The following is a 252,014-nucleotide window of genomic DNA, read 5'->3' as shown; positions in this document are numbered from 1 at the left end:
GGGGGGTCTAACAACTTCTAGAGGATTCACTTTGGGTACCCCTGTTCTGCTGAAAGACATTCCTATGATCAAACACCCCCATTTTCCCTGGCTCTGGGCAAATTTCTTGTTTCTCACAGCCTATTCAGGTGCCCCTTGAGATCCTTAAATGATTGAAAGAAAGAAAAAGTTAATTTCAGACATGAAAAACATGTCCTCAGCAATTCCACATGGAAAGCTCCTTGTTGAATTGGTGACTACTTCCCTCTTTAATTATCCAAAGTACTCTAATTAACGAGCTACTTTCCAACACTACAGTGCAGTTTACTGTGGACTCCAGGAAAACTAATAGCATAGTTTTTGAACAATGGTATAAAAATGCCCTCCAGAAATCTAGGACTGGTTTAGGAATTAAGACTATTAGACAATAATGTGTCAGTCTGATTTCTGACCCTATATATTTCCATCCTGAGCTTTTTGAGATACAAATAAGAAATCTGCATCTAGAGAAAACATTTCTGCCCACAATGCTGTTATTGTTCCTCTTGCTTCTGGTACTGCTTCCTCACATGGCAAGCAAAGCGCACATCATTAAGTGCATGGTTGATGATCCACACCCTCCGCTTCATGAGTGCCACCAGTCAGGAGACCTAATCATTGGAGCTATCGCTTCCCACACTTTCATCATCTCCAGTGCAATCAGCTTCAATGAAAAACCCCCATCACCTTTGCCCGAAGAGCTTGCGTAAGGGCTTAACTATAATATTTTAAAGCTATTATCCCTTATCAGTCTTAATTTTCATTCCATGAATTATTTGCTTTGAAAGGTAATAAACTATCCAAACAAACAACTGGGTTTTTTTAAAAAAGAGGGAAAGCTATGCCCAGTCATTTGTATCAAACATCACATCCTGAAGATCTTAAATTATACTGTTTATTTTGGAACACCCTGCTCTGAATTGCTACTTTACTATTAAAGAATAGCAAAGCATATGTTTTGATGAACAGTGGTAATATTTGGTTGTTGTTGTTTTAAACTTTGTATGGGCCACAAAAAGGTAAGGGTACCTCAAGAAAGTTGTTAGATGAATATGAATAATGAGATGAGATATAGAAAACATTATTTTTATAACATTTGCAATACTTTTTACAACATGTGATGGTTCCTTATGATTCCGAATACAACTTACCTTCTAGTGCAGTACCTAAGAATTATCAGCATATCCTGGCCTTGGCATTTGCAGTAAAAGAGATCAATGAAAACCCTCAGCTCTTACACAATGTCACCTTGGGCTTCCACATCTACGACAGCTATTTCACTGACAAGTGGACCTACCATGCTACAATGCTACTCATATACACGCTGGGAGGTTTTGTTCCAAATTACAACTGTGATGTCCAAACTAAGCTGATTGGGGTCATTGGGGGACTGGACCCCCCAACCTCACTTCAAGTGGCAACACTGGTGGATATTTACAAGATTCCACAGGTATGATGGGTCTCTTTTCTCTGTGTGTTTGTTGTTCTATGCAGTCCTTTTTTTCTTTTTTGAGAAAAAAAGGTGCCATTACTCACCATGAGGTTGTTACAGAAAATGCCGCAATGTTAACATTTAGAAAGAGAAAGGTTCACCTATGTACCATTGAGTATCCCCAGAAAAAGGCACTGGTTCTATTTGTAATTATACAATTTTAGTACTTTTTCACAATTCATTTTTTTGTTTTTTTTGTATACACAGAGTAATATAAATTCATGGTCATTCCATCCTATAAATGTCAAATCTCAGCTGTGAAATAAACCTCTGTGCATGTTCTTAAATTACTAAAAGAAAAATCCCTAGTTATTTATGCTACTGAGAAGTTGGCTGGCTCAGCCACAGGAACCTCTGCTGAAAGAAAAAGCTACCAACATTGCAAGTTTACTGAAAATATTATTGACAAAATGTGGGTGTAGTTTGTCTTTGAACTTTCTGTCTATAGGTGGTATTCAACACTTATCCTAGCCATATTAAACTATTGAAGTTAATGCACATGTGTAACTGAGATTCATTCATTTCAACTCTGATTAGGACTTCATAACATACAGGTGCCTGCCACCCCAATCTCTAAGCATTTTGAGATTCCAGGGGTTCCAGGCACTTACCCAGGATTTGTGTTTCCCTTGAAATGGGGTACAGTGGAGACTGTGGAGTCTTTATGATATATGGTTTGCTTATGCATATATACAACCTGAGCCTATGATGGAGAGGTTCACAGCATTAACACCCCAAAGGGGTCTTACTTCTCCTACAGACACAACCTCTGATTCAAAAAGTAATCAAGCATGGCTATCTCTCTCTGGCTTCTCAGGCTGCTATTTCCAGCTTCTAACTTCTAGCTTACACACATACACAACTCAGTTTTGTCCTTGGTCATTTCTAACTAACTTCCAATGAGTTGAGGGAAGGGAACACACCCATTTGTTATCTGTCACAGACCGTTTGTTACCTCAACAAAGAAGCCTGTCTGGCTATTTAACCATTTGAATTCTTCCTTAGATCTCAAAACCTGTTAGTTCTTGCAGTTAAGACCCATTAAGGTAAGGTTACCAGATTTTTTTCAATGAATCTGGGGAATCTTTTCATCTTCAATGTATTTTGTATGGGGACTGGTTTGTACGGGAACTGTTCCCGGGAAACAGGGACGTCTGGCAACCTTACTTTAAGGGTCTTATATATGTAGGCATACAACCTACTTCCTCATCCAGATTCATAGCAATACAATTCCATTCTTTCCTCTCTGCTCTTTTCTTTAGCTCATCTATGGTCCTGCTCCAGTGATGAATGACAAAACGCCAGGCATCCCATTCTACCAGATGGTGCCCAGAGAAGACAGTCAGTTTGCAGGGATTCTTTCTTTGCTTCTGCATTTCAGGTGGACGTGGATTGGACTCCTAACTATGGATAATGACAATGGAGAAAGATTTGTGCAAAGTGTGGTTCCGCCTTTTTCTCAGAGAGGTATCTGCTTTGCCTTCATAGAAAGAAGTCAAACGCTTACCGTTGTCACAGATATTAATGACATGTTCAGCAAGGGGGGTAAAATACATGACAAAATCATAGACAGTAAAGCCCATGTAGTGGTGGCATATGGAGAATCCTATGGGATTGTGTTCTTGAGATGGTTTCCATATCTGTCAGGACAAGAACATATAAAGAAGAAGTCAAAAGGTATAGTGTGGATAATAACAGCCCAGACTGACCTCACTTCAATGGTATATCAGAAGACTTGGGATACAGAAATAATCCATGGATCTCTCTCATTTACAATTCATGCCAATGATCTACCAGGATTTCAAGAATTTGTTAGAAGCAGAAACCCATCCAGCACCACAGGAGATGGTTTTATCAAGGACTTCTGGCAACAGGCCTTTGGCTGCATATTCCCAAATACAGATGCGGTCAAGGTGGATGGAGACATTTGCACAGGAGAGGAAAAGCTGGAGAGTCTGCCTGCATCTTTTTTTGAAATGAGCATGACCTCCCACAGCTACAGTATCTACAATGCTGTCTATGTTATGGCCCATGCTTTACATGCTATGTCTACATCTAGTTTCAAGCACAGTGCAATGCAGAACAGAGGCATGCAGAACTGTCAGGGCCAATGGCTTTGGCAGGTAATGAATATTACAGATGGAGGAAAATTCATTCTGTGTATATTTTAATGCATACAAATCCACATTTCCCAAACTAATAGAGAAATTTAAATGCAGCTTTCCTCTGAAATCCAAAATTCTTCTGATTTTACAATGTTGTTCTCCAATCGAATATGGATGTCAGGGAACTGCCATCGGAGCTAGAGGTGGAGGGAAGGCTCCAGAGGGATGCCGGAGAGGGTTCCAGTAGGGAGAGAGGCAGCCCATCTGCTGGGGAAGGAAATCAGAGTAACACTAGTGGAGAAGGGGGGCAGATGGGGGAATCGGAGAGGAGGCTCCAAGACTCCTCGCCAGAGACCAGCGGGGAGAGTACGGGTACTCCGCTGCCCACACCCTCCCTGCGCAGAAGACTTCCGCGCAGGGAGAGTAGGAGGAGACTTGGCGTCAAAGAACTTCTTTGCTGGAAGAAGTTCAAGAAACGCCCACTGACGGATTCTGCCAGCGACTGAGACAGCCACGAAGCTAGAGGCTGTCCAGACAGAAAGGGTTCAACCAGGTAACCTAGCCAGGAGTGGCAGCAACTTACGCACGAGCAGCCCCTAGAATCATTACAGCAATCCGTCAGTCACCGACGTTGCTTGTGCGCAGCTCCAGAGAGGCAGCACGATGAGCCAAACCAGGGGAGACGGAGAGACGGAGCAAGCAGCTGGAGTGCAAAGTCTGGTAGAGAGAAACCGAGACTTGGAACAGTATGTAGCTCTCCTGACGGCGCGGCTGGACGAAAGACAGACTCAGGATGCACAGGTCAGACCCACCCCATCGCAAGGAAGGTACCAGGGCTGGTACACAAGTTTGGGGGGAAACCCCAGGACTACAATGCGTTCCGAACGGAAATAGAGTACGCTTTGGAACTGCAGCATAATGACTTTGCTGATGATGGGGAGAGGGTAGCCTACATTGTGGGGCATCTGGAGGATGGGGCACGCGAATGGATCAGGCCTCTAATGGCGACGCAAAATGATGCCTTGAAGGACCTTAAGAAATTCTTCCAGGAAATGAATGCGATGTATTCCAGTGAAGTGGAGCAAAGTGTGACTCGGCGAGAACTGATTGGGTGCAAACAGGGTAGCCAGTCAGTTAGAGACTACTGGTCGCGCTTTGCAATGTTGATCCACCGGCTCGGGTGGGATCTGGACTCTGAACCAATTCAAATGTTGTTTGAGGAGGGGTTGTCCCCAACTGTGAAGAACGAGCTGTCCCGCGCGCCCCGCCCGCAGTCGATGGATCAGCAGTCGATGGATCAGCTGACCAAGGCTGTGCTTGCGATTGGAGTGCGGCAGGAAGCGCGGGCTCAGGAGAAACGCGAAGTGAGAGGGGAACGTTGCCATGACTACCGCATTCCTGAAATACCGAGACAGCTTTCCCAGGCGGCTGAGCCAATGGAAATAGATGGCGCGCCCGTGCTTGAGGTTTCAAACTCCAGTGAAGGTCGCAAGAGGGAGGGAAAGGATTGGAAAACCACCAAGAAGTGTTTCCTCTGCCAACGGCCAGGACATTTTGCCAGGGTCTGCCCTCAAAGAAAGGCCTGGCAAGGGATGGTGGGGGCTGCTGGCTGTGAGGAGAAGGGGGAGGAAGGGCAGGTGCAGGAAAACGACAACGCCTGGCTCCCAACCAGCGGGGGCAGCAGCCAGGCCAGCAACCAATAGACGTGCCCCAGCCTGACCCCCCCAGGGCAGCTATAGCCATAGAAGTGGTGCTAGAACTCCTGAATGGGCACCCAGTCAAAGTTGAGGGGCTGCTGGATTCGGGCAGCTCCTGCAATTTCTTCAGCAGGGACTTCGCTCTGGAGCACCAACTCCACCTGCTGCCCCTGGATTTTCCCTTGCAAGTGACCACCATCGATGGCAGGGAACTTCTGGGAGGGGAAGTGACACACCAGACCCCACCAATGCGAATGAGGGTTTCCAGGCACACAGAAACCATTGCCTTTCACGTGGCCACACTGGCAGGACCCCCAATAATACTGGGGATGAGCTGGCTGGCACTGCATGATCCGGCGGTCAGTCACTTTTGGGTCAGCTTACTGCTTGGAACACTGTCTGGGGGGGGGCCCAAGAATGACAGTGGCCAGGGTGGCTGGGCTGGCGGTGGAAACAAAAGGGGAGGTGCCACCACAATATGCTGACCTGAAGGAAGTCTTCAGCGAGAAGGAGGTGGATAGAGTACCCCCCATAGGCCCTTTGACTGCCAAATCAACTTACTCCCAGGGGCTCAGCTGCCGGTGGGTAAGCTGTATGCCATGTCTGACCGGGAGATGCAGGAGTTGCGGCAGTTTATTGACAAGAACCTGAAGAGGGGGTTCATAAGGGAATCAAAGGCGGTGGGGGGCAGTCCGGTGTTCTTTGTGGACAAAAAGGAGACTAATCAGCCCAGGCTCGTCGTTTATTACAGGGGGTTAAACCTGGTATCAGAACCCGTGACCTTCCCAATGCCCAGGATTGACGACATTTTAACACGGGTGAGGCAGGGGAAATTTTTTATCAAGCTGGACCTCAGGGGAGCGTACAATTTCATTAGGATAAGGGAGGGGGACGAATGGAAAACCACCATGTTCAGCCCCCTGGGGGCTTTTGGGTACTTAGTCATGCCATTTGGATTACAATCGGGCTCCGCCTGCTTTCAAGCATTCATGCACCACGTGTTGGGGCCCCTGCTGTACAAGAACTGCGTGAGCCTTTTTGGACGACGTCTTAATCTATTCGGACAATGAGAAGCAACGTCAGAGACGTCAGGGAAGTGCTAAAGAGACTGCAGAAGCACCAGTTGTGGGTCAAGCTGCAAAAATGCCAATTTCACGCCAGAGAGGTCGAGTTTCTGGGGTACAAGTTGTCAGGCAAGGGCCTAGCTATGGACCCAAGCAAGGTGCAGGCAGTGCTGGAATGGAAGGCCCCCAAAACCCAGAAGGATGTGCAGAGGTTCCTAGGCTTCAGCAACTTCTACAGGAAGTTCATCAAGAACTTCGCCCACTTGACAGCGCCCATCACAGATTGTCTCAGTAGCAAAAAGAAGTTCGCCTGGACAGAAAGTGCCCAGCAATCCTTTGAAAGACTGAAGAAGGTTTCGCTTCGGAAGAGCAGCTCCTGCACGTTGATCTGGAGAAGCCCATGAGGCTGGAGACCGACGCGTCCGACCGAGCCATTGGGGCGGTACTTTTACAGCCAGGGGCCAAGCAGGGCTGGAGGCCGTGTGCCTTTTTCTCAAGGAAGCTTAGCAAGTCGGAGCAAAACTATACGGTGTATGACCGAGAACTGCTTGCGATCTATGCAGCGTTTCGCCGATGGAGACATCTGTTGATAGAGGCGCAGCACAAGATCCAGGTTTGTACTGATCACAAGAACTTGGAATACTGGAGGACCGCACGAGTACTCAAGCAGAGACAGATTCGATGGGCACAGGAGTTCTCCAAGTTTTCCTTCGAGATCCGATACGTGCCGGGAGAGGAAAACATAAGAGCAGATGCTCTCTCCCGGAAGCCGGAGTACATGGAAGGAGAGGGACCGCCGGAGATCCGACACGTGTTCCCCGAGGACCGATGGGTGTGTGGGGGAGCGTTGTTTGGGAAATGAGAACTGGCCGGGCTTATTGGAAACGACGTGTTCGCTCAAACTAAAATCAGGGAACTCCGAGACGGAAGGGAAAACCATGGAGGGTTTGAGGAAAAGGAAGGGCTACTGTACTATAAGGGGGTGCTGTATGTACCGGGGGAGACCTTGAGGGGGAAGGTACTCAAACAACTCCACGACAACCCAACAGCTGGGCACTTTGGACAGCACAAAACCATGCTGCTCGTCACCAGGCAGTTCTGGTGGCCAAGGGTGAGGGAAGATGTACGGGGATGCGACCGCTGCCAGAGGGCAAAGGGGGAGAGGGCTGCCCCCGCAGGGTTACTGGAACCCTTACCCACGCCGGGAAGACCCTGGGAGGTGGAGTCCATTGATTTTATGACAGATTTGCCCAAGTCAAGGGGAAAAACAGCAGTCATGGTAGTAGTTGATCTACTGACGAAGATGTGCCATTTCATAGCTTGCTCACATGCGGTGACGGCAGAGGAGACAGCCAGGTTGTTTGTGGATCACATCTTCAGGCTGCATGGGCCTCCCTCAAAGGTCATCTCAGATCGCGGGAAACAATTTACTTCCCAGTTCTGGAGGAAGCTCGTGAGCTTGCTACAGGTCGAGGTGGGCTTCTCGACGGCGCGACACCCGGAAACCAACGGGCAAGCAGAAAGAGCGAACAGTATACTCCAGCAATACCTACGCTGCTACGTCAGCGAGAGACAGAACGATTGGGTAGAGAAACTAGCGCTGGCTGAATTTGCCTACAATAACGCTGAACATGTGTCCACGGGAATGAGCCCGTTCATGGCCAATTATGGGTGTCACCCCAGGGCCTTCCCGGGGAGGGGGGAGGAAGGATGGAGTGTACCTGCAGCAGAGCAGTTTGTGGAAGAAATGGAGGCCTTGCACCAGCAACTCAAGATGAACTTGGAGCGGGCCAAGGAAGTTTACAAGAGGCAGGCAGACAAGCACCGTCAGGAGGGGGAGGCCATACGGGTGGGAGACCGAGTGTGGTTGTCAACCCAAGGGTTACCCCTAAAGGGAGGGTGCAAGAAGTTGCAGCCAAGGCGGCTGGGACCTTTTGAGGTAACACAGCAGGTGCACCCTGTGGCATTCAAGCTCAAGTTGCCTGACAGCATGAAGATACATCCGGTGTTCCATAGGTTCCTACTCTCACCGTACAGGGAGGGGCGGGAATTTCCGGGGCGGGAGGGAGGAGTCACCACCCGCCCGCGGGTAGAGGAGAGGGAACACCACAACCAAGGCATGGAAATACTCGATTCAAGGTGGCGAGGGCGCCAGGTGGAGTACTTGGTAGCTGGGGAGGGAGAACCCAGGTCAGAAAACACGTGGGTCCCCGCTGAGGCGATCAATGACGCGTATCTAGTGGAAGAATTCCACAGCCTGTTCCCAGATAAACCAAAACCACTAGCGAGATTCTGGGAGGAAGAATTTGGAACCACAGACGACGAAGAGGACTTTGTGGGTTTTCCTGCCTCCAAAGAGGAGGGAGGGGAGGGGTCAGAGGGAGAAGAATCAGACTGGGAGGCCCACCCCGTGGGAAGAGATCGGAGCGGGTGGGAAGCGGGTTTTGAATCCTCAGAGGATGGTGACAGCTCCTTCAGGGGATTCCCCGCATCGTCGGCCGAGGAAAGGGACGAGGTTGGATCAGAAGGTCGGGCCGGGGGTGGAGGGGGTCCTGGGGGGGAGGTGGATGTCAGGGAACTGCCATCGGAGCTAGAGGCAGAGGGAAGGCTCCAGAGGGATGCCGGAGAGGGTCCCAGTAGGGAGAGAGGCAGCCCATCTGCTGGGGAAGGAAATCAGCGTAACACCAGTGGAGAAGGGGGGCAGATGGGGGAATCGGAGAGGAGGCTCCAAGACTCCTCGCCAGAGACCAGCGGGGAGAGTACGGGTACCCCGCTGCCCACACCCTCCCTGCGCAGAAGACTTCCGCGCAGGGAGAGTAGGAGGAGACTTGGCGTCAAAGAACTTCTTTGCTGGAAGAAGTTCAAGAAACGCCCACTGACGGATTCTGCCAGCGACTGAGACAGCCACGAAGCTAGAGGCTGTCCAGACAGAAAGGGTTCAACTAGGTAACCTAGCCAGGAGTGGTGGCAACTTACGCACGAACAACCCCTAGAACCATTACAATTGTGAACAAAAAAGAACATATATTTGGGGGAATGTGAGCCCCAACATATGGATTTTAATGCAAATAGCATTCATAATATGTTCTATTTGGGAAATCTTGCAAAAATGGAATCTATGTCACATTTATCATTAGGCATACAAGCTCAAGTTGCAGAATTTTCTAATTCCTGCTCTTTCCCTTTCAATTCAGCTCCACCGGTTTTTGAAAGGTGTCTCATTTAACAACAGTGCAGGGGGAAAAGTTTCCTTTGATCAAAATGGGGAGTTAGCAGCTGGTTTTGATATCATGAATTGGATTTTCCCCGCAAACCAATCCTTTCGTAGAGTGAAAGTTGGGAGGCTGGATCCCCAAGCTCCTCCAGACCAAGCGTTCAAAATCAATGAGGATGCTATAAGATGGCACAGGGGATTTAACCAGGTAGAGACAGTTTTGGATAATACTCTACTGCCCCTATTAAATGCTGGATTTTGTGAATGTTGTGTAACTTTCGAGAATTGCTCTAGATTTTAAGGGTTCCAAGCTCCTTATCATCAAGATTATCATTAACTTGCACTTTAGGCCCAGCCTCTGTCTGTGTGCAGTGAGAGTTGTTACCCTGGTTCTTGCACGAAAGTGAGGGAGGGTGAGCCATCTTGCTGCTACGATTGCATTCCATGCCCAGAAGGAAAGATTTCAGAACAGAAAGGTAAAAAATGTTATACACAGCATTACCAGATAGATGGAGCTCAGCTTCATTTTAATAATTAGATATTAAGACTCGGGTTTCTTTTTGAGCAGCAGAATAGCAGCTGAAGAAACACTTTTTCATGCCTGTCAAAACCAGACATTTCTCTCTGTCAACAGAGTTGAGCTTAATTTCCTTAAATAGATTGTCCTGGCTTTCATTTGTGCACCAGTGGATAATTTCTACTGCAACATTCTAAAACATATGGTTGTAATGTCTTAATGTCTTCTTAAATCAGACATTTAAGCATTGTAATATACTTGAGCTTAGCCTTGAATATTGTTGTGGGTTTGGAGGTGATGGTGCATTGAAAGATTCCATTGCTAACTGGGCAGTTGTAAGATAATGTCCTTAGTGTGTCACTTAAGCACCTTCATAAGCATCCTTTTAATTATTTAGGCTATGGCTGGGCACTATGACCCCCATCCTAAAATAATGATTTGGATTTTAAGATCATTATTGTAATCTGGCCAGTACAAATAGTACTCTCTGGTCAAATGGATGGGCCTTCTGGCAACTCACCTGACAGGTAGGTAGAGAATCATAGCCAATGTGGTGTGTGAGAGCTGAGCTGGAAACAGAAGGCTGAAAAGCTGAGATACAGAGATATGCTGGATTTGTGCTACATCCAAAGCTGTGAACCATGGAGAAATGAGATCTGTTGATGCAGTCAGTGCTGTGAGTCTCACCATCTTAGGACTCTGGGGACAAGTACTTTAGCTTTAATGGGCCTCCAAACCAAACCTGCAACAAAATTCAAGGCTAAGCTCATTACAATACTCAGATGATTTACATAGGCATTAAAAGATTACAGCCATATGTTTATTGTGTGGTGCTATAATTTCTAGCTACACAAACATTCCATCCTTTTTTCAGATACAAGTGATTGTCATAAATGCACAGATGAAAAATATCCAAACGAAAGACAAGACCAATGTATTCCAAAGGATCTCAGCTTCTTGTCTTATGAAGAACCTTTGGGCCTCTGTTTAGCCTCTTTAGCTCTTTCATCTTCTATGGTCACAACTCTAGTGCTAGCAACGTTTATAAAACACCACAATACTCCCATTGTCAAAGCCAACAACCGGGATCTCACCTATACTCTCCTCATCTCACTCCTGCTTTGCTTCCTTTGTACATTTCTGTTTATTGGAGAACCCCATATGGTGATGTGTCTCTTCCGACAAAGTGCCTTTGGCATCATCTTCTCATTGGCTGTGGCTTGTGTGCTGGCAAAAACCATCACGGTAGTTCTGGCTTTCATGGCCACCAAACCTGGATCCAAAATGAGGAAGTGGGTGGGAAAGAGTCTGGCCAGCTGCATTGTTCTTTCCTGCTCCCTCCTCCAAGCACTTCTTTGTACTGTTTGGCTTGCAACCTCTTCCCCATTCCCAGATGTTGACATGCACGCCTTCACTTCAGAAATTGTATTAGAATGCAATGAGGGGTCTGTGGTTATGTTCTACTGTGTGCTTGGCTACCTGGGATTCCTGGCATTTGTCAGTTTCACTGTGGCTTTCCTTGCCAGAAAGTTACCTGGCAGTTTCAATGAAGCCAAGTTCATCACTTTCAGCATGTTGGTCTTTTGCAGTGTTTGGTTATCATTTATTCCTTCCTACCTGAGCACAAAGGGAAAATACATGGTGGCAGTGGAGATCTTCTCTATGTTAACTTCCAGTGCTGGACTACTGGGTTGCATCTTTTCCCCAAAATGTTACATAATTGTCTTGAGACCTGAGCTGAACAATAAGGAACAGCTGATCAGGAGAAAATCTCAAATAATGTAATTATCCATTTTGATTTTGATTTTTTCTTTTTAGTTTCTCCACATGGTTGCAAATTTTAAGGTGAAGACTGAATCAAACGTTCCCTAGGAAACCCACAAATTACATTTCCTTTCATAATAGTACAGTATAATATTATTCTCACATGATTGCTATTGAATACTGAAAGCAATTCTTGTCTCCCTGTGGAAGTTTTCATATCAGCAAGTGACAGGTGGGGTTCCACAGGGTTCCATTCTGTCCCGATTGATGTTAATAATTTTTATAAACAATTTGTCTGTGGGAATTCAAGGGATGGTCATCAAATTTGGAGGTGACCCCAAACAGGAAGGGGTAGCTAATAAGGATTCAAGGTGGCCATAACAGATGGGAGAACTGGATCCACACTTACAAACTAAATTTCAATTGGGACAAATGCCTTTCTGCCTCAACATCAGGAAGAACTTTCTGATAATAAGAGTTGTTTGAAATGGACTCCCTTGTGAGGTTATGGACTTTCCTTTATTGGAGGTTTTTAAGCAGAGATTGGATGTCCATCTGCCATGGAAGCTTTAGCTGAAATTCCTGCGTTGCAGGGGGTTGGGTTAGATGACCGTTTGGGTCCTTCCAACTCTACAATTCTATGATTCTATGAAATACATAAAATAATACATTATGGCACCTTTAGAGGAAAAAGAAGGAGAAATCTCAGGGGAATTGTTGAAGGAACCACCTCCGAAAGGGAGACTTTTTCAATATGAGTTTTTCAAGGTTATGGTAGCCAAAGCAAGAATATGTTTAGAACTACCATATGAATAATCCAAGGGCACAGAGACAACAGAGGCAACCTCATCTAAAGACACCTTTCAATGTCTACAAATGTAAATTAAATGACACAAACAGCCCCTTTATAATTCAAGATAATGCATCACAGAAATAATGTGAATGATAGTGAGTCTGAATGATGATGAGATGAGTTTGTGATGAGAATTTACTCCTAAATCACCTATTAATGGTTTATGCCCAGGTGAGATATAACACCTTAAGGAAAAACACAACCAAGAGAGATATAGAAGCTCAGCATCCGGTAGGGACCCAGTTTATTAGAGGAGTTATTGAAATAGGGCTGCCTTCCTAAACTAGTTGTTCAGAGAATTGCCAATTAAGGGAACTGCCCTCAAGTCACATTTAAAAAAAGCTTTTATGGGGGTTTTCAAGCACGATACATCATGCATGCATGCATAAAGAGGGGGTCACAGGTCAAGGGGTTCAAACTGTCTTGCTTCACTGCCTTATCTTCTTTCCTACATTATCTTGTGTACTCCAGTACTCTGGAGTCTCAGGAATCATGCTTCACTGTAGTGATAAGGTGGGATTGCTATGAGGAATTATAACAAATATAGAGTAAGCCATCTGTGTCATCAATGAAAGCATTGCGTTGACAATCAGTCCTCCAAAACATCCTTAACATACTATTCTTACAGTTTCCTACAATCTGGGGATCTCACTGAAGCTTGTAGCCTAAACATTCTGATTTTATATGCCCTCATGCTATGCAAACAATCCTTCAGAGATAGATAGGCAAGTAATTTTGTAGTCAGAGTTTGTAGTTCAAAGTTTCACATAAGGAACCATAAAGATACAGAAAAAGAAGAGTCAAACTATTCATTTATACATCGCTAAAACTAATTTTATATCTCAAGTTGAAAATGTGCAAACCACATAAAATGTCAACATAAGAGCTAAATTGAAAGAGAATGGTCTTAAAGGAATGGCACATAGCTGGATTAATGAACATTTTTATATCAACGGTAAGATTACGAAAATATAATGTAAAATTAAGGAAAACAGAAACAGCCTTCATTTGGTGGTACAAAGCTCTGTGGTAAGAAAATGTTGTACTACAATTTACATACAATATCCAGCTACAGATATGGCCACCAGCTCTTTATGAAGAAAACCACATTTATTTGGTATTTGTTTAGGATTTGAGCTCCTAGGAGTCATCATTTCACACAGAGGAAAAGGAAATAGAGAGAAATAGAAATACTCATTCTGACTGAGTTATTGTGAAAGAGACAGATAGAAATAAATTTATTCAAGCTCTACAAGCAATGGTGGGGCTGTTTGTGGGTGCTGGAGAAGATGAGACTGTGTCATGCAATGCCACCTATGATGAGGTCTCCTTTTTATTATATTCATGAAGTGGATGGTATGGATTATGGACATGGCAATGTGTGCACTGTATACCATGTGAGGAAGCAAACGCACCAATGTCAATGAAGTTCTTTCAGCACAAATTCTCCAATAACCAACTATTTTCATTTTTGAAGGCTCAAGTCTAATGTGTAAAATATCATAGAGCAGCCTGCATATCTCACTCTCTAACTGTAACTCTAAATGTTCTAATTTATACAATCCATCGCAGCATGCTATGTTTTCTAGTGGTCGTTGCTAACATGCTAATGAATTTGACAAGCCCTTTTGATAATAAGAAGTGAAGTTAAACACCAGCTCAAAATTTGTTATTCCCTGTGAAATTACTGAAGAAAATACATTTGTCCCCTCTGAAAAGAATCAACCCCCCCCCTTTACTTGGATTAGAAGGGACACGGGCTTATGTTGGAAAAAAAATGCAGTATGTTATGAAGTTTGCATTTAGTGGAGCTTGGAGTTTCCTGACCCAGAAGGGCTGTGCTGGTGTAATTCTTTCACCCTGGCTGAGCTAGGGATCAGCTGCTGTAACTTAAAATGGCATAAATCCAAAAAGGGTGTGTTTGGAGAAGTGGTGATGGGTAGGACAAGGAGAGACTTGCATCTATTTCAAACTCAATTCAGCTCAGGCATGTCATCTAGGGCGCAATCCTCAAAATCCAGGCCCACACTCATCTGAAGTCTTACCTGACAGAAAGCCTTCTCAGAGGCTCCTGAACAGAATTGGAATAAGGAAAACTTACACTGACATATTGGTATAAATACCAGCTTGCTATAGCTTGCTTTGCAGAAGTCCAAGGTGTTGTCTAAGAGTCAGAGAAGAAGTAAATATGTTTAATGCTAGAACTACTCTGTTTAGGAACATATGTATGTATTTTGAAGATGTATATATAGATCATCAGTGAAAATCCTTAGGCAAGGTGATATGAAAGAGTAAAAACAAAACAGCAGGATCACCAGGTAAAGGAAAATCCATAATATTCATCAGAAGATTTCAAATCAACTTAACATTATAAAGTGTGATGCCATGGCAGATAAAAAGAACTTCACTAGATTTAATATCTTTCATGTTTACATCTTTGTGGGCATGTGCTGTATTGTTTTCAGTAATTATGGTTCCAAGTAAAGAAAATGTGTTCATTGTTTGTTATGTTTTATTCTACCCAATCCCACAGATTTCACATAGAGGTTTCAGTCACACACAGTAAGCTCCACACTGCAGACTATAGCTAAATGCACAGACATTTCAGTTACTCAAGTTTTCCTTCTTATTAGTTGTTCCTTGTTATTCAATTCGGGCCTGAGCATAATGATGTAACATTTTGGTGCAAAAATGCAACACAGCAAACCAGCACTAGAGGCCAAGATAGAGAAAATCTCCACTGCAACCATGTACTTTCCCTTGGAGCTCAGGTAGGATGGAATAAAAGACAGCCACACACTGCAAAAGACCAACATGCTGAAAGTGATGAACTTGGCTTCATTGAAACTGTCAGGTAACTTCCTGGCAAAGAAAGCCACAGCAAAGCTGACAATGGCCAGAAAGCCGAGGTAGCTCAACACACAGTAAAACATAGTTACAGACCCCTCGTTACACTCCAGTACAATTTCCTCAGCAAATGAGTGAATGTTGGTGTCTGGGAATGGGGGAAAGGTTACCAACCAAACAGTACAAATTCCGTTTTGGGCAAGGAAGCAAGGTAACATAATGGAATTGGTCAGTCTTTTCCCCACCCACTTCCTCATTCGAGATCCTGGCTTGGTGGCCATAAAAGCCAGAATCACTGTGATAGTTTTTGCCAACACACAAGAAACAGCCACCGAGAAGATAAGACCAAAAGCAGCTTGTCGGAAGAGACATGTCACCTTCCCAGGTTGGCCAATAAATAGCAAAGCACACAGGAAGCAGAGCAGAAGGGAGATGAGGAGAATGTAGGTAAGGTCCCGGTTGTTGGCTTTGATGATGGGAGTGTTGTGGTGCCTCACAAACATTCCTAGCACCATAATGGTGATCAAAGATAGGACAGAAGCCAAACAGGATAGACTGATCCCCAAAGGTTCTTCGAAAGACAAGAAGGTTATAGCCTTGGGAATGCATGCATCTTGGTTTTTGTTTGGATAGTTTTCATTGCTACATTCATAGCAGTCATTCTGGTCTGAAAAAAAGGGGTCTTAAGCTTAAAAAGTCATAAACTGCACCAACACATTGATGCTCTGAAGTGTCTGTTCTCAATTGTTTTAGAGTTTTATGGTTTATAGTAGCAAATTTAAAGTGGTTATGAGGACTCAGGAGAGTTCCATATTTGTTGCTTATTTGGGTTGCCTTTGGAGAAGTTTGCAATTTGTTCCATGAGGAAATGAACTCAATATATTTAAAATAATTCACATACCCTTTTCATTGTATTGTAAGTATTCCAGAGTTCTGGGCATATAAAACAAAATAAAAATTATATATTATATTATAGTATCCCAGAGATCTGAGGCTATATCACAAATAGCACTGTGGCAAGTTCGTGGTTTCACAAACAAAAAAGTTTGAGTTATGAAGCAAGGACTTATTGATGTTTCTTTAAAAAAACATTCAGGAAATTTCAAATGGATAGCATGCTCCCACTGACTCTTTTAAGGCGCTGTACCGACAGAATACATATTTAGCAAGAACATCAGTTATCATCTCAGTTGAGAGGAAGTTTGTCATGCCAAGCCAATTGGGTGTTTTAGGGTTTTTTTATATATAGAAACTGAGTAAGCATCCAATGTATGTAGAACTGAACTTGACTTAAAAGTCTAACCAGGAATTGAACATGAACTGTTGATGGAAATAGAATAGATGGGAAAGTATTAGAATTTTTTTTTAAGTATTATTTTATTGTGAGCAGTAAAAGAGGGAGGGGAAAGTAGCATCTTGAAAGGGTGGGTGGAAAGTCAATTTTATAAATTGTGTTAAATTTGAATAAATTTGTTGTTAATCTGTTGAAAATTTGGAAAATTAATAGAAATTAATTGGTGAAACAAGTAATGGGCCAGACAGACTCAGAGGAGGAGCCCACCCTCTTGCCACAGTCTGTCTGCTTGGAATTGATACACAGGGGGAGGCTAGTGGAGCAAGGCGGGGCCAGTGGCCAGTTTCCGGAATGGCTCCAGCTGAATGGGATGAGGCAAAGAACTCTGCTGTGCTGTTACTTTCTCTGAATAAAAGCTAATTGCACTTCATGCCTCATGTTCTTTCCTGCCATGTGGATGATCTGTGCTTGCCTGAAAGCTCCTTGACATATATCCAGAAGTGGTTTTAACATCATGTTAAAGCTCAAGTATAATGTGAAATGTAGCAGTCAGACAAACATTTTGAAAATGGAATAGTTCAACTATACAAAATATTACTTACCCCTTTGTTCTGAAATCTTCCCTTCTGGACATGGGATGCAATCATAGCAGCAAAATGGCTCTCCCTCCTTCATTTTCTTTCTAAAGCCAGGATTGCAATGCTCAGTGCATAAAGAAGGAGGCTGTACCTATTTCAAAAGGAAACGACAGGATTTTAGAGAACAATAACATTGGAATCTTAATGATATGAGGGCTTTTATATGATATTGAAGTAGCATGGGAACTACTCTTCTAAGGTTTCATTTTGTGCTGCTATGCTAAACTTGGAAATGCTGGGAGGTTGATGGGGAGAAAAATAGGCATGTTCCAGACCCAACTGCTTTGTGCTTCAAGATGGGTGCCTATTGTAGGATAATAATAATAATAATAATAATAATAATAATAATAATAATAATAATTTATTATTTGTACCCCGCCCATCTGGCTGGGTTTCCCCAGCCACTCTGGACAGCTTCCATAGAAACCAAAAATACACTAAAACTTTCTTACATTCACTTAAATATTCCATTTAAAATAAAAACTTCCCTGAACAGGGCTGTCTTAAGATGTCTTCTGAATGTCAGGTAGTTATTTATCGCTTTGACATCTGATGGGAGGGCGTTCCACAGGGCGGGTGCCACTACCAAGAAGGCCCTCTGCCTGGTTCCCTGTAGCTTTGCTTCTCACAATGAGGGAACCGCCAGAAGGCCCTCGGCGCTAGGATGGGTACTCATCATGAGAACATAGGAATAGTTCTGCCACATCAGACAAAAGGGCCCTCTAGACCAGCATTGCCTTCTCACAGTGGCCATGATGGCAGCTTTCTGTCTCTTATGCCTCTGAATGCCAGTTACTGGGAATCCCAAGTTAGGTAGGGCTTTCGATAGTTGATCACTGTGGTAACAGGATGGTGGACTACATGTGCCATTGGCCTGATCCAAATGCCTATGGAAAGCCCAGAAGCAGGAACCGAATGCACCAGCACTCTCTACTCATGGACCTCCAGTGATGGTGAATGTTGGAAGATTCAGGAGCCTGACTTCCACAGGAGGCAGTGATGGCTACCAACTCAGATGGCTTTGGGAAAGGACAGGATGTCAGTGGTCACTCAAAACTGAAATATTTTCCAAACACAAAATTGGATCCTACCTGATTAAACCACTTGTGCCATGTTATCACATCCTCACTGATGCTGAATGCTTGTTCTGGAGGACCCTGGGGATCTATCTTCCCCACCTTCACTCTATGAAAGGTTTGGTTTGGGGAGATAATCCAGTTGATAATATCAAATCCAGCCACCAACTCCCCATTGTGGTCTAAGGAGATCTTATCCCCAGCACTGTTGTTAAAGTGGATACCTTTCAGAAAATGATGCAGCTTGATTCAAACAGAAAAGGGAAAAGCTTAGAATAATTGGCAGTTTCATGGAATCTTTAGCCTTAATTGTGTGGTACTTGGAGTTTTCTTCAGAAAAGGAGGCAAATTTGTTCCAGTTGGTTCTTGGTTATGTGAACATTTCCAGACCTACAACTGTGCATGTGAAGGTTCCTTATTTACAGGAAGTAACATTCTTCACACAAAGACTAATTACTGAGCTACTCTGCAAACCCTTGCTTCCATGTTGACAAACCTAGAGGCAAGAATACCTAAATTGGACTTTTGAGACAGATATCTCTGCCAACTACTTAACGAGCAAATGTTTACAGCAGCAGCATCAACGTTTTTCAATTTATGCAGTGACTGAATTCTTCCAAATAAATTTTGAGTCCTGAAAATTATAATGAGGCATCAAACAAATGCTAGGTTAAAATATTCATAGTGTACAGTCCTGTGGCTTTCTGAACAGATGAACGGTACTCTACAAACCAAAGAAATTCTCCTACTTTATGGACTTCCTGGTGTGGCGTGCTCAGCGACGGGTCAAGGGAAAGTGCTTTGAAGCAGTGGAACACACCCGATCACAGTTAACGGGAACCAGGTGATAGTGAGGGCGACGCTGACTCCCCAGGAAAAGTTTGAGAGGAGTTCTCAAACTGAAGGGCACTGAGTGGTATGGAAAGGGGTTTCCCATGGTTTTGGCACTATATAAGTGGAAGAAGATGGGAGAACCTCAGCGCAAAAAAGGGGGGGCATTCCCGACTGTGAAACGCCTCAGGACCCAAGCAAAACAGCATCAGGTCTCTCTGAAATTAAGACTGGGATATGAAAATCTATGCTTCCCAAGGAAATTACCAGTTCGCAACTAACAGAAGAGGGAAGTAAGTCACTTTATATTTACATTAAAAACAGAAGTGCAAGGCAGAGAGATAAGAGGTCCACCTCTGCACAGCTTTTAATATTGTGACTGAAAAGCTTTACGAAAAGGAATACATCAACAAGAAGCAAAAAGCATATCAAGCAACCCCGGTAGTGGTGAGAATAACATCAAATATAAACTTTCATGTGAGAAGTCCAATGTGGAAGGAGAAAGTAAAGGAGGAATAGGAGAAGCAGTGAGAGAAAAGGCGGAAAGTTAGACAGAAAGCCAGTGTGAAAGTAAACCTGCACGCAGAAACTAACGGCTGGGGAGCTTCTCCAAGGCTTTGAACAGCAGAGGGAGGTACGTGGGGAGTTGTGGAAGCAGTGGCAAGCGATGGAGGAGAGGGAGGAACAGGAAGACAAGGCATATGGAGAAAGTTTGGGCTACATACAAACAGAAGAAGAACATGGTCAATTAAAATTAAAAACCTTTGAGGAAATTAAACAACATTTTACTGGCTGGCTGCAATACCATCAATTAAATGATATATTTAATTAGGATAAAAAATTGGATTTGGGAAAGAAGAATCTAAATTACAAAACACAAAGAAAGTACTATAAAAAACTTATAATCTGTTGTTAGAATGGGAATTAAAGGATGAGGAAATAAAGGGGGTGATGGTCAGGGGCCCCCAGGATATTGGATATACCATTCAGATGGAGCAATGGAAAAATTGTGGAAGCAAGACATTAAATTTACTGCTTGTTAGGCAATTAGAGAAAACCTGATGAAGATGATGTACAGATGGTATATGACTCTCGTCAGACTAGCCAAAATATACATATTAAAATCAAATAAGTGTTGGAGATGTCATGAGGTAGAAGGAACAATGTATCATGCATGGTGGGGATGTGGGAAAATAAAAAAATTCTGGAGCAATATTCATGAATAATTAAAAAAGATGTTTAAAACATTATTTGAGAAAAAGCCAGAAGCATTTCTATTAGGCTTGGTTTCAAAGGACATCCCTGCTGCCAGATTACTAATACCTAAAAATTGGAAAGGCGACAAGTTTTCATCAGTAGCAGAGTGGCAATACAAGCTTTGTGAATTAATTGAATTGGCCAAAATGACAACAGCTATTAGATTCCAATCAAATCAGAAATTAAGAAAAGAATGGGAATGTGTGGAAGAATACATGACAAAACATTGTTCCAAAACAAATTCATTGATATGCATTGTCTGAAGTTCGTAAAGCTAAGGTTAAAGGGATGAAAAGGGATTAATGGGGAATATGTAAATAACTTTCTTTAACACAATATTAAAGGAATGAAAAACAATGGAAACTGAGCACGGGTGGAGGGAAGTCACAATGGTACAAATATGGAAAATAGATAGATTTATATATAGATAGAAATAGATATATATAGTCTGTTTTGCAAAGAATGGATAAAGATGTAATTGAATGTGATATTGCAAAATAAAATGGAAAAAAATTGAAAAAAGAAAAGAAATACTCCTACATTATGCTTTCATCTTTGCTAATTCATTCTTCAATTTTCAGTTAATAGATGTATAAAACAGATCCTGAGATATTTTTAAAGATTGACTTATGTTCATCCTTCCTTCTGAAAATAAGTACAACTTATATATAATATATGACTTCATGTAGTTAATAGTTGGAAATTAATTCCTAAAGTAAGAATTTAGATGGAAGATTTGCTAGTTTGCTAGAGATGCCTTTGAAAATATTATGTCTATATAACCATTCAGAGTCTGAAATGGTACATCATAATTTACTGTAGCTTTTAATAAAAGGGAGTAAGAGAATGCATAATATATCGATCTATGAAATGGTTTCTTTGATTCTTAGAAGACCCGTGTCTTCCTTGAGGGATCTAATAAATATATTGTGAATTCATTATTAGCAGCTTTTCTTTTAAAAAAACAAACAAGTGTTTCTGATATATATATCAGAAACACTTGTTTTTTTTTAAAAAAATGAAAAGCTGCTAATATATATATATATCTACCTACACACACACACATTTCAGATTTTGTCCTTTTTGTCAGTTGATCATAATAAACACCAGATTAAATGATTAAGATATATAGACATGTTCAGTGGCTGGAAGCAACATTCACTTTTTCTGAACTGAGGCATTTTCAGAGCCACACCTTTCCCATAGCTGTTTTGAAACAAATTTTTAAAAATACATGTAAGCTAATTACAAATCTTCAGTGCCATGTCTGAATAGAGGCAAATGCAACAATTTCTTCTCAATTAACAGGATTTTCAAATAATTGAAAGAGTCTGAGTGCTTATGTGCTGAACAGATTTTCCAACCTATGGCCTTCATGACCATTTACGGCTTAGCATTTTCTCAAAACTTCTTCTATATTGTTGGTCAAACTATGTATTGTATCTCGAAGCTGCATTGAAGTGAACTGATATTGTCTGTAGCAGTATCTCATATTAGTCATACTCTATATATGGCTATCACTGTATATCTTCTATACAGTTTTAGAAAGACTATCCACATTTTACCAGATACCAGGTTCTGGTAAAGGAAAGTGTTTATTCTATGGAAAACAGAACTGAAGCTTAGAGCTTCTATTAAGGTAAATCAAAGAACATCCTCCAGAATGGACTTGTTTAAACACTGGGTCAGAGGCAGATCTTTTGGCTTCCAAATATTGAAGGTCAATCTATCAACAATGCTGTTTGAATATAATTTAGAAAATTGTTGTATTCATCAGTCAGGAGAAATGTTGCTGAGGAACTTAAAAATAAAAGATGAAAATGAGAGAACAGGAGGAGTTTGGGGAGACTTTTTATTTTGCACATGGCAGCCTGCTATTACAACCACCTATACTGTATCATAAAACATAAGGATGTTTATATCATTACCTGCCATGCGTGTTTATCCTGAAAATTAAGCTCCCTTTTGTTCACCAGCAATTTGTGAATGAATCTAGATGAGCACATGGAATGTAAAGCGTAAGCCATAGCATATACAGCATTGTAGATGCTATAGCTATGGCCAGTCAAACTCATTTCAAAACAAGTCCCAGGTAGATTTTCCAACTTCTCTTTTCCTGTGCAAACATCCCCATCCATCTTGTTCAGAGCTGGGTCTGGGAACACACAGCCAAAAGCCTGTTGCCAGAAATCCCTGATAAAACCATCTCCTTTTGTGTTGGAAGGGTTTCTACTCTTAACAAATGACTTGAAACCTGGCAGGTCATTCGAGTGAATAGTGAAGGATAATACACCATGGATTATGTCTGTCTCCCAAGACTGTTGATAGACCATTGAAGTGAGCTCCATCTGGGCTGTGACTATCCACACTTTGCCTTTTTGTTTATTTGTTGGATGTTTTGAGAGATAGGGAAACCATCTCAAAAACACAATAAGATAAGATTCTCCATAGGCAACCACAACGTTAGCTTTGCTATTGATCACTGTTTCATGTATTTGAGATCCTTTCTCTAGTCTCTCATGAATGTCAGTGATAGTCGTAAATTTGCTGCTTCTTTCTATGAAAGCAATACAGACACCATTCCTGGAGAAGACTGGAAACACAGTATGTACAAATCTTTCTCCATATTCATCATTGGAAGTAAGGATCCCAATCCATATCCACCCAAAATGCAGAAGTAAAGAGAGAATGCCTGTGTACTGAAGAGTTCCTTTAGGGGCCATCTGGTAGAAGGAAAGACCTGGGGGTTTATGATTTATCACTGGAGCAGGGCCATAGATGAGCTAAACATAGATTTTAAATTGGATAGATGTTAGTATTCATATTAGCATTGTCACCACCATCTTCAGCATTTATGAAATTACATGTCACGTTCAGGAGCTTCAAAGTTCTTCACATGCATTACACCAGAAGTCTTTACAACTATTTCGTTCGTAAACTATTATTTTTACAATATAGAAGTTTACACACTATGGATAAGAAATTAGTAATAGTGTTGGATGATATTGTAGCCAAGATAAAGTGCATAACGGTTCAACTTGTTACTTCCTTCACAACTCCCTTTTTCTTTTTTTTAACCCAGCCGTGCTACATTTCACATGGGACTGGTAGAGTGAAATGTAGGGAGTCCAACAACACTTGCAGCCAGAGCCAATGACAGGCAGAGCCATCTATTTTTAGTTTTGCCTCCAACCTGCTCTTTGTTGAGTTCTACAGGAGTGACATTGAGACTAAGGAGGAGGAAGCTCACAGGAAGTGCTTCAGGGACTGGTTGTAAGTAAGAACAAAGGCAGATGATTGAAGGCAAACTGATGTTGGTGAGGAAGAGTCTCATTCACAGTTATGAACCAGACTCTACTGCTTTGACTATTACACAATACCAGCTAATGAAGGGGAAATATCTAAATGAACTGGGTGGGTTTATATTTGTATGCTCAAGCACAAGCAAATAAAAACATCATCATCATCATAATTTATTATTTGTACCCCGCCCATCTGGCTGGGTTTCCCCAGCCACTCTGGGCAGCTTCCAACAAAGATGAAAAATACACTAAAATGTCACATATTAAAAACTTCCCTGAACAGGGCTGCCTTCAGATGTCTTCTGAATGTCAGGTAGTTGTTTATCGCTTTGACATCTGATGGGAGGGCGTTCCACAGGGCGGGCGCCACTTCCGAGAAGGCCCTCTGCCTGGTTCCCTGTAACTTGGCCTCTCGCAGTGAGGGAACCGCCAGAAGGCCCTTGGAGCTGGACCTCAGTGTCCGGGCAGAACGATGGGGGAGGAGACGCTCCTTCAGATATACTGGACCGAGGCCGTTTAGGGCTTTAAAGGTCAGCACCAACACTTTGAATTGTGCTCGGAAACGTACTGGGAGCCAGTGTAGAGCCCTGCTGGATCAGGTCGAAAACATCCTGTTTTCACTAACCAAATGCTTATGGAAAATCTGCAAGTGGGATTTGAAGGAAACAGCACTCTCTACCCTTATGATTTCTAGCAACAGATATTCAGAGGCATACTGCATCCAACAGTGGTTTACATGTGAAATTAAATAATTCTTCATCAAGATCAATTGAGGCTGAATCCTGAATTCCATTCTAGGTGTTCTGCTATTTAGTGATGTGGCTCTAATCATTTAGAAGAACTTCCTCATTATAACACTGGATACCCTTCATCAAACACCAGACTTGTAATATTTTCTTTACATGGAATTTGAATTTCTATGAAGGTTCTACTATGTTCTCAAGATCCTCATACATAAACATGTTTCTTAGCTTACACTTGTCTTTTACCACAAATACACACATTTCAGCCACCAAACCATACAATTTTATCTGTATTGACAAAAGGAAGTAATAAGTGTAAAAAACCCCACATCCCACTTATATAGAGACATCTACACAGAATGTAACTTAACTGGGGAATCTTGTAGGGATCCAATACAGTTGCCACATGAAGAGAAGTTAAAGGGTCTAGTCCTCCGACAACTGCCATTAGTTTATTCTGGATGTTGCATATGTAATTGGGGGCAATTTTTTTCACTGTGGACATTAGCTGTATTGTGGCATGAAAGGTCCTCTTTGCATTGAAATAGCTGTCATAGATGTGGAAACCCAAGGTGTGATTGGGTAAAATCTGAGGGTCTTCATTGATCTCCTTGACTGCAAATGACAATGCCAAGATGTGCTGGTAATTCTTAGGCACTACTCTAAATGGAATATTTAAGTGAATGTAAGAAAGTATTTTAAATAGATTGTTAGAGTTACATTTTGAACCCCATGTTGCCCTCTTCCCCCCCCCCCCTTAATATCCTTTGTTATTATTGCACTACTACTGTACAAATTTCTTCTTAGCCTTAGGTGGTCTTAGCAAAAATGAAACAACCGAAGAATATCAGCTATTCTTCAGAATGCAACACTTTAAATACTAACATGTACTAAAATGAACTATGTGATTCAAAAACTTCAGAAGCTGGTATACCCTCATTCTAATATAGATAAATAGATGAAGACCACTATTGCTGTAGCCCCCCGCAACCCCACTCAATTAATCTATTTTTTTACTTTTATAAAATTGTTCCCTCTGGTTCAGATACCTAATTGAAACCAAAAACTTTTTCAAAAGTTACTTACGCAAGCTCTTCAAACAATACTGGGGGAGGTTCTTGAACAAAGGTTATTGAGCTGGAGATGATGAAGGTCTGAGAAGCCATGCCACCAATGATGAAGTCTCCCAGCTGGTGATACTTGTGAAGTGGTGGGTGTGGGTCTCTTAACATGCATTTAATGTTTTGGCACTTACATGCCATGTGAGGAAGTAGTACAATAATCAAGACTGTTAATGCCACCATTCTGAACACTAATCTTCTCTCTAAACAGTCTCCTATTCCATTTCAGGAGACTCAGGTGAATCCCTGTCTTTTCATAGTCTCTGGTAGCATATCTAAATGTTCTTGTGATTATTTATATCAATCTTTCTAGACTGTGGGAATTGTTTTGATTCTGACCATAGCAAATTCTCAGGGAGCAAGGAATTAATTACAGTCCTTTTCATAATTATCAGAGAAGATGATCAATAATTTAAAGTTGGTGCTCCCAATGGGAATTGCTGAAGAAACAATGTCTGTCATATCTGGGGGAAAAGTTTTCTCTTCCACATAGTTGGATAGGAAGGGATCCTGCTTGAGTTTGGAACTCAAACACATGAATTGGGAATGATGCAGTGCATGAAGAGAAAACTGTTCCCTGTGGGGAACATGCAGATGAAGCAGACCCCTGCAGCCTGGAGGATTTAATTCTCCACTCACCAGCTGATGAGCAGAGAGTTAAATCCTGCTCAGTTTGACTCTGTGCATGTGTTCCCTTACTGGAAAGCAGGTGCATGCAGCTAAAGCTCCTTCTTCCCACCTGACACTCCACCCCCAGACAGGCCTGGCTCATGCTGGGATGCCTGACCTGGGGTGATCACAGACTGCCTCCACTGGACTAAGTTGAAGCGAATATCTCCTTCAAACTGTATAGATTTAGTTTGGGTTTTGACTGAGCCTGATGCAAATCCCTATTTGTTATGATGCATGCAACTGTACGATGAATTTGAAACTTCTGAGAGAAGCTGATCACATGATGTTCTTTGTCCTGGCTCCCAACTTTAAAAAAGCAGCAAGAGACTCTTACTTGTAAATGAGAAATAGATTTTTATTCATGCAGATAATGATATAGAATGGATCAGCAGCAGACAGAGAGCTCAGGAGTCATGCTGGGACAAAGGTTGGTCTGCCTCAGGGTTTCCCAAACTTGGATCTCCAACTGTTTTTGGATTACGACTCCCATCATTCCTAGCTAGCAGGAGCAGTGGTCAGGAATGATGGGAATTGTAGTCCAAAAAGAGTTGGAAGGTTGGGAAACCCATGTCTAGCTTGATATTCTAAGCAAAAACCTGGGAGTACATTTAAGAGCTGAAGAAGCAATGTCCAATATATGCACTGAAAGACAGATGATTAAGCAATGCATTCCTCCTGAACATCAATATGACCCTCACTGCCAAAATGTGCTTTTGCTTAAATCTATGAAGAGGATACAGGGGGTTTTTTGGGGGGGAGGGGTTGTGTTTTAAATCCCATTATTGAATCCATCCTGCACACCAGGGATGTATGAAACATAAAGGCATATGTTAACTCAGGTGAGGCTTTCTTTAGCAATACAGTAAAGATCTGAAAGATAATTCATACACAAAATTTCCTGAGTGGCACAAAATAGCAAAACACAAAGACATTGAGATTATTCAGACCTTCCTTCTTATTAGTTGTTCCCTCTAAAAGAATAACTTCAGTTACTGTTCAATGTTTCCAGAAAAAACTTTCCTAAATGAGTTGTAAGTGTTTACAGAGCTACCTTCACACAAGTATCCAAGTGCAGAGAAAGTGTAATGGACAGTGACATTTAAAAGAAGTTTTCTCTAGCAATACAGTAAAGGTCTGAATGATAATTCATACACAAAATTTCCTGAGTGGCACAAAATAGCAAAACACAAAGACACTGAGATTATTCAGACCTTCCTTCTTATTAGTTGTTCCCTGTTGTTCAGCTCAGGCCTCAGCACAATGATATAACATTTGGGGAGAAAGATGCAACCTAGGAGCCCAGCACTGGAGGCTAAGATAGAAAAGATTTCCACAGCTACCATATATTTCCCCTTTGAACTCAGGTAGGATGGAATAAAGGAGAGCCAAACACTGCAAAATACCAACATGCTGAAAGTAATGAATTTGGCTTCATTGAAACTATTGGGCAATTTCCTGGCAAAGAACGCCACAACAAAGCTGATTATGGCCAGGAAACTGATATAACCCAAAACACAGTAAAACATAGTCATAGACCCCTCATTGCATTCTAATATAATTTCTTCAGCAACTGAGTGCATGTCAACATCTGGGAATGGGGGAGAGGTGACCAACCATACGGTACAAATGCCTGCTTGAATAAGGGAGCAGGAAAGAACAATGGCATTGGCAAGTGTTTTCCCCACCCACTTCCTCATCCTGGAACCTGGTTTGGTAGCCATAAAAGCAAGAACCACAGTAGTGGTTTTTGCCAACACACAAGAAGCAGCCACAGAGAAGATCATGCCGAAAGTGGTTTGTCGGAGGAGACACAACACCTGCTTAGGTTGTCCAGTGAATAGCAATGCAGAAAGAAAGCAGAGCAGGATTGAGATAAGGAGAGTATAGGCAAGGTTCCGGTTGTTGGCCTTGACAATGGGAGTGTTGTGGTGCTTCAGAAATATTCCTAGCACCAAGACTGTGATCAGACAAAAGAAAAGAGCAAAAAAGGCTAAACTGATGCCCAGTGGTTCATTATACGATAAAAAGGAAATTAATTTGGGAATACAGAAATCCCTGGTTTTGCTTGGATAGGCTTTTGCTGTGCATGTAGAACAGGCATTCATGTCTGAAAAAGAAAAGGCATGGGCTTCATTTCAAATTGATTCCAGACATCTCACAAGCATACTGCAGTGTTTTCTCTTTTACATTTAAAACAATCCATCCATACTAGCATATTCCTTTGGTTTCAGTCTTCTCAAAATAAGGAAGGTGAGGAGATGGTTATGTGAATTCCCATTCACCTTCCTGGGAATGTCATTATCTCATGTATTTTAGAGCTCTGTGAATCTGCAAAGTAGTGAGCTAAGATTACAGCCAATTCATGTTTATAAGCCCCGTTCCGTGCCCAATAAGCATGGGACACCTTTGTCTGACTGGGCTGTGGCCCATTGATTGCAGCAAAATACTGGACAAGGTTTTACCCAGTACCTCCCTTTGTGGTGGGCTCATGGGAAAAAGCTGTCCCATTGGCACCTGGTTGGGATTTTTTATTCACCTTTCCCTCAGTGAAATCATGGCTTTCTTTGTTAGGCAGAAGAAAGCCTCTTCTCCTTCCAGAGGGAAGGAGTTGTGAGAGGGAGCCGTTTCCTGTGTTTTGCGTGTACTGGCCCCTGCTTGGCTGTCCCTGCTGCCACACCGTGTCCCCAGGCAGCCAACCAGTCAAGGGGAGGCTTGGGGGTGGGGTTTAGCTGCTAAAATGCAGCCACAGCAGCACTTTCCCCTCATTTCGCTGCCAGGTGTCAACGAATCACCCACCCACCCTTCCCTTTAGTTCTTTGCTTCGTGCTTGACCTTGCTATGGGTCTGTAGCTGGTTACCTTGGTTGTTCAAGGGGCATGGTAGGATTTTTTATTCAACTGCCAAATTGGCACCAGCCACTTGGTTTTTCGCCTACCTCGTAGCAAATCATCACAACTTTTACTTATTGGCAGTTAGGCATTGGAATATGTTGTTGGTGTGTTGGAGGGCAGGGTGTGGCCATCGCCTACCCCTCCACTTTATGGGTATTCCGTTAAAGGAATCTGGTGGTTGTGGATCCTGTCCAATTCCCTTGCTGGTGACTAGGGCCATGGCATGACCCCCAGTGACATCAGAGGGACCTTACAGTTGTATTTGCATCAACAGTCTCCTGCTACTGGTGGCTAACCCTTGTTAGACTCATCCCTTCCTGAGGGGATGGAGTCAAGCTCTGCTGTTTTATCCAAAGCCTAAGCCAATACCTCTCACACGCTGTAATCAATAAAGTTGTGGCCTTTTTTAGCCCATTAACCTAATATACTGCGTCCATGTGTCTTTCTTATCCTCAGGAGGGCGGGGGGTCCTCGAATCACAATATTGTTTTTATGAGGGTGGAAATGGCATTGGGCAGGATCAACATAGTATGGGGGGCATAAGGGGCCTGAGGAGAGGATTGACCATGGCAAACCCAAGCATGGTTTCAGTATCTGCCTGGTTGGAATCTGCACCCTGGTCCCCCAGTGAGACCCCTGCTTGCTTGCCTTGCAACATAGCATTGTTCAACATTAACTGACTCCCGTCATACAGATTTGGAGTGATCCAAACCCAGCAGATCCATTTCATCAACATGGGGCTTGTGAAATGATGAACTGATCCTGGGACCCAATGCCATGCCAACCCTTGCCCCATCTGCAGCTGTCAATAAAGATTTGGCCTGATTTTATCCCATCACCATTGTTCAGTCTGGTTATTTTGCTGCTCTCATGAGTCACATTAAGTGCCTGCCTGGACAATTTCTTTGCTCATTTGTGAAGTTTAGATACAGTTTTCCCACTTTCAATTCCAAAGTGCTATACAAAAGAAAGAAAGAAACCATTTTATGAAATAACAGAGCAATATACAAGGAAAGGACTTGTATACCATCTCATAACGTAACACCATCCTTACTTGTTTTTTGACACCACAAGAGTTGAATGTTTGTGTGCAGATGAACACCAACTGGATACAACACATATGTATTTCTACACCTTTTAATATAATCCCCTGATGAACAACCTGTGTTTGAAACACATTGAGGTTAGCATGTCTACCATTTGGTCCAAGTCTTCTGCATCTAACACATTCACTTTAGCTTCTGCTTTGTTGTGCTGTAATTTTGTTGTGTTTCCTTGATCGTGAACAAACTTTCCCCAGCTTTCTACACTCTATTTCTTACCCTTCTGGTCTGAAAACTTTCCTTCTGGACATGGGATGCAATCATAGCAACAAAATGGTTTTCCCTCCTTCACTTTCTTGCTGGAGCCGGGATAGCAACTCTCAGAACACACAGAAAGAGGCTGGGTCTTATTCGAAAGTGAAAGAGTAGAATGATTATCTTGAGAAGGAGTCTCATGTTCTAGATTTTATTGCATTAGTCGTGTGGCCATAGCATAATATACATAGAAATAACAACATAAATGGGGGTGGGGAGGTAAAGGTAGATATCGTCCTGGGCAAATACTTAAAGGGAGGGGGGAAAAAAGAGATAACAGAAGCAACAGAGAATTTAAAACATCGAGTGACCGAATGGTACAGAAACAAAAAGACAAAAAACTGCTGAGGCTGGAGGAGGATCGTTAAGCGGGTCCTTCAGCTCCTCAGATTTGTCCTAGCTCCATTGTCCTTGTACAATAAAGCTACTTGGAACTTCGTTCGATTGTGCAGCGTATCGACTGCAGCTGTGGTGTTAAAAAAGAAGTTAGTGCCGCTTTCCTCATGTTCTCATGTTCTTAAGATGATCTTCATGTATAACTGAAACCAAATTGGGACCACTCTTCCGTAACTTCATCTGACATCCTTCTGAGATGTGAAATATCCAGGGTTGTGCAAGGTATTCCAAGTGTGGTTACAACCATTAAAATAAAATATTTAAAACATTTTTAAAACAAATTGAAATGAAAGGAAGCTTATGGGGAAATATTACAAAATTTGGGCATTTTTATCTTAGAAATATAGCAAGTAAGGGAGGACACAGTAAGAATACATAAAACCATATATTTATAAAGTCAAAATATCATACATTGAAGCTGAATGTTAGAATATTCATAACAAAACGATGTATTTCTTCATACAACACATAGTTAAACTCTAAAATTCACCAAAGTTAGCACTGGCTACAAACCTGGACGCCTTTGAAAAAGGATTAGACAAATTCGTAGAGGATAAGGCTATCAAGGGCTACTAGCTAATTTCTACCTCAACCATTGGAAGCAACAAGCCTCTGAATACCAATCTCTAGAAATTGCAAATGGGAAGAACTCTGCTGCACTCAGGTCCTGCTTTCAATTTCTTCATAGACATCTAGTTGCCTGTTGTGGCATTGAGTATGTAATCAAACTAGCACAAACATATGTTTATTCTTTTCAACACATTTACTGGTAATATATTCAACAGCAAAGGAAACAGTGCAGAAGTTTTTTGAGTCTTACTTTCTACATAAGTTGTATCATTTCTAATCAAAACTCAGTATTTGTCATGGGCTGAACATTGTCCATTCAATGAAACTGAATGGTTTGCCAAGCACTTCACAATTGAATCCTACCTGATTAAACCAATTGTGCCATGTGATGGCATCCTTGTTGATGGTGAACACTTGGTCTGGAGAACCCTGGGGATCCATTCTCCCAACTTTCACTCTATGAAAGGATTGGTTTGAGGAAATAATCCAGTTAATAATATCAAATCCAGTCACTAACTCCCCATTCTGGTCAAAGGAGATCTTGTCTCCAGCACTGTTGTTAAAGGAGACAATTTTCAGAAAGTGATGGAGCTGAGTTGAAAAGGAAAAGAAGCTTAGGAGAGGCTGTATTTCTGTGGAATCTTTCACAGTAAGTCATACAAACGTCTTCCTTGGGTGGAAGCAACACAGTTCTTTGTTTTCATGCTCAGACTTGTGAAAGTTGATGTGACATTTTTCAAATAACTGTTCATTGCAGTATTCTTGTTTTTAAGAAGTATCTCATGTGGGGTGAGTCTTGACCTGCCAGTCTGAATGTCATGTGGGGTCAGTCTTTAACTCCAAGTCTGAATTACAGAAACCCAAAATGGTACCAAGGAAGAACGGGTGAGAGAAGATATACAATAGGAGCAAAGGGGAAAGAAATACCAACATCAGGATCTGCTGCCCCGGTGGATCCTGGCACCTAAGGCAGTTGCTTCACTTTTCCTTTTTGGCCAGGCACACTTGATTTAAAGCCATTTAGTGTTTTAAAGGTTAAATAATGAGCTTTAAATTACATATCAAATGTATTTTCTAAATCGATGGCCTTTTCACTGTATAGAATTAATGAAACACTTCCTAAACTTATTCAACATTAATGGTCCAAAAACATAGTAGAGCTCAAAGCTGCCTTTGTAAACTGGATTCTGGCTGTAGTTGTAGAGTTTCAAAGGTTTTATCTTGCTTCTACTGGACAACACCTTCTTCTAAATGACACCTGTCTCTTCTACACACAGCATTACTGATTCTGAAAGCCTCTTACCAGCAGCATCCCAACAGCCATCTAGGAGACAAGTCTTAGGAGCTAAACACCCCTCCTACAAATATTAAGACTACACTAGTCCAAGAATCATTGCCTATTCTCTGCCATACTGCCTTCTGCCTCACCCATGGAAAAATATTTATTTATTTACTTTAAAAATTCAATATACCACCTATTTCTCCCAAGTGACTCAAAAGAGATACACAGAGCAAGAAGACTTCCAACCAATTTCCAAATACAGACTTTTCTTAAGGGCCTCAAAATGTAGTTGTGGCAGTTTCTGTGAGCCAAAAGGCAGCATGAACCAGAGTTAGCATGAATTGGCAAATATATAGCAGCAAAAGTATAATGTGTATACTTTAAGTTCACCATTAGAAAAAGAGGGAAACAGCTCAGTCGGATGAGCATGAGACTCTTAATCTCAACACTGTGGGTTCCAGCCCCACATTGGGCAAAAGATTTCTGCATTGTAGTGGTTGGACTAGATTAACCTAATGGCCCCTTCCAACTCTACAATTCTATAATCTCAGAACATGCCAACACTAATATAAAGAAAGAAGATGGAAAGGAGATGATGGCCTAGTTTGGGATAGAGATGCCATATGTCTGGAATTTCCCAGATATAGATGGGATTCGCCCTTCAAAAATTGTGTCCAGTAGGAATTTCTGTAAACTGGATTTTCACTTTTTTAAATATGGCAACCCTAGTTTAGGGAAACCTTTTATTTGACAGAATAAAAAGAGACCTGCTAGATCAGTCTAAAAGCCTATCTAGTCCAATGTATGGTTCTTGCAATGCCCAAACCATATGTCAAAGGGAAGCCCACAAGAAGGATCTGATTGGAGCATATTGTTATATATTCTGAGAGGTATTTTGCCTTCCAACAGGAGGAACGTCATCCCATTACCTGCAACACCTGCTGATTCTGAAAGTTCATCCACCTTCCATCAACCAATGAGTGGTGATTCAGTTGAGATGAAGACATAGAGTGTAAAGCATGTGCCACAGCATAAACAGCATTGTAGATGCTGTAGCTGTGGCCAGTCAAGCTCATTTCAAAAAATGTCCCAGGAAGGCTTTCCAACTTCTCTTTTCCTGTGCAAATATCTCCATCCACCTTGTCCCCATCTATACTTGGGAATACACAACCAAAGGCCTGCTGCCAGAAATCCCTGATAAAGCCATCTCCTGTTTTAAAAGAAGGGCTTTTGCTTTCAATAAATGACTTGAATCCTGGCAGATCACTGGAGGGCATAGAGAAGGACAGAACACCATGGACTATATCTGTATCCCAGGTTCTTTGATACACCATTGAAGTGAGCTCTATCTGAGCTGTTACTATCCACACTTTTCCTTTATTCATTGTCCATTCTCTATCTGAGATAAATTGTAGCCACCTCAAAAACACAATGAGATATGATTCTCCATTAGCAACCACTACATTGGCTTTGCTGTCAATGATTCTATCATATATTTTGGCTCGATCATGTAGCTTCTCATTAATTTCTGTGACAATGGTAAATTTGCTGCTTCTTTCTATGAAGGCAAAACAAATACCCTTGCTGGAGAATACTGGAAACACTGCCTGCACAAATCTTTCTCCATATTCATCATTCGATGTAAGGATCCCAATCCACGTCCAATTGAAATGGAGAAGCAAAGTCAGAATGCCTGCATGCTGAAGAGCATCTTTAGGAGACATTTGGTAGAAGGAAAGGCCTTTGGTTTTATCATTCATCACTGGAGCAGGGCCATATATGAGCTAAATAAAAGGAAATATGAATGAATGAATGAACGAACGAACAAATAGGAGCCAAAATTTGTCCCACAGAATCCCTTTCTTCAAACAGTTGATGTATAAGTTTTAAATTACAAACACAAGAGGATTTTCAATGGAAGCTGTTTCCGTAGGGAAAATGGGGCGCTGCCTTTTTAACCTCTGCCTTTTCTCAGTCAGGGGATTGGTCTGCCTGTCATATGCTGTGGCTGTAATTATTGCTGATATTCCTTTCTTCCACCTTCCCCCCATCACTTGACAATTTACATTCTACTGTAGGTGCTGTTATATTTCCAACACTCTCATTTATAATTATCTGTATCTCAGCTTCCATTTGACATTCCTAAACAAGGAAATATTTCCTACATGCCTTCACCCACTTCAGTTTCCACACCCACAATCTTGCCTGTGTGGTGAAAATAAGCATTTAAATGGATGAAATCCCATATTCAACATACAGATAGAGACATCTGCACAACCTACCTGTGGAATCTTGTAGATATCCAAGACAGTTGCAATATAACGAGAAATTAGAGGCTCCAGTCCCCCAACAACCGCTATTAATTTATTCTGGACGTCACATATGTAGTTGGGAACTATTTTTTCTTTTGAGGACATAAGCTGCATTGTGGCATGATAGGTATTCTTTGCACTGAAGTAACTGTCATAAATGTGGAAGCCCAAGGAAGTATTGGGTAAAATCTGAGAGTTTTCATTTATCTCCTTTACAGCAAATGCCAAAGCCAGGATGTGCTGGTAATACTTAGGCACTACCCTAAAAAATAGTACAGATTATTAGGCTATCTCAAACATTGTAAAATGTGGACTATGTTGTCCTGCCTCTCCTTCCTTATTATTACTTACAGTATTTGTGTACAAACGTTCTTTAGGCAATGCTTAGCCTTATGTGGGCTGCACAAATATTAGACAACTGTATTCTCCTTTACAACAATGCACTAAATATCCTTTATTGGTAAGTTACCAATATAAAGTTCCATGCATTATCACGAACTATACAATTTGATATTTTCAGAAGGTTGTATTTGATGCATGTGAACACCTACTCCCATTCTTGATATTTATCTAATTCTATGACAATACTGGATCGTTTCTTAAGAATGCCTCAGAATATAGAACACTTTATAAGTTCATGGTGAAGTACCAGCACCAGTTTAAGGTGAAATCTACATTTTAAGAACATGTTCAGAGTGTGGTGATAACTGCACTAGAATTAGAGTTGTATTCTGTATTTGGAGAAACTTCCATGTCTTGTAAAACTGTTGCTTCTCCCTTGGCATCTCATTCCTTATTATTCACAAATATATAAATACCTGGCTTTGAATTCAGCAAACACACCCCCCCAGCTCTCTTACAAAGACATTTTGAAATTGTATAAGAAAAATGATACAAATTAAGAAATTTATCAATTATCATTAATATTTTTGCCCTATTGATGGTAGTTTCTAAAATGTTTAAGTGGAGGAAGCCATCACTAGTATTTTCAAAACCGGATGAACTTAATCTGTCTCCATTCTGAATATAATTAAATTAGTATTTTAAGTTCACCACTTGAAAATTCTTTGACAAACTTGGGGAAAGACAGTAATTCACATCCTTAATGCAAACAAAAATAGTAACAGCAAACAATAACAATAACAAAGTCTTACACAAGCTCTTCAAACAACACGGGTGGAGGTGCTTCAATGAAGGTTAGTGTGTTGGAGATTATGAAGGTCTGAGAAGTGATGCCACCAATTATGTTGCCTCCCAACTGATGATACTCGTGAAGTGGATTGTGTGGATCTCTTACCATGCAGTTATTGTGAGGCTTGCATGCCACGTGTGGAAGTAGTACCAGTATCAAGACAACTAATGTCACCATCCTGAGTACCAATTTTCTCTCTAAACACAGATTGTTCTATTCCCTCTCAGGAGAATCAAAATGGTAGTTTCTTTGATTTTTCTGAGTCCCTGCTTCTACAACTAATTATTAAAGTGAATATTTATATTATCCTCCATACATTGTGCTATTATTTTTGCTTCTGCCCACTGAAAATCCTCGGGGAGGAGCATTGCCAAGTACTTGAATTAATTACAGCCCTTTTCCCAATTGCAGGAGTAAGGAATCATCAACTTAATATTGGTGTTCACAAATGGAGTTGAAAAAAGGGGGGAAAAAGGTTGTGGCATCTGAACAGAGGTTTTTTCTTCTTCCATGTAGTTGGATAGAAAGGGGCCTCCATAACAGTTCAAACTTCAAGGCCCCAAAACTGTACTTCCTTTTGACTGGCATGGATTTTCCAACATTCTGTTTCATTGGATGACAGTGCCAGCAACACTTCTTGAGCAATTCAGGTTGATGCTAAAGCAGCAAAGGCAGCATGAGGGAATGGAGCAATGACAAAGCCAGTGGCTTGACCAGATGGGGTAGTGGCAGAGCCAGTGCTTCAGTGAAATAAAGCAGCTGCAAGCAGAGGACATGAGAAGTCCCCTTGTAGAGAAAAATCATTGAGGTGGAAACCCTGCCTGGTGAGATACTGTGGGCAGTGCTTTTTTTCTAAAAAAAATGTTTAGTGGTACTTTAATTTTGACACACAAAAATCAGCATTTTATAATTCAAATCGAGAAAAAATTAAATACAGTAAATGAACAACAGTACAGAGATTTACAAAATCTTTTGGTATATGTGTACCCCTGCATCCCCCCAGAAAGAAAGCACTGGCTATGGAGGTCTGGAAGTCACCCTGGAGCCCAGCTGCCAGATACCCAAAAGGAAGTGGAGGCCAGAGAGATCTTCCCTAAACAGGGCTGCCTTCAGATGTCTTCTAAAAGTCAGATAGTTGTTTATTTCCTTGACATCTGATGGGAGGGCATTCCACAGGGCAGGTGCCACTACTGAGAAGGCCCTCTGCCTGGTTCCCTATAACCTCACTTCTCGCAGTGAGGGAACCACCAGAAGGCTTTCAGAGCTGGACCTGAGTGTCCAAGCAGAATGATGGTGGTGGAGACGGTCCTTCAGGAATACTGGGCCAAGGAGCATGATGGTGCATTCCATGACCTATGTGCATCCATCCAATTGCCACTAGACTGGGAAAGGAGGCCTATAATTACATCTGATAGATCCTCCACCTATTTGCAATATTTTGTATGCTACCATGGACATTCAAGTGCTATCATGGTGCTATGGGATGAAGACATGGAGATTATGTTACATGTATTTAATTTATGTTGGGAAAGAATCATTCTGCACATAAACATGTTTGTACCTTTAAGAAGAGTTTCTGTAAGCTCTGGGCTGATTGGGTGCAGCTGGCCATGGCTACAAAAGGAGAAAAGCTGCAGTTTGTACTTTGCCTGCAGGAAAAACACCCACAAACTTTTTTGTTTGTTGTTTTGAAATAAATCCTTTATTTAATTTGGTTTTACACTGGTCTCATGGTGTCACAGTCTCTGTCATCTGCCACCAGTGGCAAATCCCCCTCTAACAATTTATGCCACTATGCTAATGCTGGAAATTGTAGGAGTGTCTTAGTATTGTCTAGGGGATTTCCACCCAATTATCCACTATAATGAGGTGTGTGTGGTAGTCACCCTCTACCTAGTTTTGGTCTTTCAAATATTACCACAGTGGTGCATTATGAAAACATGGAAATATATCTTCAAAAAGGTTGCCCGTCCCAGCTGTAGATGCTCAACAGTATTATCCCACATTTTAAGACTTCAACCTAGTATGAAAAACAGAATGCTTGTCTGAAGCCCAGTAAATTTGGGGCACAAATGAATAGGTATCAGACATGCTGACTTGGGAAGGAGATTGGGGTGGGGGCTGACGTTGCACAGAACATCACAATGGTCAGGGATGATGGGAATTTTAGTCCAAAAATAGCTGGATGTTTTGGAAACCCTGGACTAGCTTGGTATTCTTTGTAAAAACTGGGGAGTACATTTTAGAGCTGAAGGATTACTGGCCAACATATGCACTGAAAGATATATGATTAAGCACTGCATTCCTCCTGATCATCAATATGACCCTTACTGCCAAAATGCACTTTTGCTTGATGATGATGATGATGATGATGATGATGATTTATACCCCTCTCATCTGGCTGTTTCCCCAGCCACCCTGGGCGGCTTCCAACAAAATATTAAAATACAGTAAACCATTAAAAAGTACGCGGGTGGCACTGTGGGTTAAACCACAGAGCCTAGGACTTGCCGATCAGAAGGTCAGCGGTTCAAATCCCCGCAACAGGTGATCTCCCGTTGCTCGGTCCCTGCTCCTGCCAACCTAGCAGTTCGAAACCATGTCAAAGTGCAAGTAGATAAATAGGTACTGATCGGGCGAGAAGGTAAACGGCGTTTCCTTGCAGTGCCCTGGTTTGCCAGAAGCAGCTTAGTCATGCTGGCCACATGACCCGGAAGCTGTACGCCGGCTCCCTCAGCCAATAAAGCAAGATGAGCGCCGCAACCCCAGAGTTGGTCACGACTGGACCTAATGGTCAGGAAACCGCCAGAAGGCCCTCGGCACTGGACCTCAGTTTCCGGGTAGAACAATGTGGGTGGAGACGCTCCTTCAAATATACTGGAGCAAGGCCATTTAGGGCTTTAAAGGTCAGCACCAACACTTTGAATTGTGCTTGGTTGAAGAGGATATATTATGGGGTTTGGGGTGGGAGTGTGTGTATGTGTTTTAAATCCCATTATTGAACCCATCCTGCCCACCAGAGATGTAAGCAACATAAAGGCATATGTTAAATCAGATGAAGTCTTTGGTAGAAGATAACATGTTTACAGTTGAACCATTGGCAGAAGGAAAGGGCAGTGGGCTGTAGATGGGTGTATAGATTAAAAACTTTGCCAATGGAAGTATTAAATATAAAGCTTGGATAGTAGCATGTGGTTTTACTCAAAGAAAAGGAGAAAGTTTTGATGAAACCTTTTCTCCAACTGCAAGGAATGAGAGTGTGTGTTTGTTGCTGGCTGTAGCAGCACAATGTGGGTTCAAGATGAATTATTTTGATATTGAAACTGCTTACCTCAATGCAGGTTTTCAAGAGGAAATATTCATGAGTCAAGCACCTGGGTTCAAGGCAGGTGAACAGGGTTCTGTATACAGATTGTATAAAGTGATCTATGAGCTCAGACAATGTGCCAGATATTGGAATGAATATCTTGACAGTGTTTTGAAGAAACTTTGTTTCAAAAGAAGTATAGCTGACAACTGTATGTAGACCCTTTGGTGACAAACATGATAAGTATGATCTGTGTCTTTCATATGTCTTTGATTTACTTTATACTGTTAAAAGCAATAAGCAGGTAAAACACATTTTCCGTTATTTACAGAATGCACTTGATTATTGTCTCAAGTTGTCATCCTCAGGATCAGTAGAATTACTGTGTTTTGTTGATAGTGATAGGGCAAGTTTACCAGACAGGAAATCAGTGTCTGGGATGGTATTTCAATTTGGCAATTCTTTGGTGGGGTGGAAGTCCAGGGATTGTAGCCACTTCTTCCACGGAAGATGAATACAGTGCTCAATCTGATCTATTAATGAATTGAAGTACGATGTACAAATTCTCACTGACATGGGAGTAAAGTGTACATATCCAGGGCAGGTATGGGAGTATAATCAGGCAGTCATTGCAGTGATGGAGTCTGAACAGTTTAAAAGTAGAACGAAACACATGGATATTAAATACCAAAACGTGAAAGAGAATGTGAAGCAAAATCAGATACAACTGCAGTATTGTGAAAGCAGACAAAATGGTGCTGATGTGTTTACAAAATCTCTTACTTTTGAGAGACATGCACAACTAGTTGAAAAGTTGGGACTTGTGATACATAATGTGTAAACACTCTGTACATGGTCATTATCCCTTCTGTTTCTGTATGAGTGAGAGGGGGTGTTAGGGACTCGTTGAGTCAGAAACAGGTAGAAGTTTCCAGAACATTCGTTTATGCATGGGAGTGGCACTCTGAGCATGTGTAGTTTCGGCTGGAAGTGCCAATAAAAAGAGGAACTATAGGTTTTGCCTTTGCAGATGGAAGACATCTGACAAATGAGTGCTGCCTGAAAATCCACTGAGTCAGGACTGCTGATGTATCTCTGATTATAGACTGGAGAGAGAGAAACTGTAACTGAAAGTGTGCTGCTATAGCTGTTTGCTTTAATGATTGTAAATAGTTGCTACCGTAATGCTTTTGTAACCGATCAAGTAATAAAACTCTTGACTCAGATTTCAAGGCACCGGTGAGTGTTTCATCTCTAAAAGAATAACTTCAGTTACTGTTCAATGTTTCCAGAAAAAACTCTCCTAAATGAGTTGTAAGTGTTTACAGAGCTACCTTCACACAAGTATCCAAGTGCAAAGAAAGTGTAATGGACAGTGACATTTAAAAGAAGTTTTTTCAGTAAAGGTCTGAATGATAATTCATACACAAAATTTCCTGAGTGGCACAAAATAGCAAAACACAAAGACACTGAGATTATTCAGACCTTCCTTCTTATTAGTTGTTCCCTGTTGTTCAGTGCAGGCCTCAGCACAATGATATAACATTTGGGGAGAAAGATGCAACCTAGGAGCCCAGCACTGGAGGCTAAGATAGAAAAGATTTCCACAGCTACCATATATTTCCCCTTTGAACTCAGGTAGGATGGAATAAAGGAGAGCCAAACACTGCAAAATACCAACATGCTGAAAGTAATGAATTTGGCTTCATTGAAACTATTGGGCAATTTCCTGGCAAAGAATGCCACAACAAAGCTGATTATGGCCAGGAAACTGATATAACCCAAAACACAGTAAAACATAGTCATGGACCCCTCATTGCATTCTAATATAATTTCTTCAGCAACTGAGTGCATGTCGACATCTGGGAATGGGGGAGAGGTGACCAACCATACGGTACAAATGCCTGCTTGAATAAGGGAGCAGGAAAGAACAATGGCATTGGCAAGTGTTTTCCCCACCCACTTCCTCATCCTGGAACCTGGTTTGGTGGCCATAAAAGCAAGAACCACAGTAGTGGTTTTTGCCAACACACAAGAAACAGCCACAGAGAAGATCATGCCGAAAGTGGTTTGTCGGAGGAGACACAACACCTGCTTAGGATGTCCAATGAATAGCAATGCAGAAAGGAAGCAGAGTAGGATTGAGATAAGGAGAGTATAGGCAAGGTTCCGGTTGTTGGCCTTGACAATGGGAGTGTTGTGGTGCTTCAGAAATATTCCTAGCACCAAGACTGTGATCAGACAAAAGAAAAGAGCAAAAAAGGCTAAACTGATGCCCAGTGGTTCATTATACGATAAAAAGGAAATTAATTTGGGAATACAGAAATCCCTGGTTTTGCTTGGATAGGCTTTTGCTGTGCATGCAGAACAGGCATTCATGTCTGAAAAAGAAAAGGCATGGGCTTCATTTCAAATTGATTCAAGACATCTCACAAGCATACTGCAATGTTTTCTCTTCTACATCTAAAACAATCCATTCATACTAGGATACTCCTTTAGTTTCAGTCTTCTCAAAATAAGGAAGGTGAGGAGTTGATTATGTGGATTGCCATCTACCTTTCTGGAAATGTTATGGTCTCATGTACTTTAGAGCTCTGTGGATGCACAGCTGCCTCATTAGTTGAATCTGCAAGGTAGTGAGCTAAGATTAGAGACATTTTTTGTTTATAAGCACCGTTCTGTGTCCAATAAGCAGAGGACACCTTTGCCCAGCAGCACTGTGGCCCACAGAGTGCAGCAAAATACTGGGCAAGGTTTTGTCAAGTACAGTGGTACCTCGGGTTAAGTACTTAATTCATTCTGGAGGTCCGTTCTTAACCTGAAACTGTTCTTAACCTGAAGCACCACTTTAGTTTATGGGGCCTCCTGCTGCCGCTGTGCCACCGCTGCACAATTTCTGTTCTCATCCCAAAGCAAAGTTCTTAACCCGAGGTAATATTTCTGGGTTAGCAGAGACTGTAACCTGAAGCGTATGTAACCTGAAGCGTTTGTAACCCGAGGTACCACTGTATCTTCTCTGTGTGATGGGTTAATGGGAAAAAGCTGTCCCATGAGCCCTTGCTGCAGCGAGGAGGGGTAAGCCTATATAAGGCTGCTTCTCTTGGATGTCACAGCCATTTTGCTTTGAAAGGGCTCGAATGGATTTCTTTTCTGGTAGGTTTCTGGATGAAACATCGGCTCTCGATCCATTCCAGTCCGGCTTCCGCGCTGGTCATGGGACTGAGACTGCTCTGGTCGCTCTAACAGATGATCTCCGCAGGCAACTGGATCGAGGCGAGTCGGGGCTGCTGATTCTTCTAGACCTGTCAACAGCCTTCGACATGGATGATCATGAACTCCTGGACCACCGCCTTGCCGATGTGGGGATCCAGGGCACAGTCCTTCAATGGCTGTGCTCGTTTCTCTCTGGTCGGGGACAGAGGGTGGCGCTTGGGGGGGAATTGTATCCCGCCACTCCTTGGTGTGTGGAGTGCCCCAGGGTGCAATACTCTCCCCGATGCTTTTTAACATCTTTATGCGCCCCCTCGTCCAGCTTGTCCGGAGTTTTGGGCTGGGCTGCCATCTGTATGCTGATGACACCCAACTCTATCTGTTGATGGACGGCCATCCTGACTCGGCCCCAGACACACTGATCAGATGCTTGGAAGCTGTGGCTGGATGGTTATGTGGGAGCCGGTTGAAGTTAAATCCTTCAAAGACAGAGGTCCTCTGGCTGGGACGGGACGATATGGGATTGAGGGGGCAACTCCCATCTCTTGCGGGGGTGCAATTAGTGCCAGCACCGTCCGTTAAGAGTTTGGGTGTAATCTTCGATACCTCCTTCTCCATGGAGGCGCAGATTGCAGCTATAACAAAGGCGGCATTTTTTCATCTCCGCCAAGCTAAGCAGTTGGCTCCTTACCTCTCTCGCCCTGACCTAGCCACTGTGATCCACGCGACGGTCACCTCCAGACTGGATTATTGTAACTCGCTGTACGTGGGGCTGCCCTTGAGACTGACCCAGAAACTCCAGCAGGTGCAGAATGCCGCAGCAAGACTCCTTACGGGGTCTTCGCTGCGAGATCACATTCATCCGGTGGTATACCAGCTGCACTGGCTCCCGGTGGAGTACAGGATCAGGTTTAAGGTGCTGGTTTTAACCTTCAAAGCCCTATACAGCCTAGGACCCTCGTACCTACGGGACCGCCTCTCCTGGTATGCCCCACAGAGGAACTCACGGTCTTCAAATAAAAACATCTTGAAGGTCCCAGGCCACAGAGAGGTTAGGCTGGCCTCAACTAGAGCCAGGGCTTTTTCAGCTGCGGCTCCAACCTGGTGGAACGCTCTGTCACAAGAGACTAGGGCCCTGCAGGACTTGACATCTTTCCGCAGGGCCTGCAAGACAGAGCTGTTCCACCAGGCCTTTGGTCAGGGCGCAGCCTTACTCCCTCCTTTGGCAATCTTTACAAAACTTTAGTTTATGGTTGCCATCAATTTTGATTTTAATTAATTTTTATAATGTTTTTATAATGTTGCACTATTTTAGTGTTGTTACCCGCCCTGAGCCCGGCTTCGGCTGGAGAGGGCGGGATATAAATAAAATTTCTTCTTCTTCTTCTTCTTCTTCTTCTTCTTCTTCTTCTTCTTCTTCTTCTTCTTATTATTATTATTATTATTATTATTATTATTCTCTCAACCCGATTGGCACCTGGTTGGGTTTTTTTTATGGTGTTCCTTTTTTAGGCACAATAATATTGTTTGTATGAGGGTGGAAATGGCATTGGGCAGCATCACCATAGTATAGGGCCCTGAGGGGCCTGAGGAGAGGATTGACCATTGCAAACCCAAGTGTGGGTTCAGTATCTGCCTGGTTAGAATCTGCATCCTGGTTCCCCAGTGAGACCTTGCTTCCTTGCATTGCAACATGGCAAGATTCCACACTGGCCAACTCCTGTCATACAGATTTGGAGTGATCCAAACCCAGCAGATGCATTCCATCAACATGGGGCTTGTGAAATGATGAACTGATCCTGGGACCCATGCCAACCTTTGTCCTGCCTTCTGCTGTCAATAAAGATTTGGCCTGATTTTATCCCATCACCATTGTTCAGTCTGGTTATTTTGCTGCTCTAACAGGTCACATATTGTTCCTGCTTGGAAAATTTCTTTGCTCATTTGTGAAGTTTGGATACAGTTTTCCCACTTTCAATTCCAAAAGAATTCAATTCCAAAAGAAATTTTAAAAAACCAATTTTATCAAATAACAGAGCAGTATACAAGGAAAGGATTTGTGTACCACCTCAAAGTATAACATCATATTTACTTGTTTTTGGACACCACAAGAATCGAAAGTATGTGTGCAGATGAATACCAACTGGATACAGCTCATATGAATTTCTACACATTTTAATGTATTCCCCTGATGAACAACCTGTGTTTGAAACACATTGAGGTTAGCATGTATACCATTTGGTCCAAGTATTCTGCATCTATCACATTCACTTTTGCTTCTGCTTTCCCAGCTTTCTACACTCTATTTCTTACCCTTCTGGTCTGAAAACTTTCCTTCTGGACATGGGATGCAATCATAGCAACAAAATGGTTTTCCCTCCTTCACTTTCTTGCTGGAGCCGGGATAGCAACTCTCAGAACATACAGAAAGAGGCTGGACCTAATTTGAAATTGAAAGAGTAGAATGATTATCTTGAGAAGGAGTCTCAAGTTCTTAAGATGATCTTCATGTATAACTGAAACCAAATTGGGACCACTCTTTCGTAACTTCATCTGACATCCATCGGAGATGTGAAATAACCAGGCTGTGCAAGGTATTCCAAGTGTGGTTACAACCATTAAAATTAAAAATTAAAAACATTTTAAAACAAATTGAAAGGAAAGGAAGCCTATGGGGAAAGATTAATACATTTGGGGCTTTTAAGCTTAGAAATAAGGCAGATGAGAGGAAAGAGTAAGGATACATGAAATCATGCATTAATAAAGCCTAAATATGTATGGAAGTGAGAGCTGGACCATAAAGAAGGCTGATCGCCAAAGAATTAATGCTTTTGAATCATGGTGCTGGAGGAGACTCTTGAGAGTCCCAGAGACTGCAAGAAGATCAAACACATCCATTCTTAAGGAAATCAGCCCTGAGTGCCCACTGGAAGGACAGATCGTGAAGCTGAGGCTGCAATACTTTGGCCACCTCATGAGAAGAGAAGACTCCCTGGAAAAGACCCTGATGTTGGGAAAGATTGAGGGCACAAGGAGAAGGGGATGACAGAGGACGAGATGGTTGGACAGCGTTCTCGAAGCTACAAACACGAGTCTGACCAAACTGTGGGAGGCAGTGGAAGACAGGAGTGCCTGGCGTGCTCTGGTCCATGGGGTCACGAAGAGTCGGACACGACTAAATGACTAAACAACAGCAACAACAAAATATCTTACACTGAAGCTGAATGTTGTAATATTCATAACAAAAAGATGTACTTCTTCATAAAACAAAATAGTTAAAATCCAAAATTCACCAAAATGAGCACTGGCTACAAACCTGGATGCCTTTAAAAAGGATTAGACAAATTCATAGAGGATAATTCTATCAAGGGCTACTACCTCAACCATTGTAAGCAACAAGCCTCTGAATACCAATCTCTAGAAATTGCAAGTGGGGAACTTCTGGTTTGGCTTGCCATGGCTGAGGCTGTTGATTAGATCTGTGTCGTTTTACGTGGGATATTTTGAGGATGAGATGGGAGTAATCATCCTCCCAACCCCCCAACTCTGGGGCTAGTGGGGGAAGCTTCACACGCAGATCACCCAACACCTGCCCCAATGTAGTAGGAATGAGGTGGCAGGGGGCTCTGGGTGGAAAACACCATGTGTCTCTTTGGCAACTCTCCAAAGTCGCCGCCATGAGTGAACAAACTCCAGTTTTTTAATATGATAATTTGGACTTAATTAATGGGCATACTCTGAGTGAGGGGAGATAAACTACTCTGCTAACTGATTCAGCCACTGAGGAGCCAAAGGATTCAAGTGGAAGAGAGATTATCTTTACTATGGAACTTTTGTGTCAGAACAAAAAAGGGGGGGAGCCACCTTTGTTTCTTTTTGATATATTGCGTATTTGCGACTTGACTTGGCAACCCCACCTGGAAAGTCTGAATACAGATTGATTAGGTACGCAATTATTAACTGTGTGGAAAAGATTTACAAACTTGCAATTAATTCTAACGGGTTGTTAAAAGTGGAAGAGGCTTCTAGGCAAAGTACAGTCTTATCCGTTCTGGTATAAGATGAAATGGAAAGGTTTGGACATATGCCTGGAACAACTGGCAGAAAGCCAGATTTCCTCCATTTTGGGACGTGTCATATTGGATAACTACTGGCATGAAAAAGCAAAAGTGAAAGACATGGAAGAAAATAAACACCCACACAGAAACATACTGTTTTGATATAACTTGCTTGCTTGACGAACTCAAAGGCTGTGGAAATGAACGGATTAACATAGGATTGATTTTTTTGGACTAATTAAGAAAGCAGCGCAAATGTGAGATGATGGCAATCATCCAACCTCAGAGCATGGGAAGACAAACAAAGATTTATGATTTGGCTTAATATTTGGACTGTTTGATTATTTTATAATTCAGAATGTCTTTAATGTGGCAGTTATTTGATTGTCAAATTGGAAAACTTAATAAATATTATTATTATTCTAAAAAAAGAAATTGCAAGTGGAGAGAACACTTCTGCAATTACATCCTGCATTCAGTCTTCTCAAAGACATCTAGTTGCCTGTTGTGGCATTGAATATGTAATCAAACTAGCAGAAATATATGTTTATTCTTTTCAACACATTTAATATATTCAACAGCAAAGGAAATAGTGCAAATATTTTTTGAGTCTTATTTCTACATAGGTTGTATCATTTCTAATCAAAACTCGGTATTTGTTATGGGCTGAACATTGCCCATTCGATGAAAGTGAATGGTTTCCCAAGCAGTTCCCAACTGAATCCTACCTGATTAAACCAATTGTGCCATGTGATGGCAACCTTGTTGATGGTGAACACTTGGTCCGGAGAACCCTGGGGATCCATTCTCCCAAATTTCACTCTATGAAAGGATTGGTTTGAGGAAATAATCCAGTTAATAATATCAAATCCAGTCACTAACTCCCCATTCTGGTCAAAGGAGATCTTGTCTCCAGCACTGTTGTTAAAGGAGACAATTTTCAGAAAGTGATGGAGCTGAGTTGAAAAGGAAAAGAAGCTTAGGAGAGGCTGCATTTCTGTGGAATCTTTCACAGTATGTCATACAAACATCTTCCCTGGGTGGAAGCAGCATAGTTCTTTGTTTTCATGCTCAGACATATGAAAGTCAGTGTCACATTTGCCAAACAACACTTCATTGCAATATTGTTGTTTTTTAGAAGTATCTCGTGTGGGGTGAGTCTTGGGCTTTTTTTTTTTTTTTTTTTGGTAACCAACTACACACTGAACTCCCAGTGTGAATCACAGGACCCAAAGATGGCACCAGGGAAGAACAGGTGATAGAAGATATACAATAGGAGCAAAGGGGAAAGAAATACCAACATCAGGATTTGCTGCCTCGGTGGATCCTTCATTTAAAGCCTATTGACCCCTTCCAACTCCACAACTGTATAATCTCAGAACATGCTCAAATTAATATAGAGAAAGAAGATGGAGAGGATGGGCAGAGTTTGGGTTAGGGCTGCCATAGGTCCAGTATTGTGTCTGGGAAGAATTTTCTGAAACGGCTAAAATCTCAACAACTTTGCCAAAAAACCTCAAAAACTTTGTGTTTGGCTTTTCACTTTTTGACATACGGCAACCATAGTTTGGGGAGACCTTTATTAGACAGAATAAAAATAGACCTGCTAGATCAGTCCAAAGCCTTCCTGGTCCAGCATACAGTTCTTGCAGTAGATTGCACAGTTGGACTAGATTGCCCTAGTGGTCCCTTCCAACTCTACAATTCTATAGTCTCAGAACCTGCTGACAGTAACATGGAGGAAAAACATGCAACTTAGAGGAAGAGAAGAGTTTGTCAAGACCTTTTGCCAGACAGAATCATAAGAGACCTGCTAGATCAGTCCAAAAGCCTATCTAGTCCAGAATATGGTTCTTACAGTGCCCAACCATATGTCAACAGGAAGCCCACAAGAAGGATCTGATTGGAGCATATTGTTATATATTCTGAGAAGTATTTTGCCTTCCAACAGGAGGAATGTCATCCCATTACCTGCAACACCTGCTGATTCTGAAAGTTCATCCACCTTCCATCAACCAATGAGTGGTGATTGAGTCGAGATGAAGACATAGAGTGTAAAGCATGTGCCACAGCATAAACAGCATTGTAGATGCTGTAGCTGTGGCCAGTCAAGCTCATTTCAAAAAATGTCCCAGGAAGGCTTTCCAACTTCTCTTTTCCTGTGCAAATGTCTCCATCCACCTCGTCCCCATCTACACTTAGGAATACACAACCAAAGGCCTGCTGCCAGAAATCCCTGATAAAGCCATCTCCTGTTGTGAATGAAGGGTTTTTGCTTTCGATAAATGTCTTGAATCCTGGCAGATCACTGGAGTGAATGGAGAAGGACAGAACACCATGGACTATATCTGTATCCCATGTTCTTTGATACACCATTGAAGTGAGCTCTATCTGAGCTGTTACTATCCACACTTTTCCTTTATTTATTGTGCATTCTCTTTCTGAGATATATGGTAGCCACCTCAAAAAAACAATGAGATAAGATTCTGCATTAGCAACCACTACATTGGCTTTGCTGTCAATGATTTTATCATATATTTTGGCTCTCTCATGTAGCATGTCATTAATTTCTGTGACAATGGTAAATTTGCTGCTTCTTTCTATGAAGGCAAAACAAATACCCTTTCTGGAGAATACTGGAAACACTGTCTGCACAAATCTTTCTCCATATTCATCATTGGATGTAAGGATCCCAATCCATGTCCATTTGAAATGGAGAAGCAAAGTCAGAATGCCTGCATGCTGAAGAGCATCTTTAGGAGACATTTGGTAGAAGGAAAGGCCTGTGGTTTTATCATTCATCACTGGAGCAGGGCCATATATGAGCTAAGTAAAGGAAATATTAATGAATGAATGAATAGGAGCCCAATTTTGGCCCACATAATCCCTTTCTTCAAAAAGTTGATGCATAAATTTTTAATTACATGCACAAGAACATTTTCAATGGAGGCTGGTTCAGTAGGGAAAATGGGGCGCTGCCTTTTCTCAGAAAGTCTACACCGGCTTGCCTCTTACAACAAGTCAGGTGATTTCTCTGCCTGTCATTGGCTCTGGCTGTAATTATTGCTGATATGCCTGCCTTCCACCTACCTTCTGTCACTAGAGAATGTACTTTCTTCTGTAGGCGCCTCTCATTTATGAAGACCTGTATCTCAGCTTCCATTTTACATTCCTACACAAAGAAATATTTCCCACATGCTTTCAACCACTTCTGTTTCCACACCCACAATCTTTTCTGTGTGGTGAAAATAAGCATTTAAATGGATGAAACCCATATTCCACAAAGAAATAGAGACATCTACACAACCTACCTGTGGAATCTTGTAGATATCCAATACAGTTGCAATATAACGAGAAATTAGAGGCTCCAGTCCCCCAACAACCGCTATTAATTTATTCTGAATGTCACATATGTAGTTGGGAACTATTTTTTCTTTTGAAGACATAAGCTGCATTGTGGCATGATAGGTATTCTTTGCATTGAAGTAACTGTCATAAATGTGGAAGCCCAAGGAAGTATTGGGTAAAATCTGAGAGTTTTCATTTATCTCCTTTACAGCAAATGCCAAAGCCAGGATGTGCTGGTAATACTTAGGCACTACACTAAAAGACAGTACAGCTTATTAGAACATCCCCCACATTGTAAAATATGTACTATGTTGTACTGCCTCTGCTTCCTTATTATTCCTTTCAGTATTTATGTACAAACTGTCTTTAGGCAATGCTTAGCCTTTGGTGGGTTGCTCAAATCTTAGACAACTGTATTCTCCTTTACAACAATGCACTTAATATACTTTATTTATAAATTACCAATATAAAGTTCCGTGTGTTATCACGAACCATACGATTTGACATTTACAGAAGGCTGTATTTTTTTTATTAAAGTTTTCTTCGTTTACAAAGGGATGCGCAATGTCTCTTCAAGTTACATTTTCCATAGGTCAAACCTACTCCCTTTCTTTCTTTCTTTCTTTCTTTCTTTCTTTCTTTCTTTCTTAAGAAAGCCTCAGAATACAGAACACTTTATAAGTTCTTGGTACCAGCACCAGTTTAAGGTGAAATCTACATTTTAAGAACATGTTCAGAGTGTGGTGATAACTGCACTAGAATTAGAGTTGTATTCTTTATTTGGAGAAACTACCATGTCTTGTAAAACTGTTGCTTTTCCCTTGGCATCCCCTTCCTTATTATTTACACATATATACAGACTTAGCTTTGAATTCAACACCCCCCCCCAGCTCTCTTACAAAGACATTTTGAAATTGTAAATGACATCAATCAGAGCAAGTGGTAAGAAATAGAAATTAAGAGAGCTTATCACTGATTCATTAATATTTCTGCCTTCATTGATAGTAGTTTCTAAAATGTTTAAGTGGAGGAAGCCATCACTAGCATTGTCAAAACCAGATGAACTTGATCTGTCTCCATTCTGAATATAATTAAATTAATATTTCAAGTTCACCACTTGAAAATTGTTTGACAAACTTGGGCAAAGACTGTAATTCACATCCTTAGTGGAAACAGAAATAGAAACAACAAACAATAACAACAAGGTCTTACGCGAGCTCTTCAAACAACACGGGTGGAGGTGCTTCAATGAAGGTTAGCGAGTTGGAGATTATGAAGGTCTGAGAAGTGATGCCACCAATTATGTTGCCTCTCAACTGATGATACTCGTGAAGTGGATTGTGTGGATCTCTTACCATGCAGTTATTGTGAAACTTGCATGCCATGTGAGAAAGTAGTACCAGTATCAAGACTACTAATATCACCATCCTCAGTACCAATTATCTCTCTAAACACAGATTGTTCTATTCCATCTTAGGAGACTCAAACAGGTAATTCCTTGATTTTTCTGAGTTCCTGCTTCTACAACTAACTTATAAAGTGATTATTTATATTATCCTTCATACACTGTGCTATTACTTTTGCTTTTCTCCACTGAAAATCCTCGGGGAGGAGCTTCGCCAAGTAGTTGAATTAATTACAGCCCTTTTCCTAATTACAGGAGTAGGTAACCATCAACTTAATATTGGTGTTCACAAATGGAGTTGCAAAGAAAGAAAGAAAGAAAGAAAGAAAGAAAGAAAGAAAGAAAGAAAGAAAGAAAGTGTATGGCATCTGAACAGAGGTTTTTTCTTTTTCCATGGAGGTGGTTAGGATGCCCCCCCCCCCATTCAAACTTCAGGGCCCCAGAAATGTACTTTATTTTGACTGGCATGGATCTGCCAACTTCTTGAGCAGTTCATGTTGATGCTACCGCAGAAAGGCAGCATGAGGTAATGGAGGGTGCCCATAACTTCATGGCCCCCCAAATGTACTTCCTTTTGACTGGCATGGTTTTTCCAACATTCAGTTTTATTGGATGACAGTGCCAGCAACACTTCTTGAGCAATTCAAGTTGATGCTAAAGCAGCAAAGGCAGCATGAGGGAATGGAGCAATGGCAAAACCTGCAGCTTGACCTAATGGGGCAGTGGCAGAACCAGCGCTTCAATGAATTGAAGCAGCTGCAAGCAGAGTGTATTAGAAGTCTCCTTGTAGAGAAAAGTATGGCTCTCTGTGAGGTGGGAACCTTGTCTGGTGAGATGCTATGGGAGTCTGCAGGTGACCCTGGAGCCCAGCTGCCAGGTACCCAAAAGGAAGGGGTGGCCAGAGAGACCCACAATGTGGATGGGAGGTTAAAGGGCTTGGACTATGCAGAGATGCAATCTGTAGCTGTAGGCAAGGAGAATGTCTCAGAGAAGGACAAGTTGGCTGTAGTTTGGAAGCAATTAGGGACTCAGCTACATTGAGAAAGAAAAAGCGCTTTATAAGCATTGTATATTCATTATGACCCTGTGACACCAGATGGTGTGTGGAGTCCTGTTTTGCCAACCCAGTTTCTCATATGACGTTTACAACACTTTTAACTGAAACACTTGTAGTATTTAAACCTCATGCCTACCTTTATTGGTTGTCAGAGGAACTGCTAGTGAAAACCATTGTGAATGGGTAGATCTCAAAAGTTTGCCCATTTCATTTGACCAGCTTTATTTTTTCCTGTGCATTTATTTGTATTCAGTTTCCTATGTATTCTATGTATTATTCAGTGGGGACTGGATGCAGAACCAGTGACTTGCAGAAAGGATGACCCAATTCACTCATATCTGAACAAGATTCCGCCTCCCCTGAACACATAGGCAATCCTTTTTTACCTACTGATTGTTGACTAGCAGGTGAATGAATATTCCATTTAGATACTACTATTGACAGTTATTTTATATGCAATTTATTTTGACTTAAAGAAACACCTGAACATATAACAGGTGTGAGAGGATAACTGATAGAACCACATAGCAAGTCCAATACATGTCAAATGAGATTTGCTAGAATGAGCACTCACACTTTACACTGTGGGTGCCCTTTGCGGGATCACGTGTGGCGCTTTGGACCCCAGGGAACTTACCAGTTGTATGGGCTGGCCTGCTTCTCAGTCTTATTCTTTGGAGGTTCACTGCCAGCCTCAGTTAGTCAATTTACACTGCTGGGAGGTGGGGCCAGTTGCATAAATAGGGGGTGGAGCCGGCAGCAGCCAGGCAGTCAGCTCAGGAGCTTCACCCACCCAACCCTTCCCTTTGTTTAATGTTTCTGGATTGCAGGTTAACCTTTTTCTTCCCGTTTAGTGGGCGCTGCTATGGTCTTTTGACTGGTTGCTGTTGAAGAACCGGGAAGAAATTTTCCTGCATTGGCAGGTTTTGTCTTCCCTGTAGCAATTTGTCACAACTTTAGCAGTTTAAAGCCTTGGGCAGAATCCTTTAGTCTTTTCTTCCCTAAATGGGGGGTGTGTGAAGTGGTGACTCACCGCCCCCCCTACAGCGGCAATTCCAGGGTCCCCTCTTAAAGGGGTTTTAATATGGGTGTCACTGGCCATACACTGAAAGGTTGTCATTGAACTACCCTGCGTGCGGGGATATTGGGTGGGCTGCCTGCAGGGCACCCCCATATCCCATTTACCTTGATGAGCCCCAGTCCCCCCCCCAGCTGTGGGGCTGGGAGGGATACACGCCCAATGCCTAAGCCAAGGTCTTCCTACATTTAAAAGTTTAATAAAGTTGTGGCCAAATTTTAATTCCATAAAACGTTATCACAAGTATTTTTTCCTTTCTGGTGGTCCCTGGGAGCTGGGGCAGTCGGCGCCTGGTCATGCAAAAAAATTTTCACAACAACATTTATTGAAATATTTTAATATACTTTTTTTTACGGTATCCTAAGGAAGGTCTGGTGTTTGAATTTTGTTGGGATTTATATATATGCGATTTGGAGGAATAAATTAGTCTGCTGCATCCTCCTCATTCTCATTTGTTTTCGCTTTGTGATGCTGAACTTTGATGTGTCCTCTACATTCTGATCCAATCGCACAATAACTTTACACACATATTTCTTTCCCTCCTGCTCTGAAAACCTCCCTTCTGGACATGGGGTGCAATCATAGCAGCAAAATGGCTCCCCCTCTTTCATTTTCTTGCTAGAACCGTGATGGCAACTCTCACTACATACAGAAAGAGGCTTAACCTAATCCAGAGATGAAATAGCAGAATGTTAATCTTGAGAAAAATCAATTTAGATCCGTATAGATAGGTGTGTGTGTGTGTGTGTGTGTGTGTGTGTGTGTGTGTGTGTGTATATATATATATATATATATATATATATATATATATGTATATGTATATATATCCACCTATATACATCTATATGTACGTATATATTGTAACTGAAAATGAATCTTGAACCATTGTTGAATAACTTAATCATATACCACCACGTTAATGTTGAACATCATAGGAGCATAATGGTGCATTCAATGACCTATGTGCATCCATCCAATTTTCACTAGACTGGGAAAGGAGGCCTATAACTAGGTTTGAAAGATCCTCCACCTATTTGCAATATTTTGTATGCTACCATGGACATTCAAATGCTGTCAGGGTGCTATGGGATGAAGACATGGATATTATGTTGCATGTATTCAATTTATGCCACTATGCTAATGCTGGAAATTGTAGAAGTGTGTTAGTGTGTATTGTCTAGGGGATTTCCACCCAATTATCCATTATAATGAGGTGTGTGTGGTAGTCACCCTCTACCTAGTTTCAGTCTTTCAAATATTACCACAGTGGTGCATTGTGAAAACATGGAAACATATCTTCAAAAAGGTTTCCCATCCCAGCTGTAGATGCTCAACGGTATTATCCCGCATTTTAAGACTTGAACCTAGTATGAAAAACAGAATGCTTTATGAAGCCTAGTAAATATTTGGAACAAATGAATAGGTATCAGACATGCTGACTTGAGAAGGAGATTGGGGTGGGGGCTGACATTGCAGAGAACATCACATTGGTCAGGGATGATGGGAATTGTAGTCCAAAAACAGCTGGATGTTTGGGAAACCTGGTCTAGCTTGATATTCTTTATAAAAACCAGGGAGTACGTTTGAGAGCTGAAGGAGCACTTGCCAACATATGCACTGAAAGATATTTGATTAAGCACTGCATACCTCCCTAAAATCAATATGTCCCTCACTGCCAAAATGTGCTTTTGCTTGAATCTATGAATAGGATAGATTATGGGGGATTTTTTCGGAGGAAGGGGGGTTATGTTTTAAATTCCATTATTGAACCCATCCTCCCCACCAGGGATGTATGAAACATAAAGGCATATATTAACTCAGAGGAGCCTTTCTCTAGCAATACAGTAACACTCTGAATGATAATTCATACACAAAATACCCTGGGTTGCAGATAATAGCAAATCACAAAGACACTGAGATTATTCAGACTTTCCTTCTTATTAGTTGTTCCCTGTTGTTCAGCTCAGGCCTCAGCACAATGATATAACATTTGGGGAGAAAGATGCAACCTAGGAGCCCAGCACTGGAGGCTAATATAGAAAAGATTTCCACAGCTACCATATATTTCCCCTTTGAACTCAGGTAGGATGGAATAAAGGAGAGCCAAACACTGCAAAATACCAACATGCTGAAAGTAATGAATTTGGCTTCATTGAAACTACTGGGCAATTTCCTGGCAAAGAACGCCACAACAAAGCTGATTATGGCCAGGAAACTGATATAACCCAAAACACAGTAAAACATAGTCATGGACCCCTCATTGCATTCTAATATAATTTCTTCAGCAACTGAGTGCATGTCAACATCCGGGAATGGGGGAGAGATGACCAACCATACGGTACAAATGCCTGCTTGAACAAGGGAGCAGGAAAGAACAATGGCATTGGCAAGTGTTTTCCCCACCCACTTCCTCATCCTGGAACCTGGTTTGGTGGCCATAAAAACAAGAACCACAGTAATGGTTTTTGCCAACACACAAGAAACAGCCACAGAGAAGATCATGCCAAAAGTGGTTTGTCGGAGGAGACACAACACCTGCTTAGGATGTCCAATGAATAGCAATGCAGAAAGGAAGCAGAGCAGGATTGAGATAAGGAGAATGTAGGCAATGTTCCGGTTGTTGGCTTTGACAATGGGAGTGTTGTGGTGCTTCAGAAATATTCCTAGCACCAAGACTGTTATCAGACAAAAGAAAAGAGCAAAGAAGGCTAAACTGATGCCCAGTGGTTCTTTATACGATAAAAAGGAAATGAACTTGGGAATACAGAAATCCCTGGTTTTGCTTGGATAGGTTTTTGCAGTGCATGTAGAACAGGCATTCATGTCTGAAAAAGAAAAGATATGGGCTTCATTTCAAATTGATTCCAGACATTTCACAAGCATGTTTTCTCTTCTACATCTAAAATAATCCATTCATTTTAGGGTATTCCTTTGGTGTCAGTCTTCTCAAACTATGGAAGGTGAGGAGATGGTTATGTGAATTCCCATTCACCTTCCTGGAAATGTTATGATCTCATGTATTTTAGAGCTCTGTGAATGCACATCTGCCTCATTAGTTGAATCTGCAAAGTAGTGAGCTAAGAGTAGAGACATTTTATGTTTATAAGCCCCATTCCATGCCTTTTAAGCATGGGACACCCTTGCCCAGCAGCGCTGTGGCCCACAGATTGCAGCAAAATACTGGGCAAGGTTTTGTTCAGTATCGTCTCTGGGTGGTGGACTGCAGGGAAAAATCTGGCCCATGAGCCCTTGCTGCAGATAGGAGGGGAAAGCCTATATAAGGATTCTTCCTTTGGAGGCCACAGCCATTTTGCTTTGAGAGGGCTGGAAAGGATTTCTTTTCTCTCAACCCGATTGGCACATTGTTGGGTTTTTTCTTCACCTTTGCCTCAGTGAAATCATGGATTTCCCTGGTTAGGCAGAATAATATTGTTTGTATGAGGGAGGAAATGGCATTGGGCAGGATCAACATAGTATAGTGTAATGGTTCTAGGGGTTGCTCGTGCGTAAGCCGGTGCCAACACCTGGCTGGGTTGCCTGAGTAAACCTTTTCTGTCTGGAGAGCCACTCACCCGTGGCTGTCTCAACCACTGGCAGAATCTGTCAGTGGGCGTTTCTTAAACTTCTTCCAGCAAAGAAGCTCTTTGACGCCTAGTCTCCTCCTACTCTCCCTGCGCGGAAGCTTTCTGCGCAAGGAGGGCATAGGCAGTGGAGGACCCTTACTCTCCCCACTGGTCCCCAGCAAGGAGTCATGGGACCGCCTCACCAATTCCCCCATCTGCCTCCCTTCTCCACTGCTGCTACGCTGATTCTCTTCCCCAGAAGCTGGGCTGCCTCTCCCCATCCCGGGACGCTCTCTGGAATCCCTCTGGAGCTTGCTCTCTCCCTCCGGCACTGATGGCAGTTCCCTGACATATAGGATGCCCCCATAAGGTGCCTGAGGAGAGGATTGACCATGGCAAACCCAAGCGTGGGTTCAGTAACTGCCTGGCTGGAATCTGCATCCTGGTTCCCCAGTGAGACCTTGCTTCCTTGCATTGCAACACGGCTTGGTTCAACACTAGCCGACTCCTGTTGTAAAGATTTGGAGCCATCTAAACCCAGTGTATATATTCCATCAACATGGGACTTGTGGAATGATGAACTGATCCTGGTACAAAATGCCATATCAACCCTTGACATACGTGCTTCTTTCAATAAAGATTTGGCCTGATTTTATCCCATCACCATTGTTCAGTCTGGTTATTTTGCTGCTCTCATGAGTCACAAAATGTGCTTGCCTGGGCAATTTCTTTGCTCATTTGTGAAGTTTAGATACTATTTTTCCATTTCTATTTCCATAGTGGTATACAAAAGATTTTCTGTATATCTCAAATAACAGAGTAGTATGCAAGAAAAGGGTTTTTATCCCATCTCATTATCTAATATCATCTTTACTTGTTTTTGGACACCACAAGAATTAAATGTATGTATGCAGATGAATACCAACTGGATACAGCTCATATGAATTTCTACACCTTTTAATATAATCCCCTGATGAACAACCTGTGTTTGAAACACATTGAGGTTAGCATATATACAATTTGGTCTAAGTCTTCTGCATCTATCACATTCACTTTTGCTTCTGCATTGTGGTGCTACAATTTTGATGTGTTTCCTTGATCATGACCAAACTTTCCCCAGCTTTGTTCACTCTATTTCTTACCCCTTTGGTCTGAAAACTTTCCTTCTGGACATGGGATGCAATCATAGCAGCAAAACGGTTTTCCCTCCTTCACTTTCTTGCTGGAACCGGGATAGCAACTTTCAGAACATACAGAAAGAGGCTGGACCTAATTTGTAAGTGAAAGAGTAGAATGATTATCTTGAAAAGAAGTCTCAAGTTCTTAACATGATATTCATGTATAACTGAAACCAAACTGGGATCACTCATCCATAACTTTATCTGGCATCCTTCTGAGATATGAAATATCCAGGGCTATGCGAGGTATTCCAAGTGTGGTCACACCATAGGTCTTAATTCTGTCAATAATATATTGCCAAGTTTTTTTTCCACACACACCCCTTCCTAATGTTCCCTAATTTAGAATTTGGCTTTTTCACACGTTGATCCGAATGTCTCTTTCATGTTCAGACACAAATTTAATGTGAGACCACAGTCAGAATGTTCAGAAGAGTTCTAGATGCTGCACCTCAAAAAGAATATTGATGAACTGAAAACGGTTCAGAGAAGAATAAGCAAAGTCATCAAAGTGCTGGAGCAATTACATCATTGTCATCATCATCCTTAACAAGCCCTTTACCTTAATACACTATTAAAATAAAAAAAATTAAACATTTAGAAACAAATTGAAAGGAAAGGAAACCTACGGGGAAAGTTTACAATATTTGGGGATTTTTAGCTTAGAAAAGAGGATTAGACAAATTCATGGAGAAGAAGTCTACCAAGGGCCACTAGCTAATTTTTACCACAACAGTTGGAAGCAACAATTGTCTGAACCAGGCAGAGGGCCTTCTCAGTAGTGGTGCCCACCTTGTGGAATGCCCTATCATCTGATGACAACGAAATAAAAAACTATATGACTTATAGAAAAAATCTGAAAGCAGCTCTGTTAAGGGAAGTTTTTAATGCTCAATATTTTATCATGTTTTCAATATTCTGTTGAGAGCTGCCCAGAATGGCTGGGGAAACCCAGCCAGATGGGTGGGGTATAAATAAATTATTATTATTATTATTATTATTATTATTATTATTATTATTATTATACCAATCACTACAAATTGCAAATGGACAGAACACTGCTGCTCTCAAGTCCTGCTTTCAGTCTTCTCATAGACATCTTGTTGCCTATTGTGGCATTGTGTGTGTAATCCAACTAGCACAAACATATGTTTATTCTTTTCACTACATTTAATATATTCAACAGCAAAGCAAACAGTGCAGAAGTTTTTTGAGTCTTAATTTCTACATAAGTTTTATCATTTCTAATCAAAACTCGGTATTTGTCATGGGCTGAAAATTGTTCATTCAATGAAACTGAATAGTTTCCCAAGCAGTTCCCAACTGAATCCTACCTGATTAAACCAATTGTGCCATGTGATGGCATCCTTGTTGATGGTGAACACTTGGTCTGGAGAACCCTGGGGATCCATTCTCCCAACTTTCACTCTATGAAAGGATTGGTTTGAGGAAATAATCCAGTTAATAATATCAAATCCAGTCACTAACTCCCCATTCTGGTCAAAGGAGATCTTGTCTCCAGCACTGTTGTTAAAGGAGACAATTTTCAGAAAGTGATGGAGCTGAGTTGAAAAAGAAAAGGAGCTTAGGATAGGCTGCATTTCTGTGGAATCTTTTACAGCAAATCATACAAACATCTTCCCTGGGTGGAAGCAACCCATTTACATCCTATTCTGAATCGCAGGACCCCGAAATGGCTCCAGGAAAGAATGGGTGAGAGAAGATATGCATTAGGAGCAAAGAGGAAAGAAATACCAACATCAGGCTCTGCTGCCCAAATGGATCCTGCCACCTAAGGCAGTTGCCTCACTTTGCACTTTGGGCCAGTCACTCTTGATTAAAAGTCATTTAGTGTTTTAAAGGTTAAAGAGTGACTTTAAATTAGGTATCAAATGTATTTTCTAAATCCATCGCCTTTTTCACCATATACAATTAATTTAGCACTTCCTAAACTTATTCAACATTACTGGTCAAAAAACATAGTAGGGCTGCCCTTAGTAAACTGGATTCTGGCTGTAGTTGCGGAGTTTCAAAGGTTCTATCTTACTTCTGCTGGACAACATTTTCTTTTAAATGAAACATGTCTCTTCTAACACAACATTACTGAATCTGAAAGCCTCTTACCAGCAAATACACACACTTCTTAACGGACTCACAGTGTAGTTGTGGCACTTTCTGAGAGCCAAGAGGCAGCATGAAACAGAGGTAGCATGAATTAGTAAATGTATAGCAGCAAAACTATAATGTGTATATTTTAAGTTCACCAGTGGAAAAAGAGGGAAGCAGCTCAGTCGGTTGAGCATGAGACTCCTAGTCTCAGGGCTGGGAGTTCTAGCCCCACGTTGGGCAAATAGATTACCCTAGTGGCCCCTTCCAACTCTACAATTCTATAATCTCAGAACATGTTAACACTAATATAGAGAAAGAAGATGGAAAGGAGAGAATGAGCAGAGTTTGGGGTAGGTCTGCCTTAGGTTCAGAATTGTGTCCAGGTGGAATATTCTGAAAGTGGCTAAAATGTTCAACAACTTTGCCAATGCTCAATAACTTTGCCAAAAAAAGCAGAACAATTTTTGTGTCCAGATTTTCAGCTTTTGAAATATGGCAACCCTAGTTTGGGGAGACCTTTTATTAGACAGAATAAAAAAAAAAAGACCTGCTAGATAAGTCAAAAATCCTCCCTGGTCCAGCATACAGTTCTTATAGTAGATTACAGGATTGGACTAGATTACCCTAGTAGTCCCTTCCAACTCTACAATTCTATAGTCTCAGAGCCTGCTCACAGTAACATGAGAAAGAACATGCCAATGAGAGGATGGGAAGAGTTTGTGGAGACCTTTTACCAAACAGAATAGATACCTACTAGATCAGTCCATAGCCTATCAAGTGCAGCGTATGGTTCTTACAATGCCCAACCAGATGTCAATGGGAAGTCCACAAGAAGGATCTGATTGGAGCATATTGTTATATATTCTGAGAGATATGTTGCCATCCAACAGGAGGAATTTCATTCCATTACCTGCAACACCTGCTGATTCTGAAGGTTCCTCCACCTTCTTTCAACCACTGATGGATGATTCAGTCGAGATGAAGACATGGAGTGTAAAGCATGTGCCACAGCATAAACAGCATTGTAGATGCTGTAGCTGTGGCCAGTCAAGCTCATTTCAAAAAATGTCCCAGGAAGGCTTTCCAACTTCTCTTTTCCTGTGCAAATGTCTCCATCCACCTTATCCCCATCTATACTTTGGAATACACAACCAAAGGCCTGCTGCCAGAAATCCCTGATAAAGCCATCTCCTGTTGTAAATGAAGGGCTTTTGCTTTCAATAAATGTCTTGAATCCTGGCAGATCACTGGAGTGAACAGAGAAGGACAGAACACCATGGACTATGTCTGTATCCCAGGTTCTTTGAAACACCATTGAAGTGAGCTCTATCTGAGCTGTTAATATCCACACTTTATTTATTGTACATTCTCTTTCTGAGGCATATGGTAGCCACCTCAAATACACAATGAGATAGGATTCTCCATTAGCAACCACTACATTGGCTTTGCTGTCAATGATTCTATCATTTATTTTGGCTCCCTCATGTAGCTTATCATACATTTCTGTGACAATGGTAAATTTGTTGCTTCTTTCTATGAAGGCAAAACAAATACCCTTTCTGGAGAATACTGGAAACACTGTCTGCACAAATCTTTCTCCATATTCATCATTGGATGTAAGGATCCCAATCCATGTCCATTTGAAATGGAGAAGCAAAGTCAGAATGCCTGCATGCTGAAGAGCATCTTTAGGAGACATTTGGTAGAAGGAAAGGCCTTTGGTTTTATCATTCATCACTGGAGCAGGGCCATATATGAGCTAAAAAAGGGAAATAAGAATGAATAACTAACTAACTAACTAACTAACTAACTAGAAGCCCAACTTTGGCCCACAGAACCCCTTTCTTCAAACTGTTGGTATATAAGTTTTTATTACAAGCACAGGAATTGTTTTAATGGAGGCTGGTTCAGTATGGCAAATGGGGCAATGCTTTATCAACCTCTGCCTTCTCTCAGAAAGTCTACCCCTGCCTGCCATCTTACTTACAGCAAGTCAGGGGATTGGTCTGCCTGTCATATGCTGTGGCTGTAATTATTGCTGATATTCCTTTCTTCCACCTTCCCACCATCACCTGACAATTTACTTTCTTCTGTAGGTGCTGTTATATTTCCAACACTCTCATTTATAATGAACCGTATCTCAGCTTCCATTTGACATTCCTAAGCAAGGAAATATTTCCTACATGCCTTCACCCACTTCAGTTTCCAAACCCACAATCTTGCCTGTGTGGTGAAAAAAAGCATTTAAATGGATGAACTCCCACATTCCACATAAAGATGGAGACATCTACACAATCTACCTGTGGAATCTTGTAGATATCCAATACAGTTGCAATATAATGAGAAATTAGAGGGTCCAGCCCCCCAACAATTGCTATTAATTTATTTTGGACATCACATATGTAGTTGGGAACTATTTTTTCTTTTGAAGACATAAGCTGCATTGTGGCATGATAGGTATTCTTTGCATTGAAGTAACTGTCGTAAATGTGGAAGCCCAAGGAAGTATTGGGTAAAATCTGAGAGTTTTCATTTATCTCCTTTACAGCAAATGCCAAAGCCAGGATGTGCTGGTAATTCTTAGGCACTACCCTAAAAAAAAAAAAAAAAAAGTACAGCATATTAGGATATCCCACACATTGTAAAATGCGGACTATGTTGTACTCCCTATACTTCCTTACAGTATTTATGTACAAACTTTCTTTAGGCAATTCTTAGCCCTAAGTAGGCTGCACAAATATTAGACAACTGTATTCTCCTTTACAACAATGCACTCGATATAGTTTATTGATAAGTTACCAATATAAAGTTCCATGTGTTATCATGAACCATATGATTTGACATTTTCAGAAGGCTGTATTCGATGCATGTGAACACCTACTCCCATTCTTGATATATATCTTATTCTATGACATTACTGGATCTTTTCTTAAGAATGCGTCAGAATACAGAACACTTTATAAGTTCTTGGTGAAGTACCTCCAACAGTTGAAGGTGAAATCCATATTTTAAGTACATGTTCAGAATGTGGTGATAACTGCACTAGAATTAGAGTTGTATTCTGTATTTGAGAAACTTCCATGTTTTGTAAAACTGTTGCATCTCCCTTGACATCTCCTTCCTTATTATATACAAATATATAAACACCCCAGCTCTCTTACAAAGACATTTTGAAATTCTATAAAAAAAATGACATCAATCAGAGCAAGTGGTAAGAAATACAAATTAAGATAGCTTATCACTGACCATTAATATCTCTGGCTTCATTGATAGTAGTTTCTAAAAATTTTAAGTGAAGGAAGCCATCACTAGTACTGTCAAAATCAGATGAACTTGATCTGTCTCCATTCTGAATATAATTAAATTAGTATTTAAGTTCACATGAAAATTGTTTGACAAACTTGGAGAAAGACTGTAATTCACATCCTTAATGGAAACAGAAACTGTAACAACCAACAATAGTAACATCAAGGTCTTACGCGAGCTCTTCAAACAACACGGGTGGAGGTGCTTCAGTGAAGGTTAGCGAGTTGGAGATTATGAAGGTCTGAGAAGTGATGCCACCAATTATGTTGCCTCCCAACTGATGATACTCGTGAATTGGATTGTGTGGAGCTCTTACCATGCAGTTAATGTGAGGCTTGCATGCCATGTGAGGAAGTAGTACCAATATCGAGACTACTAATGTCACCATCCTCAGTACAAATTTCCTCTCTAAACAGAGATTGTGTTTAGACTCAAACAGGTGGTTCCTTGTTTTCCTCCCAAAGTTCCTGCTCCTACAACTAACTATTAAATTGAATATTTATATTATCCTTCATACACTGTGCTATTACTTTTGCTTCTGTCCACTGAAACTCCTTGGGAAGAAGCATTGCCAAGTAGTTGAATTAATTACAGTCCTTTTCAAAATTACAGTAGGTAATCATCAACTTAATATTGTTTTTCACAAATGGAGTTGGAAAAAGATCAGAAAAAGATTCCAAAATGTTCAGAAAATGAAGTGCGGCTTCTGATTGACTGCAGGAAGCTGCGGAAGCCCTGCTGGGCATTCGGGTTCCAAAGAACGTTTGCAAACCACTTCTGGGTTTGCGGTGTTCAGGAGCCAAAACGTCCGAGTACCAAGGCGTTCAGGATCCAAGGTATGACTGTACAGACAACCACATGGCACAGGGGCCTGTTTAGTGGCGTACTATTTGCATTGTTATGGTGAGGAGAACTATTAATGATTTTAAGGAATTATTCTGAATGTTTTATGTATGTACAACTGCAAACATCTTGTACTCAGGTTTCAATAATTGAAACTGATACTGTACAGATGGAACAGACAGTGCTCTAGACCTCTCCATTTGGACTCCCTGTGCAGTTAAACTACAGCTCTATAGGGAAATCTGGAGGCAGTGAAACTGACAAGCAACAACATATCATCATAAACATACAGTGGTACCTCGGGTTACAGACGCTTCAGGTTACGGACGCTTCAGGTTATAGACTCTGCTAACCCAGAAATAGTACATCGGGTTAAGAACTTTGCTTCAGGATAAGAACAGAAATCGTGTGTCAGCGACACGGCAGCAGCGAGAGGCCCCATTAGCTAAAGTGGTACATCAGGTTAAGAACAGTTTCAGGTTAAGAACGGACCTCCAGAATGAATTAAGTTCTTAATCCAAGGTACCACTGTATTAGGAACCTCAATGGATATAGGAGGCTCTCTAATTCATATGCTTACCCTGCATGAAACGAGGGCAATGAAAATAGGTGTGTGGGGGGGGGGGAGCTATGGCACTTGTTCTAATGCCTGAATAGGGTTAAATATATCTTCATGCTTTCTTTCTTATTAGATGTTCCCTGTTGTTCAGCTCAGGCCTCAACACAATAATGTAAAATTTTGGGGCAAAGATGCAACTCAACAGTCCAGCACTGGAGGCCAAGATAGAAAAGATCTCCACAGCAACTAGGTATTTACCTTTGGAGCTCAGGTAGGCTGGAACAAAGGATAGCCAAACACTGCAAAAGACCAACATGCTGAAAGTGATGAATTTGGCTTCATTGAAACTGTCAGGTAACTTCCTGGCAAGGAAAGCCACAATGAAACTGATAATTGCCAGGAAGCCCATATAGCCCAAAACACAATAAAACATAGTCACTGAACCCTCGTTACATTCCAGGACAATTTCCTCCGTAACTGACCACATGTCAACATCTGGAAATGGGGGAGAGGTTACTATCCACACAGCACAAATGCCTGCTTGAAGAAGGGTGCAGAAAAGAACAAAGAAGGATGCAAGTCTTTTCCCCACCCACTTCCTCATCCTAGATCCAGGTTTGGTGGCCATAAAAGCCAGAAGCACTGTGATGGTTTTAGCCAGCACACAAGAAACAGCCCCTGAAAAGATGATGCCAAAAGCAGTTTGTCGGAGGAGACATGTCATCTCCCCAGGCTGGCCAATGAATAGTAATGCACAGAGGAAGCAGAGCAGGAGAGAGCAAAGGAGAGTGTAGGTGAGATTGCGATTGTTGGCCTTGACAATGGGAGTGTCGTTGTGCTTCATAAACATTCCTAGCACCACAGCTGTGATCAAAGAAAAAGAAAGGACCAAAAAGGTAAAACTTATCCCCAAAGGTTCTGTGTAAGACAAAAATGTAATGACCTTAGGAATACAGAAATCCTGTCTATTGCTTGGATAGGTTTTGTCCGTACATGTAGAACAGTCGTTCATGTCTGAAAAAGAAATTAGGTAACCACAAGTTTACATACAAGCCAAACATATTGTAACTCTTTATCTTATAAGGTTTTTTAAACAACCAATTCTTATTAGGGAATCCTTTTAAGGTCAATCCTTTGAAATGTGTCCAGTTAGGAGATGGTGGAGTAGGTTACCATTCATTAACTACCATCCTCATGAAGGTATTATGTTCTTTCGAACAACATATTTATTTACATATTTATCATTTCCTTTGTTCATTCCTGAGGCTTTTCTCCTTTTGTTTTGAAGTGGAATAAGTGGTATGCAGTTGATATGGCACTTCCGCTCATGTTATGTAACATTGATGGAGGAAAGGAGTCACATAAGGAAGAATCTTCCACAAGCGACTATCCCAGCACAGAAGTCTGTGGCTATCCAACAACATGCTAAGAATAATTTTCACGAGCTGTTAAGTAACAGGATAGGCAGCACAACAAAACTATGCTCAAGTGTTTGCATGAATGCTTCTAAGGGGATTCAACAGAATGTACTTAGAAACCCCCTTCAGCCATTCATGCCAAATACTTAAAGATCTGAAGAGGAGTCCACACATCTAGAGGTTGAGGGTGTGAACGCCCATGCACTCCCAAACCCATAGTTTCAGCCCAGTTTCAGGTTAATGCCCAAACACGGCTCAACACAATCCCTTAGTTTGTAGTATTGAACACCTCCTGCCTACCTTTATTGGTTTTCAGAGGGAACTACTGGTGAAAGCCATTGTGAATGGCTAGATGTCTAAAGTTTGCCCATTTCATTTGACCAGCTCTATTTATCTAATGCCAAAATCTCCAGTCTCAAGCAACCAGCTTGTTTCTATGCATTTATTTGTGTTCACTTTCCTATGTATTCTATGTATTATTCCGTGGGGACTGGATGCAGAATCGGTGACTTGCAGACAGGATGACCAAATTCACTCATATTTGCACAAGATTCCCCCTCCCCTGAACACATACGTGATCCTTTTTTACCTAATGATCGCAGACTGGCTGGTGAATGAATATTCCATTTAGATACTACTATTGACAGTAATTTTATATGAAATTTATTTTGACTTAAAGAAACACGTGAGCATATAACAGGTGTGAGAGAATAACTGATAGCACCACAAAGCAAGTCCAATACACATCAAACAAGTTTTGCTAGAAAACAATTTTCACAACATTCATTGCAATATTTAAATATACATTTTTTTTAATGCTACCCTAATGAAGGGCTGGTGTTTGAAATATGTTGGGATTTATGTTTATGCAATTTGGAGAAATAAATTAGTCTGCTGCATCCTCCTCATTCTCATTTGTTTTTGTTTTGTGATGCTGCACTTCGATGTGTCCTCTTCATTCTGGCCAAATTACACGCTAACTTTGCACAGCATATTTCTTACCCTCCTGCTCTGAAAACTTCCCTTCTGGACATGGGGTGCAATCATAGCAGCAAAATGGCTCCCCCTCTTTCATTTTCTTGCTAGAACCAGGATAGCAACTCTCACTACATACAGAAAGAGGCTTAACCTAATCCAGAAATGAAAGAGCAGAATGTTAATCTTGAGAAAAATCAATTTAGATCCACATAGATATAGATGTAAATCTATATATCTATCTATATGTATATATATATCCACCTATATACATCTATATGAACATATATATTGTAACTGAAAATGAATCTTGAACCATTGTTGAATACCTTAATCAAACACCACCATGTTAAGGTTGAATATCATAGGAGCATAATGGTGCATTCAATGACCTATGTGCATCCATCCAATTGCCACTAGACTGGGAAAGGAGGCCTATAACTAGGTCTGAAAGATCATCCACCCGTTTGCAATATTTTGTATGCTACCATGGACTTTCAAATGCTATCATGGTGCTATGGGATGAAGACATGGAACAAATTATGTTGCATGTATTTAATTTATGCCACTATGCTAATGCTGGAAATTGTAGAATTGTGTTAGTATTGTCTAGGGGATTTCCACCCAATTATCCATTATAATGAGGTGTGTGTGGTAGTCACTCTCTACCTAGTTTCTGTCCTTCAAATATCACCACAGTGCTGTGATGTGAAAACATGGAAACATATCTTCAAAAAGGTTGCCCATCCCAGCTGTAGATGCTCAACAGTATTTTCCCACATTTTAAGACTTCAACCTAATATGAAAAACAGAATGCTTGTCTGAAGCCTAGTAAATTTGGGCACAAATAAATAGGTACCAGACATGCTGACTTGGGAAGGAGATGGGGGGTAGGGATCTGATGTTGCCCAGAACAGCACAATGTCACGTAATCTGAAGACCCTACCTGTTTAAACCAATGGTGCCATTCTATGACATTCTCATTGATGGTGAATGCTTGGTCTGGTGAAACTTGTGGATCAATCTTCCCAACTTTCACTCTATGAAAGGATTGGTTTGAAGAAAAAATCCAGTTTATAATATCATATCCAGCGATTAACTCCCCATTCTGGTCTAAAGAAACCTTATCACCAGAGCTGTTGTTAAAGGAAACACCTCTGAGATAGTGATGGAGCTAGATTGAAAAAGCCAACACAAAAGTTTAGGTAAGGCTGTGATTAGACAACAGTGTTCTGGATCTTTCAGAGTATAAGTCCATTGTCTCTTTATCAAAACTGTTTTCTTTTTTTCCCCCAGACCAACAATGTCATAGACCATAGTTGGGGAACTTCCAGCCTAATACCTATTAGATGCTGCATGATCCCAGTTTAACCCATAAGGCCGTTTCCAGAAATCACATCCACCTGCCCCACACCTGAGGTCATATGTGATGTCAGATGTGGGGCCCTAATGTGGCACTCCTGACTGGTTAATGGCAAGGGAGGTTTGCTGACATCACCAAGCAGTTGATGGTTGGTGATAACAACTTTGGAAGGATCTGCTGTGCTACTGAGCTCCTCACACTTAATTCACTAGCAGAGCTAGCTCTAGTCATAAGCAGGACTTAAAGTAACCACCTATCACTTGACAGATGGGAGGTCAAGTCTGCTGTATTGGCTGAACTACCGAGTTGACAATAGCCAGATCCAGTTCCTTCCCCCTGCCAGGGATAATAAGACAATACTTTTTTCATATTTGAAAGTTTATAAGTTTCAGTTAAGTAGTACCTTATAGAGAATGGATCCTCTCAGTATTGCATTGCCTATTCTGTGTAGGAATCCAGAAAAAAATGAAAGAGAAATGGGAATAAAAGGAATGGTATGTTTTTCTTTTTCAGTGCTTGGAATGAACCAGTTCATAAAATTACATTTGAATTAAGTTCATTCTGGGTAGAATTCTGAAGTATTTCTATTTCATCTTCAAGCTCATTTTCTTGCATATGTTTTTCACTCTTTAGACAATTTGAGTCTTTAAGTTTAAAGATAATAATCACATGGGGAAATAAATTAAACTGCTCACATTCCACTGTGCATGTTTTGAAGTATTCTTAGTGTGTTAAAGAATATTATATACTTAATCACAGCAGCTTGTATCATTCTGAATTCAAGGATCATTTGAATGAATCTGAATTGAATGGTGAACTGAATGTAAACAGAACTAGTTCATTTTGTAAAGGGTCTAAGGTGAACTGGAATTAGTTTTTGGAGATGTGGAACTGGAACTCTTAAAATAATTATTATTTATCAATTTATTATTAAAAGTAAATGTTCTGAGCTTTGGTCTTTTTAAAAGAGTCATGTGTATTTCTAGCTCACGTGGAAAGGAAGAAATATTAAAAATTGAGCAAGCAATGTTACCTTTTGGTGTCCCCCCCCAAAAAAATCCATTACCTGCCACAACTTTAGATTTGGAAACTTCAGTCCTCCATCAACAGGCATTGTTCGATATTTGTGTCTAGATGAGGACATTGCATTTAACGCATGGGCCACGGCATACACGCTATTGTAGATGCTGTAGCTATGGCCAGTCATGCTCATTTCAAAAAATGGCCCAGGAAGATCACTCAGCTTCTCTTCCCCTGTACAAATATCCCCATCCACATTGCTCATCGCTGAATTTGGAAATACACAGCTGAATGCATGTTGCCAGAAGTGTCTGATAAAACCATCTCCTTTGGTTTCAAGAGGTTTTCTACTGTCAATAAATTTGTGAAATCCTGGTGGGTTATTGGAATGAATTGTGAAAGACAGAACACCATGAAGGAAGTCTGTATCCCAGGTCCTTTGATAAGCAATGGAAGTCAGCTCCATCTGGGCTGTTACTATCCACACTATGCCTTTCTGTTTATTTGTCATGTGCTCTTGCCCTGATAGATATGGAAACCATCTCAGAAACATAATAATATGAGATTCTCCATAAACCACTACTACATTGGCTTTGCTGTCAATAATGTTATCATGTAGCTTCGCTCCCTGATTGAACATGTCATTAATTTCAGTGAAAATCATATGTGTGTGACTTTTTTCTATGAAGGCAAAGCAGATACCACTTTGAGTAAACTCTGGAACCACAGTTTGTAGAAATCTATCTCCATATTCATCATTAGAGGTAAGGATCCCAATCCATGTCCACCTGAAATGCAGGAGCAAAGAGAGAATCCCTGCATACTGCCAGTCTTCCTTGGGAGCCATCTGGTAGAAGGAAAGCCCTGGTGTTTTATCATTCATCACTGGAGGAGGGCCATAAATAAGCTAAAGATAGATGTGGAGGGGAAGAGAAGATAATAGCATTCATTTCATGCTTCCAAGTGTTGAAAGTAATTCACAAATATCATATCAGTAATCATTAGAACATGGTTTATTCTTGTCACATTTTCATATGCATTGTCACCAGGTATTAGTTTGTTCAAACAATGTGTAGGTATTTTTATTATTATTATTATTACAGGAACAGTGAGAGAACAAGTACTTCTGAGGAAGGGTTTACATTGTCTTGTTTCTGATTCATGAATAACCCACGTGGCTGTATTTCTTAGGGAAGATTTGATGCTCACTCAAAAAGAATGCCCATCTCAGCATGCATCTCTGCCTCTTTCTTCTTCCTACCCCATCACTTTCAAAACAGTTAAAATTCTATATTCAGCACACACAGAGACCAACACACATACATCCTACCTGTGGGATCTTATAAGTATCCACAACAGTTGCCACATGAAGGGAGGTTAGGGGGTCCAATCCCCCTATGACCGCAATCAGGTTATATGCAATATTACATTTATAATTGGGAACAAACTTCTCCAATGTTTGTATAAGTAGCAAAGTTGCATGGTAGGTCCATTTTATAGTGAAATAACTGTCATATATGTAGAAGCCCAAGGTGACATTGAGTAACATCTGAGGGTTTTCATTGATCTCCTTGACTGCAAATGCCAAAGCCAAGATATGCTGATAATTCTTAGGCAACACACTAGAATGAGAACCACTGGAAATATCAGGAGTTATTTCACATGTTCACTTATAATACAATAGCAAACACACCTTCCCTGAACCTTCAAAACAACATAGAAGAAGAAGAAGAAGAAGAAGAAGAAGAGGAAGAAGAAGAAGAAGAAGAAGAGGAAGAAGAAGAAGAAGGATTAGAAGAAGACAGCAAGGATAGCAGAATATGAGACATAGACAAAGACATGAGACGGGGCAACGTAATCATGAAGAAAACTGGGGAGAAGCAGAAGGAGATGTGGGAGGAGCTTAAATTCCAGTTATGAAGTAATTTAATTTTGACACTCTTTTAACTGCTTTGCTTTTTGTAAAAAGAAGACCTAATCAGATGCACCAATGACAGTTTCCAGGACACAATACAAGAGAGAGAGAGAAACAAATCGCCTTACATAAGCTCTTCATAGGATGCCTGTGGGGGTACAGTTTTGAAGGGGATGAAATTGGAGACAATGAAGCTGTGAGAAGCAATTCCACCAATAAAGAGGTCACCTGACTGATGATATTCATGAAGTGGAGGGTGTGGATCTTGAACCATGCATCTGACAACATGTGCCTTGCATGCCATATGAGGAAGCAGTAACAGAATCAAGAAAACAATATTCACCATTTTCAGTACCATTTTGATACAACTATTGCCATCTTTGAAGGTTTGAATTTAAAATAAAAGCCAAAGCATCAGAGATCAAACTGAAAGTGTCTTGTCTATTCTTTTCCTAGCCCCAGCACCAAATGCTAAGTGATATATTTATATCACTCCTTTCCCCGCTACTTTTGGCAACTGCAATTTCACATGATTTTTTTTTAAAGCAGCAGCATTAATTGCAGTCCTTGTGATAATTAAAGGGGAAGGTAATAACCAGTTGAAAGTCAGGGATTACCTGTGGAAATGCTGAATAAAATCCCTTGTTACATCTGAGCAGACATTTCCCCTTCCACTTAAATGAGATGAGAATTTGTCTTAGAGACAATAATCACAGGTGCTAAACATGCCTGAACATCTGCCCCAAATGACCATTGAGTCTCATTTAATTTAATCTGATTCACACCCTGCTAAATGGGGCTAGAATTGCAGCTGAAATCACTAATCATCTATTTGTGCATAGAAGTGCTCTCTCGTCTGAAGGTGTCCTGGCTAAAAATTCCATGAAAATATGTGTCTTGAATCTATGTCTTGTACCATGTTGGTTCTGGCAACATATGTGGAGTCAGACAACACAAAGTAAACTTTCAGTTGAGCCACTTTTTATTTTTTAGACCTTTATTTCTTTCCAGGTTTGAGAACAATCTTTCAATATTTGGCATTTTCGTCTGCCATTATTTCAATTCTTTTTGGTATGTGTGTGTGTTTACAATATATTTCCAAAATCCCACTGTTGCTCATAGTCCCAGACTGCTTAGACCAGGGGTCAGCAAACTTTTTCAGCAGGGGGCCAGTTCACTGTCCCTCAGACCTTGGAGGGGGGGACTATATTTTGAAAAATAAATAAATGAAAGAATTCCTATGCCCCACAAATTCCTATGCCCCAGAGATGCATTTTAAATAAAAGGGCACATTCTACTCATGTAAAAACATGCTGATTCCCCGACCGTCCACGGGCCGGATTTAGAAGGCAATTGGGCCGGATCTGGCCCCCAGGCCTTAGTTTGCCTACCCATGGCTTAGACTCACAGCGAGTAACTTTACCCAATGGATGAGAAGATTGGAAGTCACTCTGAGAATAAGAGGGGTCATTTCTTGGATCAAACATGAGAAGCCTACAGATGTTGCAACATCAATAAGCCTATGGGGACATCTAAATGATATAGCAGTGTCTTTTATTATGGATAGTCTTTCACACTCCTAACTGGCTCACACCAACAATTGTGACACAGCCACTCAGATGATTGACAGTTTACAGAGAGCCTTTGCATTTATAAGCAAGACGTCTCATCAAGCTTGGATGTGGGAACTATTCAAATTGAACTTGACTACAGGAAGAACTGTAACAGTCACTAGCTGTTCCTAGCTGTTGTTGAGAAGTTGAAACTAGCAAATTTTAAATTGAATGGATTGAAGGTTTGCTACTTTGTGGGGTAACTTGGACCAAAGTTAGAGACACCTGCCACTCGCTTGGTGGCAAATCATTAAAATAAATTAAGGTTAGGTTTAATACAATGTAAAGCTGACAGAAAGTCTATAGGATAGCTCTCTCCTGTAACACAGATGAGGTACCATTGTTTTATGATGTTTCCCAGAACTCCAGGTATTTCATATATCCAAAAATGCTTTCCCAGTCACCTTTGCCAGATATTGGTCACAGCAAAGAAGCCATAGCAATCCTGACCTGCACCCTGCATACTGTTGGTAGTTAATGAAGGCAGTGTAGCACTATTAGTACCAGAAACTGGGCACAACCCCTGCTTGAGGCACCATTGATGAAATTGGCAGTCACTTCTGGGGCATGTCTCAAGATCCAACTGCTGTGGGCGCTGACCCGGGTATAGACACCAGGACGCTTAGGGGCACCACAAATATCCCCCCAGCTCACCACACCAGCCAAAAGCCAAGCCCCACCCCATGGGCAAATCAATGGTCCTCCTGAGTCCCCCTGTAAAGAAAAATAAAGGAATAAATGGTTATCCACCAGGAATACATATCCCCAATCCCACCACTGCCACCCCCTGCATCTTATGCAGGAAGTGCTAAATGTCCTCTCTGCAGAAGCCTTGGAGATGAAAAAAACACAAGCACCCCCTCCCACAAGCAGAAGTGCTCCCATGACTCCGGTGACTCATGTCCTCCTGTATGGCTCCTTTTATTGTGAATGGTGCACAATGTCTACTGAACCTTTCTTATCAAATCTGCCAGGATGATCAGATGCATTTTACATCCTTTAGCTCCTTTTTGGATCAACATGCATCTTTCACAATCTGTGTGGCCAAGCACTGTGCTGCAGCAAGCAAAACCTACCAGGAACTGATTCTAGACATTTTGTAATTTTCCTCTTTGGAGTTTGTGATAGGATTCTAAGTTTTTAAGTTGCTTATTTTACTCTATGCTATTTTTTTCTACCTTATTCCCCCACCCCAGCCCCATTCTACATTATATGCATTTGGATTTTTTATATGTTTCCTATTTTGTTTCTATGTTGCTGGTCATAAAAAAAAATCGATTTTGAGAAGGTGCTGTTAGACATGGCCAGCTGCGCCCAGCTACAAGGTTTATAGTGTAATACATGGGTGATAAACACTGTAATGTCCTCCAGATGTTGTTGGACAATGGTGGTGGTTCAATAATATATAGAGGGCACCATGCTGGCTGCTTTTGATGTAATTTATTTCCCTTTTACTTTAAGAGCACTACTAGCCCTGCTCTTCTTTCAGTAGCTTGATTACTGTACAAAATAGGACTGAAAGCTGCAAACTGTAGATGTGTCAACTCATCAGTGGTGAGGTCAACCATTGGTGAAGTCAACCATTATGGGCATACTTTTTACTCTTCCATGCTAAACTGTTCTGGTGCATTAGGATAACAAAGGATGGACAAGAGAATATGAAGATCCTTGCTCCAATAGTGTCTCAGATATTTGCCTCCAGGAACCAAAACCCATGTGGATATCTCTAGCAGAAGTCTGGCAAGGAAGGCCAGCCCAGGAAGGACTAATACAGTAATTAGGAACTTGTGACCTTCCACATGATGATGGATGTCAGCTCCCATCAGCCCCAGCCATCATTGCCATGGGTCAAGGATGACATAAATTGTAGTCCATCAACAACCAGAGGGCCAGAAGGGTGTTGCTGTTTTTTGTTTTGTTTTTTTGAATAATGCACACAGCTACAATTATGGAGTTCTCTGCAATATGTAGGGTGCTTCAATGAGGGTGATGTATTGGTGTGCCTCATGTATGCAAGTTTTTCTCAGCATCCACACGATGTTGTTATGAAAATTCCAGCCTCTATTTTCATTCCCATTTAATCAGGATTGACGATTACCATTTAAATTAAAACCTGTTGCCAATCACCCATTTGCAATTACTTGTTGAAATACATAGCACCCATTCTGAGGGGCACAGACATTGATTTTAGATAAGTTTTCAGAGAATAACTATCAATAGCTACTAGACATGATGACTATATCCTACCTCCAGAGGAGGTGATATGCCCCTGAATACCACTTGCTGTTCATCAAAAGTGGTGAGAGTGCTGTTGTACTCAGGTCCTGCCTGTGGGTTTCTCACAGGCATTTGGTTAGCCATGGTGAGAACAAGATTGCTAGAGTAGGTGCATCTTTGGTGTGATCCAACAGGATCTTCCTAAGAACATGGCTGGATCAGGCTGAACACCAATCTGACCCAGCATTCTGTTCTCACAGAGGCCAACCGTATGCCCCATCTATGTTTCCCAGCAACTGGTATGCAGAGGAAGTAATATCAGAGGAAGTGAAGCAATATCATTGCCATCTAAAGAAGAGAGGCACAAGACAATTAAGTCCAGTTTCAAAATTACCTAACTGTGCCACTGATAGTCATTGCACTAGTGTCACACTAGCTTCAGGAAGTGCTTAGACAGGGCAGCACTGCTGGCTTTTATGCCTCACTGGTTGTGAGGGCATGTGTGCAGCCAATGCTCTCTCAGCCTGCAAGGTACACCCCCAAAAGAGGCCGTTGATTGGCCAATTTGAGATGCAGCAGTCAGTGGGAACTCAGTGGGAAATGCCCCCAATGGTGACTGAGTGTGAGAGGCTGCAACAGGCATCCACCCAGGAAGAAGTAAGCATCCAATTAAATTTCTCTTCAGCCATGAAAGGTGGGCAAGTGTCTCTCTCAGTCTAAGCTGTTGTAAGGATGAAATGTGTTTCAGGAGGGCAGAAGGTTGAGCTAACTGGAGGAAAGGTAGGATAAAAATGTCATAAATGAATACATTGTACCTGGCAGGCATCCCTTTTCCCTTCCATGTATCCTGCACACATCATGTCATCCTTGATTACACCAGTACTTGGAGTTTTTTCATCTTTATAGTCACTGTAAAGGGCCTCACAGGTAGCTGTATCCATCAGCGGAAGCAGCACTTCCTGTAGGAGCTCTGGCTCAGGTAGTGGGACTGGGAGAGAGAGAGAAAGAGAGAGAGGTGGGAGATAATGAAAATTTGTCCAAGGTGTACTTTGAGCAAAGCCTCATTTCTGAAACCTGCTTTGCACTTTTTGAAAGGGGCCTTTCTGGCTTCTAAACTCTAATGAGTTGACAAAGTGACCATGAGTGTTTCCATTTTAACCACCATTTTACTAACACAGAGGATGGAATACACGTTCTCCCTAAGATTTCTTTCTTTATTAAAAGCACCCACCCACCCACACAAATGGCCTGCCCCCCAGAGGCAAACATCAAACATAGTGATTTGCCAGGGACAGGTAAAAGAAAGCAGGAACTATCCTAGGTAAATAGGAACTCTGATTTACTGCTAACAAATCTGATGGTGGCAGGTGGCAGCCTTGAGTAGCTTGGATCCTGGCACCCTCGAAAAGCCCATTACTGATTTGTGTCCTGGGTTTCCTTTGGAAAGGTTTTTCCTGGTCCAGTGCCTTGAGCAGCATCAGGTGACTGGGTCTAGCTGCCATTTTAATATCCCAAAATTTCAGAGCATTGTGGAAAATAAAAGTGGTGGTGGTACTTTTGCTGCTCACCAGTCATTTCCAGGCAAAGATTTTCCAGCAACACGGGAGAGAGAGGCACAGCAGAGGGGCCCTCCCAGGGTCCCATCAAATGTGTAGCCAGCCCTGACTTCCTCACCTCCCGATTGGATGTTTCCCCAGCCTGCGACCCAACACCCCAACCTGGGAAGGAAGGAGATGGAAGGTCCTGGGATGCAGGCAGGCTGGATGCGGTGGGTGAAGCTGACAGGGCCTTCCAGTTCCATAAGCGCAATATCATTGCCATCCCTGTATCCCAAGAAGTCAGAGTGGATGATGATTTGCTTCACAAGAACTGACACAGCTTCAGGTCCAGGGTATGAGAGATTGTGGGCTCCCAATATGACGACAAACAAGGAGGGATCTGTAATACTACAGACAAAGATGCTGGCTAATAAAACACAAGAGGAGAGAGTGCAGTAGTGTATTCAGAGCTCTGGTTTCAAGGAAACTGTCAATTTGGGGTGGCAATAGGGTACAAAAGTGTGAAAGAAGAAGGGGAGTGACAACCACCTTGGTGAGGAAATGAGAGAAGATGGCTACCAGAATGCCTGGATTGTCTGAAAGGGGAGTATCATTTTACAGGTAAAAAATTAAAAAAGATGGGAACAAGGTCTCCAGGTTTCCCTAAGATAGAGAAGTCTGGGGGCTCTCTTCTCACCTGCTAAAGCAATGTGCAGCTGTGAGTACCCAGCGTGAGGCGATGAGGGTTCCCCCACATTGGTGTGAGTCAAACATCTGCAAGCTGGCCTGCCATGGCCATGCACCCACTTCAGCCTCCTCACCACCTACAATGCGGGCAGAGGGGACCAGTTGGCCACAGGCTGTGGAGAGAGCAAGATGGGCTGGTGAGCATATTGGAAAGGAGATTCCCCCCCCCCTCAAGACAAACCCCATCACAGAAGTTGTTACTCACCTGGTGATGGCTCAGCTTCTCTAATATCTGCAAAGACAAGGAAAAAATTATTAGAAGCCACAACTTTCCATCATTTTTGGCCACAAATGGTTATAATGAGAGAGTGGCTGTATGCAAAGGAGCTGTTTTATATTGAATAGGATCACTGGAACATTTAGCTCAGTATTGTCTAGTCTGAGTTACCGCATCCCTCTATGGTCTCAGGTCCTCCTTTACATACAGAAGGCTATGTGACCCACTTTACAAATAATGGCTCTCTACTTGAATTATAGAATTGTAGAGTTGGGAGGGACCACAAGGATAATTTGGTCCAACCCCTGCAATCTAGGAATATTTTGCCCAACATCGGGCTTGAACCCATGACCCTGACCTGAGATTAAGAGTCTCACGCTCTACCAACTGAGCTATCCTTTTGGCTGTCAGAAAGTATCCTCTATATGAAGGACATTATCTGATCATAGTCAAGTTTAAAGATAAAAGAATAATGAGAAGGGAGAGCAGGGGCCTTGGAATAGGCCAGCAAAGCTCAGCACCTGGGCAACAGACACAGGCCGCCTAGTCACAACCGCTCCCACTATGATTTGATGTATTGTATTTCTGCTTGCAGTAATTATTTATACATTTGCATTAATTCACATAAATTAGCGTATGCAAAATTTGGGCAAATCTATATCCTCACTTATCCTCTTTTTGACAACACATTTCCTCTTTCTGATGATGTGTAAGTGTCAGGGCTGTCAGGCAGGCAGGTCCATCTCCAGGCCAGAATGAAGACTCAAACTTCTGGTCTCTTGCTGTGGGAAATGGCTGCCTTCCACACGAGCGGACCCTAGCCGTGCTAGTAATTCAGGGTTGATATGGGTGTAATTAGCCCCGGCAGACTTCTCAGGGTGGGGGAGAAGTGTCTCACAGACCCGCAGATCGTCCGTGATCTGTCGGCTTGCATCAAGGTGCGAGCAGCAGGGACACTGGGTCTAAGAGAACGGCACAGCTGGCACTCTCCAGAGCCACTCCTACATGCAACAGACACCTGTTTTTCATAGGGCCCAGAGGAGCTCGGGTGTGTGGTCCTCTTGTTCTTGGAGGATACGGCTGGGAAGCATGCCCCACAATACAGCAATATTATAATAATAATAATAATAATAATAATAATAATAATAATAATAATAATAATTTATTATTTGTACCCCGCCCATCTGGCTGGGTTTCCCCAGCCACTCTGGGCGGCTTCCATAGAAAACCAAAAATACACTAAAATATCACAGATTAAAAACTTCCCTGAACAGGGCTGCCTTAAGATGTCTTCTGAATGTCAGGTAGTTATTTATCGCTTTGACATCCGATGGGAGGGCGTTCCACAGGGCAGGCGCCACTACCGAGAAGGCCCTCTGCCTGGTTCCCTGTAGCTTTGCTTCTCGCAATGAGGGAACCGCCAGAAGGCCCTCGGCGCTGGACCTCAGCATCCGGGCAGAACGATGGGGGTGGAGACGCTCCTTCAGGTATACTGGGCCGAGGCCGTTTAGGGCTTTAAAGGTCAACACCAGCACTTTGAATTGTGCTCGGAAACGTATATACAGGCATATACGTACATCAGCTTATTAAGAGATATCAGAGAGAATTGGTTGACTTGCCATTTATAAACTTTCCTTTGGAACTAAGCCCGGTGCCTTTAATGAGAACTTGACGAACAAAGGAGAGATAAGAGGACTGAATACCAAATAATTGGACAGAGAATAAGATGATTTAAAAAATGCCTCTTGCGGGTTAACTACACGAAAACTTTGCTACAAGATGTGAGCCACAGAAACAACGGCTGATAAGACTGAGAAGAAGGATGGATAATATTAGTTTTGAATTTGAAAAATACCGAAAATGCAGAGTCATGAATGAGGATGATTATCTCCAGACATCTGGAACATGGGAAGTCCCAAGAAATTTTTTATAATTGGAATATATAATTGGTGCATTGTTATTATTGTAATTTGGACTGATTTGATTTGTCATTAATTGGAAGATTGTTATTGAAAATGAATAAATGATCTAAAAGAAAAAAGAATGAAGACTCGAGACACAATGCCCTGCCTTTGCTCTCTAGCCCTCTTTCTCCATACTCCTCACAAGCAGATGTAAACTAAGGTGAGAAGAAGGGACCCCTCCCCCCCTTGGCTTTTCTGGCCCATTGCTCAGCAATGTGCAAGACTCTTTGTGGCCTCGCTGTCAGGGAAGGAGGAGTGCTTGCTATAGAAGGACCGGGCAGTTGCTGTGAAACTGCTGCAGCGTCTGGCTCCTCTCTGTCAGAGTCTGTGCCCCTCAATATTTTTTTCAAGTTGGCACCCCTGGTTGGCGCCATCTTTCAGCCTAACCTATCTCACAGGATGGGGAAAATCATACATGTCATTCTGACCTCTTTGGAGGAATAGCATTTTTTGTTTTTAACAAGGAAATTAACAGTACATCAAGTGAAATGGGAAAGTCCCTAGCACAGCAGCAAATGAAATAGGCAAACCTTCAGATCACATTACACACGCCTTCCATGTCTCTGCCATTCCAGGAAACTTCTCATTTACTTTCTTTATTAAGATAACAGAATTGTACGTATGAAATACAATTCATATATGATTTAACAAAATGTTCAGTCAAAGCATGTAGATGAAAATATGAAGGTAATTCTACATTATCTAACCTGTTTGATAACACAATTATGATAACTTATCTCTCTGTGTAATAAAAATTAGGGCAGTTAGCCCAGCTTTTTTCCTTATTACTATTAAAATATCGTACACACATAGCATGTGTTTGATAGTAACCCATTTTTATTGCTGAATTTGGTAAAGTTATCCCATTTTATCCTAAAGTTATGCTAAAGAAAATGTGTTGAATATGGCCACTAAGGCAAATCAAGCCATTCTTTAACTGATGATATATAATTGACAGCCTCCCTGTCCTTGCAAAGAGTATTTGCTGCTGCCAGCATATAAGATGCTAGTTCTTTATGATTTGGACTCAGCCAAATACCTGAATGAGCATCTTCACCCTCATCATTCAGCCTGGACACTGAGGTCAAGCTCTGAGGGCCTTCTGATTGCTCCTTCACTGTGAAAAGTGAGGTTACAGGGAACCAGGCAGAGGGCCTTCTCGGTAGTGGCGCCCGCCCTGTGGAACACCCTCCTGTCAGATGTCAAGGTAATAAACAACTATCCAACTTTTAGAAGACATCTGAAGGCAGCCCTGTTTAGGCAAGTTTTTAATGTTTGAAGTTTTATTCTCTTTTTAATGTTCAGTTGAAAGCTGCCCAGAATTTTTTATTATTAACCCCACTGGTCTTTCCACATAATTCAGTAAGATCACCAAATGTAGTGGAATTTCTCAATCTAAACCTTCAACATACTCTCCCCCCAAAAAATAATAATAATAATAATTCAGATCTGCCTTGGGAGAGCCTGGAAAGTGAAAGCAGAGAAGAAGAGATGGCTCTGTGGATCCCTGCACATCCCCCAGCTTCACATTCTGAAAACAGGTGTGCTGAGACAGAAATATTCTCTTACCAATCAGAATGGAGAAGATGATGAGCTCCTGTATCCTAAGACAAAGCGTGTTCTCACTAAAGGAGAGCACGTGTTGCGGATGGGGCCTAGCAAGACACCCCATAGTTGCCAGGCAGTATAAGATAGAGGGGCCTGGCAAGGATTGGCTGTTTGAGTTGCTGGGATAAAATGGATGTTGCCAATTTGGGGGTGGGAACAGGTTATTTAAACAAGGTTTACAGCAAGCTGCTTTCTCTTTCAATGTGGGAACCGGATCACGTGGAGCACTTGGACTGTCTGGAGGACAGTGATGCAATCTTCTCATTGTCTGGTTACATTTCTTTATTTCCCCCTTCTTTTAATCCTCTTTAGTCCCTTAAATAATTTAATTCCCCTTTCCTATTCGATTTCCCACCCCATCCCTTACCCTGCCCTGTGGGAAGATTCTCCCTGTATCTGTGGCTTGCCTTTCCCAATAGGGAGAGAGTCCCCGTTAGGGGCTTTCTTTCGCAAAAAAGGTTTCCCCCATTTCTCCTGTTGTAAATTGTGGGGCTAGTCAGGGCTGTTCCCAGCTTAGCTGGAATCGCTTTCGTTTATAGCACCCCCGAAGGTTGGCTTTATTTGAGTGTGTGCAGCGCTGTTGGCCAAATTTTAATCTAGCCTTGGGCGGGAGCACTATATTGAGTTCCTTTAATATTGCTATGAGACTAAGATTCTCAAGAGCAGAGGCAGGGAGGCCTATTTGGCCTGCACATAACTTCCAAGCCTAAGTCTGCTACAGGTAGCAGTTAATTTTTAAGTCTCTGATGGACACATTCATGCCTGGCCTAGCACGTGATCCTAGGGCTTTGCCCTAGAATTCGATGGCCTGGAAGCGTTTCCGGCCTGAATAGTGTCCCCATGTGGTCCATGAAGCATTGGTTTCACCGGTTCCTTACATTGTTTAGTTTTTGCGGACTATGACAGGGCTTTTGCCGGTAATGCCTAGGTTGCAGGATTGGTCCCTATATGGGACAGCTGCATGCTCCCCCATTGCTCTACCTGGACACTTAGGTCCAGTGTCGAGGGTCTTTTGGTGGTTCCCTCACTGCGAGGGATGTAACAGGCGCCATGTTTGCAATATGCAAGCGGGAGAAAGCACCTTTGCGTGCCCGCATTGCAGTTTGCTCTGTGCGTTGCAGGGCACAGCGCTGCACGGGCTGCATTTGCATTGCATTGCATGAGAGATTTGCATTTGCATTGCACGGAGGTTGTGCGCATTGTATGGAGGGTGTGTGTGCATTGCACGGAGTGTAGTTGCATTGCACGGAGTGTAGTTGCATTGCACTGAGTGTGTTGTTGCATTGCACGGAGTGTGGTTGTGGGCGCATTGCAAGGAGTGTGTAGTTGCATTGCACAGAGTGTGTGTGCATTGCACAGAGTGTGTGTGCATTGCACGGAGGGTGTAGTTGCATTGCACAGAGTGTGTTTTTTGCATTGCACAGAGTGTGTGTGCATTGCACGGAGTGTGTAGTTGCATTGCACAGAGTGTGTAGTTGCATTGAACGGAGTGTGTAGTTGCATTGCACGGAGTGTGTAGTTGCATTGAACGGAGTATGTAGTTCCATTGCACGGAGCGTGTAGTTGCATTGCAGGGAGTATAGTTGCATTGCATGGAGGGTAGTTGCATTGCACAGAGTGCGTTTTTGCATTGCACGGAGTGTGTAGTTGCATTGAACGGAGTGTGTAGTTGCATTGCATGGAGTGTGTAGTTGCATTGAACGGAGTGTGTGTCTGAAAAGGAAGCTGGCTCGGCAGCAGCTTTGTCGGGACTTCTTTAGGGGTTCTGGCCAGCGTCAGCCCTGTAAATTTACGTATTATGATGGCAGCACAAGATGCCCCCTGCCCAAGCAGGGGCTGGAAGCTGGCAAGCAATACCTCAATACCTTTTGCCCATATTCCCATTTTATTTAGGGATCCAGATGGATATCGTTTGCTAAAACATACCACTTGCCTATGGAGAAGCTGTCTGCCTTGAAGGAAGTTATTTTGTAATACTTCCTCTGTAGCAAGTGATGCTTCATCAGATCCGATCTTGCTGGGTCACTTAATTAATCTTGCATGCAGAGTGGTTGCCCCAGGCCGCCCCTTCCCTTTCCACTAGGCCAGGCTGCCTGCGGCCTGAGGTCCCCTTACCTTTCTCATACATGCAATGGGATCTCATGCAATGGTTGCAATTCCTAAATGTATGCAATAGTAGTTGGCCATGGCAGGATACCTGGAACTTGCACAGGGATTTTCAGGTTCATGCTGATGCTGCTGGATCTTTGCCCTTTGGTTTTTATTTCAGGGGCTGCTGGTGTGCAAAGCCATGGCCTCAAGCCCGGTATGGTGAGGCAATCATGTGACCTAACTTTTCTTGAGTTTTCCCCATTGTAGTAGCAGTTCACATGTGGCCCGAGGAGTTCAGTGAACATCAGATCTGCTTTTGGTCTGATAACCAGGTAGTGGTGAGCGTCTTGGCAAAACAGTCCTCACGCTCCAGCAGAGTCTCCGCCCCTCCGCTCACGCTTTTGAGCTGCGCCGCTTAAGGTTTAATATTGTGCTTTCTGCTCTCCTGATTACGGGATCCTCTAATGATGTCACTGACACTCTATCCCATTTTCAGATGGAGTGCTTCGGATCCTGGGCTCCAGACACTCAGCTACTGCCAGACTTTTCCAGACCACCTGTGGCATTTTGACAACAATTAGTAATTACAGAGAGCAGCAGCTTCCATTTCCCTTTCTGCTTTTAGCTCTTATGGGAAGGCCTGGATGGATTTCTTAGCCCTAAGCTGGCAGTCCTTGGCCATTCCGATGAACTGGCCCCCATCCTCTGAGCAGATCCTGCAGTATTTGGTCCACCTGCTGCAGATTGGGCATGCTGTTATAACTATAAGAATTCAGTCCGCTGCAATGTCTGTTATACTGAAGCTTTAATTTTCAGAGACCCTTGTATAAAGTTTGTAGTGCGCAGGGCCTTGGAAGGTTGGAATAGGCTCCAACCTCATAGGACAGTGGGCAGGAAGTCGGTCAATTTTACCTATGCAGTATCTGCAACAAGCTAAAGCTTATCTGCTGGTAAAAGATCAAGGCGAGATTCCTTTCAGTATTCCATTGCATTTTGGTGCACTGAGGGTTGGGGAAATGGTTGTTGGAGCCAGCACGGGGCTGAGAGTCTGGAGGCTTATTGCTTCAGGACTTTTCCTTATCTGCTTTGGAGCTTGTCATTAGAGTTGGGAACTCTAAAACAGACTTAGTGGGCAGGAGTGCCACAATCAGGCTTCCCGTTACAGGTGAGGAGGGCCCTTGCCCAGTTATGGATACCAGAAATATTTGGCTTTTCATTCCCCTGGGGGCTGGCCCGCTCCTAGTGCATGAAAATGGGTTCCTGTTAGCCAGGCATCAATGTGCTTACGTCGTGCACCAGTTATTACGGCCTGCGGCTTGCCTACCGCTGAACACGCCTCATTCCTTCTGAATAGGGCTGCTGCAAAGGCTGCACACTGGGGGCCTGTCAGTAGACAGGATTGTGAATACCGGTCATTGGAAGTCTGACGCTGACAAGGGTTATATCAGGAAGTGTCACAATGATGTCTGTGCTGATGCTTGTCTGTTACTTCCTTTTTTCATAGGAGCAGCTGTGCGCATTTGGGCCATAGCATACACTCGGCTGGCAAGCGCGCTGACGAGTCTGGACTGGGGCGCCATCTCAGTCTTCCTGCCCATGTGAACATATACTGGATGTCCAGATGGGGAATGCTTTGGGAGGAGATCCTTCCTTTGGTGCGGTCAAGTGTGACCTGTGCAGGTCCTCCCGCAGTGCTGGTGGTACAGCTAGGCGAGAATGATTTGCCGTCTTCCTCCAGCATAAGTTTGCATTCCTGCATGCAAGAGGGCTTGGTTCGAGTTGATGGCAGCTCTCCCTGGACTCAAAATAATTTAAGGCATTGGTTCAAGGTGATCTGGAGGGGGGGTTTGAGCACCTGTCCCCTCCAATGTGCAAAGATATTCCATTAAAGGAATCCAAGGATTTGCCATGCTTTTGTCAACCCCTTTCGAGGGGTAGGGCCACGCAAGAGTCCTTGGGAGCATTTGGGGTGAGCTTGAGTCTGATCCTGGTTCATTGCTCCCCAACGATGTTTGCTTGTACTGACGATATGGTGGGGCCCAGTCGTCAGTGCTGCCCTGCTGAGGTCAGGTGCAGCTAGTCGGGAACCAATGCCAAAACAAACTACCACCGAGCAGGCCAGAAAGCATGTTAATATGGCGGTGGAAAATAAAATAAAATAAATAAAGTAAATAAAATAAAATAACAAATAAAATAAAATAGGTCCTTGCTTTAGGTGGCTCTGTGATATTGCACCCTGCTGTTTTTCTTCAAGGCTGTTGCCCTCTTTAGGGCAGATGGGGTGCATCTTTCCCCTATGGGGTACAACACCTGGCTGGATGCGGTTGCTTTGGGATTCATTGCTCCCCCACAATGTTTGCTTGTACTGACGATATGGTGGGGCCCAGTCGTCAGTGCTGCCCTGCTGAGGTCAGGTGCAGCTAGTCGGGAACCAATGCCTAGACAAACTACCACCGAAGAGGCCGGAAAGCATGTTAATAAGGCAGTGGAAAATAAAATAAAATAAAATAAATAATAAAGTAAAATAAAATAGGTCCTTGCTTCAGGTGGTTCCGTGATTTTGCACCCTGTGATTGCCTTCAAGGCTGCTGCCCCCTTTAGGGTACATCTTTCCCCTATGGGGAACGACACCTGGTTGGCTACGGTTGCTTTGGGATTGAAGGAAGGGTTGCATTTGTGAGTGGTTTGGCGGTGAGCTAAGGCTCTGTGGCGGTTAGGCATTGGTTTAAATTGGTTGGTGGAGGGGTATGGATTGGCTGTGCCTGCCCCTCCAATGCTGCTGCTGCATGGAAATTCTGTTAAAGGAATTCAGGGGCTTACCATCCTCTCGTCCAAACCCCTGGAATCGGGTGCGGGCCGCGTAAGCTCCTGGGAGCATGCGGGGAGAAGCTGAGGGTCTGTGTCGCAGCTCCAGTTATCCCTGATCTTGTTCCTCCACACTGGCTCTCGCTGGAATCCGGGAGTCAGTGCTGTCCCCCAAGGCGGGGGGGACAGCTAGTCATAACCAATGCCTAAGCAAGGCGGTTAGGCATTGGTTTAAATTGGTTGGTGGAGGGGTATGGATTGGCTGTGCCTGCCCCTCCAATGCTGCTGCTGCATGGAAATTCTGTTAAAGGAATTCAGGGGCTTACCATCCTCTCGTCCAAACCCCTGGAATCGGGTGCGGGCCGCGTAAGCTCCTGGGAGCATGCGGGGAGAAGCTGAGGGTCTGTGTCGCAGCTCCAGTTATCCCTGATCTTGTTCCTCCACACTGGCTCTCGCTGGAATCCGGGAGTCAGTGCTGTCCCCCAAGGCGGGGGGGACAGCTAGTCATAACCAATGCCTAAGCAACCACTCACAATTTGTATGTTTAATAAAGTTGTGGCCAAAACTATGCCAAAAACCTTAAACAAAAATTTATGAGTGATGTGTGAGTTATTGGGGTAGGGGTGTTTTGGGGGACCTCAGCACGCAAAGCGTGTTCTCACTAAAGGAGAGCACGTGTTGCGGATGGGGCCTAGCAAGACACCCCATAGTTGCCAGGCAGTATAAGATAGAGGGGCCTGGCAAGGATTGGCTGTTTGAGTTGCTGGGATAAAATGGATGTTGCCAATTTGGGGGTGGGAACAGGTTATTTAAACAAGGTTTACAGCAAGCTGCTTTCTCTTTCAATGTGGGAACCGGATCACCCGCCCGCCCTCCCTTTTGGGCTTGTGCTTTGACCTTGCTATGCCTATCATGGGGTCGTCCGCCTTGGTGCGGGGGCCTGGTAGGAATTTTTCCATTTGGCTGATTAGTGTGTGCCATTTGGTTTTTGCCTACTGCGTAGCAAATCGTCACAACTTGTAAGGTTGGCGGTTAGGCATTGGTTTAAATTGGTTGGTGGAGGGGTATGGATTGGCTGTGCCTGCCCCTCCAATGCTGCTGCTGCATGGAAATTCTGTTAAAGGAATTCAGGGGCTTACCATCCTCTCGTCCAAACCCCTGGAATCGGGTGCGGGCCGCGTAAGCTCCTGGGAGCATGCGGGGAGAAGCTGAGGGTCTGTGTCGCAGCTCCAGTTATCCCTGATCTTGTTCCTCCACACTGGCTCTCGCTGGAATCCGGGAGTCAGTGCTGTCCCCCAAGGCGGGGGGGACAGCTAGTCATAACCAATGCCTAAGCAAGGCGGTTAGGCATTGGTTTAAATTGGTTGGTGGAGGGGTATGGATTGGCTGTGCCTGCCCCTCCAATGCTGCTGCTGCATGGAAATTCTGTTAAAGGAATTCAGGGGCTTACCATCCTCTCGTCCAAACCCCTGGAATCGGGTGCGGGCCGCGTAAGCTCCTGGGAGCATGCGGGGAGAAGCTGAGGGTCTGTGTCGCAGCTCCAGTTATCCCTGATCTTGTTCCTCCACACTGGCTCTCGCTGGAATCCGGGAGTCAGTGCTGTCCCCCAAGGCGGGGGGGACAGCTAGTCATAACCAATGCCTAAGCAACCACTCACAATTTGTATGTTTAATAAAGTTGTGGCCAAAACTATGCCAAAAACCTTAAACAAAAATTTATGAGTGATGTGTGAGTTATTGGGGTAGGGGTGTTTTGGGGGACCTCAGCACGCAACACATCTTCCGCTTAAGGACGTGCTGACTTGACTGAGTGACTCTCAGAGTCACTGCTCAGCAATGCTCAGCACGTAGAGGAAATATAGAAGAATATAGCTAGAACTGTAACCTAGCCTCCTCAGTGGACTTTGTAATGTAATGCTGACTCATCACAACAGCCCTAGGAAGTTGTCTGTTGCTATTGACTGGGGATTATTTCTTTGACATAAACCTCGCCAACAGGTAGGACTTCTGAATCCCGCAGCACAGGGAAGCACAGGACCCTCAGCACAGGGCAGGAGAGAGAGCAGGGATTAGCTGTCTGATTTAGGGCAGGGGAAGAAAGTATGGATGTTTGGGCATAAGTATGTAAGTGACCCAAACCATTTTGCTGCCTGAGGGTCTATTGGATAGCCACAACACCTGATTGGTAGGTCCCTCATTGCTGGGTTTAATCTGGCCAATGGGTGCTGTCTAAACGGATCAAGGGACCTAGATAGACCTATGCACATGTCCCATAGCTTCCTCTTTCGGCTCATGCATTGGAACACCCACCCACCTCTCCCTAATTTTAGGGCATTTTGCGCTTGACCTTGTTATGCCGTCGTGTGTCATCTGTCATTGGGACAGGGGCACGGCAGGAATTTTCCCCACTTGGCTGATTGGCTGTTGCCATTTGGGTTTCGCCTGCCACGTAGCAATTCGTCACAACTTGTAAGGTTGCGGATAGGCACTGGTTCATGTGATAGGGATGGGAGAATGGTCTCACCATCCCTATGTGAAGGGTATTCTGCTAAAGGAATCCAGGGACTCAACTTGGTTTGGTCAACCCCCGAGAGGGGGTTGTGCCCGTGCCTGAGTCCAGGGGAACATCTGGGGAGTGAACAGAGTCTGTTCCCAGGCTTTTCACTTGCCTCAGGTGTTCACCCTTGGCTGACCTATGATAGAGCTCTGGGTAAGCGCAGGGTAAGCGCTGGGTAAGGGTGTAGGGAGCTAGTCGAACCAGAGCCTATGCAACCACTAACTTTTCTGTAATCAATAATAATAATAATATAATAATAATTTATTATTTATACCCCGCCCATCTGGCTGGGCCTCCCCAGCCACTCTGGGCGGCTTCCATAAAAACCAAAAATACAATAAAATATCACACGTTAAAAACTTCCCTGAACAGGGCTGCCTTAAGATGTCTTCTGAATGTCAGGTAGTTGTTTATCGCTTTGACATCTGCTGGAAGGGCGTTCCACAGGGCGGGCGCCACTACCGAGAAGGCCCTCTGCCTGGTTCCCTGTAGCTTTGCTTCTCGCAATGAGGGAACCGCCAGAAGGCCCTCGGCGCTGGACCTCAGCGTCCGGGCAGAATGATGGGGGTGGAGACGCTCCTTCAGGTATACTGGACCGAGGCCATTTAGGGCTTTAAAGGTCAGCACCAACACTTTGAATTGTGCTCGGAAACGTACTGGGAGCCAATGTAGGTCTTTCAAGACCGGTGTTATATGGTCTCGGCGGCCGCCCCCAGTCACCAGTCTAGCTGCCGCATTCTGGATTAGTTGTAGTTTCCGAGTCACCTTCAAAGGTAGCCCCACGTAGAGTGCATTGCAGTAGTCCAAGCGGGAGATAACCAGAGCATGCACCACTCTGGCGAGACAGTCCGCAGGCAGATAGGGTCTCAGCCTACGTACCAGATGGAGCTGGTAAACAGCTGCCCTGGACACAGATTTGACCTGTGCCTCCATGGACAGCTGTGAGTCCAAAATGACTCCCAGGCTGCGCACCTGGTCCTTCAGGGGCACAGTTACCCCATTCAGGACCAGGGAATCCTCCACACCTGCCCGCCTCCTGTCCCCCAAAAACAGTACTTCTGTCTTGTCAGGATTCAACCTCAATCTGTTAGCCGCCATCCATCCTCCAACCGCTTCCAGACACTCACACAGGACCTTCACCGCCCTCACTGGTTCTGATTTAAAAGAGAGGTAGAGCTGGGTATCATCCGCATACTGATGAACACCCAGCCCAAACCTCCTGATGATCTCTCCCAGCGGCTGCATGTAAATGTTGAAAAGCATGGGGGAGAGGACAGAACCCTGAGGCACCCCACAAGTGAGAGCCCAGGGGTCTGAACACTCATCCCCCACCACCACTTTCTGAACACGGCCCAGGAGGAAGGAGCGGAACCACTGTATGACAGTGCCTCCAGCTCCCAGCCCCTGAAGACGGTCCAGAAGGATGTTATGGTCGATGGTATCAAACGCCGCTGAGAGATCCAGCAGAACTAGGAAACAGCTCTCACCTTTGTCCCTAGCCCGCCGGAGATCATCAACCAGTGCGACCAAGGCAGTTTCAGTCCCATGATGAGGCCTGAATCCCGACTGGAAGGGATCCAAATGGTCCGCTTCTTCCAGGCGTGCCTGGAGTTGTTCGGCAACCGCTCGCTCAATCACCTTGCCCAAGAATGGAAGATTTGAGACTGGGCAATAGTTGGCCATCGTGGCCGCATCTAAAGATGGTTTTTTAAGAAGCGGTTTAATAACCGCCTCTTTCAGCGGGTCTGGGAAGGCTCCCTCACGGAGGGAAGCATTCACCACCCCACGAAGCCCATCGCCCAGTCCTTCCCGGCTAGCTTTTATAAGCCAGGATGGGCAAGGATCCAGGAGACAGGTGGTTGGTTTCACTCGTCCAAGCAGCCTGTCCACATCCTCGGAGGTAACAGATTGGAATTGATCCCACTCAACTTGACTAGACAGAACTCTAGCACTCTCCCGCCCCGGCCCTGCTCCCACGGTGGAGTCTACTTCTTCCCGAATCTGAGCGATTTTATCTGCAAAAAATCAATAAAGTTGTGGACTAAATTCTGCCAAAAACCAAAACTAAAATTTGAGTCAAATGTGTCCTTATTTAGGAGGGAGGTCTCTGGGTCTGAACACACAAAACAGCCATCAGCTTGCTGATCAAGCTTATAGAAGAGAAGCCTCTGTAAAGCATGGAGGACCATGGACAGAAATGTGCCTTCAGCGAAGTTCAGTGTAGGCTTGGCAAAGTAGGTGCTATGAAGGAGTGGACAATAGCCTCTCCTTTCTTCACCCATAGACAGTCAGTAGGATCACATGCTTCTGTTTTGAACCTAGAAGCAGAAGATACACACATAAAATTCTGCAACATGGCCCAATGTTGTTGTTGTTTTCCCATAGCAGCAAAATGGAGAAGTGTGTGACGGGGATATGAAAGTCTAGTTTTGCCTCAGATGGTTTCCCAGCATCAGACAATTTCACAATGTTCTCTGTGGGAAACAACATGACACAGCAGATTTATCCAAATTCAGCAGTTATTTATTACTGCCTACAGACAGAGAACAACAATCTTTTACTGTTAAGAGGAGCAATAAACAAATTAACCGAATCGTATGCTGATTCTTATTATCTCGGCCTGAATTGGCCAAGCTTTCTTTCCCTCTGGCAGCTTAGCAGACCTAACCTCTCTCTCAGACTTTGAAACCAACTGTGAACGCAATATACTATTATTTCCTCCACATGGCCTGCCAGCCTGCATCGGGTCTGTGCAGAGTGGGGACAAATCTTTTGGGGAACACATCTGGGTACACTTGCCCCAGTCCTTGGAGAGTAAGCTAGAGGGCAAACCCTCCAAGCATCCCTAATTTTCAGGGACAGTCCTGGATTTGAAGAAGCCACCCCAGTTTCTGATTTGATCATCGAATGTCCTGTTTTTCCTTAGGGTCTCCCTATTTTCATCAGAGAATGTTGGAGGGTATGGAGTTATACAACCCACTGAGCCAAGGATATCAGTAACTATACAACCTTTAGAACACATCTGAAGGGAGCCCTGTATAGGGAAGTTTTTTAATGTTTAATGTTTTATTGTGTTTTTATATGTGTTGGAAGCCACCCAGAGTGGCTGGGGCTAAAATAGCAGCATTTATTTTATTATTATTAATTATTATTATTATTATTATTATTATTATTATTATTATTACAGGACTTCCCTATTTTCATTGGAGAAATGTTCGAGGGTAAGCATGTGGAGGTTCCTATTTTGTTAATCTTACTTTTCCCCAAGCTCAAGCAAACCTTTAAGGCAGGGGTGGAGCACATTTCTCAGCCTGAGGATGGCATTTCCTTCTGGGCGCCCTGCCAGGGGCCACATACGAGTGAAAGGCAGGGCAAGAGTGGAAGTAGACTAGTTTCTACACACACACCCTTCTCTGTCCTCCACTGAGGCAGGCAAGAGGCACTATGAAAGTTCAAGGACTCATTTCAACCAGGCAAAAACACGCAAAGAAGGTACAAAGCAAGGTTGGTGTGAAGCATTGCCTGGGGGAGAAGTGATGTCTTAAGGAGGGCTGCATTTGGCACTTAGGCCTGAGGTCCCCCACCTCTGTTTTATGGCTCTCTGTTTTCAGATTATGCTATTATCCATGACTAATAGCTAACATCATTAGATGCCTCTGGCTCATCATAGATGAATTTGTGGAACCAGTGAGATAAGAGAGATTCCACGCTGCACCCTTTTGTACTTGGGACCCTGTTCTAGACACAACTTTACTGGGATGGCACACAAAGTGCTCTATCCCAGAAAATATGTTTATCCTTATATAACAAAATTTATATACTGCTTAATTAAAAATATATCTCAAAACAATGTACATATAGTGGTATAAAATGTGCATTGAAACAGACTTTAAAAAGTAAACATAATAAAATTATCAAAATATAAAACGATCAGTGCTTTCCCCCCAAATGTTAAAAGTGTGGCACTGTAACAACTTCATTGTGAGTACCGCCACCCTTTTTCCCAAAGAAAAAGGACTGGAAACGAATCTATTTTAAAACAAATGTACATAATAACATTGCATGTTAAATTATATGTCTGGTTATCAGGCATCAAAAACTGTACAATGAAAGAAAAAAATGTGTTATCAATTGTCAGACACTAGATTTCTTTTTATATCTTTTACTTATAGGTTGGCTCTCTGCATTAGCTGGTGCAAGGCTCTGAGCAAAAGTGCTTTTGGAAATAGCTGTAAATTGCCAAAATGATGCCTGATTTGGTAATAATTTCATTACTTCTTTCATTGTACTTTTTATTTCTTTTGTTGCTTATTTTTCTTCTTTGTTTTATTTTTGTTTATTTTTAAAGCCTTTTTTCATGTTGCAACATGTGCAATCATTACATCAGCCACTAGATGTCAGGGTTAACTCACTTGCACAACGAGTTTCATTTCCCTTGGTTAAGTTAAATCATTATGTGAATTTTTTTGATAATCTAACTGTAGATTTACTCTTTCTGCCCATGCCATATTCCCTAAGCCTCCACAATTCCTTTGTGGATCACTACACTTTAAAGTAAAATTACAGGAGTTTCACACTGTTCCTTGAATGGTAGGAAAACGTGAGCAGGGAGCATATACTGGTGACAGAGTATATTTTCGGAGGCAAGGGGACGTTGTACTAGATGCTCGTGGTCCCTTCCAACACGATACAATTCTATTCTATTCTGAACCTACTTTTTCACTACCTGGAAAAATGTGAGAAGCTAGTAAAAATCAAATTATCGGCAATAAAGGAATTCCAGTAACTCTCTCAAGCACCCCAACCACAACCACTATTTTCAAACTGAAGCTCAGACCAAACTGTGGAACAAAATTACATACTCCTTGCCCCTGGAGCTTCCTGATCTCACCAGGAAGCATCCACAACCATCCCCCACCCAATTATATATCTGTATCTATCTATGTACCCAGACTGCAGATGTTGTGTGTGGCTGCCATAGGTTCAGAAGCGCTCAGGAAACGAAACTGTAACTATTTCAACAAACTCCAGGTTAATAATAAGAGTGTTAAGTAAACATTTGCTTGGATACAGCCCAGTATTCTTACTGAGACACTGAGGTGATTATTCTTTAAAAAACCAAATCTCACTATTCAAAGAAAGCTAAGTTCCAGAGATATTCATCTGTCATGCATGTACAAGAAAGGAAAAAAATGGTTCACTAAATTTCTGGTGGCGGGTAAGCAGGGATTCCAACTTGAGGAAAATATTGGGGGGGGGCGCAGGTAAACCCCACCCCACAAGACGTGGCACAAGCACACCATTTTAATGGCAATGCCCATCAACTGGGGTGGGTGAAGAAGGCTCCAAAATTTTATGGGAGGGGGGCGAAGGGACGTCGAAGATAAGAACTTGTATCACAATTCCAAAATCCATTTCATGGGAGGGAAAGGGTCAGTCAGAGAGGGACGATAGCGCTCCAGGCCATGCACCTGCCACACTCGATTTTTATCATAGGGTGGCTCAGTTTAACGACGATCTCCACCTTTGCGGAGAGGGCAGAGATGACATGCAAAGCAGTTCTAAAACAAACCAGGAAGGACGGTGGATTGAGAGCGAAACTGGGAAAGTTGACTGTGTCAGCAGGAGTTGTGTGCGCGTGCATGAGAGGAGAGGGGGCTAGAATCAGACAGGATTGATTCATCCGTCCCCACCCCGCCAAAGCCCTGCCTTAGAATGCTAAAACAACTTGACTCACTTTTTCTTGTCCATTTCCTTTATCTTCCCTTTATCCTTTATTCTCGCCGCCCCGCCCCTCTGTCTCTCTCCTCCAGGTCTCCCCCCCCCCCCCGCAAAAGGCACAGTCCTTCTATTGGCCAATCGCTTCTGCCTTCTCAGAAGCATCGCCAGAATGGGGAAGTAGCTGTGCGTTCTTCGCGCAACAACGATGTTTTTACTTTCACTTCTTACGCCTTCGCCCGCAGGCATTGTTGAGGGGTCTGCGGAGCGTGATCGGGAGCAGGTAGGAGCGTGCACCCGCAGATGAATCTCCTGTGTGAGGGGCTTTTCTTTCCGCCCCCGCCCCCTTTTCCTGCCTCCTCTGTCATGCAGGAGGCTGATCCTTGTGTCATGCATTGTCATACTCAGCTGACGGAGAGAGAGCCTCCCGTCCCTTCTTCCTCGTTCCTCGTGGGCTTCTTTCTTCTTTTGCTTGTGTTTTAAAGATAGATTTAGCCTCCTTGTCTTTCTGCCTTCGTTGCTTGGGAAACTTCGCGTCCTGAAGATCGGGTGGGATTTCAGCTCCACCTTTGACAGCTGCAGGTTTTGTTTTGTTTTCTTCCCCTTGGATGCTTTACGAGCACATTTTGATACGAAGCAGGAGAGAGGATGGCTTGGGGACAGGATTGGGCATAAAAACATCGAAGTGAATGTTTAAGGATCATTTCGGTGTTACTGCAATGTTAAGAAAGCTTCGTGCTGCACTGTTCTCTTTGCCTTACCGCCTAGTCCAGGGTTAGACAACTTGGTGCCTACAATTCCAATAATTCCTGACCAGTAATGTATACTGGCTGGGGCAGATGGGGGTTGTAGTTTAAAATATCTGGAGGGCATGTCAGACATTGGCTATCCTTGCCCTGTTAAGTGTGCTTATAACATTGATGCCTGAGTCTCCAATTCCTTGGTTCAATTTGCCAGAAATGTGTCACTTCTAAAAGTTGCTAAGTTAAGGGGTAAAAAGAGGAAGAGAGCCATTTTCTCACCAAACATACCTTTATAGCCATTCTAATCAGAAATACCTTTACACCAGGGGTGCCAACTTGAATAAAATATTATGGGGGCCCAGGTAAGCCCCGTTCCACATAACTGATCACATGGCACAGTGCACACGCACACACACGCACGCACACACGCACGCACACACACACTATTTGAATGGGAATGCCCACCAACTTTGTGAGGGTCCGGCCCCCTCAAAGATTTTATTGTGGGGGCTGAAGTCCCCACAGCCCCTAGGGGTTGGCTCCTATACTTTGTACCCATTATAGTCAATGAAGGGCTAGCAGAAATGATAAATGGCAACCTTCCCTCCTTAAAATTCTAGTTGTTTTATGTTTTTACTGTAAACTGCCTCGGTAATACATGTATCAATGTTGCTATGGAAATCCAGTGAATAAATGAAGGGTATTATCTCAAGGAAAGGCAGGGCTCACCTTCAAGCACACATTTCTAACTCTAGTCCTGTACAAAATGTATTCTATCAGCCTTTTTGCATAGGAAGGTCAGTATATGGTGTCCTATGCATGTCTTCTGTGTGTCAGTGATCATAGTAGTATCTGTAGAGTTGGAAGGTGCCTCAAGGTACCTTCCCGCAAAATCAGGAATCCTGTTCACATCTATCCCTGGGTGGGCTTGAACCACCAACCTTCTGGTTAAGAGCCAGACACACTGACTCATTGAGGCACGTTGTAAATGCTCACAGACACTGTGGGTTGGATACAAAGAAAGTTCAAGTTACTCTGTAGTCCTGTTGAAATCAGTGGCCATGGCTTGACTTTATATTCCATTGGGACAAAAGTGTAGCTAACAACCTCTGGATCCAGCCTGATGTTCTTGCTTTGGATGCTGTGAGGTTAGGTGCTGGCAGTGAAGGTAAGAGTTCTGGGCTTAACACTTTAGGTGTCCCTGATTCAAATTAAGCTGAAGACTGGGAGGAAGTAGGTGTAGATCCTCTTTCCAAAATTAGAGCTGCTCAGACACATATAGCTTCGCACTAGCGCATTGTTCCATATGCAAAAGACACTTGGCTAGTTCAGTCTCCAGCAGGGCTGGAAAAAATTCCCTGCCAGAGACCTTGGAGAGCTGATGCTGGTTGATATCAATATGAGCTAGATGTATCCATGGTCTAACTTGGTATAATGAAGCTTCCTTGTTTGTTTATATCCTTAAGGGATGAAAATCCTGCTCTTCCTCAGTTATTCCCTTTTCATCACTAAAGAGAATATCCCCATCCCCAAGTAGAGGTTGGTCCCTCCCTCCCTCCATGAAGACAACATCCACCTCCCTGAGTAGAGGTCCATCCCTCCCTTCCTCCTTTCCCAGATAAAGTCTGCTATTTATACCTCCCATACTAACAGAGAGATTAACTCAGCAGCAATGCCCAATAACTTAAAGGCTGCCAACACCCTTTATTGTTGCTACTGAGGTTTAATGACCAGAGCCACTGTAGTGTAGGGGTGTCTGACTAAGACTGTAATTTCAAACCCAGTCACCTGGGGATAACTTGATGGTACAATTCACGGGTTGGATCAGATTGTAAGATACTGAGCTGTATTGCAGGGAGCCAAAATCCCTCAGTCAGAAACTTGCTAGTTGGCTTTAGGCATGTCACTCTCTTTCATCCTTGACCCCTGGTTCTCCTACAATATAACAGTGCAATTATTTGGAGCATACTTTTGGAAGTATGGAGAGTGCTGAGGACCTTCTGTGTAGATTTTGCACCTCTAAGCAGAAAGAGGGAGAGAAACTCTGCATATGTGCAGTGAATGGGTAAAATCATACGATGACTGGCCTGAAAGGACAAATTATTATTATAATAATGTATTTATTTATACCCTGCCATTTCACCTTACAGGACTCAAGGCGGCTTACCAGAAGTGCCAGCTTGGCCCTGTGGCCCTGGGTGCCATGCAGTGTGCATGGCCCTGGCACTGAAATTTGTGGGTGCCCAGCCTATTCATGGGGGATTATGTGGGTGCTTAGGCACCCAGGGCCCCAGGGAGCTGGCACCTATGTGGCTTACAGATAAAAACTATAATCACTTTAAACTCAGGGAAAACGATCATTATAATAATAATAATAATAATAATAATAATAATAAAATTAATTGTATATACAGATATAAAATCTATTTAAAACATTCAAATAATTACAATAAAAAACAGCACAACACCAGCCCTTTCCATAAAAGCTGTCAATTCCCAAAAGCCTGTGGGAACAAAATGGTATTCCAATGTCAGCAGCAGGTCAACAAGGATGGAGCCAGCCTAGCTTGTCCAGGGAGGGAGATCCAAAATCTGGGAGAAGTCACCAAGAAGGTCTCTTCCCATGTCCCCACCAAGCGTGCCAGAGAGGGTGGCAGGACTAAGAAAAAGACTTCCCTTGAAAATCTCTGAAGCCGGGCAGGTTCATATAAGAGAATATGGTCTTTCAGATAGCTTGGATCTAAGCCTTGTACAGCTTTATAGGTCATAACCAGCACTTTGAATTGTGCTTAGAAGCAGACCGCCTTAGCAGGGGAGTCATATGCTCCCTATAATGAGCCCCAGTCAACAAACTGGCTGCAGCTCTTTGAGCCAGTTGAAGTTTCTGAGCATTTTTGAAAGGCAGCCCCACACGGAGTGGGTTACAGTAATACAAACAGGATGTAACTAAGGCGTATGCTGCTGTGGCCAAATCAGACATCTGAAGAAATGGGCACCTCAAGGAACCCTCAAGGAGAAGGTTGCACAAGTCTTGAAGGCCTGCATGATGTACTGTTAGTAAATATCCGCAAGAGAGAGAGAGAGAGCAATTAGGTAATCTGCCAACGTTCTTCCACCTAATGAAGGAAACCACAATAATTTTAAGGAAATTAAAGGGCAAGATCACTGAGTTAATGTGTGTGCAGTGAATTTTCTAACGTTCAATAAAAGTGCCTTTGGTCATTTTTGCACAGGGTTGGAATTTAATTATAAAGTGCCACTTTTGATGGTGCAAACTGATTGCAGGGGCTCCCATGCATGTGTGGAGCTTTCATATTTGAAATGGCTTCCTGGCTCAGTTGGTTAGAGGGTGGTGCTGATAATGCCAAGGTTGCTGGTTTGACAGCTGCATATTCCTGCATTGCAGGGGGTTGGACTAGATGATCCTCAGGGTCCCTTCCAACTCTACAATTCTAGGACAGTCCTCCATGTGCAGGTTTTTGTACAGGGAAGCTGCTCTCTTCACTGGAAGAAAAGGTCACATAACCTGATGCATAAGTGCCTCTGAGCACATGCAGATCTTTACATCCAGCGGCAAAGAGTTTTCTGCATCCTTTGGAGAAGATGCCCGGTATCTTATTTCAGAAGCTGGCAAACTGAGCAGAAGAAACGTTGTGGATTTAAACCACCACCAAGGAGGATTTCCTCTGCCCTCATCTCTTGCCCACTCATACCTGGTTCTCTCAGACATTCATGCAAGCCCAGTTTTGCACCAGGCAGCATTTAAACCAAGAGAACAAAACAAAGAAGTGCCTAGCTTATCTTTGCCATCTGTTTCCTCGCCTCTGACACAGTTTCTCCTCATCTCTTTTTAATGCAGAGGCTTGCATGACTGCTCCATTAGTTCAAGGGCATTTTCAGGTCTTTCCCTATATCTAGGTGGGTCTCTGCAACCTGGTGCCCTCCAGGCAATCTACCCCAATGCTGGTGCTAATGGGAGTTGTACTGCAAAACAAAATATTTGCTATTGTTCAATGCTTATCTCCATTCCACCATTTGGCCAAACAGGCAGGGTTGGTCAAATAAAAGGCACGGAGGCCACATGCAGCCCTTAAGACCCTCAACATTTGAGTGCCCCTTCCCAGCCCTTGCACTGCCTTCCCAAAGCTGGGTAAGTGTGCCTCCTTCAAAAGTGGGCTGGTGGGTTGCAGCATGAGAATGTGCCTTCTCTGTGGTGGCTCCCTGCTTGCTCTGTGGTGGCTCACCCTGCAGGTGAGCCCAAGGGAGGCTCACCTGGCCCCTTTGTTAGATATCTTTAGGTTCCAGGCAAAAGCTTTCCTCTTCTCCCAGGCCTTTGGATAATTAAACAATCTATAGCCTTTAAAACTGTGTTGTTGTTGTTGTTGTTGTTGTTGTTACAGTAGTACAGTCATACCTTGGGATAAATACGCTTCAGGTTGAGTGTGTTACTTCTGGGTTTTGCCACTCGTGCATGCGCAGACGGTCAAAATGACGTCATGTGCATGCGTGGAAGTCGCAAAACGCGACCCGCACACACGCAGACGCACTGTCGTGTCTTGCGTTCCATTCAGGATGCGAACAGGGCTCCAGAACAGATCCCGTTCACATCCCGAGGTACCACTGTACAGTCACACCTTGGTTCTCGAACACATTGGTACTCATACGTATTGGCTCTCAAACGCCTCAAACCCAGAAGTGTTCCAGTCAGGGGTGGAGGAAGGGGGGTGAGGTGGGGGTGGGGGTTCACCCCGGGTGTCACCACTGGGGGGGGGGGTGACAAAATGCCAGGCGGCACTTAGCATGGGGCCTGTAGCGCGACCGAGCCATGTGTCTCTCCTGGGAGTGATGCGGTTGCTTGGGTGCCCGCAGGCTCTGCTCTGCTCCAAACAGTCCAGCTGCAGGGCAGCTGAGTGGGAGGAGGCAGACAGACTCCTTGGAGGCCCCATGGAGCTTTCTGCCCCGGCTCACCCCGCCCTGTGGGTGGCTGCCCCCACCTCTGGGCCCAGGGCACACACACCACCCCAGGTGCCCAATTGGCTTTCTCTGCTGCTTGTTCTGGTTTGCGAATGTTTTTCGGAAGCCAAACATCCAACACAGCTTCCGCTTGAGTGCAGGAAGCTCTTGCAGCCCATTGGAAGCTACGGTTTGGTTTTCGAATGGTTTTGGGACTCCCAGAATGGATTAAGTTCAAGAACCAAGGTACCACTGTATGTATTTTTTCTGTAGATCTCAGGTCGGTTTACAACATAAAATGACAATATAAAAAACAATCATAGAATAGCTTTGGAGTAGATTTTTCTCACTTCTGCTTCTCTGTGTAGGCATGCTTGTCTAGATTAGCCTGATAACTACAGGAAAGGTGCCTCAGTTGGAGCTTCATTACAATCTGACAAGTTTTGGCAATAAGTTAATAATGAATTTGTGAAAAATGGAGTGGATGGGAAGTTATATGTAAAGTAAGAAGATATTCTTTATTTTATTATATTAGGGTTTTTCCCCTTTTAGTTGATTTGCTTTATAATTTTGTATTAATGGATGATGAAGAATCTTTCTTTTGTTTATTTGAATTAAGCAAATAAATTTTTAAAAACGGAAAAAGAAAAAAAAACTACTACAGGAAAGGTGCCTCAGTTGGAGCTTCATTACGACTGAAAAGTTTAAAGTTGGTAGTTTGTGGAGTTGATATCTCTAACCGCCAGCCTGTTGTGAGCAACACCCTTACACTTTCTGTACAGCAGAGACTTCCTGAAACGTTTTTGGCCCACTGGTAGATTATTCAGTCTGGGAGAGCAGCATACACACAAACATTATATCATCAGCTTCAGCCTCCGCCATCCTCCATTTCATTTTATTCAGTTTGTTTCTTTCATGACATTTAAAAAGAAAAAAGAAAATTCTTCCTTTGAGGAGTTCAAGGCAACAGCTGTAGTTCTCCCACCTGCCCATTTTACCCTCACAGCATCTTTGTAAGGTAGGTTGGATGTGATTGGCACTTCACAGATGAGTGGCGATTTGAACGTCGCTCTCCCTGGCCCCATCCTTTAAGTTGCACCTGTATAAATGCCTTCTGTATCCCCAAACACAGAAGTGACTCCATTGGATCCTATGTAACTCCATCGTTTTTAGCTGATGGTTCACACTTTCATACTCGCCGCATGATGACTTACAGGTGTAAGATGATTATAATGATGGCAGGCCAGACATGACAAGTAAATAGGAAAAAATATATGTGGTACCTGCAGCAAAATATTGCAACATAGAGTGCTTTTGTTCAGAATTCTAGTGACTCCAGTCCATTCTCTCTTCCTCTAAATAGTCTGCATGCCATGGCTACTTAGCATTGGGCTGTTTGTGGGGGTTCATCCTCCCCTTTAAGTTTCCCCCCTATTTCTTCTACATTGGCAAACCTTTGGGTTTCCCCAAGTCTCTTACTCCCTTTCTTTTTCATGTGGGTGGTACCCCTCCCCCCCTTCGTGGTGAGTATCTGCACCTTTTTTTCTTAAAAAACAAAAGCACTGGGAAGAGAAGTATGTACACCACTTTGAGTTCCTTGGAGGAAAAGTGGGATAGAAATGTAATAAATGAATAATGAAATAAATATTTATTCCATCCCAAATAAGGTGAAAGAGGGGGATCTCTATGTGATCGCCTATGCACCCTTACCACCTCCTGCTGCTGCTACTTTGTTTCTCTGTTCCTTACATTACACCAGAGGATACTGAGGAAAGGAGGCACTGGCTAACAGTAACATTATCTTTTTGTTCTAGGAGCAGGGAAGGTTATACTGTGGGAGGCTGCCAGCATCATCCTGTCCCCAGGATGGGAAACACAAATACTAAACCGTGAGTTGGCTCTTGTTTAGCTATTCTCCTCACCCACCAACCCTACTAGAAAAGAAGAAGTAGAAGTGTTTGGACTTGATATACCACCTTTTACTCTCCTTAAGGAGTCTCAAAGCAGCTAACATTCTCCTTTCCCTTCCTCCCCCACAACAAACACTCTGTGAGGTGAGTGGGGCTGAGAGACTTCAGAGAAGTGTGACTGGCCCAAGGTCACCCAGCAGCTGCATGTGGAGGAGTGGGGAAGCGAACCCAGTTCATCATATTACAAGTTCACTGCTCTTAACCACTACACCACACTGGCTCTACCAGGAAAGAAAAAGAAATGCATGTCTTAGGAAATGATGTCTGAAAGAAACAGCACAATATCTAGATTTGATTCAACCTTTTTTTTCTTCATGATTATTACTGCCACTGTAGCATAGGAATTAGAGTGTCAGACTGGGACTGGGGAAATCCAGAGTCAAATCCCTAATCATCCTTGTCCTTTGATGGGTGGGCAGCAGACCAATCACCTTCTCTCAGCCTAGGGCAGTGGTTGGGAACCTATGGCACAGGTGCCAGAGTGGGCATGCAGAGCCCTCTCTGTTGGCACGTGCCATCATGCCAGCAGTGCTGTTGTTTGGGGTTTTCAAATAGGGCAGCCACTTCCCCCCACGCCTCCTTGTGAGTAAACCCCCCCCCCCGGGCAGCAGCTTAGAGGCAGTTTACCTCCACAAAGCAGCTGTATTCCTGCCCCACCCCCAGCAATTGGTGGGATTTTTTGCAGCCAGCAGGCTGTAGTTCCTGCAATTGGTGACTTTGTCAAGGGTTTTTGTTGATTGGTTGCTGCCTGCGATCCTTGAGACTATGTGTTGTTTCTGCTCCGCGTGCCATGGGAAGTGTTTATAATGTGTGAGAATGTTTTTCTCCCCCCCAAAAATCAACTGTGTTCCAAGCCCCCCCCCCCAAGCTCAACAACTCAGGGCAGCCCCCCAGCTCATTTTATTATGGTATGTTAATTATTATCCCATATTAAATTGCTGTGTTGGCACTTTGCAATAAATTAGTAGGTTTTGGGTTGCAGTTTGAGCACTCAATCTCCAAAAGGTTTGCCACCACTGGCCTAGGGTATGGTACAGAGTTGTTGAGAGGATAAAAGTGGGTTGAGTTGGGACACCTTGACTTCATTGGAATCATTGGTGAGTTCTAAGTGTAATAATACTATGATGGGCACATCGCTGCGAAGATGTCTTTAGTTCAAGGGACAATACTTTCCTAAGGAGATAAACACTCTGGAGACTTCTTCTTCTTCTTGTGGCTGATTAGCTGCTCTCCCTGTGCAAAGGTCAGAGGGGGCAGGGTTTCTCTTGAGGTAGGTGATTAGCTGTGGGAGGAGCTTATCAGAGCTTGCAGGGCAGCAGCCGAAGAAGGAGCAAAAAGGGTTTTCTTGTGTGTGTTTCTTGTGGCTGATTAGCTGCTCTCCCTGTGCAAAGGTCAGAGGGGGCAGGGTTTCTCTTGAGGTAGGTGATTAGCTGTGGGAGGAGCTTATCAGAGCTTGCAGGGCAGCGGCGCACGCCTAGCGGCGTGCACAGTTTGATCCATCTTTTGGATTTAGGGGAGCTAGTCTCAAACGTTTGTTGGGGGAGACATAGGTTTTTTGGAGGGGATTTATTTGTCCTGTTTTCACGCTTTTTATGATGGAGGACTGTTGTAGCCACCCTCAACGACACGTTCTCAAGATGGAGGGTGAGGGAACAGCTGCAGTCGCCTGCGGTTCCTGCGCAATGTTTGCCATCTTGCCAAAGGTTGCAGGCAGCTTTACCTGCAGCAATTGCATGTTGATTGCCCTCTTAAAAGACAAAGTCCAACAACTGGAGGAACGTGTAGCTACGCTCCAAAGAATTAGAGAGCTGGAGCTCTTCTTGGAAGCAACAGAGCACACCGTCTCCACCAAGGAGGAGACAGGGGACTCCCCTGAGAAGGAGGCTAGTTCACCAACACAGGAGCCAGATATATGGAGAAACGTGACTCAAAAAAGTAGGAGGCCAAGGGTTCGCTCTGATTGTTTAGAAATACACAATCGCTTTGAGGTCCTCTCCCCTAGCATGAAAGACGAAGAGCAGACTCCATTTGAGGATCTCTCCCTCATTACAGTCGATCAGGTATATGAAGATGAGCAGCAAAGTCAGTCCTCAGGGAATGTGCAGGTGACCTTGGAATGGACAGCTCACGGAAGAACCCTGACCAGACCTAAGAGGAGGCGTGTAGTGGTGATAGGGGATTCCCTACTGAGGGGAACAGAAGCAGTGATCTGTGGGCCTGACAAGATGTCTCGGGAAGTGTGCTGTCTCCCCGGGGCTAAGATCCAAGATGTAACTGAACGACTGCAATGAATCATAAAACCCACTGACAAATACCCCTTCCTCTTGGTTCATGTGGGAACCAATGACACTGCAAGCAATAGCCTCCAGAAGATCAAAAGAGATTACGAGGCTCTGGGCAGGAAATTGAAGCAATTAAATGCACAAATTGTCATCTCATCTGTCCTCCCAGTTGAACGACGTGGCCCAGGGAGAGAGGGAAAAATAGTGGAAGTGAACAACTGGCTTCGCAAATGGTGTAAACAGGAACGGTTTGGATTCTTAGATCACGGACTGCAGTTTCTTGAAGATGGACTTCTGGCAAGCGATGGGCTGCACCTCACAACAGTTGGGAGGAATGTTTTTGCAAAAAATCTCAGAAACCTCATCAGGAGGGCTTTAAACTGACTAATGTGGGGGAGGGAGACAGTGCTCCTGAAGGTAGGAGTCTATCAATTGATGAAGATGATCATCCAAATGTCATAGACCAAATGGAGCAAACAGCACGCAGACCTAGTGGTGGGAGGAAAAAATCCTTAAATAAGAGACATGGGGGAATGATTAATGGACTTCAATGTCTGTACACTAATGCGCAAAGCATGGGAAATAAACAAGATGAGCTTGAGCTCTTGGTACAGCAAACTAAATATGACATAATAGGCGTCACTGAAACCTGGTGGGATAAGTCCCACGATTGGAATGTAATAATGGAGGGATACAATCTATTTCAGAGAAACAGACCAGACAAGAAAGGAGGAGGAGTGGCGTTATATGTCAGGGATGTGTATACCTGTGAAGAGATCCAAGATTTAGAACCTCAAAGCCAAAGTGAGAGCATTTGGGTCAAAATTAAGGGAGAGAAGAATAACAGTGACCTCATTGTGGGAGTTTACTATAGATCCCCAAGCCAAACGGAGGACATAGATGATGCCTTCCTGGAACAGATGGCCAAGCATGCAAAAGGAAGGTAGATAGTAGTAATGGGGGACTTCAATTACCCGGATATTTGTTGGATGTCAAACTCAGCCAAGAGCATAAGGTCAAACAGATTCCTCACTGGCCTTGCAGACAACTTCATTGTCCAGAAAGTGGGAGAAGCAACAAGAGGAACAGCCATTTTAGATCTGGTCCTAACCAATGTTGATGACCTGGTTAGTGGGGTAGAAGTGGAAGGATCATTAGGCGCGAGTGATCATGCTCTTCTGAAATTTACTACACAGCGGAAAGGAGCAGCCAAGCATACTAGGACTCAATTTCTTGACTTTAAGAAAGCCGACTTCATAAAACTTAGGGAAGTGCTGGGTAAGATCCCATGGACAGCAATACTAAAAGGAAAGGGAGTTCATGATGGCTGGGAGTTTATTAAGAGGGAGATAGTAAAAGCACAACTTCAGGCAATACCAATGAGACGGAAACATGGAAGGTGCCTAAAGAAGCCAGGGTGGCTATCTAAAGAACTTTTAACTGAGTTAAGATTAAAAAAGGATGTGTACAAAAAATGGAAAAGGGGGGAAACCACCAAAGAGGAATTCAAACAAATAGCCAGCACGTGTAGACACAAAGTCAGAAAAGCTAAAGCACAGAATGAACTCAGGCTTGCTAGAGAGGTTAAAAGCAACAAAAAAGGCTTTTATGGGTATGTTCGTAGCAAAAGGAAGAACAAAGAAACAGTGGGGTCACTCAGAGGAGAAGATGGTGAAATGCAAACAGGGGACACAGAAAGGGCTGAACTCCTCAATGCCTTCTTTGCCTCAGTCTTCTCCGATAAAAAAAACAATGCCCGACCTGAAGAATTTGGAGCAAATGATTCAGCAGAGGAAACACAGCCCAGAATAACTAAGGAGATAGTACAAGAATACTTGGCTAGTCTAGATGTATTCAAGTCTCCAGGGCCAGATGAACTGCATCCAAGAGTATTAAAAGAACTGGCAGATGTGATTTCAGAACCACTGGCAGTCATCTTTGAGAATTCCTGGAGAACAGGCGAAGTCCCGGCAGCCTGGAGGAGGGCAAATGTTGTCCCTATTTTCAAAAAGGGGAAAAGAGAGGACCCAAATAATTACCGCCCAGTCAGTCTGACATCAATACCAGGGAAGATTCTGGAGCAGATCATTAAGCAAACAGTCTGTGAGCACCTAGAAAGGAATGCTGTGATCACCAATAGTCAGCATGGATTTCTGAAAAATAAGTCATGTCAGACTAACCTGATCTCGTTTTTTGACAGAATTACAAGCCTGGTAGATAAAGGGAACGCAGTGGATGTAGCCTACCTTGATTTCAGCAAGGCATTTGACAAGGTGCCCCATGATATTCTTGTAAAGAAGCTGGTAAAATGCGGTCTTGACTATGCTACCACTCAGTGGATTTGTAACTGGCTGACTGACCGAACCCAAAGGGTGCTCATCAATGGTTCCTCTTCATCCTGGAGAAGAGTGACTAGTGGGGTGCCACAGGGTTCTGTCTTGGGCCCGGTCTTATTCAACATCTTTATCAACGACTTGGATGATGGACTCAAGGGCATCCTGATCAAATTTGCAGATGACACCAAACTGGGAGAGGTGGCTAACACCCCAGAGGACAGGATCACACTTCAAAATGACCTTGACAGATTAGAGAACTGGGCCAAAACAAACAAGATGAATTTTAACAGGGAGAAATGTAAAGTATTGCACTTGGGCAAAAAAAATGAGAGGCACAAATACAAGATGGGTGACACCTGGCTTGAGAGCACTACATGTGAAAAGGATCTAGGAGTCTTGGTTGACCACAAACTTGACATGAGCCAACAGTGTGACACGGCAGCTAAAAAAGCCAATGCAATTCTGGGCTGCATCAATAGGAGTATAGCATCTAGATCAAGGGAAGTAACAGTGCCGCTGTATTCTGCTCTGGTCAGACCTCACCTGGAGTACTGTGTCCAGTTCTGGGCACCACAGTTCAAGAAGGACACTGACAAACTGGAACGTGTCCAGAGGAGGGCAACCAAAATGGTCAAAGGCCTGGAAACGATGCCTTATGAGGAACGGCTAAGGGAGCTGGGCATGTTTAGCCTGGAGAAGAGGAGGTTAAGGGGTGATATGATAGCCATGTTCAAATATATAAAAGGATGTCACATAGAGGAGGGAGAAAGGTTGTTTTCTGCTGCTCCAGAGAAGCGGACACAGAGCAATGGATCCAAACTACAAGAAAGAAGATTCCACCTAAACATTAGGAAGAACTTCCTGACAGTAAGAGCTGTTTGACAGTGGAATTTGCTGCCAAGGAGTGTGGTGGAGTCTCCTTCTTTAAGCAGAGGCTTGACAACCATATGTCAGGAGTGCTCTGATGGTGTTTCCTGCTTGGCAGGGGGTTGGACTCTATGGCGCTTGTGGTCTCTTCCAACTCTATGATTCCTCTTCTTCTTCTTCTTCTTCTTCTTCTTCTTCTTCTTCTTCTTCTTCTTCTTCTTCTTCTTCTTCTTTTGCAGAGGGGAGCATTCCCATGTGTCACTGTAGGACTCAAGCCTCCTGAAGTTCATTTTTGTACCCTTGGTGTGTCCACCTTGGTGTGTGCATAAGGAGTTAACTCCAGGAAGCTTTTTCTATGAGTCATCCTCCTCAGACTGCCTGCCCTGCCCAGAGGCAATCTAAGAACAGGTCTGGGGTTTATAGCTCCTTGTCTAAGCAATAAGCCTTAACTGGTGTTTCTCTTTCACTCTCTGTCACAACAAAACTCATAGGCTTCAAAATCTGTAGGGCTGCTAGGTAGAGAAATGTTGACAGGTTTACTCACCTACCCCTTCACTCTTCCCCATATCAGCCTGCATAAATAGAATTCAGGATCATCCAATGTCTTGAGAGAAGGCATCTCTAGGCTGAAAATCAGGTAGTAAGCCACAGCTGGTGTTTCTTCCCCCTTCCCAATCCTGAGGAAACTTCTGGGCCTAAAGATCAGCAGGGTTGCCAGGTGGAAATGAGCAGGTGGATTTGCTCATGTACCCCATCTCTCTTTTCCACAGCAGCTGGCAAAAACAGAATTCAGGGTCCTTCAGAGTCTAAGCAGAAGCCTGATATTCATTGGGAGCACATTGCAAACGGCTTCTTCAACTTTGTTCTTCCAAGAAAGAGCATTCAGCAAGGGGAGGTCACATCCCAGACAATTAACTGAGTGAAATGCGTAAATATGATTACAGTTGGGTTTTAACCGAGGCCTTATTTGTGGACACAGCAGAATGAGGTACTGTCAGAAACCAGAGTTTCACTGTTCAGCTTTGTATTTTATCTGTTTGCTTTTTGCAGGCTGAGCTCACTGGCAAGCCCCACAAAGACGTCTGCAGGAGGCATGATCCAGGACCTGAAAGAGGACATAACTTGTTCCATCTGCCTCGAACCCTTTGAAGACCCTGTATGCATTGACTGTGGGCACAATTTCTGCAGGGTCTGCCTCTCTGCCCACTGGAGTGGAACCTCGTGCTATGGGTACCGCTGCCCCGAATGCCGCCATCCCTGCAGCCGGGAGAGGATGATCCCGGACACTCGGCTGCGGAGCCTGGTGGAAAAAATTGGACAGTTGCCTGTAAAGGAGGTGGTTGAGGAGGAACTGGTAAGACCCAATCTGGGGAGGCTTAAAGTGGCTTATATAAGTAACCATCTTATACCATTTCCACTAGGACACTTGATGTAACATGAAGGAATCACAGCATCAATGCAAGTGCTGGCTGGGGAATCATATTTTGCATTTTCCTAGCTCCTCCTCTGACAATGAGTTTTCCCAATAGAAAACGAATGGTATGAATGCTCACCTCCAAATAGCAATATGCCCTAAAACACCTTAAAATTCTAGCCTGCTGTGGTGAGATTTATTGGTCAAGAAAGGAAGAGCTGTATATACAGTGGGTGGCCAACAGTCGTCATCTGCTAGCAAGATTTTGGTGCACAGACGCTCAGTTGCCAGCCTGATGTAAAACTGATCATGATTATAAATTGATCTGCTGTGCTTTCTTCTGTGTTGACGTCTCTAAGATGCATGGGGTTGCCAGACTGTGGAGCATCTTCAGATCTGGGTGACCTATCCATCTCCCTTCTCTTTCAGGAGATACTGGAGGCAGGAAAGCCAGTGCAGCTGGTGGGCTTGGATGATGATGGAGATCTCTGCCTGGATGAGGAAGCCTTGAGCCGCTGCTTGGAGCAGGGGCAGGTGAAGGACGCCCCTGTCTGCCTGGTCTCCATTCTTGGGGAGCAACGGCGAGGGAAATCCTTCCTGCTGAACTTTCTTCTACGGCGGCTTCAGAACCTGGTGAGAACAAATGCATGGGAACTTCTCTCTGTGTGTGTTGTTAGGGTGGGTCAATAGGTGATGCTTGCAGAATTTCCATTTGAAAAGGGTCTGGCTTGGATGAATGTCCTTCACAGATCATGTTGCCCCATCTCATCTAGGTAATCAGCTGTACAAAATGGGCTTTTGTGCAGTGGATTTTGTGCAAGTGCAAGTCAGAGCTGTAATATTATTTATTTTATTTTGTTTATATCCTGACATTTTAAATGAGGGCAGTGTGCATGTGATCAGCCATCCAGACACAGACCTGCTTAGCTTTAGCAAAGTGGTGACCACATGCACCTTCAAATTATACCCTGGCACACATTTGGGATCCGAGCAGAAGTTAAGCAGCTGTGTGGACATCTAAGGGTAGCAGAGGTATATGAAGATGAGCCCTGCTGGATCAGGGCAAAGTTTCATGTAGTCCATCCTGTTTTCACAGTGGCCACCTAGATACTTATGGGAAGCCTGCAAATAGAACCCAAGTACAACAGTCCTCTCCCCGCTTGCAGTTCTCTACAATTGTTATTCAGAGACATACATTGTATGCAGGGCAGATGCTCGAGGTGGATGGGAAGGGCAACCAGAGACACTCTTACTCTCTTCCACCCTTATGGGTTCTGAATTGGAGAGTGGTATTGTCCTATCTAGCTCAATACCACATAGCTTGCCTTTCTATGCCCTGTCTTCATGAACATTCTGTGGGTTTAACAAGATCACCATCCTCTGCCTTTCTTCCTTGTTGACAGGAGGCTGAGGACGGATCATGGATGGGTCAGGAAGATGAAGCACTGACGGGTTTTGAATGGCGACCAGGACCTAACACCACCACCAAGGGTGTGTGGATATGGAGTCGGCCATTTTGGATCCAGAGTGAACATGAAAAGGTAAGAACAGCACAGCACAGGCTGTGAAGGTAACTAGGGAAAGAACAAGAGGAAGAAAGCTTCTCTCCCTCAGTGGAAATGGGACCTTCTGGTCATCCCAGCCCCCTGGAGATGTCCTCATGAAATACTTCCATTGCACATAATCTCTGCCCCACACTCCTCGCATCCTAACTCAGCCTTTCCCATCCTGCTGTTCTTTAGATGTTGTGGACTACAGTTCCCATAAGCCTCAGCCAGTACTGGAGTTGTGGTCCAAAGTACTAAAATGCCCAGGCAAATGGGAAGGTCTTCTCCTTGCACTGTAAAGCTTATAATGTTAGTACTGGAACTGCAGCCTTGGGGATTGAAGTTGGAGTGTCACCACAGAAAAGGCTCTCTCCTTGCAGAATTACAACCACCCTGTGAAGTCTGTTAGGCTAAGAGACAGTGACTTTTTGTGGTTATCTGGTGAGCTTTGTGGCTGAGTGAACTCTGGCCTTCCAGATCCTAGTTTGATATTCTAACCATTATACTACACTGCACATCCTCTAAGTTCTATGGTGGGCATTTAGATCAGGGCCTCTCTGGAAGATCTCATGACATTGGCTGGCCAGTACGAGAAGAAGAACTTCATGGGGAATTTGGATCCCAAGACATTTAGGATGTTCAAGGCACATACCACCCACTTAGGCTCAGCAATGGACAGGAAGCCATTATGGCTTACCATCACAACAGACACATGCCACCTATAAGCTATAAGTAGGTACTTTGGAGCCCGCCGGCCAAACTAATTCCTTTTCTCTCAGGAAACTTCTCCTATGAGAGTCCGTTAATCTCTTACTGTCCCTTTAGATTGCCATGTTCTTGGTGGACACAGAGGGGTCAATGGATGTGGAAAGAAACGTTGAAGATGGTGTCAAGCTCTCAGCTTTCTCCATGCTGCTCAGCTCCTATCAGGTGGGTTCCTGCCAGATCCCTCCTTTCCAGGTGTGCTTTCTCTTCTTCCTTCCTGCTGCAAAAGTAAGTTCAGCGCATCTTCTGACACCTCTGTTGTTTCTTCCTAGATATTCAATTTGGCCACCATGATGAAGGACCCAGATTTGGAATACCTGGAGGTGAGTAGGATTGTAAAAGGGGAAAGGGGGATTGGGCATTATCCAGGGGAAGGATGAGGAAAATAGTTGGCTGGAATAAAAATAGCTGGTTCTCGCCATGTGGGCTAGAAAGGTGGGTGGGCAAGATCCAGAATTCCTGAGTTCCCCCAAGTTTCAGGGAAGCAGAAGGCTGGATATATAGAACTGGAAGGGACAAAGTTTCTTTTTGTCTAACAGTCCCTGATAGACAAAAGGCAGGTTTCTGCCCAGCAGAACAATCCATGCAGCCAAAACTGCCTCACACTGCAAGCAGAGAATCCGTGCACTGCCAGAAAATGCTGGAAAAGCAGATGCCAAGAGATGGCTTGAGTAAGCCATGCTGCACATTGCAGTGAAAGGCAACAAATCCCTAGGGCACCTTTCCCTGACCTGTAGCCCTCCAGATGTTGTAGACTGAGTTTTTGGACCAGGATTGCTGTGGACTGAGTTTGAATGCATGCAACTAATCATGAACCAGTCAAGACTTCCTCAGCTTTGCCTACCTTCAAGGGATATTATGAGCATAAAATGAGATGACTCCAACTATATTGAGGGGGTGGGGAGGAGTAAGGATATAAATGGTGATGTACATAACTAATACCACAATATAATAAATACCATAGCCATAAATTTATCCAGTGGGGTTTTGGCTCCTTGCTTCTGAAGCCCATGGCCTCTTGAGAGGGGAATAGATCTTGTGGGCTGGGCTAAAGGGATAAGTAAAACAGATTTCTTCATTTCCTGGGTGGCTTTCCCACTTCCTCTGCCCACAGATGTTCATGTATGTAGCTGAGACAGTAGGAGGCTCCTGCAGATTAAAGCCCTTTCAGGTAATGCGGACCGGCTGTTCCACTTCCTTCTCTTTGTCTCATTCTCTTTTCCTTCTCCTACGATTGCCATGATGTTCATGTTCTTTGCCTCGCCGATTTGTCAAAGAGCTCCTTTGTTCCTGGGTTCCCATCGCCTCAGCCACCTCTCCCAGCCTCGTGTTCCTCTGCCTGGCACCCACATCTCTTTTTCTCTCATTTGCAAGCGCCCAATAATTTGCTCTTCCCACTGTTTTTGTTGCTGCTTTTTAAAACACCCCTTTGCATTTTCTTTTCAATCATAAGGAGAGTGTCACAAACCCGAAATAACACCTCTGCATGGAATGAAAAAGGTGAAAACGATATATAATTGGGCAGACATTGATTTGTCTACCCAATTCATATGTAAATCCACTCTGGGCATTTCTGCCTATCCATGGACAGCGGTGAGTCCAAAAGAACCAGTGGCTATGCATTGTCATACGTGTGGAGGAAAAACTTAAATACAATGTAGTTTCCAAAAATAGACCAGAGGCAATTGTACTTCATCCAGCAGAGCTTTACTAGTGCTGAAGGCAAATGAGCATAAATGGTTACAAATCCAGTACAGTGGTACCTTGGGTTATATACGCTTCAGGTTACAGACTCTGCTAACCCAGAAATATTACCTTGGGTTAAGAACTTTGCTTCAGGATGAGAACAGAAATTGTGCTCCGGCGGCATGGCAGCAGCAGGAGGCCCCATTAGCTAAAGTGGTGCTTCAGGTTAAGAACATTTTCAGGTTAAGAACAGACCTCCTGAACGAATTAAGTACTTAACCCGAGGTACCACTGTACATTCAGGATTGGCACAGTCCATAAAATCCAGTTCCAGCACTTAAAAAAACTTATAAACTTAAAACAAGACTAAACTTTAACACTAATCATACTATGTACACACCAGAAGGAAGAGGGATAGAAAGAGAAAGTAGAACCCAGGCTCTTTCTGGCCTATATTTATAGTCAGCATGACCTTAATTGGAAGAGATAAGAGAACCAGTTCAAACCAGCTGTACTCAGCTTCCAGAAGGTATAACCAAAACAATCATGACCCTTCTGCTTGCTTCTCTCACACAGAGAAACTTCTAGTAGCTTCTAGAATCCTCTTGTATTAATCAGAATAGGAAAGATCTCTACACATCAGATCAATACTTTCTGCACTAAGAAATGCAAACTGGTCCTTTAGTGGCAGTTACTCAGTGCAGATCCAGGGAGACCCCACACCTGTCCTGTCTCCCCAGAAACGTCTGTCTTGTTGGGATTCAACCTCAATCTGTTAACCACCATCCACCTTCCAACCACCTCCAGACACTCACACAGGACATTCACAGCTTTCACTGGTTCCAATTTAAATGATATATTGTTTGCATCATTTGGGTTGCACTTTTCTGCACAGTTTTCAGCCTTGCATTATCCTTTTTCAGACTCAGTGCCCGAGCTGGACACAGTAGTCAAAGTGTGGTCATTGAAAGGATTTGTGTAAGAGGAATAGGAGCATATTGTAGCTGTAGGAAAAGCAGTTCACATGCTTCGTCTCTCTGTTGCAGCATCTTGATGTCCTGGTGCGTGACTGGTTCTTCCCACCTCAATTTGGATTCCAGGAGGGACATAATTACCTCCAAAGTACCATACAGGTAAATGTGACAGTGGAAGCATTGGATGGAGAGTCTTTCTCCAGTTTCTCCATTCCAACTACGTGAGTAAGGTGGTTACCAGGAAGAGGGCCTTTTTGTTGGCGGCACCCCATTTTATAGAATGCCTTCCAAAGAAAGACTTGCCTGGTACCCAATCTATGGCCTTTTAAGGTTGAATAGAAGGCCATTTTGTTTATCCAGACCCATTGATTCAGGGATGGGGAATGAGATCCAACTGGTGGGGTGGGTCCTTATTTCATCTACCTTCATGGGCAGCTTGAACTGGTGGGTAGGGTCACTCATCTGTCATCACAGTGATGCAGATAACTCATTTTTGTCCACATACTTTGAAGGGCACAGCTTTGTACTTTTCAGGTGCTGTTGATAGGAGATGCCCTTTGGGCCCAGTCACATATTTACCTACCCCACACCTGGCATCAAATATGATGACAGGTGTAGGGTAAGTGGGCATGGCTTGGCTGAAATGGCCTGGTGGGTGTAACTGGGCCACTGCTTTGATTGCAATAGGCATATTTAAATTCTTGTGCCAAGTACTTTCCCCCTTCCTGATTTTCTGTTCTAATTGCTTTTAGCTTCTGGACTTATGTAGGATTCTGGATTTTTATTCCAACTGCTGTTTGTATTAGTTATCATTTGCTTTGTCGGCTCTATTATTTTTACTGTTGAAGTTATGGCTTGTTGAATGGGTTAGAAAACCATGCAGAGATAAAAGTGAGGTTACAGGGAACCAGGCAGAGGGCCTTCTCGGTGATGGCGCCCACCCTGTGGAATGCCCTCCCATCAGATGTCAAGGAAATAAACAACTATCTGACTTTTAGAAGACATCTGAAGCAGCCTTGCTTAGGGAAGTTTTTAATGTTTGATGTTTCATTCTGTTTTTTATCTTTTGGGAGCTGCCCAGAGTAGCTGGGGAAACCCAGCCGGATGTGTGGGGTATAAATAATAATATGAATATGAATATGAATACGAATATGAATATGAATATATCAATCCAACCCAAGTAGCTGCTTTGGAAGAGTGCTTGAGAAGTCCCATTCACAACAAGCCTGGCTCCGGGTGGTTGTTTTTGGATGGCTACATCTAATTCTCTCTCATTCTTTCTCCTCAGAAACTGGATCCCAAAAGGCACCCACGGGCCCTGGAGGCCCTCAGGAGCACCAGCACCCGCTGCTACCTGATGCCCTTCCCTGGCAAGAGGCTGGTGGTGGGAACTGAGGGCACACTTGCAGGTAAGAACCTCTTCTCTTTCCATCATTCCCACAAGTAGCTCCAAATCCAACTCTTGCTCCTCTAATCTGCATTAGCTCTGTGCAGCATGTGAGCTGTTCACTCATTCATCCACTAAGTGGAGCTTTGGTTCCATAATAAACTCCTTTGTTAATCCATAGTGGCGTTTTCTCCTTGCTAGCCAAAGACTTTAAAGAGGAGAAAACTGCTTAATTCTGCTATCTGCCATCTGGTGGCTGGAATTACTAGTTCCCTTTGATGTCCTCATTGTTTCTTTAGTCTGCCCATAGAAAGCAGTACAGTATGTACTCCTTAACCCCAAAGCAATAGAAAAGCATTTCCCCACTTCTATCATGTAAAAAAAGAGAAGTGACATTTCTTTCATTATTTACCAACCCTTGACTTCAAGGCCCCAGGGTGGGTTGCAAGAACTAATACAAAATGTTAAAAACAGTTTAAAACAACTTGCAATAACTTGGGTCCTTTAGTCCTTCCAGTTTCTCAGGCTTTGGCACCACTTATGTCAAACCTAAATGTGATGCAAACAAATGTTACCTGTCACTTCTTCTCACTTTCTCCCACCCATGTCTAATTGGGCTGCAGCAGCCTGGATCAGGCTGCAGGCGAGTGGAGGCTACAGCTTCTCATTGCCTAGCCCCAAAACATGTGACATGTCATCAACGCTGACCACTGACCATCCTGACTGGGGTTGATGGGAGCTGGAGTTCAAAAACATCTGGCAGACCCCATGTTCCCCATTCCTGGTATTGAATGCAAACCTTTAACTGGAAGGTTGGTGGTTCGAGCCCACCCATGGATGGCAGTGCAGGACGTTGGACTAGATGACCCTCAGGGTCCCTTCCAACTCTACAATTCTGTGGTTCTAAGTTACTGCTCCAAATGCTCTGTTCACGTGCTTTTTGGTTTCTCACTCCTTATATTCAGTGGCATGGTGAAATGTAAAATTGGGGAGGGCTACTGAACCTTCAGCATCATCCTTTGTGGCCACCAGGGGGAGCAGCTGTTCCGAGAGCATCATTTGTTACAGTTTCTTTGCCTGAATTGCCTGCTTTGTTTTTGTTTCCCCTTCCAGACATGGATAAGGATTTTAGGGATTGCCTGAAGGCTTATGGGAACGACATAGCCAGATCAGCTGCAACGCATGTAAAGAGTGACCAGGAGGGAAGAGCCCTTACAGGGGCACAACTTGCAGCCAAGGTGAAGGTGAGAGATGCAGAATCAAGTCTCTAATCTGGACAGAACATGGAGAATTCCACCTGTTGGATTTCTGCCCATCACACTGCTCTGATAGGCACAGAAGATGTGCTATGTGCAAAGAGATGGCTTAGGGTAGGCTTATATAAAAGAGTAGAGGCTTTTGGTTCTGCTCTGCCTTAATGGAGGAAGACCCTGTGACAGCAAGGACGATTGAGGGTAATTATCCTTGCAAATCCTCCCCCCCCCCAGGGATGGGGGTAGTTCATCTTGATACCTGGCTCTCACTCAGGCATGGAATGTGGGGGGTAGGGAGACGCTGAGTGCAAAAGCACTTTGCCTGCTGAAAACCCTCCTATGCCGCCATTAAGAAGTAAAGGTTCTCCTGTTAATTAGAGCTTAATTGGACTAAAGTACAGGTACGTGCTAAAAGAGATTGACCAATAGAAACATTGCCCTAACATGCCTACATATAACAGAAATTTGATCCATTGGCTCTCTTGTTGTCGGACTCCAAGATCCATCAGCCCCAGCCAATGCGGCCAGTGGTCAGAGATGGTGGGAGCTGTAGTCCATAAGTATTGGTGGCGGGGCGGGTGTTCTTCATCCCTGTGTTGCTTTTCAGCAGGTGAAGTTTTTCACAGCTCAGAGCTAAACATTATTGCATGCTAATAGCTGGACACCCTGTGGCTATTAAATGCACAGCTGTAGGGGCTGACTTAAAAGCTGTCCAGTCAAAGTCTAGTTTTTCTCTGAAATGTAACCATTGCAACACAGGGTTGAAGTAAGATTCGGTGTCTGTGTGATGCTCTTTTGGCTATGTGGAGAAAGGCTGCTAGCATGTATGTGTGTAGATGGGTGTACTCTTGGAAAAAGAGATACCCACTGGTTCTAATCTAAAAATAATTTAGACCTGGCTGATATCCAATGGGTGGGTGTAACTCAGTGGTAGAACATCTACCTTGAATGCAGGAGGTCCCAGATTCAGTTCTTGGCATCTCCAGGTAAGGCTGGGAGAGACTCCTGCCTGAAGCCCTGGAGAGGTGCTGCCAGTCAGTGTAGACAGTACTGAGCCCGATGGACCAAGGCTCTGACTTTGCTACATCGTGTATTCATTAGGAGCATCCATAGCTCAGTGTTAGAGCAACACCTTTGCATGCAAAAGGTTTGATCTCTAAATAGGAAATGTTCCTGCCTAAAATCCTGGAGAACCACTGCTGGCCAGCATAGAGTACAGACAGTACAGTGATACCTCGGGTTACAGACACTTCAGGTTACAGATGCTTCAGTTTACAGACTCTGCTAACCCAGAAATAGTACCTTGGGTTAAGAACTTTGCTTCAGGATGAGAACAGAAATCACACAGCAGCGGTGCGGCAGCAGCTGGAGGCCCCATTAGCTAAAGTGGTACCTCAGGTTAAGAACAGTTTCAGGTTAAGAATGGACCTCCAGAACGAATTAAGTTCTTAACTCGAGGTACCACTGTACTGAGCTAGATGGACCCAATGGCCTGACTCAGTATAAAGCAGCTTCCTATGTATTTTGGGACAGGGACCAACTCATTTCCATCCCTACCACTCACCTCACTTGCTAAGCTGTACTTCAGGTCTAGTGTAGCCAGTGCTGCTATTGCTAACTAGGAGAAAGTTTGAGATATGAGACCTCTCCGTCAGGCACACTGCTGCAACTCAGTAGTGCCGTTGACTCCCTTCAGCATGTCCAAGTGTTAGTGTGGGTGTGGCTTGTCCTAGCACACAGGCTGAGCTGCAACTCCTCAGCAGTGGAACTTAGGCCATGCTGCCAAAGTCAAGATTTGTTTATTGTTTTTCTCTTTTCTTTCCCTTTTTGGGATTTGCCAGTTGCCCTGGCTTGAACTCCATTTCTCTTGTGTTTGTCATTGGTTCTGCTTCTTACGTTTGTTTGTTCTAAATCTCATTGCAATCTTGATATTTTTATTATCCCAGTTGTATTAATTAACTGTTAAGGTCTCTTTAACTGTGAAGTTGCCTTATTAGGGCTGAAGGTCAAAACATCGTTTGTAAAAAAGCAAATGAATGTACAAACTCCCAGTGTGGGAAAACAAATGTGATGTATGTGTGGACAGAAGCACTGTGGCTTCTGACAGTATGTGACTGTCTTTTAGTGTGGGGAGGCAGTTGTGAACCCCATCCTCAGATGCCACTCCTTTTCTTCTCTTTCCTTTTCAGAATTTCTCCTCTCTGATGAAGAAGTATAAGTTTGGCTTCTCTTCAGTCACTCAGGTATCAAACTTCACTCTCATCATCTGATGTTCATGATCAGCCCTGCTTCTGTTTCCTTGACCAGGCCCCCATATTGCTTGTCGTTTGGCTTACCTGTTTGATCTATTTAAGCAGAAGCTGCATTTTTGGACACTGCATCCATCAGCCAGGGTATATTTCAATGGCAAATAATACAATAACCTTGCTGAAGCTAAGCAGCTCTGGGTTTGGTTAGTGCTTGGATAGCAGACCACAGGTTTCCATCACCTGATAAATGAAATAAAAACTTTCTTGAGATGGGACTGAGAGGTCAGTGAGTGTGCGTAGGGGTGACAGCTTCTGTTGCTGTGTTATCAATAGGGAAGGGCTGTAACTCAGTGGTAGACTATTCATTATGCATGCAGAAAGTTCAGGGTTCAATCCCTGGCAGCTCCAGGTAAGGCTGGGAGAGACTACTTCCTGAAACCTTGGAGAGCCCCCCCTAGTCAGTGAGTACAACACTGAGCCACTTGGACCAATGGTTTGGCTTGGTGTAAGGCAGTTTCCTCTATTCCTGTCCATCACCACAAGGAAGATGTCATATGCAAACTGAAGAAGATGGCTGGCACAAGCAGGATTGGTACATGAATGAACACTTACCTTCCTTTGCCTCTTCTGGCAATGGGGTTTGAGGGGACTCAACTGAAAAATGAGAATCTTCCATTCTTTCCTTCTACCCTCCCCAGATGGCTGTCATCTTACACAATCTGGACATCCAGGAAAAACTGCAGCAGGAGTTTGCAGATTTCATTAGAGAACAGGTATGAGCAGAACCAAATTAACAGGTGCGGCTGTGGGTTAAGACAAATGTTGGCAAAGAAGATTTTGAGGAATTTCTGAGGGTTGGATTTGGCAGAAGGAAATAAATGTGCCGTGCAGGTTGGACCACTGTTGGTTGCACTTTAGGGATAACAGAATCCATTTGAGAGAACTGTCTGGAAACATTAATATTTTTAGATGCTTTGGATATGATGTGAAACTCCAGGAGTGACTTTACTTTTGTACAGTAGGCTAGTTCCTGCACACACTCACACATCTCTATCTATCCGATATCCAGGCAAGCACCAGGCATTGCCGGAATTCATGGACACATTACAGCAAGGCAAAACAACAACAAACTCGCAAGAAGGGCTTGAAGTAGGAGTGGTGAAGCCTGTGACTAGCAAAGAGGGGATCTAGCTATGCTTGGGGAGAGTCCCCAAGGGCCAGATAGAAAGGCCTGGAGAGTTACATTTAGCCCCCAGGCCTAAGGTTCCCCACGGGTGCCATATGATCCTCTAGGAGAAAGGGCAGGAGAAATACAATTGTATTACTATGAAGTGGGATTGTCTTGGGTCATGAACTGGCATCTCCTTTCTGTTTCCCTCCCCTCCTACCCAGTTCTGTAACCCTGACACATCTTTTCCTTCTTCCACTCAGGACGAGCTCTGTCGTCCCATGATTGCTGGCCTGCAAGTGACTCCCAAGTCCATGACGCGGCGCCTTCTGAGCAAGCAGTGCGAATTAATGCAGCGGTGTGAGGAGTCTCTGCAGGGTGATGAACCGGGCCGGACAGAGTCCATCTTGTCACTGGAGGACCACCTGAAGCACGAAGCTCAAATTTTTAAGGAGCGCTACCACCGTCGCTACAAGTCCCATGCCCTCAAAGCTGGGATGGCAATTGGCGTGGGTGCTGTGGGTTTAGCTGGCGGAGCCATCGGGGCCGGCGTGGCAGCTGCCGTGTTGGCCGCAGAAGCCATTGTGCTGAGCACTGGCACTGCCGCTACGTTTGCCATTGGGACTATGGCTGGTGCAGGCACCTTTGCAGTCATTGGGGGTGGGGTAGGGGCTGGCGTGGGGAGCAGCATTGGGGAGAGGAAGACCCAGGAGGCCAAGAATGTGAGTGAAGACGACCCTGAAGGTGAAGAGGAGACCAGCCTCTCAGACGAAAGGTGCCTCATTAGGCCACAGAACTCACTTTAGGGTTGACAAAGAGGCAGTACTATGACCCACAGCTTCCGCTGCAAACAAGTGGCAGATCACTGTAGCCTGCACACCTCTTCTTTTCTCATTCAGGCATATCTCCAGGGGTGTGGATGGCAGCGGGGGAATGGATCTTACATGCTGTCCTGTAAAACACATTAAGAATTGTTCTCCCTCTCCTTCTCGTGGCTGGTTAAGGGATAGCAAAATAGCATGCCCTTAGTGTTCATCAACATGGAGAGGTGACACACTAGTGATGACTTGAGGCCTAGTAATGCGGCCTTCTGATGCTAGGGTGATTGCATTCTCTCTAGTGGTAGGTAAGGGAGCAGTGCTTTCTTCTGCGTCCATTTCCAGCTTCCTTCAGTGCCCAGGACAGGTAATGCAGAACAAGGGGCCTCTGGAGTTTCATGGACCCTTTTGCAGGTTACTTTTGCCCCAACACCTATGCTGAGATAATAAGCAGAGTGAAGGGGACGGGGAAATCTGACCCTTCCTATTTTTTCCTTGGCCTATCTGCAGCACCAGCAACACAAGCTAGGGAGCAGCCTAGTGGCATCCTAGAAGGGCATCCTGGGAGAAACATTACTGCCACCTCTTTAAAGAGGTACATATTGAAAAGTGAGCCCTCACTTTAGCCTCTAGTGTGAAGTCAGGGAATGGAAAGAAGTTATTTTCTTCTTCATGTAGTTAAGCTGCACCCTCTCCCTGCAATTTATTTCAAGAGGTCAAAACCTTTCAGCTGTTACTATGTTCATGGGGGGTTAATCAGTTTCAGCACCCTGCTGATTGTCTCTCAGGTATGCAATGTCAGGTGAGTGAGGGATGCAGTTCCCGATTCTATTGAACAGCAAAGGCTGCTGGCAAATTTGCACTGGTTCATGGGAACAAAGCCTCTCTCATTATCCTCAGGGAAACCTTCCCATTGATTCTCCATAGTGTATTCTGAAGTGCCCAGAAACTTGACGTTCTGACGCAACACGTTTTAGGAAAGCTAATTCATTGTCAGAAATACTCTATATTCCCGGCATTATATCCAAGTGCCTTGGCTTTGGGGGATGCTTATTACTTTCGCCTGCCCACCCAGCCTCTCTTGGCTCATGTTTCAGGAAATACATTTATTTATTTCACCTGGCTTGGCTTTGTGTGTGGTTTTTCCACCCCCTTCTTGCTCAGACTGCAGCTCAAGACCCAAACCTGTGTGGTAGGTCTTTCCATCACTGTTTCCTCCCCCTCCCATCTCCCCACCCCCGCTACACACACCAAAAACACAACCAGTTTTATGAGAACACAAAAAGAACACCATATATCCTGGTTCCCAGCCATCACAGTGCTGTAGCCTCAGGTGACTTTTGCCTTAATTGCAGGGGACAAAATCCAGATGTGAACAGCCTGGAGTCAAAACAAGCTTATTGGCAGGACACGAGAAGGCTGGGGAAAGCAGTGTTTAGTCTTCATTTCCATCTTCTAAGTTTGCTTTGCAGTTTGGATGGTTACTCAGGCCAGCCAGATGTCAAAAGAAGCACACATTTTGAAGAACTAATGCTCTTTTTCTCAGTGCAGGGAGGTTGACCAGTAAAGAAATAACAAATTACCTAAACCTGGGGAGGGGAACCTGTCACTCTCCAGATGTTGCTGTACTAACTCCCATCAGTATGGCCAACAATCAGGGATGACATCTGGAAGGCTACAGATTTTTCACTCCTGACCTCAAAAAAGCTCTCCCCCCCCCCATAACAGTTGTATCACTGTCTCAGTTTCAGAGAATGTGGCTTTATTTCAAAGTAAAAACCAAAGGGGTACAAAGGATTATAATTATTCTTAAACTTGGAAAACTGGTTGGGTTGCTTTTGCCTGTGTTCTTCCCCTCTTCCCATCATTTTATCACTCTCGGTTTGAATGCTAATCCAGTCATCTGTGCTGCAGACTCTCAATCCTGGCCTCAAACAAAATGAAGATCGTCTCTTCCCCTTAGCAGATTTAGGTATGTTTCTCTTGTGAGTTTCAGAGTAGCTTCACTGTTTCCCAAAGAGCTCTGAGAATCATTTTCTGAGAGTATTAGAAAACCTTCATGGCAGTTAAACAGGTTTGAAACAATGCTGTGCAAAAAAAGAGCTCTTTTTAAAATGATTGTCTGTTTTTTTTTGTAAAAAGAAATTGCATTTGAAAATGATCAGACTTTGGGTGAAATCTTTAATAGTGTGGTGTGGGAGTTTTGTTGCACTCACATGACTTTTGACATGGCCTATTTCTTCCTTTTCTACAAAACATCCCTCTAATAGTCTGCAATCTGTAGTCTGTACTTCCTGAGCATCTCATGACTTCCTTGGGTGAGGTTTCCTGAAAGCACTAGAAATTGTAGAGGTTGTCTACCATGCCCACGATAGCTGCCTGATGGTTGATGTTTTTAAAGTAACATCTTCTTTTATTTTTAAAGTGATCCTTATGTGGATGTTGTGGCATTGTGTTTTGATTTTAAGGTAAAAGGACAGACCAGTTTCATGCAGTTGGTAGCCAAGCTCCTCAGCTTCCTCCAGTTTGACTTAAGCCCAAGGAAAGAAAACATGAGATAACTCCTCCCATGTGGCTTTTTCAGATCAGGAAGCACAGACAGGCAAGAGGGCCACAGAGTGCTGGAGAAATTGAAACCAAAAAACCCCCACCACTACTGGCCACCTTTGCAATGAATGATAGAGTAAGTAAGCTCAACCCCAACTCACCGTAACTGCAAATACTTTCTGAAGTGCACTGAGAAAGAGGCAGAAAAATGCAAGCATCTTTCTCTGAGAAAGAAAATTTTCAAGGAATTAGAAGACAGATTTCAGCACAGTACAAGTTTAAGACAAGGTAAAATTTGTTTGTTTTGGCAATGGCTTTAGTTCCATCACAGCCCTAGTCCCCACCTGCTCAATCCCAGTTCCACAACCTTATCCACAATATAGGGTTTTTTTTTGGTTTTTGTTTCAATGGAAATTCATCTTCGGAAGGCCACTGGAAAGGAGGAATGGGAGAGGCCACCTTGTCTCTCAGACACGGCGTATTTTCATCTCACTTCTCTTGAGGGAATAGTAGAAGCCCTTCCACTGGGCCCAGTTAATGCCACTTGCATAGGAGAGGTGGGCCCCGCCAAGGTAGAAGCCATTCAGGTTGGAAACATGACAGCTCTTGAACCACCAGGCACCCGAAGACAGCGCCGCACAGTTCTGCACAAAAAGGTCTTGGTCCCGGTCGAACGTGGAGAACTTCTGGCCGTTGTGGTAGGTCAATGAGTCACCTGGTGGGAGCACAAAGACAATGGTGTGACAAAAATGTGGATTCCATAAAGCAAGGGTGGGTAATCTGTGGCACCTCAGATATTACTAGACTTCCAGAAGCTCATTGTGAAGGCCAGCAGTCAAGGATGATGGGAGCTGTAGCTCTGCAACATCTGAGGTTAGGTACCTGCCATGAAGCCTGCTACAATAAAAAGCTGGAGTAATGAACTTACTTTAGAGTAGATTCATTTGCAGCTAGGGGGCCTAGCTTGATAGAACTGGCTGTTGGCATGCTTTCCAATGAGTGGACTTTCTTGTGATCTGAGTTTTGGGGCAATTATACTTAACCACACTGATGTATAGAAAATTCCCCCAGGGAGAAACTCCCCTGGGAGGGGAGTTTGATCCAATGCATTGTCCTTACGTGACTCATAACCAGGACTTCTGGATTATGTGGTGTTGGATGGGATTGGAGGTCACATTAGGATTCTCTTCAACAGTAGCAGGGAGTCTGTGACTTCAACTGTTCCTAGACCCCATCAGCTATACTGGCTGGAGCAGATGGAACTTAGGAGTCCAACATATGGAGGCCCACATGTTCCTCAGTGCTGCACTCCAACTCCACATATCCCTGACTATTGTCCATGCTGGCTAAGACTGATGGAATTTGAAATCCAACAACATTTTGAGGGCCTGAAGCTCTCCACCCTTGCTATTGTAGTTGAAGGACCTATTTCAGGGGGTAGAGCCAATGTGTTAGGAGATAGCACCCTACCCATTCCTGGCTGGAGGAATAGTAGAAAGGGATGACTGGTAACTAGGCACCCACAGCCCCTCACCTGCTCCCCCATCAATAAAGCCAGACACATGCAGTGTGTAGCCATCCTCTTCTGCACTGATAGCTTGTGGCGACAGTGAGAAGTCCGTATATCTGGCAAAGACCGTACTGTTCTCAAAGTCCTCCAGCTCCACACGTAGTTCATACTTCTGCTTCAGGGTCAGGAGGTGGATATTTTGCAGCCCTGGACCATAGAGCAGATAAGAAGTATTATTTAGGAACCCAAACTGTATACACACAGAACAAAAGACAGCCACGCAACCACCCACTCTTTTCGTTGGGAGCTATGTATTGTCTGAGCCAGTGTCTTTGGACAGAAAAGTGGTGGGCAGGCAGAAAAATAAAGGGGAACTTGGCTGCATCTCCTGGCTCAGAGTCACTGTAAACATGCTCACATTTTACATTGGAATTGTCTGGGCCCAGGAACATGTTTCAGCTGCATAGGGAAGAAACCCAAACATTTGGTGTTCCAGAATGTCCTGGCAAAGGAAAATGTCTGTGTCAAGAGCTGGGGGGCAGGGGGCAGGGGGCGGGGGGGGGGGAGAACAAAACCCGTGGCCTGCTGAGAAGAGAAAAAGAGTGCTGGAAAAAGGTCTCACGTTATACCCTAGATAACTGGTTGAAGAAATTTATTTTCATCACTATCTCAAAGAAATTGTAATCTTCATGCAACTAAAGGTGATGCTGATCTTTCTGACTCTACCTGTTCTTAGTGGTTATTTATTAACTACGTGACAACACAGTCACTCAGGTGGCAAATCCTTGTCTGTAAATGGGCTGGAACCCTTTCCTCTTATTTGTTTTGTTGTGCAATGTAAGCTGAGTTTTTCCACCCCGCTGACAACTTCGTAATTATGGGCTCATTTAGACTCTCTTTTGTGCCATGTTTCTAGGCACAGGTCCACACTTTAAAGGGTCCAAGAGTGTTTTGTTGGGTTTTTTTGTTTGCCTCAATGCTTTCCCCATGAAAACCTTCTCTTTACCACTAAATCAGAACAAACTGCAACCAACAGAAAACTTGAATTGTGTTAAAAGAGCAGGTTTTCATGGGGAAAGAAAAGTACTCAGCTTTAAAGCATGGATCTGTGCCTAAAAAGTGTAGGGCAAATGGTAAGTGTGGATGAACCCAATATCCATTCCATTTACTCATGATTTTTGACCAATTGGCTTTTGGATTTTATCATCAAAACCTTGTACTGAATTCATGTTACTTTTTGGTTGTCAATGATTCATATTGTCTGTTTTGTTGTTGTTGTTGTTGTTGTTGTTGTTGTTGTTGTTGTTGTTGTTGTTGTTTAAAAGGAGGGGGAGAGAAAGAAGGTATTTCCCGTTACTCATTTCTATTTACCCAGCCAGTATTCACTGTCTGCTCTGCCAAAGCCAAACCGATAGTCATTCCATCCCCGAAAGAAACTGATTGAACCATTGAATCGTTTCTGGAAAACCTGTAAAATGTGGCGGAAGGAAAATGACAGCATTAATCTCTAATGAACTGGTACCCACTCATTCCCCCTGCCGCCGCCACCAACGGCGTTCCTCCCATCACCATAGAAAACAGGAATCCCAAAGTGGTGGTTATATGAAGGAGATGGTGTGCCTTCAAGGTACAAAAACAAAGATTCCTTCTTCCCATAAACATTCACTCCCTCCTGTCTTTTAAAAAGTAAACTTTACTTAAAGCCTGCCTTTCCTGCTGCCAAACACTCATGAAAGTGGAAAAATGTAAACAGTGAAACACAAGAAAATATCAAAAACGAAACATAAGAAAATATCAACTAGGGTATTTTAAAAATCCAAAGGCTAAAAACAGGGAACGTTGTACCTATGCATGGCAGTGTGTGAGTGCAATTATGCATCCATATATGCTCACAAATGAGAAAGACAGACAGAAAGAGAACAAGAGAGAGAGGACAATGGCCAAAAAGAGGAAAGATATGAAATAATTTACCAAAATTCACACACAAAGTTTGTTTCATTGTGGTGTCTTTTAGGGCCACAGTGAAACACCTGGGAAAGCACAGAAACAGCTGAGCTATCTCCATCAATCTGCCCCAGCCCTGTGATCCCTACTGCCAGGTTGAGATGGACCTCCCATCCCACACTTTGCTCTTGTTACCGTCCATTTTCCATCGTCGGTGGTCATATCGCAGTACACAGGCACAGGGATATTGGGGCCCGCGGGATAAATAAGGTACACGCCATCTGTCTCAGAGCCTTGGTCATAAATGTCTTCACAGTCTAATGGGAGGCTATCTTCGCAGTGTTGTGGCTGCCGGGCTGCCGCAGTGGAGGCAAAATATTTTTTCTTTAACAGAAGTTAAATGTATGTGCTCAATGTGGGGATGTTGTGGGAGGGTCATCGCTTCTCTGCTGCATTCATCTAACTCCTCACATGTGGAGTGGAATTGCTGAATAGGGTTTATAAGTTTAAAGCACATTCTTGGAAGGAAATCAAAACTTTCTGTGCTCCCCGGAACCTCACACCAATCCTGGAAGTGGGTATTGTGCAACAGTGTTGTTTCAGTCCCTCAGCTTTTCCAAGCAGTGGGATGTTTCAGGGAGTACCTTTTACAGGATCAATTCCCTTGTAAAGAAAAGAATCCTGGAGACTTGTAAGCTACTCAGAGTAAGACACACCTAAGTCTATGATTGCACTGGATTGTAAGGCCATGATTTGCAAAGTCTGTTTATTTACAAATGTATTACATTAGCTCCGGGAAGCAGGCAAACATCCAACATTTGGGGGGCAGGGAGACTCTAGCTCAGTGGAACAGCATCAGCTTTGCATGGAGAAGGTCCCAAGTTCAATAACCCACATCTTCAGGAAGTCCTGCCTGAAACCCTGAAGACCAACTTCCAGTCACATGCCCTGGAAAAACTGGGACATCCTGGGTTTTTTTCCTGTGAGAGCATGGCATCCATAATTGGCGCCTTGCTCTCTTGTGATTTCGGGCCAAGATCTCACCCCCAAAAAAGCATTTTCTCCAGGTGTATGATCTTGCACTGGTCACGTGACTTGTGCAGGATTTCGAACCCGGAAGATGTCCTGGATTGGGGCCGCACTGCATTGGAGGGTGTGCAGTCAGTGTAGACTATCAGCTAGATGGACCAATGGTCTGACTTAATATAAGGCAGCTGCTTCTTATGTGTCTTGTCGAATTCTGCTAGTCTTTGGTGTACCATTAATGCCCCCCAAAGCAAGAGTGTGCCCTAAGAGATCCCCATTGCAAAAAAACAACCCCAACCCTCTATATCAAAAAGAGCACAAACACAAAATAAACTTCCCTTTTCACTGCTGTATATTTCAGCTGCCCAAATGTTTATGCTCAGCCCCCACTCAAGGATGTGAGTGTGGTCTGGCAAAGAAGGTGATGGATAGGTAGCTGGTTTCCATCAACCAACCATCAGAGGAGATGCCAGGGATTGAAGATGGGATCTTTTTCATGCAAAGGGTCCCTGAGCTACATGGCCCCAATGGGAAGGGATAGGAATGGCAGACAATAAACATGAGGGGCTTGGGCAGGCTCCACATAGCAGAGTCAGCAGGTCTTACCTTCAGGGTTGATGGCCTGTCCTTGTGAGGTGGGCAACTGAACAAGGAGGAGGAGGAACAGCAAGCCTGGCTGGAACAGAGAGGCCTGGGGGAGCCAAGAGGAAAGAGCATGGTATTTTAAAACATGGTGCATACTGGGGACAAAACAGAAAACATGGAGAGGTGCTCTCCAGGGTAGCTGGAGCAATAATCTGACTTGGCATAAGGCAACATCCTATGTAGTAAGGATACAGTGGTTGTGGTGTGTGTGTGTGTAGATTGCCTTGTATTCACTGAAGGAAAGGCAAGATAAAAATGTTATCAATCATCCTCTATTTCCAAGCTGTGAGTGTTATTGCCTATGTATCCAAAAGGCTACCACCCGTTCACAAAAGGGAAGCATCAGCAGGCTTGGAGGAACACTGAAAATTGCAGAACAATTTCACAACAAATTAGTGGGGAGAACTAAGCAGGGGAGGAAGATCCAGAAACAAACCAGCAAGGACAGAGTTTGCTCAGTGGCTACAAGATGCTGGCTGTCTGGTGAGGGGTGGGGACAGAAAAGTTCTTTAAGGTGAATGGGACAGTCACTGGAATCCTGACATTTTGTTGAAGATTTCGCTTGTAACTACTACTAACAAAATTTCAGGGAAAGATTGTCGGCTAGTTTGGTCCTATGCTGAGGATCCTGTGCTGAGATTTCCCTCGAAGAAATCTGAGTGAGAAAGCCACCACTTTGTTTTACTTGGAATTGAACTGAAGTTTTGGCCAACAGCCTGACATCCAGCAAGAACGCACCACAAAGAAATCTGAGTTAGCATTCATGCCAATCTTGCTTGAAACAGCTCCCTCTTCCCTCAGACTGAAACCTAAAATGGACATACATTTTTAATCTTCAAATGCATGGCTTAATCTTTGTTTTATGGCTTGTTCTGAAGCTTTCACGACCCCCCTTGAGCCCCCCCCTTTTTAGGAAGGTAGGGCAAATATTATATGTAATGGAATACCCGCAGTGGCATTAAACTATCCTCCTTTTTCAGATGTTCATTGAATTTGTGATGGGAGGAATAGGGATCATTGCCTTCCATTCTTGCTCCAAATTGCTACCTGTATAACAACGTCTGCACACGCACCGGGACTGGGGAGGCTTTCTCTGTGCAATCTGCAAAAGTTGCAAAGTTTGTACAAACAACCAGATGTACTTTGGGTGATATCCAGTGTTATTCATACTCAGAGCAGACCCAAGGGACTTAAGCAACTTGAGTCTATTTATTTCAGTGGGTCTGCTCTTGGTATGACTTAACTGGATATGACCTCATTAAATCTGTATTTTAAAATTAGCTAATGATGCCACTGCTTTTACAACTTGTGCATCTCTCATTCTTTTTCTCCCCCTAATTTAATTTAACTTTACCTGTTCCTGCTCTCCTTGTCTCCCCACCTTTCCAGTCAAAATTAAAGAGTTGTGCTTCTGCTAATGTGCCAATCTCTACTATGGTTACAATATGTGAATAGTGTCACATATCACCAGCACCATCATTGATTGATGAGTCCTCGATAACTCCATACATCTTGGATACAGATCACTTGCTTGTTTTGGATCAAAGCTCTAGTATTCTGGTGGAATTTCTCCATTTAGAAAGCAGGCACTAGATATTGTTAGACATATGGCTAGTAGAATAAGCATGCCTGTGGCTTGGTGGGGGGAATGTCAATTGTAGAACAAATGACTAGATTTAGGAATGCAAGAAAAGCCCTCCTAGATCAAACACAAAGTCTCTCTAGCCCTGCATTCTGCTTGTCACTGCAGCTAGCCTGAATAATCCATGGTGCAGGAAAGACATGAGTACAGTTGCCCTCATCAGTGTCTGGTTTTCAGAGATATACTATCACTGAAGCTGGAAGCTCCACTAGGTACTACTATGGGTAACAACCATTGTTAGACCTCTCCTCTTTTAAAAACAATTACTCTCAGGCCATTGCAAGTCTTTGATCAGTGAATCCCATGAATTAAATAAATCTTACACTTATGTAGATCATGGCCAAAAGCCACTGATAATAGGGGGGATATTGAAAAGCCCTGTGAAGAAAATTAGACCAAGCTTTCCACACCAGCCACCACCACACACAAGCAAATACCCTCCCCTCAGATACTACATTACCTTCATGTTGTCCTACAGTTCCTCTTCCTTTACTGTTCTTGTTCCTGTATTTATAAGTCTGGTGTGCAGATCTTTTCCCTGCTCCTTTAGAAGCTGTTTATCCCACCCACCTTCCTCTTCTCCTCTTGCCGGGTCTGGCATGCAGCTGCAAACAGGTTGTCTATTTACCCTTTTCCACCCCCAATGCCTGCCCACTAACACCCCCCAAGGCCAGAGATCGGAGACAATATGTAAATCCTGGATTTATAGTCCTGCAAGAATAAGAAGCCAGGAGGGTTGGGAGTGTGTGTGTGTGGAGGGGGGGGGGTTATAAAATAACTGCAAGACAGGAAATGAAAGTTGGGGGAGAGCGGGAGAGAGAGACTAAACAAGCCAAGAGCTTAGACGCTGTCCAGGGCTCTTGGCACAGACAAGTTTTCATTATTCACCCTTCACACGCACGTGCAAGAAGTTGTGTGTGTGTGCGCACAATAAGGGAGGGCTAACTTCAAACTTTGGATGGAGAAAGTAGAATTATTGGCGATCAAGACTCTTCTCCAACAGCCTGTGGGATCCAGTGGTCTGTGGAATCCAGTGGAGTGTTGGAATTATAGGAGCCAACTTTCCTGGGTTCGGTGAGGGAGCTTTAGTGGTTAGAAAGTAAAGAGCCTGGGAACAAAGACCTCTGAAGGAACTTGATGTTCAATGGTAAAAGAGAGAAGCCAGGGAGCCAAGCAGAACTGATGCCTGACTAAGGGAAGGAGCCTTCTGCACACTATTGCTGATGCCCTCCTCAACATCATCTGGTTGGCCACAGCCATGTTGTATTTCTTCTTCTGATGTTGCTATAGATTTTATAGTCCTATAGATTTCAGATGTATATAGGCTTCTTGATGCAAGAATGGGGGTTTGACACAATGGCTCCCTGAGCACTCAGTTCAGTGTTGTGGAAGTCTGAATGGCTTCTTGGTATTTGGGGGGGGTCTTCAGGCTGTGAAGCAAGCAAGAAGAAGTCCAGAAGGCAAGTGAAAGAGGTCTCACTCCAAAGCCAACCAAACACCAAGCAGGGCACTACTTTATTCCCAATGCTATTTAATATCTGCATGAAGCTGCTGTGAGTGGTCATTAGGAGTTTGGGGCAAATTGCCATCAGGACACCGATGACACTGAAATCTACTTCTCCAGAACATGACAATCAGGAGATGCTGTGTAGGCACTAATCTGGTGACTGGACACATCAGTGGGATGAATGAAGGGAAATAAGCTGAGCTTGAAAAGGACACTATCCTATCTATACCAGCTCCCAGGCACGGATGGGGTGGGAAGCTGGGAGTTGGAGCCAGAGGTTTTTTTGGCACTGTCCAAAGAGAATGCAACTTTCTCCTCTGCTTTTAATTATACGACTTTTGCTTCAACAGCAGCTGGCTGGGTCTTTCAGGTTCACCCAGAGCTGGATCCCAACCAGCCAGCATGTCCCCGAGCATCCTTATTCATATGCATGTCAAAGCCAGATGGGCCTGAGTTGCCCTCCACATCCTTTCTGTTCCCACCAACAATTCACCTGAGGCCACATTGGGGTGTTGGCTGAGGGCCATAGGAAGCTGAAACCCCTTCTCTGTTTCCAATTAGCTCTTTCAATTAGAACTGGAGAGTTGGAAAAACAAAGTGTGTGAGAGAGAAGCAAGAAGAAAGAACACTCAGCCTCTGCATGTTCCAGGAAAATCAGATGCCTTCTCTTGGTAGGAGATTCGCTGTAATCTTTTTGTTGTTGCCCAAAAGCATTGTTTTCAGTTAGGATTCATAAGGCACCCCTTTCAAAGTGAGGCCAAAGATTGGAAGGTGGCCCAATGAATGGGTCTCCACCTTTGGATATCCACGTTTTCCATTCATTTATGGAATTCATTTCTTTAAAACGTCGTGATCCCACCTTAGAGTAAATATATAAAACCATGGGGCTATCACAAATTGGCTGCTCTCACTGCAATGACCGCTCCCCACATCAAATGAGAGGCACCTTTTGCATGCTTGAGCGCAGCCCCCCTGGACCTATGTGGCTCCCGGCAGTACAGCCTGGCTCCCCCCCCCAACTGGACACCTGGAGGTTGCGGTGTACCTCTACCAGTTATCCAATCCCAACTGAGGAGGCGTTGCCGGGTGATTTGGCCAGGTAAGGGGAGGGACCGGCCTGCCCACACAATAGAGGGAGATACTTACCTGGGAATCCTCAGTTGGCTCCAGAGCTTCTCCCACCCTGCCCTCCCTCAGTTAAGCTTTCTTTTGCAGGTTAACCTCTTCTCCACAGGTACGCGGGCGCTGCTATGTCATGGTTGCTGTTGAAGGGCCGGAAATCAATTTTCCTGCATTGGCAGGTTTTGCCTTCCCTGTAGCAAAACGTCACAACTTTGGCGGTTTCAGGCCTTGGGCAGAATCCTTTAGCCTGTCTTCCTAAATGGGGGGGGGGGCGTGAAGCAGTGACCCACGCCCCCCTTGCAGCGCTGATCCCAGGGTTTCCCGTTAAAGGGGTCTTGAGGGGAGGCATTGGCCATACGCCGAGAGGTTGTCATTGCTCTCCCCTCCAATGGCGGCGAAACGGGGAGCAGGCTCTCTGCTTGAACATATGTTCTCCAGAGCCAGCCCAATCCCCACACATTCTGGATAACTCTGATGTTCCCCAGATCCCAGGCCAGGGACTGGGAGGCATAAACACCCAATGTCTAAGCCAAGGTCTCCCTACATCTGAAGTTTTAATAAAGTTGTGGCCAATTTTAATCCCATAACACAGTGTCTTGAGTCATTATTCCACCCGGGTCACCTGGGGTTGGGGGGAACTCTGCCTGTCCATGCCAATGCAATTGTTACACCAGTAAATAATATTCTTTTTTTACAGTTGAGGCTGCATTCCTATAGGTTTAAATAGGCGGACAAGCTGAAATTCTCAGGGCTGCCTTTGTAAAGTAACAACCTAGTAAACATTCTGATTTGAAGCAACAGTAGCCAAGTTCAATTACATAATAACCATTCAAGCCAGCAAGACCATCTGTTCTTATTAATTGTTATTCAATAGTAAAATGCAACTTACTTTTTTCCACTTTAAAATAGTGGCTGTGCTGTTTTGTACCACTGCTTCTAATGGGTGGAATGAGGTTTATTGTTGACTGGCAATTTAAATACATGATGGCAAGGGATGGGGAAGATTGAACAAATAAGTAAATTGTGTAAGAATGGAAGGGGTGGGGTAATAGGGGTGGGGGTGTAAATATATACACACATTGGCCTGTCATCATGCTGTGATGACAGTCTGAGCCACTAGAAGGCACAAGAATCATGTGGCTTGAGCTAGGACTTGAAAGCTGGCACTTACAGGAATCCACCACAGAGTTCAAATCATAGAATCATAGAGTTGGAAGAGACCACAAGGGCCATCGAGTCCAACCCCCTGCCAAGCAGGAAACACCATCAGAGCACTCCTGACATATGGTTGTCAAGCCTCTGCTTAAAGACCTCCAAAGAAGGAGACTCCACCACACTCCTTGGGTCACCTTTGGGTCACCTTTGATGGAGGAGGAGCATAGGAAGGGAAGCACAGACCAGATGGGCTCTCCTTCCTCTTTGACACTGTGGGAGGCTTTTAGTCATACGTGTGTGTGTGTGAGAGAGAGAGAGAGAGAGAGAGAGAAAGAGAAACTTGGAAGAGGGAGAAGAGATAATAGTGTTGTCCTTTCTGGGGGACAAGTTGTGGATGGGAGAAAGCTTGGCTGGTGGTAGGGGGGATGTTGTGATCCTTGGGTGGGTTCAGAAGCTGAGAGAGAAAAAGAACACAATGTGATCTTTGGGATAGGAAATGAGGCAGGGTATTGTCATGTTGTAGAACATGGGTAGGCAAACTAAAGCCCGGGGGCCGGATCCAGCCCAACCGCCTTCTAAATCCGGCCCACTGATGGTCCAGAAATCAGTGTGTTTTTTACATGAGTAGAATGTGTCCTTTTATTTAAAATGCACCTCTGGGTTAATTGTGGGGCATAGGAATTCGTTCATTCCCCCCCAAAAAAATATAGTCTGGCCCCCCACAAGGTCTGAGGGACAGTGGACCGGCCCCCTGCTGAAAAAGTTTGCTGACCCCTGAGTAGAAGAAATGCTGGGAAAGGCAGTGAAAAGGGGATTAGTGAGCAGGGGAGCAATGTTTGCATGCATCACACACAGTAATACATCACATTTGGTAGTATCTGATGGTGGTATCACATTTGGTGGAAGTAATAAGTGTCAATCCTTTGCAACTGGTGGAAGTGTAATAGTGCTAGTTTAAACCCTTGGCACTGCTGAACACAGTAATTCTGACATGAGGTTTTATAGGCAAGAAACAACTTTGCCTGATAGATAAAGTGAATAGGTTGGGTGCAAGATGTACACATGGATTGGGGCGGTGGTGGGAAGAAACTCTTCTGCAAGGGGGAGATTGAAAAGATAAAGTGAAGTGACATATGTTGAAACATAGAGATATCATGCATGGATCAATCCACTGAAGTTAACAAGATTCAATCAGCAGATATTAACAAGCCCATAGATGTTGTGATGTTGATAGTCTCAGGCACACCCAGTGTTTTATGACTACATATGTAACGAAGTCCTCATCATTGTTACTGAGGAAAATACCTGATTTCTGGTATCTGTTCCTAGCAAACCAGTGGGTCCTCTTCACCCAAATTTGCCTTTAGAGGGGAGGGGATATTGCAAATGCCTTTAAAATAGTTAGGATGAGCTGGCTTTCCTTCCACTGTACAAGCAACCATTAAAAAGGAAACTCTTAGCAGTTTACTTACACAACCCCTAAGCTAGGCATAGGCAAACTCAGCCCTCAGATGTTTTGGGACTACAATTCCCATCATCCCTAGCTAACAAGACCAGTGGTCAGGGATGATTGGAGTTGTGGTCCCAAAACATCTGGAGGGCCGAGTTTGCCTATGCCTGCCCTAAGTGTACCTTACCTCTGCAGCAGTTGTGACTGAAGCATTCAATCATTACTCACACAGCAGGGTAGGGAGCTTGTAGTCTTCTAGGGACTCAGCTATACAGCTGCAAATAAAACATTTTAAGTGTGTTGTAAAGTGCAGTATACAAATGTGACACTAGATGGTGATGGTAAGCTACGGGAAATTTAATATATTTTTCAAAACTTTTTTTTTAAAAAAAAGCATTTTCACAGTATTTTTTATATGTATGTAGATTCCTCCTTGATCTTACTGGGCTCAAACCCCAATTCCTGTCAGCCTGACCAATTTCTACACAAATCCTTGGCTTTGTGTCCTTTTTCAGGATGGATCCATTTAAATCAAGGCAACTTATGTCATGCATCTGAATTATAATTTAATTCACCCAGAAACAGGGTTGATTTAAATCCAGTTCCCAACTTTATAATTCATCTATTTCTTGAACATGCATGCACGCTAACTGCTTCCTGTAACAATTCAAAGGCATAATATTTTTTACAGCTAAATAGAGCTGTTGTGCTACCCAAGGACATAACCCAAAATCTCTGGCAATGGAATCCATGTCCTTTTTCCACTATGGAATTTGTGCTTAGGGGAACAACTGTGAAATGGAGGTTTTCTGCTTGGCACTATCTGTACACATAATAGAGACGCGAAGTAAAATCAGCTGCCTTGAAGGTTAAGGGCTTGGACTGTTGCACTGGTAGGTGTCAGAAGTTTTGGACACACTGATCTAATACTTTATGAAGTGAAATACATTGCTGGAGTTGGTCATTTGTTTATTGTCTTGAAAATAACACAATATCTAACAGTCTAAGAGAATGTCATTTTTCACACATGACTTTTCCATTTTGGCTTTATCCCTCTTAAATAAATCATGACACAATGTAATTTGTCATGTGTTGTTCTTCATCTGAGGTTGTATTTACCTAATTTTAAGACCTGCTAAGGAACAGATGATTGTTATTATGTCTTCATATGTAAAACCACAGAATTCAAAGAGGGTGCATGTTCTTCTTCCCATGACTATGTATCATAGAGAGTCACACAGCCCAATCAAGAGGTTCTTTGTCACACATTCAGTGACTCCAGCATGCATAGTGAGATTCCCTTCAGTGCAACTAAGGAACCAACTAATATGGCCCATGCAATATAGCATAACATACTTGTGGAGTGGAGTGATTGGGGAGAAAATAAGACATTTATAAAGATTAATTCCAGGGCCTGACAGGGCCTGATTATTTTAGGCCCCCACCCCCTGAAATCTCTGTGTACACTGAACTAGACAATCAACACACACCCATACAAATACACCTCTCAGTACTACTGGAGAAATAATTTAAATCACAACATGGCGTGAAAAAGAAGATTGCAAAAAACAAACAAACCAAGTTCCACTAATTAAATATGATTCTCCACCCACCACACAAACAAACAAACAAAGAAACACAGAACCCTGATTCTTTCAACATCTGGCTTAAGACTTGTCAAATATGCCCAGCTGAAATACAGGTTCAAAATGGAGAAAAAACCTTTAGTATTTCCAGAATTTAAATCCAGTGTTCAGAGTCACATTTGAAAACTTTAAACCAGGATGAAATGCAGTTTGTGTGTGTGTGTGTGTGTGTGTGTGTGTGTATAAAGCAGATAGAAACTTTTGATAACTCCAGAATATGAAAACATATTTTACATACAGGAAGTTGACAGATTAAGGAAATATTCACCACATTTTGTACTGGTAAGTAAGAAACTGCCAGCAAAAATCCTCATTGACCGTGCACAAATATAAAAATAAAGCCCTAATTTCTACCCAACGTAATAATCATCCTTTGCATTTGAAGAACAATGTTTGTTTTAACTGGTTTGCTTGCCTTGCCTAGAAGTTCTTGAAATGTCTCTCACATCAGAGAAAGCAGTAATTCTAATAAAAAAATTCCAACAATAAATAAAAATAATGATCTCCCCACCCCCACCCACCCCTTTGAAAAAGGAGATAATGAAAGCCAGCTTGTTTGGTACAGCTAATGGCGATGCTTCACTGGGGAATAAAGACCACACCTCAGAAAGGTCAGTGAGAAGCCTGATGGCATCCTTCTGTTTCATTAACTTGCTTGTTAGGAAACGCATTCCCCACTGTCTTTTGGTTATATGAGAATCAGTAGACACAGCAAGAACATCAGAAGGTTGGCACTGAGAGAAGAGGCGTGGGAAGGTAAGTGGACTCCGGGATGCTTTTGCCCACTGGTGTCTGACCTCCAGTAATGTATGTCACGCCATTCGCGTAGTCCATGGCTATTTGGGTCTTTGACAAATTGGATGCCTGGGATATGGCTGTGGATCCACTTTTGGTAGTACGTGAGCCGACTATACACACCAGGGCGGTTCTCAATGGCACATCCTTCACCCCAGCTCACAATGCCAGCTAAGACCCATGACTGGCCAACTGGACATACCATGGGGCCCCCAGAATCACCCTGTGAAACAAAGAAACAGAAATGAATAATAGGGGCAATGAATGGCACAGTTGCTATCACCAGCAAGGTCCTCTATTAATTTTAACAGCAGGTGTATTTTAGGAGATATAAAGTGGTGAGTTTAGTTTTGAACATTGAGGGCCCCCTAAATGTTTTTTTTAATGCACATTCATGATGATTTGCACCCATGATGCTGTTGGGGCTGTCACACACAATCCTACTCTCAGTACTGTTTGTGCGTGCAGAAGATTTGGAACAGTCACCTACCACTTCCAGTGAGTGCATATCCCTTGACTTTCAGCTGAAATCCCATAACTTTTTATACCACAAATGTTCTGGTTTATTTCCATTCTATTTTTTGCACCGCAGAACGAACTAAGACTGCATTTAGACAGCAATTTATTTTGTATCCCCAATGTTTTCTTACCCAATGATTGCTGCATTTTATGTACTTTTTCACATGACATAAAAGGCACATGGAAAGCTAGCAGGAGTTCCGTACTTATTCCTATATTAATTGGTTCCAGAACAAAAATGCTTGCAACTGTGTAAACCCTGAAAAGTGCAGGAGTTTTGTGGTGTTTGTGTGGTTCACAGCATGTGATGAAACTTGAGGCAGTGTTCCAGCATACAGTTATTTACCCCACCCGACCCCACCCCCCATTTTCATGAGGCAACATTGCAACATTTCCATTGCAACATTTCCATTGACATCTGCTGTTGTGTCACACCATGCCCACTGTTGTGAATGAAATTTAGCATGCCATGACAGTTGTTATATTTTTTTGAGGGGGAGGGGGACTGGTCAATCTGAATTATATCCGTGGGGTCCCTTCCAGGCCTCTGATCCTGTGTCTGTGAGGTTAGAATCTGAAATAAAAAACCTGGTGAACTGCTCGAACCAGTTGCTTTGCCTTGGCTGGCTTCATCGGCATCTCAAAGAGTAAGATAAGAAGATGTCATAATGAGAAATAAAAAATGCTTGGGGGGGGGGAATAAGCATTTCTACACCCCACCCCTGACCTGGTTTGATACCACTTCATCCTAGGAAGGAGAACAATAGGCCAGGGTGCATTTTGTCTGATGCTGGAAGCTGAAGGAGTAGAGAATTGAGTTGGGGAAATGAAAAATTAACAGAACCAAAACTGAAACACCATCTCTATTCTTGCAGCTATTCTTGTAGCTAACAGCAGCTATGGGGGCCATTGAAATTTAATTGAAACCACAGTGGGAAGGGAGAGCTAATCACTCCTGCATTCTGTGATTCCTCCCCTCTGTAGTTTTTATTTGATTTTTTTTTAAAAAAAAAACATTAAATGCAATCCCACCTTCCTGCCATATCTAGTTTGGCCTTCACACTACTTTCAACTCTCCTAAGACATACACACAAATATCCATTTGTGCTAGCAGCAGAAGTTGCCAAGCAATAATAGAGGATCAGGAGGAGTATTTACACATTTTTAGAAGTGAATGAACAGATAGGCACTCTCACCTTGCATGCATCTTTCCTGCCCTCTGCAAAGCCAGCACAGATCATATCATCCTTGATCACCCGTGGGATCGGGCCATCAGCTATGTTGGTGCGGTAGAGGGCACTGCATGTCTTGGAGTCAATAATGGGCACCTGCAACTTCTGCAGGGTTTGTGGGGATGGAAGGTCAACTGTAATGACAACAACATACACAACTGAAGCACTTTCCCCCCCTTAAATGCACTTTTGGGGAGGGAGTGTGTGTCCTCACATACATACAGTGACATGCATTGAGCCTCTCCGTCCCATCATTTCTCATATTTATCAATCTATTCTCTTTATTTATTTATCACATTAATATCCTACCTCCCTCCAAATAGCCTAGCGTTGTGTACATGGTTCTCCCCTTACTCATTTTATCCTCACTAACAACCTTATGTAGTTGGTTAGACACTGGCGGAGGAACAGGAGTGCGGAGGGAGCAGACCACCCCTGGGACCACTATTCCAGTAGGATGCCATCACAGCGCCCCCCCCCCCCAGACACGTGCCACACCCCCGTGTGCTGGGCACCATGCCCCCAGAACGCGTGCCACACCCCTGGGGGTGCCAGCCGCACCCCTGCCTGCTGTCCATCCCCATGTAGCTTCGCCACTGGGTTAGACTGGGATAAAGTGATTGTCCCACTGCCACCCAGTATGTTTTGTGGCTGAGTGGGGATTTGAACTTGAATATGTCAGGCCCTAGTACAACACTCAAATCACTATACCAAACAGGGTCTCTTAGCCACTCCTCCTTTTCTTTCTCCTTCCTACTGTCACTGGCGGAGGAAGGGGGTGCGAGGGGTGCAGTCTGCTCTGGATGTCATCCCCGAGGGGGGGTGACATCGCCACACCACCCCTCCTACGCTTGCTTTCCTTGGTATAAGGGTATTCATATTCAATTTTAGATTTTAATTTAATATAAAGCAATTTTACTGGGTACCCTGATTTCTATTGTGAAGTTATTACTATATCTTTTTCCTCCACACAAGTTCGTGCCCCTGTCTCCTCCTCCTCCTCCTTCTCTCTCTCTCTCTCTCTCTCTCTCTCTCTCTCTCTCTCTCTCACACACACACACACACACACACACACACACACGAACAAACCTGAATGACGCAGGTTGCCCCAGCCGGTGACCCAGCAAACTTTGCCTGGAGGAAACTTCACAGAAGCATCAGGCAGGCAAATGGGTAGGATAAATTCTGAATAGTGGACCTTCCTGGCCAACTGCACAAGAGCGATGTCCCCGCTGCTGGTCTGTCCTGCGTAAGTTGGGTTTACGATGACCTTCTTCACTCCCAAGCAGCATGACTGGGGGCCAGGATTGGATAGCTGGTTGGCCCCTAGGAGGACCTGGTACTGGGAGAGATCCCTGAACCTGGAAACATGACAGAAAGAGTGGGGCTAGACGAATGAATGGTATTCGGGGCAGGATTTCGGAGCAAATTTTGTTGGAGAACTACACTGCAAAATTTGGATCAGTGAACATTTTGAATGATTGCTCTGTGTCAGTTTGCATCTTGTTTTAGAAAGTGTGAGTTTGATAGTTGACCCTGTGGGTGGAGTGGGGGATGGGTGGGAGAAAAGAAAGCCAGAGCAACTTGTAGTAACTCCTTTGCCTGTCCTTTCCTTCTCCAAAGGCCAGATTGCCATACATCCGGAATTTCCCAGATATACCCGGAATACTGTAGTCAGAAGCAGTGTCCTATCAGAAATGTCTGAATGTCTAAATGTCTGAAAAAATCCGGACATATTGCAACCCGTGTCAGCAATGTTGGTTTCTGATTTGCAAACCCCCCCCCCCCCAATGCTCAACAACCTTTGTGTCCAGATTTTCACTTTTTGAAATATGGCAACTCTGCCAGATCAAGTATTCTGGGATGTGGGATCCAAAGGCATCAGTAACCCAGGTTTGCCATCCCACCCTGTATACTCACTGATAGAAACAGTGTGCTGCGGTTATCACCCACTCGTCGGAGATGAGGGACCCTCCACACACATGCCTTTTGTTCAGCTGTAAGCTGATCTGCCAGGGGAACTCCCCTGGCACTGTGTCCTGTCCCTTCACAATCCGGTTGAGGCTGACATGAGGCCGCCCACAGGCTGCAAGAAAGGACAAAGATTCATTCAAACTGCCATGAGGTTAGGGTGCAGAGGAGACACTGAGATCATATGGATTCTAACTGATAATATAGTGGAGACAGGTTTGACTCAACCTTAGCAGCACATTCACGTAATCATATGGCCATCTTCATCATTATCCCTGGTGAGAAAAAAGCAAGCCAACAGCAGTGACTCTTATATAGGTGCAATGGGCAGAATCTCATGAAGGCGGGGAAATTCCGTCTCTCATAGGAGCCAACTCCTAGGGGCCAAGTTCCCTTCAGCACCCCAATAAAATATTTGAGGAGCTGGGGTCACCAAAGTTGATTTTAATTGCCATTCAAATCATGTGCATGCACCGCATCATGTGCAGGGCAGGGCAGGGCTTATCTGCCTCCCATATTTATTCTAGTTGGCACCCCTGCAGTGTCTCTGCATCAAAAGGTAATTTGTGCTTCACTTGCCCCAAGGCAGAAACGAGAAAAAAATTACTCAGTGCTAGCAAAACAGCTCCTTAGAAGACTTCTCTGTGGATGAACAATCTGGGCTCACGACATGCAAAAAAATATTTAAATTACTTATTCCATGCCTCACATATATGCTCCAATACACAGCTGGGCAATTACTGGACAAAGTAATTGCTGAGCCAAATATTTTCAAATGAAAAAACTGAATTTGGAGGGGAAACACAAACCCTGCATAAAAGCCTTCAACCCCTGGAATCTCAAACCGTTCAAGATTGGGGTGACATGCATCAATACATTTGAAACAGAAGGAAGAGAAATGCAGAAAATGTACACTCACCACTGGTAGCCTGAACTTCTTGCAGACCTGCAACATGACAAGACAGCAGTGAGAGGGTGCCAAGAAATCCGATGAGATTCACTGGATCTAAGACTCATTGGCGTAGCTGCACTGTATCTCCAAACAGCAGCTCTACTTTATTCCAAGCCAATGCTCTTGAGACAAGAAGCATCCTTGAAAAAGACAACATACATTCCCTCCAAGACGTCCCAACGCCAACACAACAATATGTACAACTCTATGGACCATCAGTAGTCATCATCATTCCCTTTCCCAGTGAATGTGCCAAATAAAAGCTCTCTAGGTATGTTTTTGATCTCTCGATGTCCTGACATCAGTCCTGACAAATGAGCAGGTTGCATTAATGTATCAAATTTGCAGATGAATCAGAATTGGGAGGGAGTGCAAACATTTTAGAGGATGGGATTAATTCTTTTTTAATGATCTTAGTAAAATGGTAGACATCAACAGAAACTGGTTCTACCAGAATCAAACCAAAACAAGGAGCTCATTCAGCTGAAATCCCGAATGAAAAGTTTCTCCTGTTGTATACATATTCCTGTCTCCTGGGTGGGACTGCAAATCCCTTCTCTTTTCTTTCTCAGAAATTACAGCACACAGACACGTATTCTGTTTGGCCTTTAACTGGGAGGTGGGCAGCAATTATACAGGATTATGGGGCAGGTCAACAGGGTGGTTGTATGTGGATTGTTGGCTCTAGCTGGGCTTGAGGTGGGGCAGCTAAGCCGACTGCAAGTCTAGCCCATATCTTCATCCCAACAGCCCACATACATCCATGTCTCCAGTTGCAATCGGGAAACAATAGACTGGTATGCTTCATAATTCCTCACTGTCTGGGACATCTATGCTACCTTGTCCATCTTGATCATGCCAGCCTCTCCTTCTGTACTGTGGCATCACAATTTCCGTTCCAGTCAAGAACCTGTGCTCCCAAAGTAACCTCTCTCTCGAACACTAATTTAGCAAAGCCGTAATTTACTTTCCCCCACCTACCTGGCAACACCCTGAAACCCAATTATAACATCATCAAAATCAACTAAAGAAACTATTATGATGTCTCTTTCATCTCAATTAATGGCTCTTCCTTGCAGACACATGTCTGGTGCAGGATCGTTAAGATGGTATCTCTCTGCTTGTTAGTATTTTTTTTCTTTTTTAAAATATAGTTTTATTAAAGGTTTCTTAGTTTACAAAAATACACGTGTTGTCTCTTTTTTCAAGTTGTGTTTTCTGCAGATCAGTTTCATTTGTTGTGAGACATTAGTGTGACATACAGTGTTAGGTTAGGAAAGGGGGGAACGCAAAGTGGGGTGGGGTCAGGTGGTTATGCTTCTATTCTTCTACTTAGTGTATGTGTGAGGTTTTGTATCAGTGTTACTTGTATGGGTTCTCTTACTATTCGCTTGTTGTATTTCCTTGGTGGTGAGAGAGGTTGGGGTGGCTTAGGGTGTGGTTGGTTGTCTTTGGTTGGCTGTAGTGAGATTTGGTTTTTGTGAGTGAGCGGGGTGTGTGTGTATTTTTGAATCAAGTTAGCCAGATTGATTTGTATGCTGTTGGCAGATTGTTGTTGTTGTTTTGTTGGGGTGTGTATGTGATAAAGAAGAACTATACCGGGGTGAAGGCATCTTCTTCTATTTGTCTCCATGTCAGTTTCAGTTTATTAGTTAGTTTTTCTGATAAAGCTGTTTCCCATACTATTTTATACCATTGATCCATGCTTACTCCTGACAGGTCTCTTCAGTGTCTGGCTTTAAAAAGGAGGAGAAGCAACAAAAACTGAGCCACAAATTTTCCCTCAGGTCTTGAGTTCCTCTGAAGTCAGAGGCAGAGAGAGCTTGTTAAGTCTCACAACTGTATTGAGGTAGATAAGCCAGCCCTAGGAGCTGCCTTATGCACTGGGTCTAGAACTTCTCTCTACTCAGAAAAATTGGGTGAGCATAACCATGCATTATTAAGCCAAGGAACAAACATGCCTTGGTTTTCAATCAGTGGATTTCAAGCAGCTGCAGAATAAATGAATGCAGCATACAACAGGTAGAAGAGAGACTTGAGCAACAGTGTAATAATGGATGAGGAAGCATTGGCATTGATGCTTGGCACCACAAGTCACTGGTAGATTAGAATGCATGCTTTGCATGCAAAAGAGCCTTGCTCACATTGTTGGATCTCCAAGCAGGGTCGGGAAAGTCTTCATCTGAAAACTTAAGAGAGCTACTGGCAGGCAGTGTAGACCTAAAGCAGGGAACATTTAATGATTCAAACGTAGCCAACCCTTTCAGGTCAGCATTCCAGCAGCAGACTGGGTCAAAGGTGGAAGTGGGTGAGGAAATGTGGGTATGGCCAAAAATGGACTTGTTTGAAATGAAATCAATTGAAATTATGGTGGGATAAGTTAAAATCTACTTTATATTTTGGAAAGTTGATTGCTCATTATAAGTCATAAGATATAGTAGGCAAAATTTGTATACTGGTTCTTGAGATCAAGGAGCAGATTTTCATACATGTTTGGCTACAACTGGACACCATTTTGAATGAAAGAGTGGTGAGGACCTTTCAAAACTGCATTGATTTTAACCATTGATCTGAAAACTGCAGTAATTTTTTTGGGTTTCTTAGAACTTCCAAGGATGGATGGTTTATAATGGTTTCATCTCTCCACCACCCTCACTAAACTTTAGATTGTGGGCCTGCACCAAGCAATGCTGGATATGAGGCTGCCAGTAAAAAGAGAAGGGCAATGCTGCTGCCATAGACAATACTGAGATGGAGCAATGGTTTCATCTGATATAATGGTAATTCCCATGCCCCCTAACTTGGTATGAGAAAATTGGAGGAGGAGGAGGAATAATAATAATAATAGTAGTAGTAATAATAATAATAATAATAATAATAATAATAATAATAATAATAATATACCCTGCCCATCTGGCTGGGTTTTCTCTGCCACTATTAACAAGTGCATCCTTATTTTGATCTGGAGGGTATGCTGCAGTTATTCAGAGGCACATCAGACATGTTCAGAGATGTTTTCCGATTGCCTCACATGCTACAAGATTCAGCCATTGACTTGAAAACCTCCAGGGGAAATGGCAACTGATTTGCAGTGATGTAAAGGAAAAGGGTTAACCCCAGCAATAGCAAGCAGCAGAATGAGCCACAGAATGAGGTGGCTGGGCCTGCTCAAGCAGCAGATGAGATGGGAATCAAGTGGTCAAGTGCTGAGGTGGTAGAATGGGCTGTAGCACTTCAGACTACAGGTGGGTGGGAATCACATTTTTGAATATTTCCCTGTGTTAAAAATGAAGCCAAGCTCAGCAGGAAGAGGGATAGAGTAGAATCTTTGACCTCAGTGCATGAATTTTCAACTTGCAGGGGGTTGTGACAAGGAGCAGTGTTAAATAAAATGGAGCCCTCACCTGCAGTGTGAAGTAGTGTCATCTATTCTACCACCTCATTCTGCTGTATGTGTAGGCCAGGCCAAAGATCTAGACCCAACTAGGCCCAGTTTCACAACATTGGTTCACCTATCCCAGAAGATGGGAGCAGTAGTGGTTAGAATGTAAGGTAGATCCAGGTTCATATCTTTGCTCAGGCATGAAGTTCACAGTGTAACCTTGGGCTCTGGAAATCTGTGAACTTAATCTACTTTGCAAGGTTGATGGGAGAACCAAAAAGAAAAAAGTTGAGCTGAAGAAGAACTATGGAAAAAGAGTGGGAACTGGATAAAAATTAAGTTTCTCTACAGTTGAAAGGATAGGAGAATGTCTAAGTGCTTTACTTATAATAACAACCAGCTGCAGTTAAGCTATAAGGCAGCACAAAGCAGGTAAGGCAACTATAAGATCGCTGATTAGAATCTCTACAAAACCACAACCACACAGGAATAATCAACAGAGATCAAAGGGTGAAGCAGGAGGGAAAAAAGAGAACTTGGAGGCAGTCAGCAAAAAAGCCAAGCAAAGCCATAATAAGACATAAAGGGAGGCAGAATGATTTAATGTCTGTAAGGGGAAGATGGAATGTTTCTGAAAATATGTCCTGGAGGAGTGTTAAGAAACCGATTAGAGGGAACACTGGCTGACCTGATGCCAATGAAGGACACAAGAACTTGTAAAATTAATAGACCATCAAGCAAATGTTAGAACAATCCAAGTAGGTAGGGAGGTTTACTGAGAGAGATATATATTCTCCTGATGGAGACACAAGGGAAAGTTATTTGCAGCTGAAAATAGATGTTGGTAGGATTTGTGAGTCCACTCATGAGAGGTCTGTGGAGAACTGGAGTAAAAGCAAACTAATAAATGCTTGGCATAACTCTTCCATGAGGCAGAAAGACAAATTCTCTTTACTGTGATTTCAAAATTGGAGCCATCTGGTTGAGATTTCTAAGGATGAGGTAATGTGGATTTCAAGACACAGCTGGTTGAAATTTGTATACAATGTTCACGGGGAACATTCAGAGCTGGTGCTGATGTTTAGAAGCAACCCCCACACTGGATTATATACTACAGTTGGGGTAAAGGCTGTTACAAACAATCAAGACATACCTCCGAAGGAAATTGCCTTGTACTGACTGAGTTGGGCCATCTAGCTCATTCAGTACTGTTTACACAGACTGGCAGCAGCTTGTGAGGATGCCAAACTGGGATTTTTCTTGGCCCTTTCTAGGGTGTTTCTGCACTTAACATTTATAGCAGTATAGTTGCTGTTCGATCAGACATTTTAAATAATAACAACTTGTAGCTGCTCATCTGCCCTTTTGGTCACATGTCACTGTTGTTATGAGTTCTGGGTTCTCCTTTCCACAGTAATGGCAGGTTCTGCCCAAACTGAGAAAAATTCAGTGGCCGTAGTGATACCTCTTGGCATCTCCATGTTCCTCCAGCCAGTAAATATTGGGATTATGAGTATGTGCACAGGTATAACCTTTTGTGTTTTTATTTTATTTTTATGTATTCAATAATTCTAATCTTGTGGGATTAGAAGAGGAGCTATGTGTCTGCCTGAGCTATGGTGAACCTGGTGAATGTGATGAGGCTTTGCCTGCAGCTAATGATTGCTGTCATGAGCAGTACTTTGCTTCAGTACCATTGTCTCTGTCTGCCATGTCCGTCCTCTGAACTAAGCTCTCAGATTGACAGTTCACACCAGAGAAAGGGAGGTGGCATCTCCAAAACCATGCCCATCAACCCCTACCCTCCACAAAGAAACCAGAATGATACTTTTAGACATGCCCAACTAATGAAAATATTCAGGATCCATTCTGGATTGTTCACAAATGTCAGATTTTTGGGGGGTGGTAGAAGCGTTTCCTTGAGTACATTAATTTGGAAAACTAGTTGAATAATGATGGGTACAATAGGTCAGTGCCCAACCAGGGACAGCTGTGTGCAGGATTCCTCCTGCATTGCAGGAGGTTGGACTAGATGACCATCAGGTCCCTTCCAACTCTGCAATTCTATTATTCTATGTTGTTTGGCAGCATGCCAAAAATTGAAGAAGAAGAAGAAGCAGCATCTATACCACTATAAAGAGTAAATGCAGAAAGAACCAGAGTATAGGCAGGGATTGAATTTAGTGCTTTTTGCTTGAAAAACATGTGCTTTGCCACTGAGCTAAAGTCCTCATGTGCTGGTGACACTATTTGTATAGTATTGGCTTCAAAGGGATGTGTTTTTAATATAGTAAACCTAGTGCATGCAAGACCTGCTGGAAGAATTCCAGTTCTGTTTCCCAGTCCTGAGCAGAGGAATTTCATGGAAATTCTGTGGTAAATCTGGGCTGGCAGCTAAACCTCTGGCACGTTCACTCAATATCATCAGAGATTAGCTTTACATAAGTGTCCCAGATGCTTTGGTGAAGGCTGCTAACTCATTACAGAAACCTTGGGTGATTAATTGTGCCGTCTATAGTCAATGAATTAATTCATTGATTAAGCCTACATAAATTTTCACAATTGCTCTATAGAAAAAAAGATGTTATGCTTAAGGCATCTTTGTATTTGCATGTGTTTGTGTGTGTTTGATTAAAAAAATAGGTGCAGCAATACAGCTGGCTGGAGCATGGGAATAAATAATTTCAGACAGGTTGGTAGGAGTTAGATGGTAGAGCCTATAACAGGGGCATTGCTGTAAACACAGATTTGCACGTGCTCATTTATAGGAGAAAGATCTAGGGGTCGAAGTAGACCACAAGCTTAACATGAGTTAACAGTATGCTGCAGAAGCTAAAATAGCTAGTGTTATTCTAGGCTGCATCAAGAGAAGTATAGGATCCCAATCAAGGGAAGTAATAGTACTGCTCTGTTCTGCCTTGGTCAGACTACACCTGGAGTACTGTGTCTAGGAATTTACAAGTTGCCAGCATTCTATGTTTCTAAGGTCCCTAAAAGCATTCAGCTGGAGGAGCAGTTTACATACATCTCTGCAATGCCATTGAATTCTCTGCCCCCTCTGTGGTGGTTGAAAAAGAGGGCTAGATGGACTCTAGAGGATGCTGTTGCGGCACCAGACCAATAGCTTCCTTCCAAAACCATGGTCCATGTGAACTTAACTGTTGTACACTTCCCAAATGAGCACGAAAGCACTCCAAACTGTAATGGGATTCTTGGTGGCTTTGCTCTGCCTCAACTGACAGAGGCAGTAATGCTTTTGAATGCCAGTTGCTAGAAAACCACAGGAGATGCTGTTGTACTCAAGTCCTGCTTGCAAGCTTGTAGTTAGCCACTGTGAGAACAGCATGCTGGATTAGATGGGCCTGAGATGTGGTCCAGTAGATAAGAAACAGGAGCTTCAACATGCTCCTTACAGATGCTACACATTGCAAATGAGCAAAGACATGTGAGAACTCTACACATCCCAAGACAACATTTAGACCTGCCCTTATATTGAGTCAGAAAGCGGGTCCATCTACCCCAAAAAACTTACTCTAGAATTACTTTCCAGCATCTTAACTGAAAGTCTCTCTCATCCTCTGCTACCTGCTCCTTTTAACTGGAGGTGCCAGGGAAGGAACTGGGGGGGGGGTGCTTCTGCAGACAAAGCTTGGGGTCTGCCACTGAGCTATGGCTTTCTCTACTCCTTTGAATAAAGCCTCGGACTTCCCCACACCACTTCTTCAGTGCAGGTATCACTGAGGTAAGGTGGAACAATTTTCCTCAGGTGGCAGATCTGCCCCATCTCTTCCATGCCTCTGCCATTGCCTCACTGACAGCCCCACTGGGACTCTGCCCTCATCGCCTCCACAGCACCATTGCACTTACTGCTGCTGGAGCAGCTTCACAGTTGTGCCAGCTGCAATAAAGAATGAATGCCTAAAGGGGAAAGTAGTCCAGATATAGGCTAATACATATGAAAAAGAAAAGCTTCAGTTGGGTCAGTCCACTGATCCATGTAGCCCAGCATTGTCTTTTCTGATTGGCAGTCTTTGCAATCACAGTTTAGTGGCAGACCACAACTCAATGACAGAGGACATTGTTTGCAAGAAGAGGGTCCCAAGTGCAATACCTGGCATCTCTATTTTAAAAAGATCAGGTAGAGGATGATAGGAAAGACCTCTGTTATGACCCTAGAGAGCTGCTGTTAGTCAGAGTAGAAAATATTGGGCTAGATGGACAAGTAGTCTGATGCGATATGTGGTAACTTTCTGTGTCTGTTGGTTTATTCCTGTCCCTGCTACCTGAGGACATTTAACAAGATGTGCCATGGATTGAAACTGGGTACCTTTAATATGGCAAACATGCCACTGAGCTATGGGCACCTCTTCCTTGCTCTGTATGCATATCTAAAAGGCTGCTAATACAAGGCAGTAAATGGATTTGTTATAAGGTTATTAGAGAATAACAGGACAAAACAATGCTAACAACCTTGAATTCAAAGTTTGAAAAGTGGGCTATTGCTGAGACTCAGACATCCTTCTTGGACTTCATTCTTCTAGATCTGTGTCCATAGCCACTAGCCCTTTCCCATTGCACTACCAAAGGAATACCACTTCTGTCCTAGAGCTAGGAGCAAAACCAAAGAGGCTTCTCATCCTTCTAAGATTCTAAAACTCACTGTTGTTTTTGGTTGTTGTTTAGTCCAATTGGTTTAGCTGTTGGAGGTAGGTAAAAATATGGTGGTTTTTCCTTACCCATCAGTGCTAACAGAAGCATGAGTAGACGAGCTTCCCTGGTCGCCACAAGGCCTTGTCTTTTGATCACTTGCCACTCCAACATGGTGGGTTTTGCTAGTGCCAAAAACCAAAGAGCCAGTCAGGAAGAATCTGTAGCTTTCCAGAAAGTGGACACATAAGTGATAGGAAGCCACTGAAAGATATCCAGCCATCAGCAACGAGAGTCACCTCACTTATATAGCTGTCTGTGGCAGGTAGGTTGTGTCCTGGTCGAGAATGTTGACCAACAAGTTCAGCAGATCTTGGCACACATCTTTGCCTTCATTTCTAGCATCCATCCTGCTGGGGCCAATTGCTGAGGTTGCCAGGAAGAAGTAAATGCAACTGAGAGACCACACCTGAACCTACCATGCCCAGCTGTCTTTTCTCCATGCTCATCCACCCTCAGCTCCATACCAGTCTCCATTATTTGTTTAGCACTTGGGGAGTGGTGACACCCCAGGTAACCTATGCTGAAATCTGAGCTCCAGGAAACAACAACTTGTGAACAGTAGCACTGAAGTGCAATACAATATTTCAGTAAACATGGCAGCACTGTGATGCTCCTGATAAGGTTGCAGAAGGATAATATTGATGATACCGTTGGTGTGGATGGTGCTTTACAAAATATAAGAGAACATGTCCCTGCCTCTGAGGAGCTTATAGGGGAGGAATAGAGGAAAAGGATGGAAATGGAGATAGGGGTAAATAATGTGGGAAAGTATGCAGTTATTTCAATTGCACAGACTTAGACATATTTAGAGTATATTCTTCCCACCATTTATGGAAAGTTTGAGGTTATGGGAACTGAGAAGTTATGCTAAAAGTTTTACATACAAGGTGGGAGATCTTTGAGGAGAGATACGAAGGAAGTGGAGGAGTTTGCATCATATAGGTTTTCTGGAAAATAGCTCAAAGCCTAAGGAGCAGCAAGTGAGAAAGGGTGGGGTTGTAGGATGAAGTGGGATGTCTGATGATAATGGAGCTAAAGGCCATGGGCAAGTGTATATCAGATGTCTTAATTAAGTCTGCAGTTCAGTACCCATTACCTTGGAAGTGGGCATGTCTAGGATTGCACTGTTAAGTCACTTAAAGAGTTCTACTTCAGGAAGATCTCTAAGGTGGTATTACTCTTAAAAGAGGTCCAGTAAGCAACCCTGGCATTGGACATTATTTTCATGATAGGGAGAAATTTTCATGGATAGTGGAGAAATAAAGCATGTTCTACCATATCCTCCATTCATTTTACTGTTTACTACTGACTTCCAGGATGGAGTGTGTAGGAACACTAGTAAAGATACACTGAATGAGTCAGGCAGCAAATCCACACACCAGTATAACATGAGGTCATTGGAATATTTCATGCACTTTGTCCACCACAAGAGAATGTTTTTAGTGAATAGCACAAAATGCTTGTGCATTAGGTAGAACCATGAGGTCCAGACCTTCCATTTGATGTTTCATTTGAGGTTTCCTTTTCTACCACCAAGAATTATCTTTGTATCATCTTTGCTCTTTTTTTAAAAAAAAAGGGATAACATCACTTTTTGAGAGTGACACTGCTTTAAGGACATAGTAGGGATAAAAAGAGAGAGGGATGTTTCTCAAAATGCAAAGAACCTAGACACTGAACTCACTAAGAGATAAACATGAGATCAGGCCTACTGGATCAGGCCAATGGCCTGTCAGATCCAACATCCTGCTCTCATAGTGGCCAAGACTCTCCCCTCCTGCAGTTTTCAGGTATTCAGAAAGATAACTGAGATATCCTCAAATGTTCCTTCCAACAAGGACAACAACAATTTAATTGTAAATGACATCAAGGAGTGGCTGTACACTTCAAAAGCTTAATAAATACCTTTAGAAATATGATAGCTTCTTCTACCAGAACAAAAGACATATTGCTAAAATGGGGTGTGGGGAATCTGATTTGAGTAACTAATTTGGCATTTTGTTAATGTGCTTTGGTAAATTGCATGTTCCAGGCTGCCTAATAGGCCTAAGACTCCAAGGCACTGAATAGGCATGAAAAGTGCATTGTCACTCCAGAGGTTATACATTAGTATATTACTTAAAACTGATGTTTCTGGTCTTTTGTGTAGACATTATTTTTCCCCATCCAAGGGGATATTCTGAATTGTCTGCTTCGTCCCATTAAATTCTTCCCATTTACCTTCTGGAATTTGGTAAAGCTCCAGGATTCAATACCCAACTCAAAAAAACAGTTTTCCTGTTACTGGTTTGGCCCCACTTAGCATCACTGCTCCTGCTTTCCAATAATGAGGCACTCACTCCCTATTTAATTAGAGACTCCTCAGGTGGAAGCTGGTTGGACTTTCCAGGAACCCCTTTATTAAGCATCGGCATAGATGTTATTGGTCACCTGACCAAATGCACAACATGTTCTGTGCTTTACTCCCTCAGCCCTCATACATCTCAGATATTTCCTAGCTGAAATAGTGGTTGAGTAATGGAAGAAATGAAATATGCATGAAATATCCTACTACAAGTGGGCTTTGGCTCTCTAGCAGATTACCTAAAATGCATATTTATGGGGAGGGAGGTGGAGCTATTATTGAGCCATAGTCACAAAGTCTTGGCTCCCTCCAGAATATTCCACCTCTTTTTATTCCCTTAAAGTTCAGATTTCATTTTAAAATATTCTTTGGTCCTGGGTGTTCTGCACTGATCCCTTGGTGTAACTTTAGATATCCTACACACGTACATACAGACACATGCCATAGAATTTCTGACTTATAGACATGGACCACACTCTGCTCTACAGCAAATATTGAATTTGGGGGTGGGGCTGGAATCCCAAATGCAAATTCTCAAAAATACCATTTTTAATGGCTTTGTCCTACCTACTTTGTATCCTGCCTTTGAGTAGGAGAGGTGAAGGAGATGTGTCTTGCTAAGGAATCTTATCAGGCCCCTGGCTTTCCTTTAAAAAAGAAAAAAAGCAACTAGTTTTAAAAGTCTTTGTATTTTGTATGAGAAGGTGTTGGCCGTGACCAAACAAAAACATTCTATAATCTATTACTGTTTCGGACCACCCATGAAGAGGTGTTGAACTATGCGGCAAGATATATTCCTCATTCCATAACCTTCCTGTGTGCTCCACCTTTTCCTGTTTGCAATCTGTTTCCTGGTATTTTCTATTTTGTCCCTATTTTGTTTATGAGGAAAGACAGTAGCTCAGTAGTAGAACATTGCATGCAGAAGGTCTTAGTTAGTGTAGACCAGGGTTTCCCCAACTTGGGTCTCCAGCTGTTTTTGGACTACAATTCCTGGGCCATCTCTGATCACTGGTCCTATTAGCTATGGATGATGGGAGTTGTAGTCCCAAAACAGCTGGATACCCAAGTTGGGGAAACCCTGATGTCAGTGCTTTTTTCTGGGGGATGCAGGGGTACATATACCTCAAAACATTTTGTGAATCTAAGTTTGGCCTCATTGAGGGACAGTATTTCAATATGAGTAGGAAAATGAGAGTACCCCTAAACATTTTTTTGGGGGGGGAAGCACTGCCTGGTGTAGACAATACTGAGCTAGATAGACCAATGGGGCTGATTCAATATAAGGTAGCTTCATAAGTGCTTTATTTTAAGTCTTTGAATACTTTTTATTATTTTGCTGGGTTGAGTTGCAAGAGTCTCTTGCTCAGGGTCTTAAGAACATAGGAATCTGCTGCAATTCCCAGCCGTACTTTAAGATGTCAGGAACTGAACCTGGAATCTTTTTCACACAAAACCACGTGCTGTACCATCAGGTATGCCGACTCTGGAAAGCAATTGGGGGAGCCTGATGTCGCACACAACTTTCAGGAGTTGTGTAGCAGTTCATCTTCCATGACCTGCAGCTCCTCTGCCTCCTTCCGCCACCACGAGCTGTGGGCTGCTTTCCCTCTGTAGCAGGAGGAGAAGGAGGAGGAGCCACTGTGTTTCTGGCTTGCTCAACAGCGTTGCGTCTGGGTGTCATGCATAATGTTGTGACGTCACACATGACGCCCAGACAAACATGAAGGGGACCCAGCCCCCTGCTAACCCCCACACTCCCTGACTACCAGCCATTCTGCTTGGACTGATGGGAGTTGGTATCTGACAACACCAACTCCCCAACTTTGAGGGCCAAGGTTTTCCCGCCCCTGCTGCATACAGATGAAACTACAAAGAACTGCAAGAAAATTGCCCTAATGAAAACCAAGGTCTGGTCTTGAACATCATTCCTTCTACACAGTCTTTCTGCTACTGAAACAGATCATCATTGCTAGTAAACAAAAATACAGATATTATTAGGTATTATGAAACCCTGGCCTAAGATTGATCTCTTTATTTGTGCTAGTATATGCTGACTGTTTTTTGCTGTGAAATGACTCACTGAAGGTGTTACTTCACAACTGGTACGTGCTTGAGGCATAATATTAACACATGCTGATGTATGTATCACTCCTTGTTTTTCATGTACTGAAATTGCTGCAGTAGCAAAGAGATTGAAGAAACTGCAGGGGTTATCTAACTCAGCTGTATGTCCCATTTGCTACCATATACTAAGGATAGCCAGCATGGTGCCTTACAGATGGTCTACAACACCCATCATCCCTGGCCAGCAAGACCAATGGCCAGGGATGATGGGAGTTGCAGTCCAAAACATCTGTAGGGTACTACATAGTCTACAACTACCTTATTTCATAAGATGTTAACTATGGTATATGCAATAGGATTTTGTGGTACTTCTGGACAGAAGAATGGAACACAGAACTAGTTATGGTATAATTTATTGGGTGCATTCTGATCTGCTTTTGCACTGCTCCCATGCTGCCTACTCAGGAGAATAGAGGGAAAGCCACATCAAGGCAAGAATAGGAGTGGTGGACAGCAAATGTTCAGTAATATGCACTAGAAGGTCAGTAGCCCATAGTTTGGACTTGATTTGTACCAAAGAAGCTGCCACCACTAAGCTAGATCCACACTACTCAAACTGCTTTAAAGCCATTCCTTCTTCCTTGGGAACACTGTGAATTGTGGTTCTGTAAGGGAGGGTTGTCTTTGTCCATGGACTTTTCTTGGCAGGGATACTGGAGTGGCTTGCCGGTTCCTGCTCCAGGTGGATCACGTTTGGTCAAAACTCTCCACTATGACCTGTCCATCTTGGGTGGCCCTGCACGGCATAGCTCATAGCTTCTCTGAGTTATTCAAGCCCCTTCGCCACGGCAAGGCAGTGATCCATGAAGGGGACATCACCTTGCCAACAAAGGTCCATATAGTTAAAGCCATGGTTTTCCCAGTAGTGATGTATGGAAGTGAGAGCTGGACCATAAAGAAGGCTGATCGCCAAAGAATTGATGCTTTTGAATTATGGTGCTGGAGGAGACTCTTGAGAGTCCCATGGACTGCAAGAAGATCAAACGTATCCATTCTTAAGGAAATCAGCCCTGAGTGCTCACTGGAAGGACAGATCGTGAAGCTGAGGCTCCAATACTTTGGCCACCTGATGAGAAGAGAAGACTCCCTGGAAAAGACCCTGATGTTGGGAAAGATTGAGGGCACAAGGAGAAGGGGATGACAAAGGACGAGATGGTTGGACAGTGTTCTCGAAGCTACAAACATGAGTCTGACCAAACTGCAGGAAGCAGTGGAAGACAGGAGTGCCTGGCGTGCTCTGGTCCATGGGGTCACGAAGAGTCGGATACGACTAAACGACTAAACAACAACAAGGGAGGGTTAAGGTAAAGGGATCCCTGACCATTAGGTCCAGTCGTGGCCAACTCTGGGATTGCGGAGCTCATCTCGCTTTATTGGCCGAGGGAGCCAGCGTACAGCTCATGTGGCCAGCATACAGGTCATGTGGCCAGCATAACTAAGCTGCTTCTGGCGAACCAGAGCAGCTCACGGAAACACCGTTTACCTTCCCGCTGGAGCGGTACCTATTTATCTACTTGCACTTTGATGTGCTTTCGAACTGCTAGGTTGGCAGGAGCAGGGACCGAGCAACGGGAGCTCACCCCGTCGTGGGGATTCGAACCGCTGACCTTCTGATCAGCAAGTCCTAAGCTCTGTGGTTTAACCCACAGCGCCACCTGCATCCCTAAGGGAGGGTTAGAGATGTCTAAAAGAGAATTATCAGCCTAAATAAATCCAGATTATATAACATGAGAAACACAATTCTAGTTGTGTGGCTGTGTTGAAGAGAAACTATTCATTATCTCTGCAAAACAGATTGCCAGATTTGCACTTGCCATGGTGCAAATACAGGGATTGAAGGCAATTGAAACCCTGGGAAAACCACTGCCAGTCAGTGTAGACAATACTGAGCCGGATGGATGAATGGTATGACTTGGTCCAAGACAGCTAACTATGTTCCAGTAGCCCTCCAGATGTTGTTGAACTCCAGCACTTACCATCCCCTGTTAGGGATGAGGAAAGCTGGAATCCACAACATCTAGAAGGCTATAGGTTTTCCCATCTGTGTCATATATACATTTGCAACCACTTCCTGTTTATGTGAGAACAAACAATGCTTGGTGTCCTTGCTTTGCTTGGGACGATGAGACATTCAGGGTTAAATAAACTGCTTGAGCAATACCAGTGACTTCATTTCAATTACACTAAGACACGATTTGGCCCTGCTTGCCACCTCCATGATTCACCAAGGGTTTGGTCTCCTCTTGAGTTCCCAGTGTGCAAGGTAAAGGCCACAAGAATCCGCACTCAGAATTCTTTCTCTTCCATCCTTCCTTGCCACTGCCAGCCCCCACGATACCTGGTGCCATTCCTGACCTCCTTTTTTGTTATTTTTGTAAGCCCAGTGGCTTGTTTGTGCACAGTTCTGAACAATGGAGCCCTTTATTTTAAATCCATAGGTGCAACTCTTTAATCACCACAAAACAATCATGCAACTAATAGGTAAACCTGTGACAACACCCACCTCCAATTGCCATGTAAGGGCACAAAATGAATTATTCAAGGACCCAATTCACCCCCACATCATTAGCATGTGAATGATGGTTAACAACAACAACAACAACAACAACAATAATAAAAAGTTATTATTTATACCCCACCCATCTGGCTGGGTTTCCCCAGCCACTCTAGGCAGCTCCCAACAGAATAAAAAAGTGATAAAATATCAATAATTAAAAGCTTCCCTAAACAGGGCTGCCTTCAGATGTCTTCTAAAAGTCAGATAGTTGTTTATTTCCTTGACATTTGATGGGAGGGCATGCCACAGGGCAGGTGCCACTACCGAGAAGTCCCTCTGCCTGGTATAAAATAAAAGAATAGAAAATCCAAGAAGAATTGGATTAGGAAGTGGGGCTTTAACTAGGGATGGGGAAGAAATTCAATTCAGTTCACATTTAAAGGTGATTCTACCTTTTTCTCATTTCTTGACTAGAACTAGAACTCAGCCATCCTTCAAAATTTGCACGTCTCTGAATTTTGCAATGCGGTTCACCAGGCAAGTACCATGTACAAAAATGCATATTGCAAAAATGCATGGAAACTCCTCCTCCTCCTCTTCTTCTTCCTCTTTTTCTTCTTCCTTCTTCTTCCTTGATCACCCGTAAAGTAAAATCGTTTTCCATGAATATGGTCTTAATTGTGTGTCTGTAAGTGGAGGCCAGTTCTGGATCTACACGTCCTTCCACAGTGGGGACATAGGTTTCCGGGCAGGAGTTGATCATGGTGAGGATTTGCCAAATGTGCCTTCCTCTTGGCATATTTTTTTCCTTTTGTCCTGAGTTCGTACTTCATATACTAAAGTGAAGTGGGCATAAAGATGCACACATTGGGGGAAATAACATACCTTACAAAACTTTATTACTATACTAGAGAACGTCGATGCAAAATTCAGGGAAGTGTGAATTGGGTAAGCAATCATGGAATCATAAAATTCTAGAGTTGGTAGAGACCCTGAGGATCATCTAGTCCAACCCCCTGCAATGCAGGAATATGCAGCTGTCCCATACAGGGATTGGACCCCCAACCTTGGTGTTATCAGCACCATGCTCTAACCAGCTGAGCATTGTTTCTGCCTTTAAATGCATAGGTCTGCCTTTAAATGGAAACTGAATCAATTTTCTCTCCCACCCGTCATTCAAATACCCTATGTGTTCTCAGTTAACCTTGAATACAGCCAGTTGAAAGTTGAGCCTTCTGAATGTTGTGCCCCCTTGCTTACAAAGCTCCCCTTCAGTGAAACACCTGCTGGTGAGTTCTTTATTTGTTGCACCTCGTCAGGTGGATTGGCTAACGCTGCACCATTTGTTTCCATTTGCCGTGGCATGGAAACAAACTGAGCAGTGCCTGCCAATTCACGTAGCACACTTGTAGGCCAAGAAAACCACTGCAGTCATTAAAATGCTAAAATATTTGGACTCGTTTGGATGGCATTTCTAAATCTAATCTATGCCAGAAGCAAAACAAAATACTAATAATTAAAATCAAATAAGATAAAAACACTGCATTGTGAAGCAATTTAAGGCTGAGCAGCAGGCTGAAGTCATACGTAGCACTTTGTAAATTCTAATCTAGGCATCTCCCTACTTTGTCTGCTGACAAAGCAGTTGTTGAAGGCACTAATTAGGAATTAATTCAAAACTTGAGCTGCGAGGCAGCTTGGATCTGAGGTCTTGCAAGGCTCACACCTGAGCCCAACGTCGTGATCCATTGATTCTCAACTGTGTCTTAGGACCCACTACTAAGGTGGACTTTTTGAAAAATAAGCTACTATGTTGAATTAAGCTATTGCAGACCCTCCAAGAGTTCGTATTTTTCAAGGAGAGTCCCGGATTTACAGAAGCCATCCTGGTTTCTGATTTGATCCTGGAAAATCCTACTTTTCCTTAGGATGTCCCTATTTTCATCAGTGAAATGTTGTAGGGTATGGAGTTATTTGACCCCTGAACTAAGGAGTTAAGTAACTATATAACCTTTAGAATAAATCTGAAGGCCGCCCTGTATAGGGAGACTTTTTAACGTTTAATGCTTTATTATATCTTTTATATATGTTGGAATTTGTCCAGAGTGACCGGAAACCCAGTTAGATGGGTGGGCTAATAATAATAATAATAATAATAATAATAATAATAATAATACAGTGGTACCTCGGGTTGCACACGCTTCAGGTTACATACGCTTAGGTTACATACGCTTCAGGTTACAGACTCCACTAACCCAGAAATAATACCTCAGGTTAAGAACTTTGCTTCAGGATGAGAACAGAAATTGTGTTCCGGAGGCGCGGCAGCAGCAGCAGGAGGCCCCATTAGCTAAAGTGGTGCTTCAGGTTAAGAACAGTTTCAGGTTAAGAACGGACCTCCGGAATCAATTAATTACTTAACCCGAGGTACCACTGTAATAATAATAATAATAGCACACCCCTATATTCATTGGAGAAATGTGGGAGGGTATGCCATTGTTGTATTCTGAGAAAGGAGGCCTCACAAAACATTATCTTCCAATCCGTCTGCCAATATATCAATATATTAATGAGTGCCAGTGTCAATGAGATCATCCTGGGGAGGGAATAAGGACATACACATGGTGAAATGATATTCTCTTGTGCAGGCATGCAAGAATCCTAGAAGCATAATCATTTCCCAGAAAGCACTCAGAAAAACTTGGAGGTGAACCTTGGGAGGTAAAAATAACTGGGCTGAGTTCCAGTCTCAATGAGGTTGCCTGCCCATATGATCAAGAAAATGTGTGTTTGTGTTTATTAATTTATGGTTATATTAATGTATGGATCAGCTTCCACATGAGTCTCAAGGAGATTTGCATAAAAGTTGCTTTGGGTTGTCCCGGGCAAAATAAAGCAACTAACACATTTAAACAACAACAACAACAGCTTTAAAAACATTACAATGACAACAATTTAAAATATGTGTTTATTTTGTATTGTTTTTGAACCTAAGTCGGAGACATTTTCACCCTGTTGAAGAAACTTGTTTAAACAAAAATGTCTTCAGTTGTTTTAGGAAAGTACAAATATTGGGCACCTGTTGTATCTCAGCTGGGCTTCTCTTCCTTGTAACAGGTACAGTCACACTGAAAAGCTTGATTGGAGTTATTGTGGGGTGGGGCTTCTGATATTTGGGGGCTCTCCTCTAGAGTGCAGTGCTCTTCATGCAATGACACGAAGTCAAACCCACTTCCAGAAATACAGTGGGATACAATGCAAAGTTGCTGCTCATTTCTGTGCTATTTGCTTCCAGGAAAAACAAAGTCAAATATAATGTAGAAATTAGTACGAGAATGTCAGCCAAATGGAATAAAGTACCATGTGAATGCAGCCTTAGTGTCCAATTTTAATCCTGCAAAAAACTGTGGTACAGATATCGTAAAGAAGGGAAACACTGTATCTCATTAGCAGAGCACATGCTTTTCATGCAAGAAGTCCCAGGCATCTACAGAATCACTGGATCACAGTGTTGGAATTGATCCCTGTTATCTACAGTTGTGGCTGAGAAAGACCCTGGAATCTTAGGCTGCTGCTGCCAATCAGTGAAGACAACGCTAAGGGAGATGGACCAATAGTCTGACTTGCTATAAGACAGCTTCTTTGTAACCATGACTGCACTCTGGTTCACTTCTACCCCTTATGAGGCAATGCTTCTGAAGGGCAGGAGAGACGTTCATTAAATAAATAAATACATTATGAACTTTGAAGCTGTGAAAGAAGAAGGAGGTGGATATTTGTGACTTTCACTGGTGGATAGACAAATTCAAAGCACCTGTGAATTGTGGGCTTATTTGAAAATCAGATGACTAATAATTGGGTATACCGTGTGTGTGTAAGAGAGATAGAGAGAAAGAGAGAGAGAGAGATTTGGCATTGCTTCAAGGAGTGGCTTTGCTACACTTAGCAGGTCTGACAACGGTCTCTTTGAAATTTGAGATGGGAAACCCCATGGGAATGATGCTCTGCCATGTTGTTCCCATGGGACATTCTTAGGAAGATCTCTCCGCCCCAATTGGCCAATCTTTGGTTTGATCCTTGGTTTGAGATAAGGATGTTACAATTAAACAAAGGTGTCTGTCTTTTTCATCTGTGAAATCTAGGAGGGTGCATATATGCAAAGAAGAAGAAGCTCAATAATAATTCAGGATGCAGATAAATAATTAAAGTGATGACATACAGTATCTAAGCTTCATATCTACATATATTAACCCATCAATGGCCTTCTTTCCTTTATACCCATCTTGGGAGGTGGAGGAACACCAGCCTTGTAAGCCAATAGCCTTAGTTTCAATCCCAATATCTGCAGTTTAAATGATCAGGGAGTAGGGAATGTTGAAAACTTCTATGTAGCACACCAGAGAGTGGCTGCTAGTCAGAACTGTCGAAACCAGGCTAGATTGCTCAATGGTCTGATTTAGTATGACACTACTTCATATGTTTAGATAAGAAAAGAAGACTTAGTAAATTAATGAGAAGAGGCAGGACTCCAAGTGGAATGGGACGTTGTCACATACCTTGTCACACCATAGGTCCATTTAGATCAGTATTATCTACAATGGCTGGCTGACTATCTGGGTTGTTCCCAACACTTCCTGGGGATGCTTGAGGTTGAACCTGGGACCTTTTGCATGGAAAAGATGTGCTCCTTTCCAGAGCTACATCTCTTTGCCAGTTTTCTACAAGGAGAATTTAAAGCAGGAATCAGTAACTGAACTGGAGGTCACTGGACAAACTGAGCCACTGTCTGGCTCCCAAGCTGAATGCTTAGAGGCAAAGAGAATTGTGACGGATTGCCATCTATGGCCATAGGATTTGACATCAGAGTATTTGGAGGAGCCATCATTGAGCCTCTATCCTCCTCCATTTTCTTCTCAAATTAGCCCTTCTGATGAAACTTTTTACCATCCTGCAATCTCTGGGTTACAACAGAAAAGAGTATGAGGAAGAATTCCCCTGTCTTGGTGCAGCAGCAGTGACCCTTTCCCGAATGTCACTGTGTTGAAATGTACCGACACAGCTAAGCTTACTGTCGCCAGAGCACCTCCTGATCCTTAAATGGCACCCAATGTCATGTCATGTTTAATTATCATTAATTAAAACTGATTCTAGAGGGCTGTGTGGGAAAGGTGGAGAGATACATCACAAAAGGGAGAGAAAGAGGAGGCAGCAAATGCCACAGGGAAGGGATTTTGCAATGGGACATTGCAATCAAAGCTTAGCTAAAGTTCCAGGAGATAGAACCCCAAGGAACTAATGTATGACTACCAGATTTTTTCCAATGAATCCAGGGACCCCCCCTTTTTTTTGAAGCTGCATAGCAACAGGGAGTCAGTAGTGGGGATGGTGAGGCAAAAGACCCTGGGCCCAAGCACACATGCATATTGTATAAAGGTGCAAAGCCCTTCTTTCACACCCTGTGAAACATAAATGCGCAGTTTTTTAAAAACTGGGCAACGGCTGGCCAGCCATGACTCCCGAGCCTCCCCCGATCAGTCAAAACAAAGGGGAAGGGGGCAGGAGATCGGGGAAGGCTTGGGAGTCATGGGCGGGTGGTGCACCGTTGCCCAGGTTTTTTTTAATTCTGAGCATTTATGTTTCACAGGGTGCGAAAGAAGGGCTTTGCACCTTGCCCGGCAGAGAAACTATGTGCCTTGCGCCCCTTCTGGGCAATGGCGCGCTGCCCGCCCGGGACTCCTGAACCTCCCCTGATCCGTCAAAACAAAGGGCAGGAGATGTGTACCACTGGACATCCCTGGTTCCCCTTTGGCAGTGGTAGCGGCAGCAGCAGCAGCAGTGACAGTCAGCAGCCCGGAGCCAGCCTGGTAGCGCAGTTGGCTCTGGCTGGCTTCAGGAGCTGCTCGCTGGCGCCTGCCATTTTTCCTCACCAGAAGTCCCCATATGATGTGTTGCACACAAGAAACATCATATGGGGACTTCCGGCGAGAAAAAATGGCGGGCGCCACAGCAGCAAGCAGCTCCTGAAGCCAGCCAGAGCCAACAGCGCTACCAGGCTGGCTCCGAGCTGTTGAGGCTGCTGGTGCCATGTTTCCTGGGGACAGATTTGCAAATCCGGGGACTGTCCCTGGAAACCAGGGACATCTGGTAACGCTAAACTAATGCACAGAATGAACTGTACTATTAGAAACAATTAATGCAAGGAAATAGCCATTGCCTTTCCCACTCTGAATTTTACTGGGCAGACATAACCTGTAATAATGTGCTCCAGCTCCCACCACCCATGAGCATTAGGTTTGCTGACTGACTTCGCACTCCACCACCATCACCTTTCACTGGTATGAGCCTTACCCTCCATCTTGGAGCTCTCCCCCAGCCACAACCCCTCTGCAGTTGCACCCCTCCCTCCAGGCGCACTCATCAGCTCTACCTCATCACACACAGAGAGAGATGATTCATAAATAATAATAACAATACCCTTGGAAATTTTTGGCTGGTTGAGATAAATGTTGTAGGGGCAAAAACTGAGGGTATGGTTGGTACAGCTAATACCCCATGGACGACCTGAGGAGGACTGACTTCCCTCACCTCTTACACAGATCCCTTCTGTGTGTGTCTTTGCAGCATCTTAATTTTTACCTGTCAGCAGGTCCAGTCATACCATTCAGCATAGTGATGCAACCACCTAAGGCAGTAGATTCTGGGAGGCAGCAGTGACAACCCCTTGCCTTTTTCTTCTAAGCCCCCTGGCCATTCCTTCAGTTGGATGACAGATCTACGGATGTCACATAGCTTGTCCTATCCTGGCCTCTACCTAAACTGGCCTGCTGTCTCAGGTGCAGTGGTGGAATATGGTGTCCTGTCCTGAGCAAGTTGTATGTGCCAGCTTCTGTGTGTGGAAGAGGGAGGGGAGTCATCTTGCCCTTTGCCTAAGGCCAGAAAACTCCTTGAAGACATGGAGAAGAAAAACATTCTGGGTCTTGTAGATCTTAGTTTCCATTCCTTTCCAAGTCTTATACAGGAGAAGCTCAACAGCACCTCCAGTTATAATTATGCATTCCCCTGTTTTCACTTGATACACTGAGGGTCATTTGCACCCCACTTATTACAGTTAGCCCTCACCCAATAAAACTGCCCCCAAAGATGTAATCACAAAGTGTCTAAGCACATCCCACACCCTGCACTAATCCTGATACAGCTGTGAAAGATGGACTGAGTGACCTTGCAGGAACCTTCCCTGCCCTCAGTAATGTGTTTGTGTGATTGGCCTCTTGTTAGTGTGTCTCAGAGATAATAACCCTCCCTGACACTCTAGCGTTACACGGATGTCATAAAGATAATTTTCATCAGCACCTGCCAAGTTATGAGTGACACAGGAGTGAAGGGCGTCCATGAGACGCCTGCAAGGAAATTAATTTCTGCTTAATATGGGGCCCGGCAGGTATGTGGGTGATGAGGCCTCTCTCTATCCAGCCACAGGGCAAGGAGGAGAAAGAGGTAAAACTGGAAGGCTAATGAGCCATTTCAAATTTAAAGCAAATTGAAGTTGGGAGGGTGTTGCAATTGACACAGGAAGGGCACCGGAAACCTCAGTGGAGAACGCTGCAAGTTGTACTGTTTGAGGCAATCTTTTTCATGCTCTGGTGCTATTTAGTTTCTCTCACCCAAAGTTTCATTGTTTATTGACCAGATGCAAATGTGCAAAAAGGAGGCAATTTTATTGTTCACCTTAGATTATCTTGTTGATAGGGCTTCATTAGAGCATGTTTGCAGCACTAGTAAACAGTTTTTAAATATATGATAGGCTGCACCTCCTAGCAAATTAAGAACCACCTTCTACTGCTGCATGAACTGCCCAGAGATAAAGGACAGGACCTTCTGGGAGTGGGGCATAGGGAGTAGAATGCCTCCTTGCCTGAGACTCCTATGTCCTACATCGGAGTGGGGAAACTTTGGCTCTCCATACATTATTGGACTCAAGTCCCATTAGCCTTGACCATCGGCCATGCTGATTGGGGCTGATGGGAGTTATAGTCCAACAACATCTGGAGGGATATATATTCTCTACACCTGTCCTAAAAAGAAATGCACTTTATTTCACCAGGCTTTTGTGTTGATTTGTTGGTTTATTATTTTTGTATTTATTTATTTTTAATTTGAGGCTATTTTTCTGCTGCTCTGTGCTAACACACACACACACACAATTTTAGTTTGGAATTTTACCTCCAGTCCTACTGGGAGTTATGGAGGATTGAACCTGAGACTGTTTGCATGCAAGCTGTGAGATATAGATTTGAAAAGGGTAAGCTTGTTGGCAGGATGGAGGGAAGCCATAAGCTCGGCAGAGCGGTAGGGAATGAGAGTTGTAGACAAATATTTGGAATTACTGTTTATTGTTTAAAGTGAAAATTTAATAAAAATTGTATTCAAAAAGAGAGAGAGAGAGAGACTGTTTGCATGCAAAACATGTGTTCTCCATTGACCTAAAACTTTTCATTGTGCAAGCTGTAATGAGATTTTGGTTGAATCAAATGGGGTTTGGGTCTCCTCTGCCTTCTTTCCAAGGAAACCAAATTTAAGGTATGTGTGTAACTTATTGCAGCAGAAATAGTGGCAAGGAATAGGGAAGGCAGTTAAGAATTGCACACACCTGAGACCCATAGCTGTCAACGTTTTCCTTTTTTTAAGGGAAATTTCCTTATTCTGAATAGGATTCCTTGCAAGAAAAGGGAAAAGTTGACAGCTATGCTGAGACCTGTCACCAATGCACCTGTTCCTTGCTGTAGCTGCCTGCTTATATTCTCTGAGTTAGCAAACAGCCAGGGAAGGACTTCTGGTCATTTTGCCCTCAGTCCCTGGGCTGTGGTGTGGATTTTAGGGTGCCTCCAGACCATCACTGTTTTGTGGGAGGGAGTAAAGTGTGCATAGCAGGCAGGAATTTAGGTTTGCACAATGTGGATTAAAGCACTCTGTTGCAAAAGCACAAGAAACATATTTTCTGCGGTTAGCAAAATGTAATGCGGAAATACATTGAAAAGTGTAGGAAGAATGAATGATTAACAGGAAGATGTGCAACCATGCCACAAGCAAATTAGAAAGAATGAAGGAGGACAATGATCATTGTCATAGAACAATTCCACAAACAAATCAGTCTAACCTGTATCTAAGATTTGTGCAAACAAATCAGGATGAATGCTCAATAAACCAGTCATCCAGAGCTGTCCTTTCTTAGCAGGAGTGATCAAATGGACAGCAGCAATAGTAGAGAGGAATAGGGAAGGCAGTTAAGAATTGCCAAAGGGGGAAAGAGGAGCACACTAAAGTCACCTTTCCAGGGACCCCTAACAATCTTGGAGACAGCAGTGTTGGTGGGCATAAACTCTGTAAACTTCTTCAATCTACTATTTACTGTCTTATGGTGATTAATAAGCCTGAGTTCTGATGATGCAACTATCCCTTCCTCGCTGTAGATTAATAATGCAGGAACATTACAATGGAACATGATGCTCATGTTTGACACTAGTTTCATCTCATAAAGGGAAGATTTAAGTAAACACAGACAGAATCTGAGTTACACAGTCAGCCTAAAGCAAGGTGGGGGAACCTCCAAACTGTGAAGTGGATCAGGTCCATGGGGCTTCCCCATCTAATCCACAGATTCCTGTTCCCACATCTCTCTGCTTCCCATGCAGTAATTAGTTTTGGAACCAGTGCTAAATCTTTATATTTCTGATCCATGAAACTGCAAACTTATATATTCCATTCCTCTCAAAGTTTTTCTGTGAGAGAGAACAATGGACGCAGACTAGTTTGCTAGCCAGATTAAGTTAAACTGTGTCAATGGGAACATTGGTCGTAGCCAGAATATTCAGAGTAAATCCATTGATGTTAATGGAAATGCCTGACTTAGATCCATTCATATCCGTAGGTCTACTCTGAGCTTAACTTAGATGCAACATGGTATTTCCAAGAAGCTCAGAACAGTGGATTCACATTCCCATGGCTGTGCAAATTATTCTTGCTACATCAGAATCCATGGATCTCTTCCCATGAAAAGTAACCCCCATGGGATTTTCACAAGCCAAATCATGAAGAACTCTGTTATAACTTGTGATGAAACGAGCCTTGTAGGTGTTATCATTCCCTCCACTAACCATTCATCTGAGTTGCCAACTCCGCCAGCCCCAGATATCAGCAAGGCGTTGACATCTTCAAAGGCAGCTTTAAAGGGTAGGGGTAAGTGTGGTGTGGGAAGAGAGGCACATAGCACAGGCAGTTAGTGACTGTGCCATGTGCCAGCCCCTCCTCCAACCTGGGGAATTGTGGTTGTCATATCAGCCAGCCCTTGGGTTTGTGACAGCTGCTGTTGAATTCCAGGTTGGCCCAGAATATAATCTCCCTCATCCATGATCTGATTGTGGATGAAGAGGCTGATCTGGCATGTATCACTGAAACCTGGGTGGGTGAACAGGGTGAAATGAATGAGAGCCAACAAACTGAAACTGAATCCAGATAAGACTGAGGCACTGTTAGTGGGTGGCTCCTAGACTGGATGGGTGGGAGATTACCTGCTCTTGATGGGGTTACACTTCCTCTGAAGGAGCAGGCTCATAACTTGGGGGCACTCCTGGATCCTTTGCTGTCGCTCGAGGCTCAGGTGGGCTCAGTGGCCTGGAGTGCCTTCCATCAGCTTCAGCTGGTCACCCAGCTATACCCTTATCTGGACAGGGATAGCCTAACTATTGTTGTCTATGCTCTGATAACTTCAAGGTTAGATTACTGCAATGTGTTATACATAGGGCTGCCTCTGAAGATGGTTCGGAAACTTCAGCTAGTGCAGAATTCAGCAGCCAGGTTGCTCACCAGAGCAAGATGGTTTGAGCATATTACACCAATCCTGGTTCGAATGCCCTGGCTACCAATTAGTTTCCAGGCCCATTTCAAAGTTCTGGTTTTGACCTTTAAAGCCTTAACCGGCTCAGGACTGCAATACCTCAAGGACTGCCTCTTTCCATATGAAACCACCGGGACCCTGAGATCATCTTCTGAGGCCCTTCTCCTTGTGCCTTCTCCTTGAGAGGTCCGGAGGGTGGTAACACAAGAACGGGCCTTCTCTGCAGTGGCTCCCCATCTGGGGATTCTCTCCCAAGTGCCTGGCACCTTCATTATATACCTTTAGCAAAAATGTTCCTTTTTATCCAAGCCTTTGGTTGATTTGATTGACATCCTATTCCCTTTTAAAATGTGGGTTTTTTTGGGGGGGGGGGTTATTGGGTTGTTGTTTTTATTTTGATTGTGTATTTTGTGGTTTTATATTTTGATTTTATTCTGGGTTTTATTCTGAACCACCCAGTGACCTCCAGGTAAAGGGCGGTATATCAATTCAATAAATAATAATTTTTCAATAATAATAATTTTTCCACGCTCCATTAACAGCTGATTAAGCTGCTCTCCATGAAGCTGATAAAAGAGACACACCTCAGTTCACCCACAACAGCCGCATCTGATAGCACAGCTCCCATCCAACCGGTACCACAGGCCCTGGAAGCCTAGAGCTTTAAGGACTGCTGGTATCAGCAAGCTATCACTAGAGCACTCAACTGAAGTGGGTGGGCCACATGATCCAGAAATGATGCCTGGGAAGATGCAATCAGGAATGCCTTCTTCAGACACATGACAATTGACTAGGGTAGATGTGAAGAAGTTGATGGGGCCTTTAGGTAATTTCGTGGTTTCCAAGAGCAGGCCGAGTGCAGGGATGCTCGATGCATATGCTTTTCACTGAGGAGAAGATGTTAAACATCGGCAGACATGGTTAGTGTCCACAATGCATGTCCTCACTCACATTTGAGAGTCCCACAAGATCTTACAGAGACCTCTAGAGGCCAAAAGGAATTATGGGGAAAACAAGAAATATTTGGTGGCTTCTTGTTATTGTTTTGCTAAATGTTTTCCTTGTTCAGGGTGCTATATTACCAAAAACCATCCCTGGATGTGATTATCTATCTCTTTCAGAATCCATTTCTCCCTGCCCCTGTCTTGCTATCTAAAAATAAATGTGTCTTCTACCTTCAGCAGGGATAAACCAAGGAAAGGCTTCTTTCTGGGAATTTGGACACTGACATGAACCCTGGCACTTGAGACTGTTCTCTTATGTGTACCTTTTTATAAAAACGTCATTTGCTAGCAATCAGTATTGAAAATTGCAATTTTAAAATTTGCCATGTAAAAATTTTAGATTCATCTATCAAAAAAACCTTCCAATCTTGTTTCCACTCTAGTCTTAGATGCTTGGAAATTCACAAGCTCCAAGGTACCAACACCTGTTCACCTTACCTTAGAAAATGGGCCATGTGAGGAACTGATCGATCATGGGTGATGTATGGAGAAAGGATGGACATTAATGTGTCAAATTCTTCAAATCCCATGTCATATAATCCCACCTTTTCCATGCTCTGCTTCCTGAATTTCTAAAGCTCCAAACATTCACTCAGGAGCTTCTTGTGTGGACCTGCCTTCAGTCTATCATTGTCTCTTTGGCTGATGTCAAATAGAAGAGGTGTGTGTTGTTCTGATCATGTCACCTTGATGTCAAATATCTCCTTTCTGAATAGAGACAATAGACCTATTGAAAACTTTCCGCCCTAACTCGTTCCTTTGTGTAGGTGGCATTATTTAACCCTTTTGGTGTGTGTAGGCAAGAGGAAAAAAAATTAGCTTCTGTGTGATTGAATTTGATGTGGGCTGATTTACTGGTAGCATAAGCATTGTGAGTCAGTAATGGGATTTCTCAGGGTGGGGCGGATGTAAAATACCAGTTTGTTTTTTTTAAAAGGGTGCAATCAAATAGCAACTTCTCTTCCTATATGCTCTTGTAGGATGTCCTATCAATTCCAGAACATTTTGTTCCCCACCACCACATCAGTAATGGGCTGGGACCGGATACAGCCTTCAAATCATTGTTTAGAAAAGTTGATGAAGTGATTTCTCACTGGTCCAGGGTAGCAATTCACCAACAAGGTGCTGCAAAAGGGCTTTAGGTCTGCTTTGAAAAACTAAGGCACCATGCAGTGATGCTGTCAGAGCAGGATTTGGGGCAGAAGTCCAGGACACCATTCAACGGAATAGGCAAGAGGGCCTCCCAAAACAGCAGGACTATCTTACCATATTTGGAAGCATTAGCTATTATAATCTAAGGGGATTGATTGACAGGATTCCTGAATGAGTATTACATCCAGAGCCAAAAATTACCTAAGTGCACCACTGACAACATGTTGCATTCATCTACCATAGGGCTGCCATATATCCTGGGTTTGCCCATCGAAAACAGCATCCGGGTGTAATTTCTGAAAAGCAGGAAAATGTCTGGGAAAGCCAGAGCATACTGCAGCCCTATATGAATGCAACATGTAGTCAGTGGTTTTTAGTTTTTTGGGGTTTTTTGTGGGTTTCTTTTTGGAGATTTTGCAAAGCAAGCAAGCAAGCAAACAAACAAACAAACCCTCTACATGCTACAGAGAGCCAGTGTGGTGTAGTGGTTAAGAGCGGTAGTCTCGTAATCTGGTGAACTGGGTTCGATTCCCCGCTCCTCCACATGCAGCTGCTGGGTGACCTTGGGCCAGTCACACTTCTTTGAAGTCTCTCAGCCCCACTCACCTCACAGAGTGTTTGTTGTGGGGGAGGAAGAGAAAGGAGAATGTTAGCAGCTTTGAGACTCCCTAGGGTAGTGATAAAGCGGGATATCAAATCCAAACTCTTCTTCTTCTACAGAACCAGGTTATATAATGCCCTGTTCTTTATAAGCAGCCTTTCCCTGTAAGCATGAACAGATCATGCTAGAGGTATATGATAGAAATGTTTATTTTTGTTTGTTTATTAATTGACTTATATCCCACTCTTCCTCAGTGGCAAACTTCAAAAAGTTAAAACAATACAATTTAAAATAAAAATTTTTAAAAAACCCATTTGAAAATGAACCAAAAACATTTTAAAACAATTTTGAAACATTTAAAAACATCTAGAAACATTTAAAACAATCAAATACCTCAGTTACTTATTTCAAGGTTTCCATGTACAATATTTTAAGAGCATAAAATATGAAATTAGATATGTAATTAAGTACATAGTTAAATGTACAAATGTGCATTTTATCTTACCATTCACATTTCTAAATGTATTTTATCCTAAACTATTTTTTCCTCAACTAGAAAAATATATCAAAATGCATTAAATGTATTGCAAAATCAGGAGAAAATTGTACGGGAGATGCAGATCAGGTTAGTTTGCATCAAGATTTGTTCAAATTACATTCGTCAAACACTTTAACAGGCACCCAAGGTTACTTAGGAAAAGCTAAAATTACTCCTTTTTGTAATGTACCTTGAAAACTCAGTGGATATCATTAACAACATTATAATCATCAACACCAATTAAAAAGAAAAAAAATGATATTATGATTAAACAAAGAAATGGGGGGGATATTCTGTATGGTTGGGAGAGAGCTCTAAGGTTATCAAGTTTAACCACTGTGCTGCCTTTGCATTACCTACAGAGCAGGCAATAACATCCTGACACACCTAGAATCCTCCAATTTAGACCTCAGGGCCTCACCTCACCTCTCATCACATTAAGGTCAGCTAAAGGGCAGTAAAGTTTAAATTGTATTTCCTGATATTGGAGCCTGTAAACAAGTCTCCTGATTGTCAAAAGTGTCCTGGATGATCTGATCACGCTGCTATGATTACTCACAGTGGTGCCTCCAACCTATGGGGGGAAAGGATTGGGGCTGAAAGACCAAGAGAACGTGTTGCTCCACTGAGCCTAAGTTATAACTAGCACAAAATGCCAGATCATAGTCTTTATATTCCTAATGTCCTTTTCTTATTACATTTATATCCCACATTTCCTACATAGAGCTCAAGGTGGCGTACACGGCTCTCCGTCTCCCAATTTTACCCTCACCACAACCCTGTTATGTAGGTTAGGCTGAGAGACTGTGGCTTGCCTCAGCTTACCCAGTGAACTCTACTAGAGAGTGCATATTTGAACTCTCATCTCCCAAGTCCTAATTAGGAATGTGGAACCTTTTGGCTCTGGCGCCAGATCTCTATCTGACCCCACCTGATGGGCCAACTTTGACTGGTGGGTGGGACAACCCAGCAGTCACTTCTAGCACCCTTTTCTTGCTGAGGATTATTCCACAAGTCTCCATTTCTACCAAAGAAAGCAACAGTCAACATGTCTGTTCAGATGTGACAAACATGTTTTCTTCAGCAATTCCACAGGGAATCCCTGGATTTGAGCTGGTGATTACCTTCCTCTAAATTATTAAAAACATGTAACTGAGCCTGCTGCTCACCCAGTCCTCCTTGAACTTTCAGCAACCATGAGAAAAAATTACAGCATATTATAAATAAACCCAGCAGCATTTAGAGTTAGGGAGAGTGACTGGGTCTGATACTATGATCTCCAATAGTCTACATTACATACTTCAAGACATATCTGTGAGAAAGTACCATTTAAGTTGATGGTTTTCATCAGGACAACTCTAACAATAGTGCTGTAGAAAAGCAAAGGATCGTCTATGTACAGGCAAGATTTCCTTCATTCTGAATATGATAGTTTTAGTGGTCTTAATGCTGGCAATGATTCCTCACAATGTATGCCAGGCTCAAACTGTGAAATGTAGGGTTTCCCATCCACATCGCCCACAACACATATACCATCAGCAAGGAAACCTCATCATTGGTGGAATTGCAACTCATGGTGGCTTCATGAAACCTTTAACAGCTTTTACTGAAGAACCACCACTAGCATTGCTTGAAGATTACATGTAAGAAGTTTATTTCATTTCCATGTCCTTCCCTCTGAAAAGACCAGTGCTAGTGCTACAACGTATATGCAGTGGTAGATCAATTTAGCCTATAGAAAAAAAGAATGATTGAATTAAGGTAAAGCTGAAGGTAAAGGTTTCAATTTTTCTAGAGGCCGAAGACTTCTGTGGAAAACATTTAAGCTTCCTAAAATAAAAGTCTTTCTTTCAACTCCATTTTCTTTTACCTTCTTATATCTTTTTTCTCCTGACTGTTACAAAAAGTTCCCCTCCTGCTTCTTTGGCTCACATTTCACTTCTGCTTACATTCTTACACCACTCATTTTTTCTTCAGCTCATTCTAATGGTATATATGTTAATGTAAAGATTGTTAAACAATACTGATTTTTGGATGATGTCTGGAAACATCATTCAGAGGCAATTGCTTCTGGTATATCTGCATTTTGTCTTAATTTGCTTATTTCATGTGATGTAAAATACTAGAATCTTTTGACTCATGAGAGCTGCCATCAACTCAGTTCCTTCCTCTGACTTGATATGAAAACATATATATTCCTACTTGCTTAGTTAAATTCCATTTTCTCATATAATTCTTTTTCATAGAAAGTAACTTCATAAGAGAGTCGGTAATAAAGGCCTATATTGAAAAACGTATATTTGTACCTTGGAATTACATTTGGATGAAGTTTATGATATAATTCACAGGTGACTCACAAAATGTTTAGTGTTCTAAGTTCTGAAATTGTTGGGTTCTGTTATCTTAGCCCAAAGCAGTTTAACTCATGTTACCAAGGAGCTCAGCCTTGCTGTTTATTAAATATAGCTGCTTTGACTGAGGAATTTCTGTCTACTGGAGGGTGTTTAGCAATGGCTTATACAAGCACAAGAAGGGAAGTGTGCTATATTGTACATTCGCTCTCCATTATCCTCATCCATAGGAAGTGATAGAAGGACTCTGGGTGTATGCAAATGCCTTGCTGTAGATCCGATTCCATTTACACACTATCGCCACAAGCTTACTCTTCTGCTTGGACAATAAACAGCTCTGCCGTAAATAATATACCGGTACCGTGTGAGATTGTCAGAAAGCAAAATCCACACGAAATTTCAGCAATAATTCAGATAGATGGCACTGTTGTTCTAGATTCTGTAATCCACACACGGCAACATCCAAAAGGTATGTTGTGATATCAGGCACAAGCTCTCATAAAATACTCATGTTGATAACACATCTCTGCGACATGAACGCATGATTGAAAATTTAACCTAACCCTAATGAGAGTCTCAAGAAATACAATTCATTAAGAACATTATTCTAAGTGCAGTGAGGTGGGCTTCCACCAACCAAGGCTGTAGCTTTGAGTGTGTTGACTAACACCCTTCCCACATGTAGCTGCCTTTTTTTAAGCCTCCCCATTCTGCAGTTATTCCCCATAAATGCAGTTATTCCAGTTCCTGACTGCTCTTAAGGAGGGGCCCAATCCTGAATTGGCTCTTTGAAGATAAAGGTGCCTGGGAACCACAGGAGGCATGGATTTGCTCTGAAGCCTAAAATTGGCAACTGCTTGTGGAACAGCTCTTGTATGCATCCATGTCCACAGAGTTCTTCACGAGCATAGCATAGGTGTTTGTCACAGGTGAGTTCTTCTCTGCTATTGGAGGACCACGTCCTCGTAACCCTAACCTTCTCCAGCCAGAGAATCTTGACTTTAGGATTTCTCTGGAATACTGCAATCAACCATTATCAACATGAAAATGCAGATAGTGGTGTTGGTTTTTCAAAAAGTGTGAAATATAATTCTGATACAGAATGCAATTTTAATTCTAGTGTAGTGTCAAAGAATTATCAGCATATTTTGGCCTTGGCATTTGCAGTAAAGGAGGTCAATGACAACCCTCAGATCTTACCCAATATCACCTTGGGCTTCCACATATATGACAGCTATTTTAATGAAAAGTTGACCTACCATGCCACAATGCTACTTTTATCTTCGTTAGAGAGGTTTTCCCCCAACTACGTCTGTGGCATCCAGCATAATCTGACAGCGGTCATCGGGGGACTGGATTCTGAAATCTCTGTTGTTGTGGCAAATATCCTGGATATCTATAAGATTCCACAGGTAGGGATTATATGCCTTTGTGTATATTGAAAGTATGGGAATGCAATAATTTTTCATGCGGCTTTCATTCTTCTTGATTTTATTTTGCAATAAATGGAGAGAGGGAGGGTTAATTGTGTTAGAGCCACTTCCAACCTCGGGAGGAGACGGTGTTTCGGGCTTCATGCCCCCAACACGCGCACGGGGGCTGGGTCTCAGACCCCGCACGATTAGGGGAATCCTTGGCTGCGTCATCCCCTGGCCAGCCATCAGCTGTCCTATGGGTTGTGACCTGCCCCTATTCAAGGCAGGCGCAGCCGGGAATCTCCCTCTTTGGCTGCAAATCATCACAACTTGGTACTGGTGGTTAGGCATTGGTAGGGGTATTGTTATGTAGATGGACGGGGGGGAGGAAACGGCATCACCTCCCCCAGATATTGAAGGGTAGTCTGATAAAGGATGTGGCCCTGGTAAAGGATAAAGGATAAAGGGGTGTGGCCCTGTCTGAAACCTATGGAGGTGATGGCCTCAGGCAAGCCCCAAATCGGTGACCCTGGCCAAGTTCCTAGTTGATGTGCCTCAGCAGGGCTCCCCCTGCTGGTGTTAACCATTCCCAGTCTGCAAGCACACAGGCTGAAGCCTGATAGTCGGTTAGGCCCAATACCTAAGCCAATACCGCTCATCACCTGTAACCAATAAAGTTGTGTCCAATTTTAGCCCATTAACCTAAAATAATGGTGTCATGTGTCTTTATTCCTACTGGGGGGAGGCGGGAACTTGCCACGCAAACCCGTATTTATGACTTATGACAAAAATAGCATTATAGACAGCAAAATACCCAAACAATGATAAAGCAAAGTAAACTTAGAAAGGCAGGACAAAGAAAGTTAGGGCTTGTTTTTTTTTCCAGTTTTTGTATAAATTCGTATGTGTGTTTCATTTTACTCTTTGCTCCTGCCCCTGTAGTTAAGAAGAAACATCTTTTTACATTATTGTTGTTGTTGTTGTTGTTGTTGTTTGAATAAAGAGCATTGAATCCTTCCTTGCATGAAAAAGACCTTCATACTGAGAAGGAGGTGCATGAGAGTTGTGGTAAGGAGCGTCTTCCTAGGAAAGGAATTCCATCAAATAGACATCCATGTCCCAGAAAAACACATCTCACAATATGCATATGTCATATTATAGTATAGTATAAGCAATTTTGCAGATAGCCACATAAGGTACCACTGCAGTAGGGCGGAACCATCCTCCCAGGACCAGTATCACTGTGCCTTATTTGGACAGGCCTGGGTGGTGGTGATATCAGGACTGTGCAGATGCATCAGAAGCCCTTTACACTGATGTGTCCATTCTGCCTTGAGTTTGCTTGCACCTTGACCCACCTCAGCACCATCCAGAGATGCTGCAGCAACAACAGTCCAACTACACTCCAACAAAGAATTAACAATGGAAACCATTTACTTAATTTTGAAAATTTTTAGTTCTACCTGTTGATGTAATGTACCTGTGAAAGAGATGTCCTTAGAGAAAGAACTAATCTCTCAGGACTAGCCCGCTATCATGATAAGAGGCAATAATATCCACTTACCTTACCACTTGCTATAAACCTTGTGTCTTAATGTATTGAGTGATCAGAGCACATGAAACTACATCTTAAAAATGACTATAACTGTCTCTTTTTCCCTTCCTACTTTTTCTTTTAGCTGGTATATGGTTCGAATCCAGTGATGAATGATAAAACTCCAGGGCTTGATTTTTACCAGATGACCCCTCAGGAAACCTTTCAGTATACAGGGATACTCTCTTTGCTTCTTCATTTTAGATGGGTGTGGATTGGAGTTATAGTCACAGATATTGACATTGGAGGAAGATGTTTGCAAATTATCATTCCACTCTTTTCTCGGAGTGGCGTCTGTTTTGCCTTCATAGAAAGAATCCCCATGTTTATTTCTTTCAATGAAATTGATGAAAACCTGGAAAGAGGAAGTAAATTACATAATGAAATCATGACTAGTAAAGCCAACATAGTGGTTTTTTATGGAGAATCAAATGCCATGATGTATTTGAGATGGTTTCCATATCTGTCAAAACAAGAATGTGAGACAAGCATACCAAGAGGGAAAGTTTGGATTCTTACAGCCCAGGTGGAGCTTACATCAACAGTCTATCAAAGGAATTTTGTTACAGAAATAATCCACGGTACGCTAGCCTTCAAAATTCACTCCAACGATGTACCAGGATTCCAGTCTTTTATTGAGAGCAGAAATCCTTCCATCCCTAAAGGAGATGGGTTCATCAGGGACTTCTGGCAGCAGGCCTTTGGTTGCACATTGTCAAAAACGGATGTAGGTAACGTGGATGGATACATTTGCACTACAGAGGAGAAGCTACATAACCTTCCAAAACCCTTCTTTGAAATGAGCATGACGGGCCACAGCTACAACATCTACAATGCTGTCTATGCTGTGGCCCATGCTTTACATGCAATGTCCTCATCTGGAGTCAAGCACAGTGCAAATCTGGATGGAGCGAGAATGAAACTACAGAATCAAGAGATATCGCAGGTAGTGGCCTGAACATTTTGACATGAAAATGCATAATATCTACAGTATTATAACATTATTTCCCATTAAATGGTGGGGTAGGGTTAGGGTAAGCTGTGTGTATTCTTATCAGTGTACTTAATAACATAGTGATCCTTCCTATTGTCTCTCAGTTATAAAGGGTTAGCAGATATTTCACCAGTTGCCTCCTGCTCAAAACTCTTCAGGAAAGCATTCTTGCTGCCATTAGACATTAGTCTGAAAACCCTACTCCTTTTTATTCCATCCAGCTCCATCACTACTTGAGACATGTTTCATTTAACAACAGTGCTGGGGACAAGATCTCCTTTGATGATAATGGGCAGTTACTAGCTGGATTCGATGTCATCAACTGGGTGGTTTCATCCAACCAATCCTTTCACAGAATAAAAATTGGGAGGATGGATCTGCAAGTTCCTCCAGATGAAGCATTCACCATCAATGAAGAGGCCATAATATGGCATTACTGGTTTAACCAGGTAGTATCCAATCAGAGATTTAGGGTGAAAGTGTTTTAGAGAATAGTGTCAGTAACTGCATCTCTTCAAAACTGTCATCAAACATATAAGAGACCAGACGAAAGATTAGTGTCAGTATTCTCTCAAAGTACAACCTAGTTCTTTAACGAACAATCATGTTAATTCTGCATCTGTTTCCAGGGTTGCTGTTAGCCTCACACCTAAGCCTATCATACAAAGCTGCCAGGAGGTCTTTAAAGCCTTCCTTCTGTGTGTCTATGATGGAATGGAATTTGTATTTTAATTTGCATGTAAGGCATATGTGCTTGAAATTCCTTAACATTGCAAAAAGAAGTGGAATGCCCATGAAATGTAAAGATTCCAAGCTCATTATTTTGCTTTCTCATTTATGGATTAGGCCCAGCCACTTTCTACATGCAGTGAGAGCTGCCATCCTGGTTCTAGCAAGAAAGTGAAAGAAGGGAAACCATTTTGCTGCTACAATTGCATCCCATGTCCAGAAGGGAAAATATCAGACAAGGAGGGTAAGTAAGTATAACTGATGCTACTGGGTGTTTTGTGTTCTCGGTATTCCAATTTGATTTGTGTAGGGACACATTTTTACAAACAGGCTACACCAAGCTTTATGTTTTCCCCCCTGTAAATTCAGGTTTACCTGATGTGGGATTAATCCGATACATTAGGGAAAATCAGGCTCCAAACTGCTTCACTTGGGTCACAGACTATTCATTTTCATGGTTTGGTGATGAGTGGATAAATTGTCACTTTCTGTTACCCCTCTTTCCACACCCATTATTCCTTAGTGCTTTCATTTCATTTCTAGTCATGCTCATAACTATTTCTGGTGTGCTTCTGAATGGAACTAGTGGTGTACATTTTTTGTTGGTCCCTCAGATTTACACAGAACCAGAAAACTGCACAGGCAATCCACAAAAAAATCCTCTACAGTCTATTACACAGCATGCTAAAATTAAAAGTGTAAGCTGACAATTTAAAACTGATTTCTTTTCTATTCCTGCTGTGCTCCTATTTCCAGTGTTCCTGAATATATTGACTATGAGCTCCCATATTTGTGAAAAACCAGAAATCTCCAGAAACAAACTACAGTTAAATATCTGTTTTAATGTGGTATACTTGTGCAGGTTTCTGGTTTTGTTCAATTCTGAGGGAATTTTTTTTTTTTAACCAATACAACTATTTGTGCACATGCCCTGTTGGTACTGATTTACCATAAGTAACTCAATGAATTGGAAAGTTGGGACAAACTTAAGAGGAACAGCTACTGGTATGAGTAGGAAAAACCTAAATTTTTCACATAGTAAATCACAGGTGTAGGTGTCAACTTATACCACTGTGAAAGGAACCGTTTAGGCATATTATTAAGGTTTTATGTAAGATCAATACCATAGCCCTTTTCACATATTACTGGTGTGTGAGGTTCTATTTCACACATGAATTCTAAATCATGCTATGATCAACATAGTGGGAGCAAAAGACAGTGTTACTTTGCAGCTGTGGCTATATATACAGCCCTGCATATATATTTTTTACATTAGACCTCAACACTCAGGTAATGCAGAAAGAAGGCTTATGTCTTTTCCTGTTTCAGATATGAATGACTGTATTAAATGCACAGATGAGAAGTACCCAAGTAAGAATCAGGATACATGCATTCCCAAGATTGTAACCTTCTTGTCTTATGAAGAACCTTTGGGGCTCAGTTTAGGCTGCATTGCTCTTTCCTTTTCTTTGATCACAGCTCTGGTGCTGGGGACATTTATGAAGCACCATGGCACTCCCATCGTCGTTGCCAACAACAGGGACCTCACCTACACTCTCCTCATATCCCTCCTGCTCTGCTTCCTTTCCGCATTGTTGTTCATTGGCCAACCTCAGGAGTTGACGTGTCTCCTCCAACAAGCTGTTTTTGGCATCATCTTCTCAGTGGCTGTTTCTTGTGTATTGGCAAAAACCATCACCGTAGTTCTAGCTTTCATGGCAACCAAGCCAGGATCAAGAATGAGGAGGTGGGTGGGGAAAAAGCTGGCCACCTGCATTGTTCTTTCCTTTTCCCTTATTCAAACTGGCATTTGTACTGTGTGGCTGGTGACCTCTCCCCCATTCCAAGACGTAGACATGCACTCAATGGTTGAAGAAATTGTACTGAAATGTAATGAAGGGTCTGTGACCATGTTTTACATTGTCCTGGGCTATATGGTCTTCCTGGCAATTGCCAGCTTCACAGTGGCTTTCTTTGCCAGGAAACTACCTGATAGTTTTAATGAAGCCAAGTTCATCACTTTCAGCATGTTGGTCTTCTGCAGTGTGTGGCTATCCTTTGTGCCAACTTACCTCAGCACAAAGGGGAAATACATGGTTATTGTGGAGATCTTCTCTATCTTAGCTTCCTGTGCTGGCCTTCTGGGCTGCATCTTTTCCCACAAATTTTACATTATTGTGTTTAAACCTGAGTTGAACAGCAGGGAACAGCTCATAAGGGTTAAACATGGAAGAATTTAATAAATCTCTTTCCTTAACTGTAATTTGCAATCTGGATTTATCTTTGTTTGTTCAAGTATTTGTTTTTGTTTTTGTTGTTACTCAGATCTTGTAGTGATGACATGGTGGTTATTATTATGTTGTACACAGCCTTGGTAGTTTATGGTATTGTATGTGGCATGCTTAAGTGGTTATAATAATTGAAAAATCAATCCTGAGCAGTTAATCTGGAAGTCCTGGGCTGTCCAGATGACAAGATCCCCTCTTGGCCTTGCTGAGGTATTACAAAGGAAAGCAAAACAGTACTTTTGGCACCAGTTTGGCTGCAGGAATTGCCAGAAGTAAATGTCTTCCCTCCCTCAAATGTAATGTGGAGCCAGGGCTTTTTTGGCTGTGGCTCCAACCTGGTGGAACACTCTGTCACAAGAGACAAGGGCCCTGCAGGACTTGACATCTTTCTGCAGGGCCTGCAAGACAGAGCTGTTCCACCAGGCCTTTGGTCAGGGTGCAGCCTGACTCCCTCCTTTGGCAATCTTTACAAAACTTTAGTTTATGGTTGCCATCAATTTTGATTTTAATTAATTTTTATAATGTTTTTATAATGTTGCACTGTTTTAGTGTTGTTAGCCGTCCTGAGCCCGGCTTCGGCTGGGGAGGGTGGGATATAAATAAAATTATTATTATTATTATTATTATTATTATTATTATTATTATTATTATTATTATTATTATTGTGTTGAAGCCTGAGTTGAACAGCCAGAAACAGTTCATTAAGTAAAAGGATGGGAGAATTTGAATACCCCTGTCCTTTATGATAATTTGTAAACTGGAAATGTATTTGCTCTGCAATATATTTGTAAATGTTTTCTTACATAAAATTTTAAAACAAACCTGTCAAACTATTCTTTGCTGAAAACTCTTGCAAAAGGTGAACAGACATTTCATCAGTCTTCACCTCCTTGAACACTGCCCATGTCATCATTCTGTTATTTTCATGACACCTTAGTCCAAAGAATCCTTCTTGCGTTATGAAGATCCTGTGGTGTTCTGTTTAGCCAGCCTTGCCTTTACCATTTCTTTGATCACAGCCTTGGTGCTATGGATATTTATGAGGAATCATGACATTCCCATCATTGTTGCCAATAACTGGGATGTCACCTACACTCTCCTTGTCTCCTTCCTGCTCTGCTTACTTTCTGCTTTGCTGTTCATTGGCAAACCTCAGAGGTTAGCGTGTCTCCTCCTACTAACAGCTTTTGGCAATATTTTTTCAGTGGCTGTCTCTTGTATATTGGCAAAAGCTATTACGGTAGTTTAAACTGGCACTTTACTGTTTGGCTGATGACCTCTCCCCCATTCCAAGATGTAGACATGCACTCAGTGACTGAAGAAATTGTAATGCAATGTAATGAAGGCTCTGTGACCATGTTTTACATTGTCCTGGGCTATATAGGCTTTCTGGCAATTGCCAGATTCACAGTGGCTTTCTTTGTCAGGAAGCTACCTGATAGTTTCAATGAAGCCAAGTTCATCATTTTTAGCATGTTGGTCTTCTGCGGTGTGTGGCTATCCTTATATGAGCTCTAAGGGCAAATACATGGTAGCTGTGGAGGTCTTTTCTATTTTAGCTTCCAATGCTGGGTTGCTGGGTTGCATCTTTGCATCCAAATGTTACATCCTTTTGTTGAGGCTTGAGCTGAACAACAGGAAACAGCTCAGAAGGAGAAAAGACTGAAGAACCTAAAAATCTATATAATTTGCATTAGTTATTCATCTGCATATGTTTGTGTTTGTGCATCTGAGTGTTCGTGTTTGTTTTATATTGTTGAGATGACCTTGTATTTATTCAATTAAGTTATGTTGCACACCACCTTGGTAATTTCTGTTTTTTAACTGGAAATATAAATTATTCTAGTAATAGAATAATAAATCCAGAAGCTGCTTTTTAAATTTTTGAAGAGTATAGGCTTTTTCTGAATTTGTAGCAGCTGATAAGGAAATTCTTGTAGAAACCATTGTCAATAAACTTTGCAATTAGTAGACCCCACAGATATTTTTATCATCAAAGCAATAATAATGCTATGCCTATGTCATTCTTAATATATTCTATTTTCTATTATTATGTGCGTAATGCCAGGGGTTCCTTCCTGAAACAAGCAGCTCTCAAGTGATATATATGCATGATTCTTGGCCCTATTCTTCTTGAACCAGCAGAACTTCAGGCCTGCTCCCCTCATTATCACATTCTACCCCGTTCTCTCCTTGTGGCTCCGCAACTACAGCTCTAGAAATGCCATCAAAACCTACCCCAAAGGCCACCCATTGCCACACAGCCAGCTTCCATACTTTTTAGGAATTTCCACAGTATTCTGTCATTGCTAAAGTCTTTGAGGGCAGGAACTGGCAAATGCTGGAAGATTCTAGAAGGTTCATTTCTGTTGGAAATATTGTTTTGACTATCTCAAGGTTACACTGAGACAGGAGAGATAAATTTGTGTGCTCAGCGAGCTGTTAATTCTCTCTCTCTCTCTCTCTCTCTCTCTCTCTCTCTCTCTCTCTCTCTTTTACTTTTATTTGTACCTCACATGTCTGAAGTTTTTATTCCCCTGAAGTTTTTTGTAATAAAGCCTTTACCTTTAGTAAAAGATTTCCTTTTACTGATGGACCTCTGACTCTGTGATTTTATTTACTACACGCCACAATTCATCATTGTCATACATATTCTTTTCTCTCCCAAGCAATTTCCACCTCAGCATTGACTTTTGGGCCCCCTGAGCACATAGGCAGGACCCAATGTGGAATTTCTGCCAGTGGAGCCACACAACCCATACCCCAGTCAACAAGTCTGTTCAGATGCAGCAAACATGTTTTCTTCAGCAATTCCACAGGGAATCCCTGGATCTGAGCTGGTGATTACCTTCCTCTAAATTATTAAAAACATGTAATTGAGTCTGCTGCTCACCCAGTCCTCCTTGAACTTTCAGCAACCACGAGAAAAAATAACAGCAAAGACGGTATATTATAAATAAATCCAGCAACATTTAGAGCTAGGATGAGTGACTGGTTCTGATACTATGATTTCCAGTATTCTACATTTCATATTTCAAGGCTTATATCTGTGAGAAAGTACCATTTAAGTCAATGGTTTTTATCAGGACAACTCTAACAATAGTGCTGTAGAAAAGCAAAGGATCGTCTATGTACAGGCAATATTTCCTTCATTCTGAATATGATAGTTTTAGTGGTCTTAATGCTGGCAATGATTCCGCACAAGGTATGCCAGGCTCAAACTGTGAAATGTAGGGTTTCCCATCCACATCGCCCACAACACATATACCATCAGCAAGGAAACCTCATCATTGGTGGCATTGCAACTCATGGTGGCTTCATGAAAACCTTAACAGCCTTTACTGAAGAACCACCACTGGCATTGCTTGAAGAGTTTATGTAAGATGTTTTTTGTTGTGTTTTTTTATTTCCATGTTTTTCCCTCTGAAAAGACCAGTGCTAGTGCTACAACATATATGCAGAGGTATATCAGCTTGGCCTGTAGGGAAAAAATGATGGAATTAAGGTAAAGCTGAAGGGAGGGTTTCAATTTCTTCAAAGGAAGAAGACTTATGTGGAATACATTTAAGCTTCCTGAAATAATAGTCTTTCTTTCAACTCCATTTTCTTTTACCTATTTTTAATTCTTTCTCCTGTCAGATACAAAAAGTTTCCCTTCTGTTTCTTTGACTCACATTTCACTTCTGCTTACATTCTTACAGCACCCATTTTTTCTTCAGCACATTCTAATGGTATATATGTTAATGTAAAGATTGTTAAACAATACTGAATTTTGGATGTTTCTGGAAAAATCACTCAGTGGTAATTGCTTCTGGTATATTTGCATTTTATCTTAATTTACTTATTTCATGTGATGTAAAATACTAGAATCTTTTGACTCATGAGAGGTTCCATCAACTCAGTTCCTTCCTCTGTCTTGATATGAAAACAGATATATCCCTGCTTGCTTTGTTAAATTCCATTTTCTCATATAATTCTTTCTCATAGAAAATAACTTCTTAAAAAAGTAGGTAAATAAAGGCCTATATTGAAAAATGTATATTTGTACCTTGGAATTACATTTGGGTGAAGTTTATGATATAACTCACAGGTGACTCACAAAATGTTTAGTGTTCTAAGTTCTGAAATTGTTGGGCTCTGTTATCTTAGCCCAAAGCAGTTTAACTCACGTTACCATGCTGTTTATTAAATATAGCTGCTTTGATTGAGGAATTTCACTCTACTGGGGGCTGTTTAGTAATGGCTTATACAAGCACAAGAAGGGAAGTGTGCTATATTGTACATTCCCTCTCCATTTTCTTCATCCATAGGAAGTGATAGAAGGACTCTAGGTGTATGCATAGGCCTTACTCTAGATTCAATTTACACATAGTCGATTCCATTTACACATAGTCGCCACAAGGTTACTCTTCTGCTTGGACAATAAACAGCTCTGCCGTAAATAATATACTGTGTGAGATTGTCAGAAAGCAAAATCCACACAAACCTTCAGCAATAATTCAGATAGATGGCACTGAGGTTCTAGATTCTGTAATCCACACACGGCAACATCCACATGGTATGCTGTGTTGTCAGGCACAAGCTCTCATAAAATACTCGTGTTGATAACACGTCTCTGCGACATGCATGCGTGATTGAAAATTTAACCTAACCCTAATGTGAGTCTCAAGAAATAAAATTCATTAAGTACATTATTCTAAGTGCAGTGAGGTGGGCTTCCACCAACCAAGGCTGTAGCTTTGTATGTGTTGATTAACATCCTTCCCACATGTAGTTTCCTTTTTTAAGCCTCCCCATTCCAATCAGCATAAATGCAGTTATTCCAGCTCCTGACTGCTCTCAAGGAGGGGCCCAATCCTGAATTGGCTCTTTGAAGATAAAGGTGCCTGGGAACCACGGGAGGCATAGATTTGCTCTGAAGCCTAAAATTGGCAACTGCTTGTGGAACAGCTGTTGTATGCATCCATGTCCACAGAGTTCTTCATGCGCATAGCATAGGTGTTTGTCACAGATGAGTTCTTCTCTGCTATTGGAGGACCACGTTCTCGTAACCCTAACCTTCTCCAGCCAGAGAATCTTGACTTTAGGATTTCTCTGGAATACTGCAATCAACCATCATCAACATGAAAATGCAGATAGTGGTGTTGGTTTTTCAAAAAGTGTGAAATATAATTCTGATACAGAATGCAATTTTAATTCTAGTGTAGTGTCAAAGAATTATCAGCATATTTTGGCCTTGGCATTTGCAGTAAAGGAGGTCAATGACAACCCTCAGATCTTACCCAATATCACCTTGGGCTTCCACATATATGACAGCTATTTTAATGAAAAGTTGACCTACCATGCCACAATGCTACTTTTATCTTCGTTAGAGAGGTTTTTCCCCAACTACGTCTGTGACATCCAGCATAATCTGACAGCGGTCATCGGGGGACTGGATTCTGAAATCTCTGTTGTTGTGGCAAATATTCTGGATATCTATAAGATTCCACAGGTAGGGATAATCTGCCCTTGTGTATATTGAAAGTATGGGAATGCAATACTTTTTCATGCGGCTTTTGTCCTTCCAGATTTATTTTGCAAGTCGGAGAGAGGGAGGTTGATATTCTATTAAACCCATATTTATGACTTATGACATGGTAAACCAATGAAAGAAGTATTAGAGACAGCAAAATACCCAAGCAATGATAAAGCAAAGTAAACATAGAATCGCAGGACAAAGAAAGTTAGGTCTTGTGGTTTTTTGTTGTTCTTTTTTGTATAAATTTGTATGTGTGTTTCATTTTACTCTTTGCTCCTGCCCTTGTAGTTAAGAAGAAACATCTTTTTACATTATTATTATTATTAGCATTAGCATTGAATCCTTCCTTGCATAGAAAAAACTTCATACTGAGAAGGAGGTACATGAGAGCTGTTGTAAGGCAAGCCTTCCTAGGAAAGGAATTCCATCAAATAGACATCCATGTCCCAGAAAAACACATCTCACAATATTCATATGTCATAGTATAGTATAAGTAATTTTGCAGATAGCAACCACTGCAGTAGGGCGGAACCATCCTCCCAGGACCAGTATTACTGTGCCTTATTTGGACAGGCCTGGGTGGTGGTGATGTCAAGACTGTGCAGATGCATAAGAAGCCCTTTACACTGATGTGTCCATTCTGCCTTGAGTTTGCTTGCACCTTGACCCACCTCAGCACCATCCAGAGATAGTGCAGCAACAACAGTCCAACTACACTCCAACAAAGAATTAACAAAGGAAACCATTTACTTAATTTTGAAATTTTTTAGTTCTACCTGCTGATGTAATGTACCTGTGAAAAGACTAGTCCCCTATCATGATAAGAGGCAATAGTATCCACTTACCTTACCACTTGCTGTAAACCTTGTGTCTTAGCCACTGTATTGAGTGATCAGAGCACATGAAACTACATCTTGAAAATGACTATAACTGTCTGTTTTTCCCTTCCTACTTTTTCCTTTAGCTGGTATATGGTTCGAATCCAGTGATGAATGATAAAACTCCAGGGCTTGATTTTTACCAGATGACCCCTCAGGAAACCCTTCAGTATACAGGGATACTCTCTTTGCTTCTTCATTTTAGATGGGTGTGGATTGGGGTTGTAGTCGCAGATACTGACAATGGAGAAAGATGTTTGCGAATTATCATTCCACTGTTCTCTCAGAGTGGTGTCTGTTTTGCTTTCATAGAAAGAATCCCCATGTTAATTTCTTTCGATGAAATTGATGAAAACCTGGAAAGAGGAGGTAAATTACATAATGAAATCATGAATAGTAAAGCCAACATAGTGGTTTTTTATGGAGAATCAAATGCCATGATGTATTTGAGATGGTTTCCATATCTGTCAAAACAAGAATGTGAGACAAGCATACCAAGAGGGAAAGTTTGGATTCTTACAGCCCAGGTGGAGCTTACATCAACAGTCCATCAAAGGAATTTTGTTACAGAAATAATCCATGGTACGCTAGCCTTCAAGATTCACTCCAACGATGTACCAGGATTCCAGTCTTTTATTGAGAGCAGAAATCCTTCCATCCCTAAAGGAGATGGGTTCATCAGGGACTTCTGGCAGCAGGCCTTTGGTTGCACATTGTCAAAAACGGATGTAGGTAACGTGGATGGATACATTTGCACTACAGAGGAGAAGCTACATAACCTTCCAAAACCCTTCTTTGAAATGAGCATGACGGGCCACAGCTACAACATCTACAATGCTGTCTATGCTGTGGCCCATGCTTTACATGCAATGTCCTCATCTAGAGTCAAGCACAGTGCAAATCTGGATGGAGCGAGAATGAAACTACAGAATCAAGAGAAATGGCAGGTAGTGGCCTGAACATCTTGACGTGACAATGCATAATTTCTTACTGTTATATTTTTACTCCCACAGAAAGGTACTCCTAGAGTATTCTGCCTCAGGTACCAAATTCATTTGACCAAACTTGGGGCCTTGGGAATTGGTGGATGTTGTTGTGATAGGTGTCATGCACTGTTTGACCTGACTTGCACCAGCCTGCTAGCTCCAGATTTTGTTCGGCGTTTTATCTGAAAAATTCATGTAGGCATGGAAGGCAGGTTTTGCACAGGCATCTAGTTGACCACTGTGAGAAGAGGATGCTGGGCTAGATGGGCCACTGGCCTGATCCAGCAGGCTCTTCTTATGTCTTTATGTCGTTACCTTCTCTCTTGCCACTGTTGCGGTTGTGACTGGTGATTCCCTGCACTTTGTGGATATAATGGGGTGGATTACAGTCAAATAGATATAAGGTAATGCTCATAGGGAAAGAAGGGTTAATGTTGATTCCTAGAAGGTATAGGGCCTATTCATGGGGCAGAATATGGCTAACCATACAGGTGAGGTGCAGCTAAAAAAGCAACAGAAATGTTGTGTGGTGAGTTATTTATGCTTGAACAGATTGTAGAGCTCTTTGGGCATACATTTTGAAAGCTATATTTTCTAAATTTTTGAGAAGAAAAACTGATTTGAAATATGGGAGGAGGATGTTTTGCTAAAAAATACCATAAAATGATCTGTTTGAGATTTTTTTTATCTTATTATATGAGCAGCGTGTATTCTTATCAGTTTACTTAATAACATAGTGATCCTTACTATTGTCTCTCAGTGATAAAGGGTTAGCAGATATTTCACCAGTTGCCTCCTGCTCAAAACCCTTCAGGAAAGCATTCTTGCTACCATTAGACATTAGCCTGAAAACCCTACTCCTTTTTATTCCATCCAGTTCCATCACTACTTGAGACATGTTTCATTCAACAACAGTGCTGGGGACAAGATCTCCTTTGATAATAATGGGCAGTTACTAGCTGGATTCGATGTCATCAACTGGGTGGTTTCATCCAACCAATCTTTTCACAGAATAAAAATTGGGAGGATGGATCTGCAAGCTCCTCCAGATGAAGCATTCACTATCAATGAAGAGGCCATAACATGGCATTACTGGTTTAACCAGGTAGGATCCAATCAGAGATTTAGGGTGGAAGTGTTTTAGAGAATAGTGTCAGTAACTGTATCCTTTCAAAACTGTCACCAAACATATAAGAGCCCAGACTAAAGATTAATGTTAGTATTCTCTCAAAGTACAACCTAGTTCTTTAACGAACAATCATGTTAATTCTGCATCTGTTTCCAGTGTTGCTGTTAGCCTCACACCTAAGCCTATCATACAAAGCTACCAGGAGGTCTTTAAAGCCTTCCTTCTGTGTGTCTATGATGGAATGGAATTTGTACTTTAATTTGCATGTAAGGTGCGGTGCATATGTGCTTGAAATTCCTTAACATGGCAAAAAGAAGTGGAAAAGCCCATGAAATTTAAAGATTCCAAGCTCCTTATTTTGCTTTCTTATTTATGGATTAGGCCCAGCCACTTTCTACATGCAGTGAGAGCTGCCATCCTGGTTCTAGCAAGAAAGTGAAAGAAGGAAAACCATTTTGCTGCTACAATTGCATCCCATGTCCAGAAGGGAAAATATCAGACAAGGAGGGTAAGTAAGTATACCTGATGCTACTGGGTGTTTTCTGTTCTCAGTATTCCAATTTGATTTGTGTAGGGACACATTTTTACAATGAGGCTACTCCAAGCTTGATGTTTTCCCCTTGTGAATTCCGGTTTAATTTATATGGGATTGATACGGTGAGGAAAATCAGGCTCCAAACTGCTTCACTTGGGTCACAGACTATTTGTTTTCATGGTTTGGTGATGAGTGGATATGTTGTCACTTTCTGTTACTCCTCTTTTCACACCCATTATTCCTTAGTGCTTTCATTTGGTTTCTAGTCATGCTCAAAACTATTTCTGGTGTGCTTCTGAATGGAACTAGTGGTGTATTTTTTTTGTTGGTCCCTCAGATTTACACAGAACCAGAAAACTGCACAGGCAAACCACACAAAAAAAAATCCTCTACACTCTATTACATAGCATGTTAAAATTAAAAATGTAAGCTGATAATTTAAAAATTTAAAAATTCTTTTCTATTTTGGCTGTGCTCCTATTTCCAGTGTTCCTGAATATATTGACTATGAGCTCCCATATTTGTGAAAAACCAGAAATCTCCAGAAACAAACTACAGTTAAATATCTGTTTTAATGTGGTATACTTGTGCAGGTTTCTGGTTTTGTTCAATTCTGAGGGATTTTTTTTAAAAAAAAAACAAAACAAAAAACCAATAGAACTATTTGTGCACATGCCCTGTTGGTACTGATTTAACATAAGTAACTTAACGGATTGGAAAGTTGGGATAAACATAAGAGGAACACCTACTGGTATGAATAGGAAAATCACAGATGTAGGGGTCAACTTATACAATTGTGAAAGGAAACATTTAGGTATATTATTAAGGTTTCATGTAAGATCAATACCATAGCCCTTTTCACATATTACTGGTGTGTGAGGTTCTATTTCACGCATGAATTCTAAATCATGCTATGATCAACATTGTGGTATCAAAAACAGTGTTACTTTGCAGCTGTGATTATATGTACAGGCCTGCATATATATTTTTTACATTAGACCTCAACACTCAGTTAATGCAGAAAGAAGGCTTATGTCTTTTCCTGTTTCAGATATGAATGACTGTATTAAATGCACAGATGAGAAGTACCCAAGTAAGAATCAGGATACATGCATTCCCAAGATTGTAACCTTCTTGTCTTATGAAGAACCTTTGGGGCTCAGTTTAGGCTGCATTGCTCTTTCCTTTTCTTTGATCACAGCTCTGGTGCTGGGGACATTTATGAAGCACCATGACACTCCCATTGTCGTTGCCAACAACAGGGACCTCACCTACACTCTCCTCATCTCCCTCCTGCTCTGCTTCCTTACCGCATTGTTGTTCATTGGCCAACCTCAGAAGTTGACGTGTCTCCTCCAACAAGCTGTTTTTGGCATCATCTTCTCAGTGGCTGTTTCTTGTGTATTGGCAAAAACCATCACCGTAGTTCTAGCTTTCATGGCAACCAAGCCAGGATCAAGAATGAGGAGGTGGGTGGGGAAAAAGCTGGCCACCTGCATTGTTCTTTCCTTTTCCCTTATTCAAACTGGCATTTGTACTGTGTGGCTGGTGACCTCTCCCCCATTCCAAGACGTAGACATGAACTCAATGTTTGAAGAAATTGTACTGAAATGTAATGAAGGGTCTGTGACCATGTTTTACATTGTCCTGGGCTATATGGTCTTCCTAGCAATTGCCAGCTTCACAGTGGCTTTCTTTGCCAGGAAACTACCTGATAGTTTTAATGAAGCCAAGTTCATCACTTTCAGCATGTTGGTCTTCTGCAGTGTGTGGCTATCCTTTGTGCCAACTTACCTCAGCACAAAGGGGAAATACATGGTTATTGTGGAGATCTTCTCTATCTTAGCTTCCTGTGCTGGCCTTCTGGGCTGCATCTTTTCCCACAAATGTTACATTATTGTGTTTAAACCTGAGTTGAACAACAGAGAACAGCTCATAAGGAATAAACACTGAATAATTTAATAAATATCTTTCCTTAACTGTAATTTGCAATCTGGACTTATCTTTGTTTGTTCAAGTATTTGTTTTTGTTTTTGTTGTTACTCAGATATTGTAGTGATGGCATGGTGGTTATTATTATGTTGTACACAGCCTTGGTAGTTTATGGTATTGTATGTGGCATGCTTAAATGGTTATAATAATAGAAAATCAATCTTGAGCAGTTAATGTGGAAGTCCTGGGCTGTCCAGATGATAAGACCCCCTCTTGGCCTTGCTGAGGTATTACAAAGGAAAGCAAAACAGTACATTTGGCACCAGTTTGGCTGCAGGAATTGCCAGAAGTAAATGTCTTCCCTCCCCCAAATGTAATGTTATTGTGTTGAAGCCTGAGCTGAACAGCCAGAAACAGTTCATTAAGTAAAAAGATGGGAGAATTTGAATACCCCTGTCTTTTATGATGATTTGAAAGCTGGACATGTGTGTTTGATCTGCAATATATTTGTAAATATTTTCCCCACATAAAGTTTTTTATACAACTCCCCCTTGCTGAAAACTTGAATTGGAAATTTGAGTCAATATTTCCCTAAAGGCAGGCTCAGCACTTGTCACTAGCAAGTTCTGGATCTGCCTGCAGGTCTCAGTGACTTTGTGACATCAGCACCCTTTTTGTTGGTCACCTGTGCAGCTGTTTAGGCACTGGAAATACTGCAATTCTGCTTTTGAACAGGAACCAACCTCAGCTCCCATGTAAGTATACTCTTGGCAACTAGGAGGGAATAGCATTGCAGACCATTCAGGAGTGCAAGTGGGAGCCAGTGGTGGGAGAGAGAATGTCACGTAATACAATTCACACCAAGTAGAAGCATAAGGCACTGAACTGTTTTTGATTGACAATCCTGTGCTTTTAATTGTTTCACATTAGTTTATGATGCAACATGTGCATGTTATTGAGCATTTTCATATAAATATAGTTACAGGTAATAGGGTTTATTGGGAACCCTGCAAGACAGAAAAACTATGAGCACATTAGTGTTGCAGAAGCACAGCAAGAATATTAGGCAATAAAACCTATATCAGAGAACTGAATGGGGCTGGGATTCCATGTGGACATATTGGGCTGCTTTAGTGCTAGCGAATAATGCAATACCTATAGGAAGATATGTGCAGTCAGTCCCTGTTTGCCTCTCTCACCCCCCCCCCCCCGCCGCAACATCAGCACTGTGATATATGTCAAAGTGTGCTTAACTGGGAGAGGGGATTTTACCCTCCCTTTCCAATAATTTAAAAAGAGGTGGTTTGCTCCCTTCCCTTCTTTGTAGGGACAGGAGGGGACAGGGAGACATAAGCAAGTAATTGCTGCGATATGTGGTGATGTACCAACAGTGGGTGGGGAATGAGTTCATGTCTCTCTGCACAGACTACAACACTCAATGTTGTTTTTTCAAGGAGGCCTGCATTGTCATCAAGCTTCTATAATTTGTTTTATTGTTCCAGATTGCAGCCTAATATTTCTGGCGTCCCCCTTCTTTGTTATTCATTCCAAACATAATCATCAATTTCTTCCAAGCTAATCATGAGTGAAAACTTTTGTTCAGCTGTGAAAAACATGTTTTCTTCAGCATTCCATAGGGAATCCTCATATCTGAATGTCTGATTTCCTTCTTCTTCAGTTATCGGAAGCATTGCAATATTAATCTCTGGTGGAGTTTCAGTGGCCACAAGTAAAATAAACTTCAATGATTAAGAAGAATGTTATAAATATGCCTGGTACTATTTAGAGATAAGAGTAGGAACTGGAATAAGGCCAGGATCTAAAGGTTTATTCTCTGATACTTTTGCATTCAAGATTTAGATCTGTGAACAAACTACCATTAGAGGAATCTCTAAGCATAGACACTCTGAGTTTAGAAAATCTGCATTTAGAGGGGGAAGTTGCCCTTCTACTGAAGAAGATGGTTGTTTTAGTGGTCTTGTTCATAGTATTCTTTTCTCAGATGCTATGCAAAGCTCATACTGTGAAATGTAAGGTTCGTGATCCACATTATCCACAACACATGTACCATCAGCCAGGAGACTTTATCATTGGTGGCATTGCAACTTATGGTGCTTTCATGAATGATTTATTATCTTTCACTGAAGATCCCACACCAGGACTGCTTGATAGCTTTGTGTAAGGACGGGAAAATTTGCTTATATTTTTATCCTTGTGTTTTGTACCTGGCAAGACAAACTCTAACAGTTTATTCTGAAAACAATGGGCGATGATGATTTATTATCCACCCTTCCCCATAAGGTCCCAGGGCAGGTCACAATAATCCAAAAACACATTCTTAAAAACAACTAAAACAGATCATGATCATGAGTGAAAGTAGAAGGAAATAAACACTTATTTTCTGCACAGGAGAAGGTCAGGGTGAAATGTATTTAAGCCTTTATATTTTATTTCACTTCTACATTTTCTTTCTCCTCATTTCAGTTATTTCTTCTACTGATTCTGTGTTGCTCAGAGGTCGTCTGTGGTTTCTCTTAAGGCTCTGAATTCTTGCAAGATTTGTTTCTTTGTACATAGGACGTGCATTTTAACATTATGGGAATCATTCCAACCACAAGTTTCACAACCACCTTCATATATTCCTGATTCTTGGTCTTAAAACATATCCTCTATTGCTGGCTATATTACATTTCCTTTTCTGGTATAATTCTGTTTCCCCAAAAATGTCTTCGTAAGAAAGTAGGTGATAGAGACATATAATGTAAAATGAGAATGTGGAATACATGTATGTGTGTATTAATATTTGAATGTTCCTGGCTCCTATTGGTAAACTCAAATTTATATTCTCACTCATATTAGCATACATTCCCTACGTACCAATCAGTTGTGTTCTTAAGCTGAGCTCTGAAAATGTTAGGCTGTGTCTCTGCTGAGTTCAGCCTTGTAGCCATTTGAAGGATACTCGTCAGCTCTCTGAGTTGAAGAACATTCATTCTTCAAGTGACACTGGAAAACAGATGAGCTTAATTTCTCCAGATAGATACAGCATATGCCTTAGTCTGTGCCTGGTTCATTTTGCATAGGCACCACAAGCACACCCATCAATTTGGACTGTTAGCAGCTGCAGTAAGAATAAATCACCAGAACATAAAACAATGTCCTGTTGATTGTTAAATTGTTTTTTATTTTATTTTATTTTATTTTATTTTATTTTATTTTACTATCGTTATTATATCATTCCCACTCTGAGATTGCTCTTGGTAATGAAGGGGGGGGATGCAAATGGAACTTCAAACGCTATGTCTATCTGTGGCGCAGCCTCATAAATAACTTTGTCCTAGGTAAAACCATCCCCTCTGGAGGCAGAACCTATAAGTTCCCTCTCATGGATCCTTGTTCAGGTGGATAGGTATAAAAGGTCTCCATTGCTAATCTTTAACTACTAGCTGTCGGGAATAGAAGTTCTATGATGAATAATATAATGAAGAAGGTGCAGGACACAGTGGAATTAGCTTTATTTTTTGATGCAGAATGCAACTATTTTTATAGTGTAGTGACAAAGAATTACCAGCACATCTTGGCCTTGGCGTATGCAGTAAAGGAGATAAATGAAAACCCTCAGATACTACCGAATGTCACTTTGGGCTTCCACATCTATGACAGCTATTTCAATTCTAAGAAGACCTATCATGCCACAATGCTACTTATGTCCACACCAGAGAGGTTTGTTCCCAACTACATATGTGGCATCCAAAGTAATCTAACAGCAGTGATCGGGGGACTGGACTACCGAATTTCTGGTCTTGTGGCAGATATCTTGCATATATATAAGGTTCCACAGGTAGGGATTATGTGCCTATATGGATGTGCAGATGATGGGATTTAATCCTTTTAAATGCCCCTCAGATCCTTGAATTTCAAATAATATGATGGGTGAGATACATAAGCCTTATAGCATGTCTACAAAAAAGTAACATTTATGTCTTTATTGATGTTCAAATAATTTTTATCCATTTATCTCCCTTTTATGAATGGGAGCTTATTCCATAAGGCCAATGGTATCCTAACACAATTAAAATAATGGTAAAGACCCAAACCATTCTTCTTCTTCTTCTTTATTGAATTTATATACTGCCCTATACCCAGGGGTCTCATATAAAACATATTTTAAAAGTTCAGATTAAAATATCAGTACAATCAAACATATGTAATTGTGTGTGTGTTTATTGTGTGTGTCTGCATGCATACACATGGATGCACATATATGTTTATTTTATTTGTGGCTTAGGTCATTGTAACTATAACATATTTCCTGGGTTATATCCAACACTAGTCATAGTCAGAGCAAAGTAACTGAAATCAATGGTTTTAAGCTGATTTCAACATGGCTTATCAATGGTTATCACACCTTCTCAATTTTAAATTTACTATTATTCTTTTAGAAAATATAGAAAATAATATATTATAGAAAATGAATCAAATGCTTTAACTGGTGCATAATTTAGTTACTGCATAAGTAACTAAGTGTAAAGCTATGTGATTGAAAAAGCAGAGTCTCTGTGCAATGTCAATATGAATATCCCATTCAGTGTTTGAAGCCTTTAACATTCTTAATCTATGGGCATAAAACACTGAAAGAATAGGAAGGTGGGCTTTAAGACTTATATAGCCATAGTACTTAATATAGACGTTCATTGTACAAGTAAATCACAATGTATGTCTGACTTTAGCTCAATCACCTTTAGGCACTTGGACCATAGACACACACACACACACACAATTAAAAAGGGAGTAGAAAGGGGCTGGGGTTCTGGGGAAAATGACTTTTGCATTGCCACTTGCCACAGACCCCAATGTGTTTTAACTATGCACATTTTTGGCTTTATAAGCATGACCCATTATGTAACCCGCGTGTAAGATAAATAAAATAAAACAAAGGTACATAAGGAGAGTCTTGCTAGATCAGACCATGGACCTCTCTCACACACAGAAGAGCACAAGCATGACTGCAATATCTTGTGTTATAGGAGATCTAGTATACCTGGAAGAAGTATTTCTTTACTGATCTTCTAATTCAAAACGTAATGTGAGAAGACATTTGAATATCCTCTCTTCTGAGTTTACACCACACATCATCAAACAACGAAGGAAGCTCTAGATATGACCCAAACTGAAATTTAGTTCATTTTAAAGTGTACATCGTTACACCCATACACATCTAATCTTTCTTGAAAATGTTTTGCCTCTGACTGCTAAGGTCAAATATTTGTGACAGAGAGGAAGTTTGGAGAGAAACAGTCCCCACTGATGTTTCTACCCCCAATATAAACCAACTTGTCAACCTTAGCATAAAAATGAAGCTTCCCATCTTTAACATATTGTAATAATATTCCCATGTCTGTTGCAAACAATGTATCTTAATGCATTTTGTAATCTGAGTTCTTCAATATACTGTTTAAACGTGACTACTAGTGTTACTCTTCTCAAATTTCCCCTTAGCTTCTCTATGGCTCTGCTCCAGAGATGGAAGATAAAACCACAGGAGCTTCCTTCTACAAAATGACCCCTGAGGAAACCCTTCAGTACACAGGGATTCTTTCTTTATTACTGCATTTCAGGTGGACGTGGATTGGAATTGCTGCAATGGATAATGATAATGGAGAAAGGTTTCTGCAAATTGCAGTTCCACTGTTTTCCCAGAATGGTATATGTTTTGCCTCCATTGAAAGAGTTCCTATGAAAATTGCACTCACTGAACTTAATGACCTGCTAACATGGGGAGCAAAAATACGTGACAAACTCATGGATAGTAAAACCAATGTAATAGTGTTCTATGGAGAGTGTAACTCCATGGTATATTTAAGATGGCTCCCATATTTATCGGAACAGAAAAATGCAACAAATTTACTAAGTGGTAAAGTGTGGATTATGACAGCCCAGATGGAACTCACATCATTTCTCTATCAAAGAGACTGGGACACAGGAATAATCCATGGTTCTCTCGCCTTCACAATTCACAGCAGTGAACTACCAGAATTCAAGCCATATATTGAGAGCAAAAATCCTTCTAGCACAGAAGGTGATGGTTTTATCAGGGACTTCTGGCGGCAGGCCTTTGCCTGTGTATTCCCAAACACTGAGGCAGATGGGAATATTTGCACAGGGGAAGAGAATATTGACAGTCTTCCGGCACCATTTTTTGAAACAAGCATAACTGGCCACAGCTACAACATCTACAATGCTGTCCATGCTGTGGCCCATGCTTTACATGCCATGACCTCATACAGAGTCAAATACAGCAAAAGTGCACAGGAGGGACGACTGAAGCCTCAGAAACAACAGGTGTGGCAGGTACTGTCTTCCTGAATATGCTCCTATGGCAATGTATAATATTTTAGATATTGAAATAGGGCCTACCCAGTATAATAATTTATCTCCCAAACTTTTCTTGTGCACACATTTACTTTCTCCCTCATCTCCAAACACTCAAGAAACTCCTCTCTTTTCACCCCTCACGTGATTCCCTTGTTGAAACTCTGTCCTTCAGCCACTCCCCATACTGCCCCTACCCCATACTTTCCTTCAGTCTTTTAATGTATTAGTTCAGGGGTCAGCAAACTTTTTCAGCAGGGGGCCAGTCCACTGTCCCTCAGACCTTGTAGGGGGCTGGACTATACTTTTTCGGGGGGAATGAACAGATTCCTATGACCCAGAGATGCATTTTAAATAAAAGCACACATTTGACTCATGTAAAAACATGCTGAATCGCAGACCATCCGTGGGCTGGATTGAGAAGGCGATTGGGCCGGATCCGGCCCCTGGGCCTTAGTTTGCCTACCCATGTATTAGTTGAATGTAAAAAGACTTTTGCATGGCTGGCATGTTGCCTAATGTACAAAGTTACCCTGCCCACTTTTGACTCTCACCCTGCCTGCTTTGTCCTTAGTCTCACTCACCACTGGCTTGCGGCCCTAGTAAAGTTGCCCATGAGACTGAAAATGCTTACCTATTCCTGCTGTATAGTATGTGGGGGGGGGGTTAGTTAGCTTCTCTGATTGCATGTCGAGTTATTAGCAGCCGACTGTTGATGTCAGCTGTGGGTTATAAGTCAAATCAGAACCCTTCCTTGAGACCCGTGGATTGTAAATAACAATCTGTAGCTGGGATGGCAGCCGCCCTTTCTTTAGTTCCCATTCCTCTTCCTGCCTTTGGACCTACCGTTTCAGCCAACCACTTTAAAATCTTTCTGGGTTCTTCTTCCCAGTGCATTCTCTTTAGTTAACATGCTGAGAAATCAAATCCTAAGTTTAAGCTCACTGGTTATGTCATCAAACATCCCCTATTCAAAACTGTTCAGGAAACCTTTAGTCTGCTGCCGTTAGACCTTCGTCTGAAAATCCCAAACTCTTTCCTTTTCCATCTAGCTCCATCATTTTTTGAGACGTGTTTCATTTAACAACAGTGCTGGTGACAAAATTGCTTTTGATCATAATGGGCAGTTGCTAGCTGGATTTGATTTTATCAACTGGATTGTTTCCTCAAACCAAACCTTTCACAGGGTGCAAGTGGGGAGTGTGGATCCAGAGGCTGTTCCAGACAAAGCCTTCACCATCAATGAAGATGCCATAATGTGGAACAACTGGTTTAACCAAGTATGATCCATTTTGGGGGGCAGTTTTGGGAATGTCCCATTGTTGAATGAGCCCTGATTCTCTGCATGGGTGTATAAAGTAAATGTCATGGTGAACGCAAGTAAGAATGTTCTTGAATCAAAGTGCAACATTGTATGAATTGATGAATTCTTGGAGTTACAAAACATTCTGTTCTTGATATTCTGCTGTTTCTTTCAATAACTGAAATATAGATTTTTATAAGGATTAAAAATAATAATTTTACAAGTTGTGTGTCGCATCAGCTCCATTCAACTTGGCCAGTGGTTAGGGAAGATAGGAGCTGTTCCCCAACAACTCTTGGAGTGTGGCACTTTGGATACCTCTGGTGCAGAAGACCTTCTAGGACTTAAAATGAAGAATGCCTTATAATCAGCAAGTCAACTTTGTGCAACAAAGTTTTAATATATAGATAGATAATGGAGTACTATCTTCATTCTTTTAACAAATGCCAGAAACGTTGACTCCATTCATACATGGCTACACAGTCTCTTCTGTAGTTCACAGTGTATAGACAGGTGGAAAGCCCCCAGAAGTGCAAGCATTTGAAGCTGTTTCTCCTCCTCCTCCTCCTCCTTCTTCTTCCTCCTCCTCATCCTCTATGGATTAGGCACAGCCACTTTCTGTATGTTGTGAGAGTTGCCACCCTGGTTCAAGCAAGAAAGTGAAGGAGGGAGGGCCATTTTGCTGCTATGATTGCATACCTTGTCCAGAAGGGAAGATTTCAGACCAAGAGGGTAAGATATATATGTAGATAGATGTTAGATAGATAGAGATGATAGATAGAGATATATAGATAATGGATTGATAGATGATAGATAGATTAGATGATAGATAGATAGATGATAGATTAGGCTTCATATGCCATGACCCAAGGTTCTTTGGGGGACTGTATGCTTTAAAATTATGCTGTGGATGTGAAAGCCATCCTTAGATGGGACAAAAGTAAAAAGAAAAGAAAAGAGAGAAATTATTAATGCTATTGATGTTTTCTGTGATGAGCTCACAAGTTCATGGCCATAGACCTCTCCTCATATGTAAAGACCAGTTGTGGGTTTAAGCTCATGCAGGGAGCCCCAACATATACAGAAAGTTCCTTGCTGCAGACAATATGATCGTATTGAAGAGGGAAAGAGATGGTTTCACAGTTTTAAAATGGAAAAAAGAGAATACACTGTGACGTCACTTGGGTCTTCCTTTGAACACTGCTTTGATGCTACTGCTGATGCAGGGAATTGTGACTTCACCTTGCTGCTTTACATCTAACACGTTCTAAATAATATTTGAAATTTTTTTCAAAGAATTTATTCTATAATTTACATAAACAAATTTTACCACTACGAAAGAAATCATCAATTCTTATGATTTATAGTCCATGGTATGTTTATGAGTTCCTGAGTTCTTCACCAACTAGTCATGTGGGAAGGCTGGACATGCCTTCAAAATTATGCAGAGAGCCTCCACACTTATAGAAAGCTCCCTGCTGCAGATGGTATGATCAGTACAGTAGTGGTGATGGTTGGGTCATGCAGGACTAAACTGACCACAACAAAACCCCTTTTCAGCAGTTTTGCCCTCTATATGTGAGCAGAGTAAGGTGTGAAGAGGTCTTGTTTCTTTCTGTTTCAGATATGAATGACTGTAATAAATGCACAGATGAAAAGTACCCAAGCAAGAATCAAGATAAATGCATTCCCAAGATTGTAACTTTCTTGTCTTATGAAGAACCTTTGGGGCTCAGTCTAGCCTGCATTGCTCTTTCCTTTTCTTTGATAACAGCTCTGGTGCTGGGGACATTTATGAAGCACCATGGCACTCCCATCGTCATTGCCAACAACAGGGACCTCACCTACACTCTCCTCATCTCCCTCCTGCTCTGCTTCCTTTCTGCATTCCTATTCATTGGTCAGCCTCAGAAGCTGACGTGTCTCCTCCAACAAGCTGTTTTTGGCATCATCTTCTCGGTGGCTGTTTCTTGTGTGCTGGCCAAAACTGTCACAGTGGTATTGGCTTTCATGGCCACCAAACCAGGTTCCAGAATGAGAAAGTGGGTGAGGAAAAGTCTGAGCAACTCTATTGTTCTTTTTTGTTCCCTTATGCAGGCTGGAATCTCTACCACATGGTTGGCAACCTCTCCCCCCTTCCCAGATGTGGACATGCACTCTGTGACTGAAGAAGTTGTCCTGGAATGTAATGCAGGGTCTGTAACCATGTTTTACAGTGTCCTGGGCTACATGGGCTTCCTGGCAATTGCCAGCTTCACTGTGGCTTTCTTTGCCAGGAAACTACCTGATAGTTTCAATGAAGCCAAGTTCATCACTTTCAGCATGTTGGTCTTCTGCAGTGTGTGGCTATCCTTTATTCCAGCTTATATAAGCTCTAAGGGCAAATACATGGTTGCTGTGGAGATCTTCGCTATCTTAGCCTCCAGTGGTGGTCTTCTGGGTTGCATCTATCTTCCAAAATGCTATCTTATTGTGTTGAGGCCTGAGCTGAACAACAGGGAACATCTAATAAGGAGAAAATTGTGAAGATTCTTATGAAGAGGAAAGTGGTGTCCATTGAGCTTTTAGCAGCTTTTCTTGAAATTCAGAAGCCCTTATATAGAGTTTGGAATTCTGTGCTCACCATAGATGGACAAATCTTCCCGTTTTTTGAAGGACAGCCATTCATAAATATATGTTCCATGTCATTCTTTCTAAATGCAATATTTTTTCTCAATCTCTGTGATTATGTTCACTCATTAGTTATATTTTTTAAATAGAAACTTCATCGCTGGTGAGGGTTCTTATTTGCACTACAACAAAGCTGGAGTAAATTAGTTTCCAAGCACTATATCCCTAGTTTTTATTGCTCCAATCCCACTCAGGTTTCATGCAACATGGAGGAATTTAGAGGTGCTCTGCTGCATGTTTCCCCTCTTTGGTCAGGTATCAATAAATTCAGTAAACAGCACTGAAGAAAACAAAGCAGTAGACTGCAATGTGTAAATGTGGGATATACGTTCCTTTTCACCCCGCCACTGTTCTACCAAATCTATAGAAACCCATTTCCACCCGCCCCCCCCTCCACCATATATTTTAACTTGAATGAATGAATCTTTATTTGTGTCAGCCATCAGCCATCAGCCATAACAATAAAACAACAATAAGATATACAAAGAATAGAAATACAAATAGAAAGTTGATTATATAAAATACATTTTAGGGTTTTGAATCAATAGTCAAGTAGCGGATCTTATTCTAATTGCCCCAGTTAAAAACCTTGCAACCTTTTCTGTCACCTGCTCATCTTAATCTGCCGAGAGAAAGGATAGTGTGGCAGTGGCTGGGCAACCCAGAATGGACAATAAAGAGGGGTGATAACCTCATTCCTCAAGTCTTTATAAAGAGTGCAAGCCAGAAGGACATGTGTCACTGATTCAGTACTGCCATCTCCACAGGAACATAAGCGTTTTTCGTGTGGAAACTGTTGAAATTGTCCCTCAAGTACAGCCACGGGCAATACATTCAATCTTGTGAGAGTAAAAGCGCATCTATGTTTTACAGTTGCTAGGTTATGCAGATAGGGTGCCAGAGAATCAAATGGGAAGGTTGAAAATAGTCATACCACGGGCAAAATTTCCATATTGTGGCCAAGTTTTTCTGGTGCTCGATATCATTTAGGCACAGACAAATTAGACTGTTTGCTTTACTAAAACCCGAAGTGAGTAGCTGTTGTGGTGATAACCCACAAGAGTGAAGTTTTTGATAGACAATTTTAGACCAGGCACACTTGTGACAATCTTGCAGCACTAGGGATATTAGACCAGAGGGATTTGAGTTTAGGCAAAGCCAATAGTTAAGTGTCCTGTGCCAGATCCGTGATTCTACCAAGGGAAGATTAGCCTCTAGGTGTAATGATGCGTTTGGGACATAGGGTGGTACTTGATACTGAAAATCTTATTTTAATCCACCAGTACCTGTGGTAATTTAAGTGTGGTTCCAAAAGAGCATAGACACCTCTTTTTGAAAGTGAATTAATCAAATATTTATTTCAATTTTACAAAACAATTATTTAAAAATGGATGGTTATGTTTAATGAAAAGGATACAATGTAAAAACAACAGCTCTCAATTCAGTTATTATAATTCAGAATGTTTAATAGGCTGCTGTTTCTTTAACAAAAAGGGGGATAGCTTTGACAGTATCATTCCCCACCATTCAGATCAATAGCCAATTACACTGACTCAATTCCATTTAACACCGTGTTCACTAGGTCCTGATAACCTCACTTGCAAGTCTTCTCATAAAAAAACTTAATTTAAATATTTATTCTAATAAACATCATTTTGTATGCAGTTTTTACTAATATACTTTTGGGGGGGAATCCCCTAATTTTTTTGTTATTTTTGCTAACATGTATTTTTAAACAGCTTTCGGTTCATTCTATACAAGAAAGTGTTTTCTGAAGTGTTTTCTGAAGGTATCAATAAAAGAGCTGCTCAATTGAGGCAGCAAGGGTAAAAACAAGCTAACATCCAGCTGGTGGCAGCAGTGAAATTTGGAAGGCACGGTTCTGTTGCCTCCATTCCCTCTGAGAGTACAGGCTGCATCCCAAACTACCCCAACTCCTGGTGTTGTGGAAAGTCCATTTTAATTATGCTTGCAGCTTACAATGGAAGAGCAATGACTGGGTAGTGCTAGGAACAACCCATGTGGCTCATCAATCCATGTAATTCTGAAAAGAAGACTACTCCTACCATGAAAGAAGTTAATTTTGTCTCTAGCCCCAGAGCACAACATTATTTCTGGTGCCATTTTTTTTTCTTGTATACCGGTAGCATTCCAAACACATTTTCATATGTGAGACAAACATAATTTATTTAACAATTCCATTAGGAACCCCAAGAGTGGAACCCATTATTACCTCCCTCTTTAATTACTATCAAATGTCCAACTCCCTGTAGAATTCATGGGCCACAAACAAGATTAACAGCAAACACTGTTAAGCAAAGGCAACCAAGACTGTTCTAAATATACCCAGCACCATGTGGGGCAGGGGAAAGGGACTGGGAGCAGAAACAGTCCTCCAGTGAGATCGCTAATAGTTTCTATTAGTCACTCCAAGGCTCAAGTAAAGAAGGCTGTTAGTCATCAAGACACTATATATAGTGTGGTAAAAGAAAATAGCAGAATTTCTGTGTAAAAAATAAAATAAGCCTTGCAGCGAGGATGGTGGTTCTAGTGGTCTTCCTGCTGGCACTGCTTCCTCACAAGTTATGGACATCTCATGCTGTGAAATGTAGGGTTTGTGGTCCACGTTACCCACAACACATGTACCATCAGTCAGGAGACCTCATCATTGGTGGCATTGCAACTCATGGTAGCTTTTTCGACAGTTCAATAGCTTTCACTGAAGAGCCTCCACCAGCATTGCTTGAAGATTTCTTGTAAGCACTTATTCTTTATTTGTTTTAATCTCTTTGTATTTTGTCACTGAAATGAGCAGTTGTAGAACTACAGTCTATAAACAGTGGCTTCTTGTCTTAGATGTATAAAAAGGTAATACATTAATAGAATGCTGAAGTGGAAATCCCCCCCCCCCGGGAGGATACATTTAAGCCTTCAGAAGCTATTTTATTTCTCTTCACTATATCTTTCATTGGCTGTGTTACCAAAATTCTGCTGTGATTTCTTTGTTCCATCATATCTCTCACTTCTTTCTATACTTACACTTTTGTTCTGCTATCTTAGCATAGGGCATATTAGACTCATGTTATCAAGAAACCCTACTTTAAAGTGTATCCCTTAGTGTTTGATGCTCAGAAACACCATTCTGCACATGATTGTGCAGTGCAAGGGTTTATGGAAGCATGGCAGAAGAAGTGAACAATAACACTAGATAGTCTCATGAACAGAAGGTGTAAGCGTGAAAAAGTGGGAAGGGTAGCAGAGCCTACTTAATGTTGGTTCAAGGAAAAAAGTACAAAGAGGGAGAATTTCCTTTGATGCCAAGAGCCAAGTTTGAGGCAAGTACTATTTGGTGAGAGAACCTCATAAGAGATTTTAATTCACAAAATAGGCAGCAAAGTAAAGAGTGGAAATATAGGCTTTAAATTGTTTAAGATACACCTTTCCAAGGGAGTTCCAAAATTGCCCTTTATAAAAGTTCCTTCCAAAGGTTCCCTCTTCCCCAGCATAGGAAAAGACCACAAGTGGAAAGTTGTTTTTTTTAATAAAAAAATGCTTACTTAACAATCTCTCCACAGGTCAAATTAATGTGCTGTTGCATATATGAGTCAGAAATGCTGCACAGGGAGTAAAACATGGCTTTATTACCAAATGATCAAAGTTCATAAATTATTGGTATAAGAACATGAAAATGGCTGGTGAGAGCTGTGTGGCTGAGCTAGAGCAAGCAGCTCAGATGGCCTTGCATGTTGAATTCTCAGGTAGACTTGGGGGAGGAACAAAGGCTTGATTACCTATTTCCTCCTCAGGCAAGGGGAAGTGACAAAGTTACTTACCCCCAAGGTAAGGGGAAGTGACTCACATGTTAGCTAGGAGAACAATAATCAGTTACTTATCAACTAGTTAAAGTTCAGAGATGGTTCTTCCTGCTTCTCTAAAGTTTCCGTGGAATCTTCCAGTTAAACCCTTTCACCATTACACAGGCATTCCCATTTTCAGTGTTAATTAAACCAATTTTACTTAAAAAGGGCTTCATCTATTGTTAGGCTCTCTGCTTTCTGTCCTAGCAGTCCCAATGGGCAGCAGGTACCACTGCTCCTGGGGAACAGAAGCAAACCACAGCTTGCTTTTGAATATGCAGGCTGGGCACAAATCACAATTTGTCATCTCTCTATAGCCACAAGATGCACTCTTGGATCACCATAAGCACCCTGTACCTTCATAACTTCCATCTTCTCTGAAATGGGGAAATAACTGGAATTCAGCATTTCTTTCTCTGTCTTTTGTTTCCTTTATCTCTTCTCTTGGCTCTCTGTCCTACCCCTTGTGCTGTTGAAACACTGACACATTTTGAGTTTGTTCCATTGTATTCAGGACTCCTGACAGATCCCTAGTACCACCCCATTTTCTTATGTGGAATCAGGAATCTTTCTCTCTCTTTCCCATAGCTGTAATTGAATTGTTGATTCAATGGCTTACAGCATTTCTAAAAACATCAAGCATTAAAAACCTTCCAATACAGGGCTGCCTTCAGATGTTTTCTAACAGTCCGATAGTTGTTTATTTTCTTGACATCTGAAGGGAGGGTGTTCCACAGGGCGGGTGCCAAAACCGAGAAAGCCCTCTGCCTGGTTCCCTGTAACCTCACTTCTTGCAGTGAGGGAAGCAGCAGAAGACCCTCAGAGGAGGACTTCAGTGTCCACGCTGAACGATGGGGGTGAAGATGCCAGTTGGGGCTTTAAAGGGCAGCAACAACACTTTGAATTGTGTGCAGAAACGTACTAGGAGCCAGTGAAGATCCTTTAGGACTGGTGTTATATGCACTAGCAGAGGAAGAGGGGGGCAGGGGGAGCGCACCGCCTCCTGCAGTGCGATCCTGGTGGGGTTCCACCATGTCTGCTCCCCCACCCACGCTGGGCGCCCCGCTGCCAGAACACATGCCCCACCCCTTTGGGCGGTGCACCACACCCCCGAGGCGCGCACCAGCCCTGCCCCCACCTGCTCTCTGCCCCCGGTGCTGGAGCATGAAGCTCCGCCACTGGTTATATGGTCCCGGCGACCACTCCCAGTCACCAGTCTAGCTGTCACATTCTGGATTAGTTGTAGTTTCTGAGTCAACTTCAAAAGTGGCCCCATGCAGAGCACATTGCAGTAGTTCAAGCAGGAGACAACCAGGGCATGCAACACTCTGGTGAGAGAGTCTGCGGGCAGGTAGAGGCTCAGCCTATGTACCAGATGGAGCTGGTAGACAGCTGACCTGGACATAGAATTGACCTGCACTTCCATGGACAGCTGTGAGTCCAAAATGACTCCAAGGCTGTGCACTTGGTTACCCCGTTCAGGACACTCCACACCCACCCTCCCCCTGTCCTCCAAAAACAGAACTTCTGTCTTGATAAGATTCAACCTCAATCTGTTAGCTGCCATCCATCTGCCAACCACCATAAAACGGTAGCAAAATAATAATAATGCTGAGGAAGATGCAGAATATAGTGGGTTTATTATTATTATTATTTAGATGTGGAATAGTTTGATACAGAATGCAACTTTCATTCTAGTGCAGTGCCAAAGAATTACCAACACATTCTGGCCCTGGAATTTGCAGTGAATGAGATAAATGAAGACCCTCTGATCCTGCCCAATATCACCTTAGGCTTCAACATCTATGACAGCTATTTCAAGGCAAAGCAGACCTACTATTCTACAATGCTACTTTTATCTACATTGGAGAGATTTGTTCCGAACTACAAATGTGACATCCAGAATAAGCTGACTGCAGTGATTGGAGGACTAGACTCCAAAATCTCTATTGCAATGGCAAATATCCTCGATATCTATAAGATTCCACAAGTAGGTAAGGCACACATGCTCATTTGCATGTGGGAATAGTGCAGAATTAATATCTATCTATCTATCTATCATCTATCTGTCAGGAGTTCAGCCTACACTCGAGTAGGACTCTGGCAGAGACACATGCTCGACTGGCATGTTCCCTCCCTCCTGGTATTTCTTTCGGGAGCTTCAAAAGCTTTCTTCAGCCCAAACACCACAGCGACCGATGCCAACCAACACCGGCACACTTAGGGATCCGCAGAGTTTGCGCAACTTGCGTGACAGACCTCAGCAACTCAGTATTTTGGCTAATCTACTTTATTTATATATAAACACACAGAGAGCACTGCAACATGGCTCCCTCTCTAGCATCAGACAGCAAAAAGGAAAAAAGACAATAGTACCACTTCACAGAACACAGTAACACAAACATCCTGCCTCCGTCACATCCCACTCTGTGGAGTCAAAACATACACCGTCATGTGAAAGACAGCAATCCCATGACTGCAATCATGGAGCAGGAATTGTAACACTATCTATCTATCTATATCAGATATGTATATAGTGCTTAATGTTTGGATATTTAATTGATGTACATAAATAATAATTAGAATTAGAACTCATCATAGAACCAAAAGCATTGCTTTTTCATGCTTTTGGATGTTTTGTGGACTAGAAAAGATTTCAATGTGCAAAGGAAGCACATCAGGGACAGAGCAAGAAGGGAGGTCCACTACCCAAGTGTTGGGGAAATATTGGGGTTCAAAGCCAATGCCTTTGGCTGCCTGGAACAGTCAACAGAATCCAGACACCAATTTTTCATAAAATGGGACATTTGTTTAGGCAATGAGACATATGTGGATACAATTGTGCAAGGTCTCCTGTTTGTAGGCATTGTACACCATAATACATTGCAGTAAACTCTGGGTTGGACCACCAATGTACACATACATATTTATTTCTTTTTTAAAATATTTGTTTCTGACTGCTTGTGAAAGAGCATGAGTTCTGAGGAAAGAAGTTCTTTCCCCAACCATAAAAGGAATTTGGTTAGACTATATTGCCTCATGGTCAGCCCTGTATCTTTAGCATGGGATAATAACCACTAACTTTATGAGGTTGACATACACTTTGTGTCTTAATGTCAGGGCTGGAGAACCTTTTTCAGCCAAAGGGCCTTATCTTCTTGTAGGCAACATTCTGAGGGCCACATGGTGGTGGTGGGCTGGGAAAGAATAAGAAGTCGGTGGGGCAATGAATATAAAATTTAACTTTGTGTTGTAGACTAGGTTCGAGACAAACTCACATACCCTTCTCTATTCTCCATTCAGGAAGATAAGAGGCATAATCATGGATTAAGGACTCACTCTAGCTTGGAAAAACACTCATTGTAAGAAGCAGGACCAGTGACAGGTGCATATGCGCCACTGAGGTGCAAAAATCCACCCAGTGCCCCCATACTAACTTTTATGGAGTTTTTGGTGGGAGGGGGTTGACTTTTGTAAAGGAGGAACTCGCTCACCTGTAACAACGATGCAGTGGGGAAAAATTGCTTTGACAAGAATATTTGACACTATGGAGTAACAGAGCGACAGAGGCAGGGGGCGGGGATTTTTGTTTCATTGCTTTTAACTGCCAAGCGATCGAGAGGGACAGGTACATAGTGGATATATATTTGGCGCCCCCCAGAATTTGGTGCCCGGGTACCCCTTGCACCCCTGGGTAAAGACAGCCCTGTACTGGTATGGCCTGGGGAGAGTTCTGAGGAACAGATAAAGAGGCCTAGAAAGCTGCATTTGGTCTCTAGGCCTGAGGTTCCAGACCACAGATTTAATTGACCACTACACATGAAACTACAGCTTAGAAATTACTATACTTATCTCTCCTTCTTAAATCTTTGTCTCTGTTCAGCTCGTGTATGGTTCTGCTCCAGTGATGAATGATAAAGCCCCAGGACTTTCTTTCTTCCAGATGACCCCTAAGGAAACCCTTCAGTATTCAGGGATACTCTCTTTATTACTGCATTTTGGTTGGATATGGATTGGGGTCATTGTTATAGACACAGACAATGGAGAGAGATTTCTGCAAATTGCAGTTCCACTGTTCTCCCAGAAAGGTATTTGTTTTGCCTTCATGGAAGAGCTCCCCTTTGTAACTTCTTTAACTGAATTTGATGATAATTTGGAACATGGGTCAAAAATACACGCTAAAGCCATGAACAGCAAAGCCAATGTAATAGTGTTTTATGGAGAATCTAATGCTATGATGTATCTGAGATGGTTTCCATATCTGTCAAAAGAGGAACATGAGACAAATATATCAAGAGGGAAAGTGTGGATACTGACAGCCCAGATGGAGCTCACTTCATTGGCCTTTCAAAAGAATTGGGATACAGATATAATCTTTGGTGCTCTCTCTTTCACAATTCACACCACTGACCTACCAGCGTTCAAGCCATTTGTTGAGAGCATCAGTCCTTCCAGGACAAAAGGAGACAGTTTTATCAGAGACTTCTGGCAGCAGGCTTTTGGCTGTGTATTCCCAAATTCTGTTTTGGAGAGGGGAGATGGATACATTTGTACTGGCGATGAGAAACTGCAGAACCTTCCTGGAACGTTTTTTGAAGTGAGCATGACTGGTCACAGTTACAACATCTACAATGCTGTCTATGCTGTGGCCCATGCTTTGCATGCCATGGCCTTGTCTAGAGTGAAACACTCTGCAATAGTGGATGGAAGGGTTTTGAAATTTCAGAATCTCCAGATGTGGCAGGTAGGGGCATGAACATCATCATATAACTTTGCATGGTATCTTAGATCTTACAAAAGGCCCCCAAACAGTGTAGAAACCTATTCCTCATATTCTTCCTGTGCTCACATTATCATCACTCTTTCTCTCCAAATCATATTAAAGCTATAGAAAAGTAAAAGTATAGGGTGTTTATAAACATGTGCAATTTATGAAGCACAAATACTTGGGGAGGTTTTTGGAGCTGCAAATGGAATAACAACTTTGCTGCAGAGCGTGGCAATCCAAATGACATTCTGTAACTAGGCTAGGAGTAACCTTTCTGTAGCCGTGAGAAAAAGCTGTAAAAATTTATGCCATAACATGACTTTCTCGGATAGTTGGTGATGGTGCTATCAAATTATTATAATTTACTATTTATTAAATTTGTATACTTTCCTGTACCTGTAGATCTCAGGACAGTTCATGACATAAAATTACAATATAAAAAAACCCCATAAAATAGATCCCCACATAAAAGATTTAAAAAGGCATTGGGTGTCAATCAGCCAAAGGTCTGGTTGAAGAGGAATGTTTTTGCCTGGCACCTAAAGATATATAATGAAGGCACCAGCCAAACCTCCCTGGCAAGCGCATTCCACAAACAGGGAACCACTGCAGCAAAAGCCTATTCTCATGTTGCCATCTTCTGGACCTCTTGTGGAGGAGGAACACAAAGAAGGGCCTCAGATGATGTTCTCAGGGTTCATATTGGATGCAGGTGGTTCTGTGTTCTAAGCCACTGAGCCTCTTGGGCTTGCCAGTCAAAAGGTTGGTGGTTCGAATCCCCGCAATGGAGTGAGCTCCTGTTGTTCGGTCCTAGCTCCTGCCAACCTAGCAGTTTGAAAGCACACTAAAAAGTGCAAGTACATAAATAGTTACAGCTCCGGTGGGAAGGTAAACGGCGTTTCCGTACACTGCTCTGCTTTCAGTGTTCTGTTGCACAAAAAGCGGCTTAGTCGTGCTGGCCACATGACCCAGAACGCTGTCTATGGAGAAACACCGGCTCCCTTGGCCTGAAAGCAAGATTAGTGCCACAACATCATAGTCACCTTTGACTGGACTTAACCATCCAGGGGTCCTTTACCTTTACCTTTTTACCTATAGAGAGAAGTGGTTGTTGAGGTATTGCGATCCTGAACAATTAAACAGACTTTGAATCGGAACTGGAAACTAATTGGCAGCCTGTGCAATCAGGCCATATGCTCAAACCATCTTGCTCCACTGAGCAACCTGGCCACTGATTTCTGCACTAGCTGAAATTTCTGAACCATCTTCAGGCTGTCTTTCTTCTTTGTGGTCTCTAAACTTACAGCATGAGCAGCCTACATTCAAGTAATTTTGTGGATTCAAATAGCGATTCCCCCACCCCATTCCATGGCAGCATTCTGATGCCACAATTAGACCTTAATTTGCAAAATCCATCTCTAGACATTATTAAATTGTTGCCTTTTCTTTTCCAATCCAGCTCCATCAATTTTTGAGAAGTGTCTCATTTAACAACAGTGCTGGGAACAGGATTTCTTTTGACCATAATTTGGAATTATTAGCAGAATTTGATGTTATCAATTGGATAGTTTCCTCAAATCAAACCTTTCACAGAGTGAAAATTGGGACTGTGGATCCTGACAGACCTTCAGACCGAGTGCTGGCCATAAATGAAGATGCCATCACATGGCACAAGTGGTTTAATCAGGTAGGATCTGACTGTTGGCAGCTTTGGAAATCTCCCATTTTTGAATAGTACTGCCTCTCTGTGTGGAAGAGTGAAGCAAATTTCTGTGAACAATCGTGATCTCTCTTTTAACAATTATGTTAGAAACTAGCCTTCTGTACTGCACAATAAATTTAAGCAAATTGGGTATCACCCAATCAGTTTTCCAAAATCTGTAAAATATCCGAGAAGTGAATGTGGATAAAAATAACAGAGTAATATTATTATTATTATTATTATTATTATTATTATTATTATTATTATTATTATAAAATGTTATAGAAAACAATGAACTTGTAAAGGAAAAAATAATATGATGCATTGGAGTATATTGAATATTATGTTAAACAGAAGGTTCTTAATCCTATTTGTAAAATACATTGTGTTTTAAATAAATATATTTTGAATTCTGAAATACTGTTCAAGGGGCAGACAGGGGTAATTTATGCTTATGTTTACATGTATACCTTAATCAATATTACTTTTGTTATACAGTTTGGCATGAAAAATAAACAGCAACAAAATAAACAAATAATGTGTTATAAATATAGGCATAGTACTACAAAATATACAAGCTTTGAATTGCAACTTGTAAGATCAGACCGATTCATACATGAATGAAATGCCTTCTTGCTATAGAGAGTCTTGGGGTGGGCGGACGGGGACTAAATACGGTTAATAATTTCAAACTATGTATTCTCATTAGGCACAGCCTCTTTCTGTCTGTACAGAGAGTTGCCATCCTGGTTTTAGGAAGAAAGGGAGGGAGTCGGAGGCATCTTGCTGCTATGATTGCATCCCTTGCCCAGAAGGAGAGATTTCCAACCAGGAGGGTATGAAATATATTATTTAGGTTTATCAAAAGAATGGGTGTCATTCAGAGGAATATGCTTATAACCGTGAATGCTTCAAGGTTACTTTTTTGTTCTTTGAGTGATAGGTTTTGTTAAATGTTTTGGTGAATTGGATCTAAGAAGAAGTTGCTGCTTAGGGAGAATCTGGTCCATGTGGTATCATTTGGACCTGGTGATTGTAAAGAAATTAATTCAACTAAAATTGCAATGCATTTTTACTAGTGCTGCTCTGCCGATATCTAACTAAAGAAAGCACCATTCAAAGATGTTATTGAGGTACACCTCAAAATCGGGATTCTCAAATTAGTGTTGCTCCTTGGCTATAAACTACAAATTGCCTGTTTTTTTGTTATGTTATGTTTTGTTTTTAAAAAGAAAAGCCCATAAACAGAGAAATTTGCAGCTATATTTTGCTTTAGCAGCTATCATTCATGTTTTGTGAATGGCACTGCAACAGGCTTTTACTTCAGTCTTCCTTTAAACTGTTCTTGGATTCTGCAGGGGATGAACTAAAGTTCCCCCTTTAATGATCATGGGTCTTCTGCCACATTTAGGTTGGCACTGTAATCTCAAACTGCTTAAAAAAATCATTGTTTTTAGTACTAACAATGCTGCTTAATATCACTGAGGCTCTAAACCACATTTGAGAGTACCAGCACTGAACATATATGAATTTGACTGCATGAAAGAAACATTTTTATGCATCGTCTTGAAATGTTATGGCGTATTTGTAAAATAAAGATCTTGGCTTTTCTATTTCAGACATGAATGACTGCATTAAATGTGCTGATGAAAAGTATCCAAGCAAAATTCAGGATTTATGTATTCCTAAATCCGTAACCTATTTGTCATATGGGGGACTCTTAGGACTTGGCTTAACCTGTTTTGCTCTAGCCTTTTCTTTCACCACTGCTCTGGTGCTAGCAATATTTATAAAACACCATGACACTCCCATCGTCAAAGCCAACAACCAGAACCTCACCTATACTCTCCTAATCTCTCTCCTTCTCTGCTTCCTTTGTGCACTGCTATTCATTGGGAAACCGCAGAAGATTATGTGTCTCCTCCGACAAACTGCTTTTAGCATCATCTTCTCCGTGGCTGTTTCTTGTGTGTTGGCCAAAACCACCACAGTGGTCCTGGCTTTCTTAGCCACCAAACCTGGATCTAGGATGAGAAAATGGGTAGGGAAGAGGCTAGCCAACTCCATTGTGCTTTTCTGCTCTATTATTCAAACTGGTATCTGTGCTGTGTGGTTGGCAACCTCTCCCCCCTTCCCAGAAGTAGACATGTACTCAGTGACTAAAGAAGTTGTATTGGAATGTAATGAAGGGTCTGTGGCTATGTTTTATAGTGTCCTGGGCTACATGGGCTTCCTGGCAATTGCCAGCTTCACTGTGGCCTTTTTTGCCAGGAAGTTACCTGACAGTTTCAATGAAGCAAAGTTCATCACTTTCAGCATGTTGGTCTTTTGCAGTGTGTGGCTTTCCTTTATTCCAGCTTATATGAGCTCTAAGGGCAAATACATGGTTGCTGTGGAGATCTTCGCTATCTTAGCCTCCAGTGGTGGTCTTCTGGGTTGCATCTATCTTCCAAAATGTTATCTTATTGTGTTGAGGCCTGAGCTGAACAACAGGGAACATTTAATAAGGAGAAAATTGTGAAGATTCTGATGGAGGGGAAAGTGGTGTCCATTGAGCTTTCAGCAGCTTTTCTTGAAATTCAGAAGCCCTTATATAGAGTTTGGAATTCTGTGCTCACCATAGATGGACAAATCTTTCATTTCTCGTTGTTTAACCTTCCAGTTTTTTGAGGGACAGCCATTCATATGTATATGTTCCATGTGATTCTTTCCAAATGCAATATTTCTTCTCAATGTCTGTGATTCTGTTCACTCATTAGTTATATTTTTTAAATAAAAACTTCATCGCTGGAGAGGGTTCTTATTTGCACTACAACAAATCTGGAGTAAATTAGTTTCAAAGCACTATATCCCTAGTTTTTATTATTCCAATCCCAATTAGGTTTCATGCAACATGGAGGAATTTAAAGGTGCTCTGCTGCATCTTTTCCCTGTTCGGTCAGATATCAGTAAATTCAGTAAACAGCACTAAAGAAAACAAAGCAGTAGACTGCAATGTGTAAATGTGGGATATAAGTTCCTTTTCACCCCACCACTGTTCTACCAAATCTATAGAAACCCATTTCCACCCCACCCCCACCACCATATATTTTAACTTGAATGAATGAATGAATGAATGAATGAATCTTTATTTGCCTCAGCCATCAGCCATAGCAATAAAACAATAATACAATATACAGAGAATAGAAATACAAATAAAAAGTTGATTATATAAAATACATTTTAGGGTTTTGAATCAATAGTCAAGTAGCGGATCTTAGTCTAATTGCCCCAGCTAAAAACCTTGCAACCTTTTGTGTCACCTGCTCATCTTGATCTGCCGAGAGAAAGGATAGTGTGGCAGTGGCTGGGCAACCCGGAATGGACAATAAAGAGGGGTGATAACCTCATTCCTCAAGTCTTTATAAAGAGTGCAAGCCAGAAGGACATGTGTCACTGATTCAGTACTGCCATCTCCACAGGGACATAAGTATTTTTCGTGTGGAAACTGTTGGAATCGTCCTTCAAGTACAGCCGAGGGCAATATATTCAATCTTGTGAGAGTAAAAGCGCATCTATGTTTTACAATTGCTAGGTTATGCAGATAGGGTGCCAGAGAGTTTAATGGGAAGGTGGAAAATAGTCATGCTATGGGCAAAATTTCCTTATTGTGGCCAAGTTGTTCTGGCACTCGATATCCTTTAGTCACAGACAAATTAGACTGTTTGCTTTACTAAAACCCAAAGTGAGTAGCTGTTGTGGTGACTGCACTTGGTAGTCTTCTCATAAAAAACTTACTTTGAATATTTATACTAATAAACATCATTTTGTATGCAGTTTTTACTAATATACCCATGGGGGAGAATCCCCTAATTTTTTTTTATATTTTCGCTAACATGTATTTTTAAGCAGCGTTCAGTTCATTTTCTACAACAAAGGGTTTTCTGAAGGGTTCCTTCCTGCAGGCTTCTTCCTCTGAAGGTTGATTTCTTGAGACCCTTTTTGATTTCCTGTACAGTCATACCTCGGGTTACAAACGCTTCAGGTTGCGTCATTTTGGGTTGCGCACCGTGCCAAACCTGGAAGTACTGGAACGGGTTACTTCCAGGTTTCAGAGCTCATGCATGCACAGAAGTGCTAAATTGAACTTTGTGCATGTGCAGAAGTGCCGAATCGTGACCCTTGCATGCGCAGAGGCGGCGCTGTGGGTTGCGAATGCTGTGGGTTGCAAATCTGCCTCCCACACGGATCACATTCGCAACCCAAGCGTCCATTGTATTACAGATGTTTTTAATTCTTCTTTTTCATGTTTTCAAAAATTGTTTAACAGGAGGCATTACTAAAACCTTAAGTAAAAGCTTGGCTGTTGGTGGTTGAGAGGCATTTGTCTGATATCTTGCTATTTTTCTAATACCTAAATGCCATAGTATTCTATACAGTATAAGGAGTAGATTAGTAAAGTTAAATATCAATAAAAGAGCTGCTCAACTGAAGCAGCAAGAAGGCTACTTCTATCATGAAAGAAATTTATTTTGTCTCTATCTCCAGAGCACAGCATTATTTCTGGTGTGGTTTTTTTCTGTTGTATACCATTCCAAACACATTTTCAGATGTGGCAAGCATAATTTATTTAACAATTCCGTTAGGAACCCCAAGACTGGAACCAGTGACTACCTCCCTCTTTAATTACTATCAAATGCCTAGTAATTCATTCTTCTTGTCCAGCTCCCTGTGGGATTCATGAGCCACAAACAAGATTTACAGGAAACACTGTTAAGCAAAGGCAACCAAGACTGTTATAAATATACCCAGCACCATGTGGGGCAGGGTTAGGGTTAGGGTTAGGCAGGGGAAAGGGACTGGGAACAGAAACAGTCCTCCAGTGTGATCGCTAATAGTTTCTATTATTCACTCCAAGAAGTGCATAAGAAGTAAAGAAGTAAAGAAGGCTGTTAGTCATCAAGACACTATATATAGTGTGGTAAAAGAAAATAGCAGAATTTCTGTGTAAAAAATAAAATAAGCCTTGCAGCGAGGATGGTGGTTCTAGTGGTCTTCCTGCTGGCACTGCTTCCTCACAAGTTATGGACATCTCATGCTGTGAAATGTAGGGTTTGTGGTCCACGTTACCCACAACACATGTACCATCAGTCAGGAGACCTCATCATTGGCGGCATTGCAACTCATGGTAGCTTTTTCGACAGTTCAATAGTTTTCACTGAAGAGCCTCCACCACCATTGCTTGAAGATTTCTTGTAAACACTTATTCTTTATTTGTTTTAATCTCTGTGTATTTTGTCTTCTCTTGGCTCTATGTCCTACCCCTTGTGTTATTGAATCACTGGCTTGTTTTGAGATTGTTCCATTGTAGTCAGGACTCCTGATTCTGGAAACTGACAGATCCCTAGTACCACCCTTATTTGGAATCAGGAATCTTTCTATCTCTTTCCCGTAGCTGTAATTGAACTGTTGATCCAACGGTTTATATATATACAGAGATCACTTTCTCATATCCATTTGTACCTGTTGTACATATTAATTAACATCCTCATATTTTGTAATAAAATATAGAGGCCTTCTTTTTATCTAAATCTCAGTCTGCGGTCTGTTGCTAATCTCCCATTAGTGGAAGTACAACATCCTCATAGCACTCTGTTATTCCATTCACAAGATCCCCCCACCGTCCCAAAAAAATGATGACATGTGTATACGTTTGTAGAAGTCTGTATGTGTTATTGAGGACAAGGATTGACTTAAAATAACATCTTAAGAAAAATAGTGCATTAGTTGTGCAATCCTAGCTTGGAAAGGTGAATGTGCACCAGCAAGAGAAGTAGATACGGTGGTCTTTATTTCTCCTACCCATGGTTGTGTTATTTATTCTGCCCAACCCCGAAAAAATGGTTCTAACACAGTGGAACTAACTTATGAAAACTCCTGACTGGTAGAGATGGTGATAGCAATCCCACAGGAGAAAAGGGATTTAGGGTTTGCTGTGTTTTCCATGGGCGTCTGCAACTTTTATCTGTCAGCTGAAAAGCTCTTATGTGCAATCCTCACTGCATTTAGTCTGTTGATTTGAGGGTTAGTACCGGTAATTCTTCTTCCTCCTCCTCCTCCTCCTCCTCTTCTTCTTCTTCTTCTTCTTCTTCTTCTTCATTATACCCTGCCCATTTGGCTGGGTTTCCCCGGCCACTCTGAGCAGCTTATAGTATTTATAAAAAAGATAATAAAACATAATAATAGACAGCTGCCCTAGACACAGAATTGACCTGCACCTCAATGTACAGCTGTGAGTCCAAAATGACTCCTAGGCTATGCACCTGGTCCTTCAGGGGCACGGTTCCCCCGTTCAGGATCAGGGAGTCCCCCACATCCACCCTCTCCCTGTCCTCCAAGAACAGTACTTCTGTCTTAGGATTCAACCTCAATCTGTTAGCTGCCATCCATCTGCCAACCGCCACAAAACGGTAGCAAAATAATAATAATGCTGAGGAAGATGCAGAATATAGTGGGTTTATTATTATTATTATTTAGATGTGGAATAGTTTGATACAGAATGCAACTTTCATTCTAGTGCAGTGCCAAAGAATTACCAACACATTCTGGCCCTGGAATTTGCAGTGAATGAGATAAATGAAGACCCTCTGATCCTGCCCAATATCACCTTAGGCTTCAACATCTATGACAGCTATTTCAAGGCAAAGCAGACCTACTATTCTACAATGCTACTTGTATCTACATTGGAGAGATTTGTTCCGAACTACAAATGTGCCATCCAGAATAAGCTGACTGCAGTGATTGGAGGACTAGACTCCAAAATCTCTGTTGCAATTGCAAATATCCTTGATATGTATAAGATTCCACAGGTAGGTAAGGCACACATGCTCATTTGTATGTGAGAATAGTGCAGAATTAATATTTATTATTTGTTTGTTTGTTTGTTTGTTTGTTTCAGATATGTATATAATGGTTAATGCTTGGATTTTTTATGGATGTACATAAATAATAATTAGAATTAGAATTCATCATAGAACCAAAAACATTGCTTTTCATGCTTTTGAATGTTTTGTGGAATAGAAAAGATTTCAATGTGCAAAGGAAGCACATCAGGGACAGAGCAAGAAGGGAGGTCCACTACCCAAGTGTTGGGGAAATTTTGGGGTTCAAGCCCAATGTCTTTGGCTGCCTGGAACAGTCAACAGAATCCAGACACCAATTTTTCATAAAATGGGACATTTGTTTCGGCAATGAGACATATGTGGATATAATTGTGCAAGGTCTCCTGTTTGTAGGCATTGCACACCATAATACATTGCAGTAAACACTGGGTTGGACCACCAATGTACACATACATATTTATATCTTTGTGAAAAGATATAACTTTTGCTTGTGAAAGAGCATGAGTTCTGAGGAAATACAGTAAGTTCTTTCCCCAACCATAGAAGGACTTTGCTTAGACCCTATTGTCTCTTGGTCAGCCCTGTATCTTTAGTATGGGATAATAACCACTGACTTTATGAGGTTGAAGTACAATTTGTGTCTTAATGTCAGGGCTGGAGAACCTTTTTCAGCCAAAGGGCCTTATCTTCTTGTAGGCAACATTCTGAGGGCCACATGGTGGTGGTGGGCTGGGAAAGAATTGTCAGTGGGTCAATGAATGTAAAGTTTAACTTTGTAGTGTAGGCTAGTTTCGAGACAAAGAGGCATTATCATAGATTAAGGACTCACTCTAGCTAGGCAAAAACACTCATTGTAAGAAGCAGGGCCAGTGGCAGGTGTGGCCTGGGGAGAGTTCTGAGACACAGATAAAGAGGCCTAGAAAGCTGCTTTTGGTGCCTAGGCCTGAGTTTCCAGACCACAGAATTAATTGACGCGGGTGGCGCTGTGGTCTAAACCACAGAGCCTAGGGCTTGCTAATCAGAAGGTCGGTGGTTTGAATCCCTGCGATGGCGTGAGCTCCCATTGTTCAGTCCCAGCTCCTACCAACCTAGCAGTTCTAAAGCACGTCAAAGTGCAAGTCGATAAATAGGTACCACTCTGGCGGGAAGGTAAACAGCATTTCCGTGTGCTGCTCTGGTTTGCCAGAAGAAGCTTCGTCATGCTGGCCCCATGACAAGGAAGCTGTACACCGGCTCCCTCAGCCAATAAAGCGAGATGATCGCCGCAACCCTAGAGTCGGTCACGACTGGACCTAATGGTCAGGGGTCCCTTTACCTTTACACATGAAACTACAGGTTATAAATTGCTATACTTATCTCTCCTTCTTAAATCTTTGTCTCTGTTCAGCTCGTGTACGGTTCTGCTCCAGTGATGAATTATAAAGCCCCAGGACTTTCTTTCTTCCAGATGACCCCTAAGGAAACCCTTCAGTATTCAGGGATACTCTCTTTATTACTGCTTTTTGGTTGGATATGGATTGGGGTCATTGTTATGGACACAGACAATGGAGAGAGATTTCTGCAAATTGCAGTTCCACTGTTCTCCCAGAATGGTATTTGTTTTGCCTTCATGGAAGTACTCCCCTTTTCAATTTCCTTCACTGAATTTGATGATAAGTTAGAACATGGGTCAAAAATACACGCTAAAGCCATGAACAGCAAAGCCAATGTAATAGTGTTTTATGGAGAATCTAATGCTATGATGTATCTGAGATGGTTTCCATATTTGTCAAAAGAGGAACATGAGACAAATATATCAAGAGGGAAAGTGTGGATACTGACAGCCCAGATGGAGCTCACTTCATTGGCCTTTCAAAAGAATTGGGATACAGATATAATCTTTGGTGCTCTCTCTTTCACAATTCACACCACTGACCTACCAGCGTTCAAGCCATTTGTTGAGAGCATCAGTCCTTCCAGGACAAAAGGAGACAGTTTTATCAGAGACTTCTGGCAGCAGGCTTTTGGCTGTGTATTCCCAAATTCTGTTTTGGAGAGGGGAGATGGATACATTTGTACTGGCGATGAGAAACTGCAGAACCTTCCTGGAACGTTTTTTGAAGTGAGCATGACTGGTCACAGTTACAACATCTACAATGCTGTCTATGCTGTGGCCCATGCTTTGCATGCTATGGCCTTGTCTAGAGCGAAACACAGTGCAATAGGGGATGGAAGGGTTTTGAAGCTTCAGAATCTCCAGATGTGGCAGGTAGGGGCATGAACATCATCATATAACTTTGCATGGTATCTTAGATCTTACAAAAGGCCCCCAAACAGTGTAGAAACCTATTCCTCATATTCTTCCTGTGCTCACATTATCATCACTCTTTCTCTCCAAATCATATTAAAGCTATAGAAAAGTAAAAGTATAGGGTGTTTATAAACATGTGCAATTTATGAAGCAAAAATACTTGGGGAGGTTTTTGGAGCTGCAAATGGAATAGCAACTTTGCTGCAGAGCGTGGCAATCCAAATGACATTCTGTAACTAGGCTAGGAGTAACCTTTCTGTAGCCATGAGAAAAAGCTGTAAAAATTTATGGCATAACATGACTTTCTCAGATAGTTGTTGTTGGCTGCTATCAAATTATTATAATTTATTATTTATTAAATTTGTATACTTTCCTGTACCTGTAGATCTCAGGGCAGTTCACAACATAAAATTACAATATTAAAAAAAACGTAAAATACATCCCCACATAAAAGATTTAAAAAGTCATCGGGTGTCAATCAGCCAAAGGTCTGGTTGAAGAGGAATGTTTTTGCCTGGCATCTAAAGGTATATAAGCCAAACCTCCCTGGCAAGAGCATTTCAAAAACAGGGAACCACTGCAGCAAAGGCCCATTCTCATGTTGCCATCTTCTGGACCTCTCGTGGAGGAGGAACACAAAGAAGGGCCCCAAAAAGTGCAAGTAGATAAATAGGTACCGCTCCAGCGGGAAGGTAAACGGCATTACCGTGCTCTGCTCTGGTTTGCCAGAAGCAGCATGGTCATGCTGGCCACATGACCTGGAAAGCTGCCTGTTTACAAACGCCGGCTCACTTGGCCTAAAAGTGAGATGGGTGCCACAGCCCCATAGTTGCCTTTGATTGGACTTAACCATCCAGAGGTCCTTTGCCTTTACCTTTTTACCTATGGAGAGAAGGGGTTGTTGAGGTATTGCAATCCTGAGAAATTAAACAGACTTTGAATTGGACCTGGAAACTAATTGGCAGCCAGTACAGTCAGGCCAGGATTGGCGTAATATGCGCAAACTGTCTTGCTCCACTGAGCAACCTGGCCACTGATTTCTGCACTAGCTGAAATTTCAGAACCATCTTCAGACTGTCTTTCCTCTTTGTGGTCTCTAAACTTACAGCATGCTCAGCCTACATTCATGTAATTTTGTGGAATCAAATAGCGATTCCTCAATTAGACCTTAATTTGCAAAATCCATCTCTAGACTTTCTAAAATTATTGCCTTTTCCTTTGCAATCCAGCTCCATCAATTTTTGAGAAGTTGCTCATTTAACAACAGTGCTGGGAACAGGATTTCTTTTGACCATAATTTGGAATTATTAGCAGAATTTGATGTTATCAATTGGATAGTTTCCTCAAATCAAACCTTTCACAGAGTGAAAATTGGGACTGTGGATCCTGACAGACCTTCAGACCGAGTGCTGGCCATAAATGAAGATGCCATCACATGGCACAAGTGGTTTAATCAGGTAGGATCTGACTGTTGGCAGCTTTGGAGATCTCCCATTTTTGAATAGTACTGCCTCTCTGTGTGGAAGAGTGAAGCAAATTTCTGTGAACAATTGTGATCTCTCTTTTAACACTTATGTTAGAAACTAGCCTTGTGTACTGCACAATAAATTTAAGCAAATTGGGTATCACCCAATCAGTTTCCCAAAATCTGTCAAATATCCGAGAAGTGAATGTGGATAAAAATAACAGAGTAATTATTATTATTATTATTATTATTATTATTATTATTATTATTATTAATTTATTTAAAAATGTTATAGAAAACAATGAACTTGTAAAGGAAAAAATAATGTGATGCATTGCAGTATATTGAATATGTTAAACAGAAGGTTCTTAATCCTATTTGTAAAATACATTGTGTTTTAAATGAATATAATTTGAATTCTGAAATACTGTTCATGGGCAGACAGGGGTAATTACTTTTGTTATACAGTTTGGCATGGAAAAATGAACAGCAACAAAAATAAACAAATAATGTGTTATAAATATAGGCATAATACTACAGTATATACAAGGTTTGAATTGCAATTTGTAAGATCGGACCGATTCATACATGAATTAAATGCCTTCCTGCTATAGAGAGTCTTGTGGGGGGAAACTGAATATGGTTAATAATTTCAAGCTATTTATTCCCATTAGGCACAGCCTCTTTCTGTCTGTACAGAGAGTTGCCATCCTGGTTTTAGGAAGAAAGGGAGGGAGTCGGAGGCATCTTGCTGCTATGATTGCATCCCTTGCCCAGAAGGAGAGATTTCTAACCAGGAAGGTATGAAATATATTATTTAGGTTTATCAAAAGAAGGGGTGTCATTCAGAGGAGTATGCTTATAACTGTGAATGCTTCAAGGTTAGTTTTTTGTTCTTTGAGTGATAGGTTTTGTTAAATGGTTTGGTGAGCTGGATCTAAGAAGCAGCTGCTCCCTAGGGAGAATCTGGTCCATGTGGAATCATTTGGACCTGGTGATTGTAAAGAAATTAATTCAATTAAAATCGCAATGCATTATTAGTAATGCTGCTCTGCTGATATCTAACTAAAGAAAGCACCATTCAAAGATGTTATTGAGGTACACATTTAAAAATAATCGCACTAAATTAGAGCCCTCTTATCTTGATGAAAAAAGACAATATCATTACATTCTGGCCGAAAAGAAACAGAAATATGCAACCCAAAAATGGCTACAATTACTTGACTCAATTCAGAGCAAAAATAACAAAGCGTTCTGGAACCTAGTGTACGGAGGATTGAAAGCCGAAAATCAACTAACTCTACCACCAATTGCAGAATCCAAATGGTCCCAATATTTTACATCTGTATTTAACAATCTACACAGTGAACTTAAAGGAAATGAAACCACTAAAAATAAAATCAATAAACTCCAGGAGTGGCCAAGGGTAGAAGAAGAGGAAATTAGAGAGATAGTTAAAAATTTCAAATCGGGGAAATCTCCTGGGCCAGACGGTCTACCAATAGAATTATTTAAGACCTATATAGATTGGTGGGCAGAACCCTTAGCTCAATTGTTTACTCTCATAGATAAATATGGGATCATACCTGAGATATGGTTAAGATCAATAATTATCCCAATCTTTAAAAATGGCGACCCAAAAGAACCAAGGAATTATAGACCGATAAGCCTATTATCAGTGATAGGGAAAATCTACGCTAAGCACCTTTTATCTAAACTCCTTACCTGGATGAAAAATCTAAATTTACCAGGGAAAGAACAAATAGGTTTCTCCAAAGGTTGCTCTACATTAGACCACTGCCTTATACTTATGCATTTGGTTGAAAAATATAGATCTCAAAGGCAATCTAAGATATTTGCTGCTTTTGTAGATTTTCGTGGTGCATTTGACTCAATTGACCGCCCAAAGCTGTGGAGGAAACTCGCAGAATTAAAAATTGATCAGCGCTTATTGATCCTAATAAAAAATTTATACTCTTCCAATATCTGTCAAGTCAAACTTAACACCAAAGGTCACCTTTCATCAGACATCCCAAACTCGAAAGGGGTAAAACAAGGGTGTATTCTTGCCCCCTTCCTATTTAATTTATTTTTATCAGACTTGCCAGATCACCTTCAAAAAATAGAATCACATGCCCCTAAACTTAATCAGAAACCAGTTTCTCTGTTATTATACGCAGACGATGCTGTTCTACTATCATTAACGAGCTTGGGTCTGAAACGTCTTATATCTTCTCTGATCCTTTACTGCGAATGTAACAAGCTCTCTATAAATTACGAGAAGACAAAAATTTTGGTCTTCTCGAATGGTTGGAAATTAGAGAAATGGAAAATAAGAGGGCAGGAAATCCAACAAGTGAAAATCTATAGGTATCTGGGAATCTTATTCCAGAGCAATTTAGGGTGGACAAATCATCGCACAAATGCCATAAAACAGGCAAAGTGCACCTCATCAGCAGTTACCCGTTTTTATTATCAGAAAGGCAATCAATTTATTCCTGCGGCCAATCAGATATTCCAAACAAAAGTGCAATCCCAGATATTCTATGGAATACCGCTATGGGTCCAAGCATATAATAGTGATTTAAAAAAGATTCACTCCAGCTTTCTGAGACGTATTCTTGGACTCCCAGCTGTGATCAAATATGAAACAATGTGTGCAGAAATAGGCATACACACAATGGAATATTGGGCCTGGTCCTCCTCAATAAAGTACTGGTTACGCTGCCATTTTCGCTGCCCTCCATCAAGTCTGCTCGCTGATTTGCTCAAAGACTCCTACAAATCAAGATGGTATCAGTACCTCGAAAAAAAGATTGAATCTTTAGGCATCGAGCTGGAGCCCCTGTACAATTCTAATGAGCAATACATTTTCCATAATATCCTAACTAGACTAAAGGATGTCGAGAGGCAAAATATTATGGCAGCTGCAAACAAAATTTGTTCGCCCATATTCTATGATTTAAATATCTTAGATAGCAGAGCCAATTACGTCACCAAATTAATAATTCCAGCCCAACGTAGGGCTTTTATGCTGGCCCGTTTGAATGTTTTTCCCTCAGCATTTGTCAGGGGAAGATATCAAAACATCCCTAGAAACAAGAGATTCTGCAGATGTTTTATGAATGTCCCGGACACGGTAGAGCACATTCTCTTTCAGTGCCCATTGTACAGTACGCTCCGTCAACGCGTGCTGTCCCCTCTTTTGGGTGGTCTGGAGCCCCAACAAGGTGAATGTGTGGGATTCTGCCTATCCGACGTTGACCAAAGGGTAACGGCGGGGGTAGCCGAGTTTTTGGTAGCAGTCCTCCAAGGAGCAGGTTAACAAGGAAAACCACTGATTTTATATGTATATAAATATATATGTATGTAGCCAACTGCTGCCTTTCTGTATATATCTCAAGGCTTTTATATGTTACTTTTTCTTTTATCGTTTTGTTTGTATAATGCCTAATAAAGGTTTGAATAAGTAATAAGTAGATATCTCACCAAAGAAAGCACCATTCAAAGATGTTATTGAGGTAGACCTCAAAATCGGGATTCTTAAATTAGTGTTGCTCCTTGGCTGTAAACTACAAATTGTCTGTTTTTTGTTGTTTTGTTTTAGAATAGAAAATCCCATAAATAGAGAAATTTGCAGCTATATTTTGCTTTAGCAGCTATCATTCATGTTTTGTGAATGGCACTGCAACAGGCTTTTACTTTGGTCTTTCTTTAAACTGTGCTTGGATGCTGCAGGGAATGAACAAAAGTTCCCCCTTTAATGATCATGGGTCTTCTGCCACATTTAGGTTGGCACTGTAATCTCAAACTGCTTTAAAAAAATCATTGTTTTTAGTACTAACAATGCTGCTTAATATCACTGAGGCTCTAAACCACATTTGAGAGTACCAGCACTGAACATATATGAATTTGACTTCATGAAAGAAACATTTTTATGCATCGTCTTGAAATGTTATGGCGTATTTGTAAAATAAATATCTTGGCTTTTCTATTTCAGACATGAATGACTGCATTAAATGTGCTGATGAAAAGTATCCAAACAAAAATCAGGATTTATGTATTCCTAAGTCTGTAACCTATTTGTTATATGGGGAACTGTTAGGACTTGGCTTAACCTGTTTTGCTCTAGCCTTTTCTTTCACCACTGCTCTGGTGCTAGCAATATTTATAAAACACCATGACACTCCCATCGTCAAAGCCAACAACCAGAACCTCACCTATACTCTCCTAATCTCTCTCCTGCTCTGCTTCCTTTGTGCACTGCTATTCATTGGGAAACCGCAGAAGATTATGTGTCTCCTCCGACAAACTGCTTTTAGCATCATCTTCTCCGTGGCTGTTTCTTGTGTGTTGGCCAAAACCACCACAGTGGTCCTGGCTTTCTTAGCCACCAAACCTGGATCTAGGATGAGGAAATGGGTAGGGAAGAGGCTAGCCAACTCCATTGTGCTTTTCTGCTCTGTTATTCAAACTGGTATCTGTGCTTTGTGGTTGGCAACCTCTCCCCCCTTCCCAGATGTGGACATGCACTCAGTGAGTAAAGAAGTTGTATTGGAATGTAATGAAGGGTCTGTGGCTATGTTTTACAGTGTCCTGAGCTACATGGGTTTCCTGGCAATTGCCAGCTTCACTGTGGCCTTTTTTGCCAGGAAACTACCTGATAGTTTCAATGAAGCCAAGTTCATCACTTTCAGCATGTTGGTCTTTTGCAGTGTTTGGTTATCCTTTGTTCCAGCTTATATGAGCTCTAAGGGCAAATATATGGTTGCTGTGGAGATCTTCGCTATCTTAGCCTCCAGTGCTGGATTGCTAGGCTGCATCTTTTTTCCAAAATGTTACATTATTCTGTTGAGGCCTGAGCTGAACAACAAGGAACATCTTATGAAGAGGAAAGGCAGAATGATTTGAATATAGATTAAAATATAACACAGAAGCTGCTATGTTTGTGTGCCTCTTATACATTGTGTCTACACTGCAGAACATTTCTAAGAGGGTTTTTCCTAAAATGTGACCTAGACAAATATTCACTCAAATCCCATCAATTTCCTCTAATTAAAAAATTCCAATGGAAAAGTGGAAACCTCCTAAATGGATACCATGTACCGAGTAAAGTACATTACATCAACTTATATTCACTTACATACTATGCCCACCAAACCTTGTGGAAGGTTGGAAATGCCAAAAAGGAAAAGCTAATCATACGAGGCAAAGAACCACCACATCACCTGCAGCCACATCACTAGTATAAACAAAAAAAAACTACCCTGTTAAGGGGATTAAGTGTTTGGGAAGAAAAAGGCTGTGATGAACACCAAATTAAAATATAATATTTATTTGATCTTACCAAAATACCAGATGTTACAAGTGTATTTTTATACTGTAAACCACTCTGTGATAGTCTGATGAAGGTATATAAATTTAATAAATATATAAAAGTAAGATTCACCCATTTTCTGTGTTTTCAAATTCAACCATTTTGCAAAATAATTTGTGAAATAAGTGTGTACACGAGAATGAAAGCTATCCAAATGTTAAATTATTAGACCTTTAACAGTCAGGCAGTGTTCACATGTTCCATGTTCACTATCTGAGGACAGGTGGGGAGGATTATAGCCATTTGCATCTGTAATCAATAAAGTTGCGGCCTATTTCAACCAAATTATAAGTTGCTGTCTTGGGAGCGACAGGGTCACGGGGCCTTGGCATGCAATTCTTAATACACTAAGTCAGTACAAGATGTATGGAAATAAATCCCTTTTGTCAAAAGTGTATCAATTGTAGAAGGATAGCTTCAGTGGTTTCCCTGCAATGGGATGAAGTGTATGAAAAAAATAAAATAAGGATTCACCAGCTACAGCCATCCCTGCATCTGGAAAGCTTGACTTCAGTTGTTCGTGCTGTGGTGGCCTCCTGTCTCATCTACTGCAATGTGCTTATGTGGGACCTACCTTGAGGATGATCCAGAGACCTCAACTATTACAGAATGCATCTGCTAGGCTGGTAAATGGGAAGCCTGATGGGATAATGTGTCACTGGTCCTGAAAGCAGTGCATTGGCAGCCAATGAGCTATTGGGCTTAATTCATGGCGTTAGTACTAGCATATGAAGTCCTAAATGGCCTGGGATCTAAGTACTTAAAAATGTGCCTTCCCCAGTATCAACCATTTTGCACTCTACAATCAGAAGGTACAGCAATGGTTGGCATTGACCCATGATAGTCTTTTCAATGGGGGCACCCCATCTGTGGAATACCCTCCTTGATGGAGGTATTTCCTACTTCTCTCAAGTTGAATTTCAAGAGGGGGGGGATCCTGTTTAATCTTTCCAAATCACATTGATTCAGCCTGGCATTTGTGATTCCTGTGAATCCTGTGTTATACCCTTACTTCATGCATATATTATAAAGAATGGATACAAGATGAAACCAACTGTTCAAACATGAGCAGACCCTGTGGCTAGGAGTGGAAACACAATATCCCCGACTCCTGCATCTCAGAGTCAATTCAGTTGGATGCCATGGTCTGTGGTGTCAAAAGTTCTTGAGTGAATTGGGAGAATCAACAGGGTTACACTTTCTAATAACTAAGAAGGGAAATGTTTAAACATGTAGGTAACATGCCAATCCTCTACCAAAGCACTGTGTCCACATCCAGAAGCTTCATTATCTGAAAAATGATCTCCCACAAAATGATTAGATGTTGCTCTGGATATCTACACAGGACTTGAATCAAGAGTGGTTCAGTATGAACAAGAGCAGCTTTACCCACAAAATGCCTTGCCAATTTGTCAGAGCAGGCTCCTGAGTTTTTGTTTTAATCACTGTAAAGATCCAGACACTCAAAGGAGAAGTATCAGTCCAGTTACTTTGTAGTGAGTGCAGCCTCCCTCCCACCCCAAGGTCTCAGTGTTTTGCTGACAATGCTGGGAGCAATCATGTGGGATGCACTGGAAGTTTCCCAGGATGTGCTGGTGGGAGGTTGGAGGGCAATCTGACCATAAGGCTGCCATACGTCCAGATTTTCCTGGACATTACTGGAATTTCAAAGGTGGAAATGACGTTCAGGAGGATTTCCAGGAAGCAGAGGTTTGTCCTGGATCTTCAGCAAGCTCAACAATTTTGGGGTGTCCTGGTTTTTACTTTTTGAAATATGGGAGCCCTCCTTGACCATGACTCTTAATAGTTGCTACAGGGCCTGGCTACTGACCCCACATTTTTTCTTTTCCCTTTCCAGCCGTCACCACCTTTTTGAAGCCAGTTGACACACTGGAATTTTTTTAAAAGTTCTGTGAGCACCATTCACTAAATGGCTGACATGGTATATCACAAAATGGCCATATTGGGGACATCATATAATACAAAATAGCCATTGTGGGGAGGGGGAGAATAATGACTTCAATGTAGGAGAGGCTGAGCTAATGCCAACAGGAAACATTGTTGTGGTTGTGGTTGTGGTGGTTGTTTTGAAAATAGCGTCGTCGTCTTTCTCATTTCAAACTTTTTTGCCCCTTCCTTTCCTAACTGAACGAGAAAATCTGTGTCACAAGAGACTTCCGGGTTGGTGCCATTGTTTAATGGCGGATTCCCTCCGAGCTCCGGAGGGAATCGGCTCCGTAGCGTCTGGGTCTGGCCGCTGCGGCGAAGCGGAGACCCTTAAAATCACAGGCGCGGATGCCTGTGAACACAGAGACTCGGCGGGCACCATTTGCGCCCCCCCAATCCGCGACGGAGCCTTTTTAAAGGCTTCGGAACGGAGGCAGGGTGGGGTGTGGGGCTGAGAGTACTCCCTCGCCTACGGAGTGAAGCCGCAAGCCATTGACAGAGAGCGCCAACTTCTTCCAAGACCGATTGGACTCTAAAACATAAACCCGTGAGTAATACGGAGATTGGAACCTTAAAAAAATCTTTTAATTTTGGATTTGGAACGAGCGGGAAGGGGCTAAAAAGGAAGTCCACCCCCCCCCTCTTGTAAACAATTTAAAGCAAAGGACTGGGCAGCTAAGGTCGAGAGAATTTGTTTTTGTTTTTTAATGAAAAATCTTGACTTCACGGTTTTGACACGATAAGAAGATCTACTGGAGGATAAAAAGAATTTTGGGAGTTGAAATTTCACACCCCCCCCAGACCCGGGAACGTCCCATGAGAAAGCCTGTTGCATTGAAGATTTTGACAGCTGTCAAGTGAGCTGCTAGTCAGCTAGTTGTCAGCTGGAAAAAGAGAACATTGTTTCTGCTGTTCTTGCTGGTTTATTTGGTATAATTTGTTGAAAATAAGGAGGACTGTTACAAAATAACTGGACTTTTGGTTTCGAGCTGAAAGGAATACTAAGGAACTAAAATCCCCCTAGAGGGGTAATAGGGACACTACATCATAAAAATGGCTGGAGTACGTAAATTTCAAGCAGAATTGGACAGAGCACTTATTCTCTTGGGAAACTTGCAAGAGGAATACAATGCTTTGTCTACAGAGGTATCATTACTACACTTGACAGTAAACAACATTTTTGAGTCTGATAAGGACTTGAAACAGGAAGCTTATTCTACTGAACAAATAAATGAAACTGAAAGTGTAGATACGATGGAGCAATATGTGGCTTTTGAAGAAAATGAAGGAGGAGCAGGAGATTTGCAGGAGTTAAAGGAGAGTTACATTATGAGGCCTGACATGATGACAAAAAAGGACAATAAAAATTGGATGTGGAAAGCCTGGTCTGAATGGGAGTCTGGAAAATGGAGAGACCCTCTTTGGAGGAGATCTGAAGACCTGAGGATTACAAATTTGTTGAAGGGGAAAGCTGGAGCTTTGGGGACATTTGGATCTGAAAGAAACTTGAAACAAGAGTTGGAGCACCCCATAGGCTTTGCTTTTAAGGATGGACGACCGGCTGGAAGTAACATGGATTCTGTTGGGCCGGAGCCCCTCCGAGACTTGGGGCCTAATATCAAAGACTATCAAAGAGACCGGCAGAAAGGAACTGAGAGAGATATAAGGGCCTCGGACGTGAGATCTCCAGGCTAAATAAATAACATAAAGACTGACGGTTATTGGTTGGGGACTGGAACCGGGAAAAGGGTGGGTGGAGATTGGGAATCCAAAGGGTATATAAGGATAATTTGCTTTTTATATTTTGTTAGTGGTAAGGAATTTGGGTAAATCGTGGAAGGGAAATTTTGGTCGACTTTAGGAAAAAGGTCTAAGAATAAATAATGAGGTATAAGTATTGATCTATAATTTTAAAAAAGGTAAAATTGGTTTTTTTCTTTTTAAATTAATTGAAAATAAGGTTGCTAAAAATAAATTGAGGAAATGGAAAAAAGAAGTAAAATAAAATAATAGTATGTCAGAATAGATGTTTAAGCTAAGGTAAAGAAATAAGTTAAGGACTTGCTGAATTGACAATTTAAATTGGAATATAAGAAGGGGAGGTGTGAGGAGGTCTGAGAAATAAGGTTAAGAATTACAAGTAACAGAAACTTTATGTGTTTTTTCTATTTTTTTCTTTTTTGTGTTTAGTTTTGAGTATTATGTATTTTTGTGTTTTTTGTTTTGTTTATTTTTTGGTTTTTTGCTTGTTATGTGTTTTTTGAAAATCCTAATAAATATTTTATATATATAAAAAAAAGAAAATCTGTGTCACAAAAGAACTTTCCAGAGTATGAGACAAACAACTTTGTTCATTTGCACAGGGACTTTCCAATTTTAACTCAACAATTACATTTAATTTAACAACTGACTTCTCAATTAAAGGACAGTAATTAGTTCTGATAGTCATCCAAACCTCTGTGGAATTTGCATGGCCATTACCAAAACAAAGAGCAAAGACTGTGAAGGATGTCATAAATATACCCAATACAATTCAGAGCTGGGGAGAAGGACTGGGAACAGGGGGAGGTTCACAGCTCTGATCTTGGATATTCCACACTTCAGGCTTATCAGGAAAATGTAAAATGTTCAAATCATGAAGTTTTAACCACAGAAGCTGTAGTTATTGTGCTATAAAAGTAGGGGGACTTTATGTGCAGAGGAAAGATTTGTACTGTATTGAGGATGGTAGTTTTAGTGCTCTTGCTGCTGGCACTGTTTCCTCACATGGTATGCAAGGCTCACACTGTTCAGTGCAGTATGGTTTATCCACACTCTCCACTTCACACATATCATCAGTCAGGAGACCTCATCATCGGTGGTGTGGCTTATCATGCTGGCATCGTCACCAGTTTACTACCTTTCGAAGAAGAACCTTTGCCTGTGCTGATGGAACCAATTGTGTAAGGTCTTAATAACTGTTTGCTTTTCTTGTCTTTTTCAGACACTGGGATAACTACAGCCTTGAAACATTGGCGTCTTGAGTTGAGTTGTAGGATAAAGCTAAGGTGTTTAAGGCAAGGGTTGAGGGTCTGGTGAGAAAAGGTAGCTTTATAAAATAAGTTACAGTCATTGCACACACAGAATATAAAAGCATAAAAATAAAGAAAGCATAGAATAACAAAAAAACCCCCACCCCAATTCCATTTAGATAAAGAGCAATATCCTCCTGATCTTTAAACAGTATTCCTTTTACAATTCTGAATAAAAACATTGTAGGTTCTAGCCTCAGTCTTTCTGCTAAGATAACATTAATAACTTGCTATCTTAGTTTCCAAAAGCCATTAACAGATTTACAGATTCATGTACAATAGATAAAATCTCACTCATCATATTTAAAATTATCACCAGGGGTTGATACCATATCTATCACCTTTAAACAATTTTCCTGCAGTAGAGAAGCTACAATAAAGTTACTGAGCTTCCCCCATAAACAATCATTCCTAGGATTTTCTTTTAGTAAATTTGCTGCTTATTTTTCCAAATATGATAGGCTAATTTTGCTAATGCAATGCCTGGCGGTATATTTTGGAAACTGCTTTCTTTGGGTTATTAAACAAAATATTTTCAAACCATGATAACTCTTGATAAGTTGTCATTATCCTCACCACCCTCCTAATTTAAAATGTATAATTTCTGAGTATTCAAATAGTGATGGTGCTCATTGACATGTTGAAAAGTTTTTTTTGTGCTTTTATCCAGTCTCTTTGCATACTGTACACCATGATACATCTATTGGTCAAAATATGCTAATTGTCCATTGTTGAAATTTCAATGTAAACACTGGTGTTGTTTATCTTATATATATATATATATATATATATATATATATATATACCTTATAAATGCTGTAATACTTGCTTTTTGAGAAAAGTAGGTACAGAAGACCGTGACATTGCTTTTTTTTTTAAAGTGTGGAATAACTTTCTGAAACAGAATCTCACTTTCATTTCAGTGTAGTCTCTAAGCATTACCAACACATCCTGGCTTTGGCTTTTGCAGTAAAGGAGATAAATGAAAACTCTCTGATCTTACCCAATGTCACTCTGGGCTTCCACATCTATGACAGTTATAACAACGCAAGGAGGACTTATCATGCCACAATGCTGCTTCTATCAGCACTGGAGAGATTTATCCCTAACTACCTATGTGACAAGCAAAAAAATCTAATAGCAGTTGTTGGAGGACTGGATGCCCAAATTTCCATTCACGTGGCAACTATCTTGAGTAACTATAAGGTTCCACAGGTAGGAATCTCTCTGTCTGTAGGTGAGTGGGTGTAACATGGGGAGTTAACACATATATTCTTAGACATACTGCATTTCATATTCTATGATTCAAAGACGTTAATGTGTGCCTTGCAAAAAAAAAGAGACAGACTTATTTTTTCCATGTATCTCAGAGCCAAACTTGAAAAACAAGAAGTTTAGTCCGATGTTGCTGATAGAGTTTTTATGATGCTGCCAGTTCTGCTGTTTCTTTTGTTTTATTGTTTCGATTGTATTAAATTCAGGAGGTTAAAAGAGGGCTTAAACTGTAGAAGAAAATATTCTTCATAGTACATTCACCATTGCGGAAAAAATTAAGTGCAAATAGGACTACATAAAAACCATCAGTGTATGGAAGAACCACACCTTGCCAGGTGAACTCTGCATGTAATTTAAAGAAAATCAAGTGCTCAGAACTTGAGTAACTAATATCAAGGCAACAAGGAGAGTTCAAGGGAGATAAGCATTCACTATTTATGTGGACATCCAGGTAGACACAATTAGGAGGAAACACAGTTAGCGGCAAGGGAAAGCTATGTGTAGTTGGACATGCACTCTGGATTGTAAGAATGCTGATTTCAAAAAAGCTTAAAGAACTGCTAGGTGAGATCTCATGGTCAGAAATACTCAGAGAGAAGGGAGCCCAAGATGGATGGGAGTTTCTTAAAGGTGAAATACGGAAGGCACAAATGCAGATGATTCCAACAAGAAAGAAATGGGGGAGGCACCTAGAAACCAGTGTAGCTGCATAAGGAGCTTACAGATGAGCTGAGTTTTGTTTTTGGTTTGTTTTTTAAAAAATCCTCTTGTCCCCTTTAGCCCCCATACTCCACAAATAACTGTTCTATGTTTAGGGAGCAGTGCTTTCCCTTGAGGTGAGCGGGAATCAACAAAATGTAATTCCCTATCTTGTTGACATATGGCTTTCATCTGAAAAGGGAACAACCTACATGGATATGTTTTAAAACCTTCAATATACCTACATGGATATGTTTTAAAACCTTCAATATACTATATATATCTGATTATTATTGCCTTCTTCATCTCTTCAGCTCATATATGGCTCTGTCCCATTGTTGAATGATAGAAACCTAGGACTTTCTTTCTACCAGATGGTACCCCATGAAGCCCTTCAGTACAAAGGGATTCTTTCTTTGCTTCTGCATTTCAGGTGGACATGGATTGGGGTTCTTGTAATGGATAATGAAAATGGTGAAAGATTTTTGCAAGCTGTTTTGCCAGTATTTAACCAGAGAGGTGTCTGCTTTGACTTTAAAATAAGAGTCCCTATGTTAACTTCTGGCTCTGAACTGGATGAAATGTTAGAAGATGGGACAAGGATACACAATATAATAATGAAAAGTACAACCAATGTAGTTGTGTTTTATGGTGAATCTAATTCCATGGTGTTTTTGAGATGGCTTCCCTATTATTCGAGAACTCCACCAAGCCTACCAAAGGGCTTAGTGTGGATATCAACAGCTGAAATGGAGCTCACTTCCTTGGGTTACCAAAAGAATTGGGAAACAGAAATATTCCATGGTGTCCTGTCCTTCACAATTCATTCCAGTTACGTCCCCAATTTCAAACCATTTATTGAGAGCCGAAATCCTTCCATTACAAAAGAAGATGGTTTTATCAAGGACTTCTGGCAACAGACATTTAGTTGTGTATTCTCAGATCCAGATGTGGAAGATGTGGAAGGGGATATTTGCACTGGGGAGGAGAAACTGGAGAGCCTTCCAGCACCATTCTTTGAGATGGGAATGAATGGCCACAGCTACAGCATCTACAATGCTGTCTATGCTGTAGCCCATGCTTTACATGACAAGTCTTCACTTAGATTCAGAGCAAAGGAAGGCAAAGGAGGCCAGAAGTATCAGAATCAACAGTTTGGGCAGGTAATAGGCTCAAGTGACAGATCATTGCAACTGTATAATCTATCTCTGAATTCTAAAGAGTTAGCACATTTATCATGAATATTTTCTCACTCAGAATGTTGTACCCAACATTCAATTTTGTTATGAAAGCCCCAGCTGTGTCCGCTTCTAAATTCTGGCCTTTTCCTTATTCAAACTAGATCCATCACTTTCTCAGAAGTGTGTCCTTTAACAACAGTGGAGGAGACAAGATTTATTTTGACCAAAATGGGGAGTTAGTGGCTGGATTTGATATAATCAACTGGATTGTTTCTTCAAACCAATCATTTCACAGAGTGAAAGTTGGGAGTGTAGATGCCAACCAAGTGTTCAGTATCAATGCGAATGCTATTACATGGTATGACTGGTTTAACCAGGTAGGCCCCAATTGTTAGCCATTTGAGTAGCATTGCCACTCATCTTCCAAGCCCCTGTACAGGGAAGCTAAGTGAACAGCAACACTTTGAAGTGCACCCCAACTCCCACTGAATTCTGGGAGACTCGGGTTATTCCTGCACACAATTTTGTCAATTGACCTCTCCCACAGGGAAAATGATCAGCAACACTTTGAGGAGCACCCTGGTTCCCATCAATTTATGTGAGAGCCAGGACATGGTGGAGGGGCCATCAGGCAGCAATTCCTGTTTTGCCTCAGGTGGTAAAATAGGATGAGCTGCCTCTGACTCCATTCAGAGATGGAGTCTCTTGAAAAGAGGTATGACTTTAGTAACAAATGAAATGTTCACACAAAGGAAAGGATTCTAATCTCATCATTCTGAACATTATTTTTCTGCTCTCTCTTTTATGGATTAGTCCCAGCCTCTTTCATTATGTACTGAGAGGTGCCACCCAGGTTTTAGGAAGAAAGTGAAAGAGGGAAAGCCATTTTGCTGCTATGATTGCATCCCATGTCCAGAAGGGAAGATTTCAGATCAGGAGGGTAAGTATCTGATATATGAGATCACTTGAATCAGGGTATTAAAGACAGATCCAGTCAATAAAAATGACGGTGCCTTCTGTGTATCTATATAATGGGTAGTTCTGGTGATATCTTAGCAGAGAAGAAAACTTTCAAAGGTAGTGTTTAGTATCACCTACACATTGAGGTTTCAAACACATTACCTGTTTGTTTGCTTTTTTAAAATTGAAGTTTGTGATTCCCCTCCCCCCCCCCAACTTAGCTATTCTGGTTCATGCATTTGTGAAATGGACACTTAACTTTTGTAATGTAGCTTAAGGGGCCCTGCCTTCAAAGAATTTCACTTCCTTCAATGGATGTGAAATAAGGAGATCACTCTGTGATCATCCAGGACCACATCATTTTCATCATTTTATTTTCTACATGTCTGTTTGTCTGTGCATTTACCGTATATATATTTAATTTACTTTTCTCTCCCCCACCTCATCTCCTCTCTTTCCCATGCCTGAACTTTTTTGTAACCCCTAGAGGGCTATGAAGAACAACCACCATTGACTTGTTGGTGTGGCTGGAAACCGTAAATGCTCAAAAATTAATTAATGAAGGAAGAAGGGGGAAATAAACAGAATACAAGAACCAATCAAAATGTATCAATTACCAAATATATGGTTCTTACATATTTTATGGTCATGACCTAAGATTAGATCATATTGTGACCAGGTATTAACTGAAATAAATGTCACAATGTGGTATGAAGTGTCAAGAGATGCTCAGCGTAGCTTTAGAGCTACAAAAACACTGACATTGCTATAGCATATGAACATAGAATCTTATCTGTCAGGAAAGAGCAATTTCAGCATGTTGCTGAGACTAAGGCTACATGTTTTCTTTTATAGACATGAATGACTGTAATAAATGTTCAGATGAAGAATATCCAAACAAGAACCAGGACATGTGTATTCCCAAGGATATAAGCTTCTTGTCTTATGAAGAACCTTTGGGCATTAGCTTAGCTTGCTTTGCTCTTTCATTTTCTTTGATCACTGCTCTGGTTCTGGGAACATTTATGAAGCACCACAACACAGCCCTTGTCAAAGCCAACAACCGAGACCTCACCTACACTCTCCTCATCTCACTCCTACTCTGCTTTCTTTGTGCATTGCTATTTATTGGCCGACGTGACAAGACGACCTGTCTCCTTCGACAAACTGCTTTTGGCATCATCTTCTCAGTAGCTGTTTCCTGTGTGTTGGCAAAAACCATCACAGTGGTTCTGGCTTTCATGGCTACTAAACCAGGATCCAGGATGAGGATGTGGGTGGGAAAGAGACTGACCAATTCCGTTGTTATTTCCTGTTTTCTTATTCAAGCAGGCATCTGTATTGTGTGGCTGGGATCCTCACCCCCCTTCCCAGATGTTGATATGCACTCAATGGCTAAGGAAGTTGTTCTAGAGTGTAATGAGGGATCTGTGACTATGTTTTACTGTGTTCTGTGCTACATGGGCTTCCTGGCTCTTGTCAGCTTCACTGTGGCGTTCTTTGCCAGGAAGTTACCTGACAGTTTCAATGAAGCAAAATTCATCACTTTCAGTATGCTGGTCTTTTGCAGTGTCTGGGTATCTTTTGTTCCAACCTACCTCAGCACAAAGGGAAAACACATGGTAGCTGTGGAGATCTTCTCTATCTTAGCCTCTGGTGCTGGTCTTCTGGCTTGCATCTTTGCTCCCAAATGCTACATTATTTTGTTGCGACCTGAGTTGAACAACAAGGAACATCTAATAAGAAATAGGGCCTGAAGAATTTGCATCTCTTCATCATACTTTTTAGTTTTTAATTCTATAGTTGCTCTATGTAGATTTTCCAACAGACTTCCACATTCTTCTAATATGAAATTTTAATTTGGGAAACTGAATTAAGATTTGTAAGGGGAAAGGATTGTGTCTGTATCCCATCCCTCCATTGTACTGTCTTTTTTTGCTTTTCAGCAATTTTTGCTGTTGCCGCCTGCCCCACCCCCGGCAAGGTGCTTTTTGAATGTTAAGAAGTCAGCTGAAAACAATCTCACTCTCAAAGTGTCCTGAATCATGTTGTCTCCAAACTTTTGATGGTGGTGTGTAATGCTTGTCACGTTGTTAAAAACAATCCTCTATACTTTCCAGAGAATGTTAATATGTAGCTAAAGTGTGAGAGAAAACCTTTCTTTAGAATATAACAAACAACCATTCCTTTTTTTCTGGGGGTACTCATGGGTTATGAGCTACAGGCACATGTTTTTCTAAGAAGAAAAGTGCTGCAAATGTTTCTTAATTCCAAAAGGACTCCAAATCCTTCGCTTAAGAATTGCCTTTGATGTAATAATTAACTACACAATTACCTAGTCAGAAGGACAGTAATTAGTTACTATGTTCAACCAAACCCCTGTGGAGTTTCAGTTGCCACTAGGAAAACAAAGAACAAAAGCTGTGAAGGTCATCCTAAATATCCCAGTACAATTCAGAGATAAAGAGAGGGATTGGGAACAGGCCAAAGCCTACAGTGGTGATCTTTGTTATTCCAGGCTTCAGACCTCTCAGGAAAATGCTAAATGTTCAACGTGGGCAGTTTTAATGGCAAAAGTTTAATGCTTCTACTGTAGAAGAAAATATAGGTTTTTATATAGAGAGGGAAGATTTGCCCTTGTACCGAGGATGGCGATTTTAATCATTTTCCTGCTGGTCCTGTTTCCTTGCATGACATGCAAGGCACATATTGTTCAATGTAATATCTATTATCCACAGCCTCCTCTTCACGCATTTCACCATCCAGGAGATGTCATCATTGGTGGGGTTGCTTATCACGCTGGATTCATCATCAGTGAAATACACTTCATGGAAGAACCCCGGCAAAAACTGGGAGAACAATTTGTGTATGGCCTTACTGACTTTTTACTTTTCCTCCTATGTATTTTATTCACTTATTTTATTTAACAAACTATTGTCACAGGGTGAATGGGTGCTATTGCTGCAGCCTTAGAAATCTGGCTGCTTGGCTTGGGCTGTAGGGAAAACATCACTGCACTTCCTGCAGCAGTAGGCAATATTGTGCTCATGAGATGTTGCTGAACTGAACTAGAAGTTCTTATCAGCCCCAGTCAGGATGTACAATGGGCAGGTATTTGGGAGTTGTGGTACAAAAAGCATTTGGAGGAGGGCAGCACATTGGCTACCCCCGAGTTAGTGGGCGGGTATATTATATATACCTACAGATGTATTACAATATATGAGTATGTGTGTTGGTGTGTGTATATACAGTCATACCTCTGTTTACATATCCCTTTGGATATGTAATCTTCAGGTTACAGCTGCGGCAAACCTGGAAGTGTATGCTTCTGGGTTCTACCATGTGCAAAGAAGCGCTCAATCATGCTGCACATATGCACAGAGTACACCTCTATTTATGTAATTTTCAGGGTGCGAACAGACCCCCAGAACAAATTAAGTTTGTATCCGGAGGGTCCACTGTACATCTGTATTTGCCATTGATAGCTTAGGCACATTTCCCTCCATAGTTACTCTCCTCTCTACTTGTGTCTTCCTGTTCATCTCCACTCTTACCTCAGTTGGCTGGCTTTCTTTCTTTTAATAAATTTTCTTCCTTAACAAAATTGGACTTCTCAAAAAGTTTGCTTGAGGCTTATTTAGTCCTTTTTACTCTATTGGTTATTTATTTAAAACTTCTTTTATGGAGACTTGCATGCTAATACAAAACTAATGGAGCAATCCTATGTGCAAGAACCTGGTGTAAAGCAAACTGGTATAAATTAAAGCAGCATAAAGTTACACCAGATCCAAACCTAATGCAGCAGAAAAGCAGCTACTAATGCCCTGCAAGGAGAGGGAAAACAAAGAATTTAAAAATGGTATTCTATGCCAGGTTGCCAGGTAATGCAACTAAGCAGAACATGCTTATGATCCAGTTTAATGCCCTCCCTCTGTGGTCCCACGCCGCCATGCCCCCAGTATGTCCACGTTTCAGATTTAAACTGTTCATGCAGCTCAAGCTCAGGTGGCTCAATATGGGCATCTTGAAACCCTATAAAGAACAACCATGCAAAGAAAACACAGTAAATAAAATTTCAAGGGAAAAGAAAACATTATGTTCACCAGCATGTTTAGCAAAGATTTCTTAAGCCTATGGTGAATATTCACCCCTTGCCTCTGTTCAGCTACGCTTTTAGTTTCATTTTGAATTTTCAAAAAAAGAAAAAGCTAATGATGAAATATTATAAGGCGTGTGATCTTCTAAATGTGACCACTCCTATACTTCAGCCTTTATATTTATGTAGGCCAACATAGAAATATTATATATAAATACTGTAATGGTTAATTATTGATAAAGGAGACCCAGAACACAGCAGCAATAACTAAACTAAGGTTAGAATAGCCTTCTGATACAGAATCTCACTCTTATTCCAGCACAGTCAGTAAGCATTACCAGCACATCCTGGCTTTGGCATTTGCAGTAAAAGAGATCAACGAAAACCCTCAGATTTTACCCAATCTCACATTGGGCTTCCACATCTATGACAGCTATAACAATGCAAGGAAGACTTATGATGCCACAATGCGACTTCTATCATCATTGGAAAGAGTCATCCCTAACTACCTATGTGACAGCCAGAAAAATCTAATAGCAGTTGTTGGGGGACTGGATGTCCAAATTTCCATTAATGTGGGAACTCTCTTGAATAACTATAAAATTCCACAGGTAGGACAGCTCTGCCTGCTTGTGTGTATGTGTTGGGAATTTAACACTCATATTCTTAGTCCCACCATTTTTCCTATTCTATTGTGCCAAGACATTACAGTGGTACCTTGGTTTGCAAACAGTCTGGTTTGCATACATTTTGGATTACAAACATGTCAAACCCGGAAGTGTGTGTCCCGGTTTGCAAACTTTTTTTGGATTACAACTCTTTTGGGGGGGATTACGAACAAATTTTTTTGGGAGGCCCCATTGGCAAAAGCGCGCCTTGGGTTACAATCTGTTTTGGTTTACAAACGGACCTCCAGAACAGATTATGGTTGTAAACCAAGGTACCACTGTACTGCGCACCTTGAAAGCAATGAATTAAGCTTCATATTTTTAGAAATCACACTTCCAAACTGGAAAAATGGGATTCGTACCAATTTTTTATGCTCTGAGTACTGCTGCTTCTTTTGTTTTATTGGTAGGATTATATTTAAGTAAAGATGAGTTAACTGATGAGATGAAAAACAAAAGAAAATACACTATGATTCATTCATAATTCAGAAAAAGTGTAAATACAGTTCAGAACTATATAAAAATAGCCTATATAAAAAGGGACCCCACGCTGCCAAGTGAATGCTGAATAAAATTTGAAGCAAAGCTATAGTGCTCTGAACTTTGGTAACTGATATCCAAGCAACAGGGAAAGTTTAAAGGGGATAAAGGGGATATTGCATGTGTACACCCAGATACGGGCAAGAGGAAGATTGGCCTCTCCTGAAACCTGGGATAATTCTTTTGTGCACCTATAGCATGTTATGTAGAATTTTTGAACGGTTCCAGGAGTCGAACAGACTTCCGGAATGGATTAAGTTTGACAACCAAGGCATCACTGTACAAGAAGTAAGTAGTACAATCAATGTCCTTAGGTCAATCTATTCTCTTTCAGTCACCACTCCCTATCTGGAGAATGAGAATAATAAAAGTTCTCCTACGTTCTACTTGTAAAGGTTCCTAATGTGATTATGGGGGATCCAATTATACCACCCTGTATTAACAAAAAGCATACACCAGTGGAACATGGAGAGGACCCATTTTTGGCTATTCTTCTTGCACCCTGTAGCTCCCACATGCCACAAATTCCTTCTCTGGAACATTACTCAATGCTCTCAGAAAGATTTAAGGAGTGGTGGTTGCTTGGGGGAGGGAGGAGGGAAATGGCCAAAATTAATTCCCTGTTTTGCTGACAGAAAAAGGGAACAACACTAGATTCTAGCCTACCTTAATTGTTTGGAAACCTTTAAGATGCAACATACATTCTATTTTTACTATCTTTTTTCTTCTCCCTCAATCTCTCTCCAGCTTACATATGGCTCTGTCCCATTGATGAACGATAGAAACCTCGGACTTTCTTTCTACCAGATGGTACCCCATGAAGCCCTTCAGTACAAAGGGATTCTCTCTTTGCTTCTTCATTTCAGATGGATATGGATTGGCATCCTTGTAATAGATAATGATAGTGGTGAAAGATTGTTACAAACTGTTTTGCCAATGTTTTCCCAGAGAGGTGTCTGTTTTAACTTCATAAAAAGAGTCCCTTTGATAAGATCTGTCTCTAAGCTGAACAAAATGCTAGAAGATGGGTCAGAAATACATAATGCAGTAATGAGCAGTACAACCAATGTAGTTGTGTTTTATGGTGAATCAAATTCCATGGTGTTTTTAAGATGGATTCCATATTTTGCAGAATATCCACCAAAGCTACCCAAAAGTATAGTGTGGATAACGACAGCCCAAATGGAACTCACTTCACAATTTTATCAAAGGGACTGGGAAACAGAAATATTCCATGGTGTCCTCTCCTTCACAATTCACTCTAATGATGTACCAAATTTCAAACAATTTATTAAGAGTCAAAATCCTTTCAGAACAAAAGAAGATGGTTTTATCAGGGACTTCTGGCAACAAGCCTTTGGCTGTGTATTCCCAAACACTACTGTGGTAGACGTGGAGGGGAATATATGCACCGGGGAGGAGAAACTGGAGAGCCTTCCAGCACCATTCTTTGAGATGGGCATGAATGGCCACAGCTACAGCATCTACAATGCTCTATATGCTGTAGCCTATGCTTTGCACGATATGTCCTTACAAGCAATGGAGGACAGAAGAGGACAGAAGTATCCGTTGTGGCAGGTAATAGGCTCAATATTGTCAAGTGGCAGAGCATTACAACTCTGCTACAATAGACCCAAATATATGTAATAAAACTGTCTCCCCAAACTCTGACCATCCTCATATTTTCAACTCCCCTTCATTTCCCATCCCAGACCACCAGCCTTCTCTCATTTTGAGCACATTAACAGTATGCATTTTTATTATGTTCCTGATCTATGTAGGCTATCTTTAAGTGTTCTTTAGGTTATTGAAATGGTATGCAGTTATCACTTTAGGAACTCTTCTTCTCATCCTTCCTTATCTTCTTGAGTGGTTTCCATCTGACTGTTTGATCCTTTTAATCAGCCAGGTCCAGCCAATGGACAGTGTCCTCCAGATATTGTTAAACTACAGTTCCCATCAACCCAGACTATTGTCCATGCTGTTTAGGGCTGACATCTATTCTAATAAAAAGACATATGTTGAGTTCCACATTGGCTAGTTCTATTCTATATTGTGCATTATGGTTGCCATCTGATTAAGACTTTAATACATCTGACTAATTTATGATCCCAAGGACAGCCTTTCTGGGAGTGGATATACATGAGCATGCATACCTCTGAAATCACTTTTCTAAAAAACAAAACAAAAACCACATTACGTGGTGTAAGAAGTAGGCTTTTTCACACTGTGTAAACCCAAAGTACAAGCACATTGAGTTTGGGTGGTGGTGGAGTGGAGGGCAGCACCTGAGAGATGTGGGGAGCCAGAATGCTAGCTTCCCAGTAGGTGTGTCACTGGCAAATGGGGGCAAGCTACTACTGCCAACAAAACACAAATGAGGGGTATTTTAACTACCACCTCTGCTTTTCCTTTATGGTCCAAGAACTTTCTATATGAAAATGAATAAAAATATTTTATCAGCCTTTGTACTGGTATGAAAATATTTTGTTTGTATATTGAATTTTGGAAATCACTTTGAAATCTCTAGGAATTGCAGCTAATAATTTCTCCTGTCCCTGAATCACACAGCACATCTGTAATGAATACAACACCATAAATAATATCAGACCTTAATACAGAAGATCCAACTGCAGACTTTTCTTAACTTTTGCCTTTTCCTTTCTTATTGAGCTCCATCACTTTCTCAGAAGTGTCTCCTTTAACAACAGTGGTGGGGACAAGATTTCCTTTGACCAGAATGGGATGTTAAAGGCTGGATTTGATGTGATCAACTGGATTGTTTCCCCAAACCAATCATTTCATAGAGTGAAGGTTGGGAATGTTGATCCCAACCAATGGTTGACCATCAATGGGGATGCCATAACATGGCCCAACCATTTTAGCCAAGTAAGCCTCAGTGGTCACTGTCTATCTGTCTTGATGTCAGAAATCAATTTCATTAGACAATGAGGATGTCCAATAAATACAACATAAAAAAATTGTAAGAAGCACAATAAATGGATTGAAAAAATAGGATTCTTTTGGTTGCTATATTCTTGTCTATACAGTGGTACCTCAGGTTAAGAACCTAATTCATTCTGGAGATCCTTTCTTAACCTGAAACTGTTCTTAACCTGAGGTACCACTTTAGCTAATAGGGCCTCCCGCTGCCGCAGTGCCGACAGAGCACGATTTCTGTTCTCATCCCGAAGCAAAGTTCTTAACCCGAGGTACTATTTCTGGGTTAGCGGAGTCTGTAACCTGAAGCATCTGTAACCTGAAGCGTCTGTAACCCGAGGTACCACTGTATTAATTTAGAAGTTGTTTGGAGGGGGGAAGTACAATTAATTATATTGACACTAGTTTAAGTATACATGAAATCACAATCAATGTCATTTAACATTCAACCAAGCTCCATTCATTCAAGTAGATGGTTTCTTAAAAGTCTGTGGTACCACAGTTGTGCTAATATAGGGAATGAACACTTGCTCGTAGCATTGATCATACCTTACTGGATGGAGGCGTTACTTAGGAAAATAAGAAAAATTTCCCCAAATATTCTAATCTCATTATTCTCAATTTTATCTCACTTGTGGATTAGTCTCGGCCTGTTTCTTTATGTACTGAGCAATGCCATCCTGGCTCTAGGAAGAAAGTGAAAGAGGGAAGGCCATTTTGCTGCTATGATTGTATCCCATGCTCAGAAGGAGAGATTTCAGTCCAGGAGGGTAAGAATACATACACATATACCATACAGAGCAAAGGCTGAAAGTCAGAGGAGTGAGTGATATCAGAATTAATTTTCTTGCATGTTTGAAATGTGATACAAACATTTCTCTGTCTTGGGGGACAATAGAGGAGTGTGCCTTTGGGAGTGGAGTCCAACTGTTGGAAGGTTACAGTGCCTGCTATGACTGTAGCGACCAATATGGAAGAGACATGTTTTGTTGCAGCTGGGGCAGCTGAAGGCATCCAGTTGTGCTGCTGCAAATGCACCATTGCGTGCTCCTCCCAGCAGTCCTTCCTCCTTTGGTTACTGCTACGGATGGGCAATCTGACTGCTGGTTTCCAGGCACTGCAGTTGATTGAAAGGGATACAACATATATTATAATATGAATATCAGAACATGTTTTTTAAAGCCATTAAAATACAGGATTTCTGCACAATATGTGTATTGTTGTTTTTTTCAAAATCAGACACACACACCCCCCGACATGAATGACTGTAAAAAATTGCCCAGAAAAAGGCTATCAAAACAATAATCACAATATGTGTATTCCCAAGAAAATAAGCTTTTTGTCCTGTGAGGACATCAGTCCTGGGCATCAGTTTAGCCTTAACTCCTAGCCTTATTTTGCTTACAGATTATTCTAACACACAATGTTCCTCACAGATGTCAGTTAGAACTCCAAACACCACTTAATAGGGTTTCACCAGACAAGACAGAAAACTTTTGTAATCAAACATCATTAAATATTAAACAATAGCCATTAAAACATAATACAGATAAAAATTATTTCTACGGAATATGTGTTCACTTTCCCTGATTAAGACCAAGTATTTTCTTTTTCAGATGTGAACGAGTGTAATATATGCTCAGAAGAAAAATATCCAAATAATAATCAGGATATGTGTATTCCCAAGGAAACAACCTTTTTGTCCTATGAGGAACCTCTGGGCATCAGTTTAGCCTGCTTTGCTTTTACTTTTTCTGTGATCACAGGTTTGGTCCTGGGAACATTTTTGAAGCACCACCACACACCCATTGTCAAAGCAAACAACAAAGACCTCACTTATATGCTGCTAATTTCTCTCCTGCTCTGCTTCCTTTCTGCATTGCTATTCATTGGACAACCTGAAATTGTGGCGTGCCTCCTCCGACAGACGGCTTTTGGCATTATCTTCTCAGTGGCTGTTTCTTGTGTGCTAGCAAAAACCATGACAGTGGTTTTGGCTTTCATGGCCACCAGGCCAGGATCCAGGATGAGGAAGTGGGTGGGGAAGAGACTGGCTATTGCCATTGTGGTTTCCTGTTCTTTTATTCAAGGAGGCATCTGTACTGTGTGGCTGGCATCTTCACCCCCATTTCCAGATGTCGACTTACACTCAATCACTAAAGAAATTGTACTGGAATGTAATGAGGGCTCCGTGACTATGTTTTACACTGTCTTGAGCTACATGGGCTTCCTGGCTCTTGTCAGCTTCACTGTAGCTTTCTTTGCCAGGAAGTTACCTGACAGTTTCAATGAAGCGAAGTTCATCACTTTCAGCATGTTGGTCTTTTGCAGTGTTTGGGTATCTTTTGTTCCAACCTACCTCAGTACCAAGGGAAAATACATGGTTGCTGTGGAGATCTTTTCTATCTTAGCATCTGGTGCTGGTCTGCTGGGTTGCATCTTTGCACCAAAATGCTACATTATTGTGCTGCGGCCTGAGTTGAATGAAAGGGAAAATCTAATAAGAAATAAGACCTGAAGAATTTGAGTGCATAGAATGCATACATAGAGTTCACAAGACAAGGGGTTAAAAATTTCTTTTTCTTCTATGTTATCGTCTTTCCTTTACTATATTGCGAGCTTCTGTGTTAAATAAAATTGTTTAATTGTACACTGAAATGGAAAATAAATCTGTAATGTGTTGGTATTTACATTGTGAAGCATAGCATGGAAACTTCTATTGAAGCTAAAGAAGAGCCGAGAGAAGAGTCTAGCAGTTAATGATTAAGTGGGGCTAAATCTCATCTGGGTCCATCACATGGTGTTTAGCTTAGAATCACATGGAAGGTCTAGTATTACAAGTCTATGCATATGCTTATCTCTCTCCAAGAAAAGAGCCTCAGGCTAATGGAGACTGGAATGGAGGAAAGACAAAACTTGGAATTTTAGCACTCGAGGATATATATATTGGAATCCAAGTGTGCTATGCTTGGACAAGTATAAGACATTCTTCAACTATCTGAATGTAACTTTATTTGTTTCAAGTTGCTTCAGAGTAAAGTTCTGCAGTAAATCTTTTGAACCATATTTTTGCACTAAATAATTTTTATTTCAAAGAGTCAGCTTTTATTCACATTATTTGCCTCCATATGTATGTTGCACTGTTAATGGCCTCAATAGCCCGGGTTTTGAGATCTTTGGGGGAAGTCCTTTTCTTGTTCTTGCCACCCTCACAGGTTCACTTGGTAGCGAAGCAGGAGAGGGCCTTCTCAGTGGCTACACACAGACTTGGGAACTTCCTCCATAGAGAATTTCTCTCTCCTGGTTGTCCTTCCTTCAGCAGGTGTCAGCAGGTGACAGCAGGCAGAATACATATGGAGTCTGTCAGTGCCTATAGCTTGATGCATCACAGGTCAATATTACTAAGCGTCTCACAATTGGCGTTCAAACTCATAACTCTCTGGTAAAAGGGGTGCTTTGAGGGAGTTAATGCTTCTCAAGTGCCCCCCCCCAATATCCTGACCAACATCCTCTTGTTTAATGTGGATTTATGAGGGAACATTTATTGAGACTGCTCATAGTGCAATAAGAAGGAGACGCAGGCATAAGGTATCCATGAATAAAAGTAAAGGTAAAGGTACCCCTGCCCGTACGGGCCAGTCGTGTCCGACTCTAGGGTTGTGCGCCCATCTCACTTAAGAGGCCGGGTGCCAGCGCTGTCCGGAGACACTTCCGGGTCACGTGGCCAGTGTGACGAAGCTGCTCTGGTGAGCCTGCACCAGCGCAGCACACAGAAACGCCATTTACCTTTCCGCTATAAAGCGGTACCTATTTATCTACTTGCACTTAAGGGTGCTTTCGAACTGCTAGGTGGGCAGGAGCTGGGACCGAACGACGGGAGCTCACCCCGCTGCGGGGATTCGAACCGCCGACCATACGATTGGCAAGTCCTAGGCGCTGAGGTTTTACCCACAGCGCCACCCGCATCCCTGAATACCTTGTTGCTAACCCCTACCACAAAGATTTGAATCCAATGTCCTCTTCATGCTGCGGGTCATTCCAAACTTTACCATGCCTTCCTACCTAACTAAAGCGTGAGGGAAATCTTCTCTCCAGAATACGTGACAAACAACTTTTCTTAATTCCTAAAGGACTCCACACCCTCCATTTAGGAATTGTTGTTAATGTAATAATTAACTACACAATTAGCTAGTCAGAAGGGCTGTCATTTGTTATGATATTCAGCCAAACCCCTGAGGAACTTCTTTGGCTGTTAGCAGAACAGAGAGCAAAGAGTGTGAAGGTTGTCATAAATATATCCAGTGAAAGTCAGGGATATGGAGTGGCACTGGAAACGGACAGGGGTTCACAGCTCTGCTCTTGGATATTCCAGGCTTCAGACTTCTGTACCGAGGATGGTGGTTGTAGTCATTTTGCTGCTGGCTCTGCTTCCTCCAATGGGATGCCAGACTCACGCTGTGCAGTGCAATATCTGTTACCCACAGCCTCCACTTCACAAATATCATCAACAAGGAGATTTCATAATTGGTGGAATTGCTTATGATGCTGGTGTCATGCTCAGTGAACTAGCCTTCAGGGAAGAACCCCTGCCAACATTGACAGAACCATTAGTGTAAATCTTTTCTTTCCAAGTATTGTATTAATTTATTTTATATAATAATAAGATTCCACTAGGACAATTTGTGCTAGAGCTGCAGCTAAAGAACACAAAATGGAGGCATAAATCCTATCCACCAAAAGCTAGTGTGACGTGAGATGCTGCAAATTAATGCAGCATAAAGTTACACCAGATCTAAACCCTGTTCGGCAGCAGGGCTCCTGCTGCTACTCTGTCCATGCCTGGCTGAGGGGGGAAAGCGTACTATGCTAGATTGCCAGGTCACATGACCAACTGAATATGCTTAGGATCTAGCAAAAGTTCTGCTCTCTGGTTCTACCTCTGCCTTGCCCCTGGCATGCTCCTTTTTTCAGTCTTAGACCAGCTTGG

The 252,014-nt window shown here is 42.3% G+C and overlaps 11 protein-coding genes across 17 annotated transcripts; 5 read left to right on the top strand and 6 right to left on the bottom strand.

Moving 5' to 3' along the window:
• Window positions 1-27,710: 27,710 nt before the first annotated feature.
• On the bottom strand, window positions 27,711-36,614 carry LOC310747370 (vomeronasal type-2 receptor 26-like; the record flags this gene model as incomplete). Its single annotated transcript, XM_083581733.1, has 6 exons — window positions 27,711-28,612; window positions 30,719-30,845; window positions 32,084-32,311; window positions 33,932-34,268; window positions 35,285-35,293; window positions 36,469-36,614. The coding sequence occupies 6 exons, from the start codon at window positions 36,612-36,614 to the stop codon at window positions 27,711-27,713; spliced, it is 1,749 nt and encodes a 582-aa protein (XP_083437859.1).
• A 4,641-nt stretch (window positions 36,615-41,255) lies between these two features.
• On the bottom strand, window positions 41,256-49,457 carry LOC310747369 (vomeronasal type-2 receptor 26-like; the record flags this gene model as incomplete). Its single annotated transcript, XM_083581732.1, has 4 exons — window positions 41,256-42,194; window positions 45,337-45,463; window positions 47,810-48,037; window positions 49,053-49,457. 4 exons carry the CDS (start codon window positions 49,455-49,457, stop codon window positions 41,293-41,295), a joined length of 1,662 nt encoding a protein of 553 aa, XP_083437858.1. The 3' UTR covers window positions 41,256-41,292.
• Window positions 49,458-55,855: 6,398 nt separating this feature from the next.
• Window positions 55,856-71,205, bottom strand: LOC310746569 (vomeronasal type-2 receptor 26-like). Of its 2 annotated transcripts, none has more exons than XM_083580451.1 (8): window positions 70,350-71,205; window positions 68,867-69,094; window positions 67,948-68,074; window positions 66,471-66,541; window positions 61,730-62,578; window positions 60,045-60,272; window positions 58,675-58,801; window positions 55,856-56,794 (listed from the first exon to the last, which is right to left on the bottom strand). In XM_083580451.1, exons 1-8 carry the CDS (start codon window positions 71,184-71,186, stop codon window positions 55,893-55,895), a joined length of 3,369 nt encoding a protein of 1,122 aa, XP_083436577.1. In that variant the 5' UTR covers window positions 71,187-71,205; the 3' UTR covers window positions 55,856-55,892. The 2 variants fall into 2 exon arrangements, with proteins under 2 accessions (XP_083436577.1, XP_083436578.1); XM_083580452.1 differs by having other exon boundaries at window positions 68,867-68,960; window positions 71,092-71,205.
• Window positions 71,206-71,300: 95 nt separating this feature from the next.
• Window positions 71,301-95,483, bottom strand: LOC310746599 (serine protease 27-like). Of its 4 annotated transcripts, XR_014540761.1 has the most exons (7): window positions 95,312-95,425; window positions 78,539-78,565; window positions 78,284-78,446; window positions 77,723-77,994; window positions 76,864-77,036; window positions 74,196-74,545; window positions 71,301-73,832 (listed from the first exon to the last, which is right to left on the bottom strand). XR_014540761.1 is itself a non-coding variant. In XM_083580528.1 (6 exons), exons 3-6 carry the CDS (start codon window positions 78,358-78,360, stop codon window positions 74,306-74,308), a joined length of 762 nt encoding a protein of 253 aa, XP_083436654.1. In that variant the 5' UTR covers window positions 78,361-78,446; window positions 78,539-78,564; window positions 95,419-95,483; the 3' UTR covers window positions 71,301-74,305. The 4 variants fall into 4 exon arrangements, 3 of the variants coding, with proteins under 3 accessions (XP_083436654.1, XP_083436653.1, XP_083436655.1); XM_083580528.1 differs by having other exon boundaries at window positions 71,301-74,545; window positions 78,539-78,564; window positions 95,419-95,483; XM_083580527.1 differs by having other exon boundaries at window positions 71,301-74,545.
• Window positions 95,448-122,820, top strand: RNF112 (ring finger protein 112). 3 transcript variants are annotated; one of them, XM_083580468.1, is made up of 15 exons: window positions 95,449-95,575; window positions 101,919-102,006; window positions 102,803-102,877; window positions 109,494-109,797; window positions 110,287-110,490; window positions 111,261-111,398; window positions 112,230-112,334; window positions 112,442-112,492; window positions 113,284-113,340; window positions 114,902-114,988; window positions 116,118-116,238; window positions 117,330-117,460; window positions 119,659-119,712; window positions 120,417-120,491; window positions 121,150-122,820. In XM_083580468.1, the coding sequence occupies exons 3-15, from the start codon at window positions 102,855-102,857 to the stop codon at window positions 121,690-121,692; spliced, it is 1,893 nt and encodes a 630-aa protein (XP_083436594.1). In that variant the 5' UTR covers window positions 95,449-95,575; window positions 101,919-102,006; window positions 102,803-102,854; the 3' UTR covers window positions 121,693-122,820. The 3 variants fall into 3 exon arrangements, with proteins under 3 accessions (XP_083436596.1, XP_083436594.1, XP_083436595.1); XM_083580470.1 differs by lacking the exon at window positions 101,919-102,006 and having other exon boundaries at window positions 95,448-95,575; XM_083580469.1 differs by lacking the exons at window positions 101,919-102,006; window positions 102,803-102,877 and having other exon boundaries at window positions 95,457-95,575.
• A 629-nt stretch (window positions 122,821-123,449) lies between these two features.
• Window positions 123,450-131,767, bottom strand: MFAP4 (microfibril associated protein 4). Its single transcript, XM_083580526.1, has 6 exons — window positions 131,479-131,767; window positions 129,338-129,422; window positions 127,901-128,061; window positions 127,133-127,229; window positions 125,786-125,968; window positions 123,450-124,966 (listed from the first exon to the last, which is right to left on the bottom strand). Exons 1-6 carry the CDS (start codon window positions 131,482-131,484, stop codon window positions 124,719-124,721), a joined length of 780 nt encoding a protein of 259 aa, XP_083436652.1. The 5' UTR covers window positions 131,485-131,767; the 3' UTR covers window positions 123,450-124,718.
• A 5,405-nt stretch (window positions 131,768-137,172) lies between these two features.
• On the bottom strand, window positions 137,173-151,648 carry LOC310746586 (serine protease 27-like). Its single transcript, XM_083580497.1, has 6 exons — window positions 151,486-151,648; window positions 143,335-143,361; window positions 142,365-142,530; window positions 141,534-141,805; window positions 140,409-140,578; window positions 137,173-138,916 (listed from the first exon to the last, which is right to left on the bottom strand). The coding sequence occupies exons 1-6, from the start codon at window positions 151,568-151,570 to the stop codon at window positions 138,587-138,589; spliced, it is 1,050 nt and encodes a 349-aa protein (XP_083436623.1). The 5' UTR covers window positions 151,571-151,648; the 3' UTR covers window positions 137,173-138,586.
• Window positions 151,649-174,068: 22,420 nt separating this feature from the next.
• Window positions 174,069-182,044, top strand: LOC310748563 (vomeronasal type-2 receptor 26-like; the record flags this gene model as incomplete). The annotated part of the gene is made up of 6 exons (XM_083584415.1): window positions 174,069-174,256; window positions 176,085-176,376; window positions 178,059-178,919; window positions 179,189-179,416; window positions 179,814-179,940; window positions 181,026-182,044. 6 exons carry the CDS (start codon window positions 174,069-174,071, stop codon window positions 181,934-181,936), a joined length of 2,607 nt encoding a protein of 868 aa, XP_083440541.1. The 3' UTR covers window positions 181,937-182,044.
• Window positions 182,045-185,113: 3,069 nt separating this feature from the next.
• LOC310748562 (vomeronasal type-2 receptor 26-like) lies at window positions 185,114-216,419 on the top strand (the record flags this gene model as incomplete). Its single annotated transcript, XM_083584414.1, has 13 exons — window positions 185,114-185,189; window positions 185,972-185,990; window positions 187,187-187,478; window positions 188,470-189,330; window positions 190,247-190,474; window positions 190,880-191,006; window positions 192,372-192,502; window positions 202,738-202,835; window positions 208,866-209,157; window positions 211,051-211,911; window positions 213,395-213,622; window positions 214,347-214,473; window positions 215,257-216,419. The coding sequence occupies 13 exons, from the start codon at window positions 185,114-185,116 to the stop codon at window positions 216,156-216,158; spliced, it is 4,242 nt and encodes a 1,413-aa protein (XP_083440540.1). The 3' UTR covers window positions 216,159-216,419.
• Window positions 216,420-221,957: 5,538 nt separating this feature from the next.
• Window positions 221,958-229,657, top strand: LOC310746583 (vomeronasal type-2 receptor 26-like). The gene is made up of 3 exons (XM_083580491.1): window positions 221,958-222,110; window positions 224,948-225,074; window positions 228,274-229,657. Exons 1-3 carry the CDS (start codon window positions 222,063-222,065, stop codon window positions 229,182-229,184), a joined length of 1,086 nt encoding a protein of 361 aa, XP_083436617.1. The 5' UTR covers window positions 221,958-222,062; the 3' UTR covers window positions 229,185-229,657.
• A 6,095-nt stretch (window positions 229,658-235,752) lies between these two features.
• Window positions 235,753-249,842, top strand: LOC310746603 (vomeronasal type-2 receptor 26-like). The gene is made up of 8 exons (XM_083580533.1): window positions 235,753-235,883; window positions 238,637-238,763; window positions 241,522-241,649; window positions 243,204-243,490; window positions 244,835-245,665; window positions 246,761-246,976; window positions 247,671-247,797; window positions 248,644-249,842. The coding sequence occupies exons 2-8, from the start codon at window positions 238,732-238,734 to the stop codon at window positions 249,543-249,545; spliced, it is 2,523 nt and encodes an 840-aa protein (XP_083436659.1). The 5' UTR covers window positions 235,753-235,883; window positions 238,637-238,731; the 3' UTR covers window positions 249,546-249,842.
• The last annotated feature ends 2,172 nt before the right edge of the window (window positions 249,843-252,014 follow it).

This window comes from Podarcis filfolensis (assembly GCF_964270895.1).
Source record: "Podarcis filfolensis genome assembly, chromosome: 13".
Lineage (NCBI taxonomy): Eukaryota > Metazoa > Chordata > Lepidosauria > Squamata > Lacertidae > Podarcis > Podarcis filfolensis.
Note: the sequence above shows the minus strand (reverse complement) of the source record. Positions and strands in the feature narration are given on the sequence as shown.

Coding starts and splice junctions, on each gene's coding strand:
- LOC310746569 (XM_083580451.1), bottom strand. CDS start 71,186: ATGAATGATAAAACACCAGGGCTTTCCTTCTACCAGATGGCTCCCAAG. Junction 68,075..68,866: donor GGCACCATTGGTTTAAACAG/GTAGGGTCTTCA, acceptor TTTCTGGATTAG/GTTAAGCCTCTTTCTGTATG. Junction 62,579..66,470: donor AGGATTTCTGTATTCCTAAG/GTCATTACATTT, acceptor TCCCTTTTTTAG/CTCATATATGGCCCTGCTCC.
- LOC310746586 (XM_083580497.1), bottom strand. CDS start 151,570: ATGTTGGAGTGGCAAGTGATCAAAAGACAAGGCCTTGTGGCGACCAGG. Junction 140,579..141,533: donor GGGCAACCTGCGTCATTCAG/GTTTGTTCGTGT, acceptor TTGTCATTACAG/TTGACCTTCCATCCCCACAA. Junction 138,917..140,408: donor GCAGGAAAGATGCATGCAAG/GTGAGAGTGCCT, acceptor TTTGTTTCACAG/GGTGATTCTGGGGGCCCCAT.
- LOC310746583 (XM_083580491.1), top strand. CDS start 222,063: ATGGAGAGAGATTTCTGCAAATTGCAGTTCCACTGTTCTCCCAGAATG. Junction 222,111..224,947: donor TCCACTGTTCTCCCAGAATG/GTATTTGTTTTG, acceptor TATTCCCATTAG/GCACAGCCTCTTTCTGTCTG. Junction 225,075..228,273: donor AGAGATTTCTAACCAGGAAG/GTATGAAATATA, acceptor TTTCTATTTCAG/ACATGAATGACTGCATTAAA.
- LOC310746603 (XM_083580533.1), top strand. CDS start 238,732: ATGTCCAGAAGGGAAGATTTCAGATCAGGAGG. Junction 238,764..241,521: donor GAAGATTTCAGATCAGGAGG/GTAAGTATCTGA, acceptor TATTATCCACAG/CCTCCTCTTCACGCATTTCA. Junction 243,491..244,834: donor ATAACTATAAAATTCCACAG/GTAGGACAGCTC, acceptor ATCTCTCTCCAG/CTTACATATGGCTCTGTCCC.
- RNF112 (XM_083580470.1), top strand. CDS start 102,855: ATGGGAAACACAAATACTAAACC. Junction 111,399..112,229: donor TCCAGAGTGAACATGAAAAG/GTAAGAACAGCA, acceptor CTGTCCCTTTAG/ATTGCCATGTTCTTGGTGGA. Junction 114,989..116,117: donor ACCTCCAAAGTACCATACAG/GTAAATGTGACA, acceptor CTTTCTCCTCAG/AAACTGGATCCCAAAAGGCA.
- MFAP4 (XM_083580526.1), bottom strand. Junction 127,230..127,900: donor CCGACGATGGAAAATGGACG/GTAACAAGAGCA, acceptor CACATTTTACAG/GTTTTCCAGAAACGATTCAA. Junction 125,969..127,132: donor AGACAGTGAATACTGGCTGG/GTAAATAGAAAT, acceptor TCTATGGTCCAG/GGCTGCAAAATATCCACCTC.
- LOC310746599 (XM_083580528.1), bottom strand. CDS start 78,360: ATGTTTGACTCACACCAATGTGGGGGAACCCTCATCGCCTCACGCTGG. Junction 77,995..78,283: donor GCTGCACATTGCTTTAGCAG/GTGAGAAGAGAG, acceptor CTTTGTCTGTAG/TATTACAGATCCCTCCTTGT. Junction 77,037..77,722: donor GGGAAACATCCAATCGGGAG/GTGAGGAAGTCA, acceptor TCTCTCTCCCAG/TCCCACTACCTGAGCCAGAG.